Here is a 219,382-nt window from a genome sequence, read left to right as displayed (position 1 = left end):
AATTTTCCATTTTTCATGTACTTGGCGTTAATCTTTCTCTGCACAATGTGTATACTATACGTCTTTAGAAGAAATTGACTGTGAAAAAAAAAAAATGAAGACATTATGAAATACGTGGAGAACCTTTTTCGACTATTGATATGCCAAGAGCAAACTAATAAGAGTATCATTTCACTCGCGTTAAATTCGTTACCTTCAAACTCGACTGAACTAAGACTATTATCATATGGCCAATCTTTGCTAACTAGGTGTGTTTACGGCTGTAGCTCTGATGTTGCAGCTATACTGTGTGTCTGTTCTTCGGTGTATTAGTGTACACAATGTAAATACGCGGGAAATCACGCTGTTAACGTCATATTTTGTATCAAATTAGCCACGGAGGTAGCTTGGTTTTTTTATATGTTATCATACAACAATGACAGAATTTAGTTGATATTTTTTGTGCTTTGTAAGAAATGGTAAATAAGATAAATGCTAATTTAGAGGTTGAATCTTGTTATCTTTCGTATTTTTGTATGAGATGAAAATTTAAATCGGTGGCTAAAGTTATGAAGCGTTTCACCATGTAGATAAAAAATGATTTTTGAATGATTATTGAATTGTATTTTTTCGGTGAAGCGGACAGCTGGTGTTTTTTCTTTCTTCCTTCTTCTTTTTTCATCTTTTTTCTGCACGGACTGTGACACATAGCGTCGCTTGCCTAGAAGCAAAAAACAAAGTACTATTTGTAGAAGTAATGGAAAGAGTATGTGTATTGCGTGAGCGATGCAAGATATTTATTCATGTATACGAAAAAAAAAATGAACGATGATTGATAATGTGTCACTGTTGTTGTCTATATTCTGTGATTGTCTGTAAACTACGTGCACGTATATTGTATCATAATATGATACTTCATGTCATGTTGTCACGATGTCATTTCAAAGAGCAAGTTTTATGTTTATGAAATATGATTTTTGTTTTATGTATTAACGGGTCGCCTGAACAGAGAGATTGATTTTGATATTTCGTTCTTTCTTGTTTTCAATGCTTCACATGTCTGTATAACATTTACATCCCCTCCCACCTAAAAAAAAAAAGAAATAAGGCAGCATATGTTATCTCTGTCGATGTTTTAACCGTAAGAATATATCAGCCCAGCTGACTGGAATTTGGAGGGTATACATCATACCTGAACTTCTTCTCTGGAGTATGCTGTGACATTAGTGACTGCGATGGTGTGCCATTCATTGTAAAGCGAATCTTATATCTTGTTCATTTCAATTTGCTGGTGTGTTTCTTTTCCTGCACCAAGGCTAACATAGAGGACAGTAAAAAAAAATAGACATTGATCATTCTTCGTCCATTATTTATAGCCTGATATTACAATGCGCACACATTTTTTTTTTCTTCCTGTTTCCTTGCAGCTTGCTTGCTTGCTTCGTGCGTGCTCTTTAATTATTTGGGTTTGTTTGAAAAACAGCTGGGAGATCTAAAAAAATTATTTCTCCGGTTTTTTACCATATTTTTGTCAGGAGTCAAATGATTTTTAAGTTTTATTTGTTTACATTTTTTCAGTAAAATACCTTCTTTTCTGATGTGCCTGTCTTTATCGTTGTTTTGCGGTTTGGCCCATTCATGCGATTATTTATGAAATCTACATTATTCAGCAAGTGTTTGATTTACAGTTTGACTGAAAGGTTTGATGTGAAAAGACTGAATATAACAACATATATGCGACGGACATATTATATTAAAATCATAATTCAGTTTAGGATTTTTGTTTGTTTGTATAACTATTTTTGCTGTCTTCATGTGGAGGGGATGGTCATCCACACTTATCAATGCATGCCGAACATGAATGATTATTTCCAATGCATTGCAGCATTTCTGCAGTTGATACAAGTTTCCAATGTAGGGAAACATACCATATATATATCATTCTAAAATATTATTCTTGCAACTAGTATCCTGTGCGTATTTGAGTACCGCATCACAATAGGTATATGCGAAACTCTTCCAAATTAACATCTTCAGACCTGGCGTCTTTAAGTTTGTCCTGTGTTTGTTTTGATTTCATTTGTTTGTGTTTTTTTTTTCTTCTATCATATCGTACTTCCGCTATCCTTGTAGGTTTAGTACCTTATATTTCCCTTCCTTGATTTCTACTGTCATTTGACAAATTGTTTGATTCTTTCTGTGAGGCGATATTGATGTTCAAATCGAAGATCTTCCATGATGAGTCGGTGTATGTGTTTAAAAGAAGCGCGTACCATGTTTAAAATCAGAAACAAAAGAAAAAGACAAAAAAGACATATTGACCGACATTCACAAAGGTAATTTAAAATAAGTCCATGGATTCTAATAAGTCCATGGATTCTAATAAGTCCATGGATTCTATAAATCATAAACGCGTAAGTACTAAGTACTCCTGTCGCATTCCGTATACGCCAACTGACACCTGAAAGTATACGGCTTGCAGGCTGTCGTATATGGATTTGTGCCGTACGCCTATTTCCTGCTTGTTTAGGCCATGGACTAAATTTTGATTAAAGATACCTTTGTAAATTCGGGCTGTTTGTCTTTGGTGCAGTTGTGACTATGCTGTTTTGGTGTTAAGTTGTTCTTCGGATAGCGAATAAGAAACAGATTTATCCAGTAAGTGAAAAAAAAAACAGCTGTTATTGCGTGTATCTATTCAGGCGGATTTTCCGTTCTAGATATTTCTTTTGTACATCAGTGCATTATCATAGTTATACTTCGCTGCGACGATTTACAATCCAAAACTCACGGTAATCATAGTGTATAGTAGAACATAACAGGGCAGCTGCTGCGCATGGAGAGTAACGTTTTACAGGTTGAATGCATGTGTGTTTGAATGTAATGCGTGTTTTCTTATTTTGTGCAATTTTACCACTGTGAGAAGTTATTGGCCTGGAAAGAAATACATTTTTATTATCAGTACATGCAATGATGATCAAAGTTAACTAAGACTCCTTCGATCTGCACGTACATGTTATTGTGTTGTGTGCGACATGAAAAATATTCTCCATTATTATTATTATTGTCAACAATGACCGTAGATTATTATAGTCACTATCAAAAGAAAATTTCATGGCAATTGTAGAAGATGTGAGCAAATGCTAGAAGTCGAACTGAGAAGGAAGATAGCTGCGGCAGTGACCGTATCATGAAGTATGCGGGATATGATTATTATTACTCATCTTGGAAACATAGGGGGAAAAATGTCTTCATATTTACACCCAGACCGCTTGTCAGTTGATACAGTTAATTTCATTTGTGCTCTAATTGTCCTCGTCAACCCAGAGCGGTCATAATGTAATTATGTCATGTAATGTAAATGTAATTACAGATTGTAGTCGTTTTACGGTACTCACAGGCACAGACGTGCACACAGACATGCGCGCACACACACACATACACACACACATACAAAATGGTTGCGCTTCTGTGACGTTTAGCACTAAGCTTGATAAAGGCAGTCTCATGTTGCCGTGACAATATTGTTAATTGAATTATAATCATGATAATGTTCAATGAAATTGTTTGTCCCCACCGTAAATGTTCTGACCTTGTGCGTCGATGTGAACTCGGTTTAATGTGGAAAACTATTTCTGCCGAATTTTTCTCTCTTACACTGTACCGTTCGGGATCGTATGCCCATATCATAGTCAACATACAATAATTATATTAATTTTCTTGACAGGTCATCGTCGTAAGATATTTCATTATCAAAAGTTGGATTTTTAATACATCTGTATCATAATTTCATGGTGAAGACATATCTGAAAAAAAAAAGCCAAGAGTAACTTGTACAGCAAAATACCACCTCGAGAAAAAACAACAACAAAACTGGCTACATTTTGCTCTAAAGGGCTCATTGTTCAACATTTCTGATATCCCAAGTGTGCCTGTAGACTCGCAAATTGCTTGACAGACGATGACAATTTCGAACAATAATATAACAGTGATGAGATCATTGTGCTCTTAAAGAGAATCAATACTGTGATTTAAGAGAAGTACCATAATTATTCTTCTGTTTTGCGTATCAAATTGACGTTGACGTCAGAATTGTTATTTTGTTACTCGAGTTATTTTGCACACATCTTTTTGAGGACTTAACTTGTCTGTGTTGTGTGGTTCTGATTTTGCTTTTCTTTCATCTGTGATCGCAAACGAAAAACGAAGTTTTGCAATATATGTATTTTATATAATGTTTCGTTTCCCAACTTTATACTTTGGCATTTATATGTGTGTTGAATTGTCCGAATGAGATGAAATTTTCTGATCATACGCCAATGTTATGTGACATGTAGGTAAACACTTGATGAATTCCTCCGTGTGAAAAGAAAACTTGGAAATTGATAACTGCAGATGTTGATTTATCTTGACCTCGTCGTAAAAGACCTCGAGAGGCTGGGGCAAGAATGAGCTCAGATGGCGCTGCGTGTTGTTGTATTTCTGCATAGCGCCCTCCCTGGTGATGATGGTAAAATTCTCAACAGACTGGAGGGCAAATTATTGTCTGGTGCACTTCACATGTCATTAATGTTATCATAGATTTATTAAACTGTAAACTTTTTACTAAATTACGTGTCTTGTAAAGTCTTTTGGGGCAATATTCGTCTTTTATTCTGGTTTTCTTTTCAGGATCTTTTCTTTTTCAGTATCATTTTCGTCTTCTTCTCCTGACTTCGTCTCCTTTTTTGTTTCGTCTCTTTCTTCTTTGTCCTCTTTTCATCCTTGTGTTGATGTTTTTTTTGTGAAATTCACTCTTTCTTCATTTCTTTTACATTCTCCTGTTTGTATACTTGTATAAACTTTCTGGGTCTGTACAGTGTGACTGTGGTGTCTTTGAAGTTCAAAATGGTACGATTTCAGCTATTTCATATTATAATATACATGTACACACACACACACACACACACAAACACACGTGATATCATATGATTTTTGCATTCAAACTCCTACATAAATTGTATGCAGTGCAAGGTTTCCACACACCCACAACGCACACTCATATACACACTGACGAATAAAGCTAGAGTACAATAGTCCTGAGCGCTGTTGGTATCAAAGACAACTTAAAAATTATGTTAAACGGTACTTTTCTCAGTTCATATACAATAAAATAATTTTTTACATGAATTCAAGTGATAGTAAAGACGAAATCAATTTACAGAGTTGAGATGAGTTAGCACATTGTGACTTTTTTTTTTGTAAAGGCAGAGGAACGTATTTCTAAAATGCTGACAAAAGCACCTATATTATCTTTGATGAAATGATTTTTATTACTAATCATAATATGATTATACTAATGAGCCAGTGACATCGTTGTCTAATCTAATCTACATGCGTGATTGTGACCAATGTCTTGATTCATGCGTCAAAGTCACTTTTAACATAAAATTATGGTGGTGTTTCCCTTTAATTCATACTATGTCCACGTGAACTCAACTAATCTGTAAAACAATAATTACTTTACAGATTAGTTGAGTTCACGTTTCCTCTTCAGATAAATTACTTGTTTGAAGAGGAAAGTCACCCCAGAAATGAATAAACTTCAAAAGAAAGAGAGAGAAAAAAAAACATTCCCTACAGAACGATAAAAGAATGACGAAAATCAAATTGGAAATAGGGAAGATATAAAATATTGACATTTCAATTTTTTTCGGAAAACATTCCTTGCCCATGAATACTCAAATGAGCAAGTTGATAGTGTCATGCTGTCATAACTTCTTATTCATTTCATATACAGAAATGACAAAAAAAAAAAATCTCATACTTCAGCTGTATGAATATAAAACTTGTCTTAAAACTACCCAAAATTGAAAAGAAAAAAATGTTAACGATATATCGTGGTATGAGAGCATGCTTTTACTTGCATTAACAAAAAAAAAAAAAACAACACACAATTTTTTCCCCGATTTCATGAAAAAAAACCCCAAAAACTTTCATTAAAATTGTGAGGCTGCACGACATCATCAACTCGCCCACTTAAATATTTACAAGAACTGGTAAAGAAATCTAATGTTTTCCGAAAAAGAAAAGCCGTGACATTTCAAAATGTAATTTCTTCCTTACTTCTTATCCCACTTTTGTCATTTTTTTGGTATAATTCTGTAGAGAATATTTTTCTCTTTCTTTTGAAGTTTATTTATTTTTGGGGTGGATTTCCTCTTTAAACAACCACTATAAGAGCTCTTATTGGGAGATGCCATAATTTTATGTTGTTGTTATTGTGGTTATTACTATTCTTGTTAAAGATGGTGTTTTTAGTGTATGTGTGTTTATAATTGACTCGTCTCTTGACCTTGGACGTAGATTTGTAATCAAGGACACGCCTTGACACGAATAGTATTACTGTGACTATTGACCACGAGCTCAGGGTAACGAAAAAAAAAAAGGCCGGTAGAAAAAAAAAAGAAAAAAAGAAAAAAAAAAGGTCGAGCCTGAGGAAAAAGTAAACTGATCGATACCAGTATGAGTGCCAGTATGAAAAAGGAGCAGGCAAATGGCCTTGAATAGTGCAATGTGCTTATGAGCTCGTTTCCAAGCGCGAATACAACACGTCCTCAGTACACGCACTAAAATCATTTTTGCATTTTCAGCTTGCCGACAAGCAGAAACAATCCTGACCCAACGGCCGCCACTTTCTAGATGGCGCACGATCTATGAGTCCATGCGAAGTCTGCTAACAGTAGTAGTGTCTGGCACTTGCGGGTTATCTGTGCTTCCGTGTTGGAGGTTGTGTCTCGAAAAGAACTAAAGTTGTGTCAGTCGAAGCAAGGAGGAAAAACAAACGCGGTAATCGTGACGACATGACTAAAATCATTTTTGCATTTTCAGCTTGCCGACAAGCAGAAACAATCCTGACCCATACTGGCACTCATACTCATGAATATATATATACGCCACCATAAAGACCATTGCGCAGGAATATATAGTAAAACGACCCTGAATTGGTGAGTTTGTTTGATATCCCTTATCTGTTTAACATTCTGTAATCTACCACCACTAATCCACTGTGTGTTCGTTTACTTGGCAGTGCAGTTTGTGATCCGTGTTGTTCCGTTTAGTCACGACTATAATAATTATTATACTAGCTATTCCACAATATCGATTTGGAAAGGGGAGAAAAGCGGAGGACATTTTAAACGTCTGTCGTGTTCATCAGCATCCTAGCTTTATCAAAAGTTGTATTCATATTTCTAGCAAACTGTTGAGAGACTAGTATCATTATTGCTCTCGAGAGTTTCGATCAACACATTACACTGAGCTGTGCAGACTAAGTACCTCATTGACCGTGATCAGACGATCCACAAGACCAGACTCAATACCATAGCTCGACGCCCGTGATCGAGATGGGGATGGGGTGGGGGTATGGTTCGTATGTAGGGCTGTCCCGCTGGTAAGCCAGCTGAGGTCCGGCTAATTTAACGGCAAACTGCATAGCAGAGTAGGCCATGTGGAAAGGAATTCCGGGATTCACTGGCTTACCTGTGTGATACATGTACTCGGACCCGAACCCGGCCCCAAAATACTCGCCCAGATCCTTATAGGTTTCACACCTAAACCTAATTCTGTAAATTTAATAAACTAGCCGAAACCCCATCACTCTTTTTTGTTGCATCAAGTTAGTGAAAAAAAAATAAAAGATTGAAAAACTTGTCAAAAGATAATGCCATACAGGTCCGTAACTAGGATTTTTAAGTGGGGGGCTCAGAATGAGAGAAACTTGACCACTTCCGAGTTTAATCAGCTGACAGGCAAAGAAAAAAAGGCTTCACCACAATTTTCTGGTGGCACTACAAGCCCCCTTTCATTTTTTTTTTTTTTTTTTTTTTTTGCCATGGGGGAGGGTCCCGTCCCGTCCCCCTCTATAGACATAGTTACGGGCCTGCCATACCATTATGGTTACAGCCACTAGCTCCATGTGTTTTATGATGGGGAATCAAGGACATGTCCTCTTTACGAACCTCTAAACACACTTTCTTTGGGGCTTTAATGGGAATTTGGTTTGTTTCGGCATAGATTCAGAAACAAAAGCAAGCTGTGACTGATGAAACCACGAGTCTTCCTTTAAGGACCTCTGAGCTAACCCCCCCCCCCCCCCTGCACATTATCCAGAACAAGGTGAAACAAGGTAAATAATTTAGATATGAAACATAAGAGACATCGACTCATTCATGTATCTTTTACTTCAGTGCCTCTTAAGAATAATTACTGGCAGATGTGAGGCTACTAGCGCTAGATATACCCCCTTCTTCTAGGCGGCAGTATTCGGTATCACTATCAGCATTGCTCGCGTCATATTTCAGCTCATAGCTACCGAGTTTCTGAAAACACAGCGTGAAAAGAAAGCAAATCAAAAACTTTACATTTCGCTTGATATTCTTAGGGCGACTTCCAAACGTTCCAAATGTAGAACGTGACTTATTTTCAATGGAAAACTGTTAAAATTTTATGGTTAGGTGATCGAGTGCCACTTTCTTCCTTTTTTTGTGTGTGTGTTTTTGCAGAATACCCGATAGGCCTATAGGGCACAGGTGCATTGTCGACGAGGGTAAAAGACAACATTTGCGTTGATGACAAGGGGGAAGTGACAGGCGGTTGTTATGTCCATTATTGCCTGTGCTTTCCTCTCTTTAATCGTCCTAACCCGCAACTGCCTTAGCACTTCCTCATCCGCTGAAATGTTCATTTTTCTTTTAATCGTATATATTATATATGGAATTTATATAATAATAGGCTATGCCTCGCGTCAAATATGACATGAAGCTGATAGTGTGACTTTCTTATCACTCGAACTTGCCTATGAAGTGCACATCAACTCACTTTCTTTTAGATGGATATAGCAGCATGATCCCTCCCCTCCCCCCCCCCCAAAAAAAAAAGACATGATGTAAGATATGACTGTTGCGAAGGAGCTGTGGGCTAAATGATTATGACGTCATGATTTATTAAAGGCCGTTATAAGTCATCACTTAGGCCTACCCGTGAGTCGATGGTAAAGATAATTCGTGATTCTTTTGCGAATGAAGTTTTCCAGCTTTCCAATAAAAAAGACGAGTACATGTATTCAGTAATCCGTTTTACTTTGATGTATGACTCAACACAGCGAGTATACTTTGCATATGAGCTGGTAAAATATTCATTGCCTTCTAAATTTTAACCCGCGGTGACTAAAGCGTAGGCCTAATTATTGTTTTTCTATGTTGTTGTTGTTATCCCATTCATTTATTGTAGTATTTTTATGGTTCGTAAACGGTAAGTCACGTGACCCGCTGCTGAATGAGACTTAATATCAGGTCACATTTAAATCGAGGCTTAAAAATTCAAGCCGTTTCGCAAATCTTTTGCCTTGATTAGCGAATGTGAGTAGGGGCTTTTAAGTTCGGATTACCTACAAGGGTTTGGGTCATTATTTCGTGAATAAGACGGCGCAGTAAGACATTACAGCCATGCTGAGGTCACCCGTGTTTAATTCAAAGTGCAGTCGGTCTTTAATTATTCGCGTCGTGACTTTACATTCATTATGCAGCTGAAGGACACGCCGAAGTACCTATACCGTCTCGCCACGTTGGCGTAGAACGAATGAAGATATTCTTTTTCAAAAAGAAAAAAAAGAGAGGAAAAAGGAGGGGACACCGTGTAAGGACTGCAGTCAAGTAACGATCGTTCGCTGATGTCTGTGCATGATTAGGGTCATCACATCGCAAAGGGGCTTGAGTAGGTCTACATACAACTACACTACAGTGAAACCCCGTTATAACGAGGTCCGTGGGACCGGCGATATCACCTCGTTATAACCGGTACCTTGTTATATCCGTACGCATCAAAAACAAAGAAAAACATAAGCACGACATCATATACCCATAAATGAAACCTAAGGACATCCTTTGCGTTGTTATTACACAATTATGGATCATCATTATTGAGAGAATAAAGAGAAATTATTTGTGAATTAGACGAAAAAGTAGGGGCTGAAATGAGTTAAATCTTAATTGTGTTAATAATTCTTGTTTGTGAAGTTTTTCTAAACACCAGCGCAGATAGAGTAACATACAGGCCTTGTTTACCGTAACTTGCGAGGTATTTTTACGCTTATAGTGCCCAGCGGGAATGCGATGATTTAATGAATCATTTCGGCTGTTATCTTGTACAACATGATCGTTGCGCCCGAAGGGATGAAATATGCGTTCTTTATTTTCTTCCCAAAAATCTCTTCGCGTTTTGTACATCCGTTCTTGGAAAATATGCGACAGGATTGAATGTGGAAGGTTGTGATCCTTTATACGCAAATCTTTACCTGGTAGACCTTTCTGAAAGAAAGAAAAATCTTCTTTGTGAAGTGCAGTGTTAAAATTGTAATAATGAACAAACCCAGATCTATTCAAACTAATAAATGCGTTGGTTTCTTTTTCTGATTTAGGTTAACATGCGTCATTCAACTTTTTTATGCTACTTTCACCTGGCGAGGTCGCGATGATTTCAGGGTAACATACATGCGTTGTTTACCGTTAACTTGCGAGGTATTTTACGCTGTTAGTGCCCATCGGGAATGCGATAATTTCATGAATCATTTCGGCTGTAATTTCATAAAATTTATGATCGTTGCGCCCGAAGGGATTAAAAATGCATTCTTTATTTTCTTCCGAAAATCTTTTCGCGATTTGTACATCGATTCCGTTCTTGAACTATTAAATGCGTTTGTTTCTATTTCCGAAAACCGATTAAGTTATTCAACTACTATCTTTTACGCTACGGTCACCCGGCGAGATTGCGATGATTTCATCAGTTATTTTGGCTTCAATCATTACACACTCATAAATTATCAGATAAATACTAAATACTAAATACTAAATACTAAATAAATGCGTTTGTTTCTTTTTCTGAACACCGATTCCACGTAGGTTAACATGCGTTATTCAAAAATTTTTAGTAATTTTACGCTACTGTCACTCGGCGGGATCGCGATGATCTTATTAATTATTTCGGCTTTATAATCATACACACTCATATTTGCTAACCAGCAAAGGAACTGGAATTCGGAACTAAAAATAGAAAGGATTTAATGATGAGTTGCACACTTATTATAATTGTCCATTTTTTGCCACAAGTGTCGCTACATGAAAAGTTTTTGAATGCGTTATCTTTGTTTTTTCGCCGCGTCACGCTCGCGAAAAAGAAAATCGAATGATTATGTTTAATAATTCAGTAGGAACATCGGAAGGCATTCTTGTGTCTTATTGCGTGGTTTAGAAGAAAAAATGGAAGGAACGGTTCTCTGCAAAACGGGAAAAAGACGTGGATAGCGTGAATTCGGTTTTCAATGTTTCGTTTGTCGCGTGTTTGAAAGCGACAATTTAGTCAAGAAATGGAACCTCGTTATATCCGATCAAATTGCTTATGTTTTTCTTTATCATGATGCACCGAAATTGTCCTCGTTAAAACCGGAATCTCGTTATAACCGAACTCGTTATAACCGATTCGTTCTGCCATAGGTTTGCATGCAAAGGAAAACGGGACCGTCCCCTGTCACCGACGCGATCACCTCGTTAAAAGCGGTTCCTCGTAACCGAACTCATTATAACGGGAGTTCACTGTATACGGTGGCACACACCTTTTATTGAAAGTAGTAGAGTAGGCCTACTACCCGATATGCAAACTCTGGTATCAAATTGGTAAGTGTCCATAATACCATTTGTTTTAATGCATTTTAGCAAGGACTATTTGTTCTTTCCACAAGCAAAAGAGCATAAAGAAGTCAGTTTGTTGTACTCATACGTGTATCTATGACTCCATCAAGTAAATTCCAGGCCATTGTAGCTTTCAAATACCCCTTCAACCACTTGTTTTCAACAAAAGCACTGATAAATATTTTTCCTTGGATATCCTACAGTCAGTTTGCTGATCCTATCGTACGCTTCTTGTCTGAAATGTCTGGTGGCTATAGACCTACACATTGTATTACAAAACTTAAGGTTTTACAGGCACTACAGTACCATCATTTCATCTCTGATCACTTTCAGCTACTTGCTATGGATATGGTTCAATTTCTCTTCCCTTCCCCCCCCCCCCACCTCCCCCCCCCCCAAAAAAAAAAAACAAAACAAAACAAATGTACTTGGCCTTTGTTCATTGTAAGTCCTAGCTTTTCATTGATCCAGCAAGTCAACACTAAATTGGGCAAGCTTTCGTGTCGCATGAACAGTATATAGTGGGGTGGCTTAGTGACAAATATACTGATAATCGTGACACGCCGGACAAAAGTGTCATTTTTTCCTCAGACATTTGTACATATATGAGGATCAAAATTAGGGGGTGCTCCAAGAAATCCGCTGACAGAAAAAATGAGAAAATGCCCTTAATTTGTACATAACAATAATGTCTGAATTCAAAGACTATACACAGGGCATTCGCCAGGTTTCTGTACAATGCAATGCAATGTACATGGTTGCTAGTCTTAAAATTCAGACCCATAATACGACATATTATGTGCATGTTTACAGTAATACACCATTTTTACTGGTTTTCCTATGGTAACAGGTGGTTAGTCTGTGTTGTAGACCTGAGGGAGGTGTGTTGGAATAGTCCAGTTTTCTTAAGCACCTTTTCATTAAATAATTTCATATAATTTCTGGTAAAGGATTTTTTTTTAGTACTGTCTACCTCCTGTAGAGAAATGGCAAAGAGTGACATGTGACTCTGGCTCAGATACTTTAAATCTTGGGCAATGACTGAGCCAGGTGTAGGACTATGTCACAGTTCATTTTTTTCCCCCAGAACTACTAGTTTACCAGTAGAAGAGCTGCATATTCCATTGAGAACTTAAGGTTTTGGGTATTGCCCTACATATTTCCTAACAAATTTAACCCGTTTCCTCCAAGATTGTGTGAATTCCATAGGTTTAGCGCAGGGATTACCTGGTTCCCGTAAGCAATTTTAATAGTCCGCACCTCCCCTCTTTATATGTTTCTTATTTCTTATGGGGGTTATTCAAATGTTTAAAAAGGTTAAAAGTCTGTTTTCATAGATGAAGTTGAATTTAGACAATTTGAATATTCTTAAAAATATATAGATATTTGTAATTTCACTCATAAAGACTTAAAGCGGTTTGAATATTTTTGGTCTGATAGCTATGTATAGACATGTTATTAAAAAGTAAAAGCAATGTTTGATTGGTTCACATTATCCAAAGAGGGTGGGATGTAGTTGGCTGGTGAACAAAGTCTATGGGGAAGTTTAAAAAGTTGATAGAAATAAAACAAAATCGGCATAGAGCAGAATCTAAATCACAATATAATATGACAAAATTCCAGACCCCAAAGGCGGTTGATTCTATGATGCTTTATGTCAAAATACATTCCACCCAAAATACATGTGATTGATAGGAGGAAAAAGTATAGTACATTAAAAACAATATAGTTCAACTAACCCCATTAGTCCAGCAGCATAATGAAATGATTGTTAAGTTTTATCGCCTTGTCCATTGAAGACGATGTTACATAATGACAATTATCAAAGTCAGCTAGATCTACTAGTATATCAAGAAACCAAAAAGAAGGGGTGGGGTGGGGAGAGAAGAATGAAGTAAGTTATTAGTATCTGTAGTTTTGGTTTTCAGTATATTCATTTTAATTTCCTTAATTTCCGTTAGGTCATCATGGATTGGAGCATTTGTGTACTAGTAATCTGCCAGGAACAAACACAAGAAAAAACTTAAAGGTCCTATATATACACTTTTGGGAGAGTGACTTAAAAAAAATGTTCAGGATATCACATTTTATGCATAATATGTGTAGGTCTTGGGGCATTTCATGAAGCATTTTGTCCGACAAGTTGTCGGACAAATTTGCTTTCTGCCAATCAGATGCAAGGATTTCTGTAGTTTGTAACAGTTTGTCAGAAAAATATCTGACCAAACTGCTTCATGAAATGCCCCCCTGTTGTATCACAAGACATCCTACCATATACAGTTTTTGCAATCAAAGCAAACATAAAGAGATATCAGTATTTTTCTCATTAAAGCATAAATGCGGACGGTTTAGTCTGGAAACATGTTATCATAGAAATATTGTTCACATTTTGTGTTATTAACAATACTTAACATTGATTATACAGATTCATTTTTTTTTTACAGAGGTTCTTTCTATCCGTAACTCACACTTAAGAATAATTTTCAAGCACTAATTTTGGGTTTTTGCCTTTAATTATCCACAAAAAGGAGGACTCAATGCATAAAAGGTGTATGCTTTATTTTTGGAAAATGTTGAGGAGATCAGGAAAATAATATATATTGATGTAGATTTTGGACCTGAAGGAGCAGTTGAAGCATTTTTAAGAAACAATGCCTTGTGGCATCGTTCTTATCATCAAAAATTAATAATTACAAACTCAAATGAAAATTGGAGGGGGGAAGAAAAGATGAACATAATGACATGAGACAGCTTGGTAAAGATTAAACGCTAAAATAGACAATGCAGCCTCTTTTCTCAGTTCATACTTATCCAGAGTGTGTGCTTTCTTTCCAATACCGGTATTATTATTTAGATAGGTTAGGGGAATCCCTTTGAATTGTGTGATACATCATTTTAAAGCTTACAGTCTGCTCTTTCAGAATCTGTCCTTAAAGGACAAGTCCACCTTCATGCGCACGTGGATTCAGTGAATGCAACAATATTAGTAGGACACATCACAGAAAGCTTGGAAAAAATCGTACAATCCGTTCAAAAGTTATGATTTTTTAAGGTATCTGCACAGTCGCGGCTGGATGAAAAGACTACCACAGTGTATGATGTCACATGCGCACATTCTAAGGAAAATGAAATGAGAATTTCACAAAACCATACTTTTTGAATAAAGTTCACATAGTTTCTTTGACTTGCTACTGACGTATGTCAAGGGTAATATTATTCCCCCTGCCTTCTGAAAGAGAAGTCGAGTATCCTTTTGTAAGCGAAAATAATTTATGTTGAATTTTCTTTATTCATTCTTTATATCGTTGTACACTGTGACATTACAAAGTATAGTAGTCTTCTCATCCAGCCTCGACTGCATGAGCAGAAACTTCAAAAATTCATAACTTTAGAACGGATTGTCCCATTTTCCTCAAACTCTCACTGATGTGTTCTACTATTGTTGCTGCATTCACTCAACCCACATGCTATAAAGGTGACAAATCTTTGTTTGGCGACTTTTTTGTTGATCAATTATACCAACCCTGATGGAAATCTCTTCAAATTCATAAGTTTTGAAGTCTCCTTTAAGTTTAACCAAAATCTATATATGTAGTTGCCATGGCAACATACCACTTAACACTAATGAAAAGTATTTCAAACCTCTATACATCTCGTTGATCAGTTGTACCTATTCAAATGGAATCTCTTCCAAACTGGAAAATAGCCTCCTTTAACTAACTTCAATTAAAAACCCTAGTTTTTGGTTGCCATGGCAACGCACAAATCAACAATTATATTTGATCCCTGGTTTATACTCTTGGTACCTTCTATACAACGTTCATATCAAATTTTGTGAAAATTGAATCTTCCTACCTGGAGAAATAAACAAAAACATGATTTTTAGAAAAAGTTCATTGACCTTTGACCTTTGACCTTTGGAAAATTCACCCCAAATTCAATCAAAATATTTTACTTGTTCTCAATATTCTTCCTGCCAAATTTTATCCAGATTGGATATTCCTGACCTGAGAAATAGCCAAAAAACCTATTTCACAAATAAAGGTCATTGACCTTTGACCTCTGACCTCCTTCCCAGCATCAATTTTCTTGGAGCACCCTATTTTTTGAGAAGGTACATCATGAAGTACCTTTGGTGAAAAAATCATGCTTTTGTCCGCCGTGTCACGATAATTTCACTAAGCCACCCCACTAATATAACTACGAAGTAACTAGCCTACAGCATGATCTGTAGGGCCTAGTTTTATACATGTACACGAGGGGAATGAAGCCAAGGGGGTGGGGTAGGCCTATGTATATGGTAGTACATGTAGCATGTAATTAGCTAGGTACCGGTATGTACCAGGTAATCCTTTAGGCGTAGCCGTAGGCCTAGCAGTAGCACTTAATCACGGATCACCATGCACCAGCACTCTACCGATAGCTCCTGAATCCTGCTTGAAAGTAGCGGTTTTTGACAATGAACATTATTTTCACATCCTTTTCACACTTTCATACTTAAAGAAAGTCTAGTTGATATTGATTATATCAATTGACTATACTGTATACTAGACATAGAGCCCTGGCAGCAGAAAAAAGGAGCTTACCAAAGCAACAACAAAAATGCCAACATAAAAAGCTATGTGTGGGACTATTATTGATGAACTGTGTGCCCACAGAGTGTTCGCGACGGCCACAACTTTGTCAGTTCTAGGAAACACAAGTTTCTCATTTTCACGGAAATTCTTCTAAAAAGTAAGTCTAAGGAAATTGCTCTTTTTATTACAAGACAAAATGAGCAATAAATGGGATCAAAATCGACAATTTTTCAACTTACTCTGTTTTGAATCCCCAGCGATCGCACAACAGACCTCAACCGCAGGAGAAAATCAACACATTGAGCTATGGAGCATTTTTATGTATGAATTTAGTAAGTCGAGGTTACGACTTACGTAAGTCGAGGGAACGACATACTTATAGTCGAGGGAACGACTTACGTAAGTCGAGGGAACGACTTTTAGTAAGTCGTGGGAACGACTTACGTAAGTCGAGGGAACGACTTTTAGTAAGTCGTGGGAACGACTTACGTAAGTCGAGGGAACGACTTACGTAAGTCGAGGGAACGACTTACGTATTAAAAGTCGAGGGAACGACTTATAAGTCGAGGGAACGATTTAGTAAGTCGTGGGAACGACTTAGGCTCCGTAAGTAGTGGGAACGACTTACGTAAGTCGAAGGAACGACTTAGTAAGTCGTGGGAACGACTAAGTAAAAAGTCGAAGGAACGACTTAGGAAAACGATTTCTTGTCATGTCCCCTTACGGGCTCCGTACAAATCCGATCAGGCTGTGTGGTTTGACGGAGCGAGATTATTGAAGCCATTTACTTACGTAATGCACAGAACGATATAATGTGGCGTCGCTGCTAGCTTATTAGGATGTCTGAAGGTGTGTTATTGGCAGTGGCAGTACACATCGAACCGAGCACAGCGTCACTGATAAATTCGTGATATATCCTTTAAAATCCCGATGAGAAACAGTGTTCCAGTCTTGCTAAATCGATTAAGTTATCAATACAATCATACCGCGCAATGTGTACGGTAGGCTCTGCGTTAACGTGCGCGGTATACAGTAAGGGTTGGGCTCATGCGCGGCTATCGTATATACCCGGTGGTATCGTAATACAATACGCACTGACACAGGACTGGAATGCCATATACACTGTACTCTAACCTCAATAATGGTAAATACGAAACACATACTTCGCTGAGCACCTTTCAACTTGATGAATGAAACGCGCATGCGTACATTTAAACAGGAACGGCGCAGTGTTTTCAAAAGTGTGGGGGCCCACTTCCGGGTTTCATGAGCTAACAAAGTGATGACACCTTATGTATTCCTTTGTATGGTGCACAAAAAGTGTGGGGGCCCGAGCCCCCACGGCCCCCACGGCTGCGCCGGCCCTACATTATACGCACGCTCCGCTGCCCTTGTACGAATCGTGGCGCCGTGAAAAGGGTATAATACAAGCACGATTTTTTTCTTCTGTCTACAGTATTAAACTGCTTCAAAAAAGGGCAATCCCTAAAAGGTAATGTTTAAAATGAATAGAGTTGATATTGATATTTTTGCACTGATATACGCATCAATGTTACACGTGTATTTTTCACTGGATATAACAATCGCGAAGAAAAAGAAAGCATCTACCAAAATGTAAAAAGGGGTATATCATTTTATTTTACTCGAGACAGAACCCCTTCACACAGGCATCCTGTGAACTGTTCAATGGTGTGTCTCGAAGTCCATAGTACAAGACGGAAAAAGGCTTATTAAAAGAGAATTGCACTATAAGTCTAGGGAGGTGTCTAACATCAGGTGATACTATCGCAATTGACTTTGATGAGAATAATGACCTATAACACTTTTTCGTGACACAAAGACACCAAGCACACGTGGTTGAGGGACATTCTACATTTTCATTCACTTGTGGAGTCACCTATATCATTATGCATTTTCACACTCAACTTGTCGCTTGTTTCTTACATCGTCGGCGTTTTCACGAACCGACGCTATTTCGATTTTGCTAACAAAATTTTCAAAATCGAGATATTGGTACCAAATGAAAGTGCTTTCAAAACTCTACCAAATCCCCAAATTTTAGATCACAAAATTAATTATTCTTAATTTTATAAAAGAAAGAAAAAAACGACGGTACTCGAAATATCGAGAAATTGAGAAAAAGGGATTTCACGAACCGACGCAGTAAAGATACGCCGGTTCGTGAAACCCGAATTGCTAGGATGAAGAGCAATGCGGGTTTTACGAACCGTCGCGGTTGCATTATTTTGAGCTTTGTTCAACTTACTGGCCTAGAATTAGGTTTTGGCCCTAATCCAGATCTCAGAGTGAGAACCAAACCTTCTGAAAGATGAATGACGGCCTAAGCCAGCCCACTGTCCACGAGTGAAGTGAATGGTAAGCTAAAATCCTATTAAAATCATGCTCAAAATAACAGTTTTAGTTGGACTACCATAACCATTAATTGCGGTAGAGTGTAGTCCATGTATTCAATCGCGTGATGCTTATGAAGCCTAGTCTGTAAACGCCATCCGATTTCAAATTAGATCCCAAATCATATTATTTATAGTTTCTTTTCAGCTTATGTCGTTACTTCTGAGACTACTGGGTACTGTAGTCGTAACGTCTGTGTGCAAGACATGCAAGATGTCAAAGTCTCGAAGGCACTCATGGCTAAGCCTTGACTTGAGTTGAAAATGAAATCATGAGATTGACAAAGTAGGCCTACTAAACTAAAAAAAAAGAAGTAAAAGTCTTAAAGTAAAACTCAAAGGAAGAGTAAAGAATAAAGGTAGACATGTTAGACTTTAACTTTCAAGTCTAACTATTAAGTCTAAGATAAGACTTTACTTGCAATACCAGTTACTAAAACTAAGATCAGCTGAAGTCTAAGACCAAGTCAAATTAACACAGAGTCTATAGTCTAGCTCTAGATCTACATCTAGACTAGTGGTAATAGTAGGTAGAGTCCACCCATTTTTCCCCCAATTTTTACTGGTCCATTGCTGAAAAAGTTACTGGTCAGTGTCCAACAGTGATTTTTCCTGGTCAGGGACCGTCGGACCAGTGCCAGTGTGCAGCGTTGGTGTAGATGTCATCTATGACAGTATGTGGTCTAGTGATACTACCTAAACACTACGAGTACTCTACAGGTTAGGTGGCTTTCCTGTACAGTGCAGTGTTATAGTACACTTGTGAATTCAGCCCTAGTACCGTACTGTGTGTAGATATGTGACATTATGTCTAACGTTAGTTCGAGTGGAGTACCTTTGAAGCACAGCGGTGGGGCTTTTTTTCCCTAAAACTTGTGAATGCGGCCCAACCAAATGGCGTTTACATATTTACGCGTGATTGATAGTGATACAGTAGCGCTGTCGATTTCCACAGCAGCCATACATAATCTTTTGTCCTTTCTTCTTTCCTTTTTTCCCTTTGTTCTTTCACCCTTTTTATTCTTGGAATCGAAGGACTTCTAAGAAATGTACCTCGACTGATTTAACAAGGACTCTTGAGTCCTGGTAAACCTAACCTAACCGAGTAACCGTTAACGTTTGTCAGGCCTAACATAACAGTAACACTGACTTAGCCCTGTATTGACTTTGTCTTTGGCTGACTTACTGAGATGGCGAGTCTAACTCTTTAACGTTAGTCTAAACGTAGTCGTTAGATCTGTCAGTGTCAGTGTCACCGGTTATTGTATATGGTGCCATCTCTAATGTACGTTAACAAGTTGATGTTATCTATGTCAACTTACTGATTCAGTAATAGTGGTACTGTCATCCTGTTGGATATCGCCGCAATATCATCCGTGACATGTTAATTTCGTGTCACAAAGACAAAAGTTGCCAAGATCTAATAGTATTAGATGTCTAGATCTAGATGTAGTCTAGATCTAAGTAATATAAATTCTGTGTAACTTAAAAGTGAAAGGTCTAGACTTCACTTAGTCTATAATTAGACCAGACATTCATGAGGCAAAGGCCTATCTAGTAGATCTATTCTTATTCTATTTTAACGTCAATTCCTACTAACTCGCCACGTGTTATTCCTAAGGCCAAGGACTTCCGGGTTAGTGATTTTTTTTTTTCATAAATCCCAAACAGCAGACGTGTTTCATTTGCATTCTTGCACAGACTTACATGAAAATATGTGCAGTATCAAAGAAATATGATGCAAATGACAATGCCAGTGTTTTGTAGGTGAATGGTTAATACCTTTAAAAGCTGAATGATAATGTAGAGTCTAGGTCTAATTAAGATGTTACAGTCTCTGATAAGAAACAGGTTTGATTGTCATAGACTGTTTCCCAAATGCAGGTACATGTAGTAATATTCAGCTATTTCAATGCAATGCCTTGTTTACAAGTACATGTAGATTTATATTCATGTGAATGATAATTCAATTTCTACATGAGACTTACTAAGTGCTAAACATAATATCTTGCATCAGTAAAATGTGTAAATGACGAGACAATTTGAATATGCATCAAAGACGAACAGCAGCACTTTTTGACATTCTTTGATCCTGCATAGGCCTATCATTTTGTTTTATGTTTAATATAAATAGAGCAAAATAAAATCAACTTCAGTTTTGTTGGTTGATTTTTTTTTCTTCTCAAAATTAAAGTTGTATCTTGTACCATGATGTTTGATTTTAATCAAAAGTTCTTAATTTCTTTCTTTTCTTTCAGATGACTGGTGCCATGTAGTAGCGAGGAACTGGACTGTCTCAGAAAAGAAAAGGAAAAGTACAAGGTCGTGTACATCATCAACGGATGTGAATACAATGGTAATGTAGAGTCTAGGTCTAATTAAGATGTTAAAGTCTCTGATAATAACCAAGTTTGATTGTCGTAGACTGTTTCCCAAATGCAGTTAGTAATATTCAGCTTTTTCAAAGCAATGCCTTGTTTACAAGGACATGTAGATTTATTCATGTGAATAATAATTTAATTTCTACATGAGACTTACTAAGTGCTAGACATAAGATCTTGCATCATTAAAATATGTAAAAGGCGAGACAATTTGAATATGCATCAAAGACGAACAGCAGTATTTTTTTTGACATTCTTTGATCCTGTATACCATTTTGTTTTATGTTTAATATAAATAGAGCAAAATAATTACAACTACAGTTTTGTTGGCTGATTTCTTTTTCTCAAAATGAAAGTTGTATCTTGTATCATGATGTTTGATTTTAATCGAAAGTTCTTAATTTCCGTCTTTTCTTTCAGATGACTGATGCCATGCAGTAGCGAAGAGCTGGACTGTTTCAGAGAAGAAAAAAAAAGTACAGCATCGTGCTGATCATCAAGGAATGTGAATACAATGGCTTAGGAAAGAGGACAATCTACAGATAGGATAGAAGGGAGAAATTGGGATGAAGGGCGACAACATAAGGACGGTATATCTACAGTGAAATGTGATTGTAAAGTGGAAACATGAAAGGAGATTCTAAGATTGAAGATGAAAACAATGCATTCCATTCTGTGATGTCGTAATTACAATTTTGCTACACTTTAATAACACTACAGAGAGACATTTATATGAAGGAAAGCTTCATGTGGATATGGAATGTTAGATTTTTTTAAGAGTTCATTGGTATGTATTTCATGATAATAAATCTTGAAGGTTTTGTGTGGTAATCATAACCTTGTGATAAATCTTGATAGATTTCTAAGTGCACATTGGCAATATTAGATGATGCTGTAATCAGATTAAGTTCTATTCTCCTTTATTCTTTTATTTATTATTTTGTTGTCTTCAACCCACTCTGAATGTGTCACGTATGATTCTTATAAACATGGGAACGTGCACTCCATGTAACTGATAGGACTTATAACAAATTGACATAATTATTCAACCATCACTAGACAGTTCTGTTATAAGATGTTCTTTATTTAACTAAAACTGTAAATTATGATACGTGTATGTTCCCATGCAAACTCACAACAAAATACAGAAATATGATTTCTTTTAATAATAATTCATTATGTCTCTAAAATTTACAATTAAAGAAAGTGATTGCAGAAAGGATGTCAAACATTGTATACTAAAATAATAGATTATTAATTTGTCTCCATCCGTAGTAACGCACGCAACTGCAGTGTGCAGTTTGTAGGCTGCTGTGAAAAAAAAAAAAAAAAAATCACAGGCAGCCCAAGCGGGATTCGAACCCACGACCTCTGGATTACTAGACCAGCGTCATAATCACTAGACCACCGGAGTGCCCTGGCACTACCTTTACACATGAATAATTAAATATTGAAGGGCTTGGGAGCGCTTCGAAGTTTACTGCTCTTATTGAATATGTACATGTCATTTGCAACTCAACTAAAGATGATTAAACACACTGAAATTCTTACTTTAAATGATATTCATAATCTGTTTTTTTTTTCTTTAATAGCTTGGGATGGACACTTTATACACTGTATCGGTCTACATTTCGCCTACAATATGGAATTCTTTACTTCGAGACGTTTGTTTTTAAAAAATAAAAAAATTAAGAGTCCTTTAAAGGTGCTGTAAAACAGTGGTGTTTGTTTGCTTGTTTGTTTTTTGGTGGGGGGGGGGGGGGAGGAGTCAAATTAGCCTTGGCCACTCTCCACCGTCCTTTTTTTCCCCTTTAGCTGCATTTTTTTTAGTCATCACATGAAAATTCGTCTGCATCCACCCCGTAGTTTTGCTGATGACCTTTCTTTTTAATTATTTTAGCCACACACATTTTGGCCGAATTTCCCCACCCCTCTTGTGAATTTGCTAGTACATGTACTAAGACACATTCTCAAAATGTGTTTATAGTACTGGTGGATTAAGGATTCACAGGGCGGGGGGGGGGGTCGGCCAAAATTTCTCTTTTCTCATATGTAACAAGCCTACGGGGCGAAAGGCTGATATGGGCTTTCTACACACATTTTTAGATGCTAATTATTGGTTAACGGGAGCACGATCATTTATGTTGTGATTAATTTGTTTCCTTATATATGTATGACTTCTATTAGAGACTTAATTGGCTTGGCACTCCTTACATCGACCTATTTTAGACACCCATTTCCTTCTCTCTCTCTCTTGCTTTTTCTCTACTGTCCTGTGAATAGTGTAACTACATGTACATGCAGTACATCTTCTCTTTTGTATGATATACATCAAGTTTTTATCTGAGCATATGGGTGTTGCAGCACTCTCAAGCTTCATGCATATGCAGCAACATCTTTGTGTGTTCATACACATAGTTATGCTTGATATGTTAATTTAAGAATGTTATTCTTTCTCTTGTATTCCGTCCGCACTCTATAGATGTAAATGTACGATGTAAGATTTGGTGTGCATGTTCGAACTGTGTTCCTCTTTTTGTGAACACACAAGAACTGATATAATAATGAACTTGAATTACACATATTCTTGAATCTTGGTTCCATCTCCATTTGCCATTAGATATTTATTGATTTATGGAGCTCTTCCACAATTGTTATCCTTCCCATTGTCATTACTCATCTCTGAATAATTCAAATTTGATATTTTATTGAGGACCTATGTTTCTTCGATTACATAATGTACCTCTTCAATATATTGCTGCAAAAGGCATAATAAAACATGACCATTATTGTATATTTAAAATGAAGCTTGAAATTCTGATAGTGTTGATATTTTTGTATTTTTAGGAGTTTATCAGTTTCGAAGAGTGCATGCAGGATGAGTTTTATGTTTTCATATCAAGTGCAGCTATCATAGAATCTGTTGAGCAGGATAGAGAAAGATGGAAAATGAGGAATTATGAGTGAATTCGCATGCGAGTCAAATGGCAATAATGACACAGATAAAAATTGTGACAAAGTAAAAGTCACAAATAACAGAGTGCATGAGTATGAAAGATGAGTAAATGCAAGTAATTATTACTGACTGGCACGTCTTTTTCCCAATTTTTAGCGGTTTCCTTCATCTTAGAACAAACATTCATAATTATTATGAAAGAAGTGAACTGAATTTGAATTAAAGATAATGTGAAAAAAATAAAAAAGTAAGTTAAAAAAGTATTTAAAAAAAACAGTAAAAAGTAAAAAAATATGAGACGCAGTATACCGAGTACATGTATTACCAAATGATTGACGTCCACATGCAAAAGTGTTATATAATATATCCACAAAAAAAGGGGGCAAAGAAATCTTTGGAACGATCAACGACAGCTCTAATAACAATACTAAACTAGAGAGGGGCCGTCAAAGGCGGCAGACCCACGCCTTGTACAAAGTCGGGGTAAACATACTGTGCATTCGGTCATCTACCAGAATTCGGTCACTTAATTGCCAGTGTCCTTTATCACCAGCCAGTGCGTTCTACCAAAGATCGTACACTGAAGTGTACGATCTTTGGTTCCACAGTCACATCACACGCAAATCACATCATTTCACATACGGTAACACTCATTCACCACAGGAAAGTCCTTTAGTCTCCTCCAAAAATCCATCGAAAATCCCAAATTCCACCGTCAAAAGTGCAGATTCGGAACTTTTCCAAGCGCGCGCGAATTAAGTCCAGTTTTAAGAGTATTGTCTACGCGACGGGTCGCCGAAAAAGCGCTAAAAATCGAGAAATACGCCGTTTTCTTGCGGGATATTTTGCTTATAGCAAGCCGAGAGTGTGTTGATATCAAAGGTCAAGTATGAGTGTACGATCTTTGATGGTATCCACAAAAGCGCAAAAGAAAAACAAAATGTACGTACCCCCTAGGCAATTACCCCTATGATTAGTGTCTACGGGAATTATTCAATGCAAGGGTTAAATGCAAATGTTTACTGCACCAGTATTCGGTCACCAACGAGCGCCGCAACGTCTCCGATGCTATTTTGCACCAACAGGGTAGAGCGCGATGCATTTTCAGCGGCCTTGCACACGCATTGACATTGAGCGCGCATATCGTGCAGTGTGACTGCGACCGAGCAAATGCTCCTCCAACGAAAAAAACAATCAATTTTAATTTAAAAAATCATCAAAATACGGGCCAGTTTGTGACGACGGAGAACGAACTTTCATAAATCCAGAAGGACATAGTCTTTCAAATACGCCTAAACGTAAATTTCGGAATTCTTACGAACATTTGAGCAGCGAAGTCCGATCGTTGGGGAGTTTATGTTTTCGTATGGTAGCGGAAAATCGCAAAGTGAGAAACGGGATATTTTCGGAGTGGTCACTATACCATGGGGTCAAAACTTAAAGGTCGCACAGAATTTGCAAGGGTCAACCGATTATCACCAAAATCTAATCGATTCTTTCCTGTCATTATCCAGACATCCCCTGAACATTTCGTGCAAATCCGTTTACCCGTTCTCTTGTTATCTTGTACACAAACAAACAAACAAACAAACAATCAAACAAACAAACAAACACACAAACAAACAAACAAACAAAAAAACAAACAAACAAACAAACAAACAAACAAACATACGGAACCCTTCACATAACCCCCTGCCGATTTTCATCGGCGTGGGTAATGAAGATGAAAACAAAGACAACACGCTTTTTAGAACAATCATGAGAAACTGGCTTGTATTATCATCTTAATTATCACTAAATGTATTGTAATCATCACAACAATCATTACATGACAATTAATTTCAATTAATAAGGTTATTGTTGATAAGCAGGTATAGCCCTAATAGTATTTGTATGTAAACACATACGAAAATGAAATAGCGACGGTTCGTAAATACACGCGTATTGCACGTTACCTATTGTGCAGGCCCTACCGCGCGGGTCTCACGAACCGGCGTAATACAACTTACGTCGGTTCGTGAGACCCGCGCTTAAGTACATAACCTATGGTGCGCGCAAGAAACGATGGATTTACGAACCAACGCAGTGAGTTTGAAGACAGAAATATCGTAAGTTTTTTGGATGCACACTAAAATTACACTATGGATAGGAAGAACAACTTCCACTCTCATCACCCTGTCAAAATTTTCACACACAAGACAGGAAAAGTCATTGAAAACGTTGTCTAAAACTTGTGAGATCTTTAAACGCGATTTTCTCAGAATTGCATTTTCGCTCAAAAACGAAATAGCGTCGGTTCGTGAAAACACCGACGACATTTCGTACCAGTCCTTTTTTGTTTGTCTATAAAATCAGCATGATGGTAAGGTGGAATTTCTCTCTAAATCCGACGTGCCAGAGGGTTGAACTTGCGCATCTGTTTGCAATATATCTGCCCATATCACTCACCTCTCGTGTGGAATCAACACATACCTAGCTCTACTCACGACTACCATGAAAACTGGGCATAATACACTAATAGCACTTATACAGATCCGCGTACACAGTACAATCGTGTGTGTGTGTGTGTGTGTGTGCGTGAGTGTGTGTGTGTGTGTGTGCGCGCGTGTGTGTGTGTGTATTCAAAACGAAAGAAATTTATCATAATTATTATATGACTAGGTGGGCGATGCACTGCAATGACATTATTATAACTTACTAGGTGACGCTTTTACACTACAGAGAATGAGAGCGGAAATTAGAAAAACACACATCAACCATACATATCCGGGAAGCAGTCTGCACCGATACCGATAAAACGGAGATACATTTCCGACTAATAAGAGAAAGAAGTAAATAATTCCCCTTAGAGACGTGTGTTAAAATTCAAATTTCAAAAAATTCTGTAAAATAGCTGGGAGAAATGAGGAGTTTTATCTTCACTAACCTGGATAAGTGAGATATACCCTTTCATCCATCAAATTTCCAGGGTGGGTTCTTTTGCTCAAATTCTGTCCAGGGGTCCGCAAAGCCAGACTACGAGTTCTTGTCACTCAAAAAATCACCTATTTTCCGTACACGTAACCAATGAAATATAGTCCCCTCAAATTCCATTAGAAAAGCTTTCATCTTCCAACCAAAATGCAGTTTGTAGAGGAATTCATACTCAATATCTACAGCTATTCATTTTTTTTTGCCAAACTACATCATTGATTTTTAATCAATATTTTTTCTTCATTTATTTTGGTATCTTTGGTACGAATTTGTTAAGGGGTCTGGGACCTACAGGTGTGAGCCCTATATAGGGGAGACATTTTATATACGACTAGGCGATCACATTCATCAAACAAGTGCATATAGCAGAAAACACCAACCCATGCGAATCATCTGTAGAAGTCAATAAAACCATGATAACAATCATGTTGTACGAGCAACACGGAGAGAGAATTTCCATAATCATGCGCAGCGCGAAACCCGCAAATCGTGTCGCGGCTGTGAGTTTCTTTGTTGTCTAGTGATAATCCCCTTGCAATACACCTTGTGAAAAAAGCTTTGACCTTAAGTTTTGTGAGCTCTGGTCAAGGTGGATTTGAAAATAACATTATCCGCTAGCGAAGCGCCCTCTTTGTTCTGCGCACTGACCTCGTATAAGGCCTCACGCTCCTTTTCCAGGCTCCCATGGAAACCTGTGTTAAATGCAGCATATTCTATGAATCATAAAAAATCAATCGAATCATAGAATTTTTTTTTAAATTGAAGCAGATGAAGGCAAATTTTGTCTGCTTTCAAGCAAACAACATATTTTGGGATGTTGTCCAGCTCTAAAAAAAGTTAAGAGCCTCCATACGAGACTAGTCATACAGTCACTTTCAAAAATGATAAAAATAGCAAATTACCTCATACATCAATAAAAAATCATTAAAAATACAAAAACCCTGATTCATTCAACTTCTTCATAACCTGCAGAAGCTCCTGTCCTCAAGCAATGTCAAACACTACCAAAAGTGGCAATTTTCCATTTGACTGATTTTTAATGATTTTTTTGGGTAAAAAATAATATTACCTCATCTTTGTACTGCCTTCCCGGTAGGCAATGCGCGAGTTGAATTAGGAGCGTGAGGCCATAACAATTCGAGTAAAAAGAGAAGTCAAACGACTAAATAACTTTCTCAGGTTACGTGATTTAAAAAAAAAGAAAGAAAAAAGCCCACGTGCAAGTAGCCTTGTTTCGAGGCGTTTTTTGTGTTACTGAGTTCCATTCAATAAGAATAATGTTATAAACGTAAGTCATATTTGTTTGTTTGTCGTTTGTTTATTTCTTAGATTTTTTACTTCTAATGGTCCAATCCTGACATCACACTCTTCTCATGCACATAGCGGACATAATCTGGTCAATATCAATCAGACTTCTCCGCAGTGGAACACATGAATAGTGTGCGTTTCGAGTCTAAGACCCTCTTGAATAAATGCAGCAAAAATAAAAAAATAAAGAAAAAAAAAGAACATAAAAACACAGCATCCTGGAGCTGAGACTAGGTAGATATGACAAAAACAACCGCCACCCCCCGCAGACACGCACAGGCCAAAAAGGTGAGCCGCCGGGGTGCCCCCTTTTTTTTTCCAAGGCTGATGTAAGTAAAGTCGACGCTCTCCCTGCGCAATTACCTGTCAAGTTTGCTTGATGCCAAGATTGTTCTGAGATGAAAAAGGTCTTGGGACCAGCCATCCATCTTCGGTGATTGATATTCAATACAACAGCAACACGTTCTCGGCTGTCTTCATTTTACTATTTGCCGAGTTGTGTGTGTTTCTGTTTTTTTTTTTTCAAGCTCTACATACCAGTCCATTCTTAGTGGCAATACAATGGAAGAACTGCACGTAAGCCTACGTGTCAGCAAGGTGATTGATGCTTTGAGAGAAATATTCCGAATTTATTATTTCCCCTCCGCCACTGAAACTTCGAAAAGAGTTGATGCACTTTCAAGATTTTACGATGCAGAATGAGACACCAAGACCTAATAATGCATACTTTGCTCGAAGATCTTGTATCCATGGCGCTTGTTAGAGAGACACAGCTAAGCAAAGCCAAGGAGGTGAATTCCGCCCTTTGAATAGAGAGGCAATTATTTTTACACATTCACAGATTCGAAAAGAAAAAAAAAACCACGAAATTAAACTTGTTAAGGAGACGGGACAGCTCTGGCAAAGCCTCATGATATCCTCTATACTTCATACCAATGATTTATAAAATGAAATTAGCATGATGTCATTGTGCACAGGATAGAGAAAATCGATATGCTTGAAGAGTTAAAATGCAAAGTTAGCTAGCTCTTCTGTTAGGTTGACGTTTAAAAAAAATCCACCCATACTCTGATTTCCAAGGAAGGTTCTGGTGACGTCATCGAATTTTGTTGTCATTGCCCAACCATTTTGTCGCCTCATCGGGCAGCACTCTTGATGTAGCAGCATTACGTCATCATTATGACGGTATATATGAGATATAGTGTTGCGGTAGAAAGCATGAGTGTATAACACCTATACATCAAACCTCTCCCATCTCCAACATACCAGAAAAAAAATATACATCATCCACTGTGGTTCCCGTCTGCGTGACGGCAATTGTTTAAATGAGTATAAGTGATATCATAAAAGAGCACACAGGAACAGAAGGGACCGCTTGTATCGTTTGCAGCAAGAGCTGTAAATTGGCGGGAAGTCGTCTAGTCCGCACTTTTTTTTTTCTTTTTGTGGCATACGAGCTACAAACTGCAAACATATTATTGTGTGCAAATATGCTTTGTGCATGGAGAGAGTAGAGAAGAGACGAAGTATAATACTCACTTTCGGTTCACTAGGTGAGTGGAGTTGTTGAATACGATAAGGTTAGAAACAGAACGAAAGGGTATATGACAAACATGTCTCAAGAATGAAAAACAACTAATTTAAACTAAAACTGAACTAAAATACAATTCAATTTTTTAGGCATAGTCTTTGCACGATAGTTAGCTCCTGAACACCACAAAGAATTCAAGAGATTTGCCTAGCATAGCAATATTGAGCCGATGCATATCTAGCTGGAGGTCAACACTCATTATGACGTCTTGGAAAGGGGAATTATCAATCAATATCGGCCTACATCATCGGTAAGCCGGCCAATAGTTACAGCTGATTCATACATGCATTATACAGGTATATCTAGAGGCCTTCATTTATCTTTATGGGAGGGAAACTAATCATAAGAAGACAAAGAGGAATAAGGAGGAGGAGAAGAAGAAGAGATAGAAGAAAAAGAAGATGGAGGAGAAGGAGGAGGAGAAGGGGGAGAAGAAGAAGAAGAAGAAGAAGAAAAAGAGGGAAGGTAATTATGGGTAATAATATGATGACGCTTTCCCTTATCAATCGCTACCTAGGGAATGCAGACTTCCCAACAATTCTGAATTTGGAGGAAAGAATCTGAATTTTGACCATTCCCAGCTCTTGTTTCAATAGAAGTTTCCTATTTTACTTGATAATTTTACTACACACTCTTATGGGAACTGCACTATCTTTCCTACTTTTGAAACAAATCATCCGAAATGGGGCCTATTCTGCAGTCAAAAAAGTGTAGGGGTCTGGGACTGTAATACTGACAATAAAACAGCCACATGATGATATTCGTGATATGGGTTTTTGAAGGATGATGCATGCCTTTCAAAAACCAGAACCGACTAAAACTAAGTTGTTCAGTTGATCTAAGTCACTGAAATCAGAGTTGCCAAGAGGCGAAGAGAGACGGGGGAAAGGGGGGGGGGGGGGTAGCGCATGAGTATTGTATAATGCTCCCGTCTCAATAACGTGTACATTGTAAAAGGGCGAACATGGCGAAGGTCGAGTTTCAAAGGTATCCATTAAAATGTATAACCATAGGCTGAGTGCTGTCTGGACAGTAGACATCAACTGTTGACGTTCAGTGACATCAATAAATGTTATGTCCACAGCTCACATTCTTTCTGGTGTATTAGCTTCCATTGCAGCCCGGGAACGCATGCTGCACCTAATACCCATTAAACCTATACCGTTGTCATCATACCGACACATTTTGTAGGCCCCATGTCAATAATAATGTATGTCCCACAAAATTTACAATCGGACTTTCCGCAAGGATAACTTTTAGAATAGACAATCAATCCAAATGTAAATTCAAGGTATGAAACTACAACTTATTACCTACATCTTACAGTAAACCCTACCGGATTTGCTTCAGTGATCGAAGAGAAATTAAGATCTTTGTAGAGCTTGTCAGGAATCCCTTCCTTCCAAGTCTGTCCTTTGTGTTCACAGTTCTAAGAGCATCCAACTGCTGGGCTTGGAAGAAATGGACCCATGACATGCTTTACAACGATCCACATTTCTCTGTGATCACTTAAAGACCTAATAAAATGCTTGCAAAATGTTTTAATATGCAAAAGAAATGTAAAATATATGTCATGATTATCAATGTAAATATGTTGTCAGTGTCGTTCCGGTTTTTATCGCTTCTAGAAACTCCCCCAAATATCACATTTTTGGAGGACCCCGTTGCAGCTTTTGCGAAAAAGATAGTCACGTGACCAACACCCCTCTGTGCCGTCTAAACCGATTGATGACGTATAAGCACGGAGTTGTGCTCAGTTAGCAGACGCCGCTCAGCACAAGCACTCAGATTACTAGCTTGGTACACGCGCGTACACGATAGTTAGCCCGGCCAGGCCCGGGCCCCGCGGGATGTGCGGCCGACCCACTGACTGTCGACATGTACGCATTACCACGTACATTATCACTAAGTTAGCTTGCACAGATACCTGGTACCTCAAGCATAATGTCTTCCCCTATATGGGTAAACTTCGACATTGATGATGATGATGAAGACTGCAGCTCTGACGATAGCGGAGAAGAAGAGGAGGCACATGAAGTTGAAGGGGAAGATGGGGAGGGAGAGGCAGCCGATGAACCAGAACGTTATCGTGGGGCTGCACCTTACCGATATGAACCAGCTGCATCTCCCCCGCTGCCAGTGCAAGAGCGTATGAACATGGCACCAAGCCCGAGAATAGACCTCACGGAAACGATCGCCTGGGAAATACAGAGTGGTATGTCTGGTATGCCCCCATATAGTTTAACGTTAGAAAGGATATACTGTATTCTACATGATTGACATTGTAAGTTGTAACTGTTTGTCTAGTAGGCCCTAGGAAGATTAGAAGAACAGGCCCAGCTCGCTCACAAAGTGAGCGGCTACTCCGGCCGCAGCAAGCAAGCGGGAGCGTCCCGGCCGTGGCCTGGCCCGTCGGCCGGCGCTTACAAGTTAAACTACCAGTAGTAGTCTAGTAGTAGATCTAGTAGCAGTCTACTATACTAATGATGCACAGGATAGAGTGTGTTAGTGAAGGTGCGGCGCGCTCGAGAGTATTGACAATGGTGCGACATGCACGAGGCGCAGCCGAGTGCATGTTTGCAACCGTTGTCAATACTCGAGAGTGAGCCGCACCTTCACTAACGCCACGAAATAATCCTGTGCATCATTTGTTTTATAAAATGGGTCGAAAACTAACAGCATTATTCACGTACCTTTGTGGGTCAATACCAGTCAGCTACATGTAGCACTCGCTCTGATCAAAAGTCAAGATGTCCGAAGATGTTCGACCCAAACATTTACGCACGTCGCACTCGGAAATCCCGCACACTCACCTAGTACTGTACGTACGTATAAGAGTATACGTACGCCACGTACTGTTATGCACAAGAAAGGCCGCCGGCTGTTGTGGCAGCCCGCGGCCCGAACTAGAAGTTGTTTACAGGATTGACAGCGCGTATAGTAGCGCGTGACGCACTTGTAACAACTGATTGAGTGCGCACTGCTAGTGTAAAACATTGTGACGTACGTCAGGCCAGGGAGGTGGAAGAGAGACTCTTCTTAGTGCTTACCTGAAGAAAATAATGCACGCACACGTGACTCATTTCAGCGCTTCCAATTGGCTACATTCTTGAACCCATTTTATAATAGTAGTTATAGAAGTCTACTAGTACTACTAGTAGTAGTAGTACTAGTATTACCACTACGGCACTAGGTCTAGTAGACTAGTAAGTAGTAATAGCAGAATCTTTGGTAGTAGTACAGAGGCTACACTCTAACGCCTAACGGTTAGGGGGATATGTTGTTACAGGGTGGGTCGTGGCTCTCAAAAAAAAAAAAAAAAAAGGCTTAACAAGTTTCCCATAGTCAGTTTCTGCAACATTTGTTATCAGTAATTTAGATGCGCCATTTTCTAAGAAAAACGATACCAAGAATTATCGTCAATTTTGGTCGAGTAGTTTTTGTTTTATGCTAAAAATCATACTGTGGAAGGAAGCCCAAACGCCGTGCTTATCTACCGATGAATGCCACGGTGGGGCTGGATTCAAGAGTAGGTCTAGGCCTATAAAGCAGGCGAGTCGCCGTAGTACAGACACGCAGTGGTGGTGGGGCTATCGTGAAATAGGCCCCACCGCAGTGCGCGTGCACCGTACCCGTGCGTTTATAGCAAGGAAGGGTAGGTCCTCCTAGGGTTTAGGGTTACGTAGGGTTGTATTTATGGTTAAATTGGCCGTTAAATTAGTCGAGGGCCATATTATGAAGTCATTTTCGCCGCATTCACGAGTATTCACTGTGGAAGGCAGCCCCATCGCCGTGCTTACCTACCGAGATGAACGCCACACGGTGGGGCTGAAACAGGCGAGTCGCCGTAGTATTACTATCGGTAGGCCTACAGAAACGCAGTGGTGGGGCCTATTTCACGAGTTTGCCGAAAATAATGGATATCCAAGCGTACCACAGTTGTAATCTGTATTATTGGCAGTATTAAATCCGATACAGTTCATTAAATATTCTTTTGTCTAAAAGCTTAGCCAATGACAATAGTCCAGCGCAGCACCTGCTATATGCGCTCGCTAGCTCGCTCCCCCGCCAGCGCTAGCCAGTGCAGCCGCCGGCCGGCTGTCGCTGCGCTGCGCTAGCATAGCCTTGCCAGCTCGCTGGCTACGGCTAGACTGGTCGTGAACGACTCCGTTCTTAGACGTCATCACAATTTAGAAGTGATAGTGCGCCGCATGCGGCGAAAGTATAGCAAGTTTTCCAAAACCGAGGAAATTGCATCCATTATGTTAACAAATATAGAACAAAATTCAGAACAGTAAAAAACCCCGCACAACCATAGAATTACTTAGAATTTAACATTTGATATTATTACATCATTGAGGAAAAAATGCCTAAACCATTTTATTAGGTCTTTAACCACAATGAATGGGGCTTTGTGCAAAATGGAGGTAAGAAGCTATAGCTTCATTCCCTGAACTAGTATTCAGATTCAGTCGAGGCTGGTCGACCTGTTTGGCAGAGCGACGATAAGCAGCATTGACCTCACATCGAGAAGAATTTGACCTTTTCCAAGAGACATTGGCCGATACCACCCAGGTTAACACGACACAACATCGCAAGCTGCCGTTTGAGCAGATCATAATCTATTCTCTACAGACAGCATAAAGGTCATGATGGTGGATCGCGTAACATCACTCATTTTTGACGAAGAATAATGCAATACCGGCTGTGCCATGATATGCTGCCATGTGTCATGAAGGTAGCAGTGGTGATGATAATGATGATGAGGAGGAGGATGGCGATGATGACTCTAATGATAATGATGATGATGATGATGACTCTAATGATGATGACGATGATGATGATGATGATGACGATGATGATGATGATGATGATGAGTCTAATGACAATGATGATGATGATGAGTCTAATGATGATGATAGTGACTCTAAATGATGATGACGATGATGATGATGAGTCTAATGATAATGATGATGATGAGTCTAATGATGATGATGACTCCTCTAATGATAATGATGATGATGATGATGATAATGACTCTAAATATGATGATAATGATGATGATGATGATGAGTCTAATAATGATGATGATGATGACTCATCTAATGATAATGATGATCATGATCATGACTCTAAATGATGATGATGAGTCTAATGATGATTATGATGATAGTGATAATGTTGATAGATGATGATTGTCGTGGTGATGATGAATTTTTCCACTTCGCTTAGCTCATCAGAATTCGTGCCGAATTTGAGTGGTATCAATATTTCAAAACTCATCTTTCAGTAATGCAGACAAATGTAGAATGTGGGTGGAGGAATGAGGGAGGTGGGGTGAAAGATAGATGACCCTCGCGACCTCAAACATTTTGAGATAATCACGTTTGGGTATTTTGAAGTTCTGCACGTCTAGTCGTTAAGTCGAGTGGGCGCAACATATGTCTGAGGCTCAGAAGGACTCTAGAGATTTATAATACGAATAAAACTCTTGGTGAAAAAGAGTATCCTCATGAGGAAAATGTGAAGGAATGAAAACAAACATCGTTGGATCAAAGGCTGTTCTAGTTCAGGAAATCTATTACATAGGTACGCAATCATCATGAGCCGCTGCAGCTCTTCGTTATTTCATTCCCACATGTTTCACAATCCTCACTGTCATATTTCTCATATGGGCCTAATGTTCGTTTCATTTTCATTTTTTTAATTTCATCATTACAATTATCGTCAACGTTATTGCCATCGTTACTGATGTTATTACTATGGTTATGACGATTATCATTGCCATTATAACAATTTCCTTGACGACTGATATAGGTATTACGTGCACTATTACATCGTACTGCCATTGTTCTTGACAACATTGATGATGTTGATTATTACTACATGTATATCATTTCAATATTATTATCATCGTGACTCCAGATGTTCTGTAATTGATATTGGCAGTGTTTGAGTGTACGTATAAGCTCAATAAAGCCTGTGCCCCCTCAACGTCTATCTTCAAACTATGTGAATACTTAGAAATAATCTAAAGCTTTAAAAATATAACACTAAATAAACTGCGGAAAGCGCTTTCAGATGCCAAACCATTATGTAAATCGTTGTATACAGCGACAAGAACCTGTACTTTAACTTCTTCCTTAGCAGTCTCTTTGTCCGTAGGTGGCGCCCTGGTCACGTGCAATAAGAATGCCATTTCTTATCCTTTGTTTTTTTTTTTTATAGTAAACTGTACCACAAAATCAAACAAACAAAAGATGTACATCCATATACGGAACAACAAACAAACGTGCTTTTGTGAGTTTGGCAATAGTACAAATGGTGAGGTTTTATGATACACGAATTCATATCATTCTCCGTAAAGACAAAGAATTTCTCATTCTCTGCACAATACAGAATGAATAAACAGGTATTGCTTGAAAATGAGCATAAGTGCTGGTACATATCAAGTTGCGGTATGCCTTTATTTCTGTAAAGAATGTTTTCGTCATAAGCCTAGATCATCTCCCTACATACACATAAAATGAAAATGAATCATAATGTTTATAATAACAAAAGGAATGGGTTTGCTACCAGCATTTTTTCCATCATGCAAGTTTAAATTACGCTCGTCGACTGATTTATTCTTTGTGGCCAAAAGATTACAAATACTCGTCATTATATCTGATAGTTTGGAGTGAAATAAATGTATTCCGGTTTACATTTGTATTCATTGTTTTGTTTTTGTTTTTAGTTAGTTTGTTTTTTCTTGTTGTTGTTTTTTTTTTTTTGCATGACGTTTTAGATCGATTGTCCCTCTCTCAAAATTCTTGTTCCCTGGGAGTGAGACTTGTGCCCCATGGGACTAGGGAAAAGAATGACCCCCATTACCGTCGATTCGACTTTGGACCACGTTTGACTTCCACAACAAACAGCAATTCCGACAAGTAACTTGCCGTTGTATGGTAATTGTTATTCTTCAGGGATTGAGGTCATTAACCTCCGTTTTCTCACGGGAAGCTAACTTTGTACAGGAACTTCAACAACAGTATACTAGTAAGCTGTATATTCGAAAGGTAGCATGATTATAACATCAACAAATAGGAATGACATCAGCTAATTGGCTTTCTTCATGATAAACACATACTCTAAATTCTGGACTGTTTTGGTACTTTCCCGTCGTATGTATCGCGATGCGCGCGTATATACAGGCGCAGGACTGTCTCGAAATTGAGTGAAGATGGACACACAATAAAGGAAATGTTCAAATTCGGCTCTGATTGTATAAACTTCCTGTCATTCGTGTGGGCCGATGGAGTTTCTCAGGCTCCGGTAGCAACTTCGTGAGGTTCGTGAGGGGCGGTAAAATCATTGGCAAGCCAAAAGGATACCCTAAAGATCTTACACATCTTCGTGAAGCCTTCGGTTCGGGTTTTATCGTGTCACCTTCCGTACACATCGTATTTGCTTCGGAAGTTGATTGGCTTAATAATCAAGTTCGAGGCCAACTTCGTGCGACATTGAAAATCCCATATTCGTATGGCCATCTTGTGTCTCATTGTGACGCCATCCTAGCGAAGTGATGACGAGGCGAGTTAAAAAAATAAATAAATAAAAAAATCTTCGCGGATGCAGGTCGCTTTATCAAAAATATTGCACTGCAGCCCAGAATCCAGATTAGACAACCCCTCGGAGCATTCTGTATAAAGTCTATTGTTAACAATAATATTGTTGATAACTAAATTGTACAACTATAAAGCAAAATCGGTTGTACCCTCCGCATCAACTTCTATATTGTAATAGTGCACTTTTCAGAAGTGATATTTGCCAGCATCTCGGAAAACTGCAAAGAATTAGAAATACTAGAACTAGAACTAGAAATACATGCTAATTTTGTCGTATCCTCCCCACAAACTTATAACGTAATCTTGTAATGGACTGGCAGGGATGATTTTCTGCGCTAGAAAGGGGTGAAAATGCTGCTACATCATTGACCAAAATACTAAGATTTTCATGATCCAGCCAGTTGGCAAGCTAAGAGGTGATGACATCATCGCTCTAATCTGTGAGTGTGATGGCGACTAAAATCACTATACTCTCTGAAAACACATGAAACTTATAAATCGTATGTCCTTTCAGCAAGGGTCACGAAATTGTGCGTATTTGAAGAATAATGTCTCAGAACATCGTGAATGAAATCTTATACGGTCATACGCCTCAGAGTTTAAAAAAAAAAAAAAAAGAGAAGTGAAAACCTAACCCCATGTCACTTCACAATACGCTCCACTTTTGTACCGAGAATAACGGTTTGACATTTCTCGGGTTCTGAATGAAGTCACAGAAAATCTATATTATTTTATTTTAAGGATGCATGAACTTTTATCGTGCCATAACGTTCTTATTTGTCCGATTTTGATAAAACATCTTGTTGTTCATTCTGTTTGTCTAACATTACTGTACCTATTATATTAAACCGGTGAAAAAGATGGCATTTCATAGCATTTTTTTGTTCACTTTTTCCACTGGTAAGTAGGCCTATATAGTGTATGTGGAAGATGTCGATGGTATTTAATTAAGTCCGAAGAGGGCTAACGTGCTGTAAGACTGACACAAGAATTGATCCTTCTCTCGTATACAACTCGACTCCTTGTTTAAAATACAGATAAGGATAAATGTATGGTTCAAAAATGTTATAAAATCCATGTACAATAACGTGGTTACCTGTTATTGCATTGGGTACTTTTGCTTAACTTGGAGTTTGCATCATGGGATGAGACCGATATTTTCACATGACCTTGCATGAACTTTGGAAACAAAAAGTAAGTTTGAGACAGCCGCCCTCGCAATACTTCATCGATGCGTCATTTCATATTCTCAAAGCACAGCTGCAGTTGCTTGTCCATCTAATGCATCATCATCATCATCATCAAAATTGATTGTGAGCCGAACATGCCGAAATACATAAAGATATTTGTTGTTGCCAATTTTATAACACCAAAACTTCTTCATGAACTGGTTTCCTCCGCTTCAGTGTACGAATAGATAAATATGTGACCGTGCACCGCAAAACGAACATAAAGTCGCACACACTGTATAAGTGAAATGGGTCAACCTAGCCGAACTTGACCTTTTTATATTTTCTGAAAGAGTGGGTCTTCTTTTACATTATGCTAAAATTTGGTATCATAAAACGGGCAGGAAAGCGTGTGTTTATTCTTGCAGTTTATCTCGAACATTTTTTTTGGTAGAATAGTGTGATTAGGTGTGTCTGTAGCATCCCTTTTTCATTTCTGAAAAATCTTGTCCACACTCCTCACTTTCAACTCTAATAAATATTGAAAGGATAGCGCTACTGCTTTGAAAGCAGGCGTTAATTATGGACAGAATGTGTTAATGAGGCATGCTGAATTTCAGTTCAATCTGATAATCCCTTCATTGTTATTACTCTGGTAGTTTACTTCCTGTTTTTTTGTCCCATTCATCGCACAGCCAGCACGGTTTGGTAAAGGGCTTGGACATGGAATTTGGTAAGCGTTTGAACATGTTGAATAGACACAGTACTTCAGAGCCTCTTTAATCAGTTCACACTTTTCGTGAGTTTGTGCTTTCTTTCCAATATTTAGATTGGTTAGGAGAGTCCATTTGATTTGAGTTATACATCATTTTAAAGCTTAAAGTCTGCTCTTTCAGAATATGGTCTCAACTCAAAATTCATGTCTGGCGACTTTTGTTTGTTTTGAGGTGCAGGGTCACATATGTGAATTAGTAATAATAATAATAATAATAATAATAATAATAATAATAATGATAATAATGATAACAATAACAATATAAATATCAGTGTATCGATATATATATATATATATATATATGTGAATATCATTATTCATTTTATCATGAAATACATAATTTATATCAGAATAATATGTGACAGTTGACAGTAAACATGTGAGTTCCGAAAATTATAACAATTGACAGGTTTTGTACAGCAGGGTGCTCTCCACCTCCCATGTCCATCCGTATATCTGCATACTGCAGCAATATGATATTAAATTGCATTTCTAGTTCGAATTACAACTATGCTATTTTCCTGGAGACATCGATTGTGTCTCCTTCCTTGTTATTGTCATTATCATTATCATTTATTCAGAGAAACAGGATATTACAAATACAGTTGATGTACCAGGAAATGGTAAAGTTCACACGCGACATACAAAGTATTGTGGTGCGGGATGCAACACATGAGCTAGGATTCTTACATTAGACACAGTATTCCGTCCAATTCTATACCCCTCCTTTTGATTGTACTGAGATGCTCCATTATTTTAAAGATCAGGTACCCACGGAACTAATACCAATACGGACTACAGTATAATAGGTAACAATGATAACGATACTATACTACTACTAACTACTACCGCTACTATACTTTATAAAATGGGTTCAAGAATGTAGCCAATTGGAAGCGCTGAAATGAGTCACGTGTGCGTGCATTATTTTCTTCAGGTAAGCACTAAGAAGAGTCGCTCTTCCACCTCCCTGGCCTGACGTACGTCACAATGTTTTACACTAGCAGTGCGCACTCAATCAGTTGTTACAAGTGCGTCACGCGCTACTATACGCGCTGTCAATCCTGTAAACAACTTCTAGTTCGGGCCGCGGGCTGCCACAACAGCCGGCGGCCTTTCTTGTGCATAACAGTACGTGGCGTACGTATACTCTTATACGTACGTACAGTACTAGGTGAGTGTGCGGGATTTCCGAGTGCGACGTGCGTAAATGTTTGGGTCGAACATCTTCGGACATCTTGACTTTTGATCAGAGCGAGTGCTACATGTAGCTGACTGGTATTGACCCACAAAGGTACGTGAATAATGCTGTTAGTTTTCGACCCATTTTATAAAACAAATGATGCACAGGATTATTTCGTGGCGTTAGTGAAGGTGCGGCTCACTCTCGAGTATTGACAACGGTTGCAAACATGCACTCGGCTGCGCCTCGTGCATGTCGCACCATTGTCAATACTCTCGAACGCGCCGCACCTTCACTAACACACTCTATCCTGTGCATCATTAGTATAATAATCATGACAAAGCACTAATAGTTATAATAGTGATGATATATCTAATAATAATGGTAATAATAATAATAATAATAAAATAATAATAATAATAATAAAGATAACAACAATCATCATCATCATCATCATCATCATAATCATAATAAAGGCAATAACAATAACAATAATAATAATGAAAATGATTTCAGTTTCATTTCCCCCGTCATCATCATTCTAAAGCAATTTTCCTATGCAGCACTTGAGAACATATCTTCAGTTTTAGTTGGAATGCCAACACGTTTCAACAATACCCCGTGGTTATCCAAGCTATCACTTGCAATATATCACACAAAAATGCACGTTTTTATTGACGTTTACGTCCGTTGCACTGATTTATCTTAGGTCATAATTTACTTGAACGTACAAATACCTCCACAATGTAAAAAGATTTTTATAACCAAATGATTAATAACTACAAAGAAAGATGAAGACAATTATTCAACAGCACGAGAAGAAGAGGAAGAAGAAGAAGAAGAATACAATAACACAAACAACAGGACGAATCTGTTCTTCGCTGAAAAGAACACGATGTAAATCGACCTCAAGTTTGAAAATAGATTCGATATCCCCGGGAGATTTTCTCATGTATAAATGTCAGGAATAATTATGTTTAGAGGCCGCTTTCAGATGACAATCTCTAGAAAAGGGAAAATCCCGTATGTAATTCTTTCCATCTCGGCATTACCCCCTCCCCATCCCACTACCCCCTCCCCATCCTATTTCCTTATACGAACAAAGACAAGAGGAATTCACCAAAACTTTACAAGTTCATAACTTCTGAGCAGATTGCCAGATTTTCCTCGAACTTACACATTAACATACCATTGGAAATTCACTATATGAATCAATCTGCATTTCTCGTCTTGCTGAACACACTTTTACGTTGAGGGGACAATTTAACATGAACATTTCATACTCTCCTTTCATTTTGTAGAGCAAAAGAGACATGGACTCTTTGAGGGGTGTAGGTGGGACTTTTCTTACGACTTCCAACTCGCCTTGAGCACATTGAAAACAACAGTTAGCACGTCTACAACGAAAAAGAACACCTGCTCGAGCGAAAGGTCAGTTTTGGTAACCGAGAGGGGGTTGGGAGCGCACGCCCCCTTTATGATGTTGTCACGGCAACACCAAGCGTTGTGTGTACAAGTTGTCTCCACCACAGGTTGAGTCGGGGAAAGCAGGGAGGTGAGACGAAAACCTCCCTGTATTAAAGGGATTTTCCCTTTTCTAGAGATTGTCATCTGAAAGCGGCCTCTAAACATAATTATTCCTGACATTTATATTGTACATTTTGCTTCAAAATGCTACTCCTTCGCCATTTCTAACCCGATTTTGATTCCGGCTGCTTTATGTGATAGCACTAGGTGAGGGCTTCAAAACTTCTACACAGAATTTTGACCTTTGACTTTTTTGATCTTTGACCTTGATGTTTTACCTATATTGTACATTGGCTACAAAATGCTACTCCTTCGCCATTTCTAACCCGATTTCGATTCCGTTTGCTTTAAGTGATGGCACTAGGTGAGGGCTTCAAAACTTCTACACAGAATTTTGACCTTTGACTTCTTTGACCTCTGACCTTGATTTTTTACTTGTATTGTACATTTTGCTACCAAATGCTACTCCTTCGCCATTTCTAACCCGATTTCGATTCCGTTTGCTTTATGTGATGGCACTAGGTGAGGGCTTCAAAACTTATACAAAGAATTTTGACCTTTGACTTCTTTGACCTTTGACCTTGATTTTTTACCTATATTGTACATTGGCTACAAAATGCTACTCCTTCGCCATTTCTAACCCAATTTCGATTCCGTTTGCTTTATGTGATGGCACTGGGTGAGGACTTCAAAACTTGTACACAGAATTTTGACCTTTGACTTCTTTGACCTTGATCTTTTTACCTATATTGTACATTTTGCTACTAAATGCTACTTCCGGCGGGGACAAATATTACGCACCGCGTAATTTCTACTTTTCCTTGTTGTTTGTCCATCACTCAGTCCATGTTTGTATGGCAAACAGTGAAAAAAAAGCAGTTTCAGTGGGAACTCCTAAAGAATGCATCACTTCATTATCTATTTAAAACTTTAGATCTCAGTTCACGAACTCGGGGTAACTCCAAATGTCCAAAGGTTGATGAGAGGTTTTACATACTGTAGACAAAACACATATTTAATGTGCTTTGAACAATGTGTCGAAGGCACTCTGAATGATATCACCAGGGCAGGGTAGTACCAAGTGGTCAACAATGAAGTAATATTAGTATACATGTATGTTATCCTTCTGACGTCCTCTGTCAAGCAAGTAGAGCTGCATCTTCTTCTGCTTTCCCTCTTCAAGTGGTGATCAAAACTAGCATCAGGCTGAAAATGTAAGGAAACAATGAAAAACAAACATACATTGTATGAATCTATTACAAATAAAAACTAGACAAATTTGACTGTGACCTTTATTTCGATTCCAAAATGCAATTTGATAGACTCAGTCATACATAGGCTTACCACATTTTATTCACATGTATGATTATTTTAACAGATTTCAAGCTATCACACACACGGAGGGATGGACTACTCAAAGCCATAACAATTCAGGCACCACTTCTTGGCAGAGGATAATAAATGGATCTTATTCCATTTTACTTAAAGATCACTATAATTTCACAATTAAAACTCACTTATACCTATTTTTTCTTAAAGAAGCTTTGAAATTGATCACTTTTCTCTTATTCGTGACTGATCAAAAAGCAACTTCAAAATTTTAGCCTACATATGGGGAAGACAATCTTTAAAGTTCAAGGATCGACTTTGAAGCACTCACGAGTAAAGTTCTCGTCGACATCAGGACATAACCCTGACAAAGGCAAGTGCGTAAAAATATTCACAACATCCAAAAAAAAAAGTTAACCTGTGAAACATTGAAAAGCAAGTGATCTAAATAAATATTACATTGTCCAACACCAAAAAAAAAAAAACCCCAAAATTTCCCTTGACCTCTAATTTCTTTTCTAATACAAAAACAGATCATAGAAAGTAGAAAATGCAAAATCAATTAAACTCGTAAAAATCAATTTCATTTTCAGAATACCAAAGTACTGTGAGTTCTAATTGCCTGTCCAAAATGACTCATAAAGGCTTGTTCAGATATGATAAGACAAACTCAAGCAACACTTTAGTGCACAAATCAATGGGATATGAGATGGTAAAAAACAAACAAATAAACAAATCAAAACACAACAAAACAAAACAAAAACACTGAGGCAAGAGGAATATATTTTGCCACACAGTGGCAAGAAGTTATGGTGCAATCAAGCTCAAAAGTTAGTGACGATACGATGTCATGAGTTTATCTTTATCTTATTATTTTTTTTTTAGTCATGTGCATTCATTAACATAATGAAAGTGAAGTGGTTCGGCGCACCATATCTGAACACTAAAAATGCCAGGGGGTTTGTCGCATCATATTTGAACAAACCTTATAGTCATGTAGACTTACCTTTTGAAATCGGATAAGGTAGTCTATAGCCAAAGCCACAGAAATCTTGCACAATCCTTGCGCCCTGGTTCACAGGTGGAAGCAGATAGAGTACAAGAAGGATTTGCAGGTTACTTACATTCTATGCTGTGTTGTAAGAAATGCATGTTATATACAATATATTCTACAACTCATTAACAAAGTATCCAGGTATCAACAGAAATTATCAGTGAATTGCACTGCATAATCAGGGAGCATTAAGTAAAACACATGATCCTTCATGTAGGATGAACCCATGGGTTGTTGCGTGGCTTCTTTAACAAAAGAAAAGAAAAAAAAATCTTCTTTATTTCATTTCATCAGCATCTCCAAAATAACAAAATTACATTACATATTGATTTGTGACTGTGAACTTTTATATTACAAGTGAGTTTGGTGAAATCCATTCATCTGCCTTTGAAAAATCAAAGTCACAAGATATTTCCTTGCATTTTTTTTTTCATAATGAAGGGCTCCTGACCCTTGATTATTGACCTCATGACCCTCATTGACTCCAGGAAAACGTTTGATAAAATGTATTGTCAGATGCAAAGATTTCAGCTACTTATAACAGTTGTCACCAATGACAAGTTTTGTGGAACGCCCCCTGGATTTACATAGCCTTACCAAGTTTCATTCACAGATGATTGTTTTCAACTTGCGGCATGATACACAAGAAACGATATTGGATGGATAGACATCTAGAACATAAAAAGGGGCTTTCAAAACCTATAGTATTGTGCATACCCTGACTGCTACCAGGTCTGGTGGTACACTATTTGATTGCTCCAAGTCTCATGAATCCACATCATATGTTCTCCCAGCAAACTCAGCAGCTTGACTGTGGTTTCTGAAGGCTTTCCTCTTGCTAGCTTGACAAGACCTTCCACCAAAAACTGGCCACTGCTCAAAAAAGCTTGGCATCGTTTTCTGGGAGAAGGAGTGAGAAGTACTGTTCAACCTGCAAGTGTAAGGACCATGAACATACATAATTATCAAGTGGCTACAAGTCCGCAAACTGTCAAACTGGTGCGCAAGGTGTGATGCACTGGCTTAGGATTCAAAGTACTGAACATCCACATAACTGCACTAGTGTATTTACTGTATACAAGTGCATGAAACAGATTTATCTTGTGTGCATGGAGGACTTGATCAGAACTGCAGAAAACATTTTTTTTTTTTCAGGTGGCTTCAAATTAATTCAGTCGGTGATTCCATTACATACCTCCTTGAGATATGCTCATAATTTCAAGTTCGTTTAATTAGTCAGCAGGGGGGGGGGGGGGGGGGGGCAATAATATCCTGCTTCCAGGTATTCGTCATCTTTATGCAGTGTACATTTATGCAACTATTATTTGAGGAGAAATGGAAAAATCAATTGCCATTTTGCAATAGATCTACTCTCATTTTCAACGTTTTTTAGATAGATAATAAAAGGTCTTTTTGCAATTCTGTCATTTTCAAGATTCTCATTCTCAAGTGTACTATTGCCAATATCATTAAGTGTGGCAATAACATAAGTATGGGGAAGAGGCACATTCCAGAAGGGATTTTTTTTTTCCAAGAGATTATTTCAACAAATACTACCATCAAAGTAGACGTATATTCCCTCATCTGAATCATGAAAAAAAAAGCGATGATATTCCATTTTGACTCATTTGTGAAATTTAGGATCAGTTCTCAGACAGAGAACAACTGCCACTTATTACTAGGGGCTGTGATTCTGTTTCTCGTACCCTTGAACTCGCACCTAAGATCTAGTGCACTGTCTTAACATGGACTTGGTGGAAATACCGGTTTTACATGCATGTACGTCATCAACTTTATAAGAGCATATTCTTGTATACATGTATAATGTAACTTTGTAAGCGGTTAGCAAACTCAATACAAGTACTAGTAGTACTCATATTAGAAACTAGTTAGTAGATTCTAACGTAAGATCCACGCGCAAACACTAGCGTCCTATAGGCCCCTACAGCTACTGAAAACATCACGTAACCTGTTAGTGGTAAACAAAAATCTTGTACTTGAACGTACAAATACCTCCACAATGTAAAAAGATTTTTATAACCAAATGATTAATAACTACAAAGAAAGATGAAGACAATTATTCAACAGCACGAGAAGAAGAGGAAGAAGAAGAAGAAGAATACAATAACACAAACAACAGGACGAATCTGTTCTTCGCTGAAAAGAACACGATGTAAACCGACCTCAAGTTTGAAAATAGATTCGATATCCCCGGGAGATTTTCTCATGTATAAATGTCAGGAATAATTATGTTTAGAGGCCGCTTTCAGATGACAATCTCTAGAAAAGGGAAAATCCCGTATGTAATTCTTTCCATCTCGGCATTACCCCCTCCCCATCCCACTACCCCCTCCCCATCCTATTCCCTTATACGAACAAAGACAAGGGGAATTCACCAAAACTTTACAAGTTCATAACTTCTGAGCAGATTGCCAGATTTTCCTCGAACTTACACATTAACATACCATTGGAAATTCACTATATGAATCAATCTGCATTTCTCGTCTTGCTGAACACACTTTTACGTTGAGGGGAAAATTTAACATGAACATTTCATACTCTCCTTTCATTTTGTAGAGCAAAAGAGACATGGACTCTTTGAGGGGTGTAGGTGGGACTTTTCTTACGACTTCCAACTCGCCTTGAGCACATTGAAAACAACAGTTAGCACGTCTACAACGAAAAAGAACACCTGCTCGAGCGAAAGGTCAGTTTTGGTAACCGAGAGGGGGTTGGGAGCGCACGCCCCCTTTATGATGTTGTCACGGCAACACCAAGCGTTGTGTGTACAAGTTGTCTCCACCACAGGTTGAGTCGGGGAAAGCAGGGAGGTGAGACGAAAACCTCCCTGTATTAAAGGGATTTTCCCTTTTCTAGAGATTGTCATCTGAAAGCGGCCTCTAAACATAATTATTCCTGACATTTATATTGTACATTTTGCTTCAAAATGCTACTCCTTCGCCATTTCTAACCCAATTTTGATTCTGTTTGCTTTATATGATAGCACTACATGGGAGCTTTGAAACTTCTACACAGAATTTCAGTTGTGACCTTTGACCTTGACCTTTGACCTATATTGTACATTTTGCTTCAAAATGCTACTCCTTCGCCATTTCTAACCCGATTTTGATTCCGGCTGCTTTATGTGATAGCACTAGGTGAGGGCTTCAAAACTTCTACACAGAATTTTGACCTTTGACTTTTTTGATCTTTGACCTTGATGTTTTACCTATATTGTACATTGGCTACAAAATGCTACTCCTTCGCCATTTCTAACCCGATTTCGATTCCGTTTGCTTTAAGTGATGGCACTAGGTGAGGGCTTCAAAACTTCTACACAGAATTTTGACCTTTGACTTCTTTGACCTCTGACCTTGATTTTTGACCTGTATTGTACATTTTGCTACCAAATGCTACTCCTTCGCCATTTCTAACCCGATTTCGATTCCGTTTGCTTTATGTGATGGCACTAGGTGAGGGCTTCAAAACTTCTACACAGAATTTTGACCTTTGACTTCTTTGACCTTTGACCTTGATTTTTTACCTATATTGTACATTGGCTACAAAATGCTACTCCTTCGCCATTTCTAACCCAATTTCGATTCCGTTTGCTTTAAGTGATGGCACTTGTGATGGCACTGGGTGAGGACTTCAAAACTTGTACACAGAATTTTGACCTTTGACTTCTTTGACCTTGATCTTTTTACCTATATTGTACATTTTGCTACTAAATGCTACTTCCGGCGGGGACATATATTACGCACCGCGTAATTTCTACTTTTCCTTGTTGTTTGTCCATCACTCAGTCCATGTTTGTATGGCAAACAGTGAAAAAAAAAGCAGTTTCAGTGGGAACTCCTAAAGAATGCATCACTTCATTATCTATTTAAAACTTTAGATCTCAGTTCACGAACTCGGGGTAACTCCAAATGTCCAAAGGTTGATGAGAGGTTTTACATACTGTAGACAAAACACATATTTAATGTGCTTTGAACAATGTGTCGAAGGCACTCTGAATGATATCACCAGGGCAGGGTAGTACCAAGTGGTCAACAATGAAGTAATATTAGTATACATGTATGTTATCCTTCTGACGTCCTCTGTCAAGCAAGTAGAGCTGCATCTTCTTCTGCTTTCCCTCTTCAAGTGGTGATCAAAACTAGCATCAGGCTGAAAATGTAAGGAAACAATGAAAAACAAACATACATTGTATGAATCTATTACAAATAAAAACTAGACAAATTTGACTGTGACCTTTATTTCGATTCCAAAATGCAATTTGATAGACTCAGTCATACATAGGCTTACCACATTTTATTCACATGTATGATTATTTTAACAGATTTCAAGCTATCACACACACGGAGGGATGGACTACTCAAAGCCATAACAATTCAGGCACCACTTCTTGGCAGAGGATAATAAATGGATCTTATTCCATTTTACTTAAAGATCACTATAATTTCACAATTAAAACTCACTTATACCTATTTTTTCTTAAAGAAGCTTTGAAATTGATCACTTTTCTCTTATTCGTGACTGATCAAAAAGCAACTTCAAAATTTTAGCCTACATATGGGGAAGACAATCTTTAAAGTTCAAGGATCGACTTTGAAGCACTCACGAGTAAAGTTCTCGTCGACATCAGGACATAACCCTGACAAAGGCAAGTGCGTAAAAATATTCACAACATCCAAAAAAAAAAGTTAACCTGTGAAACATTGAAAAGCAAGTGATCTAAATAAATATTACATTGTCCAACAACACCAAAAAAAAAAAAACCCCAAAAATTTCCCTTGACCTCTAATTTCTTTTCTAATACAAAAACAGATCATAGAAAGTAGAAAATGCAAAATCAATTAAACTCGTAAAAATCAATTTCATTTTCAGAATACCAAAGTACTGTGAGTTCTAATTGCCTGTCCAAAATGACTCATAAAGGCTTGTTCAGATATGATAAGACAAACTCAAGCAACACTTTAGTGCACAAATCAATGGGATATGAGATGGTAAAAAACAAACAAATAAACAAATCAAAACACAACAAAACAAAACAAAAACACTGAGGCAAGAGGAATATATTTTGCCACACAGTGGCAAGAAGTTATGGTGCAATCAAGCTCAAAAGTTAGTGACGATACGATGTCATGAGTTTATCTTTATCTTATTATTTTTTTTTTAGTCATGTGCATTCATTAACATAATGAAAGTGAAGTGGTTCGGCGCACCATATCTGAACACTAAAAATGCCAGGGGGTTTGTCGCATCATATTTGAACAAACCTTATAGTCATGTAGACTTACCTTTTGAAATCGGATAAGGTAGTCTATAGCCAAAGCCACAGAAATCTTGCACAATCCTTGCGCCCTGGTTCACAGGTGGAAGCAGATAGAGTACAAGAAGGATTTGCAGGTTACTTACATTCTATGCTGTGTTGTAAGAAATGCATGTTATATACAATATATTCTACAACTCATTAACAAAGTATCCAGGTATCAACAGAAATTATCAGTGAATTGCACTGCATAATCAGGGAGCATTAAGTAAAACACATGATCCTTCATGTAGGATGAACCCATGGGTTGTTGCGTGGCTTCTTTAACAAAAGAAAAGAAAAAAAAATCTTCTTTATTTCATTTCATCAGCATCTCCAAAATAACAAAATTACATTACATATTGATTTGTGACTGTGAACTTTTATATTACAAGTGAGTTTGGTGAAATCCATTCATCTGCCTTTGAAAAATCAAAGTCACAAGATATTTCCTTGCATTTTTTTTTTCATAATGAAGGGCTCCTGACCCTTGATTATTGACCTCATGACCCTCATTGACTCCAGGAAAACGTTTGATAAAATGTATTGTCAGATGCAAAGATTTCAGCTACTTATAACAGTTGTCACCAATGACAAGTTTTGTGGAACGCCCCCTGGATTTACATAGCCTTACCAAGTTTCATTCACAGATGATTGTTTTCAACTTGCGGCATGATACACAAGAAACGATATTGGATGGATAGACATCTAGAACATAAAAAGGGGCTTTCAAAACCTATAGTATTGTGCATACCCTGACTGCTACCAGGTCTGGTGGTACACTATTTGATTGCTCCAAGTCTCATGAATCCACATCATATGTTCTCCCAGCAAACTCAGCAGCTTGACTGTGGTTTCTGAAGGCTTTCCTCTTGCTAGCTTGACAAGACCTTCCACCAAAAACTGGCCACTGCTCAAAAAAGCTTGGCATCGTTTTCTGGGAGAAGGAGTGAGAAGTACTGTTCAACCTGCAAGTGTAAGGACCATGAACATACATAATTATCAAGTGGCTACAAGTCCGCAAACTGTCAAACTGGTGCGCAAGGTGTGATGCACTGGCTTAGGATTCAAAGTACTGAACATCCACATAACTGCACTAGTGTATTTACTGTATACAAGTGCATGAAACAGATTTATCTTGTGTGCATGGAGGACTTGATCAGAACTGCAGAAAACATTTTTTTTTTTTCAGGTGGCTTCAAATTAATTCAGTCGGTGATTCCATTACATACCTCCTTGAGATATGCTCATAATTTCAAGTTCGTTTAATTAGTCAGCAGGGGGGGGGGGGGCAATAATATCCTGCTTCCAGGTATTCGTCATCTTTATGCAGTGTACATTTATGCAACTATTATTTGAGGAGAAATGGAAAAATCAATTGCCATTTTGCAATAGATCTACTCTCATTTTCAACGTTTTTTAGATAGATAATAAAAGGTCTTTTTGCAATTCTGTCATTTTCAAGATTCTCATTCTCAAGTGTACTATTGCCAATATCATTAAGTGTGGCAATAACATAAGTATGGGGAAGAGGCACATTCCAGAAGGGATTTTTTTTTTCCAAGAGATTATTTCAACAAATACTACCATCAAAGTAGACGTATATTCCCTCATCTGAATCATGAAAAAAAAAGCGATGATATTCCATTTTGACTCATTTGTGAAATTTAGGATCAGTTCTCAGACAGAGAACAACTGCCACTTATTACTAGGGGCTGTGATTCTGTTTCTCGTACCCTTGAACTCGCACCTAAGATCTAGTGCACTGTCTTAACATGGACTTGGTGGAAATACCGGTTTTACATGCATGTACGTCATCAACTTTATAAGAGCATATTCTTGTATACATGTATAATGTAACTTTGTAAGCGGTTAGCAAACTCAATACAAGTACTAGTAGTACTCATATTAGAAACTAGTTAGTAGATTCTAACGTAAGATCCACGCGCAAACACTAGCGTCCTATAGGCCCCTACAGCTACTGAAAACATCACGTAACCTGTTAGTGGTAAACAAAAATCTTGTACTTGAACGTACAAATACCTCCACAATGTAAAAAGATTTTTATAACCAAATGATTAATAACTACAAAGAAAGATGAAGACAATTATTCAACAGCACGAGAAGAAGAGGAAGAAGAAGAAGAAGAATACAATAACACAAACAACAGGACGAATCTGTTCTTCGCTGAAAAGAACACGATGTAAACCGACCTCAAGTTTGAAAATAGATTCGATATCCCCGGGAGATTTTCTCATGTATAAATGTCAGGAATAATTATGTTTAGAGGCCGCTTTCAGATGACAATCTCTAGAAAAGGGAAAATCCCGTATGTAATTCTTTCCATCTCGGCATTACCCCCTCCCCATCCCACTACCCCCTCCCCATCCTATTCCCTTATACGAACAAAGACAAGGGGAATTCACCAAAACTTTACAAGTTCATAACTTCTGAGCAGATTGCCAGATTTTCCTCGAACTTACACATTAACATACCATTGGAAATTCACTATATGAATCAATCTGCATTTCTCGTCTTGCTGAACACACTTTTACGTTGAGGGGAAAATTTAACATGAACATTTCATACTCTCCTTTCATTTTGTAGAGCAAAAGAGACATGGACTCTTTGAGGGGTGTAGGTGGGACTTTTCTTACGACTTCCAACTCGCCTTGAGCACATTGAAAACAACAGTTAGCACGTCTACAACGAAAAAGAACACCTGCTCGAGCGAAAGGTCAGTTTTGGTAACCGAGAGGGGGTTGGGAGCGCACGCCCCCTTTATGATGTTGTCACGGCAACACCAAGCGTTGTGTGTACAAGTTGTCTCCACCACAGGTTGAGTCGGGGAAAGCAGGGAGGTGAGACGAAAACCTCCCTGTATTAAAGGGATTTTCCCTTTTCTAGAGATTGTCATCTGAAAGCGGCCTCTAAACATAATTATTCCTGACATTTATATTGTACATTTTGCTTCAAAATGCTACTCCTTCGCCATTTCTAACCCAATTTTGATTCTGTTTGCTTTATATGATAGCACTACATGGGAGCTTTGAAACTTCTACACAGAATTTCAGTTGTGACCTTTGACCTTGACCTTTGACCTATATTGTACATTTTGCTTCAAAATGCTACTCCTTCGCCATTTCTAACCCGATTTTGATTCCGGCTGCTTTATGTGATAGCACTAGGTGAGGGCTTCAAAACTTCTACACAGAATTTTGACCTTTGACTTTTTTGATCTTTGACCTTGATGTTTTACCTATATTGTACATTGGCTACAAAATGCTACTCCTTCGCCATTTCTAACCCGATTTCGATTCCGTTTGCTTTAAGTGATGGCACTAGGTGAGGGCTTCAAAACTTCTACACAGAATTTTGACCTTTGACTTCTTTGACCTCTGACCTTGATTTTTGACCTGTATTGTACATTTTGCTACCAAATGCTACTCCTTCGCCATTTCTAACCCGATTTCGATTCCGTTTGCTTTATGTGATGGCACTAGGTGAGGGCTTCAAAACTTCTACACAGAATTTTGACCTTTGACTTCTTTGACCTTTGACCTTGATTTTTTACCTATATTGTACATTGGCTACAAAATGCTACTCATTCGCCATTTCTAACCCAATTTCGATTCCGTTTGCTTTATGTGATGGCACTGGGTGAGGACTTCAAAACTTGTACACAGAATTTTGACCTTTGACTTCTTTGACCTTGATCTTTTTACCTATATTGTACATTTTGCTACTAAATGCTACTTCCGGCGGGGACATATATTACGCACCGCGTAATTTCTACTTTTCCTTGTTGTTTGTCCATCACTCAGTCCATGTTTGTATGGCAAACAGTGAAAAAAAAGCAGTTTCAGTGGGAACTCCTAAAGAATGCATCACTTCATTATCTATTTAAAACTTTAGATCTCAGTTCACGAACTCGGGGTAACTCCAAATGTCCAAAGGTTGATGAGAGGTTTTACATACTGTAGACAAAACACATATTTAATGTGCTTTGAACAATGTGTCGAAGGCACTCTGAATGATATCACCAGGGCAGGGTAGTACCAAGTGGTCAACAATGAAGTAATATTAGTATACATGTATGTTATCCTTCTGACGTCCTCTGTCAAGCAAGTAGAGCTGCATCTTCTTCTGCTTTCCCTCTTCAAGTGGTGATCAAAACTAGCATCAGGCTGAAAATGTAAGGAAACAATGAAAAACAAACATACATTGTATGAATCTATTACAAATAAAAACTAGACAAATTTGACTGTGACCTTTATTTCGATTCCAAAATGCAATTTGATAGACGCAGTCATACATAGGCTTACCACATTTTATTCACATGTATGATTATTTTAACAGATTTCAAGCTATCACACACACGGAGGGATGGACTACTCAAAGCCATAACAATTCAGGCACCACTTCTTGGCAGAGGATAATAAATGGATCTTATTCCATTTTACTTAAAGATCACTATAATTTCACAATTAAAACTCACTTATACCTATTTTTTTCTTAAAGAAGCTTTGAAATTGATCACTTTTCTCTTATTCGTGACTGATCAAAAAGCAACTTCAAAATTTTAGCCTACATATGGGGAAGACAATCTTTAAAGTTCAAGGATCGACTTTGAAGCACTCACGAGTAAAGTTCTCGTCGACATCAGAACATAACCCTGACAAAGGCAAGTGCGTAAAAATATTCACAACATCCAAAAAAAAAAGTTAACCTGTGAAACATTGAAAAACAAGTGATCTAAATAAATATTACATTGTCCAACAACACCAAAAAAAAAACCCCAAAATTTCCCTTGACCTCTAATTTCTTTTCTAATACAAAAACAGATCATAGAAAGTAGAAAATGCAAAATCAATTAAACTCGTAAAAATCAATTTCATTTTCAGAATACCAAAGTACTGTGAGTTCTAATTGCCTGTCCAAAATGACTCATAAAGGCTTGTTCAGATATGATAAGACAAACTCAAGCAACACTTTAGTGCACAAATCAATGGGATATGAGATGGTAAAAAAACAAACAAATAAACAAATCAAAACACAACAAAACAAAACAAAAACACTGAGGCAAGAGGAATATATTTTGCCACACAGTGGCAAGAAGTTATGGTGCAATCAAGCTCAAAAGTTAGTGACGATACGATGTCATGAGTTTATCTTTATCTTATTATTTTTTTTTTTTTTAGTCATGTGCATTCATTAACATAATGAAAGTGAAGTGGTTCGGCGCACCATATCTGAACACTAAAAATGCCAGGGGGTTTGTCGCATCATATTTGAACAAACCTTATAGTCATGTAGACTTACCTCTTGAAATCGGATAAGGTAGTCTATAGCCAAAGCCACAGAAATCTTGCACAATCCTTGCGCCCTGGTTCACAGGTGGAAGCAGATAGAGTACAAGAAGGATTTGCAGGTTACTTACATTCTATGCTGTGTTGTAAGAAATGCATGTTATATACAATATATTCTACAACTCATTAACAAAGTATCCAGGTATCAACAGAAATTATCAGTGAATTGCACTGCATAATCAGGGAGCATTAAGTAAAACACATGATCCTTCATGTAGGATGAACCCATGGGTTGTTGCGTGGCTTCTTTAACAAAAGAAAAGAAAAAAAAATCTTCTTTATTTCATTTCATCAGCATCTCCAAAATAACAAAATTACATTACATATTGATTTGTGACTCCGAACTTTTATATTACAAATGAGTTTGGTGAAATCCATTCATCTGCCTTTGAAAAATCAAAGTCACAAGATATTTCCTTGCATTTTTTTTTTCATAATGAAGGGCTCCTGACCCTTGATTATTGACCTCATGACCCTCATTGACTCCAGGAAAACGTTTGATAAAATGTATTGTCAGATGCAAAGATTTCAGCTACTTATAACAGTTGTCACCAATGACAAGTTTTGTGGAACGCCCCCTGGATTTACATAGCCTTACCAAGTTTCATTCACAGATGATTGTTTTCAACTTGCGGCATGATACACAAGAAACGATATTGGATGGATAGACATCTAGAACATAAAAAGGGGCTTTCAAAACCTATAGTATTGTGCATACCCTGACTGCTACCAGGTCTGGTGGTACACTATTTGATTGCTCCAAGTCTCATGAATCCACAACATATGTTCTCCCAGCAAACTCAGCAGCTTGACTGTGGTTTCTGAAGGCTTTCCTCTTGCTAGCTTGACAAGACCTTCCACCAAAAACTGGCCACTGCTCAAAAAAGCTTGGCATCGTTTTCTGGGAGAAGGAGTGAGAAGTACTGTTCAACCTGCAAGTGTAAGGACCATGAACATACATAATTATCAAGTGGCTACAAGTCCGCAAACTGTCAAACTGGTGCGCAAGGTGTGATGCACTGGCTTAGGATTCAAAGTACTGAACATCCACATAACTGCACTAGTGTATTTACTGTATACAAGTGCATGAAACAGATTTATCTTGTGTGCATGGAGGACTTGATCAGAACTGCGGAAAACATTTTTTTTTTTCAGGTGGCTTCAAATTAATTCAGTCGGTGATTCCATTACATACCTCCTTGAGATATGCTCATAATTTCAAGTTCGTTTGATTAGTCAGCAGGGGGGGGGGGGCAATAATATCCTGCTTCCAGGTATTCGTCATCTTTATGCAGTGTACATTTATGCAACTATTATTTGAGGAGAAATGGAAAAATCAATTGCCATTTTGCAATAGATCTACTCTCATTTTCAACGTTTTTTAGATAGATAATAAAAGGTCTTTTTGCAATTCTGTCATTTTCAAGATTCTCATTCTCAAGTGTACTATTGCCAATATCATTAAGTGTGGCAATAACATAAGTATGGGGAAGAGGCACATTCCAGAAGGGATTTTTTTCCAAGAGATTATTTCAACAAATACTACCATCAAAGTAGACGTATATTCCCTCATCTGAATCATGAAAAAAAAAAAGCGATGATATTCCATTTTGACTCATTTGTGAAATTTAGGATCAGTTCTCAGACAGAGAACAACTGCCACTTATTACTAGGGGCTGTGATTCTGTTTCTCGTACCCTTGAACTCGCACCTAAGATCTAGTGCACTGTCTTAACATGGACTTGGTGGAAATACCGGTTTTACATGCATGTACGTCATCAACTTTATAAGAGCATATTCTTGTATACACGTATAATGTAACTTTGTAAGCGGTTAGCAAACTCAATACAAGTACTAGTAGTACTCATATTAGAAACTAGTTAGTAGATTCTAACGTAAGATCCACGCGCAAACACTAGCGTCCTATAGGCCCCTACAGCTACTGAAAACATCACGTAACCTGTTAGTGGTAAAGAACAATCTTGTACTTGAACGTACAAATACCTCCACAATGTAAAAAAGATTTTTATAACCAAGTGATTAATGACTACAAAGAAAGATGAAGACAATTATTCAACAGCACGAGAAGAAGAGGAAGAAGAAGAAGAAGAAGAATACAATAACACAAACAACAGGACGAATCTGTTCTTCGCTGAAAAGAACACGATGTAAACCGACCTCAAGTTTGAAAATAGATTCGATATCCCCGGGAGATTTTCTCATGTATAAATGTCAGGAATAATTATGTTTAGAGGCCGCTTTCAGATGACAATCTCTAGAAAAGGGAAAATCCCGTATGTAATTCTTTCCATCTCGGCATTACCCCCTCCCCATCCCACTACCCCCTCCCCATCCTATTCCCTTATACGAACAAAGACAAGGGGAATTCACCAAAACTTTACAAGTTCATAACTTCTGAGCAGATTGCCAGATTTTCCTCGAACTTACACATTAACATACCATTGGAAATTCACTATATGAATCAATCTGCATTTCTCGTCTTGCTGAACACACTTTTACGGTGAGGGGAAAATTTAACATGAACATTTCATACTCTCCTTTCATTTTGTAGAGCAAAAGAGACATGGACTCTTTGAGGGGTGTAGGTGGGACTTTTCTTACGACTTCCAACTCGCCTTGAGCACATTGAAAACAACAGTTAGCACGTCTACAACGAAAAAGAACACCTGCTCGAGCGAAAGGTCAGTTTTGGTAACCGAGAGGAGGTTGGGAGCGCACGCCCCCTTTATGATGTTGTCACGGCAACACCAAGCGTTGTGTGTACAAGTTGTCTCCACCACAGGTTGAGTCGGGGAAAGCAGGGAGGTGAGACGAAAACCTCCCTGTATTAAAGGGATTTTCCCTTTTCTAGAGATTGTCATCTGAAAGCGGCCTCTAAACATAATTATTCCTGACATTTATATTGTATATTTTGCTTCAAAATGCTACTCCTTCGCCATTTCTAACCCAATTTTGATTCTGTTTGCTTTATATGATAGCACTACATGGGAGCTTTGAAACTTCTACACAGAATTTCAGTTGTAACCTTTGACCTTGACCTTTGACCTATATTGTACAGTTTGCTTCAAAATGCTACTCCTTCGCCATTTCTAACCCGATTTTGATTCCGGCTGCTTTATGTGATAGCACTAGGTGAGGGCTTCAAAACTTCTACACAGAATTTTGACCTTTGACTTTTTTGATCTTTGACCTTGATGTTTTACCTATATTGTACATTGGCTACAAAATGCTACTCCTTCGCCATTTCTAACCCGATTTCGATTCCGTTTGCTTTAAGTGATGGCACTAGGTGAGGGCTTCAAAACTTCTACACAGAATTTTGACCTTTGACTTCTTTGACCTCTGACCTTGATTTTTGACCTGTATTGTACATTTTGCTACCAAATGCTACTCCTTCGCCATTTCTAACCCGATTTCGATTCCGTTTGCTTTATGTGATGGCACTAGGTGAGGGCTTCAAAACTTCTACACAGAATTTTGACCTTTGACTTCTTTGACCTTTGACCTTGATTTTTTACCTATATTGTACATTGGCTACAAAATGCTACTCCTTCGCCATTTCTAACCCAATTTCGATTCCGTTTGCTTTATGTGATGGCACTGGGTGAGGACTTCAAAACTTGTACACAGAATTTTGACCTTTGACTTCTTTGACCTTGATCTTTTTACCTATATTGTACATTTTGCTACTAAATGCTACTTCCGGCGGGGACATATATTACGCACCGCGTAATTTCTACTTTTCCTTGTTGTTTGTCCATCACTCAGGCCATGTTTGTATGGCAAACAGTGAAAAAAAAAGCAGTTTCAGTGGGAACTCCTAATAGTAGAGCAGATAAGCCCTCAAAATCACGTGAATTGTGCAAAATTTGACTAAAGCATGAAACTTTCACCAGTGTTAGTACATACCATAAGATTTATTTTAAGATAGGGAGGTAAGTCTGATTTGACCTCTGATGACCTCCAGAGGTCAATGTACTTTAGATATCAGAAAATCGATGTTTTTAGACATTTGCAAATGATATATGTGGTTATGTTGCACTAAACATGCATTTATACCACAGAGAAATCATTTCCAGATTCAACAGAGCACTGACAGGTTTTTACCTTTGACCTCTGATGACCTCTAGAGGTCAATGAACTTTAAATATCAAAATATCGATGTTTTTAGACATTTGTGAATGATATATGTGGTTATGATTCACTAAACATGCATCTATACTTCAGGGAAACCATTTTCTGATTCCACAGAGCATTGACAGTTTTTAACCTTTGACCTCTGATGACCTTTGTAGGTCAATGACCTCAAAATATTATATTGATCTGTGATGTCATTGGTTAATGGTAAGCATTGTTAAGATGTACAAAACAAGCATATTTGTCTTACAATGAAATTGTCTTCATATTCTAAAGAGCAGACAGGTTTCTACCTTTGACCTCTGATGACCTTGAGAGGTCAATGACCTCAGAATATCAGAATATTGAAGTATGACATCATTGGTGAAAGGTCAAACATGGTAAAGATGTACAAAACAAGCATATCTGTGTACAATGACATCGTCTTCATATTCCAAGGCACACAGACGAGTTTCTGCCTTTGACCTCTGATGATCTCGAGAGGTCAATGACCTCAAAGTATCAGAATAGTTTGGCATCATCAATGGTAAACATGATGATGTTTTAGAGAGCACTCGTAGGCCCTGTTTTTTAACGAGCCATTACCGTTCACCTATGAAAGTCACACAAGGTCAAATACCTCGAATGAAATGTGAGGATGTTAATTTTGATATTGCGATAGTTAATAGTTAATAATTGTTTATAATGTAGGGCTTACAAACCATGCATTTCTGTCACCAAAAAAGTGGCTACTCATTCCGCAGAACTTTTCAGGTAATTATCTAAGTCGGGTATGTGCACAGAGCAAGGGGTGTCGATCTGTTTTCACGTGGGGGGGGGGGACTTGGAAAATATGTAAAAGCATAAGTTCATGGTGCAAAGGAATGAAGCGGAGGGGGAGGGGGAGGATGTGGATGGGGGATTGGATTTTTGCAGGTTTAGACCTGAAATCAGTGATTCAGTGTAGCTCTTGTTTAATGTGTGCGTCATCACTCATACGGAAGTTGATGGGGTGTGGGTGCATCTCACCTACCCTCCTCCCAAAGACGAAGTTTTTTTTTTTTTAAAGAATCTGATGCATACGTTTTGGGGAATATTTGGAAAATTATGGATCACCAAGGTGTACCAAGTCTATATGGATGGGAACCCAGCAAGCGCAGCGTTGGCGAGGGTAGGGTATTCCACTCCCATTCGACAGAGCTCTTGTATTTTGAGAAATGAGATTCAACGACCTGGCACACAGGCACTTTTGAAGGAATACCTCGAAATTTGTATCAAAAAGGTGTAGTAAGTCAGCCATCTATGGAGGAAGACCAATCGACAGAAGGATGTTGGTGGAGGTATCCCCCTCCCACATTATGGAGCTTTTGCATTCTTTTGTTTGCAATTCAATGATCTCGTGCCACTCTTGGTTGAACTACCATTTTGAAAAAAAAAGTCCATACCCAAATGTGTAGCCATAATCAATGCATGGAGGAGAGGTTGATACAGCGAGAGGAGGGTATGAAAGGGGCTGTCCCCCAATCCTTCCCATGCGAGGGAGCCTTTGCAGTAAGAATAGAAATGTAAAAAAAAAAAAAATCTAGTATACACATTTATGATGGAATATTTGGGAAATTATCAGTAAAAGGAGTGTACCAAATCTAAGGGTAGAAACCGAGGAGGGATTGTTAATTGAAAGATACACTACCCCCTCCAACAAGAGGGATTTTCTTTAATATGTTGGAACTGAAATTAAAGATCTAGTACATTGTGATGATATAGAACAAAAATGGGACAAAAGCACTGAGCGTATATGGAAGGGGACATAACGAAAGATAGTGTGGGGGAGGGGGTATGCAAAGGAGATTCTGCCTTTTAATCTGGTGCATACTATAGCTGAAATGTTCGGTGACAGTTCATTTTCTGTCAAAAAAGTGAAGAAAAAAAATCTCAATCTCAGGAAATACTTGGAGGCAAAGTTTTATGTCCCCACCATTCCCCCTCCCATATTTTCTCGGGAGGCGGGGCAAATGCCTCTTGCCTTCCAAAATGAACAATCGTGCATATATAGGAAAGGCTTTTCATCTTTGGAATTCAAATAAAAATATTTCTTAAAAACATTTTTCATAGAATAAGGGAAATTATCATTCCCCAAAGTATGTTATATCTGTGGAAGGAACCAAGCAGGGGGAAGGAGTCTATCGAAAGGAGATATCCCCTCTCACAGAAGGGAGATTTTGCATTTCAGAATTAAATTTTAACAATCCGATGCACACTTAAAGTGAAAAACTTGGGCAGTTTTCTGTCTAAAAAGCAAAAAACAAAAAACAACAACAAAAACTAACAACAGCAAAACATAGTCCACATCTCAGAATTTAATGGGGTGTGGGTCAACTATCCCTGCCACCACCCCACCCCTCCTCCAAACTGATGCCCCGGTATGTGCATGTGTTTTATTCCACTTGTTGAAAAGAAGAGAGAGTTTTAAGAAACAATATTGTTCAGTGGTCGCTATCCCAGTCAAGTAAATTGTTTATCAATAAGGTGATTTCCTTCACCTGTATACCTTAAGATGATGTAGGCCTGGTATTTGCCTTGCACGTTATTACATCTATTTCTTTTTTTAGTATTCTCGTTTATATTTTGATGTGAAAGTTGTTTACTTTGCCACGATTTTATTTGTACATAGAAAAAATAATCCAAGACTGAAAATGAAACTGATACAATATTTAATGATTGACATGATGCACATATTGTGTATTTCTATAGCAATAAAAGTGAGCAATTCAAAAGGCGTGCACTCATTTCACATGAACATTAGCGATGATCCTCTGACCTCTGGAGGATATTGAAAGATATGCATCAAAATGTAAGAATATTGATGTCTGGTCTCATTGGTTTGTAATGGCCAGCTGCTTATGAAATAATAATTATATTTAAAAAAAATGCATTTTGTGCGTGTGTGTGTGTGTCCAAAATTGTATGCAGAGTATTCCACACACAGTTCAATTTTGACTTCCATCTAGGACAATGAGCGGTTACTTTTTTCTCAACTACACTGCAATATCAAAATCTATTGAAAAAACACGGTGGCGGCTGGGTCTAATACATTACCATTCCTTTTCGTTGGAGATCCATGCGGGATGGTCAAAACAAACATAAAAAATAGATATCTCAGACCTAATTGTTATAACAAAGCATCATATCCTCATATACCCAACCCAACCCTCTATGCCCAGACAATGTAAACCACCCCATGGACTTACTTGGAGCTTTAGAATATCCTTTGTCAACAGAGAGAGACATCCAAACTTTTGCAGTGCCGACTAAGATCTGCCATGGAACTGATTGGTATTGGCTCTGCATCATTGACAGCAGATCTCGTTTCCTATTCTCCTTCTTCTTCTTCTTCTTCTTCTTCTTCTTCTTCTTCTTCTTCTTCTTCATTATACTGTGTAATCTTGTAATATTCTGCCATGGAGCCTTTTCTTAATTGGTTAAAGAAGGTATCCAAAGAGCCATATTAAGCAAAAAACAACAAACAAATGCAAAAACAAAAAGAGAGACATATGTATCTTTAATAACAGAGCTGAATATTGAGTATCTCTCTCCTGAAGTGTTTCAAAGAGATACAAGAGACAGTGGCCGAGAGTAGCCGCCACCTTTTTTGGGAGTAGGCCTACTTTGTGTTCTTGCAAATGATGCCTGACATTTTTGGTCACTTGCCCTTTTTGAAGAATGCAGCAATAGAGCCACAACTTCCTGCGGAGTGGATATTGTGGGGTTCTTGATGCAGAACATCATCGCTGAATTTGCCTGAGTTGTACTTTCTTACAGGGATTGCCATTGTAGTTTTGTTTTGTTTTGCTTTGTTTTGTTTTTCAAGTGTGGCTGTAACACTGCTTGTTTCGCATATGATGGTCATTGCAGCTAAAGAGTGCATGTCTTCTCTGGATCATTCCAAACTTCATGATGTTTCACCTGGGTGAATGGATCCCAGATGATGCATGCATATTCCAAGATGGTCCATGATGTCGCAGCTGTGGACTGTATACTCCACGACCATGAGTCATTCATCGCAGTCATACTGTAACAACCCACCAGCTTTACACTGGCCAATACAGGCCCACCAGCTGGAAACTATGCAAATATTGCCCATGAGCTTGACACTTAGGCAAACCAGTCCCATAATGACTCCGGCAGATGGGGGAAAAGATCTATGAGACTTACACTGAATAGATTAAACACTCTGTATATCAGTCTCGTGGGCCTTGTTTTCCTCGAGTGTCGAGATAATGGCCATATTTGCCTATATTTGCTAGTCTACATAACTAACCCAAACATAACAGTTGTATTTGAGGTCACTGCCATCACTCAAGAAACTTAAGCTTTATTTCTGAAGTAATTGACCTCTCACATTCCAGAGACCTGTTACTATAAACCAATGCTCTGTGGAATATGCATACATACTTTGATCAAAACATCAATGCGTGATTTGTACGTGATTAAGCATTTACGATTACACCAATGAAGCCAAACATCAATACAGGTAAGCCTACACATGTGACCTCAGTGACCTCTCATTGTCCTGAGAGGTCAAAGTTGGATATAATGCACAGGCTAATGACCAATGTTCCATGGAATGACAAGATTCTTCTATTATAGCATAAATGATTGTACATCGGGTATTACAAAGTTGACCATTGACTATACATAGAATATCAATATTCTGATATTTTGAGGTCATTGACCTGTCACCTTCCTCAGAGGTCAAAGGTAGAGACACGTGAGTAATTTCTCTTGCTCTGTGGAATAGGAAAACAATTCAATTGTAATACAAATGCATATAACATCTAAATCATGTTTGTCATCAACCAATTGCACCAAATATCAATGTTCTGACATTTTGAGGTCATTGGCCTCATCATAGGTCATCTGAGGTCATCAGAGGTCAAAGGTAGAAATCTGACTCGAAAGGCTCAGTGGAACATTGAGGCAATTCCTCTTACAAAAATTAGTTTTTAAGTACATAATTATCGTGTTTCAGTTATGAGTGACGCATTAAAATATCAATTTTCTGACATTTTGAGGTCATTGACCTCTGAAGGTCATCAGAGGTCAAAGACAGAAACCTGTCAGGGCTCTGTGGAATATAAAGACAATTTCACTGTGACAAAAATTAAGTTTTAGTACATCATTACTGTGTTTTATCATTAACCAATGATGCAAAATATCAATTTTCTGACATTTTGAGGTCATTGACCTCTGGAGGTCATCAGAGGTCAAAGGTAGAAACCTGTCAGGGCTCTGTGGAACATAAAGACAATTTCACTGTGACAAATATTAAGTTTTAGCACATCATTACTGTGTTTATCATTAACCAATGACGCAAAATATCAATTTTCTTAGATTTTGAGGTCATTGACCTCTAGAGGTCATCAGAGGTCAAGTCAGACTTACCTCCCGATCTTAAAATTAATCTTATAGCATGTACTAACAATGGTGAAAGTTTCATGCTTTAGTCAAATTTTGCACAATTCTTCGGCTTATCTGCTCTACTATAAAGAATGCATCACTTCATTATCTATTTAAAACTTTAGATCTCAGTTCACGAACTCGGGGTAACTCCAAATGTCCAAAGGTTGATGAGAGGTTTTACATACTGTAGACAAAACACATATTTAATGTGCTTTGAACAATGTGTCGAAGGCACTCTGAATGATATCACCAGGGCAGGGTAGTACCAAGTGGTCAACAATGAAGTAATATTAGTATACATGTATGTTATCCTTCTGACGTCCTCTGTCAAGCAAGTAGAGCTGCATCTTCTTCTGCTTTCCCTCTTCAAGTGGTGATCAAAACTAGCATCAGGCTGAAAATGTAAGGAAACAATGAAAAACAAACATACATTGTATGAATCTATTACAAATAAAAACCAGACAAATTTGACTGTGACCTTTATTTCGATTCCAAAATGCAATTTGATAGACTCAGTCATACATAGGCTTACCACATTTTATTCACATGTATGATTATTTTAACAGATTTCAAGCTATCACACACACGGAGGGATGGACTACTCAAAGCCATAACAATTCAGGCACCACTTCTTGGCAGAGGATAATAAATGGATCTTATTCCATTTTACTTAAAGATCACTATAATTTTACAATTAAAACTCACTTATACCTATTTTTTCTTAAAGAAGCTTTGAAATTGATCACTTTTCTCTTATTCGTGACTGATCAAAAAGCAACTTCAAAATTTTAGCCTACATATGGGGAAGACAATCTTTAAAGTTCAAGGATCGACTTTGAAGCACTCACGAGTAAAGTTTTCGTCGACATCAGGACATAACCCTGACAAAGGCAAGTGCGTAAAAATATTCACAACATCCAAAAAAAAAGTTAACCTGTGAAACATTGAAAAGCAAGTGATCTAAATAAATATTACATTGTCCAACAACACCAAAAAAAAAACCCCAAAATTTCCCTTGACCTCTAATTTCTTTTCTAATACAAAAACAGATCATAGAAAGTAGAAAATGCAAAATCAATTAAACTCGTAAAAATCAATTTCATTTTCAGAATACCAAAGTACTGTGAGTTCTAATTGCCTGTCCAAAATGACTCATAAAGGCTTGTTCAGATATGATAAGACAAACTCAAGCAACACTTTAGTGCACAAATCAATGGGATATGAGATGGTAAAAAACAAACAAATAAACAAATCAAAACACAACAAAACAAAACAAAAACACTGAGGCAAGAGGAATATATTTTGCCACACAGTGGCAAGAAGTTATGGTGCAATCAAGCTCAAAAAATAGTGACGATACGATGTCATGAGTTTATCTTTATCTTATTATTTTTTTCTTTAGTCATGTGCATTCATTAACATAATGAAAGTGAAGTGGTTCGGCGCACCATATCTGAACACTAAAAATGCCAGGGGTTTGTCGCATCATATTTGAACAAATCTTATAGTCATGTAGACTTACCTTTTGAAATCGGATAAGGTAGTCTATAGCCAAAGCCACAGAAATCTTGCACAATCCTTGCGCCCTGGTTCACAGGTGGAAGCAGATAGAGTACAAGAAGGATTTGCAGGTTACTTACATTCTATGCTGTGTTGTAAGAAATGCATGTTATATACAATATATTCTACAACTCATTAACAAAGTATCCAGGTATCAAAAGAAATCTGATTTAGAATTGTTATAAAAAACGCAGGATTTTGACTTTCTATAGATATCCTTAACGACCCGGAGTAATTTACCATTAATTCCATGGTCAAACAATTTCAACCACAGTGAAGATCTATCAACCAAATCGAATGTTTTTTTGTAATCAACAAAAGCTGTATACACCCTTTTCCTTCTCTGTAAATAATAATCAAGAATAGCATGTAATGAAAATACATGGTCCATAGTTGAATATCCGCATCTAAAACAAGCTTGTTCCTCTCCTAACAGGCATTGTGATTCTACAAACTAAGTTACTCTATCATTTAATACTGCCGTGAATAGCTTCCCAACACAGCTCAATAATGTAATACCTCTGTAGTTGTCAACACAATCTCGTGAGCCCTTCCCTTTATACAATGGTTTTATCAAACCGTTTACCCAATCTGTTGGGACAATGCCACTGTCGAATATAAGATTAAACAATTTGGTTATCAACTTGACCAAATTTTTTGAACTATTCTTCAGAAGTGAAAACCCCCTTTTCATGACAAAACTATAACACCACTTGGGTGTCATTTTGACACCGAGAATCTAACACCCAATGAATGAGAGAATTTTGGTGTTAAATTAACACCGAAGGGTGTCAAATTGTGTCAATTTAACACCACATTTAACACCCACAGTTTGACACCCGGTTGGTGTTACACTTTTAACACCGCATTTTTTGCAGTGTACAATGGTAGCCAAAAGCTTCGAATTGTCAGGTAAAAATAGACACCCCAAGAATTTCTAACATGTACATAGTTAGCCTAAGTGAAAACCAAGGTCTAAATGTACACATTTGCCCAAACAGATGAGATACAATTACAATGCAACAACAGTGTACAGCTGTTTGTACATCACGATTAAAGGGGGTACGACTAGAGGGGTTAATCGACACTTTAAAACTGTATACCAGTGAGCCTACTTATTAGTCACTGCAAAATGCTAGTATTTCTTCGAAATCATGACTGATTCCTTTGTGACATGCAGTGTTAGTATCATCTTGAATATGAAACCATACATGTATTTGTTAGAAATAAGTTGAATATACTGACTACTTTTATTATATTAAAAAAAAAAAACGTTTTGGTAATTAATTCAACAGCTGTCACTCAAGCACCTCTTCCAAATTCGCTGTATATGGCTGCCTGAGTTATACAATTTCATATCCGTTGAAGCAAAATATAGTGCCAGGATGCAGTGTGTATCTAGCTGCTGTGGTTAAAGGTCGAATGCAAGGATGTAATCAAATAGGTTAATACTTTTTAAGGATCTTGAAGGACAGTATTAATGTCTATCCACGGCGCAGAAGATTTGCTCACTGGATGCTATCTAATCAACCTATTCGAGTGGTAATATTTTATCGAGAGTGAAATGAAGGTTGTTTAAGTTGTAATCAAAATGCTACTGTGATGATTGGTAGTATATAAGGTTACGGTTTAAGCTCTGTACCCCGGCACGACAAACTGTCTTGAAAATTTTTTAATCTTCTTATCATTGCTTGGACACCGAATACGGAATAGAGAGTGCTGTGTAGATCATCTGAAGGTACATGTTAGTTTTAGTTCACTCTCAAAGGAGATGATTAAATGCCACATTGGATGCTGTAGGTGCGCTCTTTTAAAGACTAATTTATAACATTACAGCAGGGCTCGACACTAACGGTGGCCCGATGGCCCGGGACCACCAAAAATGAAAGTCGGGCCACCAGATTTCAAAAAAGGGCAAATTTGGTGGCCCGCCTCGGGCCACCAAATTTTTTTGAAAAGTATGTCAATAAATTCGTAACTTTTTGCGCCGGAAATTAGCAGTTAAATTTGTTTAAAGGATGGATGAAAAGGATTGAATGAGTGCCTTAGAGTGAGTGTTGCAAGTTTGTTGAAGTTTATTTATTAGTAGATGTGTCCAACTTCTAATTCTTACTATCATAAACTTAAATATTTGACTCATAAAACAAAAGGACTTTAAATGTTTTTTATTGCATTTTTTGGGGGACACCAAATTTTTCTCTCGGGCCACCAAAAATTTGAAACTTAGGATTTTGGTGTTAGTGTCGAGCCATGATTACAGTAATAATCATCATATAAATCGTCGGATAACGGAGCATCAAAACGGTGAGGTAAAAACCACAGAAGAAGGGCAACGTTTCTCATTAGTCCATACACCAACGGGGGTTTTAGAGTTTGTCAATAAACGTATTGTCTTATATTCTTCTCACGAAGTTTCACTATATTCATTTTGTATTTATAGAGATACAGTCATTCCACTTGAAATCAAAGGAAAAATACATTGTCACCTCTTTTTCAATTTCAATGCTAAACCACATAGTGTCACAACCTTTATATCGCTGTGTAATTGATGTCTCTCATTGTCGCCTTAAAGGGTGTGTGATGCACACATGTGCACAAAATGATAAGGAAATGCGTTGACTATAATTCTGCCCGCCTGCATTGGATTGTCGTTTGTTTGTTTGTTTGTTTGTGTTGTTTGTTTGTTTGTTTGGCATTTTGGCTGTTTATGTGTGTGTTGGTTTATTTGTGAGTCTCTCTGCTTTTTAGGATAAGGTACTGGAAAGGTAACTTTGCTTTGTACTTGTGTGGCCGAAACTGAGCATTGCAGCTTTTTTCCAAAGTATAAACTGCTGCTTATAGAACAATCACAGTACAGTGTAACACTTTTCTTTTTTGCAGGCATCATTGTTTAATTGAGTACCGCTAACACTGTTTTCATAATGATTATCATGGCTACCATTATTGTTACTTTGATGATGATGATTATTATCATTATTGTACTAAGCTGTAATATTGATTATGATGATTATTATCATTACACAGGTAGTCATTTTGATTATGCTGATGATTATTATTTTTGCACTTGTTGTTATCATTACTGATATTGAAGAGGTTAATGGTAGGGGGAATAGGAGGAGGAAGGGGGCATTACCTGAGATGAGGGAGGAACTTTGTGATCTTGCACGCAGAGAAGTTATAACTTTGACAGGAGAACATAAAACGAGAGCATTGTTGACCTTTCCATGTTCCGTCATGCCATATCCTTTAAGCAATGACAGTATATATTTCATAACTCATTGCAATAATAATAGCTGTTTAACCCTCTCTGTGCTGGAGATTTGAGATAGTGTGTACAACGCTATGGGATTTTCTGTTCCAAACGGCAATCAATGCACACGAAATGACGAGGAAACTGTGGTAAACTAGACTTTTTATTGTCAGTCGACAGATAGTCCGTTGGTGCACTGTTCTTAAACGCAGCTAATTACTGTCACACTTTAATAGCAACTGGACAACTCGAGTGAAATAAACGCGGTATGTCTTCCTTGATTTACAAGGTAACGACCCCGTCTCCATTTCAGACCTTCAGAGACTATCTGTCCGTTTCCTACAGTTAATGGAGGAAATTCAGGAAAGCATCTCATTCTCGTTCGCGATTTGGAAGGAAGTCTAATTACAGAGCGCCCTTCAATAAGATATATTTTGTTCACTCTACAAATAAATCACTCTTGCACAGCGTAGAATGTATGTGTGTGTGTGTGTGTGTGTGTGTGTGTGTGTGTGATGACGCTGTGGTTAAAGGGATGGGCGTGGTGTATTTTTGGTTGAGATGGGGTTTCAGGTTTTAACTTTCTGCGAGATTATAGAAACCACTTTCAATGCTAAGAGGCATTCAAAGTTAATTTGATGAAAATCGGTTGTGAAATGGCTGAGATATCCAAAACAAGTAAAACAAAGTGGTCCTAATAATAGATGGGCCCCACCTTTCATTAGGACCACTTTGTCTTGCTTCGTACAAGCATACCTCACCCATTTCAAAACCGATTTTCATCACATAGACTTTTGATTCCTCATATGATTGAATGCTTTTTAATATGTCGTATAAATTGATGTTTTCAAATTATCTCGCAAAACTAAAGAGAAACCTGAACCTCCATCTCAATCAAAACTACAACATCCCTCATAAAAATAAACTGATTTGAACGTAAACATTATGGCGGGTATACAGTTTTCCATGATAGTCCTATTAATAGCGAAATAAGTTCATAAGGATGGTTGATAAATGTAGGTAAAGAGTTCTCTAAACACATCCAATACCTATATAGTCCTATTGATAGTGCTCAGGTTGCATATTCCGCACAGAGCACGGATAAACACGACGTAGTAAACGAGGTTAAACCTTTCTTTACCATGGATTTTGGACAGACGGTGAATGTGTTCAACAATGCTGAGGTTTTCTGTGCCAAGCAGCACTCAAAACACACTAGGGTTATGGAGACAGAAAAAAGACCTCAATGAATTCCATCCGAATGCACATTTAAAGGAAAGTACAGCATTGTAGTTGTATTATGTAAACCCTGGGTGCTTTCGAGTCACTCTGATTCCTCATTAGAATTATCATATAAATATAGCAATTTTGGTTCCATGAAACAAAGGGTTAAAATTCTGGACCAGTTAAAAGATAGTCGGAAAGAACAAGATTTAAAATTTGACAAGTTCAACGATGCATGCTTAACAAAAATCGAATGAAATCACACAACACTTCTTGAACAGTCAAAATGAAAATGCAAATAAGTGAATCGATGGCGACACCGCCTCGCAACTTTTCCATTAATCGTGTCCAAACTATGACGAAAATCAAATTTTCTGTTATTAACGTGTAAAACACAATATTTGCCCTGGCCGCAAATTCAAAATAATGATCAATATTATAAATTAAACGGGATGGAAATGATGGAAACCCGGATTCAGTGAGTGAACCCACCGCAAAGATGAAATCAATCATTAAAAGTTTTTTTTTTTTTTTTTTTTTTTTTTTTTTTTTTTTTTTTTTTTTTACATTGGTAGGGAGGTATAGGTGAACTGATATTCGTGAGTCCTTTCACTTTATTTGTAATAACACAATCTATTCTCGTTACCATGGTCACGTTACCATTAGTACCTATTCATGTTCGCACGAGTAGGCGTTTACACAAGGAACATAATAAAGCCTGTAGTTTTCATTCGTGTGTGGTGTGCAGTTTCCGAGGAAACTGGAGTCAACAAGAGGCTACGGTGTTTTCCCTATACGTATTAACATCCCACGTATGTTAACAGCTTATTCAGGGAATACATATCCATCTATTTCATTTTCATTTTCAAATTGTATCTATTTCCTTGAAATACAATCCGAGGAAGCCACTTTGCATCAGGTCAACATTTTCTAAACTCTGTGGATTGTTTAGAAAATGAAAGTTTTCTTTGTAGCTTACGAATACATTATCTTCTTTTCCAGTAACGTTACATGCTCCGTATTAGGAAAAGGGGTATCCAATAAAAGCCCATTGGTCACGTGACCCCTGAGGTGAAAGTAATGCTTTCGTTTCGTCTCTCTGCTCCCATGTTTAGATTAACTTTGAAAACACTGAGTAAAATCGAACAGACTCTTATAGTGAAAGGTTCATCATCATCATCATCATCATCAGATATGAAAGAAGCAAGTTATGAAAATTGACAGTTAAATATGTTTTCATGAAAGTACAGGACATTTGCAACCGTTCCATAGAAACATGCGACCTTTCCGAATTCTCTAACTTTACAATCATAGTATTCACTACGTTTGATTTTGATGTAACTTATGATAATGTAACAGCTGATATCTCCGCACGAAATTATTGTTGGACGTATATTTCGACAGCCACCTTTCTCCGCAAACCATGTGCCAGAGTTAGAAAGGGGTGTAGCATCTCGGCGAAAGTGTCCTCCACCTACCATTGCAGTTAGCTTCTTCTGATCCCTCCACCTTTGGAGACCAAAATACTTTTGTGCAGTTCATCTATTAAACTCGAACATCATATCATGTAAGGCATCTTCAAGTCCCCCCCCCCCTCCTGTCAGTTGGCTCTTGTCCTAAGGTATCTTCTCTCCCCTCCCCCTTCCACCACCCCTTCCTTTCCCCCTATCGCTTTCGCCCACTCCCTTCCCTCTCGTTCTCCCCCTCCGTACATTCCTTTACTTCCGGGATTCTCCTCACTCAGCGATCCTTGTCGAACGCGGAAGGTGTTGATCATTGTACAGACACAGATACTTACAGACCTGCGCAGGCGCCGGTTAACAAGCCCGCTCTGACTCGGTTTAATTAAAGGTTTCGCTAAATTTAGGGAAGATCTATTTCCATCGCGAGCCGATGGTGTATCATCACTGATGAGTAGGCCGTGTTGTGATTCAGAAAAGGTAGATCTATACGAGCGAAGATGCGGGTGCCTTAAGTTGGCGGGATTTATTGTTTTCGCTGTGGCTTCCAAACAAGTGCAACTATGGAACCAACCTTTTAACCGTCCAGAGAGCAGGGTTCTTCTCGTGAGCTTCTCGCACGTTGTTTCAGGTGCAGAAAATTCGATTCTTCATTAGTCTTACCCAGAGTGTGAGATAGTATATGTGTCTGTGCATTATGTTTCTGTATATGCACTTAGGAAAAATCAGAGCTTTCCAAATTGTTCGTACTTGGACCAGCGAGTTCCAGCTCTTGTAAGATAAAAAAACAAACACTAGTTTCGAAACCGTTGCGGTCGTGCTATTCGATTCCTCACGATAATAGAGGTCTGCAAAGACCAAAACTGAAACCCGTCTTGCTTCGTCTGCTACAGAAGTCATTTTACATGGTTTCGCCAAGGTCGAATGAGGAGAAATAGAAAAAGCATATCTGTACTTTTATCCACAAAAAAAAGGGAACGAATGTATGATACATAAAATACAAGGCGTGGCTTTCAATATGGATTCCAGGAAATATACAGTATACGTGCTCTCCTAAACTTGATGACTTTGAGTTTGTATGGACATGAAATCCAACCAGCGTAATGCAATGAGACGCACATTTGTCTTCCTTTAGCTTGTATCCTGCCTTTCGCTGTCAATATCGTTTAATATGTCGATGTTTGTAGAGGACAATTCCTGTCCATGCAAGGACTGAAATTGTGGGCACTCTTCACATTGGAACTCTTCCTTCATTTAGGGGCTGATATTTTATAGCTTCCCTTCCAAAAGCCTGTGATAGGGGGTCACAATCGTGACCCACTTCCATCCCTAAAACGGATATCTCCAGGAATCTGGAACAAGCATATAAGTATGTGTATGATTGACCGTCTGGGGGGGGGGGGGGGGGTAATACTTCGCGAAATGATATTACAACCGACGACAGCCGAACTACTGATAAGTCACGTTGCCCTTCATGTTAAAGGTTTTCCCTGTTTCTTGTTTGTGTTTTTCTGCAGATACTTGTAGGGGATCACTGAAGACGGCTGTTGCCTGTACTCGAGCTCTCAAGGGGCAGCGGGACTCCACGCTACCTAGCCGGAGGAGGGTATTCACGCACCTACAGTTGCAGCAGACCACAGGAATCTTTACTCTTCCTTCTTACCAAGATGCGGGAGGTGTTTCCGGTCAGGATGCCCCACAGGACCTGGTACTCGAGGGCTGTCTTTCTCGCGGTTTTTGCTCTCAGCTTGTTCATTGTACCCACAGCTAATGCACAGAGTAAGAGCAAATTTTCCAAATTGATTTTCACTATTTTCTTTTCGAAGAAATTGTTAATGCAGCTATTTCAGTATTGTAGAGTAGCCCATGTAGGCTTATGGGCCTATTTTGATTGTGTATTGAAGGGTCATTTGTGACCCTGCACCTCAAAACAAACAAAAAGTCGCCAGACATGAATTTTTAGTTAAGACCATATTCTGAAAGAGCAGATTTTAAGCTTTATAACTCAAATCAAATGGACTCTCCTAACCTATCTAAATATTGGAAAGAAAGCACAAACTCAAGAAAAGTGCGAACTGAGAAAAGAGGCTCTGAAGTACAGTGTCTATTCAAGCGCGTAATCTTTACCAAACCGTGCTGGCTGTGCGATGTATGGAACAAAAAACAGGAAGTAAACCACCAGAGTAACAACAATGAAGGGATTATCAAATTAAAGTGAAATTAAACATGCCTCATTTACACATTCTGTCCATAATTAATGCCAACTTTCAAAGCAGTAGCACTATCCTTTCAAAAGTTATTAGAGTTGAAAGTGAAGAGTGTGGACAAGGTTTTTCAGAAATGAAAAAGGGATTCTAAAGACACACATAATCACACTATTCTACCAAAAATGTTCAAGATAAACTGCTAAAAAACACACTTTCCTGCCCGTTTTATGACACCAAATTTTAGCATAATGTAAAAATGAGCCGCTTTTTCAGAAAATATGAAAAAATCAAGTTCGGCTAGGTTGACCCATTTCACTTATTTTCAGTCCTCACGCAAAATCAGTGTGTGCGACTTTATGTTCGTTTTGAGATGCACGGTCACATTTGGTAGCATTAAGTTTTTATATCGCTCCGTTAACTCATTATACATCTCAGCCCCGGAACACACATTAAAATTATGAGGAAGTGGAATTCGAGCAAATATTGTTTGCTAAGGGGAAATTGTCCTGTTGGTACTGGTAGATTTGTCGCGAAGGGTTAATTACCCTGATATGAGCTGATCGTATGTACGACTAGTTTCATACTGTCCAGGTGAGAAATCATGCACCCCTTAGGCTGAATTAGACTTTTACATACCACCATGTAGGCCTATATTTTTATCGTTTATTGGAGGGTCATTACTCGGTAACATTAAGTTTTCGTATCGCGCTGCTAACTCCATATACACCTCAGCTCCGGAACAACATATTTATGAGGAAGTGGAATTCGAGGAAATATTGTTTGTCAGTGGAAATTGTCCTGGTAGCAGATGTGTTGCGAAGGGTTGATTACCCGGACATGAGCTGATCGCATACGATCAGCTACTAGTTTTACTTAGTCCAGGTGAGAAAACATGCATCCCGCGGGCTAAATCAGACCTTTAAGCCCCAGTCACATAATGCTCTGCGTCCGGCGTTACGTCCAAAAAAGTCATTTTTTCCGCGGACCTCAGCGGATCCTTTGCCGTCACGAGAAATTTGTACAAAACATGCGGGCAAAAAATGCGGGCGATACGGACAGATACGACCAGATGCGACTACTTGCGTCCACTTGCGGATATTCTTACGAATTGGAACATAATAGTGAACACTTGCGGAGAGTTGCGGATATTTTTGGATAGTTACGGATAGTTCCAGATTGTTATTAATAATTATGGACAATTTGGTTTTCTTTAACGAGTCCTGCTAAGTCAGTGTATTATGACAGCAAGGTTATCACATTTTGGACTGTCTTACATTGTACACTGGGGAAAACTGAAATTGAATTACGTACAAGTTGTGAAAAAATCGTAATCCTTTAAAATTTGCTTTACAATAGTAAAAGATATATGAAATTTTGAACTTGAAGTTTGAATTTTGTTTGTGCAACTCAAATATGAATAAACGTCATAAATGTAAAGAATATATGTGACCGTGCATCACAAAACGAACAAAAAGTCGCACACACTGATTTTGTGTGAGGACTGAAAATAGGTGAAATGGGTCAACCGAGCCGATCTTGACTTGGCTACCCTGGGTAAATAAGGCCTTATCATTATTATTATTATTATTATTATTATTATTATTATTATTATTATCAATTTCAGTTTAATCTGATAATCCCCTCATTGTTGTTACTCCGGTGGTTTCCATCCTGTTTTTTGTCCCATTCATCGCACAACCAGCACGGCTTGATAAAAATTAAGCGCTTGAATAGACACTGTACTTCAGAGCCTCTTTTCTCAGTTTATACACTTTTTCTAAGTGTGTGCATTCTTTCCACTATTTAGATAGGTTAGGAGAGTCCATTTTTGATTTGAGTAATACATCATTTTAAAGCTTAAAGTCTGCTTTTTCAGAATATGCTCTCAACTAAAATTTCATATGTGGCGACTTTTTGTGTGTTTTGTGGTGCAGGGTCACATATAACATCACTATACCACAAATAAGATACAAAGTTAAACATTAGAATAAGAAACTATTACTTGCAGTCATGGAATAGACAAACTGTGGTTACGCTGTCGTTGCTCAGCGATATTCATGACGTACTAGGTTATGTTAAGGAGATATTTATGATAAAGCAATGCTTATTGAATTTACAGAAAAAAAAAAGATTTCAGAACTTTCAAACACCCCTCCCACACCCAAGTACAATATCAAGTCATCTCTTGAAGTAATGTATTTTCTGTTTGAATTTCTTGTATGCACGTCATTTTGTAATGCGCAGTAGAGTATATTATCATAGTTGCTGCGCAATATAAACGTCCTTTATTATTATTATTATTATTATTATTATTATTATCATTATTATTATTATTATTATTATTATTATTATTATTATTATTATTATAAAAATGTAATACACATTCGATGGAGCGTAAAGTGCATGGGTAAGACTATAGAGAAATAAATTCGTTTTCATTTTATATAGTTGCCCGTGTCCCGCACCTTGCCCGGCCAGAAAAGTGAATAAAATGCTATCACCCCATCCCCTACCCAAAATATTGGTTTTTTTTTCGAAAAATATACATTCGAAGAGTACAAGAAAAAAAAAGTTCAGCACCAAGAGTCAACCAATGTTATGATGAGTATACATGGTATGGATGCCACTTAAAATGACCACTAATTGTGGGAGAAATTTCATAATTTGACCATTTAGTTCTGCCTCTCCACCGCTCCGACTGTGTTGTAGCATTCCTTCAGGTACAGGCGCTGCAGCTTGGCAACAGGAGTAGTGTGCTTTCCGAAGAGTCTCTGTGTTCCCATGCGAGTGGAAAACGGAAAACGTCGAAGGACGTAATTGTCCGCAACATCCGTAGCTGTTGACGGACGAAACTGTTGTGATACGTTAACTTGCGGTTAATTTCGGATACTTACGGTGGACGTAAGCGAACGCAAACGGACGGAAGGTAAATTCTTTTACGGATGGTCTGCGTCCAAGCCACGGGTAGTTACGTTCAGTTACGGATAGTTACGTTTGGTTACGGTTACTTGCGTAAGTTTGCGTCCGTGGCGTCCCTCTGCGAAATTTTGAACATTTCAAAATTTCGCAGGTTCGGCGACGTCATTTTGCGTTTCTTTACGGATGAGTTACGGACAGTTACGTCTACATACGTCCCTGCGGATGCCTGCGTCCACGCTGCGTCCCCCTGCGTCCAGTCATTCGTATCTATCCGCGGCGGACGTAATCCATCGTAAAGCACTGTGTGACTGGGGCATTACATGCCACCATACACGTACGTCCGCTCAAATTAGAGTTCGAATTTCGGAACGAAGTTTCATAGAACGATGAAACACGTAACTTGCACCTTGGCGCTAATGGGATTTGATCCAAAGATTGGTTCTTCGCCATTGGGCTCGCCCGGTCTCAATCACGCTTTCGATGTGAACAGCAGTAGAGGACAATCTCTTACGTTTTTACTCATCTCATTTTTTTTTTCTGCGTCAGTGGTATTTCGGCCAGTTTGCACTGCGATCACTACCATACGTTCAATTACAACTATTTCCCCAGTGTTTTTATTTCACAATAAAATTATGTTCACTATCTTCGTCAAAGTTTGATCTGATGAAGGAAAAATGAAAATACAATGCAGGATTTCATTTTTACCATGTATATATTTTGTATGCTACACCAGGCATCTTTGTACGCATTCATGTCAATGTGTTATAATGGCGATATATTCCATTCAACAGAATTCAATCCAAATTATTTCCATATTTCTCAAAGAAGTTACAAATTCTTTGACATTGGAAAACGAATGAGAATAAAAATGTATACAACCACGTGTTTAGATTGCACATTAAAAACTAAAGTAGGCCCTACGTAAATGAACACAAATGTTTCTAGTCAATATTGTGGTACGAAGGTATCTCACAGAAGAAATTGAACAAAGAAGCAACAGAAATATGATTGTGCCTACAATAAAGTGCAATATAAATAATTCATAATAATCATATACCTTCTCCTCCAGGAGGGAGAAGAGTGTAAAAAAATGACGAAAGAACAGACAAACAATCAATCAAACAAACAATGATCAGTAAGTGCACCACACTCTCATTTGCAACCAGGATTTGAAAGTTTAACTGGAAGAGGGATTGATGTCTCTCGAGTATGGTTTCATGCCAACTTTCTAAACCCAGTCACCCACTGAGTGTACAGGCCATACTCGCAAATTATTAGTTGTAACCCACCTGTTATCTGCATATAGACCATAAGGTCCTATGGGCATATAGTTTCCTCCAGCTATAGCTACATCGACTCAGTGAATGCAAAATTATAAGACGAGCACATTAGTGTAGTTTCAAGAAATATTTCATGAAATTACGAATATGTAAAGTTTTTTGCTGAATCAGTGTGAGTTCTTTGTTGAATAGAAATGCTACCTCAAGTCGTGATATGGGCAGAGAATTCTATACAATTTATTTTGTTATTTTTTAAACATTCCCTCTGCATTCTGAATTTAAAGGGCGGGTCTTTTAGGGTGAACATTGGGGTTACAAAGACTCTATACAGGTCCACTAACACGATTTCGACATTTTTAGATTTTAAAAAGTATACAGTAGTCAGAAATCGCTCTAAAACCACCCAAATGTGGGAACGCCCCCTAAAATTGTCCGCTGATTGGCTAGTGCGATTTGACGTACCAACAGGAAGCCCCCCCCGCGAAGGCAAGGAGTTCTCGCCATTGCACTAGCGTGTCAATGATAGATAGAGTTTCAACTTTTGAATCACAAAATACATAATTTTTGCAAGTAGCACATCCCAAGAATGGATTTAAATATGTTTGTCACGTGAGTGACTTTTTTTTTTCTCTCTGCTACTCTGACACCAAAATAATGGAAATTCAAACTGTTCGTATACAGTTATGTTCGAGTTTAATCTTTCAAATCTTTGCAGCTTTCTCGTTCATAACAATACATTGAGCATAAAATATAATATGAAAACAAATCACAAATACATAACTTAGGTTATCTTTGATGACCTGAACTGGTGATTCCCTCAGCTTGGCTCAGTCGCCATCAATGCCGGATACACTCGGTCGTCGACCTCGGCACAGTCGCTTGGCTTGTCTCTTGGAAGCACCCCTTGACTTGGCCACTCAGCTAGACGCTACCCTATCGGCGGTCCTCTCAGCTCCTCGGCCTTCACTAGTCCCTGCTACCACGCAGACTCATGCCTTGACCTGCGATGCCCGAGCTCAAACGACGGCGAGCAGACAAATGGAGATTGAGCTCCGTTCCAAAGTTCGGATCATAACTGTCCGAGTTCAGTTTTATCGGCAGCTGGAGCTCGCATCTCACCGACGTGGAAAACCCCCAGAAGAACGACTGCTGCCTAAGCGGAGATCTATGCTGGATGTCTGATTAAAGTGTTTCTCCTGACAATATCCCCCACCTTAAGATATAATTGGGATATCACGATTTTATCCTACAAGAAATTTATGAAACATGCTATTCATAAAAACCAACATACTATTCACAGTGTATGTCAATATGCATATGTTCAAAAGAGAGACTGATAGACACCAATATCAACAGCAATATATATATCATACATTACACTATCCCTTTCTCTTCTGCCATTCTTGTTCTGAAACGAAACAACTTCATAATCATCTCCCAAGCCTTTTAACAACCAACTTTTGCTTTGTTGGCATTCGTAATACTAGTAAAGGCCTTATAGCTTACTTCATACATCATCTTCAAATGCATAAGCTTAAGTCTTCTATAACTAAAATAGAACCATCAAACATGTATACACAAAATCTTCATTGCCTCTAATAATGATACCTTTTAGCAATAATATCACTACTATCACATATTCCTGCTCAGATATCCTAATATGTTTGTCTGTACCTTTGCTTTCATTTCCCTATACTTCCATGTTGCACAAATCTTACAACAAAAATAATATTATTGTTATTTACCTGTTTATCTGGATGAAAATCTACCGAAATACAATCTTGCTACCTGGTTAACACCTGCTACCTCTTAGTACACCTAGTGTTCTAATACCTCATGTATACTTGAATACGTACACTGTCACGAGATTTAACCAAGCCTTAAGCATTATTCCCTACTCTTAATCCCTTTTCATCTACATTGTATTCGCGATTCGCTGTTCTGTAAGAGAATTAAGAGAGAGAGAAAGGCTTTTGTAGCATTTGCACTTACATGCGCATTATTTCCTTCATGACAACTCAACAAATAATTATGTGTTTCATCATTATGTTCTTCTCTTTCTTTGAGCCTTACCTCATCAACATGTAATGGAAAAGCAAGGACCATTACAAACAACAATATAAACAGTTACAGCAATCTACTCATGAGGTCAGCCGTTCGGCCTTTTGACTAGCACAATGGACGGAGAGTTAGAAGGCTCGATTATTCCTAATTTCAACATGGAATCAACTTCCTTGCTAATCTCCTCTTCCATAGCCTGAGGTGCCCTATGAGCGGAGATTGCACTGGTCGTTCAGTCGTCAACGAGATTCCACATTGGACTGGATCTACTGTTACCATGTCAACAAACTCCATCTGCACTACACTAGGCATACTGGACATCTCCCCATTCCAATCAGAACCAGCCTCTGCCATATCTTCCTCGTCAGCCATGACCTCAACAACTTCCTCCTTACCATTCGACCCCCTCAACCTCAAAGCAACTGGCCACTGGTAACCTCTTCACCTCGACTATAGTACCTCTTCAACAAATTGATGTGATACGTTTTGGCAACACCATCAACGTCGACCACATAGTCATAGTCAAACTCGCACTTGAAATTATCAACATGTCCCTCTTTTCTGCCATAGAGGGCGCAACGACTCGTCATCTTTCTGTTCCTTTAGAAATTCACTCGACCGCACATTATCAACAGGATCTGCAACAGTCAAACCTTTACTAGGCCTCGAATCCTTCACCTTTTGTGCACGAGTTTGAACAGCCATCCCTGTATCATCCGGCTCAACCGGGATTGCGACCTCGACGTCCTGTTCTACACATCATTTGAACTTTCTAGACCCACATCCGGGGTTATGACCTCTACATCCGGGTCAGACACAGCACTCTTTGGGACCCAATGTAGATTGGGGTCACTCGGTTCACGAGCCCCTTCTACATTCCCGATAACTACCTCACTCAAACAATCAGGCATGCACACGGCTTCAACTTCCCCTTCAAAATATGGCGAGTCAACAGCTACCTTAGCCACGGGAAAACGCCTAACCGTACCGTCAATTAACCTCACTGCCTGATGTTGACCTGTTAATTGGTCATTTCTAACCAATTTCTCTTTCACCACGCACGTACTACAAACCTGTATCACGCAAAACAGACACGGGTGTATTATCTGGCATCAGTCTTCCAGACACAACCGGCATACGATTCACCATCGCGGCGACATCATTGTATGCCATTCTAACTCTGTCAACCACTTCACTCTTTACACACTCAAAGTCACTGACCACTCTCTCAAGGAGGAAACAACCTGCCGTCGAGCCAACAACTCCCGGCTCAGAATCACCCCGAGGACACCTCATTCGCCACATTCATGTCTACTTTTGGGGCCGTACCTTCCCCAGCACCCATCAAACCTTGAGCTGATGCAGGCCTATACAACATGGGACAATCTCTTTTCATGTGATTTGGGTTTCCACACATATAGCAACCCCTGCCCTGAAAAGTCCTATTTCCCATAGCCTTTCCCGCCGGTTTCTGATACGTACTAGTCCTTTTGACCTGATTTTGTTGGGGCGGTTTGCTTGCCGGCTTTGAATCTGATCGGTTTCTTTCCGATTTCTGTACACCCGAAAATGCATGAGGACCGTGAGCTTCTTCATAGATTTCTGCACAATCAACTACCTCATTGAAATCTTTACATTTTCGTTCCTTGACAAACCTAACTACTTCTCTGGGACAATCTATCAGAAATTGCTCTTGCAAAATCAAATCTTCTAGATCCTTTCTAGTATCCCCGATCTCAGCCTCTTCCACCCAATGATCAAAATACCCCTTCATTCGAGTAGTAAATTGTTTTGGGCGCTCAAACTTCATTGGCTTGGCTGATCTGAAACTCCGCCTATACCCCTCTTCAGTGAGATGATAATATGACATCAACTCATGCTTCACTGTAGCATAACTCTGGCGATCATCAGCACTCATCCGATTCACAACATCTAACGCTTTGCCTGTTAGATTGGAAATCAGATACAACACCCACATGTCTACCGGGATATTCTGACTTTTCATCAATATTTCGAACTTTGTGACATAAGCATCAAACTTATCATGTGCGTCATCAAATCGACCTACTTTCAGCTTTAAGCCAGCTAACTGGGGCCTACCAACATTCGCTGTTCCTTCCTCTATACGCAACTGTGCTAATCTTATTTCATGTTCGCGCGCCTTTTCTAGAGCTTCGCGTTCACGCTCAGCTTCGCGTGCTTCATGATCAGCTTTAAGCTCTGCTTCAATTGCCTGGCATCGTTCTGAAACAAAGCTACTCAATTCACCACCCCTAAGGCCCATTTCTCTGCCTAATGAAGAGAACTCTCTGATTTGCTCAACACTAGCCATACTGACTATGTAACTTCCAGACTAAGCAAACGTGTAGTCGTACAAAACAACAGCTGACTAGCACCTAGCTATCAAAGTCCGACAAAAGTACTACCTTGCAGCCAGCGTACTTAACAACAATTTGTATCTCCGAACGAGCATACAATTGCAAATGACAAACAGCTGAAATTCACTCAACAAGTATTCCACATATCAAACCGCTAGTACCGTGTCAAAAGCGTACTGGAATGCAGGCAATGTGAAATGACACGAGTTCACTCAACAAACATTCCACATACCAAGCATGCCTTGTCAATAAGCATACTAGAGCTGTATCTCCCAATGAGCATACAATTGATTTGGGACTGTACAAACCCCACACTACAATCCACCAAACATGCCTATACCAGGCAACACCAAGGGCGTAACCTTGTATAAAATAACTCTCCGCACAGATTCATTCATGCATGCTAACCCCGAATCTATCACACTGCCTCTAACCGGCAATACAAAGGGCGTAACCTTGAAAAAGGAGTAACACTCCACATAGACTCATGCACACAAACCCGAATCAATCAAACATGCATATAACATGCAACACCAAGGGCGTAACCTTGAAAACGGAGCAACACTCCACACAGATTCAATACCCGAATCCACATCACACATGTGCCTCTAGTAGGCAACACCAAGGGCATAACCTTGGGGAGAAAAACTTCAATCAAACTGTCACGTAAGGCGACATACTCGCACAATTCACACTGGGGTAATGTTTCCGATCAAACGTACGAAACAGTTATTATATCGACAATAATAACACATAGTAATACGGTAATGCGTGTGATTGAGCAATGAAATTTCAATGAAACACAAACACCGCATTTAAGCCTAAAACATGTTAAAAGAGTATGTGAATAACCTTTTCTAATCAGGTAGCAGTGTCTCGGTGGGACCTCCAAATTGTCACGTGAGTGACTTTTTTTTTTCTCTCTGCTACTCTGACACCAAAATAATGGAAATTCAAACTGTTCGTATACAGTTATGTTCGAGTTTAATCTTTCAAATCTTTGCAGCTTTCTCGTTCATAACAATACATTGAGCATAAAATATAATATGAAACAAATCACAAATACATAACTTAGGTTATCTTGGATGACCTGAACTGGTGATCCCCTCAGCTTGGCTCAGTCGCCATCAATGCCGGATACACTCGTCGTCGACCTCGGCACAGTCGCTTGGCTTGTCTCTCGGAAGCACCCCTTGACTTGGCCACTCAGCTAGACGCTACCCTATCGGCGGTCCTCTCAGCTCCTCGGCCTTCACTAGTCCCTGCTACCACGCAGACTCATGCCTTGACCTGCGATGCCCGAGCTCAAACGACGGCGAGCAGACAAATGGAGATTGAGCTCCGTTCCAAAGTTCGGATCATAACTGTCCGAGTTCAGTTTTATCGGCAGCTGGAGCTCGCATCTCACCGACGTGGAAAACCCCCAGAAGAACGACTGCTGCCTAAGCGGAGATCTATGCTGGATGTCTGATTAAAGTGTTTCTCCTGACAATGTTAATATATTCCAGTAGCGACTTAATGACGACTCGGACATTTTTCGAGCATTTTACCTATAATAATTTGTCATTTTGGATCATGTTTACATTTTGGAAAAAACTAAACATTTCCTTCAGGAAACAAGACAGGTAGGCGTGACTGTGTGACAGCCTCTTAACTGCTGAATGCACATTGCAACTGGTGAGTGCGTGTGCAGATCGTAACAACATATTGTTACGGGAGACTGGTTAACAGTCTAAATTTATATCGCGATCCAAGGTAGATGTTAGAGTGGTATATCGATCGTGAGTATCTTGTTAGCTAGCGCTAGCGCTCGCCTCAGCTCTAGCTCTGTCGCTGACCTGGTAACTTAGTTCTAAGATACGTGTGAATAAATGATGGATTCAGACGACGAGATCGAGTCGCCCATTTCAAGCCCCGCTACCGTTTCGAGTGAGTCAGAGCGGGAGTCAGAGTCGGGTGTCGAGCGAGATGGTGAGGACGAAGATCAAGCAGGAGAAGCAGCCGTTGGCGTTGGTCGGCCTCAACAGCGATTGGGTTTACTCCCGTATCAGTATGAACCAGACGCTGCACCTCCCGCCTCCGGAGCTGTCGGCGGTGAGGAAGTTCAGGGACGGGGTGATGACAACGAGCCCTCAAGATTGGGGAATAACAATTGGTAATTATCTACTTGAGAGTCTATATTCTATAAAACCTTAGTAACTCACTTATTTTAGTAGTATATCTATAACGTTAGGCCAAATAGTATAAGTCATAAATGTTGGAAGTACAAAACTGCTGCTTGTAAGTTGCAATAATATTCTAGACTCTCTACAAGTCTTTACCATTCAATACCACAGTTAGTTACTACTTACTGACTTACTGCTATTTGGAATGTGTGGACAAGACAGTAAAGTCACTAAAGACTAAAGTACTGAAGAGGCTGGTGTAGATGTAAATCTCTGTGGCAATAGTTGGCATGTTGAACTTGAAGGACTGGTCTCAATTTATCATTGTGTGACAGCTCAGTACTACATAACTAAGACTAAGTTACACAACAAGTAAACCTGAATTTACCTGTATTTCTTTCTTCAGGTGCCAATGTGGGAACTGCGTGCCAATGCCTACAACATGGGAGTCATTGTGCTGTCACGAGGCTGACCCTGTCTTAGAGAAGGTCGAGCAGTACAATGACCGACATGCAGATGCTCAAATAAACTGTATAACAGCACACCCAGGATTTTCCACCGTTTGCCTTGATGAATGAGTGTTGGAAGCTGCTTATCACCAATATGCTCAACAGTATGGTGAAGGTGCCAGAACAGATGCCACAGATAATGAGTGAGTTTGTTTGTCAAATTTTTCAATTTTTCTTCTGAAATAATGCAAATTTGCCATCTTGTATTCCCTTGACAATATGCTATTTATACTGCCAATTTGCAATTGCACCCATCAAAAGAATGCAATATCTCATTCACAATGTGTGATTTCAGTCCTGCACTCCAGTAAATTATTCAAATATATTGGACCCGTCTTGGTAAATTATGCAAAAGTACATGTAGGATATATTTTATGCTGCCATTATACAGTTGTACCAAAAATAATGACTACCATACTCCATGGGTCCCATTCACGTTGTCTAATTTAAATCCTATTCTCAAGATAAATTTCTAGATGAACACATGATGTCATATAAAAGGATTATCAAATTTTACTCCTTTTGCATTCCATTTCGTTTCACTTTTGTTTCAATATAAGGTGATCAAGACATGTTGCATACCGGCAACTGGTGAGATGATGCTGGAAATTTGTGGGCCAAAATGTGAGAGTCCTACTGCCATCGTCTGCTGTGAGGAAAATCTGATAAACGTATCCATCAGAAAGAGTGACATGTTTTCATTTTGCATAGGCTGTAATAAGACTGTATATGCAGCACTGATATTGGGTGTAGAATGTGACAACTTGTCACATTGCGATCTGCTGAACGGGAACGTGGTTGTAGAAATGCATCAGATAAGTTTGTACATTGCGAAATGTAACATGTATACTTTGTCAGACACCATGGGCCGAATGCATAAAACAAGCTATTGCTTGTAAGCAATTGCTTCAAGCAAAAGCACAAGCTCGTCTAGCAAAAGGTCTAGCTCAAGCAGTTGCTTAAATCCATATGCATAACCTTTTGCTTGTGCCCATACCTTTTGCTTGTCCCGCACAAGCAATTGCTTGCGTTTTCAACAAAAGGAACGTCACGCCTGTGCGAACACAAGAACAAAGGCGAGTGCGACAGCATGTATTTGAAAGGGTGTGTGTGTGCGAAACATTTCCTGACATAGCAACAGAGCTATCAAATGGCACTCATAAATGCGCACACAGACGCACACACACATCAGACTATACACACACACGCACTGGCTGATTCCCATCACTGCTTTTATAGAGATAGCCCGGATCTGCCAGATCTCAGGTGGAGAGAGGTCTCCTTGCTCTCCACCGAAGTCAGACATCTACCTGTTTTTCATCACATTTTGCGTGCTGACCACTGGACTTTCCCGTTGTTGAAATGAAAAAGTTTCTAACACTGCTAAAGAGTAATTTCTTGTAGATTTATACCACTCCTGCACAAGTGTGGTCTTTCTTGCATGAATGTGAAAATGATACTTAAAAGGGAACGTCCCGGTTAAGCAAAAGCTCAAGTTCATTTTCCAGAGCTTGGAAAATCGGAAGCAATTGCTAGCAAGAACAAGCAAAAGGTATGTTTTATGAATACGTTTTTAAGCAAACGCTTGGTCTTTAAGCAATTGCTTGCGGGCAGCAAGCAATTGCTTGTGCTTGCTAGCAAAAGCTTCTTCTTGCAAGCAACTGCTTGTTTTTATGCATACGGATTCGAGTAAAAGGCTAGCACAAGCAATTGCTAGCGTTTATGCATCCGGCCCCTTGTCCATTATGTTGGGCATACTGATGATTATGCAGCTTCCAACACCCACTCATCAAGGCGCACAGCTGGGAAACATGCTGTTGGACTTCAGCCTCTCTGTACAAATGATCATGTATTATTTTGTTGTAATTTATTGATGCATGTTCAGTGGAACCTCAATATTATAAGCACTGATATCATGACAAACTGTAGTTATAACAAGATCTTGATATATAGGGGTGATATCCATGGGCGTCACCAGGGGGGGTGCGTTGGGTGCGAACGCACCCCCCTTCAGATCCTAAAAAAAAAGAAAAGAAAAAAAAGAAGAAGAAGAAAAAAAAAGAATAAATCAGTCTGCGAGCGACCTCAACGGCGGACGCTAAATAATTACTCTTTTCTAATTTTGTTTATATTTTGCACCAGGGACACACACACACACACACACACACACACACACACACACACAAATCAATTCGCACCCCTGTTTCTGGCAGCACTGATTTTGTACATATCTATTAGTATTCTACAGTGTTTATTACTTATCGACCGTACTGTAAATCCGTACGATACGGAGCACTTATACACGTTTGCCCCATCCCACATAATCATAATATCCGCGATGAAAAGATTTTCTTGCTTTTTTTTAGAATTCAAGAAATCTGTCCAATTATTTCACCCAAAAGCAGTGGCGTAACTACGGAGCGGGGGAGGGGGGGAGGGGGTGCGCCCCCCTCCCAATCCGCTGGTTAAAAAAAAAGACTTACCGAAATAGTATTCCTCAAGTGTTAGTAAACTGCTTTTGAATGAAAGGGTGATCAAGAAATAAGATATTTTTCTATGATTTCTTTTAACCATAATTAGATAGGTATATAGTGTGAAACATTGTTGAAAAAGCCCGGACCCGACAAAAGATTGTGATTCAGCGTGATTCCTGGTTGGCATTCTGCATATAAGCAGGATGTGCGCAGTGTACTCAGTACATCCGAACGAAGAGTCGCTACAATGTTGCGCAATGTGATGTAGAATGTACACCTTTGAACCTTACGCTTCGTTATATCAAAGCTAGATCATTGATTTTGCAGTGTTGCTTTACATACTAGTCTATGTAAAAATGTCTTGCATTGCCAATAAAAAGACTTGACCTGGGTTAATTCCTATAACTTTTCCATGTACATATACGACACACACACAAACAAACACGCACAATTAGTTTAGGGGATGCTCTAAAGTGCAGATTTTGGACATCCTTTCCCCGCTTGGTCACTTCGACGCCACCTCGCTGGTCATATACCTCCCCTGGCCAGTCATGAACATAAACCCACACCCTTGACTACCAGTGGCGGATCCAGGGAGATGGGCGCACCGGGCGCACCGGGCGCACCGGGCGTCCCCCCCCCCCCCCCTTTAATTTCCAAAGCGAAAAAAAAAATAATATAGCTTCAAACGGCAGTTTTTGGACAGTATAAAATGTCAAAATTTTCAAGCTCGCTCGCTCCTCTCGCTCGCATTTAGTCGTAATGCCATACTCCTGAAGTTGCTGCCAGTAATTGCCGGCAGTTGCACCTGGTGCGCGCCCCCCTTAATTTCCAAAGCAAAAAAAATAAATAAATAAAAATAAAAAATAGCTACAAACGGCAATTTGAGGACTGTAAAATGTCAAAATTTTCAAGCTCGCTCGCTCCGTTCGCTCGCATTAATCTTTATGCCATTCTTCTGATGTTGCTGCCAGTAATTGCCTGCAGTTGCGCCCGGTGCGCCCCCCTTAATTACCAAAGCGAAAAAATATGGCTAAGAACGGCAGTTTTTGGACTGTAAAATGTTAAATTTTCAAGCTCGCTCTCTTCGCTCGCTCGCATTTAATCGTTATGCAATTCACCTGATGTTGCTGCCAATAATTGCCTGCAGTTGCGCCCGGTGCGCCCCCCCCCCTTAATTTCCAAAGCGAAAAAATATGGCTAAGAACGGCAGTTTTTGGACTGTAAAATGTAAAATTTTCAAGCTCGTTCTCTTCGCTCGCTCGCATTTAATCGTTATGCAATTCACCTGATGTTGCTGCCAGTAATTGCCAGCAGTTCCGCCCGGTGCCCCTCCCCCCTTAATTTCCAAAGCGAAAAACATATGGCTAAGAAAAGAACGGCAGTTTTTGGACTGTAAAATGTGATATTTTCAAGTTCGCTCGTTCCGCTCGCTCGAATGTAATCATTATGCTCTCCTGATATTGCTGCCAGTATTTGCCAGCAGTTGCGCCCGATGCGCCCCCTTAAATTCTAAAGCGAAGAAATATAGATACAAACGGCAGTTTGTTTGTTTTTTACTGTAAAATGTCAAAATTTTCAAGCTCGCTCGCTCGCTCGCTCGCTCGCTTTTAATTGTTAATTGACGCAATTCTCCTGATGTTGCTGCCAGTAATTGCCGGCAGTTGCGCCCGGTGCGCCCCCCCCCCCCCCCACCTCCTTTATTTCCAAAGCGAAAAAATATGGCTCCAAATTGCAGTTTTGGGACTGTAAAATGTCAAAATTTTCAAGCTCGCTCTCTTCGCTCGCTCGCATTTAATTGTTATGCCATTCACCTGATGTTGCTGCCAGTAATTACCATGCAGCAGTAAGATGCGCCCGGTGCGCCCCCCTTAATTTCCAAAGCAAAAAAATACGGCTACAAAAGGCAGTTTTTGGACTGTAAAGTGTCAAAATTTTCAAGCTCTCTCGCTCGCTCGCTCGCATTTAATGCAATTCTCCTGATGTTGCTGCCAGTAATTACCGGCAGTTGCGCCCGTTGCGCCCCAACCCTCCTTTATTTCCAAAGCGAAAAAATATGGCTACAAACGGCAGTTTTTGGACTGTAAAATGTCAAAATTTCCAAGCTCGCTCTCTTTGCTCGCTCGCATTTGATTATTATGCAAGTTACCTGATGTTGCTGCCAGTAATTGCCAGCAGTTGCGCCCGGTGCGCCCCCCTTAATTTACAAAGCAAAGAAATATGGCTACCAACGGCAGTTTTTGGACTGTAAAATGTCAAAATTTTCAAGCTCGCTCTCTTCGCTCGCTCGCATTTAATTGTTATGCCATTCACCTGATGTTGCTGCCAGTAATTGCCAGCAGTTGCGCCCGGTGCGCCCCCCCCCCTTAATTTCCAAAGCAAAAAAAAAATATATGGCTATCGCTACAAACGGCAGTTTTTGGACTGTAAAATGTCAAAATTTTCAAGCTCGCTCGCTCGCTCGGTCGCATTTAATTGTTATGCAATTCTCCTGATGTTGCTGCCAGTAATTACCGGCAGTTGCGCCCGTTGTGCCCCACCCCTCCTTTATTTCCAAAGCGAAAAAATATGGCCTCAAACGGCAGTTTTTGGACTGTAAAATGTCAAACTTTCCAAGCTCGCTCTCTTTGCTCGCTCGCATTTGATTATTATGCCATTCACCTGATGTTGCTGCCAGTAATTGCCAGCAGTTGCGCCCGGTGCGCCCCCCTTAATTTCCAAAGCAAAAAAATATGGCTACAAACGGCAGTTTTTGGGCTGTAAAATGTCAAAATTTTCAAGCTCGCTCGCTCCGCTCGCTCGCATGTAGTCGTGATGCCATTCCCCTGATATCGCTGCGAGTAATTTGTCGTTTCACACCGTCATTCCATAATCCATTCATAAGGGGTACAACCCTCTCCGGCACTTCCACACCGTCCCCCCACCCTTGCTCGCTCCCTCGCATACTATCCCCCCCCCCCCCCCCCCACAAGATGAAATCCTAGCTACCGGCGCGCCGGTGCCCTTTCCCCGCTTGGTTTCCCTCAAAAAACAGTAAAAGTCTAGGGATTGAGAGCTTCCTATATTCCAAATGTCTGTCCAAAAAATCTCGTAAACATTTAGTGTCAAAACGCACCCCCCTTGAAAAAAAGCTGGTGACGCCCCTGATATCTCTGGTCCCATGGACCTCATTATAACAAGGCGAGTGCATGTCAAATGCACTCTTGTCTCAATTCTTACTCTTGCTATGCTCTCCCTCTTTCTTTTGTAATGTAGGCCTACTGCATGTTTTAGCAATTGGAAAATGACACTTTCACAACCATACAACTGAAGGTAATTTTGATTGTGTAGAAATGACACGTTGAACAGCTATGTTGTCAATCATGGTCAGAAGAAATAAATAATGATCTGATACAATTAAGATGCTGTGGCCTTTCCGGCAATAGCTTCACAGCCTCTATTTAGAGAACAGGACCAAGTCTAGTTATAAACTCATTGAACTGGAATGTAACTGGCTCATATAGTAGTGTTCTGTCATGAACCAGTATTCATTTGTCAAACATTCCTTCCAGCTGATTACACTAATAAAAAAAAATATATATTTTGTGAGCAAATGGAAAAAAAAGTGTGTTGTGTTTTCTATACATAGTTGTAGTAATACAGTACATGTAGTGTAAATTTATCCTTATATAAAAAAAGAAATGGATTAGCTTCATACAGACACATGAAAATGCAAAAACATACACATTTGATATACACACACCCTCAGTACACTCATGCATATCCAGGCCTGGCATATCAGATACAAACATGCACAAACACACACCAACATAAGACACACATAGGACAAATATATCATTGATATATTTGCCCTATGTTTGTCTGATGCCCCCGTCATGGAATGGATAGAAATATTTCCCTCATAGATATGTACATACAATGTATTTGAGTAAGATTTCTATGGAATTGTACATCTGTATGAAATTTGCATATTGGTGGGAGTGTTCCAATGATGGCTGTTTGAAAGTGTTTATGGGTATGTGTGTAGTATGGCAAAGGGTGTGTGTGTGTGTGTGTGTGTGTGTGTGTTAATGTGTGTATAGATAGGAGACTAAAGAAAATCAGTCACAGGGAATGAGGAAAAGATAGGGGAGTGTACTTACAGGAATGAGATTGTAAAACCCTACCAGTGTGTTATCTCCATATCCTAATGTTGGAACAAAATGGGATTTATTCCACTGGAACAATGGCAGCTGGTCAGTCAAGCATGCATGAGTGACATCCACATTTGAAATCAAATCAGCCCAGAAGAGTTATCTTTTCCACATACATGTACATACTGTATATTTCATATCAATACTATGAGACATTCTCATGTAACATTAAATCAAAAGCTTTGTGATTTTTTTCCTCATTATGCATAGATATATCAGTGAAATTACAGAACTCAAATTCAGGATAACATAATACATGTATGGCAAGTGTATACAAAACAATACAGGTGAGTGATGTTATTTAATCTTTCACACAATATTTAAAAATGTGTAAAAATGTGTGAATGTATATGTGAGCATATGTGCATGTGGGTGTTTGCTTGTGTGCACGTTTCAGAAGTACCTCTGCATGCAGATGTGATATGAATAATTATGAATGTCTGAGTCCCGGTCATAACAAGATCAATTCATACCAAATTTTCTTAAACTGAGTGACCTAGCAACTGTTCTTTCATAAAGAGACTTCACACCATATTCATAAAAAACAATGCTTATTTAACTTTTAATGCTTGACTTCAATGATTATGTACGGAGAACCATTATAGAAATCAACAGAATAACTCCCCAACTAGACTTAGCATTGCATTGGATCCCCCCTGTGGAGGCATTCCAGGTCTCAGAACTTGAGTAACAGGGCCTCAGTCTGCTTCAACACAGATGAAGATTATATAAAATGTTAATGCTTAGACACACATCTTGTGCTCCTTTTTCATAAATCTGTGAATCATATACCAAGAGTAAATTATTGCATTCCTTCCCAAAACTACAATTTTTTTTTTCTCAATCTCTTTTGGGTGTGTTGTGTTCTATAATGAATGCACATTTTGTTGTAAATTACCATGTCAAAAATATTAATATTTGATCGTAAGAGTGAGCTCTAATCTTAACAGCAAACATTCAATGATAAAATCATAGTGAGGGACAGCATTCATGTAGAAATCTTCTAAACTTACCATTACAACACTGAATATCTCTAGAGAATTGTGTTAGCATGCAAGCTCATCTGTCCATAAAAATGGCCATGTATGCTTCAAACATCAACAAAAATACGGTTTCCTTTTGTATCCACATGACTGCTGTATTGTAAATGAATTATGATTTTGCTATTAAAAGGACAATGTTCAATTGGCAAATAAATGATCTTTGAAACACTATATCAAGTTGGCACCATATTGTTTGTGATGAAATGCAACATACACGTTATACAGACAGAATACAACAGTAACCAAGGTGATCTTATCTTGTCTTTAAATGATCACTCATGAATAGAACGTATAAGAATGCAGGGTATGTTTAACAACATTTTGAGTGTTTGCATCCACCATCTGACAGAAGAACAGATGAAAATAGTCTTCTGAAACATCATTCTGCAACAATCAAACACAATTCACATCACAATTCACAAGTATCATGTTGTACACTGAATATGAACTTCAATCTCAATTGCAAGGATTCTTGAACCCATCAGATCATTTGTCAGACTGTGCAAATTCTCTCCTGTGATGTTCAATAACTTCCTCCCTTGGATGATACTCAAAGGCACTCACTAGGGCAGAGCTACCAAGTCTCACGCATTGTGAGTGAGACTCAAGCATTTAGGGCCTGTCTCACGATCTCACGCATGGCACCCATTTTTCCCACGCATCGGGGGCATAGCTTAAAGGATTAAAGTGAGAGTTGCAATTGAAGGCATATTTCCCTTTTGTCTTTCTAAATAAGTAAAAAATAGTCACTTAAGTATGCACCAGCTTGCACCATTAAGAGCTAAAAATTGAAAAAGCTCCCTACCGTGGGAGCGCGGACACCCCCCTCCCACACCCTCCCCTCTCTCAGTCGCTTCGCTCCCTTGCTCACGCACATGCGCGCGCCGAGATGCTGAGTCATGAAAATCTCACTCATCAAAATTTGTTGAACTTGGCTTCTATGCTAGGGGAGGCGTTGAAGGCTGGCAGGGTGCAGGAGTTTTGTCATTGTACTCCACAACAGCAGAAAGGACATCATCAACCTGTGCTGTAGAAAATTCAACAGAAAGAAACAAAGGGACACACGAAATAGATGGAATTAAGTTGTTTGCACTGGTTTTTAGCAACAAAGTTCTTATGATGTCATGAACAGACACCACCACTTTGATAATGACATCAAAAATCTTTGCAAATTCATATAAAAATTGGGGTTTGCCCTCCTCAAGGCAAAGACTTGACTAGAGAATGCTTAAGTAGCCATTGGTAATGGAAGGTGGAGTGTTGGTCTTCGGAATGGACAACTGACTGCCTCCCTTCTCTGACTTCTGATTAGTGGAACAGGCATAAGACCTGCCCCTCTCCCCCCCCCCCCACCCCCCCCCCAAAAAAAGAGAAAATGTATACTAGACCTTTTAAGATTGATCATTTTATGTGTACTCAGTGGTCAAGAAAGCCATGCTTCTTCAGAGACAAACAAATAATAAAATGTGTAGTTGACAAATTGTCCCATTCTAATATTTTCCTCTTCATTAGTCTTGTAACGTGAATTCATTTTCTTCCAATATTACATAAAATATCTACGCCGTTCTTTACGAACCTTCACGCTAGAAGAGCCAGGCTTGTATTTCGTCTTCACAATCTGGTAGAGCAGATCTCCTGTTGCACCTCGAGCTCGCTGCCTGTCAGAATTTGTGTTGTACACTGTAGTGCAATGCTGCTAGATGACCCTGTAAGTAGTAATGGCACAGAGAGGAATTGCATTTTTTTTTTAATTGTCTATGTAGGCCTGTAAGAATGTGGTTAACTAGATGCATGTAGGAACTCTTGGGAGAAACAAATACCGGTATTCAAATCACAAATAATAACTGCCATTAGTACACTTCCCCACATAACCAGGGCAAGTGAAATTGTAATGATGACAACTGAAAATAACTGACTGCAGAAAGTTCCTTGTCTGTTAGGAAAGTGACATTTTTTTTTTGCACATGTAAAATATGAAATTGCATTACATAATCAACTAATAGTAGGCAACATTTTGGGGCAAGAAAAAAAAATGGACATAGAAGATTTCACTTGCATAATGGGCAAGTGAAGACAAACAATAATGGCCAGTCCTGGATCAATTCAATCTAATAATTTGTTTTGGAACACACCATCCAACCATTCGGCTACAAGTTTTAGAGCTCAATGGGGAAGCAAGGCTGTCATAGCAGAAGTCAGAGTCATAGAATTACTGTATATGTATGATTGATAAGCCTCTAATGTAGCAGCGATAAAAATATACAGAGCCAGCCAGCCCGGCTGGCTGGCTGGTACGTGGTCTCAGTTGGTAACTGTTAGACCCCATATGCCCATACTAGTACTACGTGGTAGAATCGATAGCTACACGCAGGTACCGATGTAACTGTGTTGTAGTGAATGTTTTACTAATTTTTTAGGTCTAGTCTAGTAATGTAACGTTAGAGGTGTTCACTTCATAGTACATTTAATGAGCACACAACTTGACTACATTAAAATCCCTCCGTGATCTTAATTTTACCGACATTGAGTGATGTTCCACTCAAAACGCTATAGACGGAGCTTATCAACCTATCGAAACCGTGAAACTGTCAGTAATAGTAGTGATATAGCAATTATAGGCCGACCAGACGCCGTGCGAACCCTGTCGCGATTATACAGCGCCTGGGCTGTGTATAGTTACGGTACATGTACGATAGCTACTGTATAAGACTCAAGAGTCGTCTACAGTGGCAAAACATACTTGCTTTCTCTCCAGCTTCAGAACTGCTGATCCACTTTGTTTTTCAGCTCCCTGACGATGAGTTTGGCTTCCATTTCCCAGCTTGATAACAGGGATAGCTATGGGCTGCAGGATCCTCTTTTTGGGCGCAAATCCTAGCCGAGTATACAGCCCTTCCTCTACTACTTAGCTCCACTACAAGCGATCACTGCATACGAGGCTGTACAACCTTGTACGTAGTACTGTACATGTACATCGTACTAGTAGAAGGGACCATCTATCCCACTGCACTGGACTCTCGTCAGCATGAAGCAAATGATTCTCAACGAACCCAATTTTTTTGAGTGGCGTCATCTTTAGGGAAGTTGTGCAGACTTACACCCATCTTTTGTGTCTTTGCTGCGGTGACGACACACTTCCTCGGCATTTTCTTGAAATACTTTCTCCAACTTTCCTACAAATACACATGATCCCCTGCACTGTGAAGTACGGTTTGAATAGGCGAGGCAGTCGCACTATGAGTTCCTGTTGGTACGTCACAGTGTCAGCTGACAAGGCACGTGACCGGTCCTTGCTTTTTCTGGGGGCGTTCCCGACTACCCGAAAAATGAGCGATTTAGGCGATTTCAACTGAGTTTTTTGAAGTTCACAGATCTCGTTGAAGAAAAGTATATGCGATTTCTAATATAGGTTTTCCCGGTCAATTTCATACTTTTGTCATTCAAGTTCCTATTCCGAGCATTCGACTTCACGCATTCCACGCTCGCAGCACTGAATCAGCAATCACATTCAAAATCCGGTCATTCGAATTCACTATCCGAGCATTCAAATTCACTCTCGGAGCATTCAAATTCACTATCGGAGCATTCAAATTCACTATCGGAACATTCAAATTCACTATCGGAGCATTCTAATTTAAGAGAGGAGCACGCATTTCATCAAAGAGCATTCAAATTCATGTCAAGCTGGCGACGGAATCTCGTCGGTCATTCAAATTCGTGAATAGGCAACCATGTTCCAAATAACTGCATTCAATTTAAAAGAAGTCCTAAATTTAGTTAGTTTGGGGCCGTGTATGCATTTGTTTCTCACTTGGCTTTCAATATATTGGGATTTATGATGATTATTTATTTTGCAGTAGAGGTCCACCTGTTAATTGACAATTTTGAACTCGCGCTTAGCAAATAGGAATATACAGGCACATTTCCCTGGGATTGGACATAAAATAAAGGTCCCACGTGTAAAAGAGTCACAACTCATGCACGTAAAAGATCCCACTTCATTTATTCATCGCAAAGAGCAAAACATCTAACTGGACCCCAAATGGAAGACCAGCTTTTGCAGCTGAATATGGGTTATCCAGCCATCTTCTTTGATAGAAAAATAAACAAACAAACAAAAATTAGGCACTGTATAGGCCTACAGACGAGCATAATACGGAGGATTGGTTGACACTTTCGAGGAAAAAGAAAACCAATTTCGACTATATTGAAACTGATACATGAGCATTTTATACGTGTTGTCTGTTGTGTATTGCTGTCTTATTGATTTAATTTTGCGGGACTATGTGAGATCATTGTGTGTCAGTTTGTCTTAAATTGATGAATTTTTATTATATGGTCGGTGTTGGGGCGTTGTCAGCATGCAGTATCATCAAGAAACATGATTACTAGTCGTTGTGTTGTTCGGATGCACTGCTGATTGGACATTGCAATTTGAAATTTATTGAGATGAAAAACAAAGAATACATGAACAGAGAACAATGTAGAACATGTAAACAATCCTAATTACACTATGTGCAAGCATTCATTGGTTGTGTTGGCCCTTTTTCCTTTCTTAAAAGTCTCCTCCATTTTCCTCGTTAAATTGATTGCACGAAGTAGGAACTTGATCGCCTAAAAATGAATTTGAACGCTCCAAACAAGCTCATTGGGACTATCACGTGACTATCATATGAATTTGAATGCACGAGTAAGAAAGTCGGTGCTCGCATTTTGAAATTGAATGCCCAATCGTGAATTTGATTTCACGAAAACGAAATAGAACGCTCATAAATGAAATTGATCGCTCGGATTCTGAATTTGAATGCCTTAATATTTTCGCGTGCGTGCGCTGCGTGAATTTGAATGCACATTAATGAATTTGAGTGACAAAAGTATGAAATTGACCGGGAAAACCTATAGTATTGACACTGTATTTTCATATGATCATGCATTATAAAATTAAAAGACCCGGCCTTTAAGGAAATATGTATGTCAGCTGCTCTTTTGAGTATGTTGGAAATATGAAAATATTTCATCTCTCTCTCTCTCTCTCTTTCTCTCTCTCTCTCTATATATATATGTATATATATATATATATATATATATACAATACTTATTTCTGTTTGTATATTGGATACATTTCGCTTTCGTACTGTAAATAAGATTAAAAGGCATCATATACATACATTTATATATTTGGGTGGGAATTTTGAACGATGTACAATTGCCAATTTTCGTACCTTATGACATTCTTTCCCTTAGAACACGCCAGGATGATCTAAGAAACCAGATTCTTTCATGTCATCTCAAAGATTGGTAAATTTCCTTTCAGGAAATATATGGTTTAGTTGACTTTTGCCTGATATTTTTCATTTCACAAGGACTTAAAGCGTAAAAATACGGTAAAAACGCTATATTCACAATAATTTTTGTTTTTCAAACTAATGATGTGCATTTTTTAATGGTTCGTGGCATGTAATATCTGATCATGTTCTGGATCTGGCATATCATGGGTATGTACCACAAAATTATAAGAACTTTATGAGCACGTATGAAATTACAGAGAACAATTAAAATATCAAAGTCCTAAACAGACGAACGTCCGTGATGCTTTTATTTCTATCGCTGCTGCAAATTCTACTTTGTTGTCCCAACTCTAACGTATACGAAAATTTGGTGTTCCACCTAAAGAACATATCCTGCAAAAATTGTACGTCTGCTGGCTGTACATGGGACGTAATATTCTTTTATGCAAAATTATACTCAGTTTTCGTCACGGACGTGCTTCCGCTATTTTCTAATAAAGATCGTAGCCCATGAAACGTTATTGGCGATATTGTTCTGAGTTGTAATCAACTAAGATCTAGCAACACGATAATATGTTTGTTTTGAGTTTCTGTCCATCCTTTGTCAAATAGGAACCGAAATTATATTTTTAGACGAACCTCCTAGAAAAAAAAAACGTCCGTGATGATTAAAACGTTTTCGAGTGGGACACCATCTTGCTTTGATGGCGAAGGTGCATTCTACCTTTGGCTCTCTAGCCGAGGAGCTGCATGCCATTTTTGGAGCGGACTGAGGTTCGTCCGCAGTTTTTTGACCATGCAATTCACCAAAAACCAAGCAAATAATTAATATTTTCTCTGAAAATTCACCTCCTGATCCCCCTCTGAGCAATACATATGTTGTAAGGATGTCAAATTTCTTATAATTTGCATTGACAATACCTTTTCAAACTTTTGAAAGAGTTAGGAAGGCTAGGTACTCTCTGCCGATTAGTTATCCGTCCTGGAACATGACCCTAGTAGTAGAACGAACGTCCGTGATAATTCCAGCGAACGTCCGTGACGTATGCAATCCCTCCGATAGGGATAACTTGTCCCGAAAGTGTCCTGTATTCTTTAAAACTTTTGGCTCGAATAGCGACAAATAAAGTTTTACAAAATAAACAATGAGTTTAGAGCAGTAGTTTCAGAATTTTTAAGGCGGTATATGATTATGACGAACAAACAGCTCAAAATTTACTCGCAATTTTACGCTTGTTCTCCTTCTAATTATACAAAAACACAGCTAAACACTTAAAACAAAGTTATAGGAAAATGGAATTTTGCGTAATCTGTAATTTCTTTGCGTTTAAATTTCTTTCTGAGGTTCTGGAGACAATTTGTACTGTTACAGGTTCTGAAAGTTTCGCTCACGGACGTTCTGTCCGAGAAAGGAAATTTCTGACCATTACAAATATATTACTGCACATAAGATTAATGTTATTTGAAAATAATCATTACCAAATCACCGAGCCGCTCATACCCGAAAGTGAATAGCGTTCAGTACTCAATTTACCTGTAATAACAAACGGAAAACGTTTTTTTTTTTTTTTTTTTTTTCACGGATGTTCGTTGGTTGAATAAGTCAATGGATTACATAGTAGGAGAAAGAGGATCAGTGCCACTTTTTAGTGACAGGTGCTCTAAGTGTTTATCTTTTGAGTATGGTAGCTGCCGTCTCAAACAGAACACATCCAGTTTTGGTCTCCATAACGGACGTTCGCTGTAATTGTCATGATATTAAATGCCTTAATTCATTCTTATTTTTCTCTTCATGACGATTTTTCTCTCATTCCCTCAATAGCCTGAACATGCTGCGACCAAACAGAAAACAAAAACAAAACAAAACAAATCCGAAAAGTGCTACGCAATCACATTCAGGATAATGACGGAAGAAGTCTGTAATGAGAATGTGTTGAATAAGATACGGAAAAGTTTCAAAAGGACGTAGAAGCAGTTGAATGAAAATGACTGAGAAATAGAGAAGGGATCGAGCTCCAACACACAGAGAAAAGAATTGCCAGTGCACTCTCGTTATACCAAATTCCTCTGGAGAAGTTTTTGTTTGTTTGTTTATGTTTTTTATTCATCGAAATGCCGTCACAAGCGAACAAAAATCATGCAGTATACAATTATTGTCAGATGAAAACACACAAATCCTCCGCTTATCATCACATGGTGTTGTTTTATACTCATCAATGAAAAGCAATATTCATTTGTAATTTTTTCCAAGATTTTTTTTTTTCATTTTACATTAAGAGACAGAGAGATCGTCAATTTGTTTGTGCTTTTGTGCTTACTTTGAAAACACATGTTAAAAAAAGTACTGATTAAGAATAGGTTTAAGGTTGCACTTTGATACGTTGGCTCTTCCAAAGATTCGTTACTCCGATGTCCAAAGGTTTGTTATTCCAAAATGAAAAAAAAAATTGTAGTTAATTCAGGAGGTTTGTTATTAGAAATGTTCTTCGAAAAATAGATAATATTAAGGATCATTAATTTTAGGTCCGTTCTTCTAAAAGTGGAATGGGCCTGATATTCGTTTAGGTGAAAACGGTTATTATGAGGTTTTGAAATTGGAGGATTTTAGTTGTTAACTTGTTTCTCCACATTTGGATAAGCGAACATAATTTTTCATGTTCCAATTTAATAAGCCTTTCGGTTAACCTTTGGAGATCATTTACCGAATAAAGAAGCTTCCATTATACGAACTCTATCAATTTTCGTATTGACAAACTGTATGAATAACGAGCCTCCGAAATGACGCGCTACAAAAGGTTTGTTATAACAAACCATATTGTATAATATCGAAGTCACAAACATCCATCCAAGTTATATGGACTTATTGTGTCTTGTTATGACGAAACTCCCTAGTATCGAACCTATTATCATTTCTGACTAATATAATAACACAAATTCTCCTCGGTAACAGTGTGTAACACAAGGAGCAAACACAGAGGGATTTCTTCCTAACGTATTCGTTTGCCCTCCCCAGCTAAACTTCGTATTTCTATAACGGAGCACATTTCTGTTGTTTTTCTATATTAATTCTTTGTCATAATTTTAGCTGTGACCATGTTCGTTATATAAAAAGTAAATTTTGCATTTTAGACTCTATATAACAAGTATAGGACCTGAATATTTACTTCATGATAACGAAATTTTGATAAATACATTCGTTCTCAAGGATGGACTACGTCACTGAGATTACACGTACGTTTGTACGTTCATTTACGAGAGATGGAAAATTGTTTTCTTTGATTCCTCAGTATGAGAAGATAAACAAGCTTATATAATTGAGAATTGGTAATATCTATTCAGGATTTTGCTGAGGAGTTTGTTCTCGACATGAAATTGCTGTTTGTTGTGAGTAGAATGCGTTTCCAACTCAAGAGAGCTGCATTGTTCAATATCTTGTTTGTTCCGAACGTCCGTGAGCTACATGCGAACCTCCGTGATGAAAACTATGTTATGTTTGTTGGGTTATAGAGACTGCCCACATGAGATACATCTTAAAAAGGTATATTATTATTTGGGAGTGAGGATTAAAGTATGGGATAGTGAAATAAGAGGTGACAATATTGAGTTTCTGTAAAATGCGCGTAAAGTGGAGAAAGTGTTTAGCGGAAGAGCAATATTTCCACAGAAATGACGAATTTAGTTAAATCATCAGTTGTCTACCATTACGTACAGGTTAAGAGTACAAGCTTGATATTTTGCAATCACATACACATGTCCCTCAAGATATTTCGTTAGGATTTTGAACTGAATCAGATCTTTGGAAACTATGTTAAATGGTATTCAAATGTATGTGCAGTACTTTTCCTCACGGACGTTCGCTGCTCTGGACATGGTAAACTTCAGCGGTGAATAAAAACTTGTTCCTCTGGGAAAATCCTAGTATAATTGGGTTCATATTAAAGCTTAAGTTATACTCTTTCAGGTAAGATGAATGATTTGGAGAATTTCCTACTTTTTTAAATTTTGCCTTGTTTTGGCTCAATTGTACATCGTTCAAAATTCTGACCCATTTATATGTTGATATATTGATATATTTATAGATTATTGTAACACACTTACTCGACCTTATAAATATAAAAAGGGCGTCAATGGGCAAGGGGCAGTGAATCCATCGTACGTCATAGATTCTATGGGACAAGGACTGTCCCGAAGACCCAGCCATGTTGCAAGCTAGTTAACCGCCATAGAGACTTTTCAGTCGTGTTACCTGTGAGGTCACATTGACACTCTTACTTCCGGCGCATGTCGAATCTTTTTTTTTCCACTTTGCTGACGTTTCCTTGAACTGTGTTCAGTGAGTTTTGCTGCGCTTTAAAGTGACACCTAGACCCTATTACTGTCGTGAATATCCAACCTGACGCTTAACTGTGACCTTTTGCGACAGAGCTCCATGCGGAACTCGAACTAGTTCCTAATCCTGCTTTGTTTAGTTTCCTGTGTGAATCCTTGCTAGTGGGGTGCCCTGGCACTCAGTCATTTCAAATTCATGTAAAAGTTTCAATTTTGGTACCAAATTGAAGGTTATGATCTGTAGAACAATTTTGGTTCGAGTGTCAAGCATGTATCATTAAAAAAATCAAAATGGCCGCCAAAATCCAAAATGGCCGCCAATTTCAAGGTTTTTTCGCATTATGACTCGTAACTCTTGTTCTATTGAGTCTAGAATGAAGATTTTGCTCTCTATACCTACGATTGCACATGTCAGGAATTGAATACGAGTAAAATGAACACATTTAGAGCACATCTTCAATTCAAAATGGCCGCCAAAATCCAAGATGGCTGCCGTTTTCAAGCTTATTTGCAGTATGACTCGTAACTCTTGTAGTATTGAGTGCAGAGTGGAGATTTTGGTCTCTATACCTATGATTACACATGTGAGGAATTGAATAAAAATAAAATGAACACAATAATAGCACATCTTCTAGTCAAAATGGCCGCAAAAATCCAAGATGGCTGCCATTTTCAAGCTATTTTGCGTTGTGACTCGTAACACCTGTACTATTGAGTCTGGAATGGAGATATTTGTCTCTACACCTTTGACTACACGTGTGAGGAGTTGAATATGAATAGAATTAACGCAAAATCAGAGCACATCTTCTATTCAAAATGGCTGCCAAAATCTAAGATGGCTGCCATTTTCAAGCTATTGTGCATAGCGACTCATAACTCTTGTACTATTGAGTCTAGACTTCAGATTTTGGTCGCTATGCCTATTATTGCACGTGTCAGGAATTGAATAGAAATAACATGATCACAATTAGAGCACATCCTCTATTCAAAATGGCCGCCAAAATCCAAGATGGCTGCCATTTCAAGCTTATTTGCTTTCTGACTCGTAACTCTTGTACTATTAAGTCTAGAATTTACATTTTGGACTCTATACTTATGATTGCATGCATTATCAATTTAATGAAAATAAAACGACCACAATTAGAGCACATCTCCAATTCAAAATGGTCGCCAAAATCGAAGATGGCTGCCATTTTCAAGCTTATTTGCAATGTGACTCGTAACTTTTGTACTATTGAGTCTAGAATGGAGATTTTGGTCTCTATACCTATGATTGCATGTGTGGGGAATCAAATAAAAAAAAACCAACACAATTGGTGCATGCATTCAATTCAAAATATCAACCAAATCCAAGATGGCTGCCACTTTCAAGTTTCCTTTTTTTCCGCATCATGCCTCATAAGATTCATACTTATGCTATTGGTAATATCAGTCTCTCCACCAATTTTATTTACTTGTATGAGGAATTGACTGCTAAACAAATAGACATCATGGGAGCATATCTTCTTTCATTATTACATAAACAGTTGCTCTAAGAAATCCGTCCACAATGCATTAAAGTAACAGAATGGTTGACAAATTATCCAAATATACATATTTTTGTGGTCGCATTGAAAAATGTTCTAGTCTAGCAACTTCTGGCATGTAAACACAATCTGACACGTGCACTTCAGCTTTGTCTTAACACATTTGCACTGAGAGCAGGCATTTGGGCAGGTGCACTTCGCATCCAGGTGAAAAACATCCTTAGCAAGGAGTAGCATGGTCCAAATGGGAAGCAGCTTGCCGTCTTCTTTTTTCCATCCATGGTTCATTGGCCAGGTTGTTGGCAGGCATCACTAACATTAAGGCTGGCTTCCAACGACGCTAGAAAACTGGCCTAGCGCTCATAGACCTTTCATCAGCATACGGCACAGTGTGGAGACGAGGTGTCCTTTTGAAATTTTCTCAAATCCTGAATTGCCAGACTACTCTGCGCTGCTTGTCTTTGGTCTAAAATTCAGGGTCACTCTGGGTAAACAGACCAGCTCTGTTAGGACTCCCAATGATGCCCCCCCCCCCCTTGGTTCTGTGTTGGTTCCATTCCTTTTCAACATATACATGAGTGACATGCCCACCACTTCATCCAGGAAATTTGCTTATGCAGGTGACCTCGCCCTTACATCTCAAGGAAGGTCCTTGGATGACATCAGCCAAGTCCTAACCCAAGATCTGAAGACAATGGAGGAGTACTTCACCTTCTAGAGACTTCGCGCCAACCCTTCAAAGACTACCATTACTGCTTTCCATTTTAGTAACCATCTTGCCAAAGCTAAGCTGAAGGTTGCCTTCTGTGGCAAGCCTGGAAGCATAAGGGGTTTCCAAAGGACCTCACTTATCGAGAACACCTAAAGAGAGTTGCAGACAAGTTGAAATCACGGGTCAACATCATCAGGAAACTCGCAGGCAACACTTGGGGTTCAGAAGCCAGTACTCTCCGTACTGCAACACTGGCCCTCCCCTACTCAACTGCAGAGTACTGCTCGTCTTCGTTGGCCAAAAGCTGCCACACGAAATGAGTGCACTCAAGTCTACCCTCTTCACTGGCTGCCTGTTTTGGCACACATCACTCCCCCCTTCCTACGCAGGATGGAAAGGATGGTAAGTGTCGCCAATGCCATCAATGCTGACCCTGACCTCCAAATCCACGACGACCTGAACAACTTGCCACCAATGCGCCTGAAATACCGCAGCCAGTCTAGATGTTCCTTCCATCACGCTGGAACACATTGACTCCAAAAGTGAATGGCGCAGATGCTGGTCTGATGCTGTCTCGAACACAACTCAAGTCACGTGCAACACCATCACTGACCTGACTTTAAAGCCAGAGGGCTTCCAACCTCCCTCAGAAACAGTGGCTCACCCTAAACCTCATCTGAAACCTCCATGCAAGGACATATGTCACCGTCTACACAAATGGGGTTCTTGGCTAGCCCAGCGTGTGACTGCGGCCATCCTTTCCAAACTCTGCGCCACATTGTGGAAGACTGCCACCTGCCGAAGTTCCCAGCAGGGCTCAAAGAACTTATTCAAGCAAGTACGCGATGCTACCCTGAACTGGATCTGCAGCTTAGATATCAACCTACAAGTCTATAACCCCTCACCTACGACAGGAGAAAGGATAGACATGTTGGCTGTTACCCAGGCATTCGATTGAAAAATAATTCTCTTAGATGTGGATACAAAGCATCTCTGGATGGAGGAATTCTCTCCACGTCCATAGTCTTCTGTGAGAACAACTTTACTTGGACGAGGTCAACATCATTGTCTTCACGTGATTCAGTAAAGTAAAGGATTGTCAACAATACTTGCAAATTGTCCCATGGGAACGGCATTTCATGCATCAACATGCAGAGGGATCGCTTACCCTTGAACTTGAAGGAAGAAGTACTATCTGATCCAGTTTATGCGTGGAAAAGGGTCATGGCATGCACACTGTCGCACCCAGGTTTGTGGCTATACTGTTCAGGGAGATCATTTAGTTGTATTTCTCATTTTGAAGGAGATCCAGATTTCTTTAGTCAGTTTCGACTAGAGCGTTGATGTTATGGAAATCACTTAGAAGGATTGCGACAGCATTAGTGTCTCCAGTATACATCATTCCAAGTGATGAAGAATAGAGAGCATTGGGCAGATGTACTACGACGTGTGTCAATTTGCACTGATCTATCGGTGAACCGTTTCCAGCATGGAGCACTTGATTGCCTGACATGACATAGACACTCTGTCATCTGCAAAATGCTCTCCTATGATCTTCCTGGACAAGAATGAGAATAAAGATCCTCCTTGTTGCTATCATTTGCTAGAAACTTTTGACATGACAATTTCCCGGAATTATTGCGGACCCAGATACTCGTCATGTGCCCTTTCCAAGTTATTCTCTTGTCCCTCCTTTGCTTGATACTGGTCCCAGACAATCTCTAATCTTGACAATCACTTCAAGTTGTGGCAAATACCTGGGCACAACATCTTGTTTAAATCTGATGTAAAGTTGTTGCCTCGGACAGTTATACCAGGAAGTGAGCGTATCAGTGCTACACCGTCGATGATAATGATGTCGTAACAATCTGGTGCGAGTGGTTCCCTGCTGACATGAATGACACTATCTTTTGAATCTTCTATGCCAACAAATCTGACTTGGTACAAGAGTTGAGCTACCTTTTGGATGACAATGTAGGTGTGTGTGGGGAAGATTCATAATGAAAAACTCTTCCCCATCCCCTCCGCGATAGTATAGTAGGAAAGGTCAGCTGCCTTTTTATGCAAGGTCGTACAGTGCTTGGTCAACTACCAACACAGGGACTTGGTGTAAGTCGGGGTGCGCAGTTTTCTCTTTCACCCGTTTCACTCCATGTGAAATCATTCATAGAGAGGCGGCCTTTTCATGGTAAAGTGGCAAGGAGGCTTCAATGTTTTGCTTTTTTTTGGGGGGGGGGGGGTCCCTGGTTGTCCAACAGTGTTGAGCTGCATGGTAGGAAGACTATGACGCTGGAGTGTGTATTTCTTTATCTTAGGATGTCATAGAAATGCAGTCATCCATGCCTGTTCGTGCTGTTTCTCCTCATCAAGCAAATTCGTTACTACTGCAAACGGTTGCGCATCTTTCATGGGAGGTTGGGTGACAAAATTTTGGCCCACTGGTGGTGCAAACATGTACGAACGAAGAAGGATGGGTTCACTGCTGCATGTTCCTGCTTTCTATGAGTTGATTCGTAAGCATTCTCTGTCCAACCCAGGCTTTTGTGATGAGTTAAACTGAAATATTAAGACGCCAGTTCCCTGGAAGGATGAGCTTTATTGCAGTACGTGGTGTGGGACTGTGATCCAGGTTATCCAGGACTGAAACTGTGAAAATGTCTTGATGCAATTTGTAGCACAGTCTATACAAGTTTTGTTCCTTGTTTAATCTGCAACAGCCAACGACAGCCTCTGTAAATCTAGATTCAGTGCTAAGGACTTTATTGTGTGACACGCTGAGACTATACTTGTTAAGTAGTTCCACCAAGGAGGTTCGAGAGAATGGAGCCACATTGTCTTATTTTCTTTGAAACAATGTTTGTGAAAGAATTGACGAAATAAGAATCAAAATTACTCGACTGGACTTGCCACTAAGCTTAAATGATAATCTATAAGGAACTATACTTGATCATTGTACCACGGAATGAAGCAGAAAATGATAAAATCTGCTCTCCCGGAGGACACAGCTTCAAACATTTCGCATGATATAGCTCTGATTTACACTTTTTCACATATTTCTGGACAGGATTGACTTTAGTTGTATGATTATGTTTTATCATTAGGTGAAATTTCAGGTCTTTGATGATTTGATTGTCCATCTATTGAAAACTGACAGCTCATTATATAATTCAAGCCAGTTGGAACACCATGCTCTTGAACTTCCTTGGTTCTACAGTCCAGCTTCTTCCTCCTTGTTTGGGAAAGCAATCTGAGGAACAAAAACACTGGAAGAGGCAGCTCACAATTCAGATTCGCAGAAAGAGAAGTCATATTTAGCATGGCTTTCTGACTCACAGAGTATCTTCAGGAATTCTCTTTATGGCATTGATTTGGGTTTTGAGAGGAGTTGACGGAAGAAATACAGATGTTCTTTGGAACCTTTTGGGGAAAAAAAAATCATCAAACCTGAATGCGGTTTCTTCATCCCAAACAGCTTTATTGAGAATAAATGCTGCCATTAATAATATCCGTACTGCCTCATCCACATGGTGTTCGAGTTGCATCTGATATTACCTTTTTAGCATCTTTTAACAAACGATTTAAACTAGGTCTTTCCTCTGTCAAACTAGGGATGTGTTCTGGTATTCTTTCCTCTAGGCGTGTATGGTTGACAGTTTTCTTGATCACATATTGTTCTAATGTTTCAGTCATCATATCCGTCACATCAGGATTTGTACAACTTGTTGTCTCAGATAGGTGAAAGCAGGTATACTTTATCACAATAGTCACGTGGGTGCGCTAGCAGTTCCAAGACCTTTCTTTGGAGTATAATGCCTCTGTAAAACATGGAGCTATTGACCCCCTATTCATCGGATGTGTTGAAAATATATTTTAGGACATTTCTGGAAGATTTCGCTGTAATTCTTTCCCTATTATCATTTCCTTGTGATTATTTCCTTTTTGTCTCGCCCACCGGAGGTGAAGGCGAGACTAAGGGATCCAAATGTCGTCCGTCCGTCGTCCGTCACAAATGTTAAAGTTTACCTGCAAGACTCTCTTATGATGCATAACTTGGCAACTGTTACAGCAATGGCAGCCAAACTTCAGTGATAGAAGCACTAGGGGTATCTTCATGTTATGGTGTTGTCGGAGGTCATGTGATGACGTCAAAGGTCATTTGAGGTCATATATTAAAGAGTACAGATATGCAAGACTCTCTTTTCTATGTTAAAGTTTACCTGCAAGACTCTCTTTTGACAAATAACTTCACATAAGTTGCTTGGATTACAACCTAACTTGGGTCATAGATGCACTGGGGGTACCTTCATGTTATGGTGCCATTGGAGGTCACAGGATAAGGTTAAAGGTCATTTGAGGTCATACGTTAAAGTTTACTTGCAAGACTCTCTTATCACACATAACTCGACACATGTTGCTACAATGGCAATCAAATTTGGGTGATGGATGCACTGGGGGTACCTTCATGTTATGGTGCCGTAAGAGGTCACATGATAAGGTCAAAGGTCATTTGAGGTCATACGTTAAAGTTTACTTGCAAGACTCTCTTATCACACATAACTCAGCACATGTTGCTACAATGGCAATCAAACTTGGGTGATGGTAGATGTCTCTTGGGAAATTGAAGGTAACCACAAGGTCAAAGGTCACAGATGGGTCAACAAACTTTTAGGGCCCAATGTTAAGTTTTTAGGGCGCGTTTCGTTTATGGCTCATAACTTTTGATCCCTATGTCCGTTTGTGACCAAACTTGGATGGTACATGTCCCTTGGGGAGTTAAAGGTCATCACAAGGTCAAAGGTCACAGAAAGGGGTCAACAAATTTTGAGGGTCCAATGTTATGTTTTTATGGCATGTTTCGATTACGGCTCATTACTTTTGATCCCTTTGTTCGTTTGTGACCAAACGTGGATGGTAAATGTCCCTTGGGGTGTTGAAGGTCACCACAAGGTCAAAGGTCATAAGTAGGTCAATTAACTTCTGGGAGTTATAAAAAATATTAATTCCTTGTACGCGAATGGGCGAGACACAATTTGGCACTTGCCTTGTTATATACATTTTGTCTCTAAATAATTGTATTTTTTTAAGGAAAAAAGCTTTAAAAATGGAATTTATGTAAATTTATGCAAATTAAGCGAAAGGCATTAATTGTTTTTATTTCTAAATGTGTCCAATAATCTCATTACCCTTGAAAATATCAGGTTCAGCACTTAAATCACTTCAAATGGAGAGTTTTATCCAATTTTTTGACAAAAGTCTAGAAGTTGGCGGCCATCTTGGATTTTGGCGGCCATTTTGAGTATTTCTTACTTGTGTGCTTGACACTCGAACCAATATTGATCTATAGACAATTACCTTTACAATGGTACCAAAAATTAAACTTTTACATCAACTTGAACTGAAAATCAAAAATAACACATGCAAGGCCCCCCACTATGCAGCTTAAAAAGATGGTACCGTATTGGTGAAGATGAGTATTGGGCTTGTATAACTTTTTGCGAGATACCAAGAAAACACATATAATATAGTACAGAGCATACCATTTTAAGAGGAATTCAAAGTTTATTTGATGAAAATCGGGTTTGGAATGACTGAAACATCCAAAAACAAAGCAAAACAAAGCGATCGTAATAAAGTGTAGGTCCCACACTTTATTAGAATCGCTCTTTTTTGGATATTTCAGCCATTTCAAAACCAATTTTCATCAAATAAACATTTAATTCCTCGTCGAATTACATGCTCTTTCATATTTCATAAGAGGTTTCTCATTATCTCACCAAAAAATGTTAGAAACCTGAAATTAGGTCTCAACCAAAACTGTACGCAGTGGCGTATCTAGGGGCGGGGGCAAGGGGGGCACGTGCCCCGGGCGCCACTCCTTGGGGGCGCAAAAAAAAGAAGAAAAAAAAAAGAAAAAGGAAGAAAAAAGGAAAAAAAAAGAAGGAAAGAAGAAGAAGAAGAAGAAACAACTCACCGGAAAGGGGGGGGGGGAGGAAGAATGGTGGGGGGGGGGGGGGGCAGAAAACCAAATCAAAAAAAAGATAAGAACAAAACGTAATGATGACTCGGACAAAATGACAATGTTTATTGTGTTCACACAAGAATTCCATGTTATGATAAGCTGAAATACAATTTTCGGCTCGCTCGCTGCGCTCGCTCTCTAAATTTTACATAGGAGAAGAAGGTGAGAACAAAATGTAATGATGGCGCGGACAAAATGACAATGTCTATTGTGTTCACACATGTCATTTTATGTTTAGCAGGCAAAATGTTTCACGGAGCAGCGGCTGCAATTTCTTTCGTTCTGAAGCGATCGCCAATTGGATCAAAAGAAGGCGCCATCGGTTTCGAAAATACGGGGGGGGGCGCCAAAAAAAAATCAAATAAGATAAGAACAAAACGTGATGATGACGTGGAAATATACAAATTTCGGCTCAATCGCTCGTACTAATTTAGAGTATTTCTTCAAGTCCTCAGTTGGTTAGTATAAATCGTTATCTATAAGGCCGTCACTATATCTTGATTAGAATTGTAAGATTTGATAAGCAAAAAATGACAAGAGTTCCATGTTTTGTAAGCTGAAATACAAAAATTTTCGGCTCGCTCGCCAAAATTTATCAAAACAAAAAGGATATAAGAACAAAACGTGATGATGACGCTGAAATATACAAATTTCGGCTCACTCGCTCGTACTAATTTAGAGCATTTTTTCAAGTCTTCAGTTTTCATTGCAACTGATTGACAAATTGCCCTACATCGACGTAAATAAGCACTGAATTGATCAGTGTTTTAGTAGTAGCCATGATAAAAAATCATGGGCGTACAAACTCGAGCAGGATTCGAACCTACGACCTCCTGATCACCGGACAGGCGTCATCTCCACTAGACCACCGAGCTTTCGCCCGACAGCAAGTGTTGGTTCTAATCCTTATAGCATGCAGCGGGTACTGCTTTTTGTTTTATAAAACAAGAATTTTCATGAATTTGAATAACAAAATGTATGTACGCCCATGATTTTTTATCATGGCTACTACTAAAACATTGATCAATTCAGTGCTTATTCACGTTGCTGTAGGGCAATTTGTCAATCAGTTGCAATGAAAACACCTCGACGGAAGAATTTTCATGAATTTGAATAACAAGTCTTCAGTTTGTTGAAATAAAAATCGTTATCTATAAGGCCGTCACTATATCTTGATTAGAATTGTAAGATGTGATATGCAAAAATTGACAAGAGTTCCATGTTTTGTAAGCTGAAATACAAAAATTTTCGGCTCGCTCGCTGCGCTCGCTCGCCAAAATTTATCAAAATTCATTACATTTAAATCACCCTCAAAAGACCCCTTTTAAGGGCTTTAAAAGCATATCATGTGGACTTTGCTTAAAGTCCCTACCGGGATCGGGTTGGGGTTGAACACTCGTCTTTTTCAGAAATTAGGGACGCAATTTTCGCGCTTGCCCCGGGCGCCGTTTTCCCTAGATACGCCACTGACTGTACGATCCCTTTAATACACCTCCCTGCTTATGTAAGCTTGAACAAAAACATAGACAGATTTTAAAACATGTAAGTATACGTAACGCGTTCGTGATTACACGCACGTATAACAGTTCTGCAGTCTGGTGCACTGTTTATTTAACTAAACTTAGAATCCTGTCCAACTCCGTGGCGTGGACTGCTTTGCCATAATCAATATAGTAGAGGCTACTATGTAATCCCGTGAGATTTTTGTGCCAAAATTGATTTTTTTTTGTCTAACTTTGTCAATTTTGGGGTGCTGAATCCAAAAAACTTTGGTTCCATTTTTTCCGACCACGTCTTCAGCCGCCATAGCGAACTGTATTTCTATCCATATCTCATTAAGTGAGCATTGTAGAAGCTTCAAAATTTGGTGCAAAATGCATGGTTGTGATGTGAGACATTCTGGTTTATCTTTTTCTGATAGTGTGGATTGTTTTGATACAATTTGTAGGCTGCCATCTTGAATTTCAAAATGGCCGCCATAGCAAACAGTATTTTGAACCATATCTCATTCAGTGAGCATGGTAGAAGCTTCAAATTTGGTGCAGGATGCATGGTTGTGATGTCAGACACTCTGATATATCATTTTCTGATATTGTGGATTGTTCTAATACAATTTATAGGCTGCCATCTTGAAATTCAAAATGGCCGCCAAAGCGTTTTTACCCATATCTCATGTTGGAATTATTGTAGGAGCATCAAATTTTCAGCAATGCACATGCTTGTGGTTTTCAACGGTCCAGTACAGCTGTTTCCTATTGTGGACCATTAGATAGGCCACCATCTTGAAATTCAAGATGGTGGCCATAGAAAAACATATAATACTTTGGTAAGCGCCATAGATGAATTTGCCAAAATTGTCCTAGTTAGACCGAATTCATTTTCATGTCATGCAGAACAGCCATCTCTTAATTCAAAATGGCAGCCATAAATTCAGACTGTAAGGACGAGGTTCCAATGACGTCATCAAGCCATCCCGAGGGGCAAATACTGCGTGGGGGGGGGGGGGGGAGGGGTCCCATACCACTTCCCATAAGTGTGGGCAAGCGTGGAAGCGTTACATCCCACATCATAATTACAATAGCCAAGCGGGTATGTGGTTCGCGTACATGTGATTTGTTTTTGCCTCTCAGGCAAAACATTATTTGCTGTCGTGGAACTTCGTTAATAGTTATATTTAATCCCAGTTTTTGAATATATGTACAAAAGCAAGCATTGATACGATTAAAGGTGATCTCAAAACTTGATGCTGCCTCGAGACAATGAAAACAAACAAGGAAAAGACTCGCAATTGCAAGAAATGCCATGGTCACCCCATTCAAGCTTGTTTGTTGACCACAAAATGAAACAACTCATCAGGGAGCTCATAATGGATGTATTTCTGGAATAACACAGAATGAATAAGGAATGCCAATGAGTAAGTTTTCTTCTGATTGCCCTTCTGTGGGTCATCCTCAATTATCGAGACTTCCAAGATGCTTACTGCTGTACCGCCAATTATTCTAAACCTACAAAGGAACAAAAATAGCTCAGTTCTGTGGCACTTTGGATGCATCAGAATTCTTCAACAACTTAGAACACCATTACACGAGGGTAATCTCAAAAATTGTCACTGCAAACTGGTGAATGTGGTGTTCGGCAATCAGGTATCGGACACATTCAAGGAGGATATTCTAAAAAGAGATGAAAAGGGAAGTTTTCATGTTCTGTACGAAGAATTTGTATCTGAAAGAATTTCAAAATATATATTAACAAAAAAAAAATATCTGTCTATGATAATTATGAGAAAGGCCAGACATTCAGCTCTTGCAATTGAAATACACCGTGTAAAATTGGATCAAAAGTTATTAAGCTTAAGAGGACTACTATACCTTCTTATAGCACTTCTACCGGTACAACAGTCTGTAATAGATCTGTCATTATATCCAGTCATTACTGGACGATGCAATGATAGGAAGTTATAAGTTCTACTGTTGTAAGTAATTCCACAATCACTCTTCATCTCACATTTTTATGGCCTTCTCATTCTCTCAAACAGGTTCATGTTTCATACCCATGCCTTAGAAACCCACAAACCTGAGCCAAATAATCAGCCTGAAAGTTGAAATACTAATTAGTCCATACCATCTACAGAACGGGGAAAAAACGAAACAAAGGGTTCATTAAAGATGCCATGGGAGCTGTCACCCGTCACAACGAGGAAGCAGATATCCTCATTCAATTGCATGTATTGGATGCTACTTCAAAAGCAACAGGGAATTTCAGAGATATGGATGATTATTACGTATAGACACTGAGATTTTCATTCTCCGAATGGATCTTTGCTTTACTTTTGATACTGCATCGCATGTTGTCTGCTCCATCACTGGAAATAGACATGATAAAGTACAATCGATATTGTTGAGAGATTGTGTTCTGCAAGTTGTTGCGAAAAACAAAGGTCTGCTTGGTCATGCCTTTTATGGCGCTGGCTGAAGTTGACAATTTGAGGATGTCTCAAAGAGCAGATGGATGAAGAATTATCTAAGCCTTGAATCATGCAGAATGTGCAATGACACCGTCCATGCCTTCTAGAAGTTGGGCGTGGATGACTTCACCCTGGACAATCTCTCATTTGCTTTGACACCAGAATCACATGATTTCCCATTCACAAGTTTTACCCAAATGCAATGCTCTTAAAGGAATGTTTCCCATGGCAGCCATTTTACATTTCAACTTGGCAGTGTACCTACGGGAAGCAGTCCCGCCTATGCAATAATAACACTGTTTATTGAAGTAATTGACTTACATATACATATAGGTCCTACATGAAAGTTCTCCAGCATGCTCGAGTTTGAAGGGTAACGATTCTACAGCACCAAATATGGGTCGAAATCCATCTTGAATTTCAATAGTGTTTTTTTTTTTTGTAGATACTTTATTTTCTGGAAATCAAAATATACATAGATTGAATAATCGTGAACATGGGAAACATACAAAGTATATTTGAAACAGAGTCGTTTGACTTGCATAAACACCGATATAAAAGGAAATTATGCATGTCTATGCAGCTGGGATTACAATAACAATATCATATTTAAGAAGTGATAATGCAGAGGGCCGCCATTGTAAGCATTGCTTGAAAAGATGGCCGGCCCGAGGAAAAGGTAGGTATATAGGTAAATTGGTAACAATACAAAATTCTGCTGCGAAGATAGCAGGGGAAAATAAACTCTGATGTGTGATGGTGGTGAATGTGCGTGCGAGTGCTTGAAAGTGCACAGGGACAGATAGGCTGGGATTTAGAATAATAAAATTGGTTTGCTGGAAGAGGGAATGACTTACGATGTTGCTACTATCGGGAGACCAACATGAGTCATATAAATTATTCGTGCTTAATTCGTATTTGAAGTATACTGTGATAAAATATGCTTCTTTAAGTTTGCTTTGAATGAAAACAAGGAGGCACACTGTTTCATCTCCTCAGGAAGAGTGTTCCATGTATCCGGACCGTGATGTCTAATCGACTTTTGAGCAAGTAAATGCTTTGGATTACTTAAATGAAAATCATGGGAACAACGGGTAGGGTATGAGTGAATATGATCATTAGTTACTAGGGCATTATGGGAAAATGGTAATGAATTTCGAATGTGTGGCAGCCAATGCGAATAATCCATTATTACAGAATGTATATAATTATGTGTACGTGTCTGTGTTTGTAAAAGAAAGTACAATGCACACCACAATAAACATTTATGTATCTGAAAGTTGCTTGTAACCACAGATATTAGCTGAAAAGCAGCCATCTTGAATGATAAAATGACAGCCTCAAAAGTGATCTGCAATTTTAGGGAGGAGATCAAAGTGCATCTGAATGTTCAACATCATGAGGTCAGTTTATGCCCGAAATGTGAACTTTTTGTATTGTTTACAACATGAAATATGGGTCAAAATATACATTCTGGTATGGTGGCCATTTTGAATTTGAAGATGGCCACCTATGATATCAAAAATGGATCATCATTTCAGAAAAATATGCTTCAGAAAGTCTGATAGCATACGCATGCTCTTTGCCCCAAGTTAGAACCTTACACACTGCATACGATATGAGATATAGGCCCAATTATATTTCTTATGGTGGCCATTTTGAATTTCAAGATGGCCGCCAACCAAAATGATCCATCATTCAAATCAAAAATGTATATATTAGCATGTCTGATATCATAGGCATGCTTTTTGCCCCAAATTTATACTTTCCATAATGCTTACAACCTGAGATACTGAGATACTGAGATATAATAAGCTATGGCGGTCATTTTGAATTTCAAGATGGCAGCCCTCAATTTGCATTAAAACGATCTACAATATCAGGAAATGGGGTATCAGAATGTCTGACATCATAAACATGCTTTTTGCATCAAATTTGAACCTTCTGTGATGCTCACATCATGAGAACTGAGTCAAAATACAGGTTGCTGTGGCGGCCATTTTGAAATTCAAAATGGCGGCTGAAGACGTGGTCGAAAAAGATGGAACCAAAGTTTTTTGGATTCAGCACCCCCAAATTGACCAAGTTAGCTAAAAAAATCCATTTTGGCACGAAAATCTCACGGGATCCAATATTTCGACATAGTAGCCCGTACTAATACATGGAGGTAGCTCCATGATCAGTGCTTACATCGTGCATGCCAACACCACGTTGTTAAAGAGATGGTACAGTTTCTGTTTAGATGGGGCTTGAACTTTCCAACTTTTTTGATGATTTTTTTTTTAAGGCAATGAGAAACTTCTTCCGAAATATTATGGAAGAACATAATAAGGATTCTAAGAGAAATTCAAAGTTTATTTGATGAAAATTGGTTTTGAAATGGCTGAACTATCCAAAACAAAGCGATCGTAATTACAAGTGGGACCCAACGGGTCCTGTTATCAGGATTGCTTTGTTTCACTTTTGTGTGTATATATCTCGGCCATTGCGAATCAGATTTTCATCAAGTAAAACTGCCTTGCTATATCATTGGCGTGGCCTTTGGTTGTTTATACCAGCCACAAGGATATACATTTCAAGGATAAGTAACACAAGTTTCTACATAATACGGGCAACGTGAAGGCCTTCTTTCAATTCAATTTTTTCAATTCAATTCAATTCAATTCAATTCAATAGTTTATTTATTTCCATCATCACAGAGAAAAGAAAAGAAAAAGTTGGCATAATCCAAAGTGATACATTTTTTTTTCATTTCTCTTACACTCGTCCGATAAAGGATTTTTTCAATACAATATAAAGTATATTATACACGAATGATGTCGTAAAAAAGAAACAATGCACTTTGTCATGGCAACAAAAATAGTAAATAATCATAATGATGGAAAACAGTGTTCCACTAAAAAAGCCACGCTTGTAAAACGTGGAACACAGGAACAAAACAACAACAGCACCAATTTGTTATACCAATAAGACATATTCATTTTAAATTCTTCTATATACTATTGTACATTTTACTCATTGATATAATGATGTTGATACTATGAACAATACATTACTAGGATTTTAGGATGCAAACGTATAAACTATATAACATATCACATTTGTGGCACAGACGCTATGGGGCCAGGTGTGCCAGGAAAATTGAACGGAAAGGAAGATATGCAATCGGCCACAAAAAACATAACGACGACAACAACAACAACAATAACACAATACACAGAAATAACAGAATTTGAGGAAATGCACTCAGACAGGTACTGGACAACGAAGAACGAGGAAAAAGGAGCAGGGAAGAATAGAGAAGGAAAAGGAGAGGGATGGAAAAGGTCTGTGGACACACTACAAAATCTCAAGGAAAAGTGAAACATGAATGGTTTTTTCATTAAACAGAATTAACTGGTATATTTAGAAAACAAATATTTTTTGAGTTTATACTTAAATGTAATTACTTCACAGATTCTTTAAGATCATTATCTAAGCTATTCCAAAATCTGGGTCCGGTATAAACAAATGTATTTTGAGTGTGTACAGTTCTAACTAAGGGAAGATGAAATTCTTTAGATTGTCTAGTGGGATAATTATGTACGTGGCTGTTACGGTGAAATAAAGAGTAAAATATTTTGGGTAGATGATTGCAGTTGTAATTAAACATAAATTGACCAAGTTGAAACAAATACAACTCTTTTATTTTCAGAATTTTGTGCTCAAGGAAAAGCTTGTCAGTATATGTGCTCGGATATGAAGGTTAAAAACGATTCTGAGCGCCATCTTTTGCAGAAGAAAAAGTTTATCTAACAATGTCGAATATGTATTCCCCCAAGCAAGAATTCCGTAATTCAAGTACGGCAATACCAAACTTGAATAAAGCGTAATCAAAGCCGAAGAAGGAAGATAATATTTCAATCTATTCATTATACCTATGTTACGTGCAATTACTTTACAAATATTGTTTATGTGACACTTCCATGATAACTTATTATCAACACAAACACCTAAGAATTTAATAGACGAAACCTCTTCTAGAGGAGTAGTGTCAAATATAACATTACCTGGTAATCTGTCTAAAGAATTACTGAAAAACATATACTTTGTCTTCTCAATATTCAGTGACAATTTATTTGCATATATCCATTGTGAGACATTCTTCAATTCATCATTCACTGTACTAATCAAAGTATTAGGGTCAGGGTGGGAATAAAAAAGATTGGAATCATCCGCGAATAATATGAAAGAGAGTTTATCTGAAGATCTATAAAAATCATTAATGTAAACTATAAATAACAGTGGGCCTAACAAACTTCCTTGCGGAACACCACATTCTATTTGCTTCATAGAAGAATCAAAACTGTTCACATGTACATATTGAAATCTGTCAGATAAATAACTCGTAGACCATTGCAAGGCTTTTCCGCGAATACCATAATGGGATAATTTAGAAAGAAGTATACCGTGATTAATCGTATCAAAAGCCTTTGAAAAGTCCAGGAAGATGCCTATTGTATGCGAAAATGTATCAAGTGCATGTGTAATCTTTTCCACAAAGGTAAGTAAAGCGTGGGTGGTGTTAAGATTTTCTCTGAATCCAAATTGAAAATTCGTATATATATTACTCATGTTGAAAAATTTTACAGTTCGGATATATACTATTCTTTCCAAAATTTTAGAAATTGAAGTTAATAACGATACTGGTCTGTAATTATTGACATCATTTTTCTCCCCTTTCTTATATATAGGTATAACTTTGGCAGTCTTCATTTGACTTGGTACAAGCCCAGTACTAAGTGATAAATTAATAATATATACTAAAGGATCTATTATTTGAAGAATTATATTTTTCAACAAATAATTATCGATTCCATCACAACCTGGGCTTTTCCCTTCTTCCAAATTATGAATAATATCAATAACCTTTTCATTATACGTAGGGTCCAAAAATATAGTTTTAGGATTAGGTATATCTAAAAAATCATAAAACACTTTATTAGATGAAGGGATACTATGTGATAAATTTTTCCCAATCGATGCAAAAAAATCATTAAAAATTTCGGCCATACCAGCAGGTACATTGCTTGAGGTATTACCCCATCGTACTTCTGAAATACTAGATACATCATTAGATGTATTAATAACATCTTTTATTGTTTTCCAAATATTCTTAATATCATTTTCATACTTCATTATCTGGTTGACATAAAATTTTCTCTTTTGTAAACGCAATAAATTAGTAAGCGTGTTTTTATAAGTCACATATTTTTGTCTGTTTTTATCCGTAGGGTTACTCCTGTATTTATAAAACAAATTATTTTTTCTATTAATCGATCTTAAAAGTGATTGGGTTATCCACGGGAGTCTTGGAGTTCTTTTATAAGAACTTTTCCTTGTGCAAAACGGAATATGTTCATCAATTTTAGAAGTGATAGTTTTCATAAAATAATCATAACACAAATCAAGATCGGTATTGTTGTATACAAAAAACCAATCAATATCTTTTAAACTATTTTGCAAATTAATAAGATTATTGGCCGTAATCTTACGACGTCTCTGATAATTATTTTGCCTAGGAGATAACTTAATTGGCACTTGTGTAAAGATTGGATAATGATCAGAGATGTCAGATAAAACAATACCAGACTCGGGAATTGGGAGAATATTACAAAAAAATATTATCAATTAAAGTGGCAGATCGGTCAGTAACACGGGTCGGCTTAGAAATTAACGGTAATAAAGAAACAGACATTAAGGTTTCTACAAATTCTTGCGAAATATGTTGGGAGTTACATTTCATAAGATCAATATTGAAATCACCCATTAAATATACATGTTTATTTGTAAAAATAGAGTTCTGCATTAAATTTTGCATATACAACAAAAAATCATTCGGATTCGATCCAGGGGGTCTGTAAACAACTCCAATCAGTATATTTTTCCCATTCGGGTTTACCATTTCAACAAAAAGAGATTCAACTACATCAGTCATGACATTCAATTCTTCGTGGATAGAATATTCAAATTTGTTGGGGATGTATAAACCCACGCCACCACCCATTCTTTCTTTTCTATTTCTGTACACGAAATCAAAGCCGGATATAGAAAATAAATGACTTATATTGGGAGTCAACCATGTTTCGGTCAGACCTATAGCAGAACAGTTATTACCAGAGTTTTCTAAAAATAATCGCAACTTATCAAAATTTCTACTTATGCTTCGTATATTTCATATTCGTCTTCAAAAGCTTTGACTTCATATCAAACAACGGGGTGTTAATATGGCTTTCTTAGACAGGAATGAGGACCAGAAGGAGGAAAAAGCTGATAGCTAGATTTTTTTTCTCAAAGTATATTACCTGAGAGCATGTGGTTCATCCAACGAAGCGTTACCAAAAATTGCACATTATTTTTGTGAAGCGACAACGCATTGTATATCTATCAATAAAAGGTGCATTGCAGCATGGGGGTAAGTTTGTGTCAAAAGCAAATGAGAAGACTCGTTTTTCATCTATCAAAGATGACTCGCTGGCTGAAAACTGGCCTAAAATTACTGATCTTTATTTTGATTACGCACTTTTATTACCATTAGGATGAAGACAGATATATTTCCCTCAAAAGTCTAATCGTTAAGCATTAGGCCCATCTTATCTGTCACACTTTCTTTACTAGTGGGGGTACAATGGGTGGGGTTGACTTGCATACATATGTGTTTTCATGCGTATTTTGTTGTTGTTTTACTGAGGGAATTCGGTGATAATTTGAGTTGAGTTAGACTTGACTGACTCTATTACCACTCTCTTCATCACTTTGATAAATCATATACACAGAGTGTAAAACATTTTTCAACGATACAAATAAATACCCTACATTATAATTCATCCTATATGCTACTGCTCACTGTGCAGTTTGTGTAACAATGGTCGTGTATGGTGGACGAACGTAATATGAACAGCAAAGAGTGGTATCCTGAAAAAAGGACTGTAAAGTCAGACATGAATAACGCGTATGAAGAGAATATTAGGAAAAAGAAAACAAAAGGGAAGAAGCGGACGATGGGTGTAAAAAACAGTAACCGGAAAGTTGCTGGTTGTTTATCACAGATAATGTGACCTCTATACGAAAACTATCCTCCTGCTATAGCTCCGCGCGTGAGCGCCGAAAAGGTGGCGGAGATAATCTCGAGCATCACTCAACCTTGAACTGGGGGATGATGGCTCACGGGCCGTCATGCATGCAAATAGTAAAAGAACGCCTGACTGGGAGGACAAGATGGGAAGCCGGATCGACGAAAGACACATTGGGAGGACAAGATGGGAAGCCGGATCGACGAAAGACACATCCTTTGATTTGAGTTTTAGAGCTTTATCTTTATTTCCCACCCCCCCCCCCCTTTTTGTTAAGGATGGGGATTGTGGTAGGTGGTTCTCCTTTTTGCGAGAGGATATAGTACACACGGGACAGAATATTGTGTTGATGGGGTACGGGGAGCTTGTCACAGTACAGAAAGAAGGAAAAAAGATGACCCCTTCATTTGCTGAGGCATCTAGGATGATCAACGGCGCATCATGAAGTCCATGAGGGACACGACACAGTCATTTTCGGATCCATTAATCCCCATCTATTACTTACTTCATTCATACGTGCCCAGTTGGAACTTTCCATTTCCTTGTAGGGGTATCAGCTATAGTATTACTATCAAGTGCCTTGATTTAAAAAGAAAAAAAAAGTTGGACAGACTTCGTAGACTGGTTTCGGGATGTTTGTTCTAAATCCTCTATTTTACATTTAGCTGTAAAAAGGGAAAGTGGTTTTATAGAAATTTTCGTGAAAGGATGGACGTCATTATCACTTGAAAGGGTCACTTGTTCGGGGATACATTCCAAGAATACATTCCAAGAGACTAATGCAAGGTACAAATGAGATATGCGAAAGTTCGACCGAAAGAAAAAGTACATACCAAAACTTGTACTCTAAGTGTGCATCCTTGTATGTCTTGTTTTGGTGGCACAATACTGTCACCACTTGCGGATAACCTTATTTAGTAGTTCTCAGTTACGGAAACAAGACTCAATAGATATTTTAAACTCTTCTTCTATAATGGTTTGTAACGAATTGTAGATTTTTTCCCCCTCGAGAGACCCGCCCAAAATCAAGTATGTTTTTTTTTTTCATTTCTTTCTTCATTTCCATTTTCATCAATGCATATAAGTGTACAAAGCATATCATTGTAAAAACAAAACAAAACACAGTATCTGAATTTGATAATCAAAATATAGTATCCATCACTCAATAGATGTCTGGCGACTTTTTGTTTGTTTTGAGGTGCAGGGTCACATATATCGATTATGCACGTATTCTCATCGTGTCTAGATCGCGTTTTTTTTTTCTTTCGATATGCCCTTGCCTTGAAGTTCTATCTAAACTTACTTATGCTCATAGATTGACATTGTGATGACATTGTATTTAAATCTATGTACATGTAGGCCCTACAATGAAACATGATCAATCCACTTTATATACGTAAAGTCGCTATAAACTTGCTAATACTTTAATCGGTGAATTGACAAAAGAGTAACTCTTTTATACTCTGCGTAGTGAGGGTGTTAAGCGCAAACGACCAACCTCAGGAAGTGACTTGAGTCCATCTTGACCCGGTCTAGGTCCGGGGAGAAAATAATATAACAGTTGCAGGACTGACTTCATTTCGGACAAGCGAGGAGGACGGCCTGGATTAGACATTATTGAGAAGCAAGGGCCAATCGATCTAATTGCCAAATGACCAAGCTCCGACTGACCTCACTCCGAGCAAAACTTACACACAAAAAATTACCCGAGTCAGTTTACTCATTTTAGGTCGAATCTACTGAGTCATTGCTGTTGTGACACATCTTTTAAGTTCTTCTGAGTAAAAAGACTCGTTTTACCGAATCTAACGAGTAAAATGACGCACACCGAATTACAATAATGAGTCACGAAATCGATGACTCATATTGCATCATCTCTATTTGACTCAGTAACTGTTATAAATGAGTCAACCGACTCAAATTATGTGGCATGTGAGTCCAATGAGACGATTATAATCGATCATGTAATAACTTCAAGCAAAAAATGAACTATTTTTCAGAAAATATTTTCTGAAATGTATTTCTGATTTTGTCGCGGATGGTAAATTGCATAATTTTCAAATATTTATGATTTCATATAATTTATGAAATATTCAGCGCTGTTATCAGAAGATAAGTCTTGAATAAATGAATATAAAATCTACTTCAAAACAGTAACCACATACATAAATACAATTTTACGACATGGGTATATATTAGAAGCATTGTCTCGTGATGTGTAGTTAGGCGTATCCGGGCACTTACCCCCTGGGTAACTACCCTCCGGATAACTACCACCCGGATAATTACCCCCCAGGTCTATTCCCCCTTAGGGCGACTACCCCCCGGACAACTACCCTCCTAGGGCAATCACCCTCCAGGGCCATTACCCCCTAGGACAACTACCACCCGGTCATCTACCCTCCTAGGGCAACTACCCCCAAGGGCAATTACCCCTAGGACATCTACCCCCCGGATAACTACCCTCTGGGTAACTACCCCCTGGATGACTACCCCCCGGATAACTACTCCCCAGATAACTACCACCCGGATAACTACCCCCTGGATAACTACCCCCTGGAGAACTACCCCCTGGGTAACTACCCCCCGGAGATCTACCCCCCGGATAACTACCCCCCGGATAACTACCCCCCGGATAACTACCCCCCGGATAACTACCATAACCCGGATAATTACTCCCCGGATAACTACCCCCAGGATAACTACCACCCGGATTACTACCCCCCCCCCATTAACCATACCCCGAACCCCCCCCCCCGCCCCCTCCTAATACTTACCTACTGGACAACCCTCCCTCCCCGCCCCCCGAAAGTTACCACCCGTCGTATATTTTCCATAAGTTCATAACACCATATCAGAAGATGCACCTTTCTCTTACACTGTCATCACTCTTTTGGCTTGTCATTTATTTTCTACCGTTATAACACATGATAGACGATAAACATAAGAAAAGGAGAGTTGATTTCACTGCAATTCATATTCCCTTAACATTAGCGAGGGACTCTTCGATATAAAGCCGTAATTTCTGATAGGATCCGGGCACGGTTTTATGAAAGTTATCAGTCCTGACAAGCTGTCAGTTCCACACAATTACCAATCGCTGTAGGTCGATCAAAGCAGGTCCATGGTAACAAGTCAGTGACTCGAGCTTATCAATCAAGCAGAACCCATGGTTTTATTGAAATTATTAGAGACTAACAAGATATCATAACTGGCAACTTTTATCAAAAGGTGTCCTAATCTGTCCTGAGAGTAAAATTACAGCTTGTTTTACAAACAAGTAGAATTGTGCTAGTTTTCAAATTAAATGTTCTCGACACTTTAAGAGGAAATCCAGTTCAAATATAAGTTAGTGTCATTAGAAAGAGTAAAATATTACGAGTTTAACGGTATTTCTTTCTTCCTTTTTTTTTACAAAACACCCCTAGTTGTTAACGAAGTCTTTTGTCCTGCACCCTCTTTTTGAATAGATCTAGGGAGAGTTGTAGTTGACAGAATCCTTTTTACATTATAGGGCTGCTCTGTTTTATCCCGGCCATTTCAAGAGTATTTTTTTTCAAAAAATTGAATCCTTCTTGGAATAACATGCTCTTTAATATTTCGTAAGGGGTTTCTAATTATCTCACCCAAAAGATGTTTAAAACCTGAAGTTAGGTCTCGACCAAAACCAGACGATATGAAAAAATGTTGTTTTTTTTTTCAATTCAAATAGCAAACGTGTTCGAAAATAACAATGAGAGACGTAATTTTCTGGGGGAGAGTTATTGTAAGAGGGGTGATTGTTTGGAGCCTAATTTTAATAAGGAGTAATTGTCAAGGGAGGTAATGCTCTGCAGTGATCATACCAAGGAGGTGACAATCTCTTCCCACATCCTTGATATACTAGTTGTTAATATGCCCAATAATGCAGTAGGGCAATTCTGAAATGAGCGTTAACGGTATAACAGTAAAATAGTTACAAAATTGATGAAACAATGCAAAGAAAGCAAATTAAGACAGAGACGAAGTACACAAATAAAGATACAGTGCACTCCCGTTACAACGAACACGGTTATAACGAAATTTCGTTATAACGAAGCAAAACTTCTGGTCCCAAAATTATCGCCATTAAAGTCTATGGTACAAAATTCGCTTATATGAAGACGGTTATAACAAAATTTTCGTTATCACGAAGTCTTTTCTGAGCGCCACTGACAAAGAAAAACAAAAGAAATGCGCTCCGTTATAACGAAATGCGGATCGCATTCGAAAATGCGTAGCGGAACAAGCATTATTAAAGCGTCTCTGCATGAGCGAACGCATCATTGAATGTTCACTCCGTGTATCACGCAAAGTTTCCGAGGGGAACTTGCGTTGTTGTAATAAAATAATTTGAATTCAGATAAGGTTTGTTTCATTGTTCCGAAGTCCTTTAATACAAAACACACAGATTCTGATAAAACTAAATGTCCGTTAGTTCGGAAATGAAAGAGGGTTTGTTATTAAGCACATTTTGGCGTTATTCCAAAGGTTCGTTAATTCGATAATAAAATATGGTCCTTATTCTTATTCTTATACGGTTCGTTAGTCCGAAAATGATAGGAATTCAAAACGTTCGTTAATCGGAACATTACAAAAAGTATCGTTAATCCATGGTAGAAAAAGGAGAGTACACTAACAAAACTTAAGAATTGCAATCTTTATAATCGTCTTAAGATAAATAAATCTTCGAAATAACTAACCTTTCTCATTTTTTTTTCGTTAACAAAATTTCTTCGGAATAACGAACCTTATTTCATTTTCGGATGAAAAAGCCTTCGGAACAACGGACTTTCTGACTAGTGAACCTTTTTCTTTTTTTGATTTATAAACATTCAGAATGACGAACCTCATTTCATTTTCAGATCAACGAACCTTCGGAAAATGAACAATATATTATTTTGATCTAAATTATGAACTTTCGGAATAATGATTCTGCGGAAATGCGAACCTTCACATAAACAAACCATCGGAATCCCGGGAATGGCGAAACTTCGGAATAAGGAGTCTTCGGAGTAACGTACTTTAGTAAGAAAAGAACCTTTGGAATAGCGAACTGTAACCAAATCCTACACCGTCATTTTCTACACATGTGTGACAACACAAACAACTTTATGCTCTTTTTAAAATGTAATATTTAAACGAAATTAAAAAGGTATTCTCCCATTTCACATAGCTTTCCAGCGTATGATGAGGATTCAACAAACAGAATTTTTTATGCGTGGTTTCCTTCTTTTCGTTATACATTGCATATTATATTTGTTCGGTTACAACGAAATTTCGTTAAAACGAAAAAAAAAAAAAACTGCCGGTCCTGAGCATTTCGTTTTAACGGGAGTGCACTGCACATGAACACACACGAGATAAATCCCTTGTAATGAGAGAAAGAGGAAAGGTGAGTTATGAATGACAGGAATAGACTACCTTCACGGTGGACAGAGAAAAGCGAGAGGGAAGAGGAAGATGATGGGTCAAAACCAGGGCACGTGAGGCATGAGATATAAGCTCCTCAAAATAAAGAAGTGTTACATGGAGTTGTGGTAAACGATAGACAATTGTGGTTAAAAAAATATTGCAAAAAGTTTAACTCATTCTGAAGAGTAACATTTCTTCAAAATGTCTTTAGTTCAATGGTAAAGGCATTCAAACTTAAAACTTCTTTTATACTATACTATCAAGAGAAATCCGAAATTTCGGAACAGTAAAAGAAAATACAGATTTAGCGAAAATAGTTTGGTTAAAGGCATTGACATTTACTGGATTACCGGGTAGGATATGAAGGGACAGCTTCGTTTTTTTATGAACATAGAGTCAAAATACAGAGGGAGAAATTAAGCTTTTACATAAATTGTCCTAAGTGCAAACGATACAAATCGTAAATCTTTAAGATGTTGTTTTCATAAAATGATGTATCAGTATGGCATCTCCGTGATTCCTGGCAAATAATACAAAGAACTTCGTTTCCTGTAGTAATGATATTCTTTTTATTAAAGGTAAGATGGGGGGGGGGGGGCAATGACCCGGGAGGTAGTTACCCAGGGGGTAATTGGCGTGGTGCACTGTCCTGGGGGTAATTTTCGTCTTGATAGTTATAGGGGAGGGGGAGTTGTAGGCTTGCTTATCCGGGGTAATCATCCATGGGAAGTTATCGAAGGGTGTAGTTATCGGGTGGAAGTTATCTGGGGTCTAGTTATCGGAGGAGGGGGTAATTAACCTGGGGATAATTATCCTAGTAGTAATTATCGGGGGGGGGGGGGTAGTTATCCGGAGGGTAATTATCCGGGGGGGGGGGGGGGGGGTGATTATCCGGGGGTAATTATCCGGGGGGTAATTATCCAAGGGGTAATTATCCGGGGGGTAGTTATCCGGGGGTTAGTTATCCGGGGGTAGTTATCCTGGGGGTAGTTACCCAGGGGGTAGTTCTCCGGGGGGTAGTTACCCAGGGGGTAGTTCTCCGGGGGGTAGTTATCCAGGGGGTAGTTCTCCGGGGGGTAGTTACCCAGGGGGTAGTTTTCCGGGGGGTAGTTATCCAGGGGGTAGTTATCCGAGGGGGTAGTTATCCAGGGGTAGTTATCCGAGGGGTAGTTATCCAGGGGGTAGTTTTCCTAAGGGGAAATTGCCCTGGGGGTGATTGCCCTAGGAGGGTAGTTGTCCGGGGGGTAGTTGTCCTAGGGGGTAATTACCCTGGAGGGTAATTGCCCTTGGAGGGTAGTTGTCCGGGGGGTAGTTGCCCTAGGGGGGAATTGTCCTGGGGGGTAATTATCCGGGTGGTAGTTATCCGGAGGGTGGTTTTCCAGGGGGTACTGTTCCTAGAACCGTAGTTAGGTACTAGGAATAAGTTAAGAGTAGGTTAGGAATAGGTTAGGGATAGGATTGTAGGCTACCACAAGATATAGGATCTGATTCCCTACCCCCGTCTACGGTCGTGCTGCATGCGTAGGTCAGCGACTGGATCAGCATGCTGAACAAGAGACGTTTCAATCATTTTGCGTTTCGATTCTCACACAGTAAGTCACTTGACTCAGCATACTGAGTCACTTGACTCATTTAGTGACTTTACTGAGTAAAAAGACTCAATATTTGGCAAAAGTGTGTCACCACACGGACAAACTGAAGACTCACGCAAATGAGTCATTTGACTCAGCTGTTTGACTCAACTGTTTCACTACTGAGTCAAGTGACTCAGTTTTTTTTTTTTGAGTCAAGTGACTCAGTAAGCGTGAGTGAAAAGACTCAATGATTGGAAAAAGTATGTCGCCTCACGGACAAACCTGAAAACTCACGCAAATGAGTCATTTGACTCAGATTTTTTTTGTGTGTGTAGATTGATGATTTCGTTAATTCGTCGGGCGAGGCGTGACGTGAGTTTGACGTCTGTTGCATGGATTGTTGTTTTATTTTTGGAAGGTTTAAAAGATTTGACAGCGAAAACATCATGAACAACAAGGCATATATGTGACCGTGCACCTCAAAACGAACATAGAGTCGCACACACTGATTTTGCGTGAGGACTACAAATAAAGTGAAATGGGTCAACCTAGCCGAACTTGACTTTTTCATATTTTCTGAAAGGGCGGGTCTTCTTTTACATTATGCTAAAATTTGGTATCATAAAACGGGCAGGAAAGTGTGTTTTTTAGCAGTTTATCTCGAACATTTTTGATAGAATATAGTGTGATTAGGTGTGTCTTTAGGATCCCTTTTTCATTTCTGAAAAACCTTGTCCACACTCTTCATTTTCAACTCTAATAACTTTTGAAAGGATAGTGTTACTGCTTTGAAAGTTGGCATTAATTATGGACAGAATATGGTCTTAACTAAAAATTCATGTGTGGCGACTTTTTGTTTGTTTTGAGGTGCAGGGTCACATATAAAGAAAAAAAAAACTTATCAAGTAAACAGTCCATAAGGAGATAACTTTACTACGCGACAGCAAAGCTGATAATGGATATCTACCGCACGAATGACATATTATTTGTACATGGTATAAACTGACTGGCGGAGCACAGAAGACATTGGATATTCCATCAGGAGAAAATACTGGCATGATATTCGGGGAGCGAGGTTATTTGTCCCGACGTGGCATTGATCCACTCGAAACCTACTCGAAACAAAGCTTTTCAAATCATGAAGTTCGAACTTTTAAACAACTGTCAAAGTAGGCGTATATATACAAGTTATCGGTCATATGGTTATTGTTGGCGTTCGTTAGGTATTTCCTTACACAATGTTGTTATTCCGTTAGAGAACATAAGAATTATTGTGCACATGTTAGCAAATAATATAGGTACCTGTACTTGCTGCATACATAAATTTTTTGTATGATATATCCCGTTATCACGTCGCCATGTTTATCCCAGCGATGGCTGAGGTATAATGTTGCTAATTTATATCAAGATAATTATCAAAGGTGATGTGGACTGGTACTTCCGTGGAACATTACGTGATAGTGTATTCACCAGCCTTGTAATCAGCCAGTGCAGTAGTTCCTTAGGGGTTAGAGATTTGAATTGTAATGACATCATGTTTAATATTAACAATTTATACTTCAGTATGTCTTTTAATTCTCCTTTTTGATGTTCCTTTCCCTTCCCAGCGGCAGAAGAGCTCAGTTCCATATGTCAAGGAGCTCAAGACTGCGGGGCTTGTATTTCAGTCAACCCAAACTGTGCTTGGTGTACGACAGACGTAAGTAAATATTTTTTGGTCTGATATTTTTTTTTCTCTCTGTAATATTGTACTCTGGTGCTTTCTGTATATTTCTGGTACTTTTCCCACTTCTTCTTCCGGAATGGATATAGCTATAGTTATCAGCCTTGTACCGGTTTGATTGCGGAATAGGTCACACAACAGCTTTCACTTTCTCCCAGCATGGAAATTCTAGATTTTGTTAGATTTAGTTTTCTTATTTTTGGTGGGAATTTCACTGGGCTAATCATTCGTAATGGATATTGTGGCGACTGATATGACAACTGCTGCCAGGGATTGTTCCGAGATTGCTGGTTGACATAAACTTCTCACGACTATTGAAGTCAATAATTCATGTTCTCAGATTATTGATTTTGGTGTTGATAGTACACACACACACACAAAAAAAAATCTGAGTCAAATGACTCATTTGCGTGAGTCTTCAGTTTGTCCGTGAGGTGACACACTTTTGCCAAATATTGAGTCTTTTTACTCACGCTTACTGAGTCACTTGACCCAGTAGTGAAACAGCTGAGTCAAACAGCTGAGTCAAATGACTCATTTGCGTGAGTCTTCAGTTTGTCCGTGTGGTGTTATATTTAGCAGGCAAATGTTTCACGGAGCAGCGGCTGCCATTTCTTTCGTTCTGAAGCGATCGCCAATTGGATCAAAAGAAAGCGCCAACGGTTTCGAACATACGGGGGGGGGGGGGGTTGGGGGAGCAGAAAAACCCCCAAACAACCCAAAACAAACAAGATAAGAACAAAACGTAATGATGACGCGGATATATACAAATTTCGGCTCACTCGCTCGTACTAATTTAGAGTATTTTTTAAAGTCTTCAGTTTGGGTCGTCACTATATCTCGTAAGAATTGTAAGATTTAATAAGCAAAAAGTGACAAGAATTTCATGTTTTGTAAGCTGAAATACAAAGTTTTTCGGCTCGCTCGCTGCGCTCGCTCGCGCCAAAATTTATCCCAAAAAAAGAGATAAGAACAAAACGTGATGATGACGCAGAAATATACAAATTTCGACTCACTCGCGCGTACTAATTTAGAGTATTTTTTAAAGTCCTCAGTTTGTTGGTATAAATCGTTATCGTCGTCACTATATCTTGATTAGAATAGTAAGATTTAATAAGCAAAAAATGACAAGAATTCCATGTTTTGTTAGCTGAAATACAAAAATTTTCGGCACGCTCGCTGCGCTCGCTCGCCAAAATTTATTTTAAAAAGAGATAAGAACAAATCGTGATGATGCCGCGGAAATATACACATTTCGGCTCACTCGCGCGTACTAATTTAGAGTAGTTTTTCTAAGTCCTCAGTTTGTTGGTATTAATCGTTATCTATAAGGCCGTCACTATATCTTTATTAGAATTGTAAAATTTGATAAGCAAAAATTGACAAGAATTCCATGTTTTGTTAGCTGAAATACAAATTTTTCGGCTCGCTCGCTGCGCTCGCTCGCCAAAATGTATAAAAAAAGAGTTAAGAACAAATCGTGATGATGCCGCGGAAATATACAAATTTCAGCTCACTCGCGCTTACTAATTTAGAGTATTTTTTAAAGTCCTCAGTTTGTTGGTATAAACACACTTTTGCCAAATATTGAGTCTTTTTACTCAGTAAAGTCACTAAATGAGTCAAGTGACTCAGTATGCTGAGTCAAGCGACTCACTGTGCGAGAATCGAAACGCAAAATGATTGAAACGTCTCTTGTTCAGCATACTGATCCAGTCGCTGACCTACGCATGCAGCACGACCGTAGACGGAGTATAGGAATCAGATCCTATATCTTGTGGTAGCCTATAATCCTACTCGTAACTAGCTATTCCTAACCTACTCTTAACTTAATCCTAACACCTAACTACACATCACGAGACAATGCTTCTAATATATACCCATGTCGTAAAATTGTATTTATGTATGTGGTTACTGTTTTGAAATATATTTTCTATCAATTTATTCAAGACTTCTGTTCTGATAACAGAGCTGAATATTTCATAAATTATATGAAATTATAAATATTTAAAAATTATGCAATTTACCATCCGCGACAAAATCAGAAATTTCAGAAAACATTTTCTGAAAAATAGTTAATTCTTTTGCTTGAAGTTATTACATGATCGATTATAATCGATTATAACTGGACTCACATGTCACATAAAATGAGTCGGTTGACTCATTTATAACAGTTACTGAGTCAAATAGAGATGATGCAATATGAGTCATCGATTTCGTGGCTCATTATTGTAATTCGGTGTGCGTCATTTTACTCGTTAGATTCGGGAAAACGAGTCTTTTTACTCAGAAGAACTTAAAAGGTGTGTCACAACAGCAATGACTCAGTAGATTTGACCTAAAATGAGTCAAGTGACTCGGGTAATTTTTTGTGTGTAATTATGATTATAATGCCTATTTACTATTTATTATAAAATGGGTTCAAGAACATACATGTGTAGCCAATAGGAAGCGCTGAAATGAGTCACGTGGGCTTTGATTACTTTAGTACCATTGCACTGCAGTACCAGTGCGCACTCAATCAGTTGTTACAAGTGCGTCGCGCGCTACTATACGCGCTGTCAATCCTGTAAACAACTTCTAGTTCGGGCTGCCGGCCGGCCTTTCTTGTGTGCATAACATGTGTGGCGTACGTATTAACGATACTCTTATACGTACAGTACTTATATATGTGCGGGATTTCCGAGTGTACAAAATAGCGGGATGACGATCGCGATCCACATCTCGAGTTTTTTTGCGAGCGTCCACACGTACCAAATTAGCGGGATAGCGATCGCGATCGGTATCCCGCTAATTTGGCGAGCGTCCACACGTACCAAATTATTTCGCTAACTGCCGATAGAGATAACAGCAAAGCCTGCAAACTGGGTCACACAGCGCCCTTCTCTATCACTGCCTGCGCGCACTTACCTTTGTCCATTGTCTTTTACGCGTCAGTGGTGTGGTTCGCGCGCTGTTGTTGTTGTACTCCAAAGAGGTGAAGGACCTCTTCGCAGAGGCCTCGCTGTTGTGATGTGCGCATTACATGATGGGATGTAAAAACTCGAGATTCTAATCCCGACCGTTCACACGTACCAGCGCGGGGCCCGCTAATTGACGAACCAGCGCAAGATTTCTTGGGATTAGCATCGCGATGATTATCCCGCTAATTTTCGGGTTTTTTCTGTCCACACGTGCAAAAAACTCGGGATGACGATCGCGATGCAAATCTCAAGATTTGTATCCCGCTAATTGGTGTACGTGTGAACCCGGCTATTAGCCGGGTTCACACGTACAAAATAGCGGGATGACGATCGCGATGCACATCCCGAGTTTTTTTTTTTTTTTTTTTGCGAGCGTCCACACGTACCAAATTAGCGGGATAGCGATCGCGATCGGTATCCCGCTAATTTGGCGAGCGTCCACACGTACCGAATTATCCCGCTAATTGCCGATAGAGATAACAGCAAAGCCTGCAAACTGGGTCACACAGCGCCCTTCTCTATCACTGCCTGCGCGCACTTACCTTTGTCCATTGTCTTTTACGCGTCAGTGGTGTGGTTCGCGCGCTGTTGTTGTTGTGCTCCAAAGAGGTGAAGGACATCTTCGCAGAGGCCTCGCTGTTATGATGTGTGCATTGCATGATGGGATATAAAAACTCGAGATTCTAATCCCGACCGTTCACACGTACCAGCGCGGGGCCAATTATCCCGCTAATTGACGAACCAGCGCAAGATTTCTTGGGATTAGCATCGCGATGCTCATCCCGCTAATTTTTGGGGTTTTTCTGTCCACACGAGCAAAAAACTCGGGATGACGATCGCGATGCAAATCTCGAGATTTGTATCCCGCTAATTGGTGTACGTGTGAACCCGGCTATTATGTGGCGTACGTATACAGTATGACCAAGCGTTGTGGGACCGGACGCGTACATGGAGTCACTTTGAAGGGGAAATCCAACGATTTAGCAGGTTAATTCTCACGCCGTTTTCAGAGTATGTTGTCTAGTATATGAGGAGTCTATATGAAGTCTTTGAGGTAAAGGGTGCATATTCTATGTAAAATAGGTAAGTTTTCATGCGCGAACTCAAGTGTCCGGAAACCCAACCCCCATCATACTCTTATACGTACAGTACTTACATGTGCGGGATTTCCGAGTGCGACGTGCTTGACTCGACTCTCTCGAGCGAGTGCTACATGTAGCTGACTGGTATTGACCCACAAAGGTACGTGAAAAATGCTGTTAGTTTTCGACCCATTTTATAAAACAAATGATGCACAGGATTATTTCGTGGCGTTAGTGGAGATGCAGCGCACTCGAGGGTATTTACAATTGTGAAACCCTCCACTAACGCACTCTATCCTGTGCATCATTTGTATACTATAGGTATTATAATTAATGTTTGTATTGATGCTGGCATTGATATCGATGATTCATTGTTCACCAAAAAAAAAAAAACCAACAACAACAACAATGAACAAACAAGTAAGCAAACAAATACCATGATGGCAATTTGCTTTCTACCAACATAACAGTGCGACATAATCGTCAAGATTACGCTGTTCGTAGTCTGATTCAATTTGAAGAAATTTTACATTGTTTACAGGAATCAGCGGTAAATGGGCACTGACAAAGGGCATGGAAGCCACACTATTACTTAAAATACATCAATAGGCACGTGTTTATGTAACCATGGTAACCCAAATTATCTCTTCTCTCTGTTTTATTTTACTTATTGCAGGTCTTCACTGGTCGCCAATGTGATACACTTCAACAGTTACAAAGTGGAGGATGCACAAATATAACAAACCCAGAAACCGTTAAAGAAACTCCACGGGTAACGTTATAGTTATTGTTGCTATCATTGTTTTTCTATCGATGTTGTTATCATTATGACAATAATGCATGATGATGATGATGATGATGACTATGATGATGATGATTATTATTCTTATTTTTATTTTAATTTTCATTATCATCCTTATCATCATCATTATAGAAGTAGTAGTAGTAGTAGTAGTAGAAGTAGAAGTAGTATTAGTATTAGTATTATTATTATTATTAGTAGTAGTAGTAGTAGTAGTAGCAGTAGTAGTAGTTGTAATGAGTGTTCATTGGAATAGTTCATTAATCACAACTTCAGTCTGGAAACAAAGACTAGCAATGACATTGAGATGACCTTGAATGCACACAACAAGTAATGATGAGCTACACTTTGTAGTATGTATGTATGTGTATATAAAATTTGTGTATACATCATGTGCTGCACATTAATGTTACACCTTCATTGTCTTGGACACATACAAGGACACACAAAGAGGCCAGATGAAGATGATGGCTGTTGTATCTTCACACCTAAGTTACTTTGTGGAAGAAAACTTCATCAGTTTCTTGCATTTTTAATGCCTTTGAGTTGAAGAACCTGTGAAGGAGGCAAAGAGGTTTGTTACTAAGAGTTTACTGTGTTATTTTGTGATGTACTACGTGTATGCAGAAAATGAGATCAGTATTGTTGAACTTGAACACACATTTCTCCAGAAAGTCACTACATTTCTACTGTCTGTGAAAGTTGCACGATTCAAGTTGCCATTGCATGCACTCTGAATAGGGTCAAATGACAGTTGCTCAGTAACTATTGTGTATATGTAGCATACAGATGCATTGCTAGAACTGAGTACCGAAGTTGTTTTACAGTGCATAAGGCTGCCTGGTTGATTGTAACTGATTGCATACTGTGATTAGTGATATGTTGTTTGGAGACTTTTTGTGTGAAATCTTCAGATACTTAACAATAGTTACATGCAAAGAGTAATTGTATTGATGGATCGAAGTATTTGTACTGTAGGCCCAGGGCTACACTAAAGGGTAAAGTAGCTAGTAGAATTTCTACTAGGTTCTGTGTATGATGTGTTATACCTGTATGAATATGAAGAGGCATTCTTAATGATTAATAGCACGGAGAATGTAATTGTTGCTTGCATGAATAGCTCCTGCCAAGGCTTCTGCTTCTGAAGGTTAAGAGAATGATTAGTTACACACAAGTGTATGTTTGAGTACTGGCTAATCAAAGGAATATCACATTGCATCAGTATTGCACACAGTGAGAAAGTTATAGGCATAAGTCTACACGTATCTCAGTATCTGTAAACGAAGCAGTGTTGTAGGCATGTACAGTGTTTCACTTATGTGTTAATATTTTGCATAGCATAATTCATATGCAATAATTGCAGTTGTTGTGTTTGCTTTTGAAATTCCAGTTTTCACGGAATGTAACACCGAATGAGTACCAAGGTAACAGAGTGTACGAGGAGTACAACAGAAAGAGTGACAGAATAGAAGGAATTACACACATTGTTACCAGACGGAACGAAGGATAGGGAAAGAAAGAGAGAGAGAGAGAGAGAGAGAAGGTGTGTCTGATTGCGATCCCTAATAAAGTACATTGCGACATTCCCGTAAAAACATTTGTCTGCTTGGAATTCTTGCAATCGACCACAACTATACTTACAGTAGTAGTAGTAGTAGTAGTACGCTCTGGATGAAATTTTTCAGAGCATTTACATAGTGCCGGGTACTGATACCAGAAAGTAGATAATTTATATGAATGTTTATGACGTAAAGGGATTGTGATAGTATTGGTGTGGATGAGGAATGAGCATTTAACTTTTAGCAAGATACTGAGAAACCACTTATGAAATATTACAGAGCATACCATTCTAAGAGTCATTCAAAGTTTATTTGATAAAAAGCGGTTTTGAAATGGCTGAGATATCCATAAAATGAAGTGAAACAAAGATATACTAACAAAAGGTAGGTCCCACCTTATATCGCTTGTTTTGGATATCTCAGCCATCTCAAGACAATTTTCTTCAAATAAACATTGAATTTCTTTGAAATTACATGCTCTGTCATGTTTCCCATAATCTCACACACACAAAAAGTTAGAAATCTGAAACCAGGTCTCAACCAAAACTATGCCGTCCCTTTAAGGTCTTGGTCTTGTTAACTTGTATAACGTTACACGAGTTTGAGAAAGTATATTCCATCCCTTGGCTGCTTAGCTTTCCTCACTGAAAACAGGACAGACTTGCAGGCACTCCCTAAAATAATAATTCTTTAGATTGAGATGAGAGAGAAATCCCAAATAAGAGTGGAAAATCTCAATCTAGTAGATTTAGAAGTCAATCTTTTTTCCCATTGCAATTTTGGATTGGTCCCTCATCACGATCTTATAGATTGATTTCCAATCTATAGGGAATTTCGACAGCAGGAGGACACGTGGGCATCACGTACGAAGAGGCAAAACTTTGTTGATAAATCGAGTGATCGAGAGCGTGCGCAAAATATTATGCTGAAGCACATTCATGCGTCCACCAAAGTAGCACTTGACCGAAGTAACCCAATGAATGGGCAAGGGAGTCACACCTGTTTTTGAAGTGATTGTTGTTGGACGCTTAACACATCGAAAGCGTTAGTAAGCTTACACTCAAGTGGCACTATGTTTTTAGCGAAATTGAATTTCTCTTTTTCCCTTCCTTCCTTTCACTTTCCATCTGTCGTATGTTCTCTCTCTCTCTCTCTCTCTCTCTCTCTCTCTCTCATCTCTCTCTATACACACATATATATAATATATACAGATAGATATAGATACACAGATAGATAGATAAACGAGTATATCTGTATGTGTTCGTGTGTGTGTTTGTGTGAATGAAAGAGAGGAGAAAAATACATAAACAGAGATAGATAGATAGATAGATAGATAGAAAAGGAGATAAAAAGTGCGAGAACGGAATAGAGGAAAAAACCAAACAGCAACAGTAACGCAAAGGGGAGATAACTGCAGGTGACAAACCCTCGAAGACCCAGTGATGGCGACGACAACCAGAGTTTTTTTTTTTTTGTCCCGCCTCTTACGGCTGATAGATGGACGCTGATATTGGCACCTCGGTTTGGCACGGCAAAAATATACCTCCGTCGGTGATGGATTAATCCACGCAGCTCGAGCGTCAAACCCTTGCGAAAGAGACGCAGGTGTGAGGGAAGAAGATAAAGATGCAGTCCCGAACGAGCGCTTCCTGAGCACAGAGCTTGCGAGTCCTTCTTGAGACTGTAAGAACACTCGGATATGCTCGGATATACATGTATATGCAACAAAACGAAGGCATAGCCAGCCCACTGCTAATGCGAATAAATCCTCGAGGTGTGAACAGTGTCCGTCGTGAAATAAAGAGCGCGCGTGCTGATGAAATCGAAGATATATACGAGATGAAATCTGAGAAGTAAAGAAATAACGAGATGTTGTTTACACTGCTATAATATCTCCTGGTCATAATGCACCAGTTACTGCTTATACCAAGGAGATAGGCTTACTAGACGAGCCTTGCCTTGTACCTCCTTGTTTTTATATTATTGTTATACTACTACCATTACTATTACTGCTACTGCAAGGCCTACTACTTCTACTGCTGATGCCACTACTACTACTACTACTACTACTACTAGGCATACTATTTTTACTTCTACTGCTGATGCCACAATAGTACTATATCCTACTACTACTGTTACTGCAAGGCCTATTACTTCTACTTCTACTTGTAATTGTATTGAGCGCAGATGTAATTTTGTTACAATGGATGCTAATAATGTGGGAATTAAACACGCTACGGTTTTTCCTCATCTTACGTAAAAGCCATACACATTGCAAAACAGAGAGTGTAAAGTGTAGAAAAGGTCAATCATGCCATTTTTAGAGCGGGGTGGGAATGGAAAACAAACATTGCGACGAAATTCCGCCATCACGGGCCAACGTCAACGATATGTTTTCGCAGCACGGGGATAACAGAACGACCTGTTACAGCTGACGATAGTTGAGCAAGATCTCACCCGGTTATAAGTGATGGCGACGATGTGCGGGGTGGTTGCGGGCTGTTTGGACAGCGGCGTGTTGCGGAGGGGGGATCCGATTGCAAATGGGGACACTGGAGGGGTGAGGGGATTGCTATGACGCAGGGGAATGCTTTAAAATGTGATGCGAGCTCGATCGAAAGAATAATACAAAAACAAAATGGAGACAAAAAGGGAGGAAGCGAAAAGGCCAAGCTTCCTTGCACGTGTTGGCTTAAGGTTTTGTTATTCCTCTCAGCACACACACAGTTGCGGTGGATAAAAGGGGGCTGCTTATGTGATAATCTTTCATCGCGTTCAAGACATACCCACAGGATGTGTACCACGTGCGGATGTTGGATTGGTCTTGTTATTGTTTTCGATTGCGGTGTTACGAACGCACATCTCTTCCGTACATCGTATGTGCATATTCTCTGTGCACCTGTTCGCGTGCATTATAAATTAAGGAGACAAGAAGAGAATCGGGAGAGGGGAAGGAGGAGATAGAGGATTCCTCCTCCTGCTCATTATCACAAAATGAAGCAAATCTGATTTTCTATCTATTTTTGGTGTTTCGTGTTTCAGGGCAGAATTTAAGGATGCAATATTCTCAATGCGCCCAGACAATTGCGCTAATCAGCCCGGTAATCAGCCCATTAAACTGAGGCGGCATTTGCGGATCTACGTTCGCAATATGTAATCACTGTCATTTTTCTTAATCTAAACAATCCCTTAGCATCAAACAAGAGCATTGTACAAGGCAGAATGAATTGCAATATTTTCTGTCCCTTAAACTGACATTGAGCAATAATGTTAGTCTTTATCTTGCAGCGCATCTTTGCGATGACGTATATTATGAATCATGCCGTGTCAAACAAAAGAACAATGCCTGATTCTTGTATTGCGACGCCGCGAACGATCCTAGTGCATTCCCGCCAATTTCACCGTCATGAAATTCGCATCAGAATAGCAATTTGTTGCATGTTTGCCGTGTACGTCATTCTCAACCGTAGCATCGAGTGTACGCTTTCCTTTGTCCAACCATTTCCCGCCGTCTCTCCCTTAAAAAAAAAAAAAGTCTGTGCAATCAGCTACAAGATGCAGTCTCCCGTTACTATGACAACTACATCCTCGGATGCATTCATCCCTGTGTGCCGTGCATTGTGTTGATCACGAAATGCCCGATTCCATATGCTGTGTTTGCTCCGACTATATGGAATACTAACGCGGTAGCGGCCTTGTTTGTGTATCCGACGTTGTTCGTAGATTCGTATCTTTCGTATTGCTACTAAACACTTGTCTTTTGGCTTTCCAAGAAAATTATCGTCATTTGTTCGATGTCAGTGTGGCAATATCTACCCCACCCCCTCTATCTCCCTCCTTCTCCTCCTCTTTCTCTACTGCTCTTTCCCTTTTTCCCCCTCTCTTTGTTTCTTCACACTCACTCGTTCGATCTATCTATCTATCTATCTATCTATCTATCGATCGATCGATCGATCTATCGATCTATTTATCTATCGATCAGTCTATCTATCTATCTATCTATCTATCTATCAATCTATCTATCTATCTATCTATCTATCTGTCTATCTATCTATCTATCTATCTATCTACCTACCTATTTATCTCTCCCTCTTTCTCTTTCCTTCCTCTACAATTTTGATCCCTCTCTCAGTTTTCTCATTTTCTTTTTCTCCGTTCTCCATCTTAACATAATCATCACTCTTCGTACATCAGTTTATGTCACTTCTTATGGTAGTATCGCACCAGATGAAGATATGATATTCCGTCTTTGATTGAATCAATTTTGCGGAAGAGATGTTCCGTTGATTCAACAGTAAAAAAGAAATGCGTAGATGAATGCTTTGTGCAATTTCGACACACGCACAATATCCTATCATTTGGCACACACCATCTGTATGTGTGTATGTGTCTCAGTGTGCGACCGTGTGTTATTCAAATTGTCGCTTGAGGGTTGTGCATGCGTGAGTGGAAAAAGGGCATCTTTTCGACAAAATGGCGGTGTTCTTCGAGAAGCTAACCCTTTTGCCGAAGTCGTCGTCTCCTCATTAGAGAGCTTTAGATTTGCAACGCGGACGCTTGAGACGATTGCGTTGACTGTTCTCCTCTTCCCTGCGTCGTGCTGAAAAGTAGCTTTAGATTACGCCGCGAGAACGCAACATATAAAAAATCAACACGGAGCCCCATAAACTTGATCAATGCATCAATTAGCTCTCTACGTCGTGAATTGAGCGGACGTAGAAATAGCCCACAACGCGTAGTGAAAACTAAGACGACGGGAGCTATTGAAAAGATCAATTTTGACAAGCAATTTTGCGCATGCTCAAAACAGGTATTTTTTGTGTTTTTTTCCACTTTGAACGTCCGCGTCAGCGAAAATCCAAATCTCCCTATTACGAATGCATTACGTCTCTGGACAGCACAAGCCATAACACTGGTTCTAATCGTTCTCCTCTCACTGTATCTTCCCACAGGATCTCCCGTTGAGTAACACCGGAGCGCCGCTGAATGAGATCGTCCAGGTCAAGCCTCAAGAGATGAGAATCAAAGTCAGACCAAGTAAGTCGCGGTCGATACAGACCGCTAGAATAATTTTGAATAGCGAATGACATGATTTTTTTTTTCGCTGGCTTGCCGAATGCATTTGAACGCGATGTCCTTGTCTGTTGTCTCCATCATGTGCCGCAGTTACTGTTCACCACTGAAGCAATAATATTTTGGAATTAAATGATTTCTCAAGCCGCGAGAGATTATTCAAGTAAAACAAAATTTGATTTCACACAGGGGCGTATCCGGGCAATTACCCCCAGAGGGCAATTACCCCCCAGCTGAATACTGATTAGTGGTAAGGTTAGAGTAAACATTAGGGTTAGGGTTAGGTTTAGGGTTAGGTCTTTGTGTTAGGGCTATGATTAGGTTTAGGATTAGGATTAGGGCCAGGGGAAGGGTACGGGGTAATTGCCCAGGGGGTAATTGCCCTAGACCCCATAGGGTGAAAGATACCAGTAAACGGATGGATAGAGATTTAAAAAAGAAATACAGATAAAAACGCAACTGTCTTAGATATTGAGTTTGTTAAATGTTTTACCATTCTCGATGTATCGTTTTTAGAACAAAATGAGACGAAAATACGTTGCTTTGGTACCCTGATGTACAAACAAAGCACGTGACGATAGTATGTGATAAATGCATTTCATGAAACGTGTGAAACAAGTGAGTGAGAATATTATGTGATATTCATTTTAATACACACGTCTAAATAGGGGCAATTGAGCGGGTATTTGTAGGATCATAGGATATGAACTTCTACCGTCCCGGAGATCAAAGTGCGCAATTCTTCATGAGGGCGTTATTCAGCCGCAGCTGCTGGACACTTGATGGGATAGTGGTTCTCTTGTGTAAATCAGTGGGCGGGGTATGATTGCAACACTTACCGTAGTTTACAACACGCTGTTTCCGCTAATTATCACCACGAAGTTATCAGCACAAAATATCATGATTACATGAGCATGCATACATCTATATACGTATGGCATTCATGGAGTAATAATGGCGAAGTGGAATCAAAATGAGATCTTTGATTTACTGTAATCCTGTGGGGTGAAAATTATTGCTTCATGACTGTTTGTTTAATGCTCACTTTAAAATTGCAGCTGCAATGCATTTGTTTTTTTCTTGAGTGAATAACGTTAGATCAGACATTTTGCATGCCTACGTGCAGCCCCTTGTGACACAACTAACCCTTAGAAGTAAGAAAGTCAACATCCTTGAACATTTCTATTCTATGTAAAGGTCGAGACACATATCTTTTTGGCAAAGCAAGGAGGGGAAATTGTATTACTTCAAGCGCATCAGAAGCCCTTCGCAGCGCATCGGAATCATTGTGTTTGCGCTTTATAAATTTTAGATTATCTCATCTATCTTTTGTAGCCTTCGTGTCTGGCTGAGTTAAATCCTGAGTTATGGCAGACGTTATGAGCATTGGGTCGTGTAAAATTCTCGGTCTGCGCTGAGACAAATGACTAAAGGCTACTATGATGGGTGTAAAATGTTGATTTACGACCAATTTAGTAATCACTTTTGTGTGCGAGGGGGAGGGGAGATAGAGGCAAGGAAAGCCGCGTGCTTGCTATCAGACTGAATAGGTGTTTCTAGTATGGCAAACTGCGTGCAGAATAGAATGAACATGGTGCTTGAATATTGGTTGAATACTCGCTCCTTATCAACTGCCACACAAGATCTCCATGGTAACGTTCAAATCGATTGGAAATCGCGCCCACTGTAGGTATGGTTGCGCGGATCTGTCACGACCCAGCGATCCGGGATTCGACGTTCCTTCGATGTCCCAGGGTCCCCTCCTTCCCCCCTCCCCCCTCTTGCCCCCTTTATTATCTTGCCACTGGGAGTGGCAAGACAATAAAGTATTGCTGTCCTTACCATTACAGATTGTTTGAATTATGCCATACTTTTGATGGTCTGTGCCGTATCTAGGTGAATCATGTCAAAACTTTGGCGAATTAAGTCAACATTTTGGCGGACTTGCTTAAGAAAAGAACGACGGTCATTTAGCTCATGTAACTCTGGTCTTCTTTCTTTGACGTGTGTAGAAACTGATGAATCGTATAAATTTTCCTCTTTTGCTTGGACAGCGGAGAAGACGACCATCAAGCTGTACGTTCGTCAGGCCGAGGACTACCCGGTTGACCTCTACTACACTATGGATCTCAGCCATTCCATGAGCGACGATCTGGGTAAACTCAAAGAACTCGGCAGCACCCTGGGTAGGTATAGATGGCGCCGTGTGAGCACATGTCACGGACATTGATGCAAATTTCTTATTCTTTGTCTCCTCCTCCTCCTCTTCTTCTTCTCCTCCTCCTTCTCCTTCTCTTTCATTCCACTTCTTCATTCTCCTGCTCGACCTGTCTTCTTCTTCCTCCCCCTTCTCCTCCTTCTCATCTTCTTCGTCTTCTGTTTTTTCTCCTCCCTTTTCTTCCTCTCCGTCGATTCTTCTTTCTGTTCTTCATTGCAGTGCCCTCTTTTGCCCATTTTCTTCTCTCATCATTCTCTTTCATTTCCTCCTCCAACTATTTCTGCGTTATTATCAAAATCTGGTGCTGCCTATACTTCTCTTCGCTTTCTTCATCCTTCTTTTTTCATTCCCGTCACATTTCCATCTTCCCTTTCCTGTTCTTTATTCTTCCTGCTGTATTTCTCCTTGCGTCACTATTACCTTACTCGTAGTGTTCGTGTTCCAAGTCATTGTTTTCCATGTAGCAAGCTGTTAATGATCTACTTCCGGTTCAATGTTTTCCGAAGTGGTCTAAAATACCGAATAAACATTCCGCCATTGAAAGGAAATGACACAGACGCACAGAGATAGGATGGATAACTCTCTACCCCCCCCCCCCTCTCTCTCTCTCTGATAAAGTCAAAATAAAAACAGATAAAACATTAAGGACACAGTATTTCCGGGTGTCATTCAGAATCTTGTTATATCAGCATTATATGTGACCCTGCACCTCAAAACGAACATAAAGTCGCACACTCAGATTTTGCGCGAGGACTGAAAATAAGTGAAATGGGTCAACCTAGCCGAACTTGACTTTTTCATATTTTCTGAAAGAGCGGGTCTTCTTTTACATTATGCTAAAATTTGGTATCATAAAACGGGCAGGAAAGTGTGTTTTTTAGCAGTTTATCTCGAATATTTTTGGTAGAATAGTGTGATTAGGTGTGTCTTTAGAATCCCTTTTTCATTTCTGAAAAACCTTGTCCACACTCTTCACTTTCAACTCTAATAACTTTTGAAGGATAGTGCTACTGCTTTGAAAGTTGGCATTAATTATGGACAGAATGTATTAATGAGGCATGCTTAATTTCAGTTTAATCTGATAATCCCTTCATTGTTGTTACTCTGGTGGTTTACTTCCTGTTTTTTTTTGTCCCATTCATCGCACAGCCAGCACGGTTTGGTAAAGATTAAGCGCTTGAATAGACACTGTACTTCAGAGCCTCTTTTTTCAGTTCCCACTTTTCCTGAGTTTGTGCTTTCTTTCCAATATTTAGATAGGTTAGGAGAGTCCATTTGATATGAGTTATACATCGTTTTAAAGCTTAAATTCTGCTCTTTCAGAATATGGTCTTAACTAAAAATTCATGTCTGGCGACTTTTTGTTTGTTTTGAGGTGCAGGGTCACATATGGAAAATTGAAGCCTCAAAAAGGCATCAGATTTGGTTGTTTGGTTTTGAATCGCGGAATGGACTTCCTCACTTGAAGACCACCATCCGAGAAATGAGAATGAAACTCAGCAGGTAGACCAAGGTTATCATAGCCGGATTGAATCTCCTCTCCACATCCGATTCGACTGAAATATCTGCTTTTTAGGCTCTAGACCCCGGGGAAAAAGAAATCAAGAAACACCAAAAACAACATAATAGAGACATGGAAATATCACGCGTCCAAATATGGGCTAACAGCCGGCTCGGCTGGCCTTCATTCGCGATGATTATTTTCATCAGATGTGCTTGTTTAAGTGATTGTGTATTAAAGTCTAAAAGTGGTCCCAATCTCTTGTATCTCGTCCCAATGCCAGCTGGATGATGACGTCACGGGTTCGCATCACGTCTATCACGATACGTCCATCGGCAGTAAGGTGTTCATGAAGCCTTATAGTCATGGTAGTAACAGTGTGAAAAACAGGAATTGGATTACTAGTACTAGTATCACATCGACGTAATGAAATTCTGAACGCTGATTAGCTGTGGCCATGGTAGTAGGATTTAGTGTTGTTTGGCTATCACAGTGAGAAATCAACACATGGAGGGGGCGGGTACAAGTTCAAGTGAGGCGACTTGATACAATTCTGAAAGTTTAATCTGTTTTGGTCGAGAATTGCAAATTATTTCTAACTTGGGGGGAGGGGGAGAAGGACTCCATGCACTTTTCCAAGACAAAAGTGCCGCTTCCGAATAAAAAAAAAATTATGTTAATAACTCCAAACGCGCCGACTAAAACAAAATAATGACCATTTGATTATTACACTCAACATCACTTACATGATTTTGTTCTGCCGTCCTTGCAGCGGAGGCTCTTGGAGGAATCACCCGAGACTACCGGCTTGGCTTCGGGTCCTTCGTCGATAAGACTGTTCTTCCATACGTCAACACACTTCCAGCTAAGTAAGTTCTTGACTTGATCCCATTGTTGTTGTTGTTGACGATATCCCATTGTTGTTGTTGTTGTTGACGATGATGTGCTATTTTTTTTTCTGACATCAAGTCGTAGCTTTCCTAGCTTTCAATCAGCTCCACTTTCGGCTCTCCATGAACCTGCATTTTCACTGATTTCCAATGCGAGAGCTTTTATGACATACAGAGGACAAACCTTGGAACTTTGAAATAACGAAAATCCTAATCCTTAAGAGTTTGTTTGTCGGGTCGTTCTCTTTGGGGATGATACTTCTTCCGTGTCTAAACTGACACGGGCGATAATGTAAGACATCCATTCTCCTCGTTGTGTCATCAAGTTGAGTCTTTCATCTTATTGGGCTCTTTCTGACACGGTTCAGCAGATGACAATGACAACAGTAATGTCAACTAAAAAGGAAGAGTATCGTTATATTTTCTTACTTGAGCAGAAGTCAGGCTTACGTGTCAGCAAATACATGAAATAAGAATTAAAGTACAGTATGGATTGAGTAAGTTCACATTATCTTTTTATAACATTATAATGGTTCACGTCCGCCAATCTATGTCAGTCTGTCATATTGAAGTCTGATACCAGCAGAACCACCCCCCCAAAAAGCAAAACAAACAAACAAACAAACAAACAAACAAACAAACAAACAAACAAACACACACACACAATACAAACTTGTGTGCAAGTCTGATCATGGATGGACGAGATGAGTTGACTCATTGAATTGTCGTCGTTACTGTTACGTGCAACTAACGTAGGCTGATGACCTTTGAGGCATAATATTTCGAAAGATCTGAAATCATAATTTCCTCGACTTCTTTTTTCCTTACAGGTTGTTATCACCGTGCTCCGGTTGTGCCAAATCTCATGGCTTTCACAACGTCTTGCCTCTCAACGGGGACCCCACTCTCTTCGCGGTAATTTCACGTTCCGTTTTGTTCTTCCGTTACAGCTTTTAGAGCTAGTTATGGTAGTAAGCAAGTTGATAGTAACGATGATAATGATAACAACAATGATAATCCGACATGTTTGTTAATTTACAGATCAGCAGTTGCGATCTTAACAAATTTAATTTGTAGAGGGAGACAAATTTAAGAAACTCACACCTGAACCTTCACCCTATCTTTCTTTCATTTAACAATATAAATAAATATGTAATGTCAGTCACGCGTCCTCTTCTTTTATTCTCCTTAATCATCGATTCCGAATTTCCTTTTATTTTTATTATAATTCTTATTACGCGTATACTTTTCCTCTTACTCTGTCTCATATCTCTCTCCTTCTTCGGTGTTTTGTTGTTTCCTCTTTTTCCGAGTCTTCTTTTCCTCCTCCTTCATCTGCTTCTGCTCCTAATTTCTGTTCTCCTCCCTCTTCTTTAAATGTTTCTCCTGTTTTCTCTTTCACCTTCATTTCGTTTCTCTCTCCCCTTTCCCTCTCCATCTCAGCTCTCTCTCCTATCTCTCACTCGCCATCGTTGTGTGTACCATTAATCTCTTGTTACCGGTACTGGATTTTCCGGTAAACTGTGCGCTTAGAGACATCCGTATTAAGCACTTAATAAATGTGTTATTATTATTATTATTATCATTATCATTATTATTATTATTATTATTATTATTACCATTATTATTAGTATTGTTATAATTATTATCATTGTTATTATTATTATTATTATTATTATTATTATTATCATTATTATTATCATTGTTATAATTATTATCATTGTTATTATTATTATTATTATTATTATTATTATTATTATTATTATTATTATTCATATTATGATTATGATTGTTGTTATTATTATTATCATTATTGATATTATTATTATTATCATCACTGTTGTTATTATTATTATCTCTCACCCCTTTTCCTCCCAGTCCAAGTTGAATGACACCATCGTATCGGGGAACCGGGACACCCCCGAGGGAGGCTTCGACGCTCTCATGCAGATCGCTGTGTGTCAGGTGAGTTGGCGTTACCTATTACACGTTCTCCTCCTCCTCCTCCTCCTCCTTCTTCTTCTTCTCCTCCTCCTCCTCCTCCTCCTCATCCTATTCATACTCCCTCCTGAAATTTCTAAACAAGGTCGCAGTATGTTTTCCCTGTGTGTGTGTGTGTGTGTGTGTGTGTGTGTGTGTGTGTGTGTGGGTGTGTGTGTGTGTGTGTGTGTGTGTGTGTGTGTGTGTGTGTGTTGATGGGGGACCAAGGGTACCTTGTCCCTCATGCTTTGAATTTTCACGACACCGCGTTTCCATCTTCAATATAATCATTTTGTTTTGACTATAATAAGATAATCTTGTGTCCTATCTATAATCAATCCCTTTCTGAAATCGTACAGTATTTGCGTCATTAAACAGTATTACATAGAAATCTCGAATGGGGGTGCAGCTGCCCTTGCTGCCCCCCCCCCCTCCTGTGTAGATTGTTCATATGACAATTATCTTTCCAAACAACTGTGAGCGCGCTGAAGAGAAAACAGAGATGCAAAAAGTGAGTGCCGACGAAAATAATTTTTATGCATTTTTTTCCTTTCTATTGAATTATTCCGATTTCATTACCACACATGGCAGCCAGCGGCTCGCTCCACATTTTCCACATACACGCCGCTTCCTCAGCTCTTGAAATGCTATACTTGGATATTCGAGATAGAGGGTTGTTAGAAGATCTATCAAAAACACCAACAACCACCATTTCGTCGTTGCCATGGCGACAAATACGTCAGGTCTACCGAAACATGTTTGTCAGACAATGTGACCGGTAGGAAAAAATCCCCCAGGTGAACTGTCTGCATGCGAGTTTTACCATGGTTGTGTGCATAGACGTGTATTATAAACAGCTCTAAGGTTGTTTTGTAAGCCCACGTGGCTAGACGGCTGTTTTCTCTCGTACTGGTACACTATCGCGCGCAGAAATAGCTGAATTTGTTGTCGGAGCATCATATCTGTTGGCTCTCTGTAAACCGTTTCCCTCGACCCCCGCTAGGCGTGCTCAGCTGTGATCATGTGAGGATATTGAATATGGATTTTCAGCAAACGCTATCTCTTGTCGTCGTCCAATTCTCCCCAAATTGAGGTTGCCATGGTGAAATGTATTTCTCTTTTTTTTTCCCCTATGAGAGAGATTATTTGCTCCTTTCGCCAAAGACAGCATCGGTCCATATGCGAAATCAAAATGATGAATACTATTTATGAGAGCTTGTTTCGCCGCGTTATTCAATACCATGTATTGCCAAGATATTATTCGAGACCTTCCTGCTCCCTCTATCTTTCACACACAAGCACACAGACAGACAGACACACACACACATACACACACGCACACACACACACACACACACACACACACGATGCAAAGCCCTGTTCTTGCCTGTTGAGTGTGCTACATCACGATTCTGTCGTCAAGTGCTGATTAAATTATAAGTTATTACCAGAATAGCAGTACGTTAACACAAGGTGAGAAGAATAATTTATGTTTCACCCTGAATTGACATAGGCATGTAGACGAAATACCGCGTGTAGAATGGAGAGCCTTGTCTACAGGTTATTGATATATTGCATAAGCTAAATATGAAAAAAAAAGAAATATCCACTTTAACATCGATAAGAAAGATGGGAGTGTCAGTTCAATTTTTCTGCTGCCTAAACTTCAGAGATTCACAGTACAGTATAAAATGTGTTACACCTCACAGTTGTAGCACTGTGTATACATATTGAAAGAAGTGCTTCCTCAATAACGTTATCAAGACGACTCCACAAACTTAGCATAAGATTTGCCTTATGGCTTGGCAACAGCTCAGATGTGCAGGAGTAATGTCAGCTCACAGAAAGAACGTGTAGAGACGTTAACGACATGAGAAGTTCTCGCCAATCACTGGAAGAGAAAATGTGCTGTTGATTGGACATTTGAAGAAGGTACACTTGTGTCGTCATGCGTAGAATGTGCGCACGGCTACTCCTCAGTTAAAAAGAAACAAAAAGAAAGCAAGCCAACATTCATAACATGATCCGTTATTATTATTGTTAAGTGTTATTCCCGAAAACTAGATTGCACAACAGCAGTAAAGTTTGAATACACTATGATTTTTACTCCCACCCACAGCAAGACATCGGGTGGCGGCCCAAGGCCCGGCATCTCGTCATCTTCACCACCGATGCCTCCTTCCACTTCGCCGGGGACGGCAGGGTAAGCGCTTCACCTCAACATCCTATCTGTTTAGGTTTCTTTCCTCAGTAGGACTGGTAATTCCCTAAAAATACTTTAATCTCATGCATACCTCTTTGATATAAATGGGTAATCCTGACTACCAGACAGATAACTTGTGTGTGGCTTACCCGAAATATGTGTTGAAAATGAAATAAAACGAAATGAAATGAAATGAAATGAAATCAAAACTCATGTGTGTAAAGTGGATTCTCAGTATTCAGTCTGGTATTGAATGATATTTCTTTCCAGAGGAAGAGGTGAATTTAAAAGGTCACTACTAGGTCCTTAAGGGAAATAATGTCCATGAATTTGAATATTTCACTTGACCGATGTAAACGTCGTTGAAATCATTGCCGGCTGCTATATTTTGCTTCATCACCAATAAATTATTGTCATTAAAAGCTGCTATCTCTATGGATCGTTCTCGAGAGCATGGTGTCTGCAATATGGAATGATATTTACTTGTCAACGATGTGAATGGATGTAAAGTGAGGCTGATGTCTTCGGGAGAAATCTTGATCTTATGTTTGTTTTTACGTTTAATTGTTTTCCTGAATGCTGTGTAGCTTGGTGGTATCGTTGAGCCCAATGATGGCCAGTGTCATATGGATCCTGTTGCCAACTTGTACACATGGAGCACACGTCAGGTAAACCTTTCCGCTGACAACTACAATGCAATCATAACCAAAATGTAATGACGACATTGTCTTATCACCCAGGGTAGCATCTTCAGATCTAGTACTGTTCGCTTCATATGATCATTATTACCAAAATATGCTGGTCATCCATTTGAGCACCTGGGTTAGGAGGGACATGGTGCGTAAAGATAGTGTCTTTGCACCAAGAAGGATTTGAACCTATGATCTGTTTGCTTCTGTGTCCACAGCCCTTACCACTTGACCACAGTATCCCCATTTGCTCACATCACATTTGCATTTACTCTCACAGTAAAAATATATCTTTACCACATTGACCTTTTTACGTTTCATAACACGACAGGTAATGGAGGAGGTGGATTTATATGAGAAGCACAAGAAAGGTCGTGGGAACTGATCACTGAAGATAATGAGCAAGAAACAGAATGTCCAAACATAGAATGAATACTGCATAGTAATGCCTTCAAGACCGAGAAGAAAACTAATGTCTGTCATTAATTTGTAATTCTCTTTCATCTTTACCTTGCCTTTGCTTTGCGATGTTGCATGCATGCACTTCTAGACGGCTGTAAATACGTATTTATTTATTGCAGTATGTCAGTTTTCACAGTGGATGGGGCCAATTTGAATTATTATTACGATATGATGATAATGGATAACAGCGAATTAAAAAATGATTGAACATCCAGTTAGAAATGTCCTTTTCGTGGCAATAGACACGCTGGCTCTAAATTCATGATGATTAAGCTGAAGATTACTTACGTGAATGCTCCGCAGCTCGTAGATATAATGACAGCATAATGACTCTAGTCGTGTTGTCACGTATTAGTTTCATCAGTGAGTTCGCCTACTACTATGTTGCCCAAGATGAATATGATGATAACCATGACGATGGCGATAAAAATAATGCCGACAATAATGATGATGATGAGAATGATATAGGCGATGAAGAAGCCGATACTATCAACGGCAATAATGATGATGATAAAAGTCATAATGAATAGATTAATGAAGGCATGATGATGATGATGGTGATGATGATGACGATGATGATTGTGATGATGATGATGATGGTGATGGTGATGATGTTGATGATGATGATGATAATGATATAGGTAATGATTAAAATGACGATGTTGATGAAAACTACGGAGAGAATGAAACCGTTGCTGCTGCCCATGACCATGTCGATGACTTTAGTCAAACATGGACGACTTATTTCACATGGTGTCACTCTGTTATCGTCTTTGTACCTTTGTACAGGATTACCCATCGATTGGTCATCTGAGTGCCAAGCTACGAGAAAACAATGTCATTCCAATCTTCGCTGTTACACGCGACCAAACATCTCTATATTCCGTAAGTCCTCCTCTAGATTTCTATTCTGAGGAAACTGTTAGAATCTGTCATTATATAGGAATTGTCCGTAGATGTATACGCTTCAGATGTGACGCTCATACAATGTTTGATCCATCGTTGTGACATTCTACCGCCATTTTGAAAACTCGATCATCTACGAAAATCTGGTTTGTAGGGGAAATTGTAGCATACACGAGGAAATAGCAAGTGCCTATTTCTTTTTTTTTTTATTAGGTAGCAGAGCCGCCGAGTCTCCTTGGTTCTAATGAAGCTCCTTTTGGGGAAAACAAATATAATTTCTTATCATCCTCACAAAAGACTACGAGAGCTTTCCTGATTACAGAATGGTGTTTGCCTATTGACGGACTGAGATTCAAGTAAAATATAGTTAGCTCCTTGGTATCTGGTTTGGTTAGAACCTTTACTGATTTTCATGTGTGAATGATGAAAGTTATGATTTTGAGCGTGATATGTACAGATCAACTGGAGGATGAAATATTTGTAACGGAATTCTCCATAATGTTAAAGTGCAACACATTTTGTAGAATATGGTTTTCAAATCGAGAACTGAAAATTGTGGATTAAATGCAGGGAAATTGATAATTTCAATGCTCGATGAGAGAAGTGGCAGGGACAGCACAGAAGTGTATAAAAAGTGAAATAAAAAAGGAGTCGAATTAAACGCGAAGCAAATACACTGTACATTATTTCACGTTTCCAATTTGAACGAGCAATAGCGTACGTAACTCCCAAAGATTAAGGGTGGATCCGATATATGATTGCTTAGGTGGCATGTGGCTGTATACCTTTGATTCCCTGAAAATTGATATGTAGGCCTACATTTTGTTCTACCAGCGTCTTAATCAATGTTGTTATTGAGTTACGACCTGTTTTTTTTTCGGTCAGTCTGTCAATGTTATGAGTACCTGATGCTAATGATTATCATTACCATCACTATCCACAACAATTATCATCAACTCATCATCCTTATCAATATTATTCATTCGCCATCTAGAGTCTAGAGACGTACATCGAAGGGGCGACAGTAGGAGAACTGGATGCCGACTCGGGCAACGTGGTGTCCCTGATGAGAGACAACTATGAGGTAAATAGCGCCATCATGCGACATTTTTTGTTCTCACTTGGCTTCTCGTTTACACTAGTTATTGAAAATGCATGCATATACTGTTCATGTATTGTAATTGCAAGTGTGAAACAGGATTAGAAAATTAGAATAATAGATTAGTATATCCAGTTTTCAGATGTTAAGTCCCGCTATTTCATCTACATGATCTTTTTTTTTTCTATTTTCCCACTGTCTTACACCTTCGAATAGCTTATTACGTCACAAGTGAAGCTGACGTCAACCGCTCCGGATGACGTCAGGTTATCCTTCACGGCCAATTGCCTTGACAACGAAGTGACTGAAGACTCCAACGAGTGTCAGGGACTCTCACTCGGCGATACTGTATCGTTCGATATCGGAATCACGGCAGAGCGGTGTATCGAAGGCGGTCAAACAAGGTAGAATAAATGCATGGAGCATGCTTATCCTCTAAAATGTTTCCAGCACATCGTTCTTTGCAGATGTCGCACATGATACTGTGTTGGCACTATGGCATAGTGGGTAAGACTCTTGACTTTCAATCAGAGTACCCGAGTTCAAATCCAGTCCAGTGCTTACGTTATTGGACAAGATATTTTACCTGCCATGTTCCCTCTCAACCCACAAGTGTATAAATGGGTACCTGAAAAACGATGGGGTAATGAAAATGACAGGGCCCTCTAGTAGAGCAGTGGCAACACTGAAGACGAGAGGTACCCTGGATAAAGAAGACCGTATTGGTTGATTAATTAATGTTTGCACACACGCACTGAGCAATATGTCACTTTTAACAGTAGTAGTGCCAAATACGTTGTTTTATACCCAGCAGACAGAATGGCAGTGTTTAATATGTTATCAGCCGTCAATTCTTTAAGATACCAGTGTGTACTAGTATATATAAACACATTTTTTTGATGATGGTGGTATTATTATATATACTATATATTTGCGGGGTTTTTTTTGTGTGAAACATTTCTTAATTGCTTGCTAGGTCTCTTCCATACCTATACACTGGACATGCTTAAGTAGAGTATACTCAAGGCTTATGCTCCATACATCGGATTTCAATATGTGCCAGCAGAGCCTTGCATAACAACGAAATGCCCATTTATAGAAAAGCAATTCATTTGCTAGTTAGTTACACCGTGAGTTGAGTATTTGCAACACCTGTGTTTTTCTTTTCTGTCTGTCAGTTTCACCGTGGGTCCCGTCGGCTTCAACGAGGAACTTCTCATACACCTAGAGGTGGTGTGTTCATGTGACTGCCAAGAGCAAGGGGTAAGTGTAATGTGTTCAGTGTAGTGTATTCAGCATAGGGTGTTTGGTGTTACATTGAAAGTGTTGTAGAGTGATTTATGGAGTATAGTCAGAATGTTGGAGTGTAGTAGGTGAGGTTGTTCAGGGGAGCTGATGTATGATAGGTGGAGGAGGTGGGATAAGCCAGTATGCCACATTGGATGGACAAATTGGTGTCACGGTGACACCATTGCCTAAGGTGAATGATTCGGTGTCATCTAAGGATTATGGTTGAAGCTAGTATATCAGGAATACATGCAGAGTTGCCGTCAATCTTCTTGATTCTGCCGGAGACTCCCTGAAAATCAAGATATCTGCTCATATCCTAACAAAAGTTTAAACTCGGCCTCCATGATTTTTTCCCCGCTGATAAGTAGGTAGCACACAAGAATATCCCTGATTTATCTCTTTTTTTTTCAGAAATGCTGAGCGGCTAGCTTTCCCTGACTGTGATTCACGTGTACGTGTGTCTGCATATGTTTGTGTTTGTGTTTGTGTGTGATATCATGCAAGAAAAAATGGTGAATGAATGAGGTCCGGGGTTGATGTATCTCTCCTATAAAGGCAATTTGCAGCTGCAGTAATCAAATCTCTGTTCATGATAACAATAAGAAATGAGAGATTGTTAGCTGCGGAATGAGGGATGGATATCAAAAGCACACAAAAAGTATAGTGATGCTGTCTTCTAACTGCTCTATACAAAACTACATCGATATCTAAATTGTTTTCCATTTTTCCTATTCGTTCATTCTAGGAGGCAAACAGTACGTCATGCAGTAACGGAAACGGAACGCTGGTCTGTGGCGAGTGTGCATGCAACGAGGGTCGATATGGCAGCAAGTGCGAGTGTAGTGGGAACGAGATCAACGCGGAGAGCGCGGACCAATCGCCATGCAGAACGTACGTACGAATAAAACGTCACAACAAACATTCGACCAATCAACGTTCGATGTGTAGATCCATTGTTTGTTCCATGAACAAATGCGTCTCGAACGTTACATCAAGTAACGGTGTTATAATGTAAACCTTGTCCTCCCCCTCCTGATTTCGTTTACAATTAAATCGAATATGATTGCATGTCCGCTTTCAGTGATGATTAATATTTTACGAGAATGGTCGAGTGTCAACAAATGAACGCTTTGAATATCGCTCGATTTAGTTTCTGTAGACCGGCATAATCCTTTTCTTGTGACCATTTTCACGTCATTTCGAAAATTTGCAGTTCTGTTCAGTGCAACTTTATTCCTAATGTAAACAAATAAAACCAAAGAAGAATAGCTTGAAATTATAGGGAAATATTATCCTCATTATCACGACGCCTCATTTTCCGAGTCTTTCAAGCTGGTTACAAACAATTCGATCTGAAAGCTGTTACATTTTGTGAGAGAGCAAACTTTCCCCCAGCACAAAACCTGATAGCTGGTTGATGGGGTCATTCGAGAATGGGTCATATACTTTCAATATGTCAGTTGCTATGTCATTTTCATTAAAAGCCAATTTTCCCCTGTGCTCCTATGCAGTGATAACACCACGGTCATCTGCTCTGGCCGCGGCGAGTGTATCTGTGGCAAGTGTGTGTGCGACAAGACAGGAGTAAGTGCGGGCGTTCTCTCTCGTTTTGTTTTGTTTTGCTTTGATGTTGTTTTTGTCTTATGAATTATCAGAAAACAAACAAACAAAAAGACAAACAGGAAACGCTATCACATTATATTGGTGATTCAATGTACATGACGAGTTTTGTTTTTTCAAGCGTGTAAGGGTGAATAATTATTTGGCCTGCGAACATTGTTGATAGCCTCATGGCCTCATAGTCTCATGGTCTGTAAATGCTTTGTAGGTGCATAGCGTAATTACATAACATAAATGATACTATATTGTAGGAAACGACATGTCTTTTTTGTTAGTGTCAGATAATAAGCAATTATGGCAGAAAAATTTATTTTCACATAAGACCCTGTTTACAACTTCATACTACACCAAGGTCACCGTTGTCCCTTTTTTCATTGTTTTTTTTTTTTTAAATCAGAATGAAGATGAAGTAATCTCGGGGTTGTTCTGCGAGTGCGACAATTTCAACTGCCCATATAGCAGGGGGCTACGCTGCGGAGGTAAGTCATGGGTTAAGGCCCCATAAAAGTTGGAAGGGGGAAGGGGATGAGATGTAGCAGTGGTAATGTTACAAATAATGCACGCCGTGCTAGCCGCACAAGTCGCCCGCATGTTTGAGTGGTCTTGCATTTCATTTTGACCGGAATTTTGTGGCGGAAATCTTCGTCGAGACTTCGTAATAATCATGTTACTGCCTAACCGTAATTATACCAGTGTATACAGTGAATATTGCGAGAGAAGCGCCCTCTAAACCCCAACCACCGCCAGCGTTACATGAAACCACCGCAGATAACCTTGTAATCGTTTAACTCATTGTGATATACTTGATATTGTGTAAGGAAAAAGTTTATGTTTCACCTGCACAGTGAATGAAACCCCCCCCCCCCCCCGTTGACTCTGGGGGATATTGGAATGATTTCAACAATCAGTTTGGTTTTTCGTAAGGAATACAATTGACAGGCAGTGTAATCAACGATTCATGACCATATGTAATTTCGACTATTTGGTGCAGATCAATACAACCAATTTCATCAGTTATGATAAGCTAGTCTCCATTTTAAGCTCCCCGTATATTTGCTTACTTGATTCATGAATTATCAATTGTCTAGGTAATAGAGTATAATCACTTCGTGTTTTTTTTTTTATTCCATACCTAGAACCGCTATGGCATCACATTAGTTCTAGCAAACTTCACGCATGTATTCAATCAAGAAAACACAATGAGCTGCCAAAAGACTGAGAAGAGTTTCATTGTGCTGGTATTACAATTTACACTCTGTTGTTACCGACCTTGTTCGAACCATCGTAGCCTCTAGGAATGAGATGACTTGACCTCAATGCTCAGATTCCTCACGGATACGACCCGTTTGATAATATGCGGGTGGCAGGAGGAGTGTACATATCTGGCTGCATGCCTAGCCCGTTCAGAAACATGCATTTTCTCCTTAGTGTGTTATGAAGTAATAACGATTGTAATGATCTTAATGTTCAGTGTGAGGATAATGACGCTGATGAGTATTCTTGTCCTTAATTATCAGTCTGATTCTTCTCCTCCTCCTCCTCCGTTTATTTCTTCTTTCTTCTTCTTCCTCTTCTTCTTCTTCTTCTTATTATTATTATTATCATTATTATTATTATTATCATTTTTATTATCATTATCATTATTATTAGTAGTAGTAGTAGTATTAGCCTAGTATTAGTATCATCATCATCATCATCATCATCATTACTATTATTATTATTATTATGAGGCTAAAGAATATAAAGGGTTTGACAGTTAAGTATTTCAACATTGACATATCTGAAGTTTGAAAGATATCCATAACGTGCGATGTTTGTCTCTTGTCTGATACCCTGCAGGACCGGAAAGGGGATTGTGCGTGTGTGACGTAGCGAGCAGACAACCGAAATGTCAATGTAAGGCAGGGTACGAGGGAGACAGTTGCGACTGCCCGACACGGACGGACACGTGTCGATCTAGTAACGGGGTGAGTGACGGCGGGTGGAGATGGACCAACTTATTGTGACATCATGCGCAGTGCAATTTAGTCTTCAATCAGGCTTGACAGAGACGTTAAAATTTTATCATTATTTTGTAATTGTCTGTGTTTGGTTTCCATTGCTATAGTAAACATATCCAAGGCAAGGCATTCGACACACACTCCTCATTTTGGCTGGCCAACCATATTGTGGCATCACACATCATGAAGTTCTGACTAATCTGATAATCCTTCAACGACTTTAACAGTACTAGATACAATGTATATGAGTTCAACTCTGTCTGTGACACTGCCAAAACGAGTCGTCTTGTTCAATAACGGCGCACCAATTTGTAGTCACAGCATTAGGTTGTGAAAGAAAACCTACTATCAAAGTTTTAAATGTTTTACGACCATCTTGTATAGCTCATGCTAGGGCACAAATTATTTTGTATGCACTATGGTTATTTTGTAAAAGGAAATCTTTGCGGGTTTTTTTTCAGTTTGTACAACATTCTTGTATTCAGTCAACCAATACGTATTCACTTCATAAGATTGTGGAATAGCACCTTCGTATGATTTTGTTTTCTTCTTCGTTAAAGGAGACCTCCGGATGATTTTCAGCTTCTTACATTTGAACAACTATGAATTAGTTCTACTGAGGACAAAGTTTCAGAATTTGTAATAATTGGGATGAAGAATAAGAATATTTTCAAAATTGAGAACAAAATTAATTGCAATTAACAAGGATGATGACATGGCAGAGTCACCATAAGAATGCATGAGAGCTGGGGCTCAAGGAAGCAGAACAAAAGAAGAAGGCATGCATAGATTATACACAGGTGAACTCGCAAGCAAGCGGTATTGTAATGAAATTACACTGCTACATTTCTGAAATGTGTGAACCTCCTATGTCATCATCCTTGTTCAGTGTAATTTGTTTAAGGTTTTTCAAAGTATTATTTCTCTGCTCAAGAACCACAATAAATTTCATAAATCTATACATAGAGTTGTTGATTTATGTACTACATTCTGTGAAATTATGAAAATCGTCTGGAATGTCCCTTTAACGACTTTCTCATTCTTCCTTATCTCTACCTTCTTTCCTCAGTTGGAGTGCAACGCGCACGGCAAGTGTAGGTGCGGTGTGTGCGAGTGCGACGCGGACTCGCAGTTCCAGGGAAACACGTGCGAAAAATGCGCCGTGAGTCACGTGTTTTATTGTTTCCCGTGATACCTGACCATGCTTTGTGTGTGTGTGTATTTTCGTTTTCTTTTTCTTCTTCTAATTGGGGGGGGGGGGGGGGGGGCATTTCATGAAGCGTTTTGTCAGATGTTTTCTCTGACAAACTGTTATAAGCTACTGAAATCTTTGCATCTGATTGGCTGAGAGGAAATTTGTCAGAAAAATATATCAGACAAAACTCTTCATGAAATGCCCTCTGCGTTGGAAATACCAGACAACATTTTTCTTAGTTGTATTGTATTGATGTTGTTATGACAGCTATTAACCCTAACCAGGCCGGGCTTTTTGGCCTGTTCTGTGGCCAGGGGAGGGTTGATTCAAACGCCCTCCCCCCCCCCCCCCCCCCCCCATCTCGGCCGTCGATCGCGCAATCGTCCTGAAAATTGGCCCACATGCATTACTTGTCACGTAATCTACCAAACTATGAAACAAAAAATTGAGTTTTTCATTTTTTTATATTTTATATTAATTAATATGCGTGAAATCATAAATTTTGCTCTAATTCAGAAAATAAAGCTAATGGCATCCTAATTGTTAGTGACATTATTCCTTGTAGCATTCCCAACAATGTACTTGAAAAAAATCTGGTATCAAACTTAATTTCTTGTGTATTCTATTGTTTTATGAATTTTTAATGTATTTCCTTGTTTTTCGACCTTCGCTTTTTTCGTTTTTTTCCACAAAATTTATTACAGAACCTATTTTAAGCATAATTATACTAAAATTAATTAATTTTAGCCATTGAAAGTGAAAATAATCATATCTTTTTGAATGAAGTGAGAAAACTCTATTTGCATAGACTTTGTACACAAAATCACGTTTTTGAGCCATTTTCGGTCTGACAAGCATGTATAACTTTTTGATAAGAGGTCGTGCAGCGTCGTAACGGTATGTCCGATTTTCGCGAAAATGGTGTCATAAGATGTCCGAGACTTGAAAGTAAAAAGTCGGTAATAGTATAAGGAGTAGGAGAAGTAGAAGTAGCAGAATTACACCTCATATCATTACTCTTATTTGAATTATCATCCTTACGGGCGTTAGCAGTTTAATACAAATAAATTATTAATTGTTTTGGGGTGTTTTTTTTTTGGTCAATTTGTGCTTTCACACCATTATCGTCATCATACAACATAAACATTTCCTGTTTGATTATTAAGTGAGACTATGCAACCAATTCGTCTCCGAAAGAAAAAAATGAGAATCTATGAAGTGAGGCTATGCAGGATCAAGGGTCCGCTACAACATGACTGTTTGGACCCTTTGGTTCCAACTTTGTTTGTTTGTTTGTTTGTTTATTTCTCTGTTTGTGAGTTGTTCTTGTTGTTGTTGTTGTTGTTTTGTTTATTGTTTATAATCTCCTCTATTCTGCTGCCCGCCCTCTACGTCTTCTTTAGACCTGTCCCATGGGTGATTGCCACATTCACAGAGACTGCGTGCAATGCAAGATGTTCGGCACCGGACGTCTGACAGACGAACAGTGCGATATGTGTAACATTGACATCGTCAACGTCACTGACGTCACGCCATGTGAGTACGATGAACACTCATCATAAGATTATTTAGCATTCAATGAGTTCCGTTTAAACTTCAGCAAATTTTAAAGGGATGGTACAGTATTGGTGGAGATGAGAATTGGGCTTTTAATTTTTTGCAAGATACCAAGAAAACACTTGCGAAATAGTACAGTGCATACCATTTTAGGAGGAATTCAAAGTTTATTCGATGAAAATCGGGTTTGGAATGACTGAAACATCCAAAAACAAAGTAAAACAAAGCGATCGTAATAAAGTGTGGGTCCCACACTTTACTAGAATCGCTCTGTTTTGGATATCTCAGCCATTTCAAAACAAATTTTCATCAAATGAATGTTGAATTCCTCGTGGAATTACGCGCTCTTTCATATTCCGCAAGAGGTTTCTCATTATCTCACCAAAAAAGGTTAGAAACCTAAAATTAGGTCTCAACCAAGACTATACGATCCCTTTAAATGCAGTGAGTTTTAACCCTTATGGTGCTATCTGCAACTACAGCGAAAAGTACTATACAGTGTAAAAAATGTCTGGAATGGGAAATTCTTGGTACTTGGAGATTTTAATAATTAAAATCACATCGCTTCAGACATTGTAACTCTCTAGTACTGATATGGTGTGGAGGGGATAATTTTAGCAGTGTGAAAAGGTGACGTGAATCCAATAATTACAATGAAATGAATTGCATTAGCTGACACTCATTGTAGTCCTCAACCATTTTGATTTCGGCTCTATAGCATGTTTTTTTTTTCCACCATCAACTTGAAAAACAAAACAAAAATTTACTTTTAAATAGATATCTAAGTTATGACATTTAAATCTGTTATTACTGTTCTTTGTCATTTCCAAGTGCCGTGACCATTGTGGTAGCCTTGGTTTGTTGTTGTTCTTTTAATCATATCTTTAAAATTCCTTGTTTAGTAAGTTTACACTGTTTGTGTATCAAATTGTCGCAGTCATTCAGGATATCCCGGCATGCACGTTCCCCGAAGAGAACAACACGTGTACCTTCACCTTTGCCTTATTCTACGAGAATGAAACACTCACTGTATACGTGGAAACAGAGCAAAGTGAGTAGAATATCTGTTTTTATGCCTCCGCCAACGAAGTGGCCTGAGGCATTATGTTTTCGGGTCGTCCGTCCGTCCGTACGTACGTCCGTCCCTTTTTTTTGTCGATATCTCAAGAACCGTGGTGTGGTTTTACATCAAACTTGGTATGAGGGTATATCCTGGGGGATGATACTTTGTTTGGATTTTAGGGTCACGGGGTCAAAGGTCAAAGGTCACAGGTTATTTTGTGAAAAAAAAAGGTTGAAAATTCATTTTTTTCTCCATATCTCGCAAATGGTTCAAGGTATCTTCATGGAACTTAGCATATATGCTTGTTCCAATGGGCAGTGATTATCTAGGGAAGTTGGGGGTCATGGTTCAAAGGTCAGGGGGTCGAAGGTCAAGGTCAACTCCTCAAAATATCACTACTTTCCTTATATTTATGCAATGCCTGAAGGTTTTTTTTTTTCAACTTGATGTATACATGTATTACCCAATATATATTCTGTGGGAAGTTTCTTGCCAAAAGGTCAAAGGTCAGGTGAAAGTGCTGAATTGCACTTTTTCCTCCATATCTCAAAAGTAACTCAAGGTATCATCATGAAACTTACATATTTATGCATGTTCAACCTAACAGTGATTCTCTTTGGAACTGTGAGGTCAAAGGTCAAAGGCCAGGTTTAGATAATGTTATTTTCCCATTTGATACTGAAATTATACTTTTTCTCAATACCTTGAAAATTACTCAATGCATAAACTTATAAAAGGGTCAAAAGTCAAGTAAAAATCATCAGTTCCCCAAATACCTGCACTCTGACATTTTAATCATTCATCCAATTGAACCTAGTTCTAGGAAAGTGAACATTCAGCACATTTGTGTCAGACCTGTCATTTTAATATTTTGCCAATTGTGTGAAACTGTCATCACGCATTGTCAAGACATTGTACTATAGACCTATTAGGAGAACCGTGCATTATGGCGGAGGCATATCAGTCGCCGTAGCGATATATCTAGTTTTTTAATAATTTGTGTTCACTTCCATTTAGCTAATACCAAACGCTGATAATTTAGTGTGATATTACATGTACTTTACAAATGTTCTTAATTGATCACAATAAACAAAACAGTTTCTTGCGTGCGTAATACTTTGCACTTTGGAAATAGAAATTGACAAATGAAATTATTGAAACAGCAATTTCATATTTCATTGTAACAAGTGGAATGAAAGTAATACAGCAAAATTACAATAAGAAGTGATATATGTTACATTGGCAACTAACAAGCCCATCTCCCAACTCTCCCTAGCCACTTTTCCTAACCCCATAATACGTGCCCCAAACTGTCCAAAACGACAGAAACGACTAAAACTCTCTTGATTATGATCATAACTTTGTTTAGAGTGGGAATGAGTTAACGATTAAATAACCGATTGAACTAACTGACTTAATAAACAAATGAATGAATGAATTCATTTATTTATCAATTGAATGAATGAACAAATCAATTATCAGTTAATAGATTGACGAATTTTGAAAGAACAGATGCAAGATAGGCAGTTGAAATTATTACAGTTCCGTAGATGACAAAATTACTAGACAAATAAAGATGAAATTAAAGTCACCTAAATGAGTGTTCAGAAAATCAAGTAGAACGTTAGTCATGTGATCAGAAGAATCAGAAGTGATTCTCTAATCTACGAGATACTGACCGCCTGTCTCTCAAAAGTACGCTGTTTCTCGGCGTAGCTGGAAGAACAGCATACTTTTGAGAGACATCAGGCTGCCAGTTGTACATTGAATGTAGATACATTGTACTATTAATAGAATGAGTGCAGAAGTGAAAAAGTGAATAAGAATATATGTGTAGTCACTGTCATAATTATGTCGTTTTTCTTCTCTCGCTGTGTATAGAATGCGCTGATGCCAGCCGGCAAAAGATCTTGACCGAGGCGGAGATACGCTGGATCATCATCGGCGTCATCCTCAGCGTGGTGCTCATCGGCATGATCCTGGTCTTCGCCTGGAGGATCTACACCTACCTTGAGGACCGGAAGGAGCTCGCCCAGTGGGAGAAGGAGTGTAAGAAGGCCAACTGGGATGAGGTGAGGAGAGGGTCATCGAATTGAGGCACAGAAAAAAATGCTTACGAAACTTAGAAGCGACAAAAATATCAGGTCCTTGATTTTTTGATATTTAAAATCAGAAGCGGAACAGCAACACCACTACCAGAAGAAGAAGAACAATCCCTCCCTCTTTCTCTTATCTGTTTTACTGTCTGTCTATCTATCTATCTATCTATCCATCTATCTATCTATCTATCTATCTATCTATCTATCGCTCTGTGTTTGTCTGTCTATCTATCTATCCATCTATTCTTCTATTTATCTATCTATCTATCTATCTATTTCTATATATTTATCTATTTATATAAAACATCTAAAAACTCACTTGTTCCGTTAATATCAATAATCCACTGGTAAAGCGCATTTGAACATGAATGTTTATGGAAAATGCGCTATATAAATGTATTATTATTATTATTATTATTATTATTATTATTATTATTATCTGTCTGTCTATCTACTCGTATAACTTTATTTGCCTTTCTAACTCTATATGTTTATTCATGTATTCATTCATTACAATCTACCTATTTATCTCTGCATTCAACTGTTAGTTTTTCCATCTCTTTGTTTGTTTATTTATTTATTCATTCATTTATTCATTTATTCATTTATTCATTCATTCATTTATCTGTATATCTGTCTATCTCGTTATCTGTCTTTAGTCACGATTATCAAAAACGTTTATTTAGAAGTTCATCAAGCGGGTGGTCAAGTTAGTCCATTCTCCACACACATACTCCCTTACATTGTACATGTATAACCCTCATGCAGATATGAGGTAATTCATGAAATACATTATTTTGATGAAGAATTCCAATAGGAAAGCACTTGAAATAAATTTGCACTTCAACGTACTCATAACAACCTTTTTGCTCCTTGTTTGCTTTTTTACAGATGGACAACCCGATCTACAAACCGTCAACCTCAACGTTCGCAAATCCTGTCTATGATAAATAACGCCACGTCTTCATGAAGTTTGTATTTACCTACTGGACTGCAAACGCGTGTTCCGAAAGCTGAACCAATATTGTTCTCAACGTATATTATACTATACTTCTAAGAAGGAATTGACTGTGGGAGAAAAAATGAAGACATGAAATTCCTGGCATGCCTGGAGAACCTTTTCGGCTATTGATATGTCAAGAACAAAAGAGTGTCATTTCACTCATGTATACCTTCAAACACGACTGAACTAAGACTACTGTGGCCAATCTTTGCTAACTAGGTGTGTTTACGGCTGTAGCTCCGATGTTGCAGCTACTGTGTGTCTGTTCCACGGTGTATTAGTGTACACAATGTAAATACGCGGGAAATCACGCTGTTAACGTCATATTTTGTATCAAATTAGCCACGGAGGTAGCTTGGTTTTTTTATATGATATCATACAACAATGACAGAATTTAGTTGATATTTTTTGTGCTTTGTAAGAAATGGTAAATAAGATAAATGGCAATTTAGAGGTTGAATCTTGTTATCTTTCGTATTTTTGTATGAGATGAAAATTTAAATCGGTGGCTAAAGTTATTAAGCGTTTCACCATGTAGATAAAAAATGATTTTTGAATGATTATTGAATTGTATTTTTTCGGTGAAGCGGACAGCTGGTGTTATTTCTTTCTTTCTTCTTCTTTTTTCATCTTTTTCTGCACGGACGGTTTTATGTATTAACGGGTCGCCTGAACAGAGAGATTGATTTTGATATTTCGTTCTTTTTTATTTTCAATGCTTCACATGTCTGTATAATATTTACATCCCCTCCCACCTAAAAAAAGAAAGAAATAAGGCAGCATATGTTATCTCTGTCGATGTTTTAACCGTAAAAATATATCAGCCCAGCTGACTAGAATTTGGAGGTTATACATCATACCTGAACTTCTTCTTTGGAGTATGCTGTAACATTAGTGATTGAGATGGTGTGCCATTCATTGTAAAGCGAATCTTATATCTTGTTCATTTCAATTTGCTGGTGTGTTTCTTTTCCTGCACCAAGGCTAACGTAGAGGATAGTAAAAAAGAAGACATTGATCATTCTTCGTCCATTATTTATAGCCTAATATTACAATGCGCACGCATTTTTTTCTTCCTGTTTCCTGCAGCTTGCTTGCTTGCTTCGTGCGTGCTCCTTAAATTATTTCGGTTTGTTTGAAAAACAGCTGGGAGATCTAAACAAATTATTTCTCCGTGTTTTTTTAACCGTATTTTTGTCAGGAGTCAAGTGATTTTTAACATCGATTTTAAGTTTTATCTGTTTACATTTTTTCAGTAAAATACCTTCTTTTCTGATGTGCCTGTCTTTATCGTTGTTTTGCGGTTTGGCCCATTCATGCGATTATTTATAAAATCTACATATTCAGCAAGTGTTTGATTTACAGTTTGACTGAAAGGTTTGATGTGAAAAGACTGAATATAACAACATATATGCGACGGACATATTATATTAAATTCAGTTTGGGATTTTTCTGTTTGTTTGTATAACTATTTTTGCTGTCTTCGTGTGGAGGGGATGGTCATCCACACTTATCAATACATGCCGAACATGAATTATTATTTCCAATGCTTTGCAGCATTTCTTCAGTTGATACAAGTTTCCAATGTAGGGAAACATACCATATATATATCATTCTAAAATATTATTCTGGCAACTAGTATCCTGTGCGTATTTGAGTACCGCATCACAATAGGTATATGCGAAACTCTTCCAAATTAACATCTTCAGACCTGGCGTCTATAAGTTTGTCCTGTGTTTGTTTTGATTTCATTTGTTTGTGTTTTTTTTTTCTTCTATCATATCGTACCCCCGCTATCCTTGTAGGTTGAGTACCTTATATTTCCCTTCCTTGATTTCTACTGTCATTTGACAAATTGTTTGATTCTTTCTGTGAGGCGATATTGATGTTCAAATCGAAGATCTTCCATGATGAGTCGGTGTATGTGTTTAAAAGAAGCGCGTACCATGTTTAAAATCAGAAACAAAAGAAAAAGACAAAAAAAGACATATTGACCGACATTCACAAAGGTAATTTAAAATATGTCCATGGATTCTAATAAGTCCATGGATTCTAATAAGTCCATGGATTCTATAAATCATAAACGCGTAAGTATTAAGTACTCCTGTCGCATTCCGTATACGCCAACTGACACCTGAAAGTATACGGCTTGCAGGCTGTCGTATGGATTTGTGCCGTACGCCTATTTCCTGCTTGTTTAGGCCATGGACTAAATTTTGATTAAAGATACCTTTGTAAATTCGGGCTGTGTCTTTGGTGCAGTTGTGACTATGCTGTTTTGGTGTTAAGGTGTTCTTCGGATAGCGAATAAGAAACAGATTTATCCAGTAAGTGAAAAAAAAAAAAAAACAGCTGTTATTGCGTGTATCTATTCAGCCGGATTTTCCGTTCTAGATATTTCTTTTGTACATCAGTGCATTATCATAGTTATACTTCGCTGCGACGATTTACAATCCAAAACTCACGGTAATCATAGTGTAGATAATAGAACATAACAGGGCAGCTGCTGCGCATGGAGAGTAACGTTTTACAGGTTGAATGCATGTGTGTTTGAATGTAATGCGTGTTTTCTTATTTTGTGCAATTTTACCACTGTGAGAAGTTATTGGCCTGGAAAGAAATACATTTTTATTATCAGTACATGCAATGATGATCAAAGTTAACCAAGACTCCTTCGATCTGCACGTACATGTTATTGTGTTGTGTGCGACATGAAAACTATTCTCCATTATTATTATTATTGTCAACAATGACCGTAGATTATTATAGTCACTAGCAAAAGAAAATTTCATGGCAATTGTAGAAGATGTGAGCAAATGCTAGAAGTCGAACTGAGAAGGAAGATAGCTGCGGCAGTGACCTTATCATGAAGTATGCGGGATATGATTATTATTACTCATCTTGGAAACATAGGGGGAAAAAATGTCTTCATATTTACACCCAGACCGCTTATCAGTTGATACAGTTAATTTCATTTGTGCTCTAATTGTCCTCGTCAACCCAGAGCGGTCATAATGTAATTATGTCATGTAATGTAAATGTAATTAGTCGTTTTACGGTACTCACAGGCACAGACGTGCACACAGACATGCGCGCGCACACACACATACACACACACATACAAAATGGTTGCGTTTCTGTGACGTTTAGCACTAAGCTTGATAAAGGCAGTCTCATGTTGCCGTGACAATATTGTTAATTGAATTATAATCATGATAATGTTAAATGAAATTGTTTGTCCCCACCGTAAATGTTCTGACCTTGTGCGTCGATGTGAACTAGGTTTAATGTGGAAAACTGTTTCTGCCGAATTTTTCTCTCTTACACTGTACCGTTCGGGATCGTATGCCCATAATCATAGTCAACATACAATAATTATATTAATTTTCTTGACAGGTCATCGTCGTAAGATATTTCATTATCAAAAGTTGGATTTTTAATACATCTGTATCATAATTTCATGGTGAAGACATATCTGAAATAAAAAGAAGCAAAGAGTAACTTGTACAGCAAAATACCACCTCGAGAAAAAACAGCAACAAAACTGGCTACATTTTGCTCTAAAGGGCTCATTGTTCAACATTTCTGATATCCCAAGTGTGCCTGTAGACTCGCAAATTGACTGACAGACGATGACAATTTCGAACAATGTAACAGTGATGAGATCATTGTACTCTTAAAGAGAATCAATACTGTGATTTAAGAGAAGTACCATAATTATTCTTCTGTTTTGCGTATCAAATTGACGTTGACGTCAGAACTGTTATTTTGTTACTCGAGTTATTTTGCACACATCTTTTTCATTTTTTTCATTTCATTTATTTCATTTCCAACATTTTCATACACAAAATAACACAACATCAATGCAATGTAGTAACAAAGAAAAATACGTGAAGTTGACAATACTACGCATCACAAAAGCAAAGTAAACAATGAAAATTGAATTGAAACTAAAGTTGCAGGAAATGGAGGAGACATGCTAAAAAGCTAAGCTTGTATTTTGCAGTCTCCTCGTGGACAAAAAGACTAAATAACATAAAAAAGCAATTAGCTAGACATAATATATCGGTGTACAACACAACAGACCTATACATATAAACAAACAAACAAACAAACAGACGGACAAGCAAACACAAGCAACCTCTCTTGTAAAGAGAAAGATAAGAGAGAAAAAAACAAAACACAGTAAAGGAAAAAAGAGGAAAAGAGGAAATTATTTTGAAAGAAGAAACAGAAAGAGACAAGAGGACAGGGAAAGGCGAGAAAGGAGAAGAGATGAAGGGTCTATACCAGCACACGCGAGGCACATGATGCGGTGGATCACCGAGGTATATGTACATAATGTAGGAAAGGAATAGATAAAAGAAAAGAGTGAATATAACGAATATAAAAGAGAGCTCAGAATTAAGGCTAATTAAAATATAACTCATTCAACTATATAAGAATTTATGAACAACTTCTTCAGTTTAATTGTGAATGTGTTTAAACTTAGAACTTGCTTCATACTATTATCGAGAGTGTTCCAAAATTTGGGGCCAGTAAAAGAAAACATGGATTTAGCAAACATAGTCCTAGTTAATGGCAAATGAAATGAGTTGGATTGCCGGGTAGGATAAAAATGAACAGATCTATTTTTAGTGAACGTGGACTCAAACACAAATGGGAGAGAATTATTGGTAAGTTTGTACATGAATTGTCCTAGGTGTAACAAATACAAGTCCTTAACTTTTAAGATTTTGTTTTCACGGAATAACACATCAGTATGACTTCTCCACGATTCATTGCAAATAATGCGAAGAGCTTTTTTCTGTAACAAAAGTAGTCTTTCCAAATGAGAAGAATGTGTGTTTCCCCAGGCGAGTATACCATAATTCAAATAAGGTAAAATCAGAGATGAATATAACATTAAAAGAACATTTTTGGGTAAACAAAATTTAACTTTGTTTATAACACCTATATTTCTTGAGATGATACGGCTTATGGAATCAATATGTAAATTCCAAGTAAGTTTACGGTCAATAATCAAACCTAGGAATTTGATTGAAGAAACTTCTTCAATAACTGTATCATTCAGATATACATTTCTAGGTACATTTTCTAAAGAGTTACTAAAAATCATACATTTAGTTTTTTTAATATTTATGGACAATTTATTTGCTCTTATCCATTGAAGTAATTTATCCAATTCAACATTTAAAACATCAATTAGCATATTAGGATCAGAATGTGACAAAAAAAAACATTAGAATCATCAGCAAATAATAGAAAGGAAAGAATACTTGATGAATTCGGCATGTCGTTAATGTAAAGGATGAATAAAAGAGGTCCAAGCAAACTTCCTTGAGGCACTCCACAATTAACATTTTGCATGACAGATGTATGCCCATTAACATAAACAAATTGCTTACGGTTAGAAAGGTAACTTCTAAACCACTCCAAGGCCTTTCCTCGGATACCATAATATGATAATTTATAAAAAAGTATATTGTGGTCAATGGTATCAAAGGCCTTGGAGTAGTCCAGGAAAACGCCGATTGTATGATGAAATTGATCGATAGCTTTTGAAACTTTATCTAAAAAGGTAAGTATTGCGTGGGAGGTGTTGTGGTTTTGCCGGAAACCAAACTGATAATCAGAAATTATTTTATGAATATCCAAAAACTTCAATAATCTAAAATGAACAACTTTTTCAAGTAATTTCGAAATAGAAGTCAACAAAGATATAGGTCGATAATTGCAAACATCTTCCCTATCTCCTTTTTTATAAATAGGAATTACTTTAGAAATTTTCATATCCTCAGGGACAACTCAGTTACACAAAGACAAATTAAAGACGTGTACTAATGGATCAACAATAAAATTGATAATATTTTTCAAAAGAACATTATCAATACTGTCATGCCCGGCACTTTTCTTGTTTTTCAAATTCTGAACAATATCTAACAATTCATTTCTCTCTAAAGGAACAAAAAACAGTGAGTTAGGATTACGAGTTTGTAAAAAATCAAAAAAAAATATTTTGACTATCCGGAACATTGTGAGCAAGATTATTGCCAATTTGTGAAAAATACTGATTAAAAATATTTGAAATGGATGTAGCATCATCGATAATCAAATTGTTATGTTTGATTGTGGTACACTGTTAGAAAAAAATCAACAAGGTTGTTTAAAATTTTAAACAACCACAAGTTAACCGGTGAATCGCTCAACTGTTGTTTAAAAATTAAACAACACGTAGTTGTTTAAACTTTTAACCCTTTGTTGTTTAAAAATTCTAAACAACTGTTGTTTAAAAGAAATTTAAACAACTGGGTTGTTTAAAAAAGTTGTTTAAAAATTTAAACAACTGTTGTTTAAAAGTCATTTTATACAACTGGGTTGTTTAAAAAAAGTTGTTTAAAAGTCTAAACAACTGTTGTTTAAATGTAATTTTATACAACTGAGTTGTTTAAAAAAAGTTGTTTAAAACTCTAAACAACTGTTGTTTAAAAGTCATTTTATACAACCGGGTTGTTTAAAAGTAATTTTATACAACTGGGTTGTTTAAAGCAAATATTAAATATTCATGTTTAGAATTTAAACACTTCTTAATCCCATATTACTGTACAACTCACTTGTATATAAGCACAATAACACAAATGTTTATTTTTTGGCCGATTATATATTTCAGCACATTTTCACTGTCTATATCACTGACAGCATATCATTAGAAAACCTTCAATCGGTCAATCTGTCCATCGATGTGCAAACATATTACAAATAACAAATTGAGCCAATCAAGAATTGTCTCATCCATTTTCAGAATATATACAGAGTAACAATTCTTCTTTTACAGTTAACCTTTGATAAGTCGAAGTTCTCGAGAACCGAGAAAAATGTGTTGACTTGCGCGGATTTAGTAAAAATATGCAGTTTGACTGCAGAGGAAAAATCACGAGCTTTTGTTATGCTTGAGTTAAGTGATTTTCCAGCTGAATTGACCTCCACTCATTTAAAGCTTAGTGTATTGTCAAATGTACATTTTGATTCCACTTACATACAAATGGGGCGTTTAACGCCGTAAAAATCACATTTCACAATATTTCAACTAAACTGCAATGGCAAATTGAATTTGAAACATGCAATAATTAAAGAATTAATCATTATGCATAACATGGATGTGTTCAGCTTGAGATTATCTATACCTGTGCCACATTGAATATTTTGTTGCTTCATTTCTCATATTGTGTGGGTGCATGGGGACCATCAGTTGCCCTCAGATGGGTCCAAAAGGGCTAACTGAATGAACAGTACACAGAGAATGTAATTTTTCAGAATGCTTTTACAGTCCAATGCACACCTTACAGACACATTATCCAGTTTTATAGTGATCATACCCTGACAAGACAAGATAAATCCTGAATGAGTCTTATTTCCTGGAATAATTATCTAATTTTCTTAGAACCACTGACTTTGTTCTTGAAGTGTTTGTCACTATTACATGCGCTTGGAAATCTCATAAGCGAAGCTTAAGGGAATGGCCCTCTAAGGATTTGCTTTTCTGTCCCAATATTGTACTTTGTTGCCCCACTAAGAAAATATTACTGAAGGTATTGCACTACACAGCTTCTCTATTAACTAGATCATTTTTAACAATGTTCAATTTGATGTAACAACATTTTGAATCATTTCAGTCGCAATGCTTTTGGGGAACATCTGCAATAGTAAGTCAGGGGTTATTAGATTATATTTCCTTGACAGTACAATGATGACTGTAAATATACTGCAGATGGAGAAACCATTCACATTAAGAAATAAGTTTTATCTCTTGTGAAAATTCTACTCCATACCTATATTCAGCATATCTGAACAGACCAAATAACATATACAGTACATTGTAATTATAATGAAACTTACTCCTGTTTACTAGTGTAATTTGAGAAGTCATACCTGCTACCAACACATACAGTTTTTTTTTTTTTCATAACTGGGATGTGCCAAGTACAGCACATCTGTCCAGCAAAGATCATCTCTGTCACTCCTGTGATAGAGATGGCAATAATGAAGATTACTCTATATACAATGAAATAAATTCATAATGGAAATATACATTCTACGAAACAGTTCATCTTGAATTTTATGAAGGCCACATTCAGTACAGAGTGTGACCTCCATGATGCTCAACAGATATGAGGTTTTAATTTCACAATTGCTATATTTCTGAAAATTGACTGTCATGCTTCAGTATAAACCTGTGAAGATCTTTCCCAATATTTCATTACGTCACTACTATGCAAAATACCCTTTTTAATTCATTTCTAACCTATCTTTACCACAAGTTTTCAAGGGCCAACATTACCCACTAATAGAACAATCTTCTCATGACCTTTGATCTTTCCATGTGACATGTATCCATTACTTATTGAGTTATAAACAAATAAAACATAGATACCAAACCTTTGCTTTAACGAATGACCTAAAAGTCAACTTTGTCAATTAAACTTCTGATGACCATGAAAATCTCATTCTACGCATCTAATCTTCCTGATTTGAAGAGTTCAGGTATGTCCTGATCTCTCTCACAGAATTGGACGTCACTTTACCAGGCGTTTTGTACACAACTGTCTCCAAGAACTGCCAGGCAGCAAAACATTGAGCCTGGTACTCTACATCTAGGACATAATGCACTTTGAATGCACAGTCCACAGCCTTTGTCAAAGTTGGAAACAAGAATCCCTGTCTCTCTACAATAGGGAGTTTTCGCAAGCACAACGCGGCCGGGAGTTAAGCGTGTCGTGTGCGAAATTTGCTTCTGCACATGATCAAATCCGAGGAACGTCCCGTCCGGGGGAAAACGAGTACGGTACTTGGCCAAAATAGCGTTCGGTCCCGATGCTGGGCAGGAGTGAGCCAGCCAGTCAGCCAACCAATCAGCGATCTTGTCCCCATGCCTCCGTCCTGTACAGGAAAGCGAAACTGCATAGATATGTGGATGGGAGTCAGAGTACGGGGACTGTCACAAGTGATCGCTTCCTCGTATTCTCGGTCTTCGCGTCGTGTAGCGAAAACTTCCTAATGACAAAGGTTTGCAGTGGCTTCTTCCAGGATCCTCCCATCAGCAAGATGAAGGGCTGTGGTCTCTGCTTCCTGTCAATTTGTCCAATGTAGAAAGCCAGGTCTGTGCCCTCCTGTAAAATGAAATGGAAATGGAAAAGAAACATGCATATACATCTCGATAAAATCTTGAAATAATCTACGCAGAAGTGTTGGGTTGAGGCATTGGTATAATGAAGTCCATCAGAACAGATATATTTCCCACACCTCTCCAATGTTCAAGGTAGAGTTCATAATAAAGTGCCTGGCCAAATTCTGCAACATTTCATTTGCAAACATATACCCTAAATTGGGTATTTTATGTAGTATATAACATCCATGTATTACATTTTCTATTCTTGCAAGGGCTAACCATGACCTGGCTGAATGAATTTTCAACTGTGTGGCCTATGGGAACTTCTGAAAGGCAATTAATTTTATTGCTGGCAAGCCCAGGCAAAAAGTATTATCAAACAAAAACTACTTCTGAATTGCATTTCATTATTTTGGGTAAGTTACTCTTTCCAATACTAGTAGTATAACAATTTTGTCCACTTACATTGTAGGAACATTAAGGAGTATGCGAGGTCTTTTTTCTTTTTGGTATGGGGGGGGGGGGACACCTTGTATCACATTGGATGTATATGAGTGGTATGTGATATATTTCCAGCATCTTGCTGAATATAATGATACCATAGGTCAAGTGCAATATTTATTGATGAATGGAATATTCCTTGTTGGCGACATTTGGGACCAATTTTGCTTTTCATGCGAATTTTTTCCCCTTTTTATCAAAATGAAAAGGACATAATTGGACAAGTGTGTGATTGAGCAGTCAAACACAAAATAAAATAAATATGTATGTTGACTATGTAATATAAGATTTTTTTTTCATTAAAAAAAATTATTGTGATTCACAGCATACATTAGCAACATAGTAAATTTGCATAAATATGTAGAATCCATAGACTAAACTAACAAATGAAACAGCATAAACTGGGAATTTCTGTAACTATGGACCACAGCTTGATGATTTTTATATTTTGTATTGCAATGTCAAAGTCCATCTCATCATTTTAATAAGAGGGCAATACATCACTTGTTTTAGAAGATTAGCCTCCAAACAGTTAGGTACTTACAGGTTGAAAGTCGTAGAATAACTCCAACGACTCCTGAAAGGAGCACTTGCCCCACACCCTCGCAGTCCAGCCTCGGCAAACTAGCGGCAGCATGCTGAATGCAAACGTCTCTTTTTCCTCTGTGGAGCAAAATGTATGACACAGGGGGAGTATTTTGAATGATAAGTACAAATATACCCTTTAAAAATATTAACACAATCAAGGCTGATAAAGAGAAATGCTGACAAGTATCAGCTCATATTCAGATGCTAGCTTATGTACTTATATTGTACTTGATTGCAACCAGGATTACTAACTGTGAGGAGGGGGGGGGGGGCTGTTTTAAAGTTGTTTGGAGGGTATTGTAGAAAATACTACACATTTTGAATGAGGGACTGATTCTGGCAACGGCATTTACTACCAAGACGGGCAAGTAATTGTGGATGAGTAGAGCCAAACTTGTAAGGCCAAGCATTAAAATTATAATGCTGTAATAATCATTATGCTATTCTACAAAGCAGCAATCAGAGTTACCATGAACTTGGATGAAAGAAAGTTGAATGGTGTTGACAGCCAGTGCCTTAATAAGAATAATCTTGCACTACTGTTAAGTGCTTAACAAAGACTATTGCAATATGAATGACATTTGGGCTTTTGCAGGAGGTTCATGTCATATTCTGGCATTGCATAAAGCAAGATCAGTTAATACGCATCTTAATTAGATTAGCAAGAGCAAGGGATGTTCAAGGTCCAGTGATTTTTATTCCAAGTAGTAGGAAAAAGAAAGCAAAAACTTTAATAGTTCATAAAAGACTTCTCTGTTAATGTTATCCTATAATGACAAAAGCTTGATTATCATGTGAGTTGATCAGGCAGTGGAGAAGAAAAGGGGAATGGTAGATGAAGGAGGCAAGGACAAACCGTCCAGAAGTTTCAGTGTACATGAACTGTGTGGCCGTGGGGTGCTATAATGTGAGAGAGGGGCAGGAGACAGCCTCTCCCAAATAATTGTCCAAGCTGTAGTTACAGTCATTAAAGCTGCACTACCGCATGTGATACAAGGAGCGAAAGAAGCTTGTATGAGCACAATTAAAGATGTTCTGAATCCACATGTCATCTCTTGAGGATTCAGTTCCAGCAGGACGAGGTCCAACATGAGCTAAGGAGGGACAATCTCTGCCTGACTGGCCTGCCAGAGGGGGCTGAGGAGACAGAGGAAGAGCTTACTGAGGGCGAGTCAAATGTTGCCAAGGAAGTTGGCTTAGACATTTGGAAAGAGGACATCTCACCTTCGTGATCTTGTCCTCATCTTGGGGAAAAGGCAAGAAGGAAAGAGCAGGCAGATCAAAGTCCACTTTATTGCAAACAAAAGGAACAAACTGTATTCTGGGTATTCTAGTCTGAAAGGAAAAGAGAACATGAAAAGTGTGTACATCAATGAAGATCTAAAGGCTTGCTATGTGTCACTCGATCAGTGCATGATAAATGCCAAGGAAGCTCATGATGTCGAATCGGCAACAAAACCAAATACGGGAACATGACATGCAAGTTGAATGATGGACAAAGCTGAGTCATCAAGAGCCCGGATGATCTCTTTGATATTGGCTTTGAAATTACAGATCCACTTCAGTTTTTGCAGGTTTTTGCGAAGGTCTTAGAAATTAATTAACATGCATTGAATGAATTTCTCGGTCTAACAATTTTTTTTTTATAGTCATGTACATACTGTAAGTATTTTGTTAATGCTGTTAATAAATTCACCTCAACTTAAACGCAAAAAAGGAAAGGGTGGTACTGGGGCTGTAGATTAGAATCTCTACACAGAGCAATACTGTACCTTGGGAAAGGCCATCGGTGTCACCCGTGTGACGAATAAGCAGCGTTTGCTACGATGGACATCTTGATTCCCCATACTAGAGTACTTTGTCAGCATACATGGCCATGCTGCAAACATCCTGTCTTCAGCCATGATCTCCTGGCTGAAGTCTTGCTTGATCTGTACAAATTAGGGAACAAGATTGCATTTGTAATCATATTAAGGGTGGCCCAGAAAGAATGCTATTTAAACCAAATGGAAAAAAATATAATACTCAAGTTAATAACAAAAACATAAATGACGGAGTGAATTATGCATGATCATTAGCTTCTGCAAAAATGTTCATTCTATAAACATTTTTCTCACAAGTTTGTGTGAATTTGCACAATGTGCTTCGTTTGGCATGGAAATCTTGACAGTGAGAAGAAAGCTCCTTTAACTTTGCATAGAAACTTATTCGAAAGTGACAAAAGTTTCAAAAATTGGTCCCAAACCACCTACCCATACGAAACAAATAGAACTCTACTAAGGTACCAGTATATTATTACTACAGGCATTAAGTTTACGTGTGGTGCATAGACTATATTGTACGTTAAAAACACCACAATCTGTTTTCTGTCTTTATCTTCATTTTCTATAGGGGTTCTAGGCCTTTTTTCTACTGGAAGCTTACGTAGACCTTAATTCATCGAGCATCATTGATGGCAATGATGCTCAGTAAAGAATGAATTGCTCCAGTAAAGAATGAATTGCTCCAGCAAAAGTAGCAGAACTTAACTTGCACTTTAGTATTGGATTTTAGGGGGTTCGTTATGTTTACAGCAGATTTTGGTTGTACGGTTGGACCTACTACTCATCGACCGCCCAATGTTTATTTGCTTGATAAGAATATTTAACACTGAAATTCATGCAAAAAACTTGACCTACGTGATTGAGAAAATCCAGAGCTAGGCTATCAAATGCCTTTGTTCCCTTTTCGATTCGAAGTTTCAGTGCAAAAATATCGCCGTCGAACTTGCGTGGCCTCGTTTCAGCTCCCCGCAGTAACGCTCCTTATTGAGATCGACCGCTGTTTTTGCATTGACAATGCACGCAAACCGAGTTGTATTGAACACCGTGTTGTACGAAGCTTTTTAGAAACTTCCATAGACATTACATTACGATTCGGTGAAAATATTCATTCGAAATTTTGTCCTTCATTAAAACCATTAACTTTGTTAATGAACGGTGAATTTTCGCGTTTTCCCACACCATCCTCATCGACAGTCAAAGCCAATCCATTTTTATGTGCTTTGCGTGCAGTGAAGTGCGTACTAACCCTAAGCGTTCAGTGCGCCAATTAATACACGGTCGGCTTATTACAAGAGGGTAGTCGATGTAGTAGGGCTATCATACAGCCGACCATAAGTTCTAAATTATGAGGTAGGAAGGAAATGATCGAGACAGGTCATTGTGTAATTGAACTTAGCTAGCACTAGCAGTCTAAAATATAGGCCCTAGCCCTTGACTAGACTAGGCCCTAGCATTGCCTAGCTAGGCCCTAACCGTCACGTTAGACCCTACGCCTAACTAACTTGTTAGATTTCTACATCATCGAACTCGGACACTGCGCCTATATTGTGCATGATGTGATACGGTGCCTGTATAGTCTTACTGTTACAACTTAGATTAGAAACGAATAGGCTACTGTACTGTGTCAACTATGGGAATATTCCGTACGCTGATTTATTAGATGATTAGTTTTTGTAAAAGAAATTCGTATTTTATGTGAAGTTTTGAAAATGTATGTAAGGATTGAATTATGCAAGTGTTTATACAAGCACGAGTTGGTTGAAAAACATAATGTACGTAGGAAACCTACCGGTACAGACGACCTAACTTAAACATTTAAGTAATACAGTTTCTAAGTTATGTTTTTCAACCAACTCGTGCTTGTATAAACACTTGCATAATTCAATCCTTACATACATTTTCAAAACTTCACATAAAATACGAATTTCTTTTACAAAAACTAATCATCTAATAAATCAGCGTACGGAATATTCCCATAGTTGACACAGTACAGTAGCCTATTCGTTTCTAATCTAAGTTGTAACAGACGACCTTAAACTTAACGTGCCAGTTTGCATAGATCTAACGTTACATGCATGAAGGCGAGGCGTAGCGCAGCCCGGCCAAGAACCCAAAGCGTGAGCCGTGACTAGCTTCATACATCATGCAAATTACAGATGGGCATGAAGCGATGTAACTATATCAGTTAAATAAATAAATACCTTGGAATGACTGGCAAAGTTCTTCTATAGCTAGACCCCATTTGCTGAGAATGTTCGTGGCTCCATATAGCTGCATTGCAGTCATCGTCACCGCCGTCCATCATGATGAATAGCCGCGGTCCATAGCTATACGTACATAAACGTGTGACGTACGTGTGTGTGTGTGAGGCGCGCTAGGCGGTGGCCGCCCGACCGGCGGCGATCGGATGAAACGAAGGATATACATGCAAGCCCGCTGATTGGTTCATGACTATCACATGACTTTTGCCCATCAATTTCTAAACAACGATGTTTAATTGTTTGGACAATCATTCCGAATTGTTTTCAAACAACCGCTGTTTAAGGCAATCAAGCTCCAATTTTCTATATTTAAACAACATTGTTTAGAATTTTAAACAACAATATTTTAAACAACGAAATTTTACACAGCGTTCTAACAGTGTAATACGCGGTTTCTCCGTATTTTTATTAATAGCTGTATTAATAATTTTCCACGTATTTTGAATATCATGTTTAAACAAAAATAACTGATTAATTAGATATTTACGTTTCTCGCATCGTATTACTTAGAACATTCTTATATGAAGTATATTTATAATGAGATTGCTGAGTGCGTTTAAGTTTATCAACATAATACAAATTATTCTTACGGTTAATCGATCGCAACAAAGATTTAGATATCCAAGGCAGCCTAGGATATCTTTTGTAATTGTTACATTTTTTTCTAACAATGGGAACATGTTTATCCAAAATGGAAATTAACCTTTGCATAAACAAATCATAAGATTCAGTTGGATCCTCTTCATCATAAACATCAGTCCAGTCCACTCTGTTTAGCTCGTCTTGTAACCTAACTATATTGTCAGGTGTTATTTTCCGGAAACTTACCATAGGAGGCTTTAAAGAAATTCTACGGTTAAGGGGTATATAAGTGAAGATGGGATAATGGTCAGTTAAATCTGATAAAATAATTCCAGAGACAGGTAAAGGGCTGATGTTACAAAATATATTGTCGATAAGTGTTGCAGAGTGATTGGTAACACGAGTTGGTTTTGTTATAAGCGGTAAAAAAGACGAGGAAGTCATTATATCCAGAAAATTTTGGGCATTGTTTAAAGTCTGAAACTTTGACAAATCAACATTGAAATCTCCCATAATAAAACAATCTTTATTATTAAAAGTTGGGTTTGATAATAAGGATTGTACGTAATCAAAGAAATCATAGATATTTGAATTAGGAGGCCTATATAATACTGACACAATTATATTCTTTGAATAAGGGACCTTAATTTCAATAACAAGTGATTCAACAATTTCACTCATACAGTTCAATTCATCATGAATAACATAATCCAGATTTTGTTTCACATATAAGGCAACGCCTCCGCCCATTCTCTGATTTCTACTATTATGTATGAAATCATAACCTGGGAGTGAGAACATAGAAGTAGAACCCTGAGTGGTCCATGTTCCACTAAGACCTATTACATTAAAAAAGGATCCATGAGTGCCATCCATGAATAAGCGAAAATTATCAAAATTATGATTCAAACTCCTTATATTCAGATGCATTAAAGACAGATTATTGTCACAATCATTACCTTCAACGAAAGATTTGATATTGTTAATAGTGAAATATTCTGAACTTGGATATTGTTCATTGTTATTCTGACAAAAATTAACACTATCCTCATAAAAATTAAAAGGTAACTGATAATCTTTACTAGAGGGGTCATTATTTGCCTGTGTTTCCGTGTTATTACTGAACATTTCAAAGAACTCATCACTGTTTAATGAATGAAAGGCAAAGTCTTCGACTCGCATCATCTAGGAGTCAGAAAGAAATAGGACGTACTCGGTGCCATCGAGCGCCAGTGTGCGTTCGAGCATGCATGGCAGAGACCCCAGGAGGATGAGATAAGAGAGAGCATAAAAGAATGTAAGAGGACGAGAAGGAGGAGGAAGGAACAGAAAAAGTGGTAGAAGTAGAAATAAGAAAGAAAACGTAAATACCGGAGAATTACAAGAGAGCAAAAGACAAACAGTAGACAAGAACAAGACAAACACCACAAAAAACACATACCTATCGACTCATGACCAAGGTACATTTCCGAAAAACTAAACCTAATCATCGCTCTCCCTGCCCCCCCCCCCCCCCCCCCCCCCTCCCCGAGAAAAGTATGTCAAAACTGGTCAGGCAAGATAGACTCCGAATAATGCATTTACAATCCTTTTTGTGAGTACAGTATTCAGTTAGTGCACTGGATGAAAGTTGCCAGTGAACCCAATGTTACACTTGCTCGTATGGGCTAGGCTGAAGCTTTTCATTGGTCGAGCCTCGTCACGCCACGCTACTCCGTCACCCAACACACAAACTTGACGAGAATGCGTTCACTGGTGCATGTATTGTAAACCTTCGGTATGTGACAGTTATTGTTCCATCTCAAAACTGAACAAGATCAAAGCGTTCGTTACCAGTACATTGTCAAATATATCGTTAGATTTCAGTGCATCTGGGCAGGGGTTCACCGAACCACGCCCCTCTGTCATTTACGTCTCAGTTCACACATTATCATATTAACGAAGTCTCATTACGAACACACTATACAGAAACTTGTCCAATTGTTAATTTCTGAGTTCAATGCCTGTACCAAAGTAACAATGATATATTCCCGGGCGGATCCAGAAATTTGCGACAATAAAAGGGGGTGCATGCACCCCTCCCCCGTTTTCTTTTTCTGTCTTTTGTTTTAACAAAGTATGAAGGGGGGGGGGAGGGGTGCGCCCAGTGCAGTCTTCTCTGGATCCGCCATTGTATCCGGAAGTCATCTGCCCGTGACATAGGTTGTCCATCAGTGCTCCTATAGAGCATAGTCAAATAAGATGACATTGTTATAGAAAACAAGAACAAGAACAAAGCTATTCTCAAGGACCTCATACTATAGAGGACTATTTTCCACAAATAAACATAACATTTTAGTAAAGATGTGCAACTCAAATAACTCGAAGCACACCCAGCCAACACAACCGATTGGAATCAAACATTAACAAGTATTTTAAATTCAAACCCTCAGTTGTTTGTTGTTTATAACGTAATAAAATTACTGCATAAAACGTATTTATTTCAAAACTATCGAACAGTGTGTGAAAAAAAAAACAACAACAGCTTTCTCAAAATTGCTCTCAAAGCTTTACTGAATGTCTAGCAATAACCCCAGGTGGATCAATGGCAATGCACAACTGCAATACACAAAGGCCCAGTGAAATATAAAAAGAAAGATCAACAGCAACATCAGGCCATTCTTTTCAAAATATTCAAATAAAAGGTATGGTCCCTGTAGTCATGATATCTACATAAAAGGATAACAAATACGAGACCTGTGTTTATTGGCTTCAACTTGACTTCCGAAATGCTATGCTTATTTGAGGCCATTGAAGTTGTCATTGGAGCAGTGAACTCTCGATACATCCGAATTGTCAAATAGCCTAAGACCGCCTAAATAATCACACATAAATGAAAGGCGGTCGGTCTTACGTGATAATGATTTGAACATGAACATTAAATGTAAGAGAGAGAGAGAAAAAAAAAAGAAAAAAAAGAGAAGCAGCCAAGCCTGAAAGTCTCAAGAGAATAGAGAGTGAATACTCTGAGCGCTAAGAATACACAAAGACAAACTTGGAGTTCATGATGTTGGTATATAAAGACAAAACGAACTAGAGGGATTCTTTTCTACACTCTTGCCACGGGGCTTATCGGGCAGTGAACTCTCAATTATATGACAATAATCACAAAGAAAATCGAGTGCGCTGAAGTGCGCTGAAGTGTAAGGCGGTCAAACCTTACGTAATAAATCAGCATTTAATAGATGTAGTACATACGCAATGAACGAGTAAAATGAACTGAACCAAGCCCAAGAAGCCTGGAATTCTCAAGCGCTTGGAGAAAGAATGCTCGGAGCGCCAGTAATAATATGCACATAAACAAATTTAGTTGTTGTTGCAGGTACACAGAGGAAAGAACGAAAAAAGCACAAGAAATTCCCTTTCCATATTTGTCATGGAACTCACAGGGCAGCGAACTCTCAAATACCGCATTAACAAAAAGAAGAAGAAAAGAGAAAAACAAAATCCAGTGCACTGAACTGAAAGGCGGTCGGTTTTACGTAATAAATCGAAATTAGATGTTGAACATGGAGCATAACGTCGGGTGCAAGACCTCGCATCAACAAAATGTCAAATGTTCAGGAGAGCCAGAAAACATGGCGGCCAAAGCACTAGAGTGAATGGGAAAGCCTTTCACTTGACCTGCCGTGGTGGCTTCAATTTTTGGAGTAAAACAGTTGGAATTGAAACCGGACATTACTTAACCCATGCATTATCTGACCATTAATCCAGAAGAGTCATTTTCACCAAAATTTCAGATGCGAGGTCCCGTCACCCCAGCGGCGATACCCCCCCCCCCCCCCCCCCCCCGGAAATCTAAGGCTCATGAGAAGAAAGTGCTTAAGCTCGAAGCGTCAATAATACGCATTAACAAACTTGGGGATCTAGTTGTCTTAACTAAAGACCTATAGGGAGAGAGAGAGAAAAAAAAAAGAGCGATTCTTTTCACAAGTACACGAAAACCACTTTGACCACGACACCCATGTTCGCAGTGCACTGTAATTAAAGGCGGTCGGTCTTACGTAATAAGAGTTTGAACATGAACATTAAATGAAAAAAAAGGAATAAAGCAGCAGTGTCTGAAAGTCTTAGGCGAATAAAAAGTGAATGGTCGAGGTGCTAAGAATACTCATAGACAGGGATTTACGTATATAAAGAAAAAACAAACAAACAACTAGAGGGATTCCTTTCTACAATTGCCATGGGGCTTATAGAGCAACGAACTCTCGATTACCACCTTGCTTGACCTGGAATAATAATACTAGTAATAATACAAATTCTAGTGCACTGATCTGTAAGGCGGTTAATCTTACGTAATAAGTCAGAGTTAGATGTAATACATGAGCAATAGACAAATAAAATGTGTTGAACCATGCCTGGAAGTCTCAAGCTCATGTAGAAAGAACGCTCGGAGCGCCAGGAATACACATAAACACTTTGGAGTTGTTGCTGTAGGTATATCAATAGAAGAAAAGAAGAAACTAAGCAAATTCCTTCTGCTAATTACTATGGAACCTATGGGACAGCGAACTCTCAAATACCGCTTTAACCAAATAGAAGACTGTTGGTAAGAAAAAGAAAAAAAAATTCCAATCCACTGGACGGAAAGGTGGTCAGTCTTACGTAATAGATTACAATTATTAGATGGTGAACATGTGCTTGGAGTTCTTTTAAAGGAAATATCCTTGAAAGAAGAGAAAAAAAGAAAGAAAAAAGGAAAGATTCTTTTACATACAGAGTCATGTGTGGTCACATAGTTGCAGGCAACGTCAAAAACATGACTTGAATTCTATTAAATAACAATTATGCATTTGAAAATCAGAATCCAGTGGGCTATCAATCAAATTAAATTTTTTTTCAATATATTTTGCAAAAAATCTTATCGAAAGATGTCACTTCTTAAGGGGATAATTTCGCGGAAGAAGAAAACGAAGAAGAAAAAAAAAGGCCAAAAAAGCAAATCAAATTCCTCGATGTTACATTACCGTAACAGAACTAAACAAGGGAATCAAGGCAACAGTAAAAAGGAAAAGAAATTCAGTACCAAAAGCCGATATGTCGTAGGTTATCAGAGCATGGCTTTGGCCGATGTGTGAGAAAAGGGCAAATAATCAGAAATCCAATTAAACATATATTTTATTGTAAGGAAGTTATATTTTTAGTGTCGAAATAAAATTTGGTGGTCAGAACACATTCAACAAAATTATCAATTATTTCCATGTATATTTTAAAACTCATTACTGTCAACACTAAAACCTACGTACTGACAGTTATCATGGTGAATCACGATAACAACATGACTATTCACTCCATGACGCATTAATACATGAGCCCAATTTTTCACAGATTAAATAGTTCAGATGAAATTATGAGGCGTTGGCAAAGAAAATAGTTACCTGATCAACACCGTTCGATTATCTGTTAAACTCAAAATAGAACAGAACATGGCTTCCATCGACTATCTTCACTCCGCTCAAATAGTTGGTGCTGGCGTTGGACTTTACCGAAGGCTACTCCTCCGAGACAGTTTGGCGGGTGACGATGTTGTAGATGTTCCTTACTCTATGATCCTCACAATTTATGCTTCCAATCAATGCACAGCGAAAAACAAAGAAAAATAGAAGAAAAAAAAAAGCACAAGAAACGCACGGAAATCCATGGTACCATTGCCTCCGCGGCTTACACACTTCCAAATAATTCCGGAAAATTAATGTAGCTAAAGTAAGACCTTAGCTGTTTCCGCTTCCATCGACTTCCATCCCTCCACTGGCGCTGTCTCCAGCTTTGTTGGTTGAATTGGCGGACGGCCTGCCGAACGGTCGGCCTGTGGCGATGGATGATCCCTTCCCCTGGCTGCCCCATCTCTCAACGAATTCCTTTTGGTCGGATACTGGTAGGTGGACACGGTCTACAAGAAGTTTCCATGGCTCTGATTTGGAGAAATAAGCCAGCTTGCCCGCCGAGCGAGCCGTTCTCAGGGCTGCTAGCTGTGGTTGCCTCTCACGTCTAATGCGCAAAGGAAGATCTTCTGCAATATACATTGCAGTACCCTTGAGATGTTTGGCGTTTTTCAACACCGTTTCTCTTTCCTTGTAACGTAGGAAGCGAACTTTGATGGGTCGCGGTCTCGTCGATGCTGGCAGGCGGTGAGCTCTTTGGTACTCGATATTGTTCACGACCTCAGTGGGGATTTTCAACTTCTCCACGTAGAACTTGGCCAGCACACTCTCGATGTTTTCGTTTTCTGACTCGGCTAAGCCGAAAAACACCAAATTTTCCCGGCAGATGTATGCATTCAGTATGTCAATTTCATTTTGTAGTAGCTTACTCTCCTCCTTCATTTTGCCTTGAATTTGTGGAATTACTTCTTTTTGCAGCGTTTCCAAGTTTTTGGAGTTGGAATTCACCGCCTTGGTTAGTTCCGTCAGCTTCTTGTCGACCTGGCGCATTTCAGATTCCATCTTTCGTTCAAGATCTTTAACTGCATCCTTAATTTTGTCCGTTTGATTATCGAGCAGTCTTTGAATGGATGGGAGAAGTGGTGGACTGTCCGGGGTGCTAAACACAGGGCTAGCGGCCTTGGTACTGGAGCGTTGACGGGGGCGCTTCCCGGCAATTGACGCCATTCTCCTCGTTAAGACTCAGGAAACACGGAACAGTTTATGGAACCTGTAGCTGTCTATTGAAAACTTGCGGGAGGGGGAGAGAGCAGGGCAAAGACGTCCTTACGCTTCGACGGTCATGAGTTAAAAGCGAGGACTTAAGTCTGTGTTGTGTGGTTCTGATTTTGCTTTTCTTTCATCTGTGATCGCAAACGAAAAACGTTTTGCAATATATGTATTTTATATAATGTTTCGTTTCCCAACTTTATACTTTGGCATTTATATGTGTGTTGAATTGTCCGAATGAGATGAAATTTTCTGATCATACGCCAATGTTATGTGACATGTAGGTAAACACTTGATGAATTCCTCCGTGTGAAAAGAAAACTTGGAAATTGATAACTGCAGATGTTGGTTATCTTGACCTCGTCGTAAAAGACCCTCGAGAGGCTGGGGCAAGAATGAGCTCAGATGGCGCTGCGTGTTGTTGTATTTCTGCATAGCGCCCTCCTTGGTGATGATGGTAAAATTCTCAACAGACTGGGGGGCGAATTATTATGTCTGGTGCACTTCACATGTCATTATTGTTATCATAGATTTATTAAACTGTAAACTTTTTACTAAATTACGTGTCTTGTAAAGTCTTTTGGGGCAATATTCGTCTTTTATTCTCGTTTTCTTTTAAGGATCTTTTCTTTTTCAGTATCATCTTCGTCTTCTCCTTCTGACTTCGTCTCCTTTTTTGTTTCGTCTCTTTCTTCTTTGTCCTTTTTTTCATCCTTTTGTTGCTGTTGTTGTTTTTTTTTTTGAAATTCACTCTTCATTTCTTTTACATTCACCTGTTTGTATACGTGTATAAACTTTCTGGGTCTGTACAGTGTGACTGTGGTGTCTTTGAAGTTCAAAATGGTACGATTTCAGCTATTTCATATTATAATATACATGTACACACATACACACACACACATACACACAGACACACGTGATATTATATGATTTTTGCATTCAAACTCCTACATAAATTGTATACAGTGCAAGGTTTCCACACACTTACAACGCACACTCATACACACTGACGAATACAGCTAGAGTACAACATTCCTGAGCGCTGTTGATATCAAATTGGATTTAACCCAAATATGGTGATGGATTTAAAAGAAAATACTAGTACAATAGTAGTACGCCTCAGTGAAACTTATTGAGGAGAATTATGGAGCAGTCTACTATCCGAAAGTTAAAAATTCTTAAAGTATCTGTTAAATCCATTTGTCAGCTTCGCCCAGACAAGAAAACTACAGTAACTAGTGATGCTACAGAAGGGCAACGATGTAAAGAAAATGATTATATAAAGAATTCAACATAGATTTAATTTTTGTAGCAAAGTAAAAGAACTATTGACTTCCAAGTGTTGACTTACTCTTTCAGAACGAAGAAATACTTTCCCCCATAGCATGATTATGTCAGTAATGAATCGAAAGTATCCATATGTTTTATCAAAATGCCATTTTCATTGTTCTCTTAATCTGAATAATACGGTTTCAAATGATGTTACTGCTTTTTTCCTAAAACAAGTAAAAACAATTAAATTTGATAATTAAAAAGCCTTAATATGTTTTGATGAGACAATAATGTTTGTATTAAAGACAACTTAAAAATCATGTTAAACGGTACTTTTCTCAGTTCATATACAATAAGATCATTTTCTTTTACATGAATTCAAGTGATAGTAAAGACCAAATCATTTTACAGAGCTGAGATGAGTTAGCACATTGTGACTTTTTTTTTTGTAAAGGCAGAGGAACGTATTTCTAAAATGCTGACAAAAGCACCTATATTATCTTTGATGAAGTGATTTTGATTGCTAATCATATACTAATGAGCCAGTGACATCGTCGTCTAACCTAATCTACATGCGTGATTGTGACCAATGTCTTGATTCATGCGTCAAAGTCACTTTTAACATAAAATTATGGTGGTGTTTCCCTTTAATTCATACCATGTCAACGTGAACTCAACTAATCTGTAAAATAATAATTGTTTTACACATTAGTTGAGTTCACGTTTTCTCTTCAGATAAATTATTCATCTGAAGAGGAAATCCACCCCAGAAATGAATAAACTTCAAAAGAAAGCGAAAAAAAAAAAACATTCCCTACAGAAGGATAAAAGAATGACGAAAATCAGATAAGAAATAAGGAAGATATAAAATATTGACAGTTCACTTTTCTTTTCGGAAAACATTTCTTGACCAGTGCTTATGAATACTCAAACGAGCAAGTTGATAGTGTCATGCTGTCACAACTTCTTATTCATTTCATATACAGAAATGACAAAAAAAAAAAATCTCATATTTCAGCTGTATAAATATAAAACTTGCCTTAAAACTACCCAAAACTGAAAAGAACAAAATGTTAACTCTGATATATCGTGGTATGAGAACATGCTTTTACTTGCATTAACAAAAAAAAAAAAAAAAAAAAAAAAAAAAAAACCCACAATTTTCCCCCTGATTTCATGAAAAAAAACCCCCAAAACTTCCATTAAAATTGTGAGGCTGCACGACATCATCAACTCGCCCACTTAAATATTCATAAGAAGATAGATATTCAAAAAGATAGATGGCGCCCTTCGAGTGAACACGCTAATTTGCACGTCTCCAGAAAACTCTGTGAAAAAACTACCATAAGGACACGGAATATTTCTCAATTTGTTTATCGACTCTTTCATTCTACCAGTCAACATTCCAGGATTGATTGAAACCGAAATTGCAAGCAATTATGGATCAGCAAGCAAAGCTAAGACCGAGGAAAACCCAAGGCCAGGCAAAGCCGGGTAAGCCCAATACTATAACTACTAGTACACGTAGCCCAATGAGCCACACTACACAGAGAAGCGCGCCAAATTTGAACCAGGAGGCGACAACAAATACCGCCACCCCGGCTCCATCCATGCAGCCGGAGAATATCGACAATGACGAGGAGCCTGATACTGACACTGAAATTTCCGCCTCTGCGCCCAGTGCAGCTGACTCGGTTGCAGCCGGAGCTGTCCCGGAAGAGGTTCCTCTTTTGCCTCCAAGCTTGGAGAGTTACTTCAAGCAAGCAACGGACAGATTTGAGAATATGATCCGCAAGGCTGTCGACAACTTCATAAGTAAGCTGAACGACCTTGAAACTCACCTTGGAGCCTCCCTGGAATATGAGAGAAAACGAATCGACGATCTACAATCTAAGCAGGATGGCATGGAAAGGAAAATTAACGACATGCAGGCTGAGATGGATCGGCTGAAGTCTGAAGTGGAGAGGCATGCTATCGCTGCAAATAGAAATGAAAGGTTCCTGAGGAGAAATAATGTGAGATTAGTTGGAATCCCTGAGCCGCAGGAAGGTGATCACGATGACTGCATCAAGACAGCGGAAAACATCCTACGAGACAAGTTTCAGATCAACAGCAAGGTGGAACGCGCGCACAGAGATGGGAAAAGAAACGAAGGGAAACCTCGACATGTTCTGGTGAAACTGTTATCATATCGCGATAAAGTCGAAGTGATGCGTCGCACAAGAGATGTCATGAAGAATGAGCAGTATTTCATTACCGATGACCTGACGCCACTTGACCTGCAAGAGAAACAGAAATGGATGAAACAGGTTCAGGAGCTCTACAAGGCAGGAACCAAGCTGAGATTCTACGTCGGCAAATGGCGACAACTTGGTGGTAACCCCTACAATTTCAATTGATTATCTAACTGAAGTTTCAATCAGGATGTTTGATGATCCAATGTACTTTTCTTTTTCCATAATGCATATAAAGCCGGTCATTATTATTCACATCCACTGTGACCCCAAGCATTGTCTACAAAAGTATTTTCTATTTGTAGTAGGTTTACAGTCATGTTTGGCATAATAACCCATTTATATGATGATTTCAAATTATAATATTGTTATAGATTTTTTGATAACAATGCCCTACCGGAGAAACACTGCAGTATTGATCGCATTGAAACGAAATGTCCTGTATAGATAATGTCAAATCATAATTATGCAATGTTTAACGTAAGAAGTTTTGTAGATTTATTTTTAATCAAAGAACATGATAGTATGACATTTATAAGCTGAATTGTATAATTTCTGATGAATTGCCATTTTGTTATAAGGCCTACGCCAATACGTTTCCCAAAATTGTTCTTTTTGAAAAGGTTGGCCTAAATCATGAGAAATTGATTTTTTTTTTTTTACTTGAATCAGATCAATTTAAATAACTTCACTGATTTAGGCACTAAGGTTTTTGAAAAGAAATATCTGTTTTGATGACACGTCTGAAGTCATATGGCGCCATTTCCACCTTTTTTTTTTCATTTTCTTTCTCTTTTGCTCTGAAAGCCACGTATGATGCATACAGTATGTCTTCTGCGTATCCATCAGAGGTACTTTCTAGAGCATTTACATTGACTTCTCGTACCTGAATTCCGTTGCCTTTACGTCAGCCGTTCTTATATTCAGCACTCTTATACTTTCATACAACAACTCTACTTACAGCAAATGTTAGTACATAGGTTATGCAACACCATTTTTTTCAGGTGAGCGGAACAATCCCTCAAATGTAATTTGTGTACCCAATGTGTATGTGTATAAGCTCTCCATACACGCCCGCTTGGCTCCTTTGAATTCCATTTTTTTTTTGTACATATATTCATAATCAGCCTAAGCCTTTTTACATTGTTCATTACCCTTAGAATGGACTGTACACACTCATGTAAGAAGTGTTTGTCACCTAGTTAATCTGTATCATAATGAAATTCAGTTTTGCTTTTGTTTTCGTTTTTTTTTCTTATTTCTTATGAGCATTTAAAGGACCGATAGTACAAGGTTCATGAACTCTGGATCTTCGCCACTTTGGTATCTGCCCTGTTATTGTCCTACAAGCATTTCCCGTTCTCTTTGTCAGCTGGGCGGAATAATACCGTAATTGTAATTTGTGTACTCATTGGACGGACGTGCTCTTAATACACGCCAGCTTGGCATCTCTTGAATTCCTTTTCTTTTTTGTACATGTATCCATATCAGTGTAACTCCACTGCTGGGCTATTTATTCCATGTTACACCAGACCTCAACATGCCTCGCTTGATGTTTTTTCTTCTCTTTCCGTATTTGATATGAATTTCATATACCTACATAAAAATAAATATATTCTGAATGGTTTTATACAATTAAAAGATCATTGGTGAGATTGGATGAATATAAACGATATGAATAATTTAAAAATTAAATGAATGTTGTTGAGATTGGATAAATGTCAAACGATATTAAGTAATTGATATTTTGCTGTCATTGCTGCTGCGAGTTGTCAGCTATAATGACAAGTTTGTTACACCATAATAATAATGACTTTGTTTGTTATAGTCTTCTCGACAAACAGAGCTCGATTCGAAATTGAGCTCTTTTTTTTAGTATGTACTTTTGATCGCTGTGGAGCGTCCTTATGTTTCATTGGAAATACTTTGTAATTCAGTTGAGATGTGCAAAACAATCGCTAATTTTGTAGTTCGTAATTTAATGAGGTGCCATGATGATATACCATGTCGCACCTCGCACTCATCTATCAGCACACATACCTTCACACGCACATTCTGTATGACTTGCCCTATTCCTTCCTTCCCTTCTTGTCTGCTTTCAGTAATTTGTAAGCAAGTATTTATGATCATGTTATGGTCAATATGTTGTTCCTATATAAAATATGGATGAATTAAATCTATGTACGCATAAAAATGTCCAATGTCGGTATTATTTACCTGACGAGTTTAATTCAGAATTTTCTAGTAATGAACATTCTCTCAGTATATTACACGTTAATGCTCGCAGTCTTCAAAGAAATTTTGAAAATATGCAATTATTGTTGTCTGCGATAAATATGAAATTTTCAGTTATTGGTGTCACAGAAACATGGCTTAACGACAAATCTCCCCCTTTATATAACATTGATGGATATTCTGTTGTCCGGTCTGATAGAAAATGCGGACGAGGGGGCGGAGTTGCTTTGTTCTTATCACACTCGTTATCGTTTAAAGTAAGACCTGATTTGATATATAACGGAAATGAATTTGATTGCATGTGTGTTGAAATCAATATATGTAATAGAAGAAATATAATACTTTGTGTTGTATACAGGCCCCCTCATACAGACAGTAATTTATTTTTGGAAAATTTGGATGTTTTATTAGAGCTGATCAATCAAGAAAACAAAGATGTTTACTTGATGGGTGATTTCAATATTGATCTTTTGAATCAAGGAAGTAATGCTAAGAATAAGTTTTGCAATATTTTGCAAGCAAATTTCTGTAATGTCACTATAGATAAGCCCTCGAGAATGACGGTTAACTCATCAACATTGATTGATAATATTGTTACTAATATTGACACAGATCATTCGAAATCTGGTCTTTTGTATAGTGATATATCTGATCATTTACCTATATTTTTTTATCTGTGACGAGATACAACATTCCCATGTCAAGCAAACAGAAAGTAAGAAGAAGCGCAAATTCACATCAGAAAATATATCATTACTCAACGACGATTTAATCTCGGAGACATGGGATGATGTATTGCTTTGCGCAGACCCAAATATTGCTTATGATACGTTTTGGAATATATTTCTTTCTTATTTTAACAAACATATCCCCGCAATTGAAAGGAAAAGTAATAGAAAAATTAAAAATCCATGGATAACAAAAGGAATTTTCCGATCAATAAAGAAAAGAAATATGTTATATAAAATGCAGTTTACGGTATCCTAATAATGATAATGTTAATCGATATAAATTATATAGAAATAAATTGACACAAATTATAAGGCTTTCCCGTAGGATGTTTTATACAGAAGCCTTTCAAAATGCTACTGGAAATATGTCAGCCACTTGGAAAGTTATTAATAATGTTATTGGTAAGCAAAAGAATATGTCAACATTTCAAATTATGCGTGACGGTCAAACACTCTGTAACCCTAGGGATGTAGCATGTTGTTTCAATGAGTATTTTGTTGCTATAGGTCCAAGTCAAGCTTCAAAAAGAGATCCTACACAAACTGATTTTTCGCAGTATTTAGGTGCGTCAAATGATAATTCACTATTTTTTAAACCAACAGATTATGGTGAGATTCTTGACATTGTTCACTCACTAAAATCAAGTTATGCAACTGGTCATGATGAAATGAGTACGTATTTTTTTAAACAGATTATTGGTAGTATATTGACACCCTTAGTGTACATTTGTAATTTGTCACTCTCAACTGGTATATTTCCGAATGCATGTAAAATTGCTAAAGTTATTCCAATATATAAAAAAGATGACTCTTCTTTTGTATCAAATTATCGTCCTATTTCTATTCTTCCTAGTATATCTAAGGTAATAGAAAGGCTTGTATATAACAGATTGTATGATTTTTTGACACAATATGATATATTTAACCAAGACCAGTATGGTTTCAGGAAATTTCATTCAACAGATATGGCACTAGCCCAATTATACGATAGAGTGTCGACTGCCTTAGCTGAACAAAAACATGTCATCGGTGTTTTCATGGACCTAAGCAAGGCATTCGACACTCTTGACCACACTATCCTCATACGTAAATTGCAGTCTTATGGTGTTCGTGGCATTCCACTTGAATGGTTTAAAGACTACTTGTTAAATAGAAAGCAATATGTATACTATGAATCTGTTAACTCTGAAGTATTACCTATACAATGTGGAGTCCCACAAGGATCCATATTGGGACCGTTATTATTTCTAGTGTATGTAAATGATATCTCAAACTCATCTAAGTCACTGCAATATATTATGTTTGCTGATGACACCAATGTATTTTGTTCCAATTCTGATTTTCATTCGCTCCTAAGAACTCTTAACACTGAATTACCGAAATTATCTATGTGGTTTAAGAGTAATAGATTATCACTTAATCTGAAAAAGACAAATTTTATGTATTTCTATAACAAGAAGCACAACAATGAAATGCAACATTTAAATATTATAGTGGATGGTGTATTATTGGAACAAAAACAGAGTATTAAATTCCTCGGAATATATATAAATGAAAATATGAAATGGAATATTCATGTACAATATATCTCTGATAAAGTATCTCGTAATGTTGGTATACTTCAAAAGTTAAAGTATTATGTCCCTCAGAATATTTTATTTATGTTATATAATTCACTGATATTATCGCATATTTCTTATTGCAACATTGTATGGGCAACATCAAAAAGCCACATTGATAGTATATTACTTTTGCAAAAGAAAGCAATACGTATATGCACCAACTCAGGTTATCGAGACCATTCAGATCCTTTATTCGCAGAATTAAGAACACTTAAGGTAAATGACATTAACTTTTTGCAAAACTCACTCTTTATGTTTCGCTTACATAATGGTCAGTTGCCATCTTCTTTTTACTCATTATTTCAATTAAATAAGGAAATACATTCTTATCCAACAAGACAATCTGATAAGTTTCACTTGTACAATCCCAAAACAGTGATGGCTCTGAAATCTGTCAGACACACCGGACCCGATGTTTGGAATTCTCTTCCTTCTGAAATTCGAAGTTTAAAGTCCACGTATTCTTTTAGGAAGGCTGTAAAAACGATGTTGTTATCTGAATATCAGTAATTCCATTGTCATTGTTATATACACGAAATTCTTTCGTACAAATATCGACACAATTAATCTATTATGTAATAATGATTATGTAACCGACCATGACCTGTATCAACTGTCCACTTGTACCTCGTTGAAGAAATATTTTGTCATGTCTTGCTAAATCAGTGATACAGGTGATTTTATTTTGTATAAACCTTTAGTGAAAGCAGACAAGCCTCTCCCTTCCTTTTCTCCTTTCAACTATCCTATCTCTATGCAAGTCATCCCTCCCTCCTATTCTCCTTCCGATGTACATTATATATTATGTTATGCTACGGGGGTTGCACGCAAATCAAGCTACGCTTATGCTGTAGCCCCTCTGTATTATTCATTGTAGTATGTTTTGTTGTACTTTTGCTGTACATTGTACACAGGCAATGAACAGGAAAATACTTATATATATTATGATATTTATGTTTATACATGAATGTGTATATGTACAATGATGATACAGAAACCAATAAATCAAATCAAATCAAAAATAAGAACTTGTAAAGAAATCTAATGTTTTCCGAAAAAGAAAAGCCGTGACATTTCAAAATGTAATTTCTTTCTCACTTCTTATCCCACTTTGTCATTTTTTGGTATAATTTTGTAGAGAATGTTTTTCTCTTTCTTTTGAAGTTTATTCATTTTTGGGGTGGATTTCCTCTTTAAACAACCTCTATAAGAGCTCTTATTGAGAGACGCCATAATTTCATGTTGTTGTTATTGTGGTTATTATTATTATTGTTAAAGATGGTGTTTTTAGTGTATGTGTGTTTCTAATTGACTCGTCTCTTGACCTTGGACGTAGATTTGTAATCAAGGAAACGCCTTGACACGAATAGTATTACTGTGACTATTGACCACGAGCTCAGGGTAACGAAAAAAAAAAGGGGGGGCCGGTAGAAAAAAAAAATAAGGTCGAGCCGGAGGAAAAAGTAAACTGATCGATACCAGTATGAGTGCCAGTATGAAAAAGGAGCAGGCAAATGGCCTTGAATAGTGCAATGTGCTTATGCGCTCGTTTCCAAGCGCGAATACAACACGTCCTCAGTACACGCACTAAAATCATTTTTGCATTTTCAGCTTGCCGACAAGCAGAAACACTCCTGACCCAACGGCCGCCACTTGATGGCGCACCAACCATACTAAATGCCACCCATTGCTAACCCAGAGAAAATGCCAACAACAACAATAAAAGCATCGACAACTGTGAGCGAACAGTGGAACAGAACGTGGGCGTGTGCATGAAACACTATAGCGTTCAATCCGATTTTGCTCTTTGATCTTTTCGCTCTCCGCACGAGGTTGTTGCTCACTCAAACAGCATACCACCACTGTTGCAAGCGCCGCCCGCTGCTCCGGGCCGATCTATGAGTCCATGCGAAGTCTGCTAACAGCAGTAGTGTCTGGCACTTGCGGGTTATCTGTGCTTCCGTGTTGGAGGTTGTGTCTCGAAAAGAACTAAAGTTGTGTCAGTCGAAGCAAGGAGGAAAAACAAACGCAGTAATCGTGACGACAGGACTAAAGGGGGAATATAATATGCCATCATAAAGACCATTGCGCAGGAATATATAGTAAAACGACCCTGAATTGGTGAGTTTCTTTGATATCCTTTATCTGTTTAACATTCTGTAATCTACCACCACTCTACGTTGACTAATCCACTGTGTGTTCCGTTTACTTGGCAGTGCGTTTTGTGATCCGTGTTGTTCCGTTTAGTCACGACTATAATAATTATTATACTAGCTATTCCACAATATCGATTTGGAAAGGGGAGAAAAGCGGAGGACATTTTAAACGTCTGTCGTGTTCATCAGGATCCTAGCTTTATCAAAAGTTGTACTCATATTTCTAGCAAACTGTCGAGAGACTAGTTAGTATTTGTTAATGCCCATTGAAACACATTGTCAAGTGTTTATCCCGTCTGATGTGACAAGCTATCAATGAAAGTGTATCATTATTGCTCTCGAGACTTTCGATCAACACATTACACTGAGTTGAGCTGTATTCAGACTAAGTACCTCATTGACCGTGATCAGACGACACAAGACCAGACTCGATACCATAGCTCCACGTCCTTGATCGAGATGGGGATGGGGTGGGGGTATGGTTCGTGTGTAGGGCTGTCCCGCTGGTAAGCCAGCTGAGGTCCGGCTAATTTAATGGCAAATTGCATAGCAGAGTAGGCCATGTGGAAAGGAATTCCGGGATTCACTGGCTTTGAATACCTTTGTGATACATGTACTCGGACCCGAACCCGGCCCCAAAATACTCGCCCAGATCCTTTTAGGTTTCACACCTAAACCTAATTCTGTGAATTTAATAAACTAGCCGAAACCCCATCACTCTTTTTTGTTGCATCAAGTTAGTGAAAAAAAAATAAAAAATTGAAAAACTTATCAAAAGATAATGCCATACAGGTCCGTAACTAGGATTTTTAAAGGGGGGGGGGGGGGGCTCAGAATGAGAGAAACTTGACCACTTCCGAGTTTAATCAGCTGACAGGCAAAGAAAAAAGGCTTCACCACAATTTTCTGGTGGCACTACAAGCCCCCTTTCATTTTTTTTTATTTTTTTTGCCATAGGGGAGGGTCCCGTCCCCCTTTATAGACATAGTTACGGGCCTGCCATACCATTATGGTTACAGCCACTAGCTCCATGTGTTTTATGATGGGGAATCAAGGACATGTCCTCTTTACGAACCTCTAAACACACTTTCTTTGGGGCTTTAATGGGAATTTAATTTGTTTGGGCATAGATTCAGAAACAAAAGCAAGCTTTGACTGATGAAACCATAAGTCTCCCTTTAAGGACCTCTGAGCTGACCCCCCCCCCCTGCACATTATCCAGAACAAGGTGAAACAAGGTAAATGATTTAGATATGAAACATAAGAGACATCGACTCATTCATGTATCTTTTACTTCAGTGCCTCTTAAGAATAATTACTGGCAGATGTGAGGCTATTAGCGCTAGATATACCCCCTTCTTCTAGGCGGCAGTATTCGGTATCAGCATTGCTCGCGTCACATTTCAGCTCATAGTCATAGCTACCGTGTTTCTGAAAACACAGCATGAAAAGAAAAGAAAACAAAAAAATTACATTTCGCTTGATATTCTTAAGGCGACTTCTAATCGTTCCAAGTGTAGAACGTGATTTATTTTCAATGGAAAACTGTTAAAATTTCATGATTAGGTGATAGAGTGCCACTTTCTTCCTTTTTTTTCTATAAGGCACATGTGACACTGTCGACGAGGGTAAAAGACAACATTTGCGTTGATGACAAGGGGGAAGTGACAGGCGGTTGTCATGCCCATTATTGTCTGTGCTTTCCTTTCTTTAAATCGTTTAGGGAACTACTTAACATCGACATCATCTTCAGTCCGCTTCACTTCCTATTCCTCCTCACCCCCAACTGCCTTAGCACTTCCTCATCCGCTAAAATGTTCATTTTTCTTTTAATCGTATATATGACATATGGAATTTTTTAATAGGCTATGCCTCGCGTCAAATATGACATGAAGCTGATAGTGTGACTTTATTATTCTCGAACTTGCCTATGAAGTAGACATCAACTCACTTTGTTTTAGATGAATAGCAGCATGATCCCTTCCCCCCCCCCCCAAAAAAAAAGACATGAAAGATATGAGTTTAAGAGTGACTGTTGCGAAGGAGCTGTGGGCTGAATGATTATGACGTCATGATTTATTAAAGGCCGTTATAAGTCATCACTTAGGCCTACCGGTGAGTCGATGGTAAAGATAATTCGTGATTCTTTTGCAGATAGGGTTTTCCAGCTTTCCAATAAAGAAGACAAGTATCTAGTAATCCGTTTTACTTTGATGTAGGCCTATGACTCAACACAGCGATTTCATTATGCTTTGCATATTATAAGCTGGTATAATATTCATTGCCTTAAAGTCAACCCTCCTGTGACTAAAGCGCAACATTGCTCTTCTTTTTTTTCTCTCCCTCATTGATTGTATTTTTATAGGCCTAATGGTTCGTAAATGGTAAGTCACGTGACCCGCTGCTGAATGAGGCTTAACATCAGGTCACATTTAAATCGAGGCTTAAAAATTCCAGCCGTTTCGCAAATCTTTTGCCTTGATTATTGAATGTAAATAGGGGATTACCTACAAGCTATAGGGTTCGGGTCATTATTTCGTGACTAACCCTAGGCCACAGCCATGCTGAGGTCACCCGTGTTTAATTCAAAGTGCAGCCGGTTCTTAATTATTCGCGTCGTGACTTTACATTCATTATACAGCTGAAGGACACGCTATTAAAGTACCTATACCGTCTCGCCACGTTGGCGTAGAACGAATGTCGATGCTCTTTTTTAAAAAGAAAAAGAAAGAGGAAAAAAGAGGGGGCACCGTGTAAGGATTGCAGTCAAGTAACGATCGTTCGCTGATGTCTGTGCATGATTAGGGTCATCACATCGCGAAGGGAATCATCCCCTTGGGACAACAGTTTACTCAGTATTCCGTTACGCCGACGTCAGACGTGTGTTATTACAACAATATTTCATTGATGCGTGGTCAAATGGAATACGTGTTTAAAGAATAAAAAATATTACCCCCCCCCCCCCTCCGGTAAGTCTTGGTACAACCACTGGAGGATGCCATACCCACTGGTGAAAAAAAGAAAATATGATCCCCCCACCCCCAATCAGGTAAATCTTGGGACAACCGTAGGATGTCATGCGCATTGGTGAGCAAGAAAAAGCAAATCCATATGGAACGCTTTTCCCCTTCTTTTCACGGAGTTGCCCACAATTATTTCCTTTGCCAGAATTCAGCTCTTTTTGATCCAGAATTATAGACACATGGTCTTCCGACGATTATTGTTGTGTCTACAGATCTACTTGCGGGAGATCGAGAAGTATAGCGAAGAGGGGGAGGGCCTCCGGTTGCCGTCGTGTTACCCTCTTAGTCGGTTTCCTTTCAAAAACCGCCTTGGCACGTAGAATTGATATCATTAACCCTTTCGGCATGAATCGTCAGCTCCACATGCTATTTACTTTACATGATGCAGGCACGTTGGTATCTATTTCACTCAGGATAGTAACTCGGGATAGTACAGCAAGGGCTGTAGTCACCGTGTGCGTATTCGTGCACCGCCTCGCAAGGGGGCAAAACAATTATAAGAAGAGTTTGGTTGCAAAATGGGCTGAGAACCATTTGTAATCATTTTAAAGGAAGTCCATCAGCAGATGGAGCAAAATAAAACCTTTCTTGTGATACCTCACCTGTGATATAACATGGGATATTCTAATTATCTTATCATTTTGTTGTTGTCGTTGTTTTTAGCAGGTTAATCGCAAACATCTCAACCTTACAATTAAGAATGGAGTTACAAACTCGTGCGATTAAACTCTCCATTATTATAGTATCAGGCGAGTTGAATTTTATGACCTAAGATCCATCATACAATGATAATGTCACCTATCAGTTTTGGGCCACTGGTTGAAGAGAATATTCCTCTAGGATTGGCATCCATCTATATGTAGCAAAATAAGAGATTACTCGTATTTAGTTATGAAGTTAGTTAGTTTTAGCTTTATAGCAAAACGCAAATCTCGACGTATTACTGGTGTAATTTCTCTTTCCATAGGTATGATAGGTATGTGGCAAATGTCAGAAACATGCTGCAAAAGCGACAATCGAACCGTTCAGTGCTGACTATAAGGTCGGCCGTGACTCACCTTTTATTTCACCCCACCCCTTTTTTTTTGTTCCTAAAATTGAATTTACGCCACAAGACCGCTTGCACTTGGGCAGGTTTGAGCTGTAGAGTAACAAACACGACCCGATGTCAAGCAGCGGTCGGTCGGCTGAGATTGACAGCACGTTCTCGCTCCTGGCATACATGCCTGGCACGAGATGTCAGTGTTCGACCTTTAGGTTTAAAGACAGAATATTCATTGGAAAAGAACAAAGAAAAAAACCCAAAGAATATGTCACTTTGAAAGCCTTATTCATGTTCCAGAGTTATCTCTCGTTTCCCGTGTCAATCTTACATTATACTTTAAATGATGACACTGTTCCACATACTGTGGTAGCAAAGTATCAAGATTTGCTGATTTAGCTATAAAAATGGATGATGTTCAGAGAGATGACGAAGCACGGAAGTATAATTAAGTTGTTGTTTATCATATCATACCGTCAAGTTTTCCACGAACAATCATCTCCACGTCAGTAACGTATATATTCATAACGATTTAGGTATATAAAAGCTTTTCTTTTCTTTTGTCTAGCACGCCAATGTTATTATTCACAGATTTCCCCAGTCCTTCAACAGTCATTTCTTACCTCGTGTTTTTTATACCCTCATATTCTTTCCTTAAAGGGGAAATCCAGTCCAAATGAAAGTTAGTCTGATAAGCACGAGTAAAATATGACGAGTTCAATGGTATAATTTTGATCGAAATCGGATGAAAAATAAGAAAGTTATGACAGTTTAAAGTTACGCTATTTTTTTTTTCGGGAAACAGTTCTTGAGCGGTCAATATGAATATGCAAATGTCATAGTGAGCATTGCCATCCCATCACAACTTATCATATAAATTTTGAAATTTCCAGTTTTTCATTCAACGTCAAACCCAATTATGCCCTAGGCTCAAATCATCGTATAACTGATCACTATATTCTGAAGTTATTCAACGTAGGGATAACATCATGTTTCAGACTTCAATGACAGGAACATTAAATTTTCGTCATTTTTTTGTACACGATCAATGGAAAATTGTGTGAGGGTATGTCATAGTTTGTTTACTCATTTGCATATTCATATCCACTGTACAAGAACTGTTTTGCAGAAATTAACAAAACTTCAAAATGTCATAACTTCCTCATTTTTCGTCCGATTTCAGTCATTTTTTTTTCCGTTGAACTCATAAGATTTTACTCTATTTATCAGACTAACTTATATTTGGACGGGATTCCCCTTTAATATCAAAGACGCTGATGAAAAAAAAAAACATAGGACCTTGCGCCTCAGATTTTTCTTTTTTAAACTGGAAACAGTATATCAAGCATTGCCTGTAAAGACGGGAGTTCTTTTTATTCTATTTTTTTTATTGATTACAAAACACAGTGATTATTTGAATATTACGTTTCAGAGTAGAGTGTGGCAAGTGTTGAAATAATGTTGTTCGACCAATTTCCTCTCTTTTGGGTGTGAAGCTAGAGTACTCTTGTAAATAACTTCAATTGATTTTTTTTTCATGATTTCATTTGTAAAAGTCGAGAAATAAAACAAATTGAAACTGAAATGTCTGTTGTCTGCTTACAAGGAGATTCCGAATGCACTTTCAAAGTAATCATCTTGAAATAACTGATATACTCGAGTTCTATTCCTCCGATTTTTACATCATTTGTTGTTGCATTTGGAGTAGGCCTATCATGTTATGCTCACCACAATTAGTATACTTCTGGTATAATACCCTCAAAACTTACAACTCTGTTGAATTCGTCAGCGACGTATTCATTTTGAGCAAACGTCCGATTCCTTTTTCCCACTGAAAGTGAAAACTACAGGTAATATTGCATTCGTTTCATTTCCTTAAGTGTCATAAATATCGTGCCCTTGTCTTTCGAGTGTAAACACCATCTATGCTTCTCAGAAAAGGAATCTTAGGCGTTCTCGATCGTCGATCATGATATACGTCATCTCTTTAAGTTCAAGTTCAAATTTATTTCAGTTTTTCGACAATAGCATGATATACATCTCACTTTCTTTAGTGACGGAAAGAATGTAAACAAGGCAATGTGGATTGAACAGAGTAAACAACAATAACGGAAACCTTACAGTAACGATACATCGTAATGGAACTGAAGTAATCTTTTATGAATTGTGGAATCAGGAAAATGATGGCAGGTGTGAACGTGAAGGAATGACGGACATGAAAAATCCGGAAAGAGATTAAAACACTCTCTGTACGTATTCAGAACGTATTCATACGTACACAGAAAGCATGAAGAAGTCTTTTTAAGCAGAGCTATATTCTGTTCGTTTCAAACGAAGAGATTGCCATGACAACGAAACGAACGAAAAAATATACATATAAATAAACCTATAGTTTTCAAAATACTATTCACAAAGGCTTAGAAATAGACAATTGCCCTATAACCCCACGCACAAACACACACACAAACACATACTGGCAGCTGCTAGCCTACCCCCCCCCCCCACACACACACACACTGTGTCTCACATACACGCAAACACAGACACGCTAACTATATCGGCAGTCTAAAAAGGTACTATCAATCGACGTTTGATATACTGTAGATATGATGAACAAAATGTTGTCAGCTAGAATCGCGAGAAGTTTGCCCTACATTACTCTAATAAATCTGTAAAATACGATCTTTAAACGGAAATGTGATCTGACCCCACTGGGGTATTTTGTTTCATTTGTGTGTTTCTTTATCCGTTTATCAATATTATCGGGGTGAATGTTTCCAACATAACATTAGTATAAAATCAGCAAAAACAACCAAGCACACAAAAACAAAAACAGAATTACCAAAATTGATAGGTTTTATAAGAATAAAAGGTCTGTGGGCATGAAGGAACTCAATCAGGAAGCTCTCCCCTCCTTCGAAAAATCCTCCTTTCTCCGAATACAGCACTCGTAAAGGTTGATATATGGCTATAGATGCGCGGCACGTTTCCATAGTAACTCATCATCTTTAGCAGAGTGCACGCTGACCCTTCCTTCCCTCGGTCGCCTCGGGAGGAAATTTACCTCCACCGAAATGACTACATCACCGATGAATTTGATTTATAAACCTCATCACTGCGTCTCTCTTTCCACTGCATAGTATGTCACAATCTTCGGTTGATTCGAGTTATTCCTGCTCACCTTCCGAGGCGTACATACCTCTGATAGCTTCACACGTCATTATCAGGTCAATTCCCAAAAGGATAGGAATCTGATGACGTCACTTAAGCCGTGAGTCACGGCGTCCGACAAATCCACCGTAATAAATCCATTGACTGCACTTCGTGTTTTCCTTCCAAGAATAAAGTCAGATTCATCCTTCCACCAACCCCCCCCCCCAAAAAAAAAAAGAAAAACAACAACCAACATCCTCCTCGTATATGATCAAGCGGATTCACAAGTTCATATTCCAACAATCAAAACATATCATCCATGCATGAGAAAAGAAACAGTAGAAGAAAAATAAACATAATATGATAGTAGGAAGGCTGCCATTTGGCAGTGTGTGCTGATGGCAGTATAGATGTAACCGAAGCAACAATAAGTTATCTCTGCTCTTACGCATAAAGGTGTGAAGTCAGTACTTTGTGTGTGTGCGTTGTGTTTGTGAATGTTTATGTGTATGTGGTTTGTTTGTTGTTGTTGTTTTTCGACTTGTAACTACGGGGTACGGGAAGAAGAACAGCGATGTATGTCTGGAGATAGATTGGATTTTAGAGTGAAGGGAGAAGTGAGAATGGGAGGTTCTTTTTAATGTTTGTGTAGTTTACAATGGTTAGGAAGGGTAGCTGGTATGGAAAGAGTTTTTTTTTTTTTTTTTTGGGGGGGGGGTTCAGATTTCCATTTTTTGGCTGGTAATGTGCTGTCACTTGTCATAGTATTGAAAAATGAAATGTATATCTCAATCGCTATTTTGGTTAAAGGAATTACTCTCTTATATTGTGTAGTAAATACAAAAGTGAATTGATGTTTCTGGTATTATTTGAATTGACGTGAAAAAGTAGGCCTATTATTTGAGAAAAAAAAAGTATATCCATGTAGGCGTATGTATGAGTATTGTGCGTATGTGTGTAGCTATATATGACTGTTTGTTTTACGTTTGTGAGTACGGTCGCACCTTAAATGTCCCAGTCATAGGGTTATCTTAGACAAGGCATAGTTATGAGCTTCTCATGAAAACAAACCGATTTTGGTTTATCTTACCAAAAATTATGATTTTGAATTGAATTGGAATTGAGTAGGCCGATATCAAACCCGCTTAGAAGTATTTGGAATATACACAAAGATAGTGCGCTCCATATACTTTCTTCAATTTAAGGTGGAAGGAATATTACTGAAATTTCTCCTGTGAAAGAAAAGCACTTATTTCACATTTTGTCACTGTTGTTTTTGAACGCGTATTCAACCAGTCTCAAAATTGTCTCATATTTCCAAATCACTAAATATTATAATCGCGAAAAGTCGGGGTTCAGGGGGGAGATTCCGCTGGCAGCAATACGAACTCCCGTCAACGACCGCAACGTTCTGTTAGGCCTACTGTCATTTGCCAGATTGTATGGGGTAAAACATTCTTGTCTTTAAAAACTTATCAACAAACTCGCCATGCACAAGCACACATACATACTAACACACACCACCACATGTGGAGCTCCCTATTACACGTAATACTTGGCCGACAACCAAGGAGGCCTCCTAAAAATTAATGACTGCAAAAACATGATTCCACGCAACATAATAGTATTCAGGCTCTGAACAGTTGGTTCCAAATCTCAGTGCTCACCCAGTCACTTCAGCTGCACAAGGAAATGACCCCGGGAACTATGGGGGACTGGAGGTGTTGGAGGGGTTAAACGTAGGGATGGGAGTGGCGATAGGGGTGGGGATGGGAGTGGGGATGGGGGGTGGGGTGGGTGGAGGTGGACAGGAGAGAGAGACGAGGCCAACAAGTGTCATCTTCTGTCCATTTAACATAACACCTATCATGTTGCAGCTGGTGCAGCCATGCCATTGCGAAATGAACACCGCTTACGTCCTTTACGCCAGATAATGAAAGGTAATAGACCCTACACTCTCACATGGGACTTCACTTTATTATGACTTGTCATTTCACGGCTAGTGCACGCCATCACCAAAAGGACAATGACAACGTCCTTTTGCTCTAGATAATTTAAAGGCATTGGGTCATCGCACACAATCTTCCTCAATTTGTTCAGAATATTATTCTGAAGAAGGGCAAATGCCGTTGTGACAACTAACAATGTCCTTTTTTCTGGCTTTAACGTGCAGAATAATATATTTCAACCAAAGGTTTGGTTGTCTCGGACATAGAATAACAAGGTGGGCTAGGTCCTTATGGTATTAGGGCCTATATCGTGTATATAGGCCTACCGTATCTGAAAGAGACATTACGGAGAACATGCAATCACGCTCCTTTACTAGTGACGAGAAGTTGACCACACAGACTGACCAATGACCAATACTTCGGTTACCGTACGTTATGAAACCACGAGGCATCAGTTGTTTTACTAAGTGTCTATAATGCCATCACTCCAACCCTATGGCCGCATTTCGTCATTTCATGAATTATACAAAGAATATAAGTGTTCGGAACATATTATCATGAATAGATAGTAGTATTTACATATTCTACGTACAGCGAAATATGATATAAACACAATGAATTGAGAAGGCTATATATATCGAAAAGTATATATATATATATATATATGCATGAAATGTTCCAAATTATGTTTGAAATGTTGAAATTCTGCCATTCCGTTTTCCTTCCGGTGACTGTAATTATTAATCAATCAAACAATTAATCAATTAATTCATTCATTCTATTATTAATTAATTCATTCATTTATTTATTCACTCATTTATGTATTTTTCATTATTCATTCATTCAGTAATCGTTCATGTGCATTGTCTTTTGCAAATTATATTTTCATCTTTTATGTATTTTGTTTCTATTAATTTATTTTCAATCTTTAATGTGCGTGTTAAACTTCAGACACACGGGGAGGGGGTTGCGGGATATATTGCAGGTGTGTGAAACCTTCACATCTTGTGTCCAGAGATTGCTAAGGACAACGCGTCGTGCTATGGGAGTCCAGACTCCCAGAGGACTGGCAGGTGTGCTTCCGCTGATTTTGGGTGACATGGCCGGGGGGCAGAGGTGGGGGACGGAGGGAAGCTTGAGACGGGAGTATAATGTTTAATGTGTTGGACCATGACTGACACGCGAAATAGAGCTTAAACACTGTGACTCCATGGCTGATTGACGAACGTAATTGACGCTATACATTACATATTTTCTATCCATCTACATATCTGCCTGTCTATTTATTTATTTGTTTATCTATTATTTATTTATTTATTTATTTATTTATTTATTTCTTTATTTATTTATTTATCTATTTATTTATTCATTTATTTATTTATTCATATATTCATTTATTCATTTATCTATCTATCTATCTACCTATCTATCTTTCTTTCTATCTCGTGATTTCATGAAGATCAAAATTTAATTATGTAAATCACGTGTATTCATGTGTGCTTGTAGGTGCAGCTGTCCATACGTTATTACATAATGCATACATTATATCTTTGTGTGTTATACTGTTGTATGTGTAACTTGTATTTGCTTCCATGACATTTCACCTTCTTGTACAAATCGTTAATGCTACTTTGCAATAATTTTGCATGATTTGGATACGGAAATAAACTAATGAAATGAAATGAAATATATCTATGTATATATCGATAAGACTTCGATGATTCACAAACGTTTCTTCAAAATGATAAATAAGAGACAACGGTAGAACGAACACCTGATACACACCATGTTATTCAGATTGCATTGGATGATGTTATACACCAAACTGAAATCTCTGGTGAGCTTTGGTATAGACGAGACAGTTATAGACCGGATATAAACTTATCTTGCCTGTACTGAAGCCTCCTATCTTCATCGGCCGTCAATGTACGGGCAGAGTACACGATTAGTCACAAACAGAAAATAGCACACCGTATTGTTTATCTCAATACCATACATGTATGTGTTCTCTCACTTTTCCCCTCTCCTTCTCCCTCTTTTCCTCTCTCTCTCTTCAGTTCTTTATCTCTATTATGCTTTCAATATGATTTATCATAGCTATAGCTGGAAAAAGAAACATATACATGCATTCTATATCTTCTTCTCTCGCGCCCTCTTCCCTGCTCTCTTAATTCATCCAGACATAAAACAGAGAGATCGCATCTTTTCTCCGAAATCGGAAGAAGCGAATGGATGACATCACAGCGTGTCACCATCTTACTCTATCCGGATCATTCCCGGAATTCAGCAGACTCGTTATTCATATATTATTGTACTTTTATTGGATAATAGCATAGGCCTAAATATTGCACGACACTATTGATACGGTAGCCATCAATAATATTTGTCGCCCATACTTTTGCGATGCTGACGGTTCGTTGAAAAGGGCAGAATTTACTCACTGACATACAGTACTCTATCTCCAGAGAAGTTTTCACAGGTTAAGAACGAATGAACAGCAACAGAGAAATGAACACCCATATTAATGAGGCTCAAGTTGTATAGCAGACATTTCTCTGGAAAGCGTGTAGCAGACAGATACGTAATAGTTTGGATTTTTAACGCTGCCAATAAAATTGATAACCTTATAATACTCAGTATGTAGACAGTCTACACACAAGCATAATATCGATTGCATAATCATGGAGCTATGCTCGTGGTTGTAGCTCCATGGTCTTTTCACCTCCGCTAAAGTGGTTATGGTTTTGCCGGCGTTGGTTTGTTTGTGTGTTTGTTTTCTTTGTTGAATGAATATAAACATTATGAACGGATTTGGATGATTTCTTTTTTCTCAGGAAAAGTTGATAATGATACAAGGACCAGGTTTTTGAATTTGGGTTGTAATCCGGATGACCGTCTGCACAGGTCTGGATCCAAGAATTTTGTCGAATATTTTGAAAACTTCATTATTAGGGAATAGGGTCATTTTCGACATACCAATGTGTAGACTATAGGCCTATAACTCAACAATAAAAAAGCCAGATCCAGATCACTTACCATCACTCTTTTGTATATACACTATGGTATGATGATGACCCGACCTTTTATTACGCAGTGGGAAACCCCATTAATTTGCATATTGCACTGCTGTAGACTCAGGAGACAGTATGGGGGAACTCCAAGGCGGGAAACTTGCAGTGGTAAAATATCTATTAATTTCCATATTGTTATCGTAGACAGAACAGACAACGAGAATCCAATAATGTAGGCCTACGACTATAATTTTAGGGTGGAAATCGCAATATGGGTGGAAATGAGCTACTTGGAGGACTGCGCTCAATGAATGTTTTTGTAGTCTTTAAGAGGTTGAGGGTCACAGGTGGTAAGTCCACTTATTGCCACTGAGAGATAAAAGCTGTGAGACTATAAAATCTTCTGGACCCTGTAACATTCATGTGAACATCAAGGGACATTATGTGTCTGTAGCATACCCAGTCGTGCAGAACGAATGAAGTCCGTCAAGGCTATAACCCCCCACCCCCTGTATCACTTTCATGACATGACAATGCGAAGATCTGAAGTGTCCCAGTGTGCATGGTGTGGGCAGAATGCTGGCCAGTCACGTGCTGAGTCAGGTGATGAGTCACCCAGCCGGAAACATTTTAGTCTCTTTCAAGGCGTCACAAGTGGAATACATTACGTCCGATGAAAATTCTGCGCAAATAGCTGACTGAGTGCTTGAAAAGAAATGAAATGCTTTGTGAATTAAAACTTGCTGATTTGCAATTTTTAGGTGCGTGAATTGTCCACTACAGGAATCACTTGGTTACGCTATACGTATACTCTGATCGCTACGCACAAGACATAGAATACCGACCCATTTTTGGTATGTGGTAATCGTGCAATTATACACTCGGCCATAAAAGACAACCACACTAAAGGTTGGGGTTTTCCGTTTTCCGTTTTCTTTGTCTTTGTCTCTTTTTTTTTTTTCCTTTTTTTTTGTCCTCACCAACACCTCACTCAGGAAATATGGGGAGCATGTGTGTCGCGTTTTGGAAGCGGAAATGCCTTCGGACGGGTGTAAACAGATTCCACGGTGGATTTGCCTTTCATGCAAACCCAAAGTCCAACACCACTTTCGTCTTATACCGGTTCCTCTGCGATGGAAAAGCATTCTAATCGCACAAACCTTTTTCGACTTTATACGCTGTGACACAAGACTCGTTCATGGCAGACCTTTAGGGCCTATACACTCTTTGGAGAGAAGAATGATTGAACATATTGGTTTTTTAACTGATGGTGTCATCCAAAGAAACCCATTTTCCGATTTCCATACCTAACCTCTCCTTCGTCTCTCTTTCTGTATGATCCCTTGTGTCGTTTTGTCTCTTCTCTCTTACCTCTTCTCTTTTGTATTCACTTCCCAGGTCTATTTCTACTCTCCCCTATCGAATGCTAAACGATTTGTTTAACTTTATATCCGTAATCTTATCCCTGAAGCAATACGTACAAATCGGATCACCAGACAACACTTGAATGCCCCTCAGAGGATCCGGTATATTCATGAATGTAGCAGGTCAATCACAAAAGCGTCATCGCAATGCCCTTCTCAGAAAACGAAACCTTCCATTTTCGTACGTTCTCAACATCCGATTTTGAACAAAATAACAAAATTCTCATCATATCTGCCAAACCACTTTGCCATGCAATTTTCTCACAGCTGTATTTGTAAATGCCAGCGATTTGAGCAAGGTCACTGTTGTGAATGCTTTGTCAGCGAACCAAGTTTAATTGAACAGGTTCGCAGGCTCAAACAAGCGTCATTATGGTGTACATAATTGCTGACCCAAACCAACTCAGCGAAAAATGTGGTCATACATGTAGTTTTACCTTTGAGCAAGGCTGAAACAAGCGTCATTATGGTGTACATAATTGCTGACCCAAACCAACTCAGCGAAAAATGTGGTCATACATGTAGTTTTACCTTTCAACAAGTCCAGTATGTCTGAAGATATCAAGCACAGTGTCACACTGTAATGTAAAGGGCCGCGGGACAGTGGGGGCAAGGAGGCTGCAGCACACCACTCCCTTCCCCCTCTCCCTCCCTCCCCCAGCGGATCTCAACACCCCCAACTCCTCCCCCCCCCCCCCCAAAAAAAAAAACATGAAAAACGAAATCAAAACAAAAACCATGACTCCTCGAGAGAGGGTTACCACTGGAGATTCTTGGGGGGGGGGGGGGGGGGAAGGAGAGTTACCATTGACCTTTGACCCCCATATGCTCGCAGCCCCCCCCCCCCCCCCAATAACAAAAGAAAGCAAAAAAAAGTTGTCTTGCCCCTGCAATAGTTTTTGTTCAGTACATACACCTTGAGCTTCAAGTATTTTTCAACACCCAATTTTTGTTATTACATGCGTAAGGCCTACTTCTTTTTTATGCTATATAACAATGTCAAGTTGACTTTTATTGTTAGCACAGTATTGTTCCTTTTGTTAATTAATGTTTTTGCCTATTTTCAAAATTCGAAATGACTGTCATCCACCCGTCATAAAAAAAAAAGATATTGCGCCATATGGTATTGAGTTTCGTGTATCTTGTTTTTGCCTATTTTCAAAATTCGAAATGACTGTCATCCACCCGTCATTAAAAAAAGATGTTGCGCCATATGATATTGAGTTTCGTGTATTTTGTATTGTAGTGGGAAGGCAATGGTTGAGCATGTCCCCATCACGAACATGTTCAGCCCGCACTGCAACGGATCCGGAGAGAAACGTAACAATTGATTTTTTTTTCTCCAATTTTACTTTTCTTTTCAACCAGTTATTTCTTCCTCATGGAGCTGGTAAAAACATCACGCGCACCCTTAGAATTTGTTCATGAGGCATGTATTGGAATCACGTGAAGTACATTGTATATACAGTGCAGTGAAAAGTGATATCTCAGAGACATATAGAATAACACCGATTACCAACATTCACTTTGTCGCGCAACTTTGGTCTTACAAAGTGGGAAAACCCGACGGGGGATTCCCCGCACTGTAATGAGGTAATATTTTCTGTGTCTGCCCCTCTGTTCTCTACTCCGCTCCTTCTTTTCCTAACTTGTTCTGTGTCCTTACAAGTATCTTTCACCCTCTCCCCTTCCCTCCTATATTTCTCTCTGTCTATTACATACCAGGTCAGGTTGTCCGTTTGTAGCTTCATGGTTGCCCCAATCATGTTTATTTGTTTATCTATCCATCTACCTCTCACCATTTTTATAGCTACAAATAGCTCCATGCTCTCACTATGTATTTATTCATGTGTGTACCAGGTATCTTTGTGTATGTGTGTATATCTACCTAATCTATTATCTTTTTCTCTCCCTCTATGTCTACATACAAGATATTATTATTTTTTAGAGCATGATTACATTCCGAATACGTTTTCTGTTTTGATAGAGATTATGATCGAACGTTTTGAATCCATCTCAGACTTAAATAACCGTGATGCAGTAGTCGCTTGTCTAAATATATCACACGCTTGATTCTGATAAAATTGCGACAACACTTTGATAATGTTATGATTATCTTGATTTTGCAGGTGTTAGATGAAGCAATAAAGTTTCCCCTATTTCATCAGCATGAGCAAATATTAAACCTGCGATTATTGTAATAGTATTGCTAATCATAATTATTGAAAAGAGAGAGAAAAAAAAATAAGATGTAACAGATTACTGGACTGGACACTACAATTATATAAAGGTTATTCTTTCTCCCCCACGTTTATAATGTATGGCGCCAATCAATCTGAACAGTATGTTAGGATTGTGCAATGTGAACTTTCACTTTCAGAGCACAGAATTTAGTTTTCAAGATGTCGTCGCCTCTTCACGTGCCGGATATTATTTTTTGATCCATCATAGCGAAAGACCGGAGACCAGAACGGAAATCATCCCTATGAAATTGGCCCGACTATCAGGCCTGGAAATCCTTGCAGTCGGTATTTGGACGATGTTAAAGCGACGGTAGAGATTTGGTTGAAATGGGGATTTGGATTTTTACTTTTTGCGAGATAATTAGAAACCACATATTATGAAATATCAAAAAGCATACCATACCGAGATGTATTCAACGTTTATTTGATGAAAATTGCGTTGAAAATGTCTGAGATATCCAAAAACAAAGTGAAAAAGACGTTCTAATTAAAGATGGGTCCTACCTTTTATTAAAACCTCTTTGTTTCTGGATATCTCAGTAGTTTTAATACCAATTTCCATCAAATAAACTTTGAATACATTTAAGAATTGTTTATGCTCTTTCATACTTCATAAGAGGTTTTTCATTATCTTACCTATAAAGAAAAAAAAGTTGAAAACCGGAAGCCCCATCTCAACCAAAACTATACAATCCCTTTACTTGGTACCATGGTTTATCATTTATACCTATATTTCTCGGATGTCGCTAGACAGACTTCATTATGTTGTGTTGTGAACGTGGGGAACGAGGAAAGGAAACGCCTGGAAATCAGGCTAAGATAGTTTGGCCCCTAACGGCTGGCACGGAGTGGAGAATTCGGCTTGACCTGGATAGTGGGTTACCCGATAGCTGGGGGAGACGACATTAGGGAAGTCCCCAGCTCGTCAGACGAGACTCCTCTTGATTTGTTTGCCCAAGGTTTCGAATTATCATCGCAATGCCAACAATGCAAGTCCCCACCCCTCCCAACCCCCACACCACCATACGACCACCACCATGAATTTTTATACCAAACCAAGGAGGTACCTCTTATACCCCTCACCCGAAACCCATCTATACTCCCCACCCCATCTCGTGGTGCAGGGAGATGATTGTTGTCTCACCTCCCAGTATGGTGCAAACATTATTTTTGGCAAGGACTTGTGTCTGAGTGAAAATCCCTTGGATTCTATTCTATAGCAAAATTTGAGGAAAATCTGACAATCCGTTGGAAAAAAATAATAATAACTTCTCAACGGATTGTCCGATTTTCCTAAAACGTCACTGATATGTTCCACTAATCTTGCTATATTCACTCAATCCACATGTACATTTGTTTTTCATTCCGCTTGAACCATCTGAGTGCCACATAATTTCCTGTCCATAATTATCCATAGAATATGTGAAATTTGTGCACAGACTCATTGGCATAGTAAGGGGTAAAGGATTGACGCCATTATGTATGCATACAGTATACAAATTAGCACACAAGCTTTGTATACTTGCATATAACTCGGCATATAATACATGCATTAAACGATGTGCTAACGGAAACTTCTCTACCGGATTCTCTTGTGCAGGGTATGTCGTTGTGGATCCACTTTATTTGTGGTTAACTGCCTTTAAAAAAAGTATCTCGTTTTTATTTTCGATCGTGGAGAAAAGTGTTGGTCTTCACAATAACTGAATGATATGTCTGCTGTAGAAGAATGAGGAAATGTAAGATAAATGCTTGACCGTTGCCAGTTGTGTTGATAAGCTCCTCAGCTGGTCAGAGTCAACGTTATAATTTTTTTGAAGTTTTTATTGAACAGATCAAGAAACAAATCAAACAAATCAGAGTAATCAGAGCAGCAAAAAAAAAAAGAAGAAAAAACATATACATAGCAAGTCACAAAAAATGAGTTCAAGATGATATCACAGCAGTTGCTAAATAAAACACAAAGGTGAAGTTATATATCAAACTTCCCTTTTTAGCTCACCTGAGCCAAAGGCTCAAGTGAGCTATTGCGATCGCCCTTCGTCCGGCGTCCGTCGTGCGTCGTGCGTCGTGCGTCGTGCGTCGTCCGTCGTCCGTCGTGCGTCGTGCGTCGTGCGTAAACTTTTTACATTTTCATCTTCTTCTTGAAAACCCCAGGACCGATTTTCATCAAACTTGGCAGGTAGCATCCCTAGGGGGTTAGGAACTCAATTTGTTAAAATGGGCACCATGCCCCACCCAGGGGGCCCCCAGGGGGGCCCAAACCCTCCAAAATTAAGGAATCTGTAAAAATCTTCTTCTCTAGAACCAGAAGTGATAGAGCTAAGTTAATACTATGAGTTAGTACATTGATGACTGTAGTTTCAAGTTTGTTCATGGCAGAATCAGGGGTGCCCCCCTTTGGGACCCAGGGGAGGGAGGTGGGGAAGGGTTCTAATGGGGCCTAAATTGTACATTTTCATCTTCTTCTTGAGAACCCCATGACCCATTTTCACCAAACTTGGCAGGTAGCATCCCTAGGGGTTAAGAACTCAATTTGTTAAAATGGGCACCATGCCCCACCCAGGGGGCCCCAGGGGGGCCCAAACCCCCCAAAATGAAGGAATCCGCAAAAATCTTCTTCTCTAGAACCAGAAGTGATAGAGCTAAGTTAATACTATGAGTTAGTACATTGATGACTGTAGTTTCAAGTTTGTTCATGGCAGAATCAGGGGTGCCCCCTTGGGACCCAGGGGAGGGGGTGAGGAGGGGTCCTAATGGGGCCTAAATTGTACATTTTTATCTTCTTCTTGAGAACCCCATGACCCATTTTCACCAAACTTGGCAGGTAGCATCCCTAGGGGGTTAGGATCTCAATTTGTTAAAATGGGCACCATGCCACACCCAGGGGGCCCCCAGGGGTCCCAAACCCCCCAAATGAAGGAATCTTTATAAATCTTCTCTAGAATCAAAAGTTATAGAGCTGAGATAATACTACAAGTTTGTTCATAGGAGATCCAGGGGTGCCCCTCTTGGGTAGGGGGGGGGGAGGGGGGGGGGGGGTGGTTGGAAGGGTCAAATGGGGGCCTGAATTGTACATTTTCATCTTCTTCCTGAAAACCTCATGATGGATTTTTGTCAAACTTGGCAGGTAGCATCCCTAGGGGTCAATATCTCAATTTATCAAAATGGGCACCATGCCCCACCCAGAGGGCCCCAGGGGGCCCCAATCCCCCCAAATTAAGGAATCTTAAAAAATGGGCCCTTGATATTGTACATTTTCATCTTCTACTTGAGAATGCCTGGTCAAATTTTGGTAGAGCTGTGAATGATTTAGATTAGTGACTGCGTGAAAGGTGAACTTGCGATACTCAGGTGAGCGCTAGACCCGCGGTCTCTTGTTTAAAATGCAGAGGCAATTTACCATTTTTCTTTGATATATAAAATTCTGTGTCCTTAATACCCTTCAAACGTGCTCTGAATTCCATACACAAAATTGGGGATTTTGGTACGAAATTTATTTATTTATTATTTATTTATTCACGTTTTCTTTAAAAATACAGGGTAAGTCTCATTCAAGCCAGAGGCCTGCTTTTCAAGAGAGCCCTGTAACTTTGCAGCAGTATATATAATATTTCAAAGCCAAAAATATAAAGGTCAAAAATGTGTCACCCTGAATCCCAAACATCTTCTCAAAAGGGGAGATGGTTATATTTAGTGGCTGTTTCTGATTAATTGATAACAGCAGCTTATTCCATGAAAGTTTAAGCACTGAGGCATTCACAAAACACATGAACTATAGTTTCAGGTTCTTTCTCACAAAACGAACAGTTGGGGGGGGGTGTTTCTTATGCAATGGATTTGTGAAAATTTTTAAAGTAAAATAATCGAAGTCGACTATCTATAGGACATTAAAAATTCGAAATGTGTATTTTCTTCCAGTCTACATCCATATTGCCAGGAGGTGGACAAGAATCATTCTAAAATGAAATACTTTTGTCGGGATTACATTCTTCAAAAAGTATAGAATATGCATATCTGGTAACTTTCTTACACTCTAATAATTTCTTAGTTATCTCAACATGAATGTCTATATCCACCGTACCTGACGTTAACCCATCCAGCCATGGGGCAGGAATATTCTGTAACAACAACAACAACAACAACAACAACAACAACAACAACAATTATATTTCCTTCTTCCTAAAGGTGAAATATCATAGTCAAGAACTAAGTCCTCAAATGACTTCCAATCAGGATGGGGTGGATTAAGAAGATCACTAATAGAAATAAAAATAATACCTTTTTCAAACCAATCTTCATAAATAAAAAAAAATATTGCTTAGACTTTGATCGAATGTTTTTGTTGAACCAGATGCATTGCAGCGAACCCAAATATAAATGACCATAACCAAACACTTTCATGCATGCCTTTAACGTTATGATGTGTTGTTCTTAAAGGGAAATACGACCCACATGATCAAGTTCACTTTAATGTGTGGAGCAAATGAGACCAAGAAAAAACGAGTGGAATTTTTATATGTTTTTGACGAAGAAGCAAGTATATATAGACCTACCTAAGTCAGTAAGGTATTTTAAGATTCTACGTAATCGCTATTTCAAAACAGTCATGTCGATCACAATCACAATCCAAATCTATGACGTCATAATGTAAAGGCATCACTTTGCAATATACAGACCTGAAAGTGTTACGAATCTGCATGAATATACATTGTGCTATGCAGTATTCCGTGAGTATGAGCGATCCCCTATAAACAGAAGAAAGTTTATCCCCCATGTCATATCATTCCAGAGCTGTATAATGATAACACAATGGTGAAATTTTGATAAGTGAAAGTAATTGTTGCTAAATCACTGGCAGCGGAAAGGGACGTTTATCATTATTTTGTGAAGAGATGACGTCATCAGTTCACCTAGTAGCCTAGTAATACAATAATAATGACATCATGCTTATGACTGCGATTGCCACTGCCTGGGGCCTGTCTTATAAAGACTTGTGATAGAAATCAATCACAACTTTCTTGTGAGCTGCAATGCAAGTTGCGACTGATTTGGGGACTTGTGATTGATTTGAAGGCTTTATAAGACGGGGCCCTGGTGTAAACTTATCAAATATCTTGCGGTAAACATATAATGTATTTATTAGTGTACGTGATGTATTACTCTATTGAGTATTGAGGAAGAGAAGGAGAGAGTC

General features: G+C 38.5%; 2 protein-coding genes, 1 non-coding gene and 1 pseudogene across 4 annotated transcripts; 2 read left to right on the top strand and 2 right to left on the bottom strand.

The window, feature by feature from the left end:
• The first annotated feature begins 6,764 nt into the window (after positions 1–6,764).
• On the top strand, positions 6,765–166,556 carry LOC139743595 (integrin beta-1-like). Of its 2 annotated transcripts, none has more exons than XM_071654080.1 (24): positions 6,765–6,965; positions 73,835–74,096; positions 131,111–131,202; positions 135,948–136,043; positions 142,585–142,669; positions 144,760–144,891; positions 147,197–147,293; positions 148,145–148,229; positions 149,193–149,279; positions 151,414–151,497; positions 152,085–152,165; positions 153,438–153,533; positions 154,549–154,638; positions 154,870–155,057; positions 155,832–155,916; positions 156,689–156,834; positions 157,455–157,527; positions 157,961–158,042; positions 159,403–159,530; positions 160,633–160,725; positions 162,162–162,294; positions 163,253–163,366; positions 165,260–165,450; positions 166,369–166,556. In XM_071654080.1, exons 2-24 carry the CDS (start codon positions 73,985–73,987, stop codon positions 166,429–166,431), a joined length of 2,433 nt encoding a protein of 810 aa, XP_071510181.1. In that variant the 5' UTR covers positions 6,765–6,965; positions 73,835–73,984; the 3' UTR covers positions 166,432–166,556. The 2 variants fall into 2 exon arrangements, with proteins under 2 accessions (XP_071510181.1, XP_071510174.1); XM_071654073.1 differs by lacking the exon at positions 6,765–6,965 and adding an exon at positions 57,790–57,928.
• Positions 81,537–82,558, bottom strand: LOC139743582 (uncharacterized; annotated as a pseudogene).
• LOC139743523 (uncharacterized) lies at positions 84,814–86,452 on the top strand. Its single transcript, XM_071654005.1, has 3 exons — positions 84,814–85,317; positions 85,734–85,979; positions 86,397–86,452. Exons 1-2 carry the CDS (start codon positions 85,034–85,036, stop codon positions 85,903–85,905), a joined length of 456 nt encoding a protein of 151 aa, XP_071510106.1. The 5' UTR covers positions 84,814–85,033; the 3' UTR covers positions 85,906–85,979; positions 86,397–86,452.
• Trnat-ggu (transfer RNA threonine (anticodon GGU)) lies at positions 112,223–112,295 on the bottom strand. Its single transcript has one exon. It is a non-coding gene; the product is annotated as a tRNA-Thr (tRNA).
• Positions 166,557–219,382: the final 52,826 nt, after the last annotated feature.

This window comes from Diadema antillarum, unplaced genomic scaffold, assembly GCF_040938485.1.
Source record: "Diadema antillarum isolate AM-2024a unplaced genomic scaffold, OU_Dant_1.0 scf00000034, whole genome shotgun sequence".
NCBI classification, from domain to species: domain Eukaryota; kingdom Metazoa; phylum Echinodermata; class Echinoidea; order Diadematoida; family Diadematidae; genus Diadema; species Diadema antillarum.
The sequence above is the reverse complement of the archived record's forward strand: the minus strand, read 5'-3'. Positions and strand labels throughout refer to the sequence as shown.

Excerpts from the sequence above, each read along its gene's own strand:
- LOC139743595 (XM_071654080.1), top strand. The coding sequence starts at position 73,985 with ATGCGGGAGGTGTTTCCGGTCAGGATGCCCCACAGGACCTGGTACTCG. Across the intron at positions 131,203-135,947 it reads GTGCTTGGTGTACGACAGAC|GTCTTCACTGGTCGCCAATG; the intron begins GTAAGTAAATAT and ends TACTTATTGCAG. Across the intron at positions 165,451-166,368 it reads AGAAGGCCAACTGGGATGAG|ATGGACAACCCGATCTACAA; the intron begins GTGAGGAGAGGG and ends GCTTTTTTACAG.
- LOC139743523 (XM_071654005.1), top strand. The coding sequence starts at position 85,034 with ATGATGGATTCAGACGACGAGATCGAGTCGCCCATTTCAAGCCCCGCT. Across the intron at positions 85,318-85,733 it reads AGATTGGGGAATAACAATTG|GTGCCAATGTGGGAACTGCG; the intron begins GTAATTATCTAC and ends TTCTTTCTTCAG.